This window comes from Dipodomys spectabilis, unplaced genomic scaffold, assembly GCF_019054845.1.
Source record: "Dipodomys spectabilis isolate Male_0828 unplaced genomic scaffold, ASM1905484v1 ptg000119l, whole genome shotgun sequence".
Classification (NCBI taxonomy): Eukaryota; Metazoa; Chordata; class Mammalia; order Rodentia; family Heteromyidae; genus Dipodomys; species Dipodomys spectabilis.
Window position 1 is genome coordinate 1,773,027 of NW_024870796.1, and position 238,038 is coordinate 2,011,064.

At 45.9% G+C, this 238,038-nt stretch overlaps 3 protein-coding genes, 1 non-coding gene and 1 pseudogene across 8 annotated transcripts; 3 read left to right on the forward strand and 2 right to left on the reverse strand.

The window, feature by feature from the left end:
- Positions 1–591: 591 nt before the first annotated feature.
- On the reverse strand, positions 592–67,427 carry Sec24a (SEC24 homolog A, COPII coat complex component). Its single transcript, XM_042688823.1, has 23 exons — positions 66,823–67,427; positions 54,344–54,814; positions 48,984–49,151; positions 45,507–45,584; positions 44,806–44,966; positions 44,378–44,550; positions 42,132–42,234; positions 39,752–39,878; positions 37,771–37,880; positions 34,732–34,844; positions 33,371–33,489; positions 25,351–25,406; positions 24,073–24,279; positions 21,561–21,681; positions 20,383–20,541; positions 17,458–17,631; positions 14,758–14,868; positions 10,591–10,766; positions 9,234–9,371; positions 7,428–7,532; positions 5,188–5,280; positions 3,381–3,484; positions 592–1,727 (listed from the first exon to the last, which is right to left on the reverse strand). The coding sequence occupies exons 1-23, from the start codon at positions 66,917–66,919 to the stop codon at positions 1,613–1,615; spliced, it is 3,279 nt and encodes a 1,092-aa protein (XP_042544757.1). The 5' UTR covers positions 66,920–67,427; the 3' UTR covers positions 592–1,612.
- Positions 67,428–74,848: 7,421 nt separating this feature from the next.
- Positions 74,849–74,954, forward strand: LOC122115510. Its single transcript, XR_006148783.1, has one exon. It is a non-coding gene; the product is annotated as a U6 spliceosomal RNA (small nuclear RNA).
- Positions 74,955–77,736: 2,782 nt separating this feature from the next.
- Sar1b (secretion associated Ras related GTPase 1B) lies at positions 77,737–100,349 on the forward strand. The gene is made up of 7 exons (XM_042688982.1): positions 77,737–77,877; positions 90,070–90,145; positions 91,265–91,384; positions 93,196–93,261; positions 95,304–95,407; positions 96,611–96,742; positions 99,652–100,349. The coding sequence occupies exons 2-7, from the start codon at positions 90,088–90,090 to the stop codon at positions 99,766–99,768; spliced, it is 597 nt and encodes a 198-aa protein (XP_042544916.1). The 5' UTR covers positions 77,737–77,877; positions 90,070–90,087; the 3' UTR covers positions 99,769–100,349.
- An 11,954-nt stretch (positions 100,350–112,303) lies between these two features.
- LOC122115501 lies at positions 112,304–112,600 on the forward strand (annotated as a pseudogene).
- Positions 112,601–115,038: 2,438 nt separating this feature from the next.
- On the reverse strand, positions 115,039–165,125 carry Jade2 (jade family PHD finger 2). Of its 5 annotated transcripts, XM_042688816.1 has the most exons (14): positions 164,902–165,125; positions 163,325–163,338; positions 162,156–162,240; positions 155,893–155,950; positions 152,632–152,750; positions 143,039–143,196; positions 136,909–137,057; positions 135,243–135,454; positions 133,833–134,000; positions 131,291–131,407; positions 129,008–129,472; positions 122,784–122,901; positions 120,528–120,659; positions 115,039–119,661 (listed from the first exon to the last, which is right to left on the reverse strand). In XM_042688816.1, exons 1-14 carry the CDS (start codon positions 165,037–165,039, stop codon positions 118,844–118,846), a joined length of 2,751 nt encoding a protein of 916 aa, XP_042544750.1. In that variant the 5' UTR covers positions 165,040–165,125; the 3' UTR covers positions 115,039–118,843. The 5 variants fall into 5 exon arrangements, with proteins under 5 accessions (XP_042544750.1, XP_042544747.1, XP_042544749.1 ...); XM_042688813.1 differs by lacking the exons at positions 162,156–162,240; positions 163,325–163,338 and adding an exon at positions 160,445–160,568 and having other exon boundaries at positions 164,910–165,124; XM_042688815.1 differs by lacking the exons at positions 162,156–162,240; positions 163,325–163,338; positions 164,902–165,125 and adding exons at positions 160,445–160,568; positions 164,863–164,884.
- Between the last annotated feature and the right edge of the window lie 72,913 nt (positions 165,126–238,038).

Below are 238,038 nucleotides of genomic sequence, written 5' to 3' on the forward strand. Positions count from 1 at the left end.
AGAGAAAAATATAAATTTAATTTATTATAATTTTAACATTGCTCCTTAGTAAATGAAGCAGCTTTAAAAGAAAAATTACAGGTCAATGTACCATCTGTACACTGGAAAAAAACAACAACAACCTGTTAACACTGCTTAAGAGAGATGATACTTTCATAGATCACAATTACACTGAACCAGCTGGCAAAGAGTAGTTGCATACTCTAAGGGACTTGCTTGCTTCTTTCCTACTGTAAAAAATCTCCATTAAAGTCAGCCCATGTGGATGTAAACCTGAAAGATACTATTTCATTGGTGACCATGTAGACCAAGACTGTAAACACATTTCTACCTTATTAAATCAATAAAACTGCTATCTTTTCATCAAGTATTACACATGAACATCATTTAAGAAGTTCATAAAAAAAAGAATCTGAAAACTGAGCCACACTCTTTTTTTAAAGATAGTTTATCACAGCACTTTAAATATACAGATGTATAATTTCTCTATTTGTAAACAAAGCTCGCTCAATAGATTTTGACTAGAGTATTTTTGTAGCTGAATAAAAAAGTCTCTTGAACATGTTCAGAAATCGGGGTTATTTTTTTCAGTAAGTACAATACATTGAATTTAGGGACCCTAATATCCATTCAATCAAACAGCAACATTTGTGCATTCATGGACTTGAATATCCCAGAATATGTGACTTTCAGCCTAATTAATAAACTTCTTAGAAAAATGCATACTAAGATAGTATTTAAAACCTTTAGCTTCTTTCATTCGTCCCATTTCACCAGGATAACACTTTTAATCAGATCAGCATAAACCAGACAAACCCACCTAGAGGATCAAAATAACTACAATTTTTCATCTCCCTGTAATCACTATAAATGATAAATTGTTTATCATTGCAGAATAAAATGTCTAAGGCCTCAGCATCCAAATCAGAAAAACACCTAATTACAGCTTTCACTTCAAATCAAAGTGATTTTGTTCTTCAAGTAGAAAGAATACTGACAGATTTTAAAACTTGAATCCATTACTTCATATTCCTCTCAAACTAGAGTTAGTTTACTCTAGTTTTAGTTAACATGATAATTCTCAAAAGAAAAAAAACAACTGGGTATGGGGAATGAATTCTATTTTTCTATATTCTATTTATTTTTGGATATTCCAATTTTAAAAAGATCATTACCAATGGATTTGAAACTTCCCTGCAACCTGTTAAGTCTTGTGAGGTTAAATGTAGCAGCCAAAATTTCAGAAAAAATAAAATATGAGAAATATACATGTAGAACATAGAAATCTTTATTTTACAAAATGTACAATGCCTCAGCAGCATTGTTTTGTCTTGTCCCAATCCACAACAACTCAAACATAATTGGCAGCAAAGGAACAAAGGTATTCAATCATACATCAATATATTATGATTTGAAAATTACAGTATTTTAGAGTTGCATGTTTGATTTTCTGCTGTGGTCCTTTATTTGCTATAGTTGGTTGAAATCACAGTGAAAACATCTCAATCATCACATCTTAGTTCACAAACTTAAATAGAAAAGTAAGGTACTACACATTCCCAGGAATTCTGCATTATTGTGATTTCCTTAGCAATAACTAAGTCAGATTTCTTCATTTATTCACTTGCTGCTGTATGTGCAAGAGGAATTCATAGTATGATAAAGCAGATTCAGTTCTGTCTTCCACCATGCTTTGAAGGAAGCTGGCTTTCATTGGACTCTCATCCCTTAGGAATGAAAAGTACAGTTATACTCACTAGATAAAATACAACAGTAAAAATCCAGTGAAGCCAGCTGCTGGTGGCTAAGCCTGTAATACTAGCTACTCAGGAGGCTGAGATGTGAGGATTGCAGTTCAAAGCTAGCCCAAACAGCAAAGTCTGTGAGACTCTTTATCTCTAATTAACCACTAGAAAATAGGAAATGGAATTGTGAAAGTGGTTGAGAGCTAACCTTGAGTGAAAGCACCTGAGTTCAAGCCCCATGACCACCATCAACAACAAAAAGTCTGGGGCAAACTGAGCAATTTTTTTTTTTTTTTTGGTCGGTCCTGGGGCTTGAACTCTGGGCTTGGGCGCTGTCCCTCAGCTCTTTAGCCCAAGGCCAGTGCTCTACCACTATCTACCACAGAGCCACTTACAGTTTTCCAGTGGTTAATTGAAGATAAGAGTCTTACAGATTTTCCTGCTTGGGCTGGCTTTGAACTGTGATCCTCAGATCTCAGCCTCCTGAGAAGCTAGGATTACAGGTGTGAGCCATCAGCGCTTGGCTCAAGTTTGCCAATTGTGTATTTTATTTTTAATTTTTGTTGTTGTTGTCGTTGGTCGTGGAGTTTGAACTCAGGGCCTGGACACTATCCTTCAATTCTTTCACTCAAGGCTAATGCTCTACCACTTTTGAGTCACAGCTCCACTTCTGTTTTTTTTTGTTGTTGTTTTTGTTTTTTTTGGGTCCGGTTGTGGGGCCTGGGCACTGTCCCTCAGCTCTTCAGCTCAAGGCTAGCACTCTACCACTTGAGCCACAGCGCCACTTCCGGCTTTTTTTTCTGCTTATGTGGTGCTGAGGAATCGAACCCAAGGCCTCATGCATGTAAGGCAAGTGCTCTACCACTGAGCCACCTTACCAGCCCCATCTACTTCTGTTTTTTAGGGGGTTAATTGGAAATAAGAGTCTCAAGACCTTTCCTGCCCAGGCTGATTCAAATCATGATGCTCAGATTTCAGCCTCCTCAGTAGCTAGGTTTATAGGCATTAGCCACCAGTGTCTGGCTGTCCCAGACTTTAGAATTGTCAGAATTATCATAATGTGTGTATGTGTGCATCCACATGCACACCAGTACTGAGGCCTAAACTCAATGCCTGGGTACTGTCCCTTAACTTTTTTCACTTAAGGCTGGAGTTCTACCACTTAAGCCACACCTTCACTTCCAGCTTTTTGGTGGTCAACTGGAGATAAGTATATTGTGGACTTTCCTACCTGGACGGCTTCAAACCACAATCCTTAGATCTTAGCCTCTTTGAGTAGCTAGGAATTACAGGTGTGAGCCACTGATGCCTAATATTTGCCATACATATAGATACTTGTGTGTAGGCTTTCTCTGAGAACACTTGGTTGATTACATAATTTTCTGCTGTGCAGAGGAGAGTTTAGTAATTAGTAGAAATTGTTAAGCTTTTTTCCAACAAGTTTATTAAAAGTTTAGTAATTCTAATAATTATTTATAAAGCACAATTTAGTATTATTTATTGTAAAGAATTTAGTTTCCTTCCCCCCCCCCCCCCCCCCCATATTCTTGCAAAAGATTGCTTAAGCCTTAGGTCACATGTATCTATCATTCAAAACAAGTCCTTGAAAGGTGAAACCAATGGTTTTAGACTTACCTTATTACATAAAGTACTGGGAAAAATGGTCTCTGTTCTCTAAGCCAAGAGATAAAAGCTATTGTTCTGGCAGATTCTGGTGTATCAAGTTCTGGAAGGTCTGTCTGTTACACAAAATCAAATGATATCCTGTGAGTTCTAATTATACATCTACTACTGTATGAACTACAGCATTCCTCGTGTGTGTGTGTGTGTGTGTAATTATACATCTACTACTGTATGAACTACAGCATTCCTCGTGTGTGTGTGTGTGTAATTATACATCTACTACTGTATGAACTACAGCATTCCTCGTGTGTGTGTGTATGTGTGTGTGTGTGTGTGTGTGTGTGTGTGTGTGTGTCCTGGGGATTGGGTCAGGGTGCTGTCCTCAAGCTTTCTGCTCAAGGCTGGTACTCTACCACTTGAGCCACAGCTTCACTTCTGATTTTTTTTTTTTTGGTGGAGATAAGAGTCTCGTGCCAGGTGCTGGTTGCTCACTCCTGTAATCTTGGCTACCCAGGAAGCTAAGATCTGAGGTTCTCAGTTCAAAGCCAAACAAGGCAGGAAAGCCTCTGAGACTCTTATCTCCAATAAACCACCAGAAAACCAGAAGTAGCACTGTGGCTCAAGTGGGAGAGCGCTAGCCTTGAGCTGAAGAGCTGAGGGAGAGCGCCTAGGCCCAAAGTTCAAGACTCACAAATGGTGGTGGTGGGGGGGGAATCTCATGGACTTTCCTGCCCAGTCTGGCTTTAAACCACAATCCTCAGATCTCAGGCTCCTGAGTAGCTGGGATTACAGGAGTGAGCCAACAGTGCCTGGCAATTCCTCAAATTGTAACATATTTATGAGTCACCTGGTGACATTGTTGGTGCATACAGTAAATACTTTAGACGTGGAGGTCATTTTATGTTTGTTGCAAATATTGTTCTGCTCTTCAGCTCAAGGCAAGCGCTCTACCACTTGAGCTACAGCGCCACTTCCGGTTTTCTGGTGGTTTATTGGAGATAGGAGTCTCCCGGTCTCTACTGCCCGGGCTGGCTTTGAACCTCGATCCTCAGATCTCAGCCTCCTGAGTAGCTAGGATTACAGGCGTGAGCCACCAGCGCCCGGCATGGCATGGCTGTGTTCTAATAAATCCTTAATTAGAAAACTGGTGGGTTGCCAGGAGCCAGTGGCTCATACAATCCTAGCTATTCAGGAGGCTGAGATCTGAGGATCACGGTTCAAAGCCGCCCAGGCAGGAAAGTCCATGAGACTTTTATCTCCAATTAAGCAGGGGTGCTGTGGCTCAAGTGGTAGAGCACTTGCAATGCACTGAAGAGCTGAGGGACAGTGCCTAGGCCCAGAGTTCAAGCTCCACAACTGACAAAAAACAAGAAAACAAACAACAAAAATCAACTGGTGGGTCTTGTTTGCCAAGGTCTGCTTTAGGAGAACCTTCTTGCTCTTCTCTTTATTATAACATTTAGAATGACTCGCTGCAGTTCTGTGATTATTACAAGTTACTTATATTGGGTAATCATTGGTTCTAGTAGTTTTTGCTCAAGGCCTGAAAGCTAGTGCTTCCTAGATAAAAGTATGGCATAAAAACATATAATGAGGCTGGCATAGTAACAAGCACCTGCAGTCCCAGCTATTGGGAGGCTGAGGTAGGAGCATCCTTTGAGCATGAGGTCATAGACCTGTGACCCAGGTTGCCTCTGTTGACAACCACACAAATAAAACAAGATGAGTATTTTCAGTTGAAAGAGAAATGTCTATCGGAGAAATCTGTATTATCCATTTTTAATTTGAATTTTGCCATACTTGGCAAAATAAAACTTACCATAGGCTGTGGAATTGATGCATAGTTTTGAACTCCTAGAACCTGGCTGAGAAAATTCTGTGTGCAGTTTTTCCCGATCCAAAGCATAAAGACCTGCAAACAGAAATAAAGTTCCCTTGAGAGAGGCGAACAGTAAGTCTGCTGACACCTTTACCACTGGGCTTTTGTTTTCTTTAAAACTTTAAATCACATGTAAGTTTTTACTTTTTTTTCCTGGGCATTCTTTTCTACTTTAAAAAAAAACAACATTATTATTGTTGAGGAGTTATATAGAAGGTTTCAATTCCATGAGTTAGGTAATGAGTACAACTCTTCTTGGACAATGTCACCCTTTCTTTCACTTTCCCCCAGTTTTCTCCTCCTATCCCTGCCCACAAATTACACAGTTCATTATTATTATTATTATTATTATTTTTTGGGTCTGGTCATGGGGCTTGAACTCTGGGCCTGGGCGCTGTCCCTCAGCTCTTCAGCTCAAGGCTAGCGCTCTACCACTTGAGCCACACAGCGCCACTTCCGGCTTTTTTCTTATGTGGTGCTGAGGAATCGAACCCAGGGCCTCAGGCATGCAACGCAAGTGCTCTACCACTGAGCCACCTTCCCAGCCCACACAGTTCATTTTTTAACATAGTGTTTGTTTTTTTGGGTCTGGTCATGGGGCCTGAACTCTGGGCCTGGGCTCTGTCCCTCAGCTCTTCAGCTCAAGACTAGCGCTCTACCACTTGAACTACAGCGCCACTTCCAGCTTTTTTATTTTTGCTTATGAGGAATCGAACCCAGGGCCTCTGGCATGCAAGGAATGCGCTCTACCACTGAGCCACCTTCCCAGCCCCAGCCCCATTTTTTAACATAGTGTATATTGAATATCATCATTGCATTTGCTTTCCCTTCCTCTTTCCATTTCTGTTTCCCCTTAAAAGATAACAACAACAAAGCATGCTTCCATTTCTTGGAATTGGTTTAGATAAGCAGTATTTTAGATGGTCCCACCTTTGGATTTATTTTATTTTATTTTTTTTGTCTTTTCTTTTTTGGTACTGGGGATCGAACCCAGGACGTTGCACTTGCTAGGCAAACGCTTTGCCACTGAGCTACCTCCCAGCCCTGGATTTATTTTAGATGTTTATACCTTTGGGTCCTCCCTTTAGGGTATCTTCCTTTAGTCTGTTTGTGTATAAATGCATACAGCACTGTAAAAGTTGTCATGCCCCGCTATAATTTAGATCTACCTTCTACAGGAGAGAGAACATAAGACCGTTTGTCTCTCTGAGCTTAGCTCACCTCACTTAACATGATTTGTTCTAGATCCATCCATTTCCCAGAATGACACAGTACTATTCTTTCTAATAGATGAGTAAAATTCCATTGTGTATATGTACATTTTTGATCCACTCATCTATTGTAGGGCATCTGGGTTATTTTCATAATTTAGCTACTATGAATAGTGCAACAATGAACATGGATGTGCAAGCATCTGTAACCTGACTTAATGTTCTGTGTAGATGCCCCAGAGTGATATGGCTGGATCATAGGGAAATTCTTTTTTTTTTTGGTGGGTCATGGGGCTTGAACTCTGGACTTGCGCTGTCTCTGTGCCCTTCAGCTCAAGGTGAGTGCTCTACTGCTTGAGCCACAGCGCCACTTCTGGTTTTCTAGTGGTTTATTGGAGATCAGAGTCTCATGGACATTCTTGCCCGGGCTGGCTTTGAAGTGTGATTCTCAGATCTCAGCCTCCTGAGAAGCTAGGATTACAGGCATGAGCCACCCGTGTCCGGCTCATAGGGAAGTTCTATGTTTAGGTTTTTTTGTTGTTGTTGTTGGTCGTGGGGCTTGAACTCTGGGCCTGGGCGCTGTCCCTAAGCTCTTCAGCTCATGGCTAGCACTGTACCACTTGAGCCATAGCGCCACTTCTGGCTTTTTCTGCTTACGTGGTGCGGAGGGCCTCATACATGCAAGGCAAGCACTCTACCACTGAGCCACCTTCCCAGCCCCTCTATATTTAGTTGTAAAAGAGCAAAAGAATGGGTGTATTTCATGAGGAGGTACAAATTGTGACAGACACAATTGGCATTCCATTTCATGAAGAATGAGACTAGTGGGATCAAAGGGCTGATGCAAATATATGCAGGCCAGAGAACGTATGCAATCTATTCAAAAAGATATATTAAAGAGAAAAACCAAATGCTGACCAGGTACAGTGATAGAGAGTGAGAAGGGCCAGGACAAGACAAACTACTCACGGAGCCTGCATCCAGAAGGAAAGCACCATCTCTGCTCAACTTCTCCACTGAGAGCTGAAGAATGGGGGGTTGAGGGATGGTTCGATCATTGATGTTCAGTGCTCCCTGAGAGGTTAAGGGAAAGGTTAAGATATAGAAGATAGATATATAGAAGATAGAATTAAACCACAATAACAATGAAATAATGTCACCTCTAAAAGTATGGGCCTTACTTAGGCAAATCAGTTATATTTGCCACTTCTTTAAAACAAAGACACTATAAATACCAAGAAAACAAATTAACTTTTCCCCCCTAGTTGTGCTAGTACTGAAGCTTGAACTCAGGACCTAGACACTCTCAGCTTTTATTGGTCAAGGCTTACAATCTACCACTTGAGCCACACCTTCACTTTCAGCTTTTTTGTGGTTAGCTGGAGATAAGAGTACTGTGGACTTTCTAGCTTGGCTGGCTTATTCTTTTTTTGCTTTCTTCCCAGTTGTGAGGCTTGGACTCAGGGCCTGAGCGCTGTCCCCGAGCCTCTTTGTGCTCCAGGCTAGCGCTCTACCACTTGAATCACAGTGCCACTTCTGGTTTTTGAGCGGTTAATTGGAGGTCAGTCTCACAGAGACTTTTCTGCCTGGGATGGCATTCATTGAACCACAGTCCTCAGATCTCAGCCTCCTGAGTAACCAGGATTACAGGCATGAGCCGCTGGCGCCTGGCTTAAATTCTTTAATCTGAAATATTTTAACCAAAGCATCACTTCATCTATATATATATATCTAATCACAATTTTAGAAATATATACACAATGGAATTCTATGCCTCCATCAGAAAAAATGGCATTGCCCCATTTGTTAGGAAATGGAAAGACTTGGAAAAAATTATATTAAGTGAAGTAAGCCAAGCCCAAAGAAACATAGGTCCCATGGTTTCCCTTTTTTGCAATAACTAGTATATGATCTAACATTTTTATGCTTATGATTTTAATAAATTTCCTATTAAAAGCAAAGTTTACAATTAACTTTTTTCTTTAATAACTCAAACACATTACATTGTTGACATAAGATGTTCAGTATAATTTTACTCTTGGGATACATCTTTCAGATTGATTTGTTCAAATGAAGAAACTGTGGCTCTGGCTCTGGTCAATTTGACACTGTCTTCATTTCTCAGCTCTGCTCTAGAGATTTATCTTAGCACTTAGTAAAAGCACTATTTTCAGGAGCTTCCTTGAACCAAAGTTTCTTTTTCTTTTTTTGTGCTAGTCATGGGGCTTGAAATCTGGGCCTGGACACTATCCCTCAGCTCTTCAGTTCAAGGCTAGTGCTTTACTACTTGAGCCACAGCACCTTTCCAGGCTTTTCTGTTTATGTGGTGCTGAGGAATCGAACCCAGGGCCTCATGCATCCAAAGCAAGCACTCTACTATTGAGCCACCTTTCTAGCCTCCAAAGTTTCTTTTTTTGTGTGTGCCATTCCTGGGACTTGTACTCAGGGCCTGAGCACTATCCCTGAGCTTCTTTTGCTCAAGGCTAGTGCTCTACTACTTGAGCCACAGATACACTTCTAGTAATTTATTGGAGATAAAGAGTCTTGCTGACTTTCCTGCCAGGGCTGGCTTCAAATTGTGACCCTCACATTTCAGTCTCCTGAGTAAATAGGATTACAGAGGTGAGCCCCAATGCCTGAACAAACCAATGTTTGTACATATAACCAGCAAAGAAAGAAACTATAACGCTTTTATTTCTGTACTACATGGACTATAATCAAGCTTACAGACCTTTTAAAAAAAAAAGCAAGTAAAAATTAGGGAATCCATCTTACTTCATCTGAGAGGTTGTCAACTCTGTACAAATTGGGATGTGTTGTCAGCATAAGATGAACCAATGGCTGGTTTTTCACTTGACACATAGCAAAAATACGTTCATCTAGACGTGCATTTGTCCCAGTCTGGAATGATTTCTGTAATAAAGATAAACCAATGCTCATCAAAAAAGACATTTAAGAAACATAGAAGCTTGTATCTGTTGAAAAAAAAATCCTCAGACAAAATTAGCAAATTCTGTAAATTAATTTATAAAAGAATCTAAGAAGTCATACACATACTAAATTGTGACTATAACCTTACCTTTTAAGCTACCTTGTCTTCTTAGTGCCTATTTCCTAATTAGTAAAATAGGCTAAATACTCTTTATTTACCATATACTGATAGAGATACAATAATCTAAGCATCATGGGAAAAACAAGGTATACAGCAGATGACAAAGGTCTACATGAAGGGCCCAAAAGATCTACCAAGTGTCCTATAAATGCTGGGTGACAATTAATAATGACTGTCATTGTTTCTCCCATAATTAGAAATCCAACAATATATCAAAGCTTGGGAGTCAATGGTAAAAGAAATAATACAAATGATGACAGCAGAGTAGAAAATAGTAGTAGGTAATAGCCTGTCACATGTCACTGGTGGGTACTGCCTATGTGTTCTTGCCAGGGTCATTGTCCTAAAAAACCCAAATGTTTCTCGTGCCCAGCAACAGTTGCTCAATTCTCAGGGCTCTATAGCATCCGTTTTGGGAGACAGGGCTTGGAAATATCTTAGTTACTGTTGTCTCTCCCATACCTAACTCAGGATCTGGCCCACAGAAAGAGCTCAACACTTATTGAAAAAAAATGGACTCAATGTGACACCAGCGGCTCATACCTGTAATCCTAGTTACTCAGGGGTCTAGTTCTGAGGATAGCAGTTCAAAGCCAGCCGGGTTGTAAAGTCCATTAGACTTGATTTGCTCTCCAATTAACCAGCACAAGGCCAGAAGCTGAGGTGTGGCTCGAGTAGTAGAGCTCTATCCTTAAGCAAAACAGCTCAGGGTCAGTGCCTAGGGGAATCAGGATTCTTGCACAAGACAAGCCAGAGTGAACAGATATCAGCTAGCAGGGGACAGTGATGAGCCTGATCAAATACGGAGAGTGACCACACACTGAGGCTGGGAATTTGTTAACAGACTGACTCAGCCAACTTTCTCTGACTGTAAGTCTCTTCAAATGGTAAGGTCCTTGTCCTCACAAAATGTACCTGGCCCAGAATCACATATGCAGTGTTGGGCGATTCCCAGGATAAAAATCTTGGCTTTTGACCTTTCATTGTTCTAGTTGCTGTTTTTGTTTCTACTTGTCTTACCTGTTTAAGGAGAGCCAATACAAACAGCGGGAAAAGCCGCAAAGAGAAAGGAACCATGAGGCCAGGCTGCTGATTACTCAGGACTAAAGACCGGTAAGCTGCGAGAGAGTCAATGACCGCATTCACCAGGGCATCCCGGGCATCACTCAGACTGGCAGACACAGACCTGTCAACAGCTAATTGAGGTGAGGGCGAGGACAAAGAGAAACAAGATAGCGGTTTAGCAACTCCTCTAGTAAGGACCCAAGACCTTTTTTTGGGGGGGGGGGGGGGGGGTGTCAGTTGTGGGGCTTGAACTCTGGGCCTGGGTACTGTCCCTGAGCTCCTCTGCTCAAGGCAAGCACTCTACCCCTTGAGCCACAGCGCCACTTCAAATAACAGGTCAATGCATGTTCTGGGGAACCAAACCACACCCTCCAGAGACATTTTTCTATTTTCTAGTAGTATAATTCTTGGCATTTTGATGCAAACTGGAAAGAAATCTAATCTTCCTGAATCTGTTTCCTTATCTGAAAATTGGAAACACTGTCATCCATTGAATCTAATGTTAATGATTTCAGTCTATTGTTTCATTTCATAAGGCACTGAGAAATAGAAAAAAGAACACCAAAATATTACTTGAAATATGAATTCATACTGCTGTTACATAGTTTATATTTTGTATTTATGGACTTTAGATTTCAACTCTGGCTGGGCATCAATGGCTCATTCCTATAACCCTATCTACTCAATAGGCTGAGATTTGAGGATTCCAGTTCAAAGCCAGCCCAGGCAGGAAAATCTGTGAAACTCTCATCTTCAATTAGCCACAAAAAGCTGGAAGTGAAGCTATGGCTGAAGTGGTAGAGCCTTGGGCACAAAAGATTAAGAACAAAGCCCAGGCCCAGAATTCAAGCTTCAGGTCTACAGGTCCGGGAAAAAGAGAGGAGGTGGGGGGAGAGGGAGTTTTTCATCTGTTATGCATGCTGCTCTGATTTTTTTTTTTTTTTTGGATGCTGGTTTTGGGCACTGTCCTTTAGCTTTTTCACTCAAGCTGGTGCTCGACCACTTGACTTATAGCTCTACTTCCAGCTTTTTGCTGGTTAACTGGAGGAGATCAGGCTCATGGATTTTCCTGTCCAAGGTGGCTTTGAACTTAAACCCTCAGATATCAGCCTCTTGGTTACAGGTGTCACCTTTACCCAGACAACTTTTTTTTTTTCTCTTCTAATTAGTAAAAGCAGTACACTTGTTTCAAAGATTTCTCTATCTACAACTTATTCAATTCATGTGGTATGAAAAACATAGTAAAATAATTTTATTTACTGCTATGACCAAAATCTTCACCAAGGCAAGCATTCTACCACTGGGCTATAACTCCAGCAATTTTTTTTTTGTTTGAGACAAAGTCATGATATGTAGGCCAGGCTAGCCTCCAACTCATAAGCCTCCTGCGTCAGCCTCCAGAGTGCTGTAACCACAGCCATGTACCACCGTACCTTGCTACAACCTTCAAGTTTTAACAACATATAACAAACAATACTAAAGCGAAGCTCCATAAAAGAAAATGCTCCCAAAAGCCGGGCGCTGGTGGCTCAAGCCTGTAATCCTAGCTATTCAGGAGGCTGAGATCTGAGGATCGCAGTTCAAAGCCAGCCCGGGCAGGAGAGACCGTGAGACTCCTATCTCCAATAAACCACCAGAAAACCGGAAGTGGCGCTGTAGCTTAAGTGGTAGAGCGCTCGCCTTGAGCTGAAGAGCTTAGGGACAGCGCCCAGGCCCAGAGTTCAAGCCCCACGACCGACCAAAAAAAAAAAAAAAAGAAAAAGAAAAAGAAAATGCTCCCAACAGGAAACTCAGAAACTGGCTAATCCTATTATAGGCAGGTTTGAGTCTATAGCAAATGGTCCCTCCTCCCTGAGGGAGACAGGCTGCAATACACAAACTCAGGTTAAACTTTATAATCTGTAAATGAGCCAAAGGCATAAAGAGGCAACTGTACTTGAGATGGAAAGAAATATGGCAAGATATGGACAAGGCTGCAAACACATATGTGATAGTATTATTTTTTTTTCTGATACCACAGTTTTAACTCAGGGTCTCATGCTTGTTCAACTAGCACTCTACTAATTGAACCATGCCTCCAGCTGGTTTTTGGCTGGTTAATTTAAGATACAGCTGTCTTCAAACCTCAGTTGTCTCAATCTGTCTTGTGAGTAGTTAGGATTATGGGTATGAACCATTGGCGTCCAGCTTTCAGTATAATGATTTTTAAGGTATACCACTATCTCTTATTATCCAAGTTACAGTGTTCATAAAGCACTATTGTGAATAATTCTATTAAGCACCAATATCAAACATAAGTTATGTTTCTTTTGTGTGTGTGTGTGTGTGTGTGTGTGTGTTGGTCCTGGAACTTGAACTCAGGTCCTGGACAATGTCCCTAAGCTTTTTTCCTAAAGGCTAGTGCTCTGCCACTTGAGCCACAGTGCCACTTCTGGCTTTTTGCTGGTTAACTGGAGATAAATATCTCAGATTTTTCTGCTCAAGGTGGTTTTAAACATGTCCTCATATTTCAGCCTCCTGAATAGCTAGGATTATAGGCACGAGCCACCAGCACCTGGCTAAGACATGGCTCTTTAAGTCCAAAGTAGATAAATGTATAGACAGAAAGTAGCTTAGTGGTGGCTTAAAGCCAGTGGGCAAATTAATAGGAGTACACACTAGTTGACCTAGCCATGAAAGTCTTTTTGGGATGATAAAAATGCTCTAAAATTAGACTATGACAACGTTGGTATAATCCTGTAACTATATGAAAACAACACAGCTAGGAAAGTGACTCAGCGGTAGAGTTGTTGCCTTGCATGCATGAGGCCCTGGGTTCAATTCCTCAGCACCACATAAACAGAAAAAGCCAGAAGTGGCGCTGTGGCTCAAGTGGTAAATTGCTAGCCTTGAACTGAGGAGCTGAGGGACAGCGCCTAGACCCAGATATCAAGCCCCATGACTGACCAAAAAAACAAAAACAAAAAATACAGCAGCAGGCAATAGTGGTACATATCTGTAATTCTAGCTACTAAGGAATCTGAAATCTAAGGACCTACAGTTGAACACTAGCCTGGGCAGGAAAGTATGAGGTATGGCTGAAGTGGTAGAATACCAGACTTAAGTGAAAAAGCTACAGTGCCTAGATCCTCAGTATTGGCACAAAACAAACCAAAAAACCCTAATGGAATTGCACAATTAAAATGGTAAAGTCCTATCTAATATAATTTTATCTCAATAAAGGTTCTTTAAACAAAAAAGATTATCTGTAGCAAATCTTTCCATTGAAATAGTTAAAAGGCCAACACCTACTCACCAAAAATATATTTTTCTTTTCATAAAAAATTTGTTTTGGCAAAGGTGATATTCAGAGGTGTTACAGTTACATGTCAGGTAATAAATACTTTTTTTTTGTTTTATTTTGGGGGGTCAGTTATGGGGCTTGAACTCTGGGCCTGGACACAGTCCCTGAGCTCTTTTTGCTCTAGGCTAGCACTCTACCAGTTTGAGCCACAGGTCCATTTCCCATTTCTGATGGTTAATTAGAGGTAAGAGTCCCATAAATTTTCCTGCCTGGGCTGGCTAAGAACTGTGATCCACAGGTCTCAGCCTCCTGAGTAACTAGGATTACCAATGTGAGCCACCAAGGCTGGCTATAAGTACATTTCCTTTTGAACAATTAAATATCTTATAAAAGCTAATTACTGGGAGGAGGGATAGTGGGAGAAAAACAAAGGCATGGGTAACAATGTTCTACAAGAAATGTACTCATGGGGCTGGGAAGGTGGCTCGGTGGTAGAGTGCTTGCCTTGTATGCCTGAGGCCCTAGGTTCGATTCCTCAGCACCACATAAGCAAAAAAGAAAAAAGCCGGAAGTGGCACTGTGGCTCAAGTGGTAGAGCACTAGCCTTGAGCTGAAGAGCTGAGGGACAGCGCCCAGGCCCAGAGTTCAGGCCCCATGACCGGACCCAAAAAAACAAACAAAAAAAAGAAATGTACTCATTACCTTACTTATGTAACTATAACCCTTCTATACAGCACCTTTGCAACAAAATAAAACAAAAAGCTAATTACTTAAAGGAAAACAAAAATAAGTGATTTGCCTTTATTTGTAAAATATTTACCGATGATAGCAGCTCTTACCCATATTGGCCAATAGTCCTGAAATTGCTTGAACATCAGCTCCAAGAAAGACCTCATTCAGAGTAGCAACTACAGGCAAACACAAAGTATGGACTCGGATTCTTCTTTCACCTTTGGGGAAAAGCACATGATGATAAGGGGCAGATACACACCAAAATATTATGCTGAAATCAGCTCTCCTCAGTATAGAGGTGAGTAGAGTCATCCAGAAAGCGGAGATTGTATCAACACTCTACTTTTTGTTTTTATGTTTTTGGTAGTCCTAAGGTTTGAACTTAGAGTCTCATGCTTGCTAGGAAGGCACGAGGCACTCTACCACCACTTGATAGTACCTTATTGGGTTGGTTATTTTCAAGACAGCGTTTCATTTTATGTCCAGAAATAAATCTGTAAAAAGTGGGTAACAAATTTTCGGGCACTGGTGGCTCACACCTATAATCCTACTCAGGAGGCTGAGATCTGAGAATCACGGTTCAAAGCCAGCCCAGGCAGGAAACTCCTGACACTCTTATCTCCAATAAACCACTCAGAAAACCAGAAAACCAGAAGTTGCACTGTGGCTCAAGTGGTAGAGCACTTGCCTTGAGCTGAAGAGCTGAGGGATAGTGCCCAAGCCCAGAGTTCAAGCCCCATGATTGGCAAAAAAAAAAAAAAAAGTGGGTAACATTAATTTATAGTTTTAAATTATTTTAAATAGATACTATGATATCTGAACAACAACAACAAAAAAAGACAATATTTGGGGTTGGGGCCAGTGGCTCACATCTGTAATACTAGCTGTTTCAGAGGTTGAGAATGGAAGGATCATGGTTCAAGGCTAGTCTAAGCAGAGTTCAGGAGAGACCTTCTCAACTCATAGCTGCGTGCAGTGGTTTGCACCTATTGTCCTAAACTAGGTAAGAGGCTAGAATTGGGAGTATCACAGTTCCAGGCCAGCCTGTGCAGAAGAGTCCATAAGACTCCATCTCAATAGAAGGAAGCTGATGTGTTGTTGTGCCTGTCATCACTCAGGCCCAGCTTCAAGCCCATGACTGACCAAAACAAAACAAAACAATGCCACAATCAGAAGCTGAAATTAAAAGGGCAATCTGAAGAGAATACAAACTGGCAAAATATTCCTCAAAGGAAATAAGTTAATAACAAGATTTTTCTAAGTAAACTCTATATTCAGTATTTTCATTTCAAGGAATCCACCTTAAAGAAATCACAATAAATAACAAAGATTTATTTATAGGCAAGAAATTATAAACACTTTTCATACGAACAGAATATTAGAAAAAGCTAACTTTGTAATGAGAACATTGATGGTAAATTATGGTAGACTGCTTTGTAACTTTGTTCTTTTTTTTCCTGGGGGCTGAATTCAGCTTTCTGCTTGCCAGGTGGGTACTCTACCACTTGAGGCACAGCCCCACTTGTCCCAGTTTTCCTTGTTTTGGGGATAGGGTCTCATGGTTTTTGCATGGGCTGGCTTAGGCTGGGATCCTCCTACCCCCTTTGCTATGTAATTGTGATGACAGACAATACCTTCATGCTCAATACAGGTTGAGATGGGGGATTATTAAATTGCTACAGCACAGTATCTTATAGAAGACTCTCAAGAAGTATCCGTGACTGGGAGTGGCAGCACAGGCTTGTAATCCTAGGACTTAGGAGGTGAGGCAGGAGGATCATGAATTCTAGGCCAAGCTGGGCTATATAGCAAGACTTGTCTCAAAAATAAAATTGACTGGACGCTGGTGGCTCACCCCTATAATCCTAGCTACTCAGAAGGCTGAGGATTACAGTTCAAAGCCAGTCTAGCCAGGAAACTATGTGAGACTCTTATCGCCAATAAACTACTTAAAAAAGAAAAAGCTGGTAGTGGCACCGTGTGTGGCTCAAGTATGACTCAAGTAATAGAGCATTCTCTTTGGGCAAAAGAAGCCTAAGCCCAGAGTTCAAGCTCTAGGATTGCCCCTGTCCCACCCACCCCCCCAAAAAAAACCCCAAATCCGTAAAATCTGTGAATAAATCAAATGACAAACATTTTGACTCTTTCAGGAATAGCAAAAAGCTCTTCTTTTCTTTCCTTCTTTCTTTTTTTTGGTGTGTGACAACATGAGGCTTAAATTCTGGTTCAGGTGCTGTTCCTTAACTTTTCTTACTAAAGGGTGGTACTGTACTACTTAAGTCACAATTCCTCTTCTAGCTTTTTGCTATTTAATTGAAGATAAGAGTTTCACGAAGCATGATCCTCAGATCTCAGCCTCCTGAGTAGCTAGGCATGAGCCACCAGTGCTCAACTACTTTTTTTTTTTTTTGGTCATGGAGCTTGAACTCTGGGCCTGGGCATTGTTCCTCTTCAGCTCAAGACTAGCACTCTACCACTTGAGCCACAGCACCACCTCCAGTTTTCTGGTGGTTAATTGGAGATAAAGAGTCTCTTGGACTTTCCTGCCCAGGCTGGCTTTGAACTGTGATCCTCAGATCTTAGCCTCTTGAGTAGTAGGATTACAAGCGTGAGCCACTAGTGCCCGGCTTCAGCTTCCTTTGTGACCTAACACAATTATTAATTATTTCAAGGAAGACAGTTTATCATAGACCATGGAAAAATCTGCCTTTAATGTTATGATTATAGTGAAAAATGCTGTATTGTACACGTATAAATTTAATAAGAGGGTAGATCTCTTCTTATGTTACTTTTTTCTATACACTTACCTTTGCTTGACGTATACAACAGTGCTGACTGAAAAGAAACCAGCTGAGTGTCAGTGAGACTCTCTTCTACTGACATCTGTACTGCATACCCAGCATCAGGGTTGACGTTGGGTAGAGACAGTAAGTCTGTTGAACGGACAAAGAAGTTCCCATGGAAAGTATGAATGGATAGACCTGAAAGAGAAAAAGTTATCAAAATGACCTTAACTGTATTTTGATTTTTGTCTTTTCTTTTTTGGAACTAGGGATGGAACCCAGGATGCTGCATTTGCTAGGCAAGTGTTTTGCCACTGAGCTTTGTTTCAGCCCTCAAAATGGCTTTAATATGCTTACTTATGGATACTTACTTTTATTTTATTTTTTTGGTCCAGGACTTGAACTCACTATCTGATGCTTTCATTTACTGGCTGGTGCTCAACCACTTGAGCCATGCCTCCAACCCTGGATATTTACATTTTATCTTAGTGACTTATCAAACAGTAAAAAAGTTTAGATAATACATAGTATTTAGTATGTTGAAGGGCAATAAGTGCTTGCCTTTGGAAGGAGCACTAGTGGGCTTTAAACTCTGAGCCTTATGTTTGTTAGTCTGGTGCTCTACCACTTGAGAGTTCTACTTCTGGCTTTCTGTTGGTTAATTGGAGATAAGAGTCTCACAGACTTTCCTGCTTGGGCTGGCTTCAAATCACAATCCTCAGATCTCAGCCTCCTGAACAGCTCAGATTACAGGCATGAGCCATGGGTATACAGTATGTGCTGGTTATTATTTGTTTGTCTGTTTATTTTTTTCGGTCGTGGAGCTTAAACTCAAGACCTGGGCACTGTCCCTGAGCTGTTTTGCTCAAGGCTAGTGTTCTACCACTTTGAGCCCCAGTGCCACTTCTGGTTTTCTAGTGGCTAATTGTAGATAGGAGTCTCATGGACTTTCCTGCCCAAGCTGTCTTTAAACCTCAGTCCTCAGATCTCAGCCTCCTGAGTAACTAGGATTACAGATGTGAGCCACTACTGCCCAGCTTGCTGGTTATTTCTGAGGTAGAGTCTTGCTTGCTGCCTGAGCATATACCTGGATAAACAATCCACCTATTTTAGGCTTCCCATATTAGCTCTTATGACAGGCACATACAAGTTGCTCAGCTATCTGTTAAGGAAGTATTTTGTTTAACTTTCCTGCCTAGGCTGGTTTAAACTGTAATTCCCCACAATCTCTGTCTCCTGAGCACCTGGGATTATGGGTATAAGCCAACAGCCCCCAAGTTATTAGTGTCTGGGGCCTGAACTCTGGGCCTGGGCCCTATCCCTCAGCTCTTCAGCTCAAGGCTAGCGCTCTACCACTTGAGCTACAGTGTCACTTCCAACTTTTTTCTTTTTGCTTATGTGGTACTGAGGAATCAAACCCAGGGCCTCATGCGCAAGGCAAGCGCTCTACACTGAGCCACCTTCCCAGCCCCTATTAGTGTCTTCTTAAGAGTAAAAATTTTCCAAATACCTTTTTGTTGTTGTTGTTGGCCATGAGGCTTGAACTCAGGGCCTGGGCACTGCCTCTAAGCTCTTTTGCTCAAGTTAACTGGAGATAACAGTCTCATGGGGACTTTTCTGCCTGGGCTGGATTTGAACTATGATCCTCAGATCTCAGCCTCCTGAGTAGTTAGGATTATAGGTGTGAGCCACCAGCAGCTGACTCAAATACCTTTTTGTAGGAAAATTTGGCTGTATAATTAATATTTTAGGTGGGTAGTTATTTGGACCTTAGCAATTTCTTCTTTAACAGTTTATCCTACAGTTACACTTATTGAAGTGCCATATTTCTTTGGACAAACAAAAAAAAAATCTAAACAGATCTGTTTACTACAGCAAAATACTAAAAAGTACCATCATATTTATTACCATCATATTTACTAACAAGAAAAATAAATTGTGATTGGTCATTTTAGTTAGTATTATAGTAAATGAATTAAAATAAATGGATTTATCTATATCATTATATAAATATACGATATATATCCCACGGAGCTGGAGTTAAATCTATAGGAAACACTTACCAAAGTGGTTACAGATACTACTTAACGATATAGTTTATGTGTATCCGTACATTCAAGATGATATAGAAGGAATTTAGAGCCAGGTCCTATTGGCTCACATCTGTAATCCTAGCTATTGAGGAGGCTGAAATGTAAGGATTGCAGTTCAAAGCCAGCCCAGGCAGAAAAGTCTCTGAGATTCTTAATTCCAATTAACTAACAAAAAGTCAGAAGGAAGCTGTGGCTCAAGTGTTATAACACTAGCTTTGAGCAAAACAGCTCAGGGAAGCCAGCTGCTCGTGGCTCGTGCCAGTAATCCTAGCTACTCAGGAGACAGATCTGAGGCCTGTGTTTCAAAGCCAGCCCAGATAGAAAAGTCCCTAAGACTCTTTTTTTTTTTTTTTTTTAAGGGGCGGAGATGGTCCAGTTCTGGGGCTTAAACTCAGGGCCTGGGCACTGCCCCTGAGCTTCTTTCGCTCAAGGCTAGCATTTTACCATTTGAGCCACAGTGTCACTTTGGGCTTTTTCTGTTTATGTGGTACTGAGGAATTGAACCCAGGACTTCATACACGCTAAGCAAGCACTTTACCACTAAGCCACATTCCCAGCCCTGTGAGACTCTTTTTCGCCAATAAACTACTCAGAAAAAGCCAGAAGTAGTGCTGTGGCTGAAGTAGTAGAGTGCTAGCCTTGAGCACAAAGAGGCTCAGGGACAGCACTCATGCCCTGAGTTCAGCCCCAGAGATAGCACCAAATAACAGATAGATAGATAGATAGATAGATAGATAGATAGATAGATAGATAGATAGAATAAATCCTTTAAGGTAAGACTAGGTGAAAACAGGTATGCATATAGCTTGATATAAAAAACAATATTTACACCTATATGGAAAAGTAGTGTTCCTACCTTTGGTGCATCGAATTCTCATAACTGCCTCAAAGCCAATCTTCCTAGTGAGGTACCTCTGCAGTTCCTTCTGTAATTTCTGTACTTGAACCGGATTGTGCTGATGATGGTATGATGGATAGTAATATACACTACCTGCTGAGTACCGAGAAATACACCCTGGAAGAAAAGACACACTCGTTTTTATTTTTTCAACACTGGGGTTTAAATTCAGGGCTTTGTATTTACCAGGAAGGTACTTTAACCCTTGAGTCACATCTTTATCCCTTTGTGCTCAGGTTATTTTTGAGATAGGGTCTTGCTTTTTGCTCCAGCTGGCCTAGCCTAAAGTACTTACTATTCACAATTTCTGCCTTAGTGGCATGCCACTAATGGCATCTTTTTCAGTTGAGATGAGGTCTCTTGAACTTTTTTGCAAGGTAGGCCCTGCCTTCTAAACCCAACCTCTTGAGTAGCTAGGATTATAGGTGCAAACCACCATGGCTTGTTTAACCATTTTTGTTCTTTCTTTTCTATAGCTCAGGCAATTTTCCATTCCTTTTAAAGAGTGCGTTTAATTACTGTAACTATACCAAGGTTACCACAAGCATTTTCCACAGATTTTCTCTAATTTCTCAAGGTACTCTTAAAAAGAATTCACACAGCATTGCAGAAATGTCTCTAATTCTCTTCTACTGCATTAGAGTAGACTGCTACAAAGTTTGTAATAGATTTAACCTGACAGCTGGCCTGAGAGTTGTGAACTCCCAGCTAGTCAGGAGGCTGCATGTGTTGAGGTAAAAAATCCTTTGAGTCCAAGACCCTGGGCAACATAGCAAGACCTTATTTCAAAACAGACATTTAAAACACAAAATGAAACAAAACCTGGCTGTTTTAATTTTTTTTTTTGGGCCAGTAATGGGCCTTGAACTCAGAGCCTGGGCACTGTCCTTGAGTTTCTTTTGCTTAAGGGTAGCACTCTACCACTTGAGTCACAGTGCCACTTCTGGGACTCTTTCTGTTTATGTGGTACTAGGGAATCAAATCTAGGACTTCATGCATGCTAGGCAAACCACATTCCCAGCCTCTGGCTGATTAATTCTCCCAAAGGAATAAAAATTCTTTTACTCTTCCTCCTCCTTGTGAATGTCATTATATAAATGCTATTTTGATATTCATTTACTATCTTAAGAACTTACCCAGAGAAGCCAAATCAGAATACTGTCCACTGAGAAGGAATAAGTCAACAGCTACCTGCTGACCAGAACAGTCCAAGGCTAATTTCTTATAGAAGTCAGTAGATGGTGTCAGGTGTATTTCCTATTAATAATAACAGAAAAAATGATTTAAAAGTTATTAAATTATCCAAAACTGAATATTTTCATGTGTGTACAACAATTACATTATTGTTACTCCACCTCTCTATGTATAGGTAACAATGATCTCTGGGCATCCTATCTGTTTTTTTGTTTTGTTATAATATTCCATTTTTTCATAGAGAATCATGTACTGGACTAGTATGGTAGGACATGTCTCAACCCCAACGTTTAGAAGGCTAAAGAAGGAAGATGCTGAGTTTGAGGCCAGTCAGAGCTACATAACACTCTGTCTCAAAAGACCAAAAAAGAAATAACATGTACTGTTTAAGAATTTTCTATGCATTTCCTAGGGATGTAGTTCAGTACAGAGTGCTCTTAGCATGGGTAAGACCTTGGGTTCAGTCCCTAGCACCACTTCAAAAAAATAGAGAGGGAGAGGTGTGTGTGTGTGTGTGTGTGTGTGTGTGTGTGTGTGTGTGTGTGTGTGTGTGTGTGTGTGTGTGTGTGTGTGTGTGTGTGTGTGTGTGTGTGTGTGTGTGTGTGTACTTCAAAAAATAGAGAGGGAGGGGTGTGTGTGTGTCTAAAATAGAGAGGGAGGGTGTGTGTGTGTGTGTGTGTGTGTATGTGTGTGTGTCTCCAGTGGCTCACACTTATAATCCTAGCTACTCAGGAGGCTAAGATCTAAGGATTGTGGTTTGAAGCCAGCCTGGTCAGGGAAGTCTGTGAGATACTTAGCTCCAATTAACCACCAAAAAAGCTACTCTACTCAAGTACTCTACTCAAATAGTAGAGTACTAACTTTGAGCAAAAAAGCTCAGGAACAGTGCCCAGGTCCTGAGTTTAAGCCCCAGGATCAATGTAAGTGTGTGCGCATGCATGCACATACACATATGGTTTAAGGTAATAAAAAATTATTGAAAAAAAAAATGAAAGCACGGCTGGGAATATGTCTTAGTGGTAGAGTGCTTGCCCTGCATGCATGAAGCCCTGGGTTCAAGTGGTAGAGTGCTAGAAAGCTCAAGGACAATGCCCAGGCCATGAGTTCAAGCCCAAGGACTGGCAAAAAAAAAAGATGAAAATATTTCCCAGGTTCCCCTTCCCACCGCCCCCATACCCCTCCATCCCTCGTTCACAAAACAGAGTACCATACTAGGCAACAATGGCTCATGCCTATAATCCTAGCTACTCAGGAGGTTGATATCTGAGTATCCTAGTTTGAAGCCAATTCAGGCAAGAAAGTCCATAGACACTTATTTCCAATTAACTATCAAAAAACTTAAGTGGAGCTGAGCCTGAAATGGTAGAGTGCTAGCCTTGAGTGAAAAAGCTAAGGGACAGCGCACATGCCCTGAGTTCAAGTTCCTGTACTGGCATTTAAAAAAACAAAAATGGGGCTGGGAAGATGGCTCAGTGGTAGAGTGCTTGCCTTGCATGTCTGAGGCCCTGGGTTCAATTCCTTAGCACCACATAAGCAAAAAGAAAAAAGCCGGAGGTGGCGCTGTGGCTCAAGTGGTAGAGCGCTAGCCTTGAGCTGAAGAGCTGAGGGACAGCGCCCAGGCCCAGAGTTCAGGCCCCACTACCGGACCCCCCCCCCACCAAAAAAAAATGAAGTTATCTATATTCTATTAATTTTCTTTTTTGCCAGTCATGGAGCCTGAACTCGGCCTGGGTGCTGTCCCTCAGCTTTTCAGCTCAAGACTAGCACTCTACCACTAGAGCCACAGCTCCACTTTCAGCTTTTTCTGCTTTACGTGGTGCTAAGGAATTGGACCCAGGGCCTCATTCATGCAAGGCATGCACTCTACCACTGAGCTACGTTCCCAGCCCCCAGACCAAATTTTTTAAGAGACTAATTAAAAACAATTCCACTATTTATCTATAATATGTATTTAGTCCACTGAGTACGTTATGAAGTGGGTGATATAATTACTTTTACTTTGTAAAACTAAGGAGCTAATAAGCTAACTATTCAAGTTGTATACATCTAAGAACAGTATAGCACGTAACAAGTTTGACACCAGAAATGGAATCATATACTGGTTTATCTCTCAAACTCTTAAGTTTACATACACAAGATGCTCAAAAGCTGTCAGTGTGTGAAATTATGATCCTTCCTAACTGGTCATTCCTATATGTCCATAGCATGTCTCTTAGACTTTTTCATTAAAGCTGGGTTGGATTATTAGTGGCCTGGTAATGATATTAGAAACTAAGTTTGGGTAAATCAGATAGAACGAAATGTAATAAATTAGGTGCATCTTCATAAACATGAAAAGCTTTACCTATTTCCTTATATCCCTCCTCCCCACAACTGAAAAAAGGAAACGAAATAAGCTGTGTCACCAAACAAAGTACCAGGATAAATCGTATTAAAACTTAATAATTTCCTAACCTTAGCAGATGACCTCTGACTGGGCTCTTCTCGTGGTTTAAGGGCTCCGACACCAAGAGTTGGGAGTTGGGTTTGAAAGACAGACATTCTACCACCAGTTGGGGACATCAGCTTAAAGGCAGCCTGAAGTGCAGGACCCAATGCACTCTGGGTCTCCAGAGTCTTGGTAAACATTTGTGGCAAAGTTTTCAGTAAATCTTGAACAAGCTTGTAAAATAAAACAAGAAAAAACAAGTGTTAACAATTAATTTTTTTCCCACAATAGGTCAGTAGTATCTAATAGAACAGACAAGACATTGAGTCATGATGATGGTCAGAGAATCTACAGACACTAACAGTAAACAATGAAGTTGGTCAAATGACAAGAAAGCCATTTAAAGTCAACATTATATATTGGCAAGCAAGACATCAGAATCAGGGCCTTACAGTTCTTGCACATGCAATAGTCCAGCAAGACTGTAAGTCCAAAATGTATCTAAAAGAACCATTGCAGCTTAGAAATTTGATCTGTTTTAAGGCCATGAAATATGGCTTTCTCTATCACCTCTATGCACTTTATTCTTTTAGGTTCCAGAGTTTAACTCTTCCCTACCGCAAACACTAACATAATCCATTAACTTTGCCAACTAGGGAAAGGAAAACAAAATCAAAACTAACTACCTCATATGCAGGTTAGGTTGTACGAAGAGAATTAATGGGGAAAATACTTTGTACCAGGCACAACGACCACGGCCAACAGCAGAGACCGTAGACTTGCTAGTTAAGATGTTACCCCTACGGCATGTATGCATGTACAGGGTAGACAACATCCCCCCTTCAGACACATTCTGTTCACCTCTCACTGTATTATGTCAGGGCAATTTCCAGGCAGGTAATAAGAGTTTCTTCTGAACTGACCCCAATGACACTCTGTGAATCAGAAAAGCAAAGGGCACTGAGAGCAGGCTGGCTAATGTGCTTCCGTGCAGTGACCGTAGCGTTCTCTCAGCAACCCTCCCCCTTCCCACGTGGCTGGCAGGCCAGGTCTTCAGGTATTCTTCCTTCTGGAAGAGGCTTATCTTCTACTCTACTACAAATAAGTTGCTGCATTAGACTCAAAAGTGACCAGCACAAGGGTGAACCCAAGAACTGTTCTTCTAACTTAAACTAAGAGCAAATATAAAATGCTACATATCCTAGAATTGTCAAGGAAAGAAATAAAGCTTTACCTACAGTTCATTTTTTTAAAATGTCTTCAATATTTAAATTAAACATGGCAGGTAGAAAAATGTGCCTTACCTCTTTACTTTCATTTAAATTTACTAATAAGTTTTCTGGCATCGGTACAAAAACATCTGAAAGAATAAAGAAAATATTTACTTGAAACAAGATGTAATTTTTAGAGATGTTCTAAACACAATGACATTGATGTAATTAAGCATCTCATACTTAAAGAAAAGTCATCTCCAACCATCATAGCAGTGTCCACGTATGTTTAACAAGCCATTAATGGGACACTGATTCAGGTACTTATTAAAATTTTTCTGTTTTTTCTGCCTTGTAAAAATTAAGAAGCCTTCCAATTAGAAAATACTGGTCTTGTTAGACATTGGTGGCCCACGCCTGTAATTCTAGCTACTCAGGAGGCTAAGACCTGGAGCAGATCTTGGTTCATAGCCAGCTTAGGAAGAAAAAGTTGTAAGACTCTATCTCCAATCAATCACAAAAATGCTAGACTATAGGCAGAGCATCAACTGTGAGCAAAAACAGCTGTGAGCGGGGCAGGGAATGTGGCTTAGCGGTAGAGTGCTTGCCTAGCATGTATAAGGCCCTGGGTTCAATTCCTTGGTACCACATAAACAATAAGTACAATTAAAAAAATTTTTTTAAAAGCCAGGCACGGGTGGCTCATGCCTGTAATGCTAGCTACTCAGGAGGCTTGAAATCTGAAGATCACAATTCAAAGCCAGCTTGGGCAGGAAAGTCCATGAGACTCTTATCTCCAATTAAATACCAGAAAACTGGAAATGGTGCTGTGGCTCAAGTGGCAGAGTGTTCACCCTGAGCTGAAGAGCTCAGGGACAGCACACAGGCCCAGAGTTCAAGCCCTATGACTACCACCACCAACAACAAAAGGTAGATAAATAAAATAATTAAAAAAAAATAAAACAACAACAACTGTGAGCAAAAAAAAGATGAGCAAAAGCCCAGGGCCCTGTACTCAAGCTCTGGTACAGAATTTCAGAAATTTTAAAAACAAAACAAACAAAAAACACAGGAAAAAAAAGAAAGAAAATATTAATCTGTAAGCACTCAGTAGGTTTGTGTACTATGTAAGGGCCTGGCTTCTTCGGTTGAAAACAATTTAGCATTTGTATGGAAGGCCCTGCAAACCAGCCAAAGATACAATTTTGGCAAGTAAACAAAAGAAAGGAGGAAGGGGAAGGGAGACAAAGGGAAAAAGTTAAAAAAAATTAAAGGCAACTAATATGACCTAAGAATTTTGCTTTTATTCAGAACTAGTATAGTTCACCAACTTCTATCATTCAAAATGCCAAGGCCTTCTGCAGTGACTACACAATCCAGAGAATCAGAACACATTCTGACCACTTTGTGGGCCTCTTAGGATTCACATTTTTAATCCTCGCTTTTGGAATTAAATTCATTTTGTTAAGATAGAAGCTCACTGAGTGAAAAACAAAAACTATAAGAAAAAAAAAGGGGTAAGAAGATTCTAAAAAATAATGTCAATAACTAGTCAGGCACTGGTGGCTCATAGCTATTCGAGACTGAGATCTGAGAATAGCAGTTTAAAGCTAACCCAGGCAGAAAAGGACTCTTATCTTCAGTTAACTACCAAAAAGCCAGAAGTGGAGCTGTGGCTCAAGTGGTAGAGTGATAGCCCTGAACACAAAAGCTCAGGAACAGTGCCCAAGTCCTGTGTTCAAGCCCCAGGACCAGCACAAAATGTAAGACCAATAAATAATTTAAAACTTCATTTTTTCATTTTTTTTTAACAGTTTTACAAGCCAGGCATGGTCATGCACACCTAAAATTGCAACATGCAGGACACAGAGGCCAGTAGATCATGAGATTGCGAGTTCAAGGTTAGCTTAGGTTACTTAGCAAGATCCTGTCTCAGAAAACAAGAGTATATTAACAACTTAACTGGGATGTAATTCACATATCATAAGGTCTACCCTCAAAGAGTACAATTTTAGGTGGTGACATGACTCACATGCCTAACATCCAAAAAGCCCTGGGTTTATTCCTCAGCATCATAAAAATAGAAACAGTTCCCTGATCTTTTATCTATTCACAGAGTTGTACTTTATCTCAAAAAGAAACTGTAACTAGTAACAGTTCACCCAAGTTTCTGGGAACTCTGCTTTCTGTTCCTATGGAGTTATATTAAGAGCATTTCATACAAAGAGAACACACTAAGCCAGGTGTTGGCAGCTCCCAACTGTAATTCTAGTTACTCAGGAGGCTGAGATCTAAGGATCGTGGTTTGAAGCCAGCTGGGGTTGAAAAGTCCAGGAGGTAATGCTATGGCTCAAGTGGTAGAGCACAGATAGCCTTGAGCACAAAGAGGCTCAGGGACAGTGCCTAGGCCCAGAGTTCAAGCCCCAAGATTGGCAAAAAAAAAAAAAAAAAAAAATTCAGAGACTCTTATCTCCAATTAATATAAGCAGAATGCCAGTCTGGAGGCATGGTTCAAGTGGTAGAGCACGAGCTGTGAGTTCAAACAATGGGACTGACATAATGAACAAACAAACTTAATTACATCTTTATATGTAGTCTTTTGTGACTGCCTTCACTCGAAATAAGCAAAACATTTTCAAGATTCATCTATATTAGTATACATAGAAATTAATTCTTTTTTACTACTGAAAAATGTCATTGCAGGAAAAAAACCCCACATTTTAATGAAGTGGTTATTCCACATTTTAGCCATACTATCATAAATATTCATATGTAATTGGGGGGGGGGGGAGTGCTGGTCCTAGGGCTTGAACTCAGGGCTTGGGCAACTGTCCCTGAGCTTTTGTGCTCAAAGCTAATGCTCTACCACTCTGAGTCACAAGCACTATTTCTGGCTTTTCAGTAGTTCATTAGAGGTAAGAATCTTATGGACTTTACTGAGGACTGTCTTTGAACTGTAATCCTCAGATCATAGCCCCCTGAATAGCTGGGATTACAGGTGTGAGTCACTGGTGCCTGGCTTGAGATTTTTTTTTTTAAATAATGGACAACACACTTTCAATTTCCTTGAATAGAGCTTGGATCACACGGTGACTTTTGAACTTTACACTGTTCTCCACCGTGGCAGCCACACACATTCCCTTAGCAATGGATGAGGAGTCCATTGCTCCATGTCCTTGCAAACACATTATTCTCCATTTCTTTAATTTTAGCTGCCCCCTCCTTAGCAGAAGGCAACACCTTACTGTGCTTGTCATTTGCAATTGCCCAGTGACTAAAGCTATTGAACACTTTGTGAAATATGTCTGTAGGTAATTCTTGGGAGTGCTGGGGATTGAACCTGGAGCCTTCCAGAAGCTAAGGACATGCTCTAGCACTGAGCTACATCTCTAGTCTCAAGAATACTGGATAGGGCTGGGAAGGTGGCTCAGTGGTAGAGCGCTTGCCTTGCATGCATGAGGCCCTGGGTTCGATTCCTCAGCACCACATGAGCAGAAAAAGCCAGAAGTGGCGCTGTGGCTCAAGTGGTAGAGCGCTAGCCTTGAGCTGAAGAACTGAGGGATAGTGCCCAGGCCCAGAGTACAGGCCCCACGATTGGCAAAAAAAAAAAAAAAAAAGAATACTGGATGTTGTGTATTGAAAAATAGGTGTTCACATCTATTATTTATTCATTCATGTGCTATTTGCCTTTTTGTCCCCTTTTTTTGGTGACACTGGGGTTTTAACTCAGGACCCTGCATTTGCTAAGCAAGCAAACAACCACTTGAGGTTAATTTGTCTTTTTATTTATTTTTTTTTGGGGGGGGTCCGGTTGTGGGGCCTGAACTCTGGGCCTGGGCGCTGTCCCTCAGCTCTTCAGCTCAAGGCTAGCACTCTATCACTTGAGCCACAGTGCCACTTCCGGCTTTTTTCTTTTTGCTTATGTAGTGCTGGGGAATAGAACCCAGGGCCTCAAGCATTGCAAGGCAAGTGCTCTACCACTGAGCCACCTTCCCAGCCCATCTTTTTATTATTAATTTGTAGGAGTTATCTAGATAATCTTGACATAAGACCCTTGTCAGATATGATTTGCATATACTGACTCATTTTGTGGGTTGTCTTCACTGTGTGTGTGTGGGGGGGGGGGGGGGTGCAGATGGAACCTAGGGCCTTGACATGCTGATCAAGTGTTCTACCCTTGAGCTATCCATCTAGCCTGACTTTTACTTTCTTTTGTTTCCCTCAAATAGGGGTTCTTGTATAGTTCATACCTGAATTTCCTAAGTATCCCAGGCTGCCCTTGAACTTGTAAACCTCTGATGGGACTTAGAGGTGTGTTACCAGGCCTAGCTTGGTAGTGTTCTTTTTTTTTTTTTTCATTGTCGGTCATGGGGCTTGAACTAGGGGCCTGGGTGCTGTCCCTGAACTCTTCACTTCAGGCTGTCTCACGGCAGCTGAGCACTGGTGGCTCATGCATGAAATCCTAGCTACTCAGGAGGCTGAGATCTAAGAATCATGGTTCAAAGCCACCTGGGGCAAGAAAGTCCATGAAACTCTTATTTCCAATTAACTGCCAGAAAACCAGAAGTGGCACTGTGGCTCCATGACCCAAACAACAACAACAACAAAAAAAACCTAATTGGACTTTCCTGCTTAGGCTGGCTTCAATCAGATCTCAGCCTCCTGAGTAGCTAGGATTACAGGCATGAGCCACCATGCCCAGCTGATAAGTCTTTTTTTTTTTTTTTTGGTCAGTCATGGGGCTTTAACTCTGGGCCTGGGTGCTGTCCCTCAGCTCTTCAGCTCAAGGTGAGTGCTCTACCACTTGAGCCACAGTGCCACTTCCGGTTTTCTGGTGGTTTATTGGAGATAAGAGTCTCATGGACTTTCCTGCCCAGGCTGGCTTTGAACCGTGATCCTCCGATTTCAGCCTCCTAAGTAGCTAAGATTACAGTGTGAGCCACCTGTGCCTGGCTTGATAAAAGTTTTGTTTTGTTTTGTTTTGTTTTTGGGGGGGGGTCTGGTCGTGGGGTTTGAACTCTGGGCCTGGGCACTGTCCCTCAGCTCTTTAGCTCAAGGTTAGCGCACTACCACTTGAGCCACAGCACCACTTCCGGCTTTTTTCTTTTTTCTTATGTGGTGCTGAGGAATCGAACCCAGGGCCTCAGGCATGCAAGGCAGGTGCTCTACCACTGAGCCAACTTCCCAGCCCCATTGATAAGAGTCTTTAAAGTACAAAATTCTTTCATTTGAAGAGGCTTCATTGATCTATCTTTTTTCCTAACATTTTTATACTTTTAGTGTAATAGTTAGGTTGTAATACAATTTGATTTTTTTAAAAAAATCTGTGATGCCTTGGCTCAAATTCACACCTTGTGTAAGCTAAGCAAGCACTATGCCACTGAGCTAAAGCTTTAGATGAACATTTGTATTCTGATAAAATGTATATAATACAGAAAATTCACCATCTTAACTTCAAGTGTACAATTTAATAGCATTTAATATATTCACAGTGTTGTATAGCTATCATCATTGCCTGGCTTCAAAAAATGTCTCATCATTCCACACAGGAATGCTACACTTACTAATAAATTCCTTAGTCTCCTTTCCTCTTAGCCCTAGTAATGTCTATTTTAATTTTCAGTCTATATATTTGCTTATTCCAAATATGTAAGTGGCTCATACAATATATCTGACCTTTTATGTCAGGCTTATTTCACTCTAAAAACGCATAAGCTTCATATTGTATCATATGTCAGAATTGTTTTTTTTGGGCCAGTCCTGGGTCTGGAACTCAAGGCCTGGGCACTGACTGTTCCTGAGCTTCTTTTGCTCAAGGCTAGTGCTCAACCACTTGAGCCAGAGTGCTACTTCTGGCTTTTTCTTTGTATGTTGTACTGAGGAATTGAACCCAGGGCTTCCTCCATGCTAGGTAAGCACTCTAACACTAAAGCCACATTCCCAACCCAGAATTTCATTCTTTAAGGTTGAATAATATTCCAATATACATTTATATCACATTTTGGTAATTTTCTCATCTGTTGTTGGCTTCTGAGATATTTCCAACTTTCGGCAATTTTGAACAACTTTGCTATGAACAATGATCCAAGTCCCTGCTTTAATTCTTTTGGGTATATAATGAGAAGTAAAATTGCTAAATATGCTAATTTTATGATTACTCTGAGGAATTGCCAAATTGCTTTCTGTAGCAACTGTACTATTTCCATTCTCACCATCACTTATTATTTTCCATTAAAAAAATAATAGCCATCCTCCTAATATGAAGTGGCTAACTTACTGAGGTTTTTAATTTTGTGTTTTGGTGCTGGGGACTGAACCCAGGATCTTGAGCATGCCAAGCAAGTGCTCTATCACTAAACTACATCTCCAGCCCTCATTGTGGTTTTGGTTTACATTTCCCTGATGACTCACAAGGGTGAGCATTTTTTTAGGTCTTTATTGGCCATTTGTAGATCTTTTCTGGAAAAATGTCTAGTAAAGTCCCTTGTCCATTTGTTGTTGCTGAGGCATAGTTCTTTATGCATTATACATGGTAAATTCCCTATCAAATATTAAATTTCAATTATTTTCTTCCATTCTGTGGGCTTTGCCATCCACTGACTAGTGTCCCTTGTTTGTTTTCCCCAGTACTAGCATTTAAACCTAACGCAACACTGAACTCTAGTCACAAAACTTTTTTTGTTAGTTTTTATGTTTTCCAGTGCTAAGGATTAAATCCAGGGCCTGATACATGCTAAGCAAGCACTGTACCACTTGAACGTCTTTTCTTTGTCTGCCTGCCTCCTTCTCTCCCTTCCCCCACTCCTTCCATCCCTCTTATCTGTAGTAGAACTGAGGCTTGAACTCTGAGCATCATACTCTCACCAGTTTTCTTACTCAAAGCTGGCACTCTACCACTGGAGTTCCATAGATTTTTCTATCTGGGCTGATTTCAAACCACAGTCCTCCAGATCTCAGCCTCTTGGGTAGAATTATTAGCATGAGCCAATGGTATCTGGCTTTGAACTCATTTTTAAGCTAGTGTCTGCAGAACTGTGCCTAAACTGACCTCAAACTCATTAACATTCTGCCTCCTATACCAAGTAGCTAAGATTACAGGTATGCTATATAAAATTACAATATTATACAGATAAAACTGAAAGGATTAATTTGTTATAACTTGTTTGGCTATTTTTTCAATTTAGAGGTTTATAATTAATATAGGCTAAATATTAAGGGATAAACTGACTTTTTAAAAAAGTTTTATTCTGTGCTAGGTGCCGGTGGCTCACACTTATAATCCTAGCTATTCAAGAAAGCTAAATCTGAGGATCAGGATTCAAAGCCAGCCTGGGCAGGAAAATCCAGGAGGCTCAATTCTCCAATAAACTACTTAGAAAAAGCTGAAGTGGGCTGAGAAGTTGTCTCAGTGGTAGAGTGCTTGCCTTACACATGCACAAGGCCCTGGGTTCGATTCCTCGGCACCACATAAGCAGAAAAAAGCCATAAGTGGCACTGTGGCTCAAGTTGTAGGGCGCTAGCCTTGAGCTGAAGAGCTGAGGGACAGCACCCAGGCCCATAGTTCAGCCCCCACGACTGACAAAAAAAAAGAAAGAAAGAAAAGACCAGGTCCATAGTTCAGCCCCCACGACTGACAAAAAAAAAAAAAGAAAGAAAAGAAAAAGCTGAAAGTGGTGCTGTGGCTCAAATGGCAGAGTGCTAGCTTTGAGCACAGAGAGGCTCAGGGACAGAATGTAGGCCCTGAGTTGAAGCCAAAGGACCAGACAAAACAAGAAAAGAAAAGTTTCATTCTAATCTAGGTGCCTGTGGCTCATACCTATAACCCTTGCTACTCAGGAGGCTGAGATCTGAGGATCACAGTTAGAAGCCAGCCCAAGCAGAAAAGCCCAAGAGACTCCAATTAATCCCCCAAAAGCTGAAAGTGGCACTGTGGTTGCTCAAGTGGTAGATTGCTAACCTTGAGCAAGAAAAGCTCAAGTGCCCAGGCCCTGAATTCTAGCCCTATGACTGGTATAAAAACAAACAAAAACAAAGATTTTCCTTCATAGTATACACTCATACCTATCTACTCCTAATTCAGAGCATTGAATTAATTTAAACGTCTTACATATACCTTCAATATCTGAAACTATTAGCATCTGGGGTTGAGAAAGACCTTCTTGAAGACTGTAGAAATGAATTGTACTGTCAAATGTTATGAAGCCAATTTTTGTCCTAGTGTTGCCAGGAAGCCTAAAAACAAATGCAGAAGAGTGTTTTGTCAAGTGTCTTCATATTTACACACATAACATATCAGCTAAGCATTATAGGAAAGCATGTAGCTTAGTATTATGGTAACTGTCTAACATAAACAAATGTTTAAACAGCCAAGGTTTACCTACCATGACAACATGTACTCCCCAGTGAGAAACTAAGCATAAGCCACATAGTCAATGGAAAACAGCAACAGAACAGAAATTCAAAACCTCTTATTTTATATAAAATGATATAGAATTCCACAGGAAGTAGTATGAACAAACCACTAGAAAGCACACATAAAAATCTGCAGGCCAGCTTTCTAAAGAATGATTCAGGGCCTGGGGATTATTAGCTCAGTGCCAGAGCACTTGCCTTTCAAGTGCAAGTCTCCTCAACACTGGGTGGAAGAGGGGAAATGCTTCCCAAATTATCATATACCAACTTGAAGACACAATGTACATTTAGGTACTACATTTCTTAAAAAATTGCACAAGCCTGGTGCTAATGGCTCATGCCTATAATCCTAACTACTCAAGAGGCTGAGATACTGAGGATTGAAGTTCAAAGCTAGCCTCAGCAGAAATGTCTAATGAGACTCTTTTATTTTCAATTAACCATCAAAAAGGTGGAAATGGAGCTGTGGCTAAAATAGAGCACCAGCTTTGAAGAAAAATATGAAGAAACGGTGCCTAGACCCTGAGTTCAAGCCTCACTACTGGCACCAAAATAAATAACTCAGTGAGTTAAAAGTATCTATACAGGAAGGAATAGATGATGGCAAAATAGAATCCTGAAGATGATGAAGCTGTGGGGGTGTACCTGGAGATATATTATTCTAGTCTTACCTACTACAGCTTTAAAAAGAATGTTCCTAAGAAAAAGTAAAGCCGGCCAGGCACCTGTGGCTCACACCTATAATCCTAGCTACTCAGGGGCTGAAATCTGAGAATCAAGGTTTGAAGCCAGTCCCAGCAGGAAAGTCTGTGAAACTCTTATCTCCAATTAACCACCAGAAAACCAGAAGTGGCTCTGTGGCTCAAGTGGTAGAGCACTCACCTTGAGCTGGAGAGCTCAGGGACAGAGCCCAGGCTCTGAGTTCAAGCCTCATAACCAACAACAAGAAAAAGAAAGGCCTAAGGTGATCGATTTAAGTGGGCATTTTTTTTAAAGGATGTAATTATATAGCCTCTTATTTCATTTTGCCAATACTGTTAAATTTAAGATTGAGACACTTACAAATCCAGGTTGTCTAACAAACTCTGGCAAACTGAATTCAAGTATCCAGTTTCGACTGCATTGTGAGACACGTCAAATACAAAGAGGTACACAGGAGGTTGTGGTGGTCGCAGCTGAAGAGAAGAAAAGAACCTTGTTAAATATTATCGAATATGTTTTAAAACATTTAAATTTGAACTTAACTTGCTGAGTCTACTTACAATAAAACCATAATATAAGCATATTTATGTACAGATGGTATTAAGACAATATCTAAACTATACAGTGTTTACAGATGCTAATTGAGAAACAGATGCAGTTGAGTCTATGTCTGCCAAAACTCAAGAATGTCTTCTCTCCTCAGGAAGACAAAGAAATGTGATTAGAAGGGTTCCTGGCAATGTTTAATTTCTTCTCTCTCTCTCTTCTTTCCTTCTCTTCCCTTCTTTTCCTTCCTTCCTTCTTCCTTTCTGGTATCATATACCTCTAATTTGAGGCCTAAGCCACAGGCTCACTTGAGCTAAGCAAGAGCTCAAGACCTTGAGTTTAAGCACCATACCAGGAAAAAAAAAAAAAAAAAGAATGCTTGCCTTGCATGCATGAGGCCCTGGGTTCAATTCCTCAGCACCACATAAGCAAAAAGAAAAAAGCCGAAAGTAGCACTGTGGCTCAAGTGGTAGAGCACTAGTCTTGAGCTAAAGAGCTGAGGGACAGTGCCCAGGCTCAGAGTTCAGGCCCCATGACCAGACCAAAAAACAACAACAACAATAAAAAATGCAACGTGCTTAAACATCAGACATACTACTATTATTGTTAGTTTTTACTTTTTTGTGTGCCAGTCCTGAGGCTTGAACTCAAACACCTGGGCTCTGTCCCTGAGCTTTCTGTGTATATGTATATGCCAGTCCTGGGGCTTGAACTCAGGACCTAGGCACGGTCTCTGAACTTTTTTGTTGTTGGTGGTGGTGGTACTCATGTGGCTTGAACTCAGAACCTGGGTGCTATCCCTGAGCTCTTTTGCTCAAGGCTAATGCTCTACCACTTTGAGCCACAGCACCACTTCCAGTTTTCTTGTGGTTAATTGGAGATAGAAGTCTCATAGACCTTCCTGTCCAGGCTGTCTATAAACTATGATTCTCAGATCTCAGCCTCCTGGGGAGCTAGGATTACAGGCATGAGCCACCAGTACCTGGCTGTCTTTGAGCTTTTATGTTAAAGGTTAGTGCTCTTATCACTTGAACCACAGCTCCACTTTTGGCTTTTTAGTGATTAATTGGGGATGAGAGTCCCAAGGACTTTCCTTCCTGAGATGGTCTCTAACTGCAACCCCCAGATTTCAGCCTCCTGAATAACTAGGATATAGGCAGGAGCTACCAGAACCTAGCAACCTGAGCATTTTTGCTTACCACGAGCCATGGCTCTACTTCTGACTTTTTTTTTTTTTTTGTGTCGGTCGTGGGGCTTGAACTCTGGGCCTGGGCGCTGTCCCTCAGCTCTTCAGCTCAAGGCAAGCGCTCTACCACTTGAGCTACAGCGCCACTACCGGTTTTTTGGTGGTTTATTGGAGATAGGAGTCTCACGGTTTCTCCTGCCCGGGCTGGCTTTGAACCGCGATCCTCAGATCTCAGCCTCCTGAGTAGCTAGGATTACAGGCGTGAGCCACCAGCGCCCGGCTTACTTCTGACTTTTTGGTAGGTAACTGGAGATGAGAGTCTAATGGACTTTCCTAAATTCAAATTGAGATCTTCAGATCTCAGCCTCATGAGTAGCTAGAAATAAATACAGGCATGAGCAACTGATGTCTGGTTTGTTTGTTTGTTTGTTTTTTGTCAGTCAACCACTTCTGGTTTCCTGGTGGTTAATTGGATTGTGATTGTATTTATCCAATTGGTATTAGGGCCAAATTTTTTTTTTTTTTTTTTTTGTCAGTCCTGGGGCTTGAACTCTGGGTCTGGGCGCTATCCCTCAGCTCTTCAGCTCAAGGCAAGCACTCTACCACATGAGCTACAGCGCCAGTCCTGGTGGTTAATTGGAGATGAAGAGTCTCATGGACTTTCCTATACCGGCTGGCTTTGAACCTCCATCCTCAGATCTCAGCCTCCTGAGTACCCAGGATTACAGGCATGAGCCACCAGCACCCAGCTTGTTTTGTTTTTTGAGACAGTCTTGGTATTGCTATGTTGCCCATGCTGGCTCAAACGAGATTCTCCTGTCTCAGGTTTCTGAATGCTAGGCTATAGGCATCCACCATTATGCTCATAATTTATTTATTTATTTGGAGGGGGGGGGTTATGGGGCTTGAATTCAGTGCCTGGGTACTGTCCTTGAGCATTTGTGCTCAAGGCTAGCATTCTACCACTGTTAGCCCCAGGGCCACTTCCAGTTTTCTGGTGGTTAATTGGAGAAAAGAGTCTCACAGACCTTCCTGCCCAGCTGGCTCTGAATTGTAATTCTCAGATCTCAGCTTCCTGAGTAGCTAGGCTTAGAGGCAAGAGCCACTGGTGCTAGGTTCATATTTTTAGAATGCAAAACTTCAAAACTCTCACAAAGTATTAGCTATAATAAACAAAAACTGAATGTGACTTATAGCTATAATCTCAATATTATATATGTGTATATGTGTGTGTGTGTGTGTGTGTGTGTGTGTGTGTGTGTGTGTGTGTATTTTTTATTTATTTATTTTTGCCAGTCTTGGGGCTTGAACTCAGGGCCTGTGCATTGTCTCTGGACTTCTTTTGCTCAAGGCTAGCATTCTACCATTTGAGCCACAGTGCCACTCGGGCTTTTTCTGTTTATGTGGTACTGAGGAATCAAACCCAGGGCTTCATACATGCTAGGCAAGCACTCTACACTAAGCCACATTCCAAGCCCTACAAATTTCTTGATGGACTGAGAACAAGAGGAGCTTTACATATACTTTTACACCTTTACTTCTCAAAGATATCCTTATTTAATAACTACCATTATGCTCTCAAACATTGTGCTCTCAAAATAAAATTATAGTTTTTACTTAAAATCCAGTGTTACAAAATGCATATATCGTATTAAAATTAAGCTTACCATATACTCTGAAGGAGCCATAAACTCAATAGTAGCATTTTGAACTTCAGGTCTTCTATGAGGTTCTCCATAAACTCTGGTTAAAGGGTTGTACATGAATTCTTCAGGAACTGTGTAAAATTACAATATTATACAGATGAAACACAGTCAACTTAATACAAATTGTTTGGTGATTTTTCTCAATTTAGGGGTTTATAATTAACCCAATATAGGCTAAATATTAAGGAATGATAAATACATTCTTTTTTTTTTTTTTTTTTTCAATTGATTGGGGGTCTTGAACTCTGGGCCTGGGCGCTATCCTTCAGCTCTTCAGCTCAAGGTGAGTGCTCTACCACTTGAGCCACAGTGCTACTTCCAATTTTCTGGTGGTTAATTGGAGATAAGAGTCTCACAAACTTTCCTGCCCCAGCTGGCTTTGAACCATGATCCTCAGATCTCAGCCTCCTGAGTAGCTAGGATTACAGGCGTGAGCCACCAGCACCCAGCTGCATGTGACAATTTCTAAACTAAAATATTTCTAGGACTGTGGCAATGGCTCAAGTGGTATAGTAGGCATGAAGCCTTGAGTTCAAACTCTAATGTGGCCAAGAAAAAAAAAGAGAGAGACAGAGAAAAAAAGAAAAGAAAAAGAAAGGTTTAAACTTACTGGTTTAAATAAACCATAAAACATACAATTTATAGAACAATAGTGAAGGGCTGGGAATGTGGCTTAGAGGTAGAGTGCTTGCCTAGCATGCATGAAGCCCTGGGTCCCATTCCTCAGTACCACATAAACAGAAAAAGCCAGAAGTAGAACTGTGGCTCAAGTGGTAGAGTGCTAGCTAGCCTTGAAGGCAAAAGCTCAGGGACAGAGCTCAGACCCTGAGTTCAAGCCCCAGAACTGTCAAAAAGGAAAAAAGTAATCTTAACATAATATCATATTTTTTGTGTAAAATGTACATATTTATTTATAAGCATAAACATTTTAAAAAGTTAACAGAAGTTTTCTGCGTAGAATTGGTTGTAAATATATGAAGGCACGGAAAAGGGCTGAGAGCATAGCTCAGGTAGTAGAGCACCTGCCCATCAAGGGGAGGCCTTAAGTTCAAGTACCAGGACAGCTGAAATAAATTACATAGTAAACATGAGGGCATTTTAGATATTCATTATATTGCCATGATCCTCTTAACTCAGCCTTAAAATAGCTAAAATTAATTATTATTTCTTTCTTTTCATTGAAAGACAGGTTCAAATTCAGGATCTTATGCTGTTTAGGCTGGCACTCTAGCACTTGGGCTACAGCTTCAGTCTTGTTTTCTGCTTTTTTTTTTTTTTGGCAGTCGGTCAGGGGACTTGAACTCTAGGCTTGAGTGCTGTCTCTCAGCTCTTCATCTCAAGGTTAGTACTCTATCACTGGAGCCACAGTGCCACTTCTAGTTTTCTGGTGGATAATTAGAGATAAGAGCCTCACAGACTTTACTGCCCAGGCTGGCTTTGAACTGAGATCTTCAAATCTGAGCCTCCTGAGTAGCTAGGATTACAGGACTGAGCCACCAGTGCCCAAGCTCTGCTGGGTTGTTGTTGTTTTTTTTTTTTTTTGGTTGGTCGTGGGGCTTGAACTCTGAGCTTGGGTGCTATCCATGCACTCTTCAGCTCAAGGCGAGCGCTCTACTGCTTGAGCCACAGCACCACTTCTGATTTTCTAGTGGTTTATTGGAGATAAGAGTCTCACAGAGTTTCCTGCCCAGGATGGCTTTGAACCGTGATCCTTAGATCTCAGGCTCCTGAGTAGCTACGATTACAGGCATGAGCCACCGGCACCGGCTCTGCCGGTTATTTTTGATAGAATCTCCTAAAGGTTTCTGCCTGGCTGGTTTGGAACCTTGATCCTCCATAGCTAAGATTACAGGCATGAGTCATCAGTGCCTAGCTTTTTTTTTTAACTTCACATTTTTGTTATCCTACTTCTAGATAATGCAAGCAAAGACTATGCGCGTACCATCGTTGACTCGGTAACATAAGTTACACTTCCACCTCCTTTGGTCAAGAAAGCTGACAAAAGGGTTGATGTAGGTCCTGCAGGAACGACATCTCACAATTGTATTGGAGGTAACCACAGGCAATTGCTGAAAACAACAACAAGTTTTTAAAGGCAATCATCATTACTTTGAAAAGGCAAACATCAATTTATCCTTTTGAAATAGCCTTTGGAATGCTTAAAATTTGTCCTCTTTTGGGGGGTGGGAGGGAGGGCAGGCAGTACTGGGGTTTGAACTCAGGGTCTTAAGCCTGCTACAATAATGTTCTATCACTTGAGCCACACATCCAGCCATTTTGGCCAGTTATTTTTCAAATAGGGACTTTTATTTTTGCCTGGTTAAGTCTGGGTCTTGAGCCTCTTATTTATGCCTCCTGTGTAAGTGGGATGACAAAGGTATGCTACTATGCTGAACTGTTCTGGTTGAGGTCTTGCTAACTTGTTGCCTAGGCTAGCTTCTAATGGCGATCCTCCTGAACCCCAACCTCTCAAGCAGTTGGGAGTACAGGCATGTGCCACTACACCTAAGGAAGATTTACCTTTTTAAAAAAGTATTTATGTTCTTAGTAAATACATTGTAAAATCAAGAAAATGTTTACAAGGAAGAAGATGGTGAACGAAAAAAGGAACTATGTGGCTCAGGCTAGTCTCACAACTCTTGGACTCATGTGATCGATCCTCCTGTCCCATCCTCCCAAAAGAGGTTAGACAACATTCTAAAAGAAGAATAAATACTATATAAAGTTTTTTTCCCCTTTGGATGTATGTACCATTACTGGGGCTTAAATTTAGGACCTCAAACTGTTGCTTGGCTTTTTTGCTCAAGGCTGGCACGCTTATCACTTGAACCACACCTCTAGTTCCTATTATAAAGGTTTTGATTAACAGGCATATTTAGTTCTCATGAAATTAGTTACAAAGTTAAATAGCACTTACAGTTTATATTTTTTTGGGGGGAGGGGGGCTAGTCTTGAATTCAGGGCCTGGGTACTTTCTCTGAGCATTTGTGCTCAAAGATAGCACTCTATCACTTTGAGCCAAAGCTCCATTTCCAGCCTTTTGGCAGTTAACTGGAGGTCAGAGTCTCATGGATTTTCTGTTTGGGCTGGGTTTGAACCATGATCCTTGGATCTCAGTCTTCTGAGTAGCTGGGATTACAGGCATGAGTGCCAGCTAAAGTATATCTTATTAAACTTTTTCTCAGTACAGCCTTTATTTTTTTATTTTTTATTTTTTGGGTCCGGTAGTGGGGCCTGAACTCTGGGCCTGGGCGCTGTCCTTCAGCTCTTCAGCTCAAGGCTAGCACTCTACCACTTGAGCCACAGCGCCACTTCCGGCTTTTTTCTTTTTGCTTATGTGGTGCTGAGGTATCGAACCCAGGGCCTCGAGCATGCAAGGCAAGCGCTCTACCACTGAGCCACCTTCCCAGCCCCAGTACAGCCTTTATTGACACAAGATATTCAAATCTACCTTTATGGCAGCTTTATTTTCATGTCCTAAACTTATAGTTACTTTTGCTCTAACACACATAGAAGCCTACAATAATTGCTTAAAGTTCAACTTTATTTCTAGCCACTGCCTTTGAAATCATCATTGTTCCTGATGTTAGAACACGTTCTTTCCTCACAATAAATTTACAACATTGGTATCACAAGATACTAAGGTGGCACAAAGAGTACTGGGGCCTTCACAGCCACCATAGGTTTTCTTCTCTGTCTATCCTGTTCCTATGCAAGCTTACTTTTTTTTTAACGCCAGTCCTAGGGCTTGAACTCTGGACTCTATGCTGTTCCTAAGCTTTTTTTGTTCAAGGCTACTCCACTTCTGGCTTTTTTTTTTTTTTTTTTGGTCATGGGGCTTGAATTCTGGGCCTGGGCTCTGTTGCTGAGCTCGTCAGCCCAAGGCCAGCACTCTACCCCTTGAGCCACAGTGTCTCTTCCAGTTTTCTGTTGGTTAACTAGAGATAAGAGTCTCACAGGCTTTCCTTCTTGGGCTGGCTTTGAACCACAGCCCTCAGATCTCAGCCTCCTGAGTAGCTAAGATTACAGGCGTGAGCCACTGACACCCAGCTGACTTTTGGCTTCTTTTGTAGTTTATTTTGGTAGTTCATCTCACTGTCTTTCTTGCCCCAGTTGGCTTCAAACATGATCCTCAAATCTCAGCTTCCTGAGTAGCTAGGATTACAGACCTGAGCCGTTCGTGCCCTAATGTAAGCCTTTTTTTTTTTTTTTAATCTGTCCGTGGTCAAGTTAAAAGACAGCTCAGATAAATTTAATATACAACTCTCAAATTGTTGCAGATGATTTCCTAAGAAATATTTACTCTCACTAGAAACACATACCACTAGATCTTTGAAAGGATGAAGCAATAGCCCCAAAGGAAGTTTGGCTTTATTCAGTAAGGCCTGAGTCTGAGGAATGCTCGTCAGTGTGCATCGAAATAACCTTTAAAGAAAAAAAAAAAAGGGTCAGTTGTTGCTGCTAGTCTTATTTTAGCTAAGTAATCATCTTTTTTTTTTTTTTTTTTGCTGGTTCTGGGGGCTTGAGCTCAGGGCCTGAGTGCTGTCCCTGAGCCCTTTTGTGCTAATGTTCTACCACTTAAGCCATAGTGCCACTTCTGGCCTTTTCTGAGTAGTTTATTGGAGATAGGAGTTTTACACTTTCCTGTCCAGGCTGGCTTTGAACCATGATCCATAGATCTCAACTCCCCCCTTGCTAGGACTACAGGTGTGAGCCACCTGCGCCCAGCTAGTTAAATAATAATCGTTAAGTAGACAAATGGTATTTACCATTAATAATGACTTAAAAGATACACTTTAATTTTACATCAGATTACACATAACGTATTTAATAGCCTCTCTGATATTTTTTTTTTGTGTGTGGTATGTGTATATGTCTGGAGACTGGGACTCAGACTCAGGATTTGACACCTGCCTGCACTCATTGGCTGGAACCACAGCCACGCCTTCAACCCTCCTCCCTTTTTTTGTTTTATTTTTGCATGTTTGATATGGTATCCCATTAAAATGTTTTAAGTTGCTGGGCACGTTGGTGCACACCTGTTAATGTTAGCACTCAGGAAGCTGAGCCAGGAGTGATCTTGGGATCAACCTGGGTTACATAACAAAACCAAATAAATAAATAATATTATAATTATGTCTGTAATGAAGTTAACTTAAAAATGGAGCAAAAAAAAGGATTATATAGAGTGGGGTGCTAGTGGTTCATACCTGTAATCCTAGCTACTCAGAAGGCTAAGATTTGAAGATCAAAGTTTGGAGCCAGCCCAGGCAGAAAAGTCCCCATGAGACTCTTATCTCCAATTAACCACTCAAAAACCAGAAGTGGCGGGCTGGGAAAGTGGCTCAGTGGTAGAGCGCTTGCCTTGCATGCCTGAGGCTCTGGGTTCGATTCCTCAGCACCACATAAGCAAAAAGAAAAAAGCCGGAAGTAGTGCTGTGGCTCAAGTGGTAGAGCGCTAGCCTTGAGCTGAAGAGCTGAGGGACAGCGCCCAGGCCCAGAGTTCAGGCCCCACAACCGGACCAAAAAAACAAAAACAAAAACAAAAACAAAAAAAACCAGAAGTGGCACTGTGGCTCAAGTGGCAGAGTGCTAGCCTTGAGCACAAAGAGGCTCAGGGACAGCTCCCAGGACCTGAGTTCAAGCCCCATGACAAGCAAAAAAAAAAAAAAAAGAAGAATTATGTCGACTTAGATTCTTGTACTATATAATGTAGAGCTGATGTGAACATCAATTGGATCAAAGGTTATCATGCTATTTCTTCTTTATTTTTATATTTGCTTTTTGAGATAGGAACTCATTAAGTAATTTACACTGGAGTGAAACTTTGTCTTATTGCTTTCACCTTCCAAATGCTGGGATTAGGACTACCACACCTGGCCCTATTTCTTTTTCTTTTTTTTGGCCCTAGGGTTGAACTCTGGGCCTGGGCCTGTCCCTGAGCTTCTTTTGCTCAAGGCTAGTACTCTTGAGCCACAGTACCACTTTGTTTTTTCCTAAGTAGTTTATTGGAGTCTCACAAACTCTCTTGCCTGGGCTGGACTCAAACCACAGTCCTCAGGTCTCAGCCTCCTGAGTAGCTAGGATTATAGGTGTGAGCCACTGGCACCCAGCTTTCTATTTCATGAGATGGAGAGGAGAGAGGAGAGAGGAGAGAGGAGAGGGGAGAGGGGAGAAAGGAGAAGGAGGGAGGAAGGGGAGGGGGGAGAAGAGAAGGGAGAGGGGAGAGAAAGAACACACGTGCTCATTCTGAGACTGGAATTTAAGGTCTAAGTATGCTTAGGCTAGTGCTCTACCACTTAAGCCACAGCCTACTTCTCACTTTTTGGTAGTTAATTGGAAATAAGAGTCTTGTGGATTTTCCTGCCCTCAGCTTCCTGAGTAGCTAGGAGTACAGGACCACCAGCACCTGGCTCCTATTTCTTAATTTAGAACCCTCCAAATTTTATTCAAGGCTTCTTTCCATAAATTACATGTACAGCTTATTCAAACACCCGAAACTAATTTAAAAAACTAAAAAAATTCAGAACTTGCATAATATCATGTATAGTAATATATGAAGCCTTACTCTGGGTTACAGTTGAGTTTCTGGATGTCTTCATGCAAATTTGGAACTGGAGGCTTCAAAGGTGTTGAGGGAAGCATGTTTCGCTCTTGAAGAAGATTGATGACTCTTAGACCCTCTGGATGTAGACTTAATCCACTCATGCTTGCAGTTAAATGATTAGCACCTAAGGGAGTCTACAAATAGACACATTATTTCAAAGTAAGTAACCATTTAAAAAGTGTACAAACTTCAAGTCTCTCTACATAAGAAAAAAAAACTGTAAACTAGATTATCTGACCAATCTTGTGGAAGTACAAAGGCTTTATTTATTAAATATTCACTATTACAGTAATTAGTTATAAGTGTTCTACATATAGTCCTAAAACTTTGCTCACTGTATATTTCGCTTACACCTAAAAATAGAAAATAGGCTTTAAAAAAAAGCTTACCTGAGTAAAGGCCTGGGGGCCACTTGGGTAATTCAAGGATGAGGGTGGCATTCCAGTCCCACTAGACGGCATTGTGTTCTGGTAACCAGGTGGTAGGGAGGGGTAGGCATACCCAACACTTCGGCTCATTTTGGGGTTCTTATTAGTGAGCTGTGATGTTGCTAGAAATGAGGTAACTTTTAAGTTCTATTTTATATTCTACAATACTTTAAATCAACACAAAGATCCATTAAATTATGTAATTATAACTTAGAGTTCCTCTAGATTAATTTACCTTACTTTTATCAATCAATTTGGCAAAATGAAGACAAATTTTATGAACACAATAATAGCTATGATTAAAATCTAGTTAATCTAAGAGTACAGCTATAAGTAAAAAAAATAAGTTTGGCATAATTTACTTTCCCGTATATGGTAAGTTTTGTATACAGGCTAAATTTTAATTTAAAACAACTTTAATGAAAATATCCTGTACATTCAGCTTATCGGACTGGCTTAATAGTCATATCATAATAAAAAAAACCATGATCCCAATTCTGAAAGGAAGGAAAAATAATGAAAAGAAGTAAAACATGATAATGATAGGTGAGTCTACATAACAAAATGATGAAGTTTCCTCTGGTGTCCTATAATGAGTAAATATCATTTCTATAATCAGAAAAAAAAAAAAAAAGATGAAAAAAACTTCCATAGCATCTCACCCAAGAAGCCACCTCCTTCAATTTCATCATAATTACTGTGGACCACCATCGATCCGTTATTGGCATTTGATGTAATACCTAAGAAAGAAGTCCATTAAGGTTTACATTAGAATAATTGCTCTAGGACATGAACTAATTAATATCTCCGTGTGTGTGTGTGTGTGTGTGTGTGTGTGTGTGTGTGTGTGTGTAGGTGTGTGTGTGTGTAGGTGTGTGTGTGTGGGTGTGTGTGGGTGTGTGTAGGTGTACCGTAATGAGGCTTGAATTCAGGGTCTGGGTACTGTCTGACTTTTTGCTGTTTTATTAGAGCTGGAGGCTCATAGACATTCCTGCCTGGGCTGGCTTCAATCCTTGATTATCAGATTTCAACTTCCCTAAGTAACTAGGATTACAGACATGAGCCACCAGGACCCAGCACTAAAATTTTATTATTATTTTCAAACAAACAGTTTAAAGTACATTCTACATAGAAATGTTAAATGTTCATGGACAAATGATGGAAACTTCAATTTCTGAAAAGACATACAAATTGCCAACATCTATGTATAAAATCCTTAGCATCACTCATCATCAGGGAATACAAATCAAAACCACAATGTGATAAATGAAAAAGATTACAATATCATCTCATTTTAGTTAGAATGGGTATTATCAAAAACATACACACAAAAAATGTTAGCCTGGCACCAGTGGCTCACACCTGTAATCCTAGCTACTCAGGAGGCTAAGATCTGAAGATGTGGTTCAAAGCCAGCCCAGGCAGGAACATCCACGAGACTCTGATTTCCATTTAACCACCAGAAAACCAGAATGGCTCAAGTGGTAGAGCACTGGCCTTAGCTGAAGAGCTCAGGGACAGAGCCCAGGCCCAGAGTTCAAGCCCCCACAACCAACAACAACAACAAAAAAATGTTGACAAGGATGTGGAAAAAGTGTAACTCTTTTTTTTACACAGTTGGTGAGAATGTAAACTATTCTAGCCATTTTGGAAGGTTATATAAGTTCCTCAGAAAACTAAAAAGAAATAACAAAATTTATGTCAAAGAGATGTTGGCACTCCCCTGTGTAGCAGTTACACATATAAGAGCCAAGATACAGAATCAACTTAAGTGTCTGTCAACGATTTAAGTGACCACAGTGAAATACTACTCAGTCATTAAAAAAATAAAGAAAAGGGACTGGGAAGGTGGCTCAGTGGTAGAGCGCTTGCCTTGCATGCCTGAGGCCCTGGGTTCGATTCCCAGCAAGACATAAGCAAAAAGAAAAAAGCTAGAAGTGGCGCTGTGGCTCAAGTGGTAGAGCGCTAGCCTTGAGCTGAAGAGCTGAGGGACAGCGCCCAGGCCCAGAGTTCAGGCCCCACGACCGGACCCAAAAACAAACAAAAAAAAACAAAAAAATAAAGAAAAAAGATAAAATCCTGTCATTTATACCAACAGGAAAAAGCCTGAAGAAATTTTGTTAACTGAAATACATCATGGGTCTGGGAAGGTGGCTCAGTGGTAGAGTGCTTGCCTTGCATGCATGAGGCCCTGGATTCGATTCCTTAGCACCACATAAACAGAAAAAGCCGGAAGTGGGTGCTGTGCCTCAAGTGGTAGAGCACTAGCCTTGAGCTGAAGAGCTGAGGGACAGAGCCCAGGCCCAGCGTTCAAGCCCCACGACCGACAAAAACAACAACCAAAAAAACCTATCAGACCCAGAACAATAAATACCACATGTGAGAACATATATGAACTCATATAGGGAAGCTAACAAGATTGATCTCATGAAGAGTAGCCCTGTCCACTCTGGTGGGGAGGGACGGGGGGGGGGGGGGGGGGGGGGAACGAAGGGATGGGAAGGGGAAACAAAGGAAGAGGCTACAATGCTTGATAAGAAATGTACTCATTAGCTTGCCCATGTAATTGTAACACAATTAAAAAATAAAAAAACACAATAAAAAAAACGTTTATAATAAAAAAAAATTTTTTAATTAAAAAAAAAAGCCCTGTCCATCGGTGGCTCAGCCTGTAATCCTAGCTACTCAGGAGGCTGAGATCTGAGGATCCCAGTTCAAAGCCAGCCCGGGCAGGAAAGTCCACAAGACTCTTATCTCCAATAAACCACTGAGAAAAACAGAAGTGGTGCTATGGCTCAAGTGGTAGAGCACTTGCCTTGAGCTGAGGGATAGCCCAGGCCCAGAGTTCAAGCCCTATGACAGACAAAAAAATAAAAAATAAAAGAGCAGCCCTATCAGAGAATATGTGTTAGACAGCAAGGGAGTAGAGGTTGCCTAATGAGTATAACACAAAGTTAAATAGAAGAACTAAGTTCTAGGGCTCTATAAAACAAAAGGGTGACTATAATTAAAAATAATTCACTGTATTTCAAAATTTCCAGAAAAGATGCTTTTGAATGTTCTGTACACAAATAATAAGTGTTAAAGTGGCAATAGGCTAATTACCCTAATGAGATGAATATACGTGTTTCAAGTTTTTACACTGCATATCATAAATATATATACTTAATATACATTAATTTTTTAAAAAGAGGACTGTAGAACCTGGTGACAGTGATTTATGCCTATAATCTTAGCCATTCAATAGGCTAAGACCTGGAGATTGAAGTTCAAGACCAGCTCCTGGGCAGACAACTCTGCCAGACTACATCTCCAAATTAACCACCAAAAAAAGTGGAGCCAGAAGTATGGCTTATGTGATAGAGCAGCAATTAAGAAGCTCAGAGTTCAAACTCTAGTATCTTATAAACACACAATCTATCCTCCAAGAAAAACTGGAAAACCAGACCCTCCATGGAGGTAAGTACATAGTTTTATTAAATCACCAAAACTAATAATACTTACAGTAAAATATAAGTATACAAAACCTTATTTGCAAACTATCCAACAGAGGAGAATCTGAAATTAACTTGCAGGTGACATTCAGTCATCCCTTCCTGTCCTTATGTTCCAGGAACCCCAAGGACACCGAACTCTGCAGAAGCTCAGGTGCCTTCTCGGACATGGTGTCACACATACTGCCCTATGTTCTTAAAATATTCTCCTTATTACTTATAATATGCAACATAAATGCTATATAAATATCTGTTAGACTGTTAAGAAAAAAGTCTGTTCATGTCGAGTATAAATGAAATTTCTTTTCAAATATTCTAGATGTAAAGTTGATTAAATCCTGAGGATAAGCCCTATGGATCATAAATGAATTATAGCTGCTGTAAAGTCCTGAAACAGAGTATGTATGAGACAAGAAGGGAGACAGAGGTTGCTTACTGAGTGCAAATGAGTTTCCAATACTAGTCTACAGCCTATCATCAGGCAATAAGAAATTTTTCTTAACACTAAATTCCTGAAGCTTATATCTACCTCACACTGGACGTTCTAGAAAAGGTATGATTCTAAAACACTGGATTCAGGAAAAATTCACCCTTGTGTTAAAAATTAAAACTTTAGGAACAGATTTTCTTTTTTGATTTACTTACCTTCTTGGTTTACAGCTGAATGAAACAAAGGCTGGGGTGAGGCTGTATGTGATAGTTTCTGAGGTGTTGCGGCCCTGACTGGGGGTCCACCAGCTGGAGGGGGGCCAGGAGGAGCTCCAGGTTGAAAAGGGGTAGGTAGAGATGGGTTCCTTGAGGGAAGTGCAGAACCTATGGAAACACAGGGCTATAGAATGACTCAAGTAACAGAAAACAGGCACAGCAGGCTTAAGGACCTGAGTTCAATTCCCAGTACTAATGGAAATTTTAAAAACTAAGAAATAAATGGAGCCAGGCACTGGTAGCTCATTCCTGTAATCCTAGTTATTCAGAGATTTGCAATCTGAGGATTGCAGTTCAAAGTCAGCCTGGGAAGGCAAGTCTATGAGACTCTTATCTCTAATTAACCGCAAGAAAACCCAAAGAGCTAGAGCAAGGGCTGGGAACGTGGCTCAGTGGTAGAATGAGCATTCATGAGTCCCTGGGTTCGATTCCTCAGCACCACATAGACAGAAAAAGCCAGAAATGGCACCGTGCCTCAAGTGCTGGAGCGCTAGCCTTGAGCAAAAAGCAGCTCAGGGACAGTGTGAGGTCCTGAGTTCAAGACCCAGGACTGGCAAAAAAAAAAAAAAGTGCTAGAGCACTAGCCTTGAGCAAAAGAGCTCAGGGGCAGTGCCCAGTCCCGGAATTCAAGCCCCATGACCAAGATAGATAGTAGATAGATGGGCGCTGGTGCCAGTAACTCAAGTCTGTAACCCTTCGTATTCAGGAGGCTGAGATCTAATCTAAGGATTGTGGTTTGAAGATAACCTGAGCAGGAAAGTCCAGGAGACTCTTATCTCCAATTAACCACCAAAAAGCTGGAAGTGGAGATGCAGCTCAAGTGGTACAGTGCCAGCCTTGAGCAAAAAAGGCTCAGGGAGAGTGTCCAGGATCTAAACTCAAGCTCCAGGATATTACTAGACTCTCAAGAACAAATTGAAAAATCTTTATTAATTATGCTTGTAAGTGTCTTGTTGGCAAAAAGGAAGACAGGTTATGGCCATGTAATTTTCTTATCAAAAAATAAAACCTGGTCTGGGGATGTGGCTTAGCAGTAGAGTGCTTGCCTAGCATGCATGAAGCCCTGGATTTGATTCCTCAGTACCACATAAACAAAAAGCTGGAAGTAGCACTGTGGCTTAAGTGGTAAAGCGCTAGCCTTGAACACAGAGAGGCTCAAGGACAGTGCTCAGGCCCTAAGTTCAGGCTCCAGGACTGGCAAAAAGAAAGAAAAGGAAAGGAAAGAAGGAAGGAAAAGAAAAAAAGAACCCCTACATATCTATGAAATACAGACGAGTCAAAGGAACAAAGGGGCAAGGTACACTACCAACTCAGCATTACCAAGGCCAGATATGATACATCTGGCTGCAAAGATTAACAATTTAATGTTTAACAAAATGTAAGGGAGCTTAAGAGATTTTTTTTTATAATTTTAGGATAATACTTTTAAATTCAGAATATGCCATATTTCATATAACAGAAATTGCTTTTTAAGTTGGATTTTGTTAGTGCTTGGGATTGTTCCACAGTCTCATACATGGTACGCAAGTATTAAGTGGACTAATTCTGTTTTTTTGGACATGGGGCTGAGTGCTATCCCTGAGTTTTTTCATTCAAGGCTAGAACTCTACCACTTTGAACCATAGCACCACTTCCAGTTTTCTGGTGGTTAACTGGAGGTCAGAGTCTCATGTACTTTCCTTCCAGGGCTAGTTTTGAACCGTGATCCTCAGATCAGCCTCCTGAGTAGCTAGGATTACAGGAGTGAGCCACCAGCACCCAGCTCTAATTTTTTAATAGCATACATTAGTTAGATAAAGGGGTTTCACTGTGAAATTTCCAAGCATGCATATAATACACTTTGGCCAAATTCAAGTTGATTTTTTTTTTTTTGGGGGGGGGGGGGGGTCCGGTCGTGGGGCCTGAACTCTAGGCCTGGGTGCTGTCCCTCAGCTCTTCAGCTCAAGGCTAGTGCTCTACCACTTCAGCCACAGCGCCACTTCCGGCTTTTTTTTTTCTTTTTGCTTATGTGGTGCTGAGGAATCGAACCCAGAGCCTCAGGCATGCAAGGCAAGCACTCTACCACTGAGCCACCTTCCCAGCCCTCAAGTTGATTTTTTAAAAATCTTTTTTCCTCTTCCACATCTATCCAAACCATTCATCCCCTCAAGTTACCTGGTTCCATTTTCCACATAAGTACACTGAGCATTACGACAGTATTTGTATACCATTCTTCTTTCCATTCATTTACTTCCTCCTCTGATTTCTTTTTTTTCCCTGGTCCTGAGGCTTGAAATCTGGGCCTAGACAGTGTTCCTGAGGTCCTTTTGCTCAAGGCTAGCACTCCACCACTTGAGCTACAGGGCAACTCTCGGCTTTTTCTGTGGTTAATTGTAGATAAGAGTCTTTCAGACTTTCCTGCTCAGGCTAGTTTTTTTGTTGTTGTTGTTGGTGGTGGTCATGGGGCTTGAACTCTGGGCCTGGGCGTTGTCCCTGAACTCTTCAGCTCAAGGCGAGCGCTCTACCACTTGAGCCACAGCGCCACTTCTGGTTTTCTGGTGGTTTATTGGAGATAGTAGTCTCACGCTCTTTCCCTGCCCAGGCTGGCTTTGAACCTCGATCCTCAGATCTCAGCCTCCTAAGTAGCTAGGATTACATACAGGCGTGAGCCACCGGGTGCCTGGCTCAAGCTGGCTTTTAACTGTGATCTTTAGATCTCAGACTCATGAATAAGTTGCCAGAATTACAGGCACTTGAAACTAATAGGTACAGCTTTAGACTCAGCCTTCTCAGATTGCTAAAGCTAATCATTGTAAAGTAGCTAATAGGAAATAAGCTTAGAAAAATTTCAGATGAAGACTAGAAACTCAGTGTTTTTCTTTTGTTGTTGTGTATTGGAAGGTTGGAAGGGGATTTTTGGGGGGGGGGGGGGGGGAACCTGTCCTGGGGCTTGAACTCAGATCCTAGCACTCTTACATAGTAAGAAATCTCAGCTCCACGAACACCAAAAAAAAGAAAAAAAAAAATCTCACCATAACATCTACACATACACACATATGTACTTTAATCATGTACAAACCTCTAGTACTCTTTTTTTTTTTTTTTTTGGTCGGTCGTGGGGCTTGAACTCTGGGCCTGGGCGCTGTCCCTCAGCTCTTCAGCTCAAGGCAGGCGCTCTACCACTTGAGCTACAGTGCCACTTCCAGTTTTCTGGTGGTTTATTAGAGATAGGAGTCTCACGGTCTCTCCTACCCGGGCTGACTTTGAACTGTGATCCTCAGATCTCAGCCTCCTGAATAGCTAGGATTACAGGCGTGAGCCACCAGCGCCCAGCTACCTCTAGTATTCTTTCTTATCAAATACTAAATTTAGTAAAATAAAAGGGATTGGAGGTGTGGTTCAGTAGTAGAATATTTGTTTGGCAAACTGAAGGGCCTGAGTTCAAGCAAGTACCCCCAAAAAAAGAAAATGATGAGAATAATAAAAATAAAAAGAAGCTGGGTATAAAGTGTACAGCTAGGGCTAGGAATGTGGCTCAGTGGTAGAGTGCTTGCCTTGCATGCATGAGGCCCTGGGTTCGATTCCTCAGCACCACATAAGCAGAAAAAGCCAGAAGTGGTGTTGTGGCTCAAGTGGTAGAGTGCTAGCCTTGAGCTGAAGAGCTGAGGGACAGCACCCAGGCTCAGAGTTCAGGCCCCACGACTGGCAAAAAAATAAAAAATTAAAAAAAAATAAAGTGTACAGCTAGAATCCCAGCATTCAGAATTGGAAGTTTGAGGCCACCTGAGCTACACAGCAAGACACTGTCTTAAAAAATAACTAGGTACTGAAAAAATAACTAGGTACTGGGGGTTCACGCTAGTGAGCCTGTAGCCTCTAGCTATTCAACAGGCTGAGATCTGAGGAACTTGGTTTAAAGCCAGCCTAGGCAGGAAAGTCCATGAGACTTTTAACTCCAATGAAGCACCACAAGAAGCTGGAAGTGGATCTGTGGCTCAAGTGGCAGAGTGCAAACTTGAGCAAAAAGTTCCAGGACAGTTTCCCAAACCCTGAGTTCAAACCCAGAACCAACACAAAAATACATAAGAAAAAGAGAAGAAAACAAAATGATCAAAATATCACTTGCATGTACACACACACACACACACACACACACACACACACACACACACACACACACACACACACACACACACACACACACTCAATTCATGAGGAGCTTAAGGTGGGAGGAAGATTGCCTGATCCCAGGAGTTTGAGTATAGCCCAACTACCAGAGAGGAGATGGGAAAGAAGGAAAAAGAAAGGGAGACAAAGGAGAGAGAGGAAAGGAAAAACAAAAGATACCTTCAAAGGAAAAAAAAAGAACAATTTATGAACTAATTTTTGAGATAGATCAAAAGCGTGAGAAGTAATTTATTTAAGAATGTTTTTTAAGGGGCTGGGAAGGTGGCTCAGTGTTAGAGCCGTTGCCTTGCATGCCTGAGGCCTTGGGTTTGATTTCTCAGCACCACATAAGAAAAAAGCCGGAAGTGGCGCTGTGGCTCAACTGGTAGAGCGCTAGCCTTGAGCTGAAGAGCTGAGGGACAGCGCCCAGGACCAGAATTCAGGCCCCACGACTGGACCAAAAACAAAAACAAAAACAAAAAACAACAACAACAACAACAACAACAAAAAAGAATGTTTTTTAAAACCAGTAATTTTCACTGTGTACTGGTGGCTCACATCTATAATCCTAGCTACTCAGGAGGCTGAGACCTGAGAATCATGGTTCAAAGCTAACCTGGGCAGGAAAGTCTGTAAGACTCTCAACTCCAATTAACCACCAGAAAACTGGAAGTAAAGCTGTGGCTCAAAGTGGTAGAAGGCTAGCCTTGAGCAAAAGAGCTCAGGGCCAGCACCCAGATCCTGCATTCAAGCCCCTTGACAGACAAAACAAAGAAACAAACAAATAAAAAAAACACCAATAAAGCCGGGCGCTGATGGCTCACACCTGTAATCCTAGCTACTCAGGAGGCTGAGATCTGAGGATTGCGGTTCAAAGCCAGCTCGGGCAGGAAAGACCGTGAGACTCCTATCTCCAATAAACCAGAAAACTGGAAGTGGCGCTGTAGCTCAAGTGGTAGAGTGCTCGCCTTGAGCTGAAGAGCTAAGGGACAGCACGCAGGCCCAGAGTTCAAACCCCAGGACCGACAAAAAACAAAAACAAAAACCACCAATAATTTTCCATATGGTCTTAAGGTTTCAAATATTACTTCAAATCCCTAAACAAGCAAAAGTTTCTCATCTCTACATTTTAAACATTCCTATAAGAACAGTACCTGATTTTATGAAGCTGTTTTGATGTGAGGAATCTCCAGAAGATACATACGGATGATTTGTTGTTAAATTTGTATTCCCAGATACAGTTGGCTGGGCCCCAGGAGGACAGTGGTTTGTCTGTGATCCTGTGGATGGATAGTTATATTGCCAATTCGAAGGTGGTGGTGGTGGTGGATTAGCTCCAGGAAGAAAATTACCAGAAGGCATTGGTGCAGCAGCTGGGTTCTGAGAATTAGGGAGTGGCATTCGGGGAACAGGACCACTATGTAGTGAAGGTGTCACTGGATTCAAAGCCACAGGTGGTCTATTGAAAGTCTGCCCAGATCCCTGAGAACCACCATAATTAGACTGTCCAGACAGTGGACTTGAAGTCTTTGCTGGTATTAGATGAGGGTAGGATCCTGGAAGCTGGGAATTATATCCTTGGCTCACTGACATATGTGAAGACATCAGTGCATTTTGGACAGGACCTTCCAAAAAGAGAAAGAAAAATTAGTCTTGCGAACAAATAGCAATACTTAAAAAAAAAAAAAAAAAAAACCGTAGGGGCTGAGCATTCGACTCATTCACAAGGCCCTGGGTTTGATCAGCAGCACAGAAAAGAAAGAAAGAAAAAAAAGTAAAGTATATGGTTCTTCCTCCCTCAGAAATTAAAAGACATATATAATTCAAATAAAGACTAAGCAAACAAAGCCAGGCTCCAGTGACTTACACCTATAATCCTAGATACACAGAAGGCTGAAATTTGAGGATGGAAGTTCAAAGCCAGCCCGAGCAGGCAAGTCTCTGAAACGTTGTTTTGTTTTTTTTTTTTCAGTCGTGGAACTTCAACTCTGGGCCTGAGCTCTGTCCCTCAGCTCTTCAGCTCAAGGCTAGCACTCTACCACTTGAAACACAGCACCACTTCCCGTTTTTCCTGTTTATGTTGTGCTGAGTAATCGAACACAGGACTGCATGCATGAGAGGCAAGTACTCTACCACTGAGCCACTTTCCTAGCCCAGAAAGTGATTTTTTTTTGACAGTTCTGGGGCTTGAACTCAGGGCCTGTGTACTGTCCCTGAGCTTCTTGTGCTCAAGGCTAGAACTCTACCACTTGAGCCACAGCATCACTTCCTGTGAAATTCTTATCTACAATTAACCAGCAAAAAGCTTGAAGTAGAGATGTAGTTCAAGTAGTAAAGTATTAATCTTGAACACAAAAGTTCAGGGACAGAATCCAGACCCTAAGTTCAAGCCCCAGGAGGGGCACACACACATACAAATCTCTACCCTGTAATCTCAGTTACTTAGGATGAAACTATACCATTCCTGGGCATCTATGTATAATATTTGAAGTCAACATACAATGGAGATGCTGGGACACACTCATGTGCACTGCAGCACTATTTCCTATGGCCAAGTTATGAACTCAGTCCCCTCAGCCCATGCAACCCAATTCATTGGCATAACCCATTCCTTTCACAAACATCCATAAGCATTTGTATAAAAGGTGGCATTATGGGAGGTAACACACACACACACACACACACACACACACACACACACACACACACACACACACACACACACACACACACACACACACACACACACACACACACACACACCCCTACCTAATACATACATAATTGCTCTGCAAAATAATATAGGCATCTTGTTGAACAACAGGTTTTAGGGACATGGGGAAAGAAAGATAAAAGAAAGAGGAGGTTATTATGATTAAAATATATGCATGTACAAAACAAAATGGTAAAACCTCCTGGCACAATTAATATACACTAAATGATCAATAGAAAAAAGTAAAACAGGCTCTATTGGGGCAGGTATCCGTAGAAGGGGGAAGGTGAACAGAGAGTGCTAATATGTCAAAGTACTTGATATGCATTATGAAAATACAACAGTGAAACTTGTTGAAATTATTTTAAGAAGATGGGAAGAAGCAAGAGAGAGTGACCCAGGGGTTCAATTTGATGGGAAACATGATATGCATACACAAAAATGGCACAATAAAACAGCTTGCATAAAACTAATATGCGATAATAAAAAACACCTTAAAATAGAAAATTATGGAAGTAGTACTGTGGCTCAAAGTGGTCGAGCACTAGCCTTGAGAGAAAAAGCTCAGGGACAGCACCTAGGCTCTGAGTTTGAGCCCCATAATAAAAAAGAAAGAAAGAAAGGAAGAAAAAAAGAAAGAAAACACACACACACATACAAACCTGCAAAAAACAAATTAAATAATCTTTCCACAAAATAGCATTAGCCTGTCTTCACTTATTAAATTGCCATGAAGGGAAAATAGTTGGCAAGGGCACAGTGAGAAAAGAATGAAGATCAAGGAATATAATGAGATTCTATACCCTGATCTTCCCTGAAGCATTAAAATATAATACTATTATTTATTTATTTACTTTGCTGTGTTCCTACTTTATTTATTTATTTTTTTGCTTAAGGCAGGTGCACTATCACTTGAGCCACATCTTCTATGTCCAGTGTTTTGCAGCTAAAGAGTCTTTCAGGTTTGTTTGGGTCTTGAACTCAGGGTCTGGACTATCCCTTAGTTTTTTTGCTCAAATCTAGTACTCTATCATTGGAGCCACAGCTCCACTTCCCCCTGTTAGCTGTCATTGTTTTAACTCAAAATTGGCACTCTACAACTTAAGACACAGCTCTACTTCCAGATTTCTGATGGTTAATTGGAGATAAGAGACTTACAGACTTTCTTGCCCAGGCTAGCTTTGAGCCACAGTCTTCAGATCTCAGCCTTCTGAGTAGCTAGGATTACAGATTACACCAGCACCCGGCCAGGGTAGACATTTCTAAAACACATGTATTTCATTATTATTCCATGGATGGCTCAATTTTTAAATGTAAGTAGAGGTCTAGGAAATTCAAAAATAGTGCTTACAACTGGCCCCTGTGATGTGTCTCTCCACACCACCCTCTCACACTTCTAAGTCAAAGTTATTGTCAAAATATACAAGGGGTTGAAATCTCAACTCAGTTGAAATCTGGTCTGATTCCAACACAACAATAACAAAAAGAAAATGCAAAAAAAGAGGATGCATGTTTAATATGCTTAAAGGCCCTGGGATTAAGCTCCAACACCAAGATATTTAACTTCTATAGTTCTGTTTCCTTATCTACCAAATGGGAACAGGGATTCTTTTTTTTTTTTTTGCCAGTTCGGGAGCTTGAACTCGGGGCCTGGACATTGTCCTTGAGCCCCTCTGTGATCAAGGCTAGTGCTCTACCACTTGAGCCAAAGTGACACTTCCGGCCTTTTCTGTTTATGTGGTACTGGGGAATTGAACCCAGGGCTTCATGCATGCTAGGCAATTATGCTAAGCCATATTCCCAGGCCCAGGAACAGGGGTTTTATCAACATTATAGAATTTTTGCCTAATTTGAAATAAAGTGCCTACGTCTCAACCCCTAGAATCATGTTGGACTATGACAAAGGTTAAGGCTGCAGGTAGAATATAAGTTGCTAATCAACTGACCTTGAAATGAGGTTATCAGGATGTGCCCAGTACAACCTCAAGGGTTGAACGAGAGGCAGAAGAGTGGGCTCATAGTGATACTATGTGACATCCAAAAAGCCACTGCTGGCTGTGAAGATGGGAGAGGCCATTAGCCAAAAATATGGGCAGGTAGCTTCCAGAAGGTCATGGAAAGGCAAGAAAACAGATTCGCTGCCAGAGGATCCAGCAAACATCACAGCCCTGAAGACAACTTAATTTTAGCCCAGTGAGACCTATGTCAGGCTTCTGATCTCCACAATTACAGGCCAACAACACTTGCTGGTTTAAATCACCAAGTTTCTATATTCAGTACAGCAGCAACAGAAAATCTCATAGAAGTGAGAATGAGATTTATGTGAAACATATATTTGTGTCCTGAACACTGCCATGCATAGTGATAATTCTGTAGTAAGTAAAATTTTTTTTTTTTTGGTCGGTCGTGGGGCCTGAACTCTGGGCCTGGGTGCTGTCCGTCAGATCTTCAGCTGAAGGCTAGTACTCTACCACTTGAGTGTCAGCCCCACTTCCGGCTTTTTCTGCTTATGTGGTGCTGAGGAATTGAACCCAGGGCCTCATGCATGCAAGGCAAGCTCTCTACCACTGAGCCACCTTCCCAGCCCCAGTAAAATAATTTTGTTGTTGTTGTTGTTGGTTGTAGGGCTTGAACTCAGGGCCTGGGCACTGTCCCTGAGCCTCTCTGTGCTCAAGGCTTAGCACTCTACCACTTGAGCCATAGTGCCACTCCGTGTTTTCAGAAGTTAATTGGAGAGAAGCATCTTACAAGGACTTTTCTGTCTGGGCTGGCTTTGAACCACGATTCTCAGACCTCAGCCTCCTGAGTAGCTAGAATTACAGGCATGAGCCACTGGTGCCTGGCTAAAATAAATAATTTCATTTCTAATCTTCACTATCAGTGGGAATATAAACTAGCATAACCACTATGGAAATCAGTAGGTGGTTTCTCAAAAAAGTATAAATGGACTTTTCTTCTGATCTTGCCATAATACTATTAGGCATATATCCAAAGGAGAGTAAATCAATATACCAGAAAGACATTTGCATACCTATGTTTATTGCAGCACTACTAACAAAAGCCAATCATTTGATGCCCAACAACAGATGAATGGATGTATGGATGTGAGGTGTGTGTGTGTGTACACTATGGAATATTACACAACCATAAAGAAAAAAATAAAGAGTCAGGTGCTGGTGGCTCACTCCTGTAAGCCTAGCTACTCAAGAGGCGGACATCTGAGGATCGTGGCTTGAAACCAGCCTGGGCAAGAAAGTCTGAGAGACTTATTTTCAATAAATTACTCAGAAAGCCAAAAGTGGGGCTGTGATTCAAGTGGTAGAATGCTAGGTTGAGCACAAAGCTCAGGGACAGTGCCCAGGCCCTAAGTTCAAGCCCCACTACTGGCAAAAAATAAATAAATAAATAAAATCATGTCTATTATATACAGGAAAATAGATGGAACTGAAAGACAGCATACTGAGTGACAGAGTCCAAGCTCAAAAAATAAGCTATTGTATGTTTTTGTTCATTTGTGGAGACTAAACCCAAAAGATATACCTATTTGCATATGAACATATGTACACATGTCTGTATACATAATCATATATATCAGCAAACATAGAACATAAGGGACTGTAGGAGGAGGAGAGAAGGAAAAAGGGAAAAGACAGAGGGTGGGTAATTCTGAAATACACTACAATTATATAAGAAAATAACAAAAAAAGCCTCAATGAAAGCTGTCAATCAATAGCAGAGGGGGAGAGGAACAAGAACAGGCTCTGTAGGAGGGGTAGGTACTAGCAAGAGGGGACTGGGCTAACAAAGATGGAAGAGAATGGATAGGGTGAGAACAGACTGCTGGCAAGTATGAAAATCTGTATTAGGAAGGGGAGAGGAGGTAAGGAAAGCAATGGAGGGCAGTCTGATTGGAATACATTGTATATAAGCATTGAAAGGTCACAGTGAAATCCCCCATGTATACCTAATGTACACTAATTAAAAAATTAAAAATCTGTCTCCAATTAAAAAAATATTCTTCTAGTCTGTCATCTGTTAAAAAGCAGCCCCTGGAATCTAGAGGTGTGGTGCAGTGATAGCAGTGCTTTCCTAGTATTTGTGAGACCCAGGGTTCAACCCTTACCTGCAGGGAAGAGAGGGGAGAGCCTGGAACAGGACAGGACAACACCCCTCTATTCAGCCTACTCGTTCAATCTACTCCAAGGGGTGAACCTAGAGCATGCTTAGGACACAAGGGGACTCAGGTCAACTGTATCCCTGCACTCAGGTGGCTCAGTCTAGATGGGAAAACAAGTAACAAGGCAATGACAGGACACCGAGAGCAATGAGGAAGCAGCACTTAGGCTAGACTAAAGGCAGAAAATATTCCTCCTAAAAGGAACAATCTGTACAGTTCCTGTGGTCATGGAAGGGACATTCTGAGAAAAGCTCTGTGTGACATGACCAAAGTGTTAACTGTCTGAAGTAGAGCAGGAATTTAGAATTACCCTTCTTCACAAGTGTACACCTGGTGGCTGGGGATGTGGCTCAAGCGGCAGAGCGCCTACCTAGCAAGTAAAGGCCCTGAGTTCAACTATATCCACTTGGGCTGGGCTTGGTATGTAGTTCAATAATAGAGCACCTCCCTAGCATGCATAGCCTTGGGTCCCAACTCCAGTACTGTCAAAAAAGAATATGGATTTGAGTTTAAGGGTTCTCATAGCCTAAGAGACCGCTTGAGGACTGGAGGAGAGATTAGACATTAGAAGAAACCTACAGAAGTAATACAGGCTAGAATGCTGGATTATAAGCAGTGGGAATTAAGATTTGTTTAAATAAGTGAAAACATAAATGATTTAGTAGCTTTGTTTTGCTGTGCTGGGCTTGAACTCAAGTGTCTTATGCAATAGCATACTTTGAGTCATTTGGATACAAATAAATTGCCTCATAGACTAGTATTGCTAGTTTGGGTTTGGGATTTGTGATTTTATCATAGCTACTTGCTAAAGAGGCACTTTTGCGAAAGGCGAAGCCAAAAGTAGGTTATATGTTATCAAAGGTAGAAAAATATGTAAGTATAGGTGATTCATGAAACAGATGAAAGGGATATGCAGTCAGGAGGACACATGGCCATCTTTAAAAATTATTTGAGAAGGCTAAAATCTTTTATCTGCATAGAAGAATTCAATTTGGATAATCCCCTCTCCTAAAGCAACCAGGAACCATATCAACTGACCTAAGAAGGCTCTACCTTACAAGCAGTCACACTCACTCGTATTTAGTTAGACCCACTCTGCATTTAGGAAATCTAATAAGCTTTCAGGTTGGAGAACATATGGAGATTATGAGCAGTTCTCCCTCCCCACACCTCGCCATGTGCATCCTTCATCTGACGATCCATCTCCATCTTTTTTTATAGTGTTTGTGTCAGTACTGATGCTTGAACTCAAGGCCTCATACTCTCCCTTAGTGTTTTGCTCTCAAGGTTAACTCTCTAACACTTGTGTCACACCTCTACTTCTGGCTTTTTGGAGGTTAATTAGAGGTGAGAGTCTCACATGTTTTCCTACCTGAGCTGGCCTCAAATCTTGTAGAAGTGCTAACAAAAGGACTAAGCACTAACAAAAATTATAATCAGTTCATGCATTAATTTGAACCCAGTGTGGCAGCTCTGAAAACTGTCAACAAACATTGGCTGAAATTACAGGTATCTACAACATAAAGAAGCCAAAAAGGCTGGGAATGTGGTTTAGTGGTAGAGTGCTTGTCTAACATGCATGAAGCCCTGGGTTCAATTCCTCAGTACCGCACAAATAGAAAAAGCCAGAAGTGGCACTATGGCTTAAAGTGCCAACCTTGAGCAAAAAAAACTCAGGGACAGTGCCCAGGCTCTGAGTTCAAGCCCCAGGACTAGGGGGAAAAAAAGCCAAAGATAAGGTTCTGATCCTTCCCTCAAACACTGACTGGGTCCTGGGATCAACGCTAACAGCAGTTAAGTCTGCCTGGATTTAAGTCCTGGATCCACAATTTAATACCTGTGTGGCCTTGAGCTAGTTACTTAAAAACTCATTTCCTTATCAGTCAAAATATCCTTCTTGAGCTAGTACAGGGGCTCATGCCTATAATCCTCACTAGTCAGGTGGCTGAGACAGAGGCTAGCAGTTTGAACCAAGCTCAGGCAGGACTTCTGAAATCTGAGGCTGGAGGTTTGAAGTCAGCTTGGGCAGCAAAGTCCTTAAGACTCTTTTTTTTTTGGGGGGGGGGGGGGGGGGTCCTGTCGTGGGGCCTGAACTCTGGGCCTGGGCCCTGTCCCTCAGCTCTTCAGCTCAAGGCTAGTACTCTACCACTTGAGCCACAGCGCCACTTCTGGCTTTTTTTTTCTTTTTGCTTATGTGGTGCTGAGGAATCGAACCCAGGGCCTCATGCATGCAAGGCAAATGCTCTACCACTGAGCTACCTTCTCAGCCCCATGTTCTAAAGATTAAATGAGATAATGCATTCAATAAATTTTAGCATGCCTGGGTTAGCTTTTATTGCTACTATTTTTGTCTTTCAGGAATTCTCAGTTTACGAGCAAATACCAACAAGAAACTAAATGGCTATTGCATGCAATGTGATACCTTCTAATAGAAGTATGCAAATAATATCATGGGAACCCAGAGTTATAGTCCATACTGAAAACATTAAGTGGAACTTAGCCATAATCATCATTTAGAGGCAACATGTCATTTTTATTCAGAGCTTGTTTGTTGAATGACTAAAGACTTTCAATATACATACATTAATCAGCATAATTTATATCAGTCTACCCAAAAGATCTACAAATTATTACTTCTAAAAGATATTAAAAATAAGTCTAATTAATAGGTCCATTGATGACTCTATCCTCTAAAAAACACACACACATTCTAACAGTTTGGCTAAAGATGTTGTACAGAAAATCCACAGAATTCTACCTCCTCTCAAAAAAAAAAAGCTGGGGGCTTGGTGTGTTGTTACATGCCTGCAATCATAACTGAAGGAGATATAGGCACAAGAATATAGTCTGAGGCTGGTTCTGGCAAAAATAAAATTTAAAAAAAAAAAACAAACCTGCAGACCTTATCAGAAAAATAACTAAAGCAAAAAGGGCTAAGGGTGTGACTCAGATGGTAGAGGACCTGAGTGCAAGACTCTGAGCTCAAACCCACTACTGCCAAAAGAAGAGGGGGTAATGATTCAAAGCAAGCTCTAATCTCTCTGTGAATAAGTACGTATTTAGTTAACTCAGTCATAAAAAATTTACAGTAGAAACTTTTTACTCAACACAACTGGTAACTCCTAAAATATGCTGAAGAGCTGAAGAGTGAATGGATACTAGACAAAAGCAGACATTCTTGCCATCATAGAGCTTACAATCCAGACGAAGTCATCTACTATTTTATAAAATCACAATAGGGCTGGGAAGTTGGCTCAGTGGTAGAGCGCTTGCCTTGCATACCTGAGGCCCTGGGTTCGATTCCTCAGCACCACAGAAGCAAAAAGCTGGAAGTGGTGCTGTGACTCAAGTGGTAGAGCGCTTGCCTTGAGCTGAAGAGCTGAGGGACAGTGCCCAGGCCCAGAGTTCAGGCCCCCACAACCGAACCCAAAAAAAAAATTTAAAAAAAAAATACAATATAGTGGGAAAAAAAGGAAAAGAGTATCTTTCTCATTTCATTAATCCTATGTATAAAAAGAAAATATTACATAAACATTACAAAACCTTAATGATAATAAAACTGGAGTTTCTAATTGCATTGGCAAGTTGAACCAACTAGTAAAAAAAAAAGCTATGAAATAGGAGTTATCATTTGCCTTTAACCTTATTACATGATAATCAGATTAAGATTTGTTACTTTAGACTTACAATCTCATTATCTTTTTTTTTTTTTTTGCAAAGGAAATACATACACAAAAACTTGGGGGAAAAAATCTGTCTGGACAACCTCTACATTTAATGTAATGTAACAATCAATCAATCACTGAGCAAAATGTCTTGGGTGTTTGAGGAATTCTAATTAAGAAAAAGATATCATATATTTGTGCCCAGGTGGCTCTCACCTGCAATCCTAGCTACTCAAAAGTTTGAAATCTGAGGATCATAGTTTGACACCAGCCCTAGCAGGCAAGTCTGTGAGACTTTTTTTTTTTTTGGTCGGTCGTGGGGCTTGAACTCTAGGCTTGGGCATTGTCCCTGTGCTCTTCAGCTCAAGGCTAACGCTCTACCACTTGAGCCACAGGGCCACTTCTGGTTTTCTAGTGGTTTATTGGAGATAAGAGTCTCACAGACTTTCTTGCCCAGGCTGGCTTTGAACCACAATCCCTAGATCTCAGCCTCCTGAGTAGCTAGGATTACAGTGTGAGCCACCGGCCCCCGGCTTCTGTGAGACTCTTATCTCCAGTTAAGTGACAATGCCCAGGCCCTGAGTTCAAGCCCCAGTACCAACACTAAAGCAAACGAAAACAAAAACCCCAAAACACACAGCTGACAACATTAAAAAAAAGTTATAGGAAAAAAATGGAAACATTCACTGTAAGTCTTTTGATTATAACCTTTGAAAATCTGAAGATATAACTAACCTGGACGAGCTACATTAAATCTAAACTTTATGAGTGTTCAACAGGTCTGGGAAGGTGGCTCAGTGGTAGAGTGCTTGCCTTGCATGCATAAGGCCCTGGGTTCCATTCCTCAGCACCACATAAGCAGAAAAGGCTGGAAGTGGCGCTGTGGCTCAAGTGGTAGAGCGCTAGCCTTGAGCTGAAGAGCTGAGGGACAGCACCCAGACCCCACTACGGACAAAAAAAAAAAAAAAGGTGTTCAACAGTATATTTAGCAGTGATTTTTGCTTTCAAAGTAGACCTCCTCTCTCCCACACTCTCCCACATCTCTACTCTATATTGCTAGTGGGGTAAACAAAACAATAACCCAACAAAGGACATTAGCCACTCACTGAAATATCTGTTGTTGTTTTATCTTAGAAATGGAGCTAATAGAAAGATTGAAATTCTATCTTCAAAAGGGCTTTATTAACTTGAGGATATGGATGAGACTGGGAAAGATGGAAAGATTGATGGAAGGGATGACACTGATCAAGACGCATTGTACCTGTAATTTGCCTTGTTGAATTGAAACCACTTTGTATAACTAGCAAAAATACATAAAACAAGAGGTTTACATCTACAGTCCTGTGATTTCACTCCCTACCTCAACTGGCCACATTTTCCCAGCTACTATCTCCCTGAACTTCAACCACCAGTTACATAGGCTCTGAGTAGTCTATAAACATGGTGTGCTTGTGAGCTCGCTCTTGCTCTGTCTTGCTCTCTTTCTTTGTTTCTTTCTTTTTTGATTTGTCGTGGGGTCTGAACTCTGGACCTGCTAGCACTTTGCCATTTGAGCCACAGCGCCACTTCTGGCTTTTTCTGCTTATGTGGCACTGAGGAATCAAACCCAGGGCCTCATGCATGCAAGGAAGCACTCTACCATTGAGCCACCTTCCCAGCCCCATTGTGCTTTTTTATTCTTTCATATTTGGAAGGACAGGATTTAGAGGCTATGCAACAAATGTTTCTTGGTCCCATCAAATCAATAATGTGACAACATCTCCCATCCTGTGGTTAAATTCCTTCAATATTTCAAAATCATGACAGCTACACTTCCATAAAACTTAGAAATGCATTTGCAGCAAATTGCCCCGTGGTGTAACGGTCAGAGCTCTGGACTCGGAATACTCAAGCATATCTGCAGGATCTGCCATTTACAATGCATGTAAAAATGTAATTTAGAAGAAAAACCCATGGTTTTATGACATCTTGCTTAATTTTTCTTAAAATGATTTAAACCCCAGTGTGAATATTCCTAAATATCACAGAATTTTGAAATGTAGTTCACATAATGTTACTATAAACTTGAGAGAAAGAACTGATTCGAATCAATGATGTTTCAGTGTCTATCCTCCACTTATTCTGGCATCTGCCCACATAGCTGCCTTCGCATAGACATTTTTTGAAGTCCTGCAAAGAGCCCTCTTTGTAAAGAAAACAGTAGTCTTCTCTAAAAACAATGTAAGCTAGAAATTTTAGTCAACTATTTTTTTCCAACTTCGCCGTAATTTTAGATTCCAGTGGATGCATTAAGTGCACTTCAGTATCATTCCACTAGTTTAGATAAATCAAAAATATGCAGATAAACTGGTAAGAAGGTGAGCTGTTGGCAGAAAATGTGTCTTTTTCTCTATTACAATAATCAAAACAAGCTGAACAAATCACAATGTAGGGCGATTAAAGGAATCCTAGAAGAGGTATAAAATTACAAGACGATCTCACACCGAATGACAAATTACAGTGCCACATGTACAACTCCTCAGAGCTTCCGAGGGCTTGAGCCGAATAACCATGTCCCCAGCGATTTAAAAGGCCTCGAGAAAACAAACAGGAGATCCTCCCGTCTATTTGGTTCCTCACTGCTGAAAAACTGCAATCAGTGGCCGAAGGTGATGTGGGGAACCTGTTCTGCAAAGGTCCTGGGAGAGATGAGTCGAGGCTACAAGATGAATCTACCCAAAGCCAAAGAGTCATTCATTCACGTCTGCTACCCCCCACCCATGGCCAGGCAGCAGAACCAGATCAGTCCCCAAACCCTACTCTCCCCAATGGCGCGTTGCGTGTGGGGGGAAGGTTCAGACTTTTAGGATCCTCGCCTACCAGTGATCCTGGGAATCTACCAAACCGACTCATGTCGGGCAGTTGCATACAGCAGGTGCTCATTAACGGCACGCTGGATGGATCCTTCAATATAAGACACTAACCCGAGCCGGGGGTCTCGGGGGCTCGGAGTACCGGGCCCCACCGGGCCCTGGCCTGGCTGGGAAGTCACCCAGGCCCAGGCGGCTCCCCTGATCCTCGGCCCCGCGCAGCACTCACCGTTGGCGTAGGGAGACCCCGAGGCCGAGGGGGCCCCATTCTGGGCCTGCAGGCCGGTTGGAGGGCCTCCGGAGACCGGTACCCCCGGGTGGGACATGACGACAGGGGTCACCTGGGTGAGAAGCGGGACTGGTCGGGGTCGACCAAGGCGCCCGGCGGAGGGCTGAAAGACGCGGCGGAAAAACCGAGGAGTCCGGGGCGGCACGGGGAGGGAATGGCGCTGAAGACTTTAAGACGGGAGGCGAGGGCGGCGCATCAGGCCCGAAGCATGGCGCCCCGCTCTCCCCCACCAGCCCGTCCCCGCCGGCCACCGCCTGGCCTGGGAGCTGAGGTTAGAAAGTCGAGCTGGTGGGGCCGCGAACGCCAGGCTGGGGAGGCGGCAGCCAAAGCCGGGAGAGGAGGGGGAAGGCCCTGACCGGAAGTGCCTGTCAGCCGTCCGCCGCGCAGGCGCAGACGGGACACGTGGCACTTCCGGCTCCGGCTTCCCACTCTCTCTTCGGTGTTCTGGTCTCTTGGCGGGGCTGACCCCCGAGGCCACCTGACGAGTCCCGGCGTCCCGGGCCCCCGAGGACAGTGCGCGGACTCCGCCCGCCACGTCACTGATTCCCATCTCTGGCCGGAAGTGGCGTGTGTCACCCCTACGGAAATCCCCGCCGGCCTGGATGTCACCTGGCGGGCGGAGTGGGGGGGGGGGGGGGGGGTGCGGCGGCGAGAGCCGTGCGGCCAGACGGACCCAACCGGTCCTCTTCCCGGTCTGCGAGGATCCCCTGTCGTCCTGAGTGGGGATTATGCGGCTGACAGGGTGGGAGTGTAATGTGGCCTCGCACGGATTCGTTGCACATTTCATCCTCTTATTCCAGCTGCCAAGTGTAAGGGAATTTTTAAACACGTTCACCCCAAGTTCGAGCCGCAGACTTGCAATCCTAGCTACTCTGGAGCCTGAGACCTGAGGATCGAGGCTGGAAGCCAGCCGGAGAACTCCGTGGGACTCAGCTCCAGTTAACCAAACACAATGCCAGATGTGGAGCTGTGGCTCAAGTGGTAGAGCACCAACCTTAATTCAAGCTTCACCCATCACCACCACCACACACACACACACACAGAGTTGGATGAAATCAGGAAGGAAGCTGTTTGCCTTTTGCTCGGTAATTTTAATTTTGAAACTTGCGTCTTCGCAGTACAGAGATGCCAAAGTTCATTTACAGCACAGTTCTCTCCTTCCTCCTCTTCTCCCCTCCTCCCTTGGGTTTAGAACCCAGGGCTTCATGCGTGCTAAGCAAGAGCTACACTGCCGAGCCACACCCCAATCCCCAAAGCATTTATTTATCTCCTTATATATTTGTAGTGGCCAGAGCCTCTGAACAGCACATTCCAATGGTATTTGTAATCTAAGAACTTGATGAATGCCTGTAAATTTAGCTACTAGGAAAGCTGGAGTAGGCCAGCCTGGGCAATTTGACTGGACTCTTGTTTCAAAACAGAAATGGGTTGGGAATATAACTTAGTGGTAGAATGCTTGCTTAGCAGTTGTGAGATCCTGAGTTCATGGTACCACAAAGAAGAAGACAGTTTTATTTCCTCTTCTAAGAGTTTACATTAAGGTGAATAATTGCTTTTTTGGCAAGTGGAGTTTTTTGTTTGTTTTTACAAATAGACTTTGTGATTTTTGAGGCTAAATAAAAGTAGAAACTGGGTAGTTAGATAAGGAAACTAACGATCTCAGTAATGATCTTAGTTCCTTTCATTCTACTTAGATTTTTCCTGCTCTGGGCTGATAATAAAGTCCATCACAGATTTATACTGTCAATTAAAATGTCATGCCATAATTTCACAACCTGTGGGTGAAGTACGTCTTACTAATTTGTAATATCATATCTGCAATTAACTATTATATTATATATAAGAAGAGCAAGTAAGCAATAAGAATTCAAATAACCAAATATATCCTAACCCTGTTGTTGTTATCATTTGCCTCAAAACCTTACAAAAGAATATATTGGCTGTGAATGGAATTAAACTTTTTTTATGAGATCCAAATAGAAGGGCTTCTTTAGACAGAAGATGATATTTTTGGCCACCTTTTTTTTTAATCTTAGAACATCGATAAGAAAATCCCAGGGCTGGGAAGGTGGCTCAGTGGTAGAGTGCTTGCCTTTCATGCATGAGGCCCTGGGTTCGATTCCTCAGCACTACATAAGCAGAAAAAGCTGGAAGTGACGTTGTGGCTCAAGTGGTAGAGTGCTAGCCTTGAGCTGAAGAGCTGAGGGATGGCGCCCAGGCCCAGAGTTCAAACCCCAAAGCCAAAGGAAAAAAAAGAAAATACAAATCACACTGGACTCTGGTGGCTCATGCCTGTAATCCTAGCTACTAAGGAGGCTGAGATATGAAGATCATGGTGAATTCAGTCCAGACATGAAAGACCACAAGACTTTTATCTCCAATTAAGCACAAAAAAGCCAGAAGTGGAGCTGTGGCTCAACTGGAAGAGCCTTAGCTTTGAGTAAAGAAGCTCAAGGACAGTTCCTAAGCCCTAACTTCAAGCTCCAGGACTGGCACAAAAAGAAAAAGAAAAAAAATCCTAAACCACATATCCAAGAACAAGATACACAAAGTCCAGGTGATAGTTGCTTATGCCTGTAATTCTAGCCACTCAGAAGGCTGAGATCTGGAGGATCCCCATTTGAGGACACCAAAAAAGAAAAAAAAAAATCTCTAGACTACATCTTCTAAGTAACCAGCAAAAAAGCAAGAACGGCAAAAAAAAAAATAGAATCACTATTCAAACAGCAGTCTGGCCTCAAACTTCCATTAGTTTAATTTTCTTTTATGTGAAACTCCTGAATAATCTTGGTTTGTTGACCTTGGCACAGGGTTTTGATTTGGTTAAATAAAGCTTTCTTTGAACTTTGTTCTGTTTAAGCAATATCTGAAATCTTTGTGCAGAGATTTAAAAAAGTAAATAACCTCTATGAGTCTAAATAATCATAATAATTTGCAAATAAGTAAATTTTTTCCACCCCTATGTTTCTTTTTTATTATTTCCCCCCAAATACTATGGTTAAGTCTTTGATTTTTTTTTAATGTTTTCAAGTAACTGGCTTTAAAATATTGAGGAGAGGGGCTGGGAAGGTGGCTCAGTGGTAGAGCACTTGCCTTGCATGCATGAGGCCCTGGGTTCGATTCCTTAGCACCACATAAGCAAAAAGAAAAAAGCCAGAAGTGGCGCTGTGGCTCAAGTGGTAGAGTGCTAGCCTTGAGCTGAAGAGCTGAGGGACAGCGTCCAGGCCCAGAGTTCAGGCCCAATGACCGGACCCAAAAAAAATAAAAATAAAATAAAATATTGAGGAGAAAGATGGCATGCATCACTCTCTAGGGTCATGGGAAGGTAAGTTTAAGTAATTGAAGTGTTATCACATACCAAAAAAAGTTATATAATTATATTAGCTATTATAATTTCTAATCCTTTGTTTTCTTAAAATGTGACCACTTAAATAACATGAAAAAATTATTAGTGCTATTGCCAGTTGTTAAAGCTTACTGATAGGACATTTATAGCACAAGCCATGCATTGCTGGCTTACACGTATTATTGTAGCTATTCAGGAGGCTGAGATGTGAGGATAGCAGTTCAAAGCCAGCCCAGGCAGAAAACTCTATAAGATTCTTTATGTCTAATTAACTAGCAAAAAAGCAGTAAGTGAAAGTGTGTCTCAAGTAGTAGGGTGCTAACCTTGAGCAAAAGAGCCAACTGAGAGCCTAAAGCCTTGAGTTCAAGACCCAATATCAGCCCCAAGATAAAATAACTACACATCACACACAAGCCAATAGTGAAAACTGCTTATGTTTACGTAGTTCTTAATTCTGTTACTGCCCACTCTGATTAGTTTTCATCATCTTGTACTTGAACCATAGTAGTTTTTCTGGACTTCTTCTTTCCAATCCATACTGCAGATTGAATTTAGCTCCCAAACACGGATTCCATTTTTATTTTCTTATGCTCCCAAACTACACTTACACTTACTATCCTTCCTGCTCAGTCAAGCTAGGATACCTCCATATGACTTCTCCTGTGACATGGCCTTGCTACTTTTGTTTTTTTTTTTTTAGTCATGGGGCTAGAACTCTGGGTCTGGGTGCTGTCCCTGCTCTCTTCAGCTCTAGGCTAGTGCTCTACCACTTGAGCTACAGTACCACTTCCAGTTTTTTGTTTTTGTTTGTTTGTGTGTTGAGTGGAGATAAGAGTCTCATGGACTTTCCTGCCTGAGCTGACTTTGAACCACGATTCTCAGATCTCAGCCTCCTGAGTAGCTAGGATTACCAGCATGAGCCACCAGGGCTTGTCCCTTGCTACCTTTCTGGACTCATTTTCTGCCACATTCCCTCTCAGTCAGACACATCTGCTGTCTCACTAGCTATCTAAGAACAAACCTTTCTTTTTTTTTTTTAATTGTGAAAATACTGTACAGAGGGGTTACAATTATATGGGCAAGATAATGAGTACATTTCTTTTTTATTTTTTTTTTTGGGGGGGGTCCGGTCGTGGGGCCTGAACTCTGGGCCTGGGCGCTGTCCCTCAGCTCTTCAGCTCAAGGCTAGCGCTCTACCACTTGAGCCATAGTGCCACTTCCGGCTTTTTTCTTTTTGCTTATGTGGTGCTGGGGAATCGAACCCAGGGCCTCAGGCATGCAAGGCAAGCGCTCTACCACTGAGCCACCTTCCCAGCCCTAATGAATACATTTCTTATCAAGCATTGTAGCCTCCTCCTTTGTTTCCCCTTCCCATCCCTTCCCATCCTCCCCTCCCACCCCCCCAATCCTCCCTGCTGCCACAAACTGTCTTTTAATTACTGATGCTAGAATGTTTTTTCACAGACATCCACAAAATTCAGTCTTTCACCTCTGCAGACCTTCATTCAAAATCTTGCCTTATTGGCAAGGCTATTTCTGACATGTGGTCAAATAGCCTACTCTCCCTGATGACTCTTATTTTCTGTGTTTTCATCACTTAGAGCCTCAGAATAAGCATTCAGCAAAATAATAATAGTAATATATTTTTTCTTTGCAGTTCTAGGGATCAAATCTAGTGTGTAAGTTTCTTGTCACTCTCCCAACATACTTGGCATAAATATCTTTAAAGGAGGAAAAATTTGCAGTGCAAGTGGCTCATTCCTGTACTCCTATGTCAGAAGAGACCAAGATCTGGAGGATTGAAGTTCAAAACAACTTGGTCAGAAAAGACTTTGAGATTCCATCTCTAATGAATCAGCAAAAGTCCCAGGCTGGAGTTGTAGATTAAGTGGTAGAGCACCAGCTGAGTGAGCAAGCCAAGAGATCATGTGAAACCCTCTGTTCAAAACTCTATGCTGGAAAAGAAAATAAGGGAGAAAAGATTTGTTTTGGTTCATGGTTTCAGAGGTCAGTTGGTCTCCATTGATTCTGGAGCCAATGGTGGTGAGGCAGAACATCATGGTGGTTCTCTTGTAGCAGAGGAAATATACTCACCTCATGGTGGCCAGGAAGCAGAGAGAGAGAGAGGACACTTCCTTCCCAGGGCATACCCTAAATGACTTGCTCCCTCCAACTAGACTCTTCCTCCCCAAAGTGCCACTTTGTAAGTCCATTAAGAGATAAATTCAGCTGGGCACCTGTAGCTCACACCTGTAATCCTTGCCACTCAGGAGGCTGAGATCTGAGGATCACAGTTCAAAGCTTGCCTGGGTAGGAAAGTTCATTTCTGGCAGTTTATTTCCAATAAACTGCCAGAAAACTGGAAGTGGTGCTCTGGCTCAAGTGTTGAGCACTTGCCTAGAGCTGAAAAGCTCAGGGACAGCTCTTGAAGTCGGGTTCAAGCCCCATGACCAACAACAACAAAAGATAAATTCATTGAGTGATTAAATCAGAGCCCTCAGGATTTCAGTCACTTTTCTAAACTACCATCAGTTGGGGAACAAATGTTCAACACGTGAGCCTTTGGGGAGAAACTTCACCTCTGCTTCTACTTTTTTCTGGTTAAATGGAGATAAGAGTCTGGTGGACTTTTCTGCCAGGGCTATCTTCAAACTGATTCTTAGATCTCAGCCTCATGATTAGCTAGGCTTGCTGGCGTAAGCTTTCAGTGCCCAGCAATAAAAACACATTTTAACGTTTCAAAATCAGTGCTACGATGGCAATATTAGTGCTAAAACAGATTAGCCTGATTTGAATAATATGTTGGGACAGGAGGTGACAGTTAAGTTGTGGCCTGTATGAAAAGAAAGCTAGCTGGACAAAGAGAAGGTGGGAGAGAAAAAAAAGTTCCAGAAATCACCTGTGTTCAGGACTAAGGTGGAAAGATCAAAAGCCTTTTCAACAAAGTGGCTCAAGCCTGTAATGTTAGCTACTAGAGAGTCAGAGATTGAGGGATTACGTATGGTTCCAGGCCAGCCCAGGTGGAAAAAAAGTTCACAAGACTCCCATCTTAACCAATGGCTGAGTTTAGTGGCACACGCCTGTTATCCTAGCTACAGGGAAAGCACAATGGCTCAGTGTCACACACCTGCCATCTCCAGCAACCTCAGAAAGCACAAAAAGAAGGATCATAGCTGAGGTTTATCAGGGAATAAAATGTGACCCTACCTTGAAAATAACCAATAGAAAAGGGGGCTGGAGGTGCGGATCAATTGATAGAGTATTGATCTGGCAAACATAAAACCCTGAGTTTAATTCCCAGTACTGTCAAGAAGAGAGTTCAAGGCCAGCTGGTATAACAGAGATAAGCCATCTGGAAAAGACAGTGGGAAGAGGGGAGGATTTTCTCCAGGATTAGGAACAGCACCCACAAAGAGGCCGAGGCAGGGATAAACTTGCTGTAGAGACCAGGCAGAGTGTTATCAGATGAGGGTGAAAACCCTAAGTTCAAACTCTAGTACAAAAAATCAAAACCAAAAAACCCCAACCTTTGAACTTCGGTATCTCTTTACCTTTGCTAGACGCATGTAATCAAGAGTGAAATCTTGGTTTCTTACACCTGACTCTCTTTCTCTGTTTGTAAGGATTGAACTCATGCCCTCCTTACCTTTCACCTGTCTGATTGCAGCAGGCTCACTCCTGCATCCATCCCAGTTCCAGTCTCAGTCTTCACTTGTTCCACTACAACCCACACACTATTACCATTGGAAAATTCCCAAAAATGTTCTAGCCATGTTCCTTCTCTGCCCACCTACCCAGAAGTTTGGGAGTTGAAATCTGTTGTGGCTCAAACTTGTTTAATGATACCTAATGCTTTCCTTTCTCTGTGTTATTCTTTTTGGATAACATTACTGCTGCCAGTCCTGAGGCTTGAACTCAGGGCCTGAGCACTGTCCCTGAGCTTGTTTGGCTCAATGCTAGCACTCTACCACTTGAGCCATAGCACTACTTCTGGCTTTTTCTGTTTATGTGGTACTAAGGAATTGAACCCAGGGCTACATGCATGCTTGGCAAGCACTCTACCACTGCATTCCTGGCCCTGCAGTTAGTCTTTTGAAGTAGTATGCAGCCAGATTTTTAAAAGTACTTTAAGTGCTTTATAAAATACACGATTAGGAGCTGGGAAGGTGGCTCAGTAGTAGAGTGCTTGCCTTGCATGCATGAGGCCCTGGGTTCTATTCCTCAGCACCACATAAGCAGAAAAAGCCAGAAGTGGCACTGTGGCTCAAGTAGTAGAGCACTAGCCTTGAGCTGAAGAGCTGAGGGGTAGTGCCAAGACCCAGAGTTCAGGCCCCATGACTGACAAAAAAAAAAAAAGAAAGAAAGAAAAGAAAAAAGATTATATTATAAAATATGATGAGATTTTTTTATTTTTAATGATTTTTTAAACTTTATGTATTTGACAAAACTACATGATATGATATTATAAACCAGGTATGACGGTTTGCTTGTGAAACCCACCACTGGGGAAGACTAAAGCTGAAGGATTGCAAGTTTGAGGCCACGTTAGGCTACAAGGTAAGTCTGAGGCCAGCCTTGACTACATACTGAGAACCTGTCTCCAAAAAATACTAAGAAACAGTACTTGCTTCGCAGAATATGCACTAAAATGAGACTAATGCAGAGAAAATCTGCATGGTCCTTGTGCAGGACTGACACACAAATTCTTGAAGCATTCCATTTTTTAAATGATAAAGGAAAGATTATGTTATATGCTCCCTTCAAGGCAAGCATCATTCTTGAGATGTACTTATATAAATATTGCAAACACTTTTTGTGCCCAAAGGAGTCATTTTCCCACTGCTGGGTGCCAGTGGCTCACGCCTGTAATCCTAGCTACTCAGGAGGCTGAGATCTGAGCATCATAGTTCAAAGCCAGCCCAGGCAGGAAAGGCTGTGAGACTCTTATCTCCAATAAACCACCAGAAAACTGGAAGTGGTGCTTTGGCTCAAGTGGTAGAGTGCTAGCCTTGAGCTGAAGAGCTGAGGGACAGTGCCCAGGCCCAGAGTTCAAACCCCACGACCGACAAAAAAAAAAAAAAAAAAATTCCTTTCTCAGTCTCAGAGCATACTAATCAGCTGAGTAAACAGGCAATGTCAGAGGGGGGGGAGATGATTTTTTTTAATTTAATTTGTTCTTGTGCATATGTATGTGCCAGTTCTGGTACTAGGGACTGGGTGCTGTCCCTGAGCATTTACACTCAAAGCAAGCACTTTACCCCTTGAGCTCTACTTCAGGCTTTTGGCTGGTTAACTGGAGATAAGAATCTCATAGACTTTCCTATCCAGGCTAGCTACAAATTGCATTATTCAGATCTCAAAATTCTGAGTATCTATGATTCCCGGCATGAGCCACTGATGCCTAACCTGTATTTAAATTTTAGTATTTGCTAAATGTTGAGGCTTATATGGAACTGTAGGTTTAAGATAGAAATAATGTGTCTGTGCTTTTAATTGTTATTAATTAATATAGTGTCTGAATTCCTGGCTTCTCTTTCCCATGTCACATTTCCTCTGACTTATCCTTCCTCAAAACCAGCAGGAATCATAATTTGATTCTTAAAAGCTGGTCAAAAACCCGGAGGGGTGGCTGCCAAGTCTTGAGACGGTCAATTTTGGGGACACAGAGGAACATCCAGTGGATAGTGAGGACAGAGTGTTTGTCTTAAATATGCCATGTAGTTTCCTGCTGTATGATGCATTAAACTTGATTGACCATTTCAAAAAAAAAAAAAAGCTGGTCAAAAATGCCAGGGCTGGAGTTGAGAAGGTGGCCCAGTGGTAGAGTACTTGCCTTGAATGCTTGAGGCCCTGGGTTTGATTCCTCAGTACCACATAAGCAGAAAAAGCTGGAAGTGGTCCAAGTGGTAGGGCACTAGGCTTTGAGCTGAAAAGCTGAGGGATAACACCAGCCCAGAGTTCAGGACCCGACCCAAAAAAAAAAAAAAGCGCAAAACCAGGGCTATCATAAATTAAGGTTATCCAGAACCTTAACTGTTAAGCAACCTTGGAAAACTCAGTGCAACCACTTAAAAATGTTTATTAAACCAAACAACTCAAGATTAGGTGAATGGAAAGAGAGTAGAGAAAAAAGAATGTAGATCCGAAAAAGCAGCCTCTTCAACTCAAGACCAATGAGCTCTAAGGAAACCTGCAACTCCTCCAATACAAAAATGTGCCCAGGAATCCTTAAGGTTACAAATGACTTATTTGTTCATTTTCATTAAGCATCAACTATGTGCCAATGAAAATGGGCTTAGGAGGGAAAAAAAGGAAGTTTTAGAGTATCCACTGGGGGAGACTTCAAACAATCACACATACATAATGGTACACTGGTAGTCAAGATAACTTCATTTAGTCTTAAAATATGTATATTTTTTATGGACATAGGATTTTGCTATGCAACCAAGGCTGGCCACAAATTTTTTTAAAACATTTTTTTTATTATTATCTTTAAGTAGTTGTACAAAGAAGTTCCTATTCTGGCCACAAATTTTTAAGATCCTTCTGCCTCAGTCTACCTAGTACTGGGACTGCAGGTATGCATGAACCACTTCTGGATTAAGCAACACAACTTCAATGATAAAGCAAACCATATAGTTGCTGGGGAAGTGTAGAAGAGGGCTTTACCAGGTCTGATAGGAAGACCTTGAGACTGGCTGTCCAGGCTGAGGAGTCAGCTAGGTGAAGAGCCAGTAGCCTATGGCAGAGGGGAATGGCAAGTATCAAGAAGAAGCCTAGTTCAATCCTGGGGCAGGGAATAGGGGGCTATCCAGTATAGAGAGTTACAGACTTTGTTATTGAATAATGTCTGTTTCAATCCCCAAATACCTCTTTTGTCCCTGTCACCTAGAATCCTATGCCTAACAGCAGATGTGGAAGCATTGTGCACACATCCCAGCAGTTTTCCATTAAATGCACATCAGGAAGATAAAGTTAGTCCATTAGCAAAGAACGCATTAAAAAAAAAAAAAAAAAAAGCCTGTGTCAAGCTCAGAATGGAACACACCATATTATCTAGTGCAAATTTACATTTTGTAAATCACGGATGAATTCAAGAACTGTGTATTTACATTTTCATTTAAGGGGGGGAAAAAAGCACATGGGAAGATGCGGGCACAGGTAGCACGCACCTGCAAATGTCAGCAACTCAGGATGTAGAGGCAGGAGTTTCAGGGGTTCGAGACCACCCAAAGAGGATCTAACTAGTCCCTCTCCTTACACCTCCTTCCCCACTCCCCCCACCTCAAAAAAAAAGGGGGGGCGGATAGGAGAGTAAGAGACAGACGTCAAGAGCGATTTTTTCATGTGAGAAGGCTGGGAAAGCCTCTCAAGGTGGCAGAGGGAGCTCCTCCCCACCCCCGCCCCCCCCCCTCCAGCGGGCGGGCGGGGCGCGCTCGGCCCGGGGATTGGTGGCTGGTCCTCGAGGAGGCGGAACCGAGCGCGCGCGGTCGCTGCGGGCCCGCGGACCGTCGTCAGTGAGGCACCCGCGGGCCCGGAAGGAGCTGCCGGACGAGCTGGGGCCGCGGCAGCCATCGCGCTTTTGCAGTTCGGTCTCCGAGGCTGTGGGGCCCACGCCGAGCAGGGAAACGCGTCCGCTCCTGTGGCAGGTGGGTGGCAGCCCTTCCTTCGGTGGAGGTTGGCAGGCGTCAGGCGCAGGATCTCGGGGAAAGCGCACTTTTGGGGGGGGCCGTCGGAGCCTCCAGAGGAAGACGGGGGGGGGGGGCGTCTGTTTTTCCGCCCTGGAATGAGGCGGCGCGAGGCGGGGGGTGGGGTGGGGAGGGGGGGACGTGGGAAGGGGCGGGGGGAGACGACTGGTCCTGCGGGTGCCGCGCGCGGGGCCCGAGCTGCCGCCCCCTCGGGCGCAGTGACTTCAGGAAGGGGTCGCCAGCCAGCTTCCTCCTGCCCCCGGGCCTCAGTTTCCCCCACTTGGCTGAAGCGGAGGCAGCGGCGATCGTTGACAGCTGGACGGGCTTCGATGCGGGGCTTGCTTGCGTGCAAGCTGTGTCCCCCCCCCAGTGGAGGGCCGGCCGAAGCCCCTTCCTAAATAGCCCAAGACCCAGTGGAGTGGGTAGCCCGGAGAGGGGGGGGGGGAGATCAATGATAACCCTGCTGTTGGGGGGCGGGGGGGGGGGGCGGGACACTAATGATTTATGAAGTGTTCAGGATTTCCCAGCAAGATGAAAATGTGTTTGAAAAACCAAGACATAGATTTCATCGGAAAAAGTTTTTTTTTTTTCTCTCTCTCTTTTTAATATTGGGTCCAGTGGGTAGGAAAAAAAAAAAAATCAAACCTACTGTTGTTTATATTTGCATGTTCGTACCTCAAGCTTCATGTTGCCAAGTAGTCTTACTTTGGAGAAGACTCACGGTTCAGTTAGCAGTTTTGATTGAGAGTAAAAGTCGAGCCGAAGCAAATGATAGAAGGAAAGGAGAAAATTGTGACGGGAGTGTTCAGGCCCTACTCCGGAAGCACAACAGTACATCTGTTTTTACAGACGATGAATTAAGAGAGGTTTACAATTTGTCACTTAACTAGGGGGGTCATGGTAGAGCAACGTGTGCCTTTCATTGTTCTTTTTCAGTAGATTTGTGTTTGTGGCTAGAATATTTCAAACTTTAAAATTTTTTTTTTTTTTTTTGGGTCCGGTTGTGGGGCCTGAACTCTGGGCCTGGGTGCTGTCCCTCAGCTCTTCAGTTCAAGGCTAGCGCTCTACCACTTGAGCCACAGCACCACTTCCAGCTTTTTTTTTTTTCTTTTTGCTTATATGGTGCTGAGGAATCGAACCCAGGGCCTCAGGCATGCAAAGCAAGCGCTCTACCACTGAGCCACCTTCCCAGCCCCAAACTTTAAAAATTTTTAAGATAACACCTACCCAACAGTGTGACTAGTTCCACCTACTCAGGAGGCTGGAGCTTGGGGCTGAGGGCGGGGTAAGGGAAATCAATCACTTGGGCTCAGAATTTGAGGCCAGCTTGAGCTAGTAGCAGGACCCAGACTCAAGGAGAAAACTGTTAAAATTTGGAGGTACTTCATTGGTATTTTCTGAGTTTATATAAAATAAAAGTGCCGTCTTCATTTTTAAACAGCTTAAATGCATTTTAATTGGGCACTGGTGGCTCACACCTGTAATCCTAGTTACTCAAGAGGCTGAGATCTGAGGATCAGGGTTTGAAGCCCCACAGGGCAGACAAATCCAAGAAACTCTTATCTCTAGTTCACCAGCTCAAGTAGTAAAAACCCAAGTGAGAAGCCCTGAATTCAGTCCCCAATACCATAAGAAGTGCATTTTGGACTAGTAGAGTGCTTGCCTAGTATGCATGAAGCCCTGGGTTCAATACCTCAGTACCACATAAAGAGAAAAAGCCAGAAGTGGTGCTGTGGCTCAGGTGGTAGAGTGTTAGCCTTGAGCAAAAGAAGCTCCAGGACAGTACCCAGACCCTGAATTCAAGCTCAGGACTGGCAAAAAAAAAAAAAAAAAGTGCATTTTAACCTTCTTTTGCCTTGCAATATTGTGCTTGAATAAAAATTCAAGCAGCCGGACACCGGTGGCTCATGCCTGTAATCCTAGCTACTCAGGAGGCTGAAATCTGAGGATCATGGTTCAAAGCCTGTCTGAAACTCGTATCTCCAATAAACCACTAGAAAACTGGAAGTGGCACTGTGGCTCAAGTGGTAGAGTGCTTGCCTTGAGTTGAACAGCGCGGGATCAGCACCCAGAGTTCAAGCCCACAACCGACAAAGAAAAAAAAATTCAAGCAAGACATGACACAAAAGATTAGTCTATCAGAAATAGAAATCACTGCCACATCATTCCAAGCTTACACACTAGAATTCAATAGTAATGATTCATTTCTCCACTCCCTTCTTTAAGTACACAGTTGGCTGAACTCATATAAATTTTTCCCTGAGAAAACATTACTGAGCAGGTAATTTTTTAGGCAAATAATTTTTTTTTTTTTGGTCAGTTGTGGGGCTTGAACTCTGGGCCTGGGCACTTGCCCCTGAGCTCTTCAGCTCAAAGTGAGCACTCTACCACTTGAGCCACAGCACCACTTCTGGTTTTCTGGTGGTTAATTGGGGATAAGAGTCTCCCGGACTTTCCTTCCCAGAGTGGCTTTGAACTGTGATCCACAGCTCTCAGCCTCCTGCGTAGCTAGGATTACAGGCATGAGCCACCAGCACCTGGCTCTTAAGCAAATAATTTTTAAATCACAGTATTGAAAAGTTTCTCTTGCTTGTGTATAGTTTTAGAAACTACTTCTGTGTTACATATGTCTATAAATCCAGCACTCAAATGTTTTGAGGATTGTATTAGTCATCAAGTGATTTTGATATTCTTAGTTCAGTACACAAGTTCAGATTTAATACTCAGTCTCAAAACAACCTATGTTTTTTTTTGTGTTTGTGTATGTGTCTGTGTGTGGGGGGGAGTAGTTATATCTTTGTGTGTGTTTGTACCAATTCAGGGGCTTGAACAGGATTGGATGCTGTCTCTCAGCTTTTGTGTTCAAGTCTAGCTTGAGCCACAGCTCCACTTTTGGGTTTTGGTGCTTAATTGAAGAGTTTCATGGATTTCTGCCTGGGCTGGCTTTGAACCAGGATCCTCAGATCTCATTCTCATGAGTAGCTACCTGCTCCTGGCTGTGATTTTTGGTTTTTTTTTTTTTGTCAGCCACCAGGCTTGAACTCAGGGCCTGGGCACTGTTCCTGAACTCTTTTGCTCAAGGCTAGTTAGTGTTCTACCACTTTGAATCACAGCCCCACTACCAGGTAGTTTATTAGAGAGAAGAGTCTTACAGACTTTCCTGCGTGGGCTGGCTTTGAACCATGATCCTCAGATCTTAGCCTCCTGAGTACCTAGGATTACAGGCATGAGCTGCCAGCACCTGTCTTTAAAAAAAAAAAAATTATTATGGGGGGGGAGGATGGGAAGGGAAAACAAAGAAGGAGGCTACAATGCTTGATAAGAAATGTACTCATTATCTTGCCCATGTAATTGTAACCCCTCTGTACAGTATTTTCACAATAAAAAATTATTATTATAGAGGTGATGTACAGAGAGATTACAGTTACATGTCAGTACATATGAGTACATTTCTTTTTGACTTTGTCACTCCTTCCCTCGCTCTCTGTTTTTCCCTCCCATTCCCCTCTACAAGTTTTATAGTTCATTTTCAACACAGTGTAAATTGAGTACCACTGCTTATAGTTTTTTGTTTTGTTTTGTTTTGCTTTTTTGAGATAGGGTCTTAATTGTGCAACCCAGGCTGATCTCAAACTCTCCAACATCCTACCTCAGCCATCCAAGTGCTGGGATTACAAGTGAGTACTACTATGCCAGGCAAATATTGTGTTTTGTTGTTTCAGAGTAGTGCATTGTCTCTGAGCCTAACACAGGCTAGGCAAGTGCATTACTACTGAACTACATCTGCAGCATTTTGTTTTGTTTTATAGATGATCCTGCCATATAGCCCAGGCTGGCCTTCTGAATGCTGGAATTACTGTGCATACGCCACCGTGCCTGGCCAACCTTCTTTTAATATAGTTTTTGGTGTTGTTACTTTGAGGTTTTTTTGTTTTGTTTTGTTGCTTTTCATACTCTGGAAAGAAAGCTATATTTGTCACGGTCCTAATATTCTTTCAATTGAGTGTCACTTCTAAAGGAAACTTGTGTTTTTGATTTCTTGAATGAGGCTAAAAGTTTAGTTAACTTGTAATTGTCATTTTTTTTTTTTTTGGAGGGTGACTAGATAAGGTTTATTTGTACTCTAGTTTCAAAACTTTAAAGGCTATAGAAAAAAATCCAGCAGTTATAGGAGAGAAAAATTGTAAAGCCAGTATGGTTTTGAAACATTCTATATATAGGTTATGGTTCAGCAGACCTTGGCCTTCTTTGTGTTTCTAATACTATTTAAATTTAGGAGGATTCATAAATTAAGCTTACAGATAGAATGCTGATCTTGTAGAATTTGTTCATTTTTTAAAATGGTAAGCCTAGAAGCCTACAGTTTTTTGTAGTGAGAGCCTCATGCTTGCTTCGCTTGCTTGCTCAGCTAGCACATTTGAGCCACACTTCTAGCTTTGCTTTTTACTGCTTATATTGGAGTCTCAAAAAGTTTTCTGGGAAGTGGCGCTGTGGCTTAAGCGGTAGAGCGCTTGCCTTGAGCTGAAGAGCGCAAGGACAGTGCCCAGGCCCAGAGTTCAAGCCCCATGATCGACAAAAAAAAAAAAAAAAGAAAAGGAAAAAAAAAGTTTTCTGTCTGAGCTGGCTTTGAACCTTGATCCTCCAAATCTCAGCCTTTTGAGTCGATAGGATTACTTGCATGATCCACTGACACCCCAGGAAAATATAAGATTTTAAATGCCAATTTGCAAAATAATGTATTACATTTTTGGGGAGCAGTAGGGTTTAGAGTCTTACTATGTAGCCTGTGTTGGCTTTAAACTCTTTTTTTTTTTTTTAAATTGTGAACATACCGTACAGAGGGGTTACAATTACATGAGCAAGGGCTTTAAACTCTTGATACTTCTGCCTCTGTCTCCTGAATACTAGGATTACTAGGTGTGTGTCATCACACTCAATTTAATGGTAACAACTTTTAATGCAAAAAAAGTTTTAATGGCATTCTGATTTCACGTTAAATATTAATATACTATCACTGATTCTCCAGAAAAGGAAAGAATAGTTTCCTTCATATCAGATAGAGAAATTTCACTACAAGAAATTAACTGGAAGGTAGATTCTGGTTGCTTACACCTGTAATCCTAGCCAGCCAGGCAGGAAAGTCCATGAGACCCTTATCTCCAGTTAGCCACCAAAAGAGGAAATGGAGCTGTGGTTCAAGTCATAGAGCACTAGACTTGAGCAAAAAAGCTCAGGGACAGTGCCCAGGCCCTGAGTTCTAGCCCCAGCATTTGCACACACATGCACACACATGAAGTGTTCAATGTTTTTAGTTTCAATGCTGTAACTAATTACAAAATATCTTCATTACCTCAAAAAAGCAATCCAGCCCCATCCACAGTCACTCCTTAGTTCCCTTCCCCAGTTGGGCAAACTACTTACTCTAAGAATTGGCCTGCAGTGGCCATTTCATATAAAGGGTGTAATGGGACCAAGTTCTAAGAAGTTATTTGTAATCTGAGAACTTCGATTCCATTACAGCCTTTGCACTGATTTTCCTGTTACTTGAGCAGATCACTTTTTAATCTGCCTAGGACCTTTTCCTGTTCGGTGTCCCTGCAATAAATAAACCTGCTGACGTGATGTGTTCCTTGTTCTTGACCTTTGCTCTTCACATGTCTGAATAGTATGTTCATGGTGTTGTGTAACCTGTTCTCAGGGCTCAGGTATCTGTTTGTAGCTAAATAACTTTTATTCTTAGTTTATTTTTCTTTCTTTCTTTAAAAAAAAAAAAAACCAATACAACTTGTTCTGTTTGTAAATAGCTCCTCGTTTGTTTTAAGGTTCTTCTAAATTACAACTTTGCTGAAGTAGAAATATCTCTTCTAAAGTAGAGTTTCTCTGTTATTTAATCTGGTACCATCCTTATGTAAAACAGATCTTTTTCCCTTTAAGGCTTGCCTCATTCCACATTCTTCATGGCTCTCACCTACCAACCATCGTCTCTAATGAGGAGGAGGAGGAGGAGGAGGAATTTTCTTCTGTGTTTCTTTCTTTTTTTTTCTTCTTTTCTATTTTTTGGTGGTAGTACTAGGGTTTGAACTCAGGCTGTATAAATTACTAGTTAGATGTTTTACCACTTGAGCCACGTCCTCAGCCTGGACTCTGACTCTTTTTTTTTTTGGGTCCGGTCGTGGGGCCTGAACTCTGGGCCTGGGCGCTGTCCCTCAGCTCTTCAGCTCAAGGCTAGCGCTCTACCACTTGAGCCACAGCGCCACTTCCGGCTTTTTTCTTTTTGCTTATGTGGTGCTGAGGAATTGAACCCAGGGCCTCAGGCATGCAAGGCAAACGCTCTACCACTGAGCCACCTTCCCAGCCCTGAACTCTGACTCTTGTTTCAGTCCAACATTCTACTGTAATGACCTCTACTCTTGCCTGTCACTGTGGACAATGTCCCTCTGTCCTGGCTTCCCCGATCTTTCACCTCTGCTTCCTCTTTATCTCTTCTTCAAGAGCCAGGCCTTGGGGCTTACCACCACCCAGACCTGAACTTTTCTGAACTCTTGAGTCCATGTTCTCTATTTTGCGGTTACAATCCTGGCCTACCTTTCACCTCTCTCACCTCATACTCCATCTCCACCTGTGTTTGGCTGGCAGCCCTTCCCCCTATTCTGGCCTTATCCTGTAAGAATCCTGGCTTTGGTCCCCACTCAGCTCCCATTCTGCACATCTATGCCTGAATTTATGATCAGATCACTTCAGTCCCTCTCACTAGTGCCCTCACAGTCCTGTCACCCTGGTCCTTTTTTTTTGGGGGGGGTCCGGTCGTGGGCCCTGAACTCTGGGCCTGGGCGCTGTCCCTCAGCTCTTCAGCTCAAGGCTAGCGCTCTACCACTTGAGCCACAGCGCCACTTCCGGCTTTTTTCTTATGTGGTGCTGAGGAATCGAATCCAGGGCCTCAGGCATGTAAGGCAAGCGCTCTACCACTGAGCCAACTTCCCAGCCCAACCTGGTCCTTTTTTATCCCTACCCTGGAAGTCTCTAATCTCCAGCCATTCCATGTTCTAAAACTTGCATTGTGTGGGGGGAGGGGGAAGGAGGGAGATGTTGGAATTGAGGGTGGGAAATGAGGGCTGACTTGCAGTGCTATGAATATTTGCTTTTCATCACCCACTGAGCCCTTAGATTGCTCTAGAAATCTTTTCCCTGCCAGTGCTGAGGACTGAACACAGCCCTCAGAAATTTGAGGCAAGCTCTCTAACACTACTACATCTAAGCTTCTTTAAAGTGGTCTTTTAACTGGGTCCATTCCTCACAATAGCTGTTCTAATATTTGCTTCTCCTCTCAAAATTTCACTACATCTTAACCCCCTTTGTTTTGGTTGTTGCTGCTGCTGGTAATGGTGGAGGTTCTGGGGTATGAACTCAAGGACTTTCACTTGCTAGACAGGTGCTTTACCACTTGAGCCACGCTCCCAGACCTTTGTGCTTTGGTTATTTTTCAAGTAGGGTCTTGACATTTCTGTCTAAGGCTATCCTCAGACCTTCATCCTCCTACCTATGGCCTCCCACTGATGAGAGGGTACCTTTCTAACTTTTTGCCTGAGCTGGCCTCAAACTTTGATTCTCCCCGTCTTCACCTCCCAAGTGGCTGCAATTACAGGTGTGAACCACAATGCACAACTTTCTTTCTTTCTTCCTTTTCCTAGTGCAAGGAACTGAAGATTTGTCTGTATCCATCTTATACATAGCCTCCAGACTAATTGTACCTAGCAAGATATGTCATCTTGGATTAGCTTTGTTTTACATAGTCAGAAGACCACAGCTCCAGCTATGCTGGGCAGTCTTATGTAATTACCGTTAGTGCTTCCTTTCACTAAAGGGTCCTGATTTAGGTGATAAATTCTACCCTCTATAGTGGATGGAGGTATAAGGTAAACTCCTAGCCTAGTAGTCTAGACCTTGTATGGCTTCCTTCTTTGCTACCCTGGGAACTCTGGGTACCTCGTGCTACCTTAAAACCTCTGCCCATTCTCCTTCCCAACAGCAAAATCTTCTCCCTCTATGCCTGAAGTGTTCCTGCCTCCAACACCAGCCTAAGAGTTCTGGGAGAAGTAAGTTCTCACTGGAGGTGGTCTGTGAAGGCACATGCCAATAGAAGAATACATGGAACGCTAGGACTAGAAGAGACAGTGGCAAAAACAATAACAAAAACTGGAAGGACAAGGAGCTGATTACAGAATCCTAGCTTATCAGGAGGTTGAGATCTGAGATCTTGTTTGAAGCCTACCCTGGCAGACAAATCTGAGAGACTTATTTCCAATTAACCAGCAAAATGCTGGAAGTGGAGGTATGGCTCAAGTAGTAAAATGCCAGCCTAGCCTTGAGTGAAAAAGTCGAGAGCGAGAGAGACAGACAGAGAGAGAGAGAGAGAGAGAGAATCAAAGACAGCTGTTGGGAGGCCACAGCTGCCTGAGGTGACATGGTGACACTGTTGAAGCATGCGCAGTCTTAAGGGGAGCAGTATCCTGGGTGGACCTGTGAACAATATTTAAAGTGGAATGGAGCCTGTCTATGATTCATAAATGGTGTAATCTTGAACTAGTTACAGTTTCTTCTGAAATCTCTCAGGGTGTTGTAAAAATCAGATATGATAAAATGTAATAAGTAAGCCTGTGAAGTGAATGAGAACAGGTTCAATAGTTTGAAGTGGCCAGGAACACCTGTAATCCTAGCTTCTCAGGAGGCTGAGATCTGAGGATGTCAGTTTGAAGCCGCCCAGGTAGGAAAATCTGTGAGTCTCTTATCTCCAATTAACTAGCAAAAAGTCAGAAGTAGGGTTGTGTTTCAAGTGATAGAGTCACCAGCCTTGAGTGAAAAAAGCCGAGGGTTAGCACCCTGGCCCTCAGCTCAAGCCCTAGTACAGACACAAGCAAAACAAAACAAACAGTTTGAAATGGAATGAGAGAAAAGAATATTTTAGAGTTTTGATAGTGACTATAAATTGAAGGTAAGGAACTACTGGTGGGGTTGGAGGCATGGCTTTGTTGGTAAAGTGCTAGCCAATGAGTAAAAGTATCAGGTTCAAATCTCAGTCTTGGACCAAAAAAAAGAAAAAGAAGCTACTGACAAGAGAGAGGTTAAAGATAAGGGGAAAGGGGCTGGGAAGGTGGCTCAGTGGTAGAGTGCTTGCCTTGCATGCATGAGGCCCTGGGTTCCATTCCTCAACACCACATAAGCAGAAAAAAAAAAAAAGCCGGAAGTGGTGCTGTGGCTCAAGTGGTAGAGCGCTAGCCTTGAGCTGAGGGACAGCGCCCAAGCCCAGAGTTCAGGCCCCAGAACCGGACGCCCCCCCCAGAAAAAAAAGGGGGGGGGGAGAAATAAGTGTGGGGGGGAGGGGACAACAATCTGAAGAGGAGCTTGAACTGAGAAGTACCTCTCTCTTTAAGAGGTACCTTCTACCAAACTCCTATTTAATCTTTAACGCTTAGGCTAAATGTTTTTTTTTTTTTTTTCCAGAAAACCTTTATAAGTGCTTGCGTGCAGTGCGTGCAGTGCGTGCGTGCGTGCGTGCGTGCGTGCGTGCGTGCGTGCGTGCGCGTGTGCCTGCCCTGAGGCTTGAATTTAGGGTCTGGGCGCTGTCCCTCAGCTTTTTTGCTCAAGACTAGTACTCTACCTCTTGAGCCACAGCTCCACTTTTGTTTTTTGTTTTTTTGTAGCTTATTGGAGACAACAGTCTTAGGGATTTTCTTCCTCAGTCTGGCTTCAAACAGATATCCTCAGATCTCAGCCTCCTGACTAGCTAGGATTATAGGCATGAACCACTGGCACCCGGGCTTGGTATCCCTTGTAATATAGAATAAAAGTATGTAAGCATACTACACTTCTTCTGTTGCATTATTCATTTAAAAAATTAGTACTTAAGAACTTAGATTGCAATACAAGCAGTTCTTTTTGTGTTTGTATAAATCTTGAAATCCTACGGGTTTTCATTAAATCACTATTTAACTATGTATTTGTGTAGCTAATTTACCACTCTATAGCCTTTGTGAGGAAAAGAGCCATGTTTATCTTCATTTTCTGTATTCTCTATTATGCCTAGTTCAGGACCTTGAACCTAAGATGAACTCAGGAAATATGAACTGAATGAATAAAATATCTCACCACATTCTACTGCTTTGTTTGATTCTCTATGACAAAAGTTACTATAATTCTCTTTGAAAAACATATAACTTAAAATCTCTAGGAAAGGGGCTAGGAAGATGGTTCAGTGGTAGAGTGCTTGCCTTGCATGCATGAGGCCCTGGGTTCAATTCCTCAGCACCACATAAGCAAAAAGAAAAAAGCCAGAAGTGGCGCTGTGGCTCAAGTGGTAGAGTGCTAGCCTTGAGCTGAAGAGCTGAAGCCCAGAGTGCCCAGGCCCAGAGTTCAGGCCCCATGACCGGACCCCCCCCCCCCCAAAAAAAAAATCTCTAGGAAAGATAAACTTACATATATTCTCTAATAAATCCTAATTTCTTTTTGTTGTTGTTGTTTTGTTCTGGTTTTTGGTGCTACAAATCAAAGTCAGGGTCTTGCACATACAATGGAACCCTAATAATAATGGCAGAACTAGAGGTGTAGGGGTGTGTGTGTGTGTGCTTTATGCACGTGCACGCTGGGCCTGGAATTTGAATTTGGGGCTTGGGCACTGTCCCTGAGCTTTTGTGCTTAAGGTTGGCACTCTACCACTTGAGCCACAGCTCCACTTCTGGCTTTTTGTAGTTAATTGGAGATAAAGAGTTTCATGGACATTCCTGCTCAGGCTGGCTTTAAACCTCGATCCTCAGATCTCAGCCTTCTGAGTAGTTAGGATTACAAGTGTGAGCCACCAGCACCCAGGGATTTTCTTTCTGTTTCTGAAACAAGGTCTTGCTATGTATCACAGGCTGTCCTTGAGTGCACTGTGTAACCCAGATTGGCCTTGGTCTCACCATTCTCCTGTCTTAGCTTCCCAGTTGCTGGGATTACAGAACTGTGCCACCATGCCGAGTTAAGGAGATACAACTTTTAATCTGAGTGAAATAGGAACACCTAAGGTATTATATTCATATACATATATGTGATATATACATATACATATTTGTATGTGTGGATATATGTGTATACATATATCATATGTTGTATATCTCATTCTTTTGATGGTGACAATGGAATTATTCAGAAATTTGCTGATCACTTGATCTTAGGAACTGATTTACTGTAAAAACAAAATTCTAGCCAAATGTGGTGCAACATACCTGTAATCCCAACTATTCAGGGTCTTGTCACATACTTGTAATCCAAGCTACTCAGGAGACTGAGGTAGAAGATTGAAAGTTCAAGGCCTGTCTAGGCAATTCAGAGTGCAACTGTCTTTAAGAAGTAAAAATAAGGTGTACATCTGTGCCTCACTCTTGTAATCCTAACTACTCAGGAGGCAGAGGTCTGAAAATTGAGGTTTAAAGCTAGCCCACGCAGGAAGGTCTGTGGAAACTCTTATCTCCAAATAATCACCAAAAAAAAAAGAGAGCTAGAAGTAGAGTTGTGGCTCAAGTGGTAGAGCACTAATGACTTAAGCAAAAAAGCTCAGGGACAATACCTGGGCCCTGATCAAGCCCCAGAACAGGTACACCTATAAAAATAGTAAAAATAAAACCAAGCTAGGTGCAGTGGTTCCTGCCTGTAATCCTAGCTAGTGGGTGAGATCAGGGAAATTGCAGTTTTAGGATAACTGGGCAACAAGTTTGAGTAGCCCCCCCCCCCCCCCTTCCCCTTCCCCTTCCCCCGCTCCGCTCCGCTCATCTCACGATGTAGCCCAGGCTGGCCGTGACCTTGAGATCTTACCTCAGACTCCCAAGTACTAGGGTTACTATGGCTGGCTGCCACTTTGATTTTTGAAAAAGATTTGTACCAGTTTAACCTGCTACTAGCTATCCTTCTTTTACAACATTTTTTTTCTAGCCTTGGCTGTTGTTGTAATTCTTTTTTACTTTGCTCCCTTGATGGGCAGAAAATAGTCTCTACTTGATGGCTTAATGGCATTTTGGTTTTTTTAATACATCAGTATAGATCAGGTTTGTTGTAAGACCATTAGTGTTTAATGTATATTAGTGTTTCCTGTTGAGTACTAAACCTCAAACTCTTCTTTTTCAGACCCTATAAGACTTGGATATGTCCTTCATATTTGATTGGATTTACAGTGGTTTCAGCAGTGTGCTACAGTTTTTAGGTAATGCTGGCTCTCTGTATGACTAATTACCCTATTTAATACTACATTTACAAGTATGCTTCTTTGTGTTGAGCCACTTCATCTGTAAACCAGTTCTTAAGGAAAAGTGTTTTTAAATCATGTAGTCATATTCAATTACTCATTCTTTTAAGTTACATAATCTTGGCCAACTTAATTTTTTTCACCTTACCCCCAGTTTCCTTATCAGTAAAATGGCAACAGTAATTAGTGTTTCTTCAGATTGTTGTTAATTATATTCCTAAAAAATATACTGTTTATTAATCAATTTATATATATAAATGCTTTATTTCTTAGGAATCCAATGTTTTTATTTGGTTGATTTTTTGCCAGTACCAGAGCTTGAACTTGGGGCCTTTGTACTCTTACTTGCTCAGCTTTCTTTTTTTGGGGGGGGGGGGGTCTGGTCGTGGGGCTTGAACTCTGGGCCTGGGTGCTGTCCCTCAGCTCTTCAGCTCAAGGCTAGCGCTCTACCACTTGAGCCACAGTGCCACTTCCGACTTTTTTCTTTTTGCTTATGTGGTGCTGAAGAATCGAACCCAGGGCCTCAGGCATGCAAGGCAAGCGCTCTGCCACTGAGCCACCTTCCCAGCCCTTGCTCAGCTTTCTTAACAAACAAAAACCTCTTTTAGAACTGAAAATAAGGCCTACAGGCATGGCTCAAGTGGTTTATAGCTTTAGCCATGAGCAAGAAAGCTCCGTGGGGCTGGGAATGTGGCTTAGTGGTAGTAGAGTGTTTACCTAGCATGTATGAAGCCCTGGGTTTGGTTCTTCAGTACCACATAAGGAGAAAAAGCTAGAAGTGGCGCTGTGACTCAAGTGGTAGAGTGCTGGCCTTGAGCAAAAAAAGCTCAGGGACAGTGCCTAGGCCCTGAGTTTAAACCCCAGGACTTGCAAAAAGAGAGAAAGAGAGAGTGGGGAGGAGGGAGAAGAAAGCTCAGTGAGAGTAGGAAACTTTAAGTCTTAATACCAGCATACAACATACACACACACAAACTGAAAATAACTTAGATTTTTTAAAAATTGAAAATGTTAGGAACCTAGACTTATTGGATAATTTGTTTTATAACACTTTAACCAATCATAGTTCTTACTCTGCAGGGTTATATAAGAAAACTGGTAAACTGGTATTTCTTGGACTGGACAATGCAGGAAAAACAACACTGCTGCACATGCTAAAAGATGACAGACTTGGCCAGCATGTGCCAACATTGCATCCCAGTAAGTATATTAATCTAGGACACATGTTCCAGTAAAATGACGCTGAGTCAGACACCAACCAAACACTTTTATGTTTTTGGGGAGGAGTGAGGAAAATGAGGATGGATAAATTATGAGGTAGATAAATTATGAGGTTGTTTGACCTGTCCCTAGAATAGTACTAACATACTAAAATAGTGACCTCTACTTGCTTGGATTTTTCACTTGTTGCTAGTATTCTGCACTTGAACCCTAACTTTTCACTGGTGATTTTGGAGATGGAGTCTAGCAAAACTCTTTTGTCTAGGTTGCCAATAAACCATAGTCCTCCAGATATCAGCTGCCTGAATAGCTAGAAGTACAAGCATGAACAATGGGGCAAAATAGTACTGGGGTTTGAATTAAGGGCCTCATATTTGCAAGCACTCTACATTTGCCCCACACCCCTAAGCCCCCTTTTTTCCTTTCAGATAGGGTCTCATGCCTTTTTTTTTTTTTTTTGTCTCTGTCTCCCAAGGAGCTGGGATTATAGATATAAACCACCATACCCAGCAAGAACAATACAATTGCCAGATACCAGTGATGCAGGCCTGTAATCCTAGCTGCTTAACAGCCTGGGACCTGGGGGAGATCAAGGTTGGAAGACAGCCCAGACAGAAAAGTCTGAGACTATCTCCAGTTAACCAGCAAAATGCCAGACTAGAAGTGTGGCTCAAGTGGTAGAATACCAGCTGTGATTGGGGAAATAAAAAGCCAGAAAAACTTGAGTTCAATCCCAGGAGTGGCATAAACAAACAATACTATTAAAGAAAAATGATCATAGTAAAATTGAGTATATAAAATTGTCTACAAAAATAGCAGAATTGGAAGAGACTACAGAGTAATCTTTTTTATTATTATTATTTTTTAAAAAAAATTTTTTTCTTATGTGGTGCTGAGGAATCGAACCCAGGGCCTCAGGCATGCAAGGCAAGCGCTCTACTACTGAGCCACCTTCCCAAGCCCCTTTTTTTTTTTTTGCCAGTCCTGAGGCGTAAACTCAGGGCCTGGGTACTGTCCCGGAACTTCTTTTGTGCAAGGCTAGCACTCTACCACTTGAGCCACACAGCACCATCTCTGGCCTTTTCTGTTTATGTGATACTGAAGAATCAAACCCAGGGCTTTATGCATGCTAGGCAAACATTCTACCACTAAGCCACATTCCCAGCCCTACAGAGTAATCTTGTGTTAGGTATAAGGTATAAGTCATTTGTTTACTTTTTTTTTTTTTTTTTTTTTTTGCTAGTCCTGAGGCTTGAACTCAGGGCCTGGGCGCTGTCCCATTGAGCTTTTTGCTAGTGCTCTACCACTTTGAGCCACGGTTCTACTTCTGGTTTTCTGGTGGTTAGTTGGAGATAAGAATCTAAGGGACTTTTCTGCCCAGACTGGCTTTGAACTACGATCCTCAGATCTCAGCCTCCTGAATAGCTGGGATTACAGGTGTAAGCCACCAGTGCCTGGCATCCTCGACTTTTATTTTGGACAGTGCTCCTTATCTAGCCTAACTTTGAACCCTTGCCTCTGCTTCCTGAGTCCTGGCTTACAGCCTGTGCCACCATACCTAGGGGGAGGGGACATGTCAACAAAATACTCCTTTATTAGTTTATAAATGTTTGGTTTGACCTTGCTTGCAATTAAAGTAATCCAACATTAAATTGATTTCTGTTTTGGCTTTTGTGTGTGTGTGTTTTTTGAGGCAGAGTGCTGCTTTGTAGTTGGGGCTGGCCTCACCTCAAAAGTGCTGAAAATTTCTAATTTTCATGTTATATAAGCATTTCTGTATTTTTGTTTAGCTTCAGAAGAACTAACTATTGCTGGCATGACTTTTACAACGTTTGATCTGGGTGGCCATGTTCAAGGTAAGAATCTATTCCTCTGTATTCTTTCTTTTTCTTTTAACTTACTACAGGTATAGCCATTGTGTTTCAGTACAGGAAAGTTTAGTGATTACTATCCCAGATAAATGCTTTAAAAGCAAAGGGTAGGATTAGGGGTATGGTTTGAATGGTAGAGCTTTTGCTTTATAAGCATAAGGCCTTAAGTTTAAACTCCCAATACTTCCAAAAAGAAAAGGAAAAAAAATTCTAGAATGACTATCATGATAAACAATTGCTGAATTGCTTATCGTGGTAAAGTAGATGGGCTTTTTCTCACTTCTACTTGAATCTACCTAGTTCTAAATTTTTATTTTTCAGAGGAACCACCATACTGATTTCCATAGTTGTTGCACTAATTTACATTCCTACCTACACTGTACAAGGGCTCATTTTCCCCCATATTCCAGTTGGTGTTTGTTGTTTGTTTTCTTGATGATTTCCATTCTGATTGGGTGAGATGGAATCTCAGTGTAGTTTTGGTTTTCTTTTCCTTTATAGCTAAGGATTTTGAACATTTTTTCATGAATGTGGTAGCCACTTGTATTTCTTCTGAGAACTGTCTCTTTCATTCATTCTCCATTAATTAGTCATGTTATCCTTTTCCTATTTACTTCTAGATATTAATCCTTTACGCATTCAATAGCTAGCAAAGATTTTGTCCCATTCTGTGAGTTTTCTCTTGGTTCTGAGAGTTATTTCTTCCACTGTACAGAAACTTTTATTGATTCAGTTTCATTTGTCCATTCTTGCTTTATTTTCTGAACTATTGGAGTCCTATTCAGAAAAGGATTCCTTGTGCCTGTAACTTTTCCAGGGTTTTCCCATATTAGATTTAAATTTTAGGTCTTTTCTTTGATCCATTTGGAGGTGAAGAGTATGTTGGTACTGGGGCTTGAACTCAGGGTCTCATGCTCTCTTGCTTTTTTTGCTCAAAGCTGGTTCTCTACCACTTGAGCCACACTTCCACTTCTGGCTTTAATTTCTGGCTAATTGATGAGTCTTATGGATTTTTCTGCTTGGTCTGGCTTTAAACCTGGATCCTCAGATCTTTACCTCCTGAGTGGGATTATAGGCTACTAGCATCCACCTTGGAGTTGAGTTTTGTTCACAGTCAGAGATAGGAGCCTAATTTCAGTCTACTACAGGTAGATAACTGGTTTCCTCAGCACCATTTGCTGAACAGACTTCTTTCTCCAGTATTTGCTTTTAGCTCCTTTGCCAAAAATTAGATGGCAGTGGCAGTGTAACTTTATTTTGGGGTCTTCTGTTCCATTGGTTTGTGGTGTGTGTGTGTGATCAGGTTTTGTTACTATGGCTCTGTAGTATAATTTAAAGGCCAATATGGTGATACCCTCCTAGATGCACTGTTTGCTCAAGATTACTTTTGTCATATAGGGGCTTTTATACTTCCATGTGAATTTATTTCTGCAAAGAATGACATTAAGATTTTGATGGGCATTGAATATGTAAATTGATTTTTATACTACAAATCTATGACCATGGAAGTTCTTTCTATCTTCTAATTTTTTTTTCTTCAAAATTTTATAGGTTTCAATGTAGAGCTCTTTCCCCTCCTTGATTACTTTTTCTTAGGCATTTTTTTCCAAGACTATTGTGATAGAATTTTTTTTGGCAGTACAAATTTGTCACTGGAAAAAATTGATAGGCTAGAATGTCAGAAACCAATACTGTCCATTATGTATGCTTTGTGCTGCTTATATAATTTCCTACAGCAAGATGAGATTTCTATAGTGGCAATCTAAAGAACTTACTGAGCATCATTGTCTAATGGTAGAAGATATTAACTCTACTTCTGGTAGGAAAATTAGAGAGTGAAGTATTTTGCCCACAAGTCAAGCAAAGTCTGAAATTTCAGTTTTGGTGGGAAGCACCACCAGCTGAAACGTGAACTTGAGCATATAGTAAGCGGCAGCCAGGAGGCGCCTGCTCTGTAGTCTCTGATCGCACCATCTGCTAGGTCTCATCAGCAAGTAAATTCTAACTCTTGATTGTTTCCTTGTTAGCCCGAAGAGTATGGAAAAACTACCTTCCGGCTATCAATGGCATTGTATTCCTGGTGGATTGTGCAGATCATGAAAGACTGTTGGAATCAAAAGAAGAACTTGATGTAAGTTGAATAATTAAAACTACCTGTGGTGAAGTCACTCCTATCAGCCTGAATAGGTTGGAGTTGAAGGTATCAAAGTACAACTTTTCTGCAATCTGTGGTGACACTCTTGGCAATTTATTGAGCTTGTGAATAGCAGTGGATTAACTCAATGATTACCACAAAAGTGGAGGGGAATAATGTGGAGTAATAGTAGCTATGAGGAAGTACTAACACATGTACTTCCTGAAGACCCCAGGACACTAGGTTGTGCCCTTCCAGTGTGTTACTGTCAGCTGCATCTGGGGGTGGGTTGATTGTGAGTTCCTGCTTCCTAGGATGCCATTTCTTTACCAGTTAGTCAGAAGCCAGCATTTGAATAATATGCCATCATTGTCTCTACTTCTAGAAGAAGGCAGGTGCACGTTTAGCTACCTCTTCTCCCTCTCTCAGGTCAAGAGCAGCAACAAGGCAGAACTAGATCTAAGTCCAGAGAGTAGCAAATATGGAATTGGACTGAAGGTTGCAGGTGAATGAATACTTGTTCGTATGGAAATGTCCAAAGTACAAAAGTTCCTGATTTTTTCCTTTGTGCCAGGCATTATTCATAGTATTTTGTGATTTAACTCTCAGCCCCAATAAGGTTGGTTCTGCTCTTTCCCTGCTCTCTCTGAGTTTTCGTGGAATTAACTTGCCCAAGATCGCAACTCAGAAGCAGCAGAACCAGAAGTGAAATCAGGTCTGTCCACCTCCAAGGCAGCCACTCTACTTACCCATATACATACAGGCAATGTGAACTTTTTCAGAAAGAGCCTTAGGGAGACCAAAGAATTGAGTTTATGGCTTCATTGTACTCACTTTAAGATGTGGGAGCTAGGTGCCAGTGGCTCACACCTGTAATCCTCACTACTCAGGAGGCTGAGATCTGAGCAGTTTGAAGCCAGCTCAGGCAGGAAAATCTGTGAGACTCTTATCTTCACTTTCCACAAAAAGCCAGAAGTGGAGCTATGGATCAAAGTACCAGCCTTGAGCATACAAGCTCAGGGACAGAGCCCAGGCCCAGAGTTCAAGCCCCAGAACCAGCAAAAAGGAAAAAAAAAAGAAAAAGATGTGGAGAAGTTAGTGAGCAAGTGGGCATATTACAGCATGGTAGAGTAAGTCCTGTTTTGTCAGAGTAAGCTTTTGTGTGGTCTCAAACCAACTTGTTTCTTTGTTGTTTTTCAGTCACTAATGACAGATGAAACAATTGCTAATGTGCCTATACTCATTCTTGGGAACAAGATTGACAGACCTGAAGCCATCAGTGAAGAGAGGTTACGAGAGATGTTCGGTCTCTATGGTCAGACAACAGGAAAGGTAAAAAAGACAGTTGTGGATATTTATTCCTGTAGGATAAACATGTCCTGAAGATAGTTTGCTAACAAATTCTGTGTGTGTGTGTGTGTGTGTGTGTGTGTGTGTGTGTGTGTGTGTGTGTGTGTGTGTGTGTGTGTGTGTGTGTGTGTGTGTGTGTGTGTGTGTGTGTGTCTGTCTGTCTGTCTGTCTCAGTGTGTCAGTTATGGGGCCTGAACTCTGGGCCTGAACTCTGGGCCTGGGCACTGTCCCTCAGCTCTTCAGCTCAAGGCTAGCACTCTATCACTTGAACCACAGCGCCACTTCTGTTTTTGTTTTTGTTTTTTTTTGGGTCCGGTCATGGGATCTGAACTCTGGGCCTGGGCGCTGTCCCTCAGCTCTTCAGCTCAAGGCTAGTGCTCTACCACTTGAGCCACAGCGTCACTTCCGGCTTTTTTCTTTTTGCTTATGTGGTGCTGAGGAATCGAACCCAGGGCCTCAGGCATACAAGGCATGCGTTCTACCACTGAGCCACCTTCCCAGCCCTCACAGCGCCACTTTTGGCTTTTTCTGTTTATGTGGTGCTGAGGAATTGAACCCAGGGCCTCATGCATGTTAGACAAGCACTCTACCACTGAGCTACCTTCCCCCCCAACAAATTCATTTTTTAAGAAAACAATTTTTTTAACACTTTTTTGTACGTTTTTATTGTAAAAATACTCTACAGATCTTTTTTTTTTTTTGCCAGTCCTGGGACAGAACTGGGTACTGTCCCTGAGCTTTTGCTCAAGGCTAGTGCTCTATCACTTGAGCCACAGAGCCACTTCCAGCTTTTTCTGTTTATGTGGTACTGAGGAATTAAACCCAGGGCTTCATGCATGCTAGGCAAGTACTCTACCACTAAGCCACATTCCAATTCACTTCCTATTCAGTTCTTTTTTAATGTCTTCATTTCTATCTAGTAATGAAGAATGAGACCCAAAAAGTGTTGGGCTCAGTTCTTCCTAAGGTTTGTGCTTATGGGAAACTTTTAATTATCATGTCTTTTCAGAATTAGCCACTAGGGCTAGGGATATTGTTCAGTAGAAGCAGCCCTGGGTTCAATTCCCAACACCATCTAAAAACAAACCAAATATCCATCAAATAATATATTTAAGTATTTAGGCATACCAATAGTATGTTCAATATTCTGAGTTTCACCAGAGGTAAGTAAGACAAACTTGGACATAAGAGTGTTTTAGGGTTTCTGAAAGTATACCTTATAATAATCTTTAAGGTACTATTTGAGGTGTTCTTTATAGCCCAGGTTGACATGGAACTTAGAACTCTTTGCCTCAGACTTCACTAGCTCGCATTATTTTTGTGTTCCTTTATGATGGATCCATTAAGAAGTCAGGGAAAGAGAAGTCTAGAAAAATCTCAGATAGGTTTAAATGGAGAAATAGCTGGTGGTGATGGCTTAAGCCTGTTACCCCACGATGTTGGAAGCCTAAAAGGATTACAGTTCAGGCCAGCCTGGGAAGTAAGTACAAGATCCTATTTGAAAAATAAAGCAAAAATGGCTGGCATTGTAGCTCAGTTGGTAGAGCACCTGCGCAGCAACATAAGGCCCTGAGTTCAAATCCTAGTACTGCCAGAAATAATTACTAATCATGGGAGAACTTTATAGAATTTCCTTGGTTTACATACATACTTTCAGGGTAGAGCACTACTAAAGCATGTAAGTATTATTATGTTAGGTAACATTGATCTGGAAGACATTAATCTCTGCCTTGTGTGGGAGGGGGTTAGGGATTCAACGCAAGACCTTGTGCATGCTAATTTTTCTTACTCAAATGTCATAACAAAATTGGCCCTCCAAGGATTTTTTTTGGCAGCATTAGAGTTGGAACTCAAGGCCTTGTTCTTGCTAGGCAAGTGCTCTACCAGTTGCTCTATCCCTAGCCCCTTTGCTGTTGTTATTTTGCAGATAGTCTTCTTTTTGCCAGTCCTAGGGCTTGAACTCGGGGCCTGGGCACTGCCCCTGAGCTGCTTTTGCTCAAAGCTAGCACTCAGCCATTTGAGTCACAGCTCCACTTCCGGCTTTTTCTGCTTATGTGGTACTGAGGATTGAACCTAGGGCTTTATGCATGCTAGGCAAGCACTCTACCACTAAGCCACATTCCCATCTTTTTTTAACTGGTCCTAGGTTTGAACTCAGGGCCTGGGCACTGTCCCTGAGCCTCTTTGTGCTCAAGGCTAGCGTTCTACTTGAGCCACAGCACCATTTACCATTTCCAGTTTTCTGGTGGTTAATTGGAGATAACAGTCCCATGGACTTTCCTGTCCTGGATGGTGATCCTCAGATCTCAGCTTCCCGAGTAGCTAGGCGTGAGCCACTGGCACCTGGTTTAGAGTTTTGGGTTTGTTTTGTTTTGTTTTGTTTTTGGCTTGGGTCCAGCATTGGACTGCAGTCCTCCTAATCCTGGCTGGTTGGGTTTATGGCTGTGTGCCTCCATGTCCTCGTCTATTTAATGTCAGCTCCACTTTTTTAAAATGCTTTTTTCCATCTTAAACCTAACTCAGTGTTTGTCTTTAATATCAGTGAAGTCAATTTGGATTTTATCTTCTTGAGTTTGTTTTGGTTTTGTGCTGGTACAAGGGCTTGAACTCAGGGGGTTTTTTTTGCTCTCATTCCGCTTTGCTTGCTCAAGGGTCATGCTCTATCACTTGAGCCATGTTTCCAATTCAGCATCTTGCTGGTTAATTGGAGATAGAATCACAGACTTTTCCGCCCAGGTTGGCTTCCCGGTTGATCTTCCAGGTCCCAGTCTCTTGAGTAGCTAAGATTATAAGCATTCAGCCATAGCTTCTAAAGCAGAACCCAGAGCCTGCTGGTGAGAGCAGCTTTTATTCCAACCAAACTTCACCGTCACGTGGCTCTTCCCTTGCAGGGCAGTGTGTCGCTGAAAGAGCTGAACGCCCGGCCTCTGGAAGTTTTCATGTGCAGCGTGCTGAAGAGGCAAGGGTACGGCGAAGGCTTCCGCTGGATGGCGCAGTACATCGATTAGCCCCGGGGGTGACGGTACGGGTTCCAGGCGGGGTCTCCGGGTCAAGGCCTTCTCAGAGATTCGATCGCCCAACACTTGTAACTTGAATTCAATAGACTTTCGTTGGTTTCAAATAGATTTTTTTAAAGATATATTAATATATCAACTTAATTTGAGTGAGAATTGAAAACTGATTCACGTAAGTTTGAATACCACATTATTAGCTTTCAAATTCCTTCATAGTTTTTACAGTTTCTAGTCTGACCTTCTCCCCAGCACCATTCGTAAAGAGCAGCTTTCCAACAGTACATTTGAAGCACTTTTTAACGATGTGAACCTACAAACATAAACCATATGTAAAGCTCATCATGTTAAATTTTTTTTTATGTACTCTTTTGGAAATAGTTTTTAAATACTAGATTCTCTGTCCACCCATTAAGTATGCAGTTAATAATTGGCTTATCAGTGATTGCATGATGCCTTACAGTCCTCAAGAATACTTTTTCTTATGCAAACGTCATGCAATAAAACAAACTCTAATGTTTAGCATCCTTGTTGGGCAAATGTTTCATTTGAGTGTGTCTTATCTAGGTAGTATACTATGAAAACTCAAGTACTTAATAGTATACTTGTGAGAGGGATGTTGGGAAAATAGATCCCTTTGAATTTAGAATAATGTTTCAGACCCGAGGGCTTTGGTAGTTGGTTGTACCAGATACCACATTTCTCCCTGAATCGTGTGTATTAGGATGCTGCCATTGTCAGTGCTCTTTTCTATAGAAAAGCACATCTGTAGTACACAGGCTGAGTATCTTTGGAAGCCCCTGAGGTCCCATCCCAGTTCTAGTGTTCTTGGTGTCCAGTTTGGCAATCTGTGCTTCACCAGAAGTAGTGACAGGCACCAATCTCCCAACGTTCACAGGCACGTTTCAGGCTTCACACCATCATCCTGGTATGGCGGTACACACCAGGCCAACACAGGCAGCATTGTGTGTGGTCATGTTGTGAAGATTGCAGGTCTAAGGAAAGGGGAGCAGTTTGTTCTTGGAGGATTTTGCTCCTGTCTTAGTTCTTTTTCATTTTTTGTTTTACTTCTTTGTAGGAAGAAAATGAAAGCTTATTTCTCTTTTTCTTTTTTTTTTTCTTAATTATTGTCAGCTCTTTATAATAGGAAGAATTTTGGTTTTGGATGATAATATTGTGATGGTGTCTCCAAGCCTCACTGCTGGACAGATAGCCTAAGAAAATTGTAGTTTTTTGAAAAGCATTACAATTTCCTAAAGGATTGACTTTTTTATTTATTTTATGGTACTGAGGTGGTTTTGTTTTGTTTTGTTTTGTTTTTTGGTGCCAGTAACAAGGCTTGAACTCAGGACTCATGTGTTCTCATTAGGCTGGAGTTCTACCACTTAAGCCACACCTTCAGTCCAGCATTTTCCAGCATTAGTTTAAGATGGACTCTCACAGACTTTTCTCCCTCAGCTGGCTTCAAATCAGGATCCACAGGACTCAGCTTCCTGATAGCTAAGATTATAGGTGTCAGCCACCTGCACCTAGTGGTACTGGGGTTTGAACTCAGGATCTGCACACTTGCTAGGCAGGTTCTCTACCATTTGAGCCATGCCTCTACCCCAAGAAGTTACGTTCTTATTTTTCATTATTCTGAATTTCCCATCATAGATAAAATGAAACAAAAGGTAAGTGCCAAAAACTGTATTTGGGATTTCTCTTTATAAACCAAGTCTTTCTAGTATACTCAGCCAATTCCACTGAGACAAGATTATTCCAGCAATATCAAAGTTAGTGCTTTCCCCAGCCTGTGATAAGTTGGAGACAGTATGGGCCTTCCATTATCAGTAATATAACCTAGGAAGCAGCAACAGTTTGAGAAATGTGACTGGACAGAATTCATACTTACCCAAGCTGACCAGGTCATTTCTCAATAGTGGATTTTAGTAGTTTCAGCTTCTTTGTAAATGGAAATAAAACAGCTTCTTTTCTGCTAACAAACATCAGAGAACTGAAGGAAAAGCAGAAAATGACGTGTCAGCCTATGGGTTTGTCTGTCAGTTAGCCAGCTAAACTTCTGAAGTTTTGAGTTACCAGAACTAGGAAATAACTGCCTCTTGTTTGTGGGGATCTGTCTTCAGTGCCTTCAGGGACATGCCTTTCTTCCATATTTCCTAGAGGAGCTCTGGTGATAATCTTAATTATTTGTGTCATCAAGTGTTAGCAAGGAAAAAGCTTTCTGAGTTCTCTAGAGGAAAAATACTCGCTGGCATAAAACAGCTTGCTCCAGAATCTTCTTCCTAGCTCTGACAGTGGGATCAAAGAAACAAAGTTGCTCTATGGACCACAGTTAAAGGTGGATATTTTCCCTCAAGAATGTTGAGATTCTTAGGGGCTGAGGCTCTGGAAATGCAGCTGAACTTAGCAAGTTTCCTCTCAGCTCGCAGGAAGGGAAAGTTCCCAGCCAGAGCACCTAAAATCCAGCCGTGAGAAACCTCCAGAGGGCAGGCTGCCCAGGGCCACAGCTCATGGAGAAGACGACTCAGCAAGTCCTCTATGAGAGTGGGCCCTGTGGAGCATTTCCCAGGTAACTGGGGACACAGGTGAAGCTTGTGCCTTGCACTGGAGGGTAGTTAGTTAACAGTTATATACAAGGTTATTGGCTGGAATCCACACAAGGCAAGCACTGTAAAAAGGATTTGTTGTTGTTGTGTTTTTGTTTTTTGGTCAATCATGGTGCTTGAACTCGGTCTGAGCACTGTCCCTCAGCTCTTCAGCTCAAGGCTAGCACTCTGCCACTTGAGCCACAGTGCCACTTCTTGTTTTCTGGTGGTTAATTGGAGATAAGGATCTCCTGGACTTTCCTGGCCTGGGCTGGCTTTAAACCGTGTTCTTCAGATCTCAGCCCCGAGTAGCTAGGATTACAGGCGTGAGCCACTGGTACCTGGCTCAAGAGGTTTGTAAGTGAAATTCCAGTCTAGAAAGAGAAGACCTCAGTCCTTTTTTTTTTTTTTTTCCCTGGTCCTGGAGCTTGAACTCTGGGTGTGGGTGCTGTCCTTGAGCTTTTGTGTTCAAGGCTAGTGCTCCACCATTTGAGCCACTACTCTACTTCTGGATTTTTTGTAGTTTAGTTGGAAATAACAGTTAACAGACTTTCCTGCCTGGACTGGCTTCAAATTATGCTCCTAAGATCTCGGCCTCCTGAGTAGCTGGGATTACAGGTGTGAGCCACTAGCACCTGTCCCTCTTTTGTATTTTTAAAGGGATGCTTACTTCACATCTAAAATGACTGCTGCTAGTTATACTTTGATCCAACTGGTTGAGAGATTCTAGGTTCTCACAGTGGATCTTTTCGGACAGACTTATAGCATCTTTGAATTGGTGAATAGTTCCTAAAGACATGACAAAAAGTAGTCCTCACTTTTGGCTTACTTGAGCCCATATCTTTGTATGAGTGCCAAAAATGTTATGAATTCAGATATTGCCTACATAGAGCTAAATTTTAGTTTTTTTTTTTAAATTTAATTTTATTTTATTTGTGAACATACTGTACAGAGGGGTTGCAATTACATGGGCAGGATAATGCGTACATTTCTTAGCAAGCATTGCAGCCTCCTCCTTTGGTTTACCCTTCACATCCCTTCCCAGCCTCCCCCCTCCCCCCTAAATTTTAGTTTTATATGCTTAACTCCATATACAAATTTACTGTGGTTTACAACATAGAAGCAGATATTATTTCTTTTCTGTAGTTCTCAACTGGCTCCATTTTCTGTAGTGCTTTCTAGACTATTGCTACTTTAAAATCATTAAACGGGCTAGCGGTGATGCTAGTGTTTCTTACCTTCTGGGATTAAAAAGGATTTCATTAACCACATCCAAACCCTTCCATGGGCTCAGTGGTACACTGCTTACCTAACATGCACGAGACCCGGGGTTAGATCTGCAGCAACACACGCCCCTCATCATACTTTCCATCATTAATGACAATATACTTCTATAATTTCAGGGGGAAAGGTTTACATTTTCTGAAGCTATTTGGTGATTATTTGGTATTGTGATATCTAGGTCTTGTTAGGCCCTTTATTTACATGACAAGTTCACAAGAGTTTATTGCCAAGTAGAATTTGACCAGAGTACACTGAGAACGGTAGCTCTTGTTCTGGTGGTTCACGCCTGCAATCCCAGCAACTCAGGGAAAGTGGAGGTAGAAGATTGAGAATTTATTCGAGGCTAGACTGGGCTTCATAGTGAGAACTGGTCTCCAAATAATAATAATAGTAATAATAGCTCTGAAAATTTCCTGTGTATTTACTTGAGAATGTATTTGTTTGGTCATTTTAGATATATGTAAAAACTCAGTGATGCTTCAGAAAATCTTCGTGAAAGCATGAAAAAAATAGCAAACATATAGTCTTTAATTCAAAATTACTAGGAAACAAAGGATAGCCTATATGAATATAAAAGCAGGTTTTGCTATAAATACAAGAGTTCAGAGAAACAGTATGTCTCAGTTGAGGACTACATGTTCTTGCTGTTGCTTCTGTAATTGCATTGTTTCTTTGGATTTAACTTAGTGCTTTATAACTTTAAAAAAAAAAAAAGGACAATTTCTTGAACCATGTGACTGTGTGACTGGGATTTTGTTAAAGCCATGTTCCCAATGATGAACATCACCCAGGGCTCCTCTTCACACACCTGTAGCCCATGCCTGGATTTCAAAGATCCCTCCTTTTAAAGAGAACCTACAGAGGTCCATGGAAGACACAGTTTTGTACCCACTGACTTTCATTCTTGTAACTGAGTGAAGTAGCCAGTATACACCGTGCACAGATTGACTGTTCAATACTCTTGACAGAAGTTTAAAACAGAACCATGACTGGGAATGTGGCTTAGTGGTAGAGTGAAGCCCTGGGTTCAATTCCTCAGTACCACATAAACAGAAAAGGCCAGAAGTGGCACTGTGGTGCAAGTGGTAGAGTGCTAGCCTTGAGCACAGAGAGGCTCAGAGACAGTGCCCAGACCCTGAGTTCAAGCCCCAGGACTGGCAAAAAAATAAATAAAATAAAACAGAACCAAAAGTACTCGTCAGGTTATCCAAAACCAGCTTCATTTTACCTGTGCCCCTCCCTTGAATAGAGCAGAAATGGGAAGTGATTTCATGCAGAATTAGTTTTCAGAAAGAATACACTGGAGCGCCTGAATTCCTCAGCATGGATTTAAAATGGATTTTAGTTAAGATTTTTTTTTTTTGCCAATGCTGGGATTTGAACTCGGGTCCTTACACTTGCTAGGCTGGTGCTCTTTCTGCTGAGCCACACCTCTAGCCCTCATTTTAAATATTTTGAAGTAGAAGATGGTGCTGAGTGTCTAGTTTTTGACACTGCCTTCTAGCTGCATGTGTCTGTCTGAGCCCTGTGGCTGCACCTGCACGGTCAGTTGCCACTAAGGAAGGAGCGCTTAGGGCCAATGCAGCCCAGGTACTGGAAAATGGCCTGAGGATTTGCCTGGATGCAGAGTATGTTGAAGTGGTAAGTTGCTGATAAATTATTCAACACTAACCCTGTCTGCACTTTCATACACCCTTACTTGCCATAGGACCTTAGTGTGAATTGTTTTTACAGTGTATACAAGATTGTTAAGCGTAATTTATAAACTGTTTACCTTTGTGTATTTTTACAAAGAACAGCTATAATAATAGAAGGTTAAATGTTTTGGAATTGTGCTTGTATGTTGTTTTGATTACATTCTATCATCTTTTCACTCCCTATGAATTTGAGTGTCAGGATTAGAAAAATAAAATGCTAATCTGGTCTTTGAAGAACTCTAGTGTCCCATTCCATTTTTTTTGCTGAGGTTTTTGTTTTGGTTTGGTTTGGTTTTAGTGCTGAGTACGGAACCAGGATCAAGTGCTCTACCACTGGGCTGCACTATATCCCCATCCTCCAATTCTATTTTTATTACCCAAGTGTAATTTTTATTTTGCTTATTAAAAATGTCTTGGACAGCCGGGCACTAGTGGCTCACACCTGTAATCCGTGCTGCTTCAGAAGGCTGAGATCCTGAGGATCGCTGGTCCAAGCCAGCAGGGACAGGAAAGTCTGTGCGATTAGACTCTTCATCTGTAACCATCCAAAAGTCAGAGCTGTGGCTCAAAGTGGTAGAGCTCTAGCCTTGAGCAAAACAGCGTAGGGACAGCACCCAGGCCCTGAGTTCAAGCCCACAATCAACAACAACATGGATCTTGAAAACTGTAAGGATAGGAAAGCTTTCCTTCGTACAGGATTCTTATCTCTCTTGTAAGATTGAAACAACTTAGGGACAAACTGAGAGGACTCGGATGGAACATCAAAAGGCAAAAGATTTCGCTTTGTTTTTTGTTTTTCTCCCTTTTTGTGCTGGCACTGGGGCTTGAACTGGGGGCCTGGGAGCTGACTCTGCTCTTTTGCTCAAGGCTAGTGCTCTTCCATTTGTGCCCTAGCTCCATTTCTGACGCTTTTTTTTATGGTTAACTGGAGCTAAAAGTCTCTTGGAATTTTCTTGCCCAGGCTGGCTTTGAAAGAAGATCTTCAGACCTCAGTCTCCTGAGTAACTAAGATTACAGGCATGAGCCTAGAAGTTTAAGTTTTATCTGCATCACACCCACAAATCTCCTGGTGGTGGGGGGGTTGGGGAGGGAGGGAGTGGTAGGAGATGGGGTGAATCCTTACCAGAGACTGAATAGGTAGATGGGAGGTGAAAGTAGGGGCAGGAATCTGAATCCTCATCGGATTTTTAAACTCTGTACCTTCTGCATGTTAAACATACACTGTACCACTGAACTATATCCCAACAAATGAAGCTACTTTGACACTTAAATCCAAATCTAGAGCCTTTCTACAATCGTCTGTTTAACCTCCCCACTCCTGCATTACTAGTAGTGATAATGAGCTTTTTCCAGCATCATCACATAATCTCCAAAGTTAGTAGTCAGAAATAGTGAATGCACTGGAAAGGCCAACACTAATAAAGTCTAGATTAGTTAGCTCATTTTCTTGAATTTGACTACCTCAGCGGATGCCCAGTGTGAAAAGTACCTTGTTGGGAGAATTTCTAGGAAACAATATAAACAGAAATACTGGGGTCATGGCCCAATCCTCCTCATTGGAAAGTGGGAACAGCCTAGAAATCCGATTTATAACACAAGTCCTGAGCTAGAGATAAAGCTCAGTGGTAAAGTGAGTGTGGCTGTGGCAGCCTTGGACCCCATCCATTATCCCCATGGGAAAACAAAAACCAACAAAGCAGTTCAGGCATCCTTGTCTGTCATCCGGGCACAGGGGAGGCAGGGGAGGAGAATCATGAATTTGAGGCCAACGTGGGCTACGTGGCAAGAGCCTGTCTCAAAACACCAAACAACAAATGAGCAAAAACCAAGATCCTGCACACAGGCCTGTATTTCTGTATGGCCTAACTAGGGATTCAGCTCACAAAGGTCAGGGTCTATATTTATAAAGCCTCTTAATTTCACCCCAGCTGCCAAGGCGGAATAATTTTGCACATCTCATTTAGTCGACAAAATAAGCCTTGTCAGGAGCTAGTGGTTCATGAGACCAAGAAGATCTCAGTTTGAAGTCAGCCAGGGGAGAAAAGCACACAAAACTCCCATCTCCATTTACCAGCAAAATCTGGAAATGAATAAAAAAGCTGAGCAAGAGTATGGGGCTCCAGGGCTGAGAAGGTGGCTCAGTGGTAAAGTGCTTGCCTTGCTTGCTTGAGGCCCTGGCTCAGCACCCATAAGCAAAAAAAAAGCTGGAAGTGGCGCTGTGGCTCAAGTGGTAGAGCGCTAGCCTTGAGCTAAAGAGCTGAGGGGCAGCGCTCAGGCTCAGAGTTCAGGCCCCACGACCGGACCCAAAATAAAACAAAACAGGAGTATGGGGCTTAGAGTTCAAGCCAAAGTATACTTTTACACACACACACACTCAGCCTTACCTTGGAATAAGGATTTTTACTTTGGGGTTCGTATGGAGAATAACAAAGATTACTTTAAGATGCTAATATTAAAAAATTGTGGTTTTGTTTCTTTGTTGTTGTTGATGTTGGTCATGGGATTTGAACTCAGAGCCTGGGCACTGTTCCTGCGCTTTTCTGCTCCCTACCACTTTGAGCCACAGTTCCACTTCCGTTTTCCTGGTGACTAATTGGAGGTAAGAGTCTCATGGCCTTTCTTGCCTTGGCTGGGTTCAAACCATGATCCTCAGATCTCAGCCTCCTGAAGTCAGTATTATAGGTGTGAGCCACCCATACCTAGCTACAATTGTGTTTTTCTTGACTGGTTATCTTATAGGGGCTTGGACTAATAGGTAACAATTTTCCTCTAATTCCAGAACTTTGTTGTCCAAAACGAAGTGCCAAAAAAAAAGGTACTAAAGGACAGAGAGAAGTACTATAGCTCTATTTTGTCTGGAAATAGCAATAGCTCAGAAACCTAAGAGGATGTATACATTACTAGATACTAGTGCCATTTTTCAGTTTCTCCTGACTCCCTCCCACTTCCTGTCCTGGAGCTTCAAATCAGGGCCTGGGAGCCATCCTGAGCTTTTGCTCTAGCCTCTCTACTACTTTGAGCCACAGCGCCACCTCTGGCTTTTTTCTGAGTAGTTCATTGGAGGTAAGAGTCAGAGCCTTTCCTGCCCCCGCTGGCTTCAAACTACAATCCTCAGATCTCAGCCTCCTGAGGAGTTAGGATTACAGGTGTGAGCTACCAACACCTGACTTCTCTTGAACTTTGGGTTTTTTGTTTGTTGTTGAGACAGGCTCTTGCTATGTGGCCCAGACTGGTCTGAAACTTCTAGGCTCAAATGATTCTGTACCTCACCCTCCTGATTAGCTCCTAAATGAGGCTGCTTTCATTCCCTACTGCGGACAGCAGGAACACAAAGCTATTTGGAGAGGTCTCTGAGGTTTCTTCTCCCTAGCTTGTGTTTGGGGACAGACTCAGGCTTGTCAAGTCCTCTGTCAGCCAGATGGCCATGGACCCCTTCTTGATCTTTGTCCTTGGAGAAGTAATGCCTTCACCTTTCCTATTAACAGGTGATTCTGACAGTGCAGGGCTGGGCAAACTGGGGGAGAAGGGGAGGCATTACTCATTACCAAGGATTCTCTTTTTCTTTCTTTATGTCACTAAATACCTTAAGGGCTGGGCACCAGTGGCCTTTGACTGTAATCCTAGCTACTCAGGAGGCTGAGCTAAGGTTCGAGGTTTGAAGCCAGTCCAAGCAGGAAAGTCTTTGAGACTCTTATTATCGAATTAACCACCTCAGATCTGGCAGTGGAGCTGTGGCTCAAGTGGTAGAGCTCTAGCCTTGAGCAAAAAAAGCTCAAGGACAGTGTCCAGCTCCTTTTCCCATTAAAAAAAAAAAGGAATTTGAAGAATATACTAAAAAATGGAAAAGATCTTCCATATTCATCAATTGTCAGGATACATGAAAATGGCCAGGCTATGCAATCTACAGATTCAAAACAATGCCCATCAAAACCTCAATGTTATTCATTGCAGGAATAAAATTGAAAAAAAATCACTCCAAAAATTCATATGGAAGCATAAAAAGTCTGGCATAGCACAAATAATTCTGAAAAAAAGAACAATGTGGGAGGTATTATAATACCAGACTTAGGGGCTGGGAAGGTGGCTCAGTGGTAGAGCACTTGCCTTGCATGCTCGAGGCCCTGGGTTCGATTCCTCAGCACCACATAAGAAAAAAGCCAGAAGTGGCACTGTGGCTCAAGTGGTAGCATACTAGCCTTGAGCTGAAGAGCTGAGGGACAGTGCCCAGGACCAGAGTTCAGGCCCCACGACCAAAAAAAAAAAAAATATATATATATATATATATATATAAAATACCAGACTTAAAACTAAGCCACGGAGCGATACTAACAAAAACAAGGTACTAGGCTGAGCACAGGTGGCTCATGCCTGTAATCATAGCTACTCAGGAGGCTGAGATCTAAGGTTTGAGGTTTGAAGCCAGGCAGAAAAATCCATGAGACTTCTGTCTCTAATTAACTACCCTAAAAAAGCTGGAATTAGAGCTGTGGGTCAAGTGGTAGAGTGTTAGCCTGGAGTACAAAAAGCTCAGTGACAGTGCCCAGGCCCAAGTTCAAGCCCTAGGCCTGGCATGCATGCGCACATGCACACACAATGCTACTGGCACAAAAGCATTCATATAGCTCAATGAACATGAGTAGAAGACCCAGAAATAAAACCACACTGCTATCTGTTTTTTTTTCTCTTTTTTCTACCTTCTTTCTTTTTTGTTTTTTGTTTTTTTTTGGCCAACCCTAGGACTCTCTGAGGCTTGAACTCAGTACGTGGGTGCTGTCCCTGAGTCTTTTGTGCAAGGCTAGCACTCTAGGTGCTAGGATGATCCAAAGTTTGACCCTGGGGGCTTTCTACAAACCTCTCGCACCTTGGTAGTCAGTGCCCAACAAGTTTTCTACTAAATCACAACCTTGACATGAACTGGTAGGCTCTAGAAAGCTCTACAGTATCCAAACAGAATAGTGGACTAAATCTAGGAGTTTGGGGTGAGGACCGCCCAGATTCTATCTGCATCTCCCAATTTGTTACTGAAACCTTGGTTCCCCATACTCAATGCCAATTAGAATAACAAGATCAAGTTTAGGAGCAAAGGAAATAATAAAGGCTGATTAATTTTGCTGGCAAATTAAAATATTCAACGAACCAGGCACCTCTTATCTATTAACCACCAAAAGGCTGGAAATGGAGATGTAACTTGTGTGTAACTTTATAAAAAAAAAAAAAAAAAGACCAACCAAAACCAGATGCCAGTGGCTCATACCTATAATCCTAGTTACTCAGGTGGCTGAGATCTGAGGATTGGGGTTCAAAGCCAGCACAGGCAGGAACGTGTGAGACTTTTTTTTTTTGGTCGGTCATGGGGCTTGAACTCTGGGGCCTGGGCGCTGTCCCTCAGCTCTTCAGCTCAAGGTGAGCGCTCTACCGCTTGAGCCGCAGCGCCACTTTTGGTTTTTAGAGATAAGTCTCCCAGACTTTCCTGCCTGGACTGGCTTTGAGCCATGATCCTCAGATCTCAGCCTCCTGAGTAGCTAGGATTACAGGCATGAGCCACTGGTGCCCGGCTTGAGTGAAACTCTTATAGCCTCCATTAACAAGCAAAAAGCTGCAAGTGGAGCTGTGGCTCAGGTGGTAGAGTGCTTGAGTGAAAAAAGGCTGAGACTCCTGAGTTTAAGCCCAAGTACCCATACAAAAAATAAAAGGACGGAAGACAGAAAGATGGAAAGCAAGACAGAAAGCAAGCAAGCAAGAAAGGCTAGAAGGAAGGAAGGTAAGAAGAAAGGAAGCAGGAAGGAAGGAAAGAAGGAAGGAAGAGAGGGAGGGAGGGTGCGAAGGTAGAAAGAATTACTTCTTGTAATTAGGCTGGCTGTGGCAGAGGTCAAGCCCACCCATCCATCGGCCTCTAAGGGCTGTCCTTCAGTAAGGAAGGGACTCCCATATGATGCCGCCGGCCGTGGGGAACCATTTTATCTGGGCCAAAGATACAACAAGCACCTGACACCAGAAGCGGGCAGTCTCCCAGAGCCTCCAACATCCCCAACTTGACTGTCCCCAGGTGAGGGGACGTTTGCTGACTCACTTTTCTTCCTTGGCTTCCCCTTGCAAACCGTTGGCTGCCCTTTCTGCAGTCCTGTGTGGTTCACAACATTTAATCCGAAGCAATGGAATATTCCTTGGCGTGGAAGGGTGGAGGCGGAAGTCCAGCCCCCGGCTACCTCCAAGGCTCTCAGGTTGCAGGGTTTCAGGTGTGTTGGAGGAACATTGCTGAGGAGAGCCCCAGGCACGCAGAATGCTGGACAGCTGGCAACACGCATGCTCTGAGCTGCGTTCCCTGTGCCTACCAGCTGTTTGCAATCAGCCCCAGCTCTGCCCCCCAGATCATTGTTGTTCTGTCTGGTTGGGCTTAAGAAAGGCCCAGGAGCCAGGCGCTGATGGCCCACACCTGTAATCCTAGCTACTCCAGAGACCGAGATCTAAGGATCGTGGTTCAAAGCCAGCCTGGGACATTCATCTCCAGTTAACCACCAGAAAACTGGAAGTGGAGCTGTGGCTAGCCTGGAGTGAGCAATCTTAGGGACAGCACCCAGGCCCAGAGCCCAAGCAGGGCTCAGATTTCAGTAAGTTCAACTGGGCAATTAGATCCTTCTGGCCACCTCGCCTCTGCTCTGCCTGCTGCCCAAGCCACTGCCTCCTGCCCTTCTCAAACACCTTGAGGGGCTTAATCAGATGCTCCTGATCTCGATCCTTCAGCAGTAGCATCTCTGACCTGCCGGCTTTCAGCTTCAGACACATCCTGTTCCAATTATCTCCAATTAAACAGCCAAAAAACCCCCAAAAGATGGTGTGTGTATGACTCAAGTGGTAGAGCACCAGCCTTGGTTAAAAAAGCCACACAAGAGCACAAGGCCTTGAGTCCAAGTCCCTATTAAAAAGTAAATTAGGCAGGGTTTGGGTAAAAGCGTGGCTGGCATCATGTCCAGCCTCAAAGCGGGCAAGAAGAAGGCCCTGAAGCATCCAACAAGCAGGCCAAAGAGATGAATGAGAAAGACAAAGCCTCCAAACAGACACAGAAAGATGAGCAGAAGAAACTAGAGGAACTGGAAGTGAAGGCCAGGTGGGAAGGGGCCCTTGGCCCCAGGTGGAATGAAGAAATCTGGCAAAAAGTAAGCTGTTCCTTGTCCCTGAGATGATGGTGACCCTTGATTTCATTCCCATTAAACATCTGGATTTCCTGCATAATGTCTCTGCCACCTATAGGTAGAATGAAGTTTTGTCTATGAACTTTAAGAGCAACCTTTCAAAATAACTCCTGCAGTGGCTCAGTCCACTGTATCAGCCATTGCTATCTTAGCTGTAAATTTTAAAGTAAACCCAGCCTGGATCCCTGCCAGAGTCTCCTTTGTCTACTTTTTTTTTGGTCAGTCATGGGGCTTGAACTCTGGGCTTGGGTGCTGTCCCTGAGCTCTTCAGCTCAAGGCAAGTATTCTACCACTTAAGCCACAGCACCACTTACAGTTTTCTAGTGGTTAATTGGAGATAGGAGTCTCAGGGACTTTGCTGCCTGGGCTGGCTTTGAACTGTGATTCTCAGATTTTGGCCTTCTGAGAAGCTAGGATTACAGGCGTGAGCCACCAGTGCCTGGCTCTTTGTTTTATTCTTGAATTCCGTATCATTTTGAAATTAAACCAACTCTTTTAAAAGACTAAAAAAGAGTAAATTAGAAAAAGCAGAAAAAGAAGTAGATAAAATAAATAAAAACAAACCCTGACACAAGTCTTCATGGATCTAGGGGCAGAGCCTGAGGATTCTTCCTCATATTCACAACTTCACAGGCACTTCATGACCCCACACACAACAATTCTGCTTTTGACCCATAGCTGTGTCTCCTAACCCTCTGAATTTAAGGTCAAACAAACAAACAAAAAAAAAAATACCACTCTTAAAAGCACAGCCATACTGGGTGCTGGTGGCTCACACCTGTAACCCTAGCTATTCAGGAGGCTGAGAGCTGAGATCATGGTTCAAAGACAGCCTGGGCAGGAAAGTTCTCCAATAAAATATTCTGAAAGGGCCAGAAATGGTGCTATGGCTCAAGTGGTAAGTTCTAGCCTGGAACCTGAGAAGCTCAGGGACAGCACCCAGGTTCTGAGTTCAAGTCCCAAGACTGGCAAAAAAAAAAAAAAAAAGGAAACGCACTTGTGGGCACATATTCACCCCCACAATGACCAACCAACATGATGATTACGACTCCATGGCTACTGGTGGTCTCTAGATGACTGACCCCACTGTTGAGTGTGTGGTGCCCCAAATTCCCCGGGTCCCCCAAAGCTGATAAACCCATCACCAAATGGGCAAAAGAGCTAAGGAGAGACTTGTAAGAAAAGACCTAAGAATGGTAAAGAAACATAGGAGGAAATGCTCATCATCCCTGGACAGACAAGAAATACAAATCAAAACAACTCTGAGATTCCATCTCATCCCAGTTAGATTGGCCAACTTTGTGAACAACAAACCTTGGCAGGTAAAAATGAACCCTACTGTACTGTACTGCTCATGGGAATGTAAACCAGTACAACCCCTCTGGACAGCAGTCTGGAGGTTCCTCAAAAAACTAAACATAGACCTTCCCTTTGACCCAGCCATGCCACTCCTAGGAATCTACCCAGAACATCACAAGCCAGAACCCCGTGAAGACACTTGCACAACCATGTTCATTGCTGCACTCTTCACAGCAACCAAGTTGTAGGAACAGGTTAGATGCCCTACAGTAGACTGAGTGGATCCAAAACCGAAATGTGGTATCTATACACCATGGGATTTTACACAGCCATTAGAAAGAATAGTATGCCATTTGTAGGAAAATGGATTGACCTAGAACAAATCATGTCAAGTGAGATAAGCCAAGCAAAACAAGTGGTACATAATTTCTCTCATAGAGAGGAGCTAGTTCTAAATACATGGCCCATGATAAATTACACAGGACTCTAGGCATTCACACAGTGATACTAAAGAACGCTCTTGGGAGATGAACACAAAGGCCCAAACGCTTATGTGCCTCTGATCATATAAAATAATCTTCATTGAAATGAACTCCAGGAAATGAAAACAAGTTGTTTTTTTTTTTCCCCTTCATTGCTGTTTTTCTTTCCTTTTTTGGGGGGGGGGGGTCAGTCTTGGGGCTTGAACTCAGGGCCTGGGCACTGTCCCTGAGCTCTTTTTGCTCAATGCTAGCTCTCTAGCACTTTGAGCCACAGCTCCGCTTCCAGTTTTCGAGGTTAATTGCAGATAAGTCTCATAGACTTTCCTGCCCAGGCTGGCTTAACCCTCAATCCTTAGATCTCAGCCTCTTGAGTAGCTAGGATTCTAGGTGTGAACCAATGCCAGGCTTTATTTTTCATCTTGTTTATTCACTTATCTGTCTTTGGGAGGGTTGAGGGGGCACAGAAATGGAGGGACAAAGGGTGAACAAATGCAGCAGTGCTATTCATTAGACACTGTGGCAACTCTAAAACTTGTGGGTGGGGACAAGAGGGAGAAAGTGGGAGAAAGCGAAGGAAAAGGTGACTTTATCCAAAAAAAGAAACCTATTCATTATGTGACTTACATAACTATAACCTTTCTGTACATCACCTTTATCATAATTAGAAAATAAAAAAGATCCCCAGGTCCCCTACCCACCCAATACAAGAGAGCCTTACACCAGCCAGCACAGAAAACATCGCTTTATTAACTGCATTTGCCAACAAATGAGGAGTGTCGAGGGGTCCTCAGACACAGACCCTGGCGGGGGTCAGCGTCTAGAAGCCCCCCCAAGAGTGAGCAGGACAGGATGGGGGTTTGGGGGCTATGCAGCAGCAACACAGAACCATGCAGGGCACAGAGGTACTGGCCGCACGGGAGCAGCCGTACATTCTATTGCTCGTTGAGGGCTGCCAACACAGAACAATGTACAAAAAGGAGAAATAGGTCTTTTGCAGTAATGAAAAATACATTTTTTTCTCTACAAAGGAATCTTTTCTAATACAAGAAAATAAATATTGCAACATAAGCCAAAAATAATTTAAAATTGCTCTTTTCAATATATTTTCAATATTTCTCTTGTATATTAACAAATGGCACATCACTTTTCTTTGAAGCAAAGACAGAAGGGGTCTCCTCCTGTGACATTCATGTTATTTCCCCCCCACACTGCCACCCTCCCTCAACACCCCCCCCCCAACCATTTGGACCACAAAAGGGTTTTGTGTCTCTGAGGGAGGGGACAGGAAGTTAAAGAACAACCAAAGGTCAGGCCAAGGGCTGAGCATAGATGCTTCCCCCAGGGATCTTGCTACCAGGATCCAGATTGTTCTACAGAGCATGGGCCCCATCTGGCAGCGAACAAGGAAATGCCGGTCCAGCTGTTGCCAGTATTAGTTACCATGGGGCAGCCAAGTCTCCAGATATACCCCTGAACTGGTATGTGCCCACACTGGCCATACCATACCCTAGGTGGCCTCTCCCCAAATCGGAGGCCTTTTACATGATACCCGCTGCCATCGTCAGAGCGCATTTAATAAAATAAACACATCTTCTACCTTTCTTCTCCTTATTTCAAAATACACTTACGATACACAAAAATACTTTCCTTAGAGGGAGGGAAGGAGGTGGACGGTGGCCAGGATGGGCAAGAATGAGTTAACAGAGTGGTGGCTGCCTCTCTGAGAAGCAGCGCTGAAGGTGGGTACGAGAAAGATCTGCCCCTAGGCTGGAAAAGGATCCTGCCAGGGTCATAGGGGTGCCAAAGCTGTCTACATTGTAGACGTGGCAGGAAGAGGGCAGGGGCTGGTGGCTAACAGGGAACGGGCTGAAGGGAACTGGGAGGAAGGAAACTGATACCCCTCATCCTCCTTGTGGCCTGGAGGACTTCCTGGAGGTGGTGGACAGCTGCCTGATGAAGACTGGCCTGGAAGTGAAAGGATTCTGGTCTCGTAGACACCTGGAGTCTGGCCAACAGGACATGGGCCAGAAGGAGGAGAGAGGCCAGCATCCAAAGCCAGACACAGGCCAGCCATCCATCTGCCTGTCTGCTTGGTCCTGGAGCTTGGCCAGCCCCAAAGCTAGAGACCAGATTCCTTCATCCCCTACCCACAGCCCAGCCCCTGCTGCCCCAGAATGCCACAAAAGGGTGAGGGACCCGCAGTGAGATCACAGCTGCATCCTAAGCCCTGTTAGCCACTCGAGCCCTGGCAGCGTTTGGTTGTTCTTTAACTCACCCCTTTGCTCGTTACAGGGTCAGACCAAGCAAGCCAGAAGACAAGGTTTTGACCCATAGTGACTGAAAGCACAGGGAAGAAAGATCTGTTTGAAGGCAGTAAACAGAGACTGGGGGTGGGGATGCTGATGACAACACCACACTATTGCCAAGGCGGGCGGGTGGGCAGACTAAGTCTACGTGGTAGCTCATGCCATCCCCTAAAGCGCCCAGGATCCTTGGAGCCCACCCCATGCTCTCAAGAGTCCACTTGGCTCAGACAGATGGGTCTGATGCCTCTGAACTGGAAAGAAAACAAAAACAAAAAAGTCATCATCTTTGTATCTGTATTCTGTGAACTGTCAGGAATCCAATGCCACTGTCGTACCTTTGGATAGGTTTTGCAGTCAGGGTGAGTAGACCAAGCCGTCCCCTATTCCGCATTATTTGCTCTTTGTGCATTTGCGTGGGTAAACAGGTGTCAAGACAGGTTCCCACGCTGGCTTCACAGTCAGGACCCCCCCACTCCCCACTTCCCGCCTGGGGGGGGGTGTATGTGTGTCTCAAAAGAAAAAAAAAAAAAAAAAAAAGAGTATAGGAACGCTCACAGTGGCCCAGCCCAGGGTCTGAAATCCAACGGCCAGCAACAGCAGCAGAAGCAGCAAAAGCCCCTTCCTCCCAGGGCCTGGGGTTCAGGCCTGGTCTTACTTCTCCGTGGATTGCGCCGTGACTTGTGTGTCTGTACTTTTGTTGCGTAAGAACTCCATTGAAAGAAGTCCAAGTGACAAGTTGTCAGGCCCAGACTGTGCTGTGAATTATGGTCAAAATATTCTTTGGCATCCACAGAGTGATTCGACTAATTTCACTGGACTTTTCCAAGGTTTCTGGTTGGAGAAGTTCTGGCTTTGTAACTTTTTTTTTTTTTAATTTTTTTTTTTTTATTTATTTTTTTAAACCAGTGGTGGAAGTGACCCAGGAATCATTGATCAAAGCAAAAAAGAAAAAAAAAAAAAGAAAAAGAAAAGAAAAAAAGTTCACGGAATTCCTTTTTGATTTGTTCCCTGAGCTATCACCCTGGGGCCACTCCATTGAAACTCTTCACAACAACCTGGGACTTGGAAGGGGGGAGGGGGAGAGAAGGGGGGAGGGGGGAAGGAGGGGATGGGGTGGGGAAGAGGGGTTAAGGCGCCAAAGGGATGGAGGAACATAGGAGCATCCAGCAAGTCTTCAACTAGCCCCAGCAGGCCAAAACTGGCCTGCCTTGGGCCCCGGGATCCCACTGCTTGTTGGAAGGAGACGTTTCCAGAAGGAAACAGAGGAAGAAGCTCATCTCTTTAACAGAACTAGGTAATTTGGAAAGGCAATGGTCTGGTCTGGCCAACTCCAGAGAGGAGTCATCAGACTTCAGCGGAGGCTGCCCCGAAGGAAGGAAGGAAGTTGGAGCCCCCAGAGTAATTCTCTGCAGTGGGCTGGTCTGAGCCCCACATCCCCGGCCCTGGCTGGGCACTGGGCCTCACTAGGAGCCCTCCACCTGCACTGGTGGCTGGCTGTTTGGGGGAGTCCCCTGAGTAAATGGCAACAGCTAAAGGAAGGATTTTGGGACATCCCTTCCCAGAGCCGCTGGGCTGGGCACTGGCAGGGGTAAAGCAGCAAGAAGGGGAGGGCGGCAAGGGGGGGGCAGGCCTTACGATGATATGGGTTGGTCAGGAACCAGTTGGGCCCCCTGCACCCCCTCAGTGCTTTCTCATATAAACTCGTTGTGCTTGTTTACAGTGAGTAGACTCTGGTACACTTATTATACTTCCTTGGGGATCAGTAGAGTGCAGCAGGACCCCCTCCAAAGAAAAAAAACAAAAACAAAAAAAGTAGGCCCCAGTACAATTTGGGGGCAAGGCGGGGCAGGCCCATCTGCCATAAAATAATGCCCAAACGACAGTCTGTGTCACCTAGTGGCAGCGGGCAGGAGTCCTGAGCTCTTCCTCACCTTACCTACACCTAGCCAGAAGCCCAGCAATGCTTCATGGGCCAGGACAGGGGTGGTACAAGGCCTGGCACAGTCCCTGTGACCAGAGCCATGGAAGAAATCCTAATGTCCTAGGCCAGCACAGAGGAAAGACAACAGTGTGGAATTCAAAACTCTCTCTATATTAAAAATAAAACCACAATAGAGTGGCAGCGTCAGGGAGTCTGGGACACTCAGCAGTTGGAAATGGCAGTTGTAATCGGGCTGAGGCCTTATAGGGGTCAAGGGCAGGGCCCGGGGTATGGGTAGGGGTAAGTTAGGAGGCGAGTACCCCCATACGGACTACCTCCTCAGCCCCTGCCTCCCTGGAGCCCCGCTGTACACCACTGTCCTCTGCTTCTACGTCCGAGTCGCTCAATTCCCCATCAGAGAAGTAGCCATCAGCCTCGGTGTCAAAATGCAGGCTGACCTTCGGCCTCTCAGCCACAGGGGTAGGTGGTCCTGTCCCAGAATCGGGCCTGGCACCCAGTGATCGCCGAGTGACCTTGCTCTCACGGGGTGGCCGCAGCCGGCCCAAGGACTTGGGGCTCACCATAGGGCCAGGCACTTGGACATTCGAGTCAGCAGCCATTGGGGCTGCCTCATCCGGAGTCCCCGGGGCCAGTGGTGGGGGGCTTTCCGGGACTGCTGGGACAGGACAGTCCCCAGCTGTAGGGCTGGACGGTAAGTGGGAAGATATCCGCCGTGGTGGCTTCCTGGTCGGGGGAGGCCCTTGCCCGCCTTTGCCATTGCTTGCATCCTGGCTCCAGGGCTTCTTCGAGTGCTTGTCTGAAGTGGTCAGTGAGCCAGGCCCCTCCTGCAGTGGTGGGGGTTTCTTCTTAGAGGGGAGACGGGTACGGCCTCGAGCCTTCCGGGCAGGGTCACCAGGTCGCAGCGAGGGGTCCCTCATGAAGCTGAGCAGGGTCTCCTCGTCCTGCAGGAGTTCCTCTGACAGCAGCCCCGGAGCAGGGTCTTCGCGGTGCCCATTGTTGAGTGACCATTCGCTCATGGCCATGTCTTCTGCTGTGATCTGGACGGATTGTGCCAGCCAGCTGTTGAAGAAGGTGCCGTCGATAGGGAATGAGGTGGATAAGCCTGACCAAGGGGAGAAAGGAAGGCAGGTGAGACCCGCCCTTTCAAGCAGCCCTCGCTGACCCCCTAAGCCAGCACCATGCTTCTTCCTTCCCAGTGTCCCAACTTGCCCATCCTTCCTGTCACCACCACCAAAGAGCAAGGTCCCCGCTCACCAGGACATCCAACCCCAGGACTGGGGGATCAAATGAGACCGCCAGCTCCTTGTTCAATCAAAGTGGCGAGAGCAGAGAGCATTAAACCAAGTGCAACTGTTCAGGATGCAAAGGAGGAGCGGAGTTTCCTCCGCTTGCCACCAGGGGGTGCTGCATCTTATGAGCACTCCCAGAAGCCTCTTATGCAAAAGTAGCAGAAAGTCTCTCATGGAGCCGAGGCTTCTCTTTAGACACGCAAGATGCCCCCTTGATACGTCAGGGCACATTAAAAATAAGAAGCTGGGGTTTTTGTGCAGAAGTGAAGTCAGAAGTGAAGTCAGAAGGGGGACTGTACCCTAAGAGTGTAGACGTTTATGACAGATCTCTTGGGAATCAGAGCCCAGTCCTGAGGCCCCTTGAGGACTGTTCTGTCCAATGGGACAGGAAGGAGGCCAGTGACAATGGCTACAGGACCTGTGGCCCCTCCTCTGGGTCTCTCTGAGTAGTCCTAGAAAGGTTTGCTGGGATTGAAGGAAGAGCCCATTTCAGAGTATTCTGGTAGACTGGGATAGACAGGGGGTTCTGGGAAAACCTAGCACTCAGAACCAGGATACTTCCTGACATTTCTTGTGGTGTCTCCTAGAGCCACCATCTCTACTCTGTGTGTCTGGCTTTACATGGGGTGACGATGGCGTGGGCTTTGCTTTGGCTGGGCCAGTGTGGCCCTTTACTCACCCAGCTGCCCCAGAACTGAGTCAGGCCCAGCCTTTACTTTCTCCTTCTTCTCAGGGCTGCTGCCCTTAGGACCCTCGCGGCCTTTCCTCTTAGAGTCGCTCTTCTTACCCTTCGCTCTCTTTCCGGACTGCTCTGTGTTGGGGAAAGTGAGGCAGAAGGTTACCCGGAGCAGCCTTGGTGAGGACCAACATTACCCAGTTGGCACGCAGCAGTGCTCATCCAGAACTCCCCACAGCTCCAAGGTCAGAGCCACAAACCAGGAGCACTGTCAGCTGGTGAAAGACAAGTACAGTGACATGCCACAGGTATCCTCTGGGGATAATAGAGGACTCAGGAAGTCCTGATGGATGAATAGTATGTCTGGACTGGCAGGGCCTTGAGTCCAGGAATGCTACTTTCAGCTTTTTGCTGGTTAACTGGAGACAAGATAGTCTATGGACTAAAGCCCTGGCAGGTTTTTAACCGTGATCCTCCGATCTCAGCCTCCTGAATAGTTAGGATGACAGGCCTGAGCCACCAGGCTTTGTCTCTCAGTCTGCTTCTGAGGTCAGCAGCAGATGGGAAGGTTCAGGATTTCCTTGGGTCAGGGAGACCTTAGTGGCCTTGAATCCTCCCCAGCATCTCAGCCAGAGATAGGAGAGCTTCCTGAACAAGGCAGAATGTCAAGGGATGTGGCCCAGCTCAGCTCTGCTGTTAGTTGTCAGAGTAACTCAAGCCAGGGCTTTGTTTCCTCACATGTGATCAGCTGGGGATGAGGGAGGCGGGGGGGAGGGGGGCAGCAGGAGCTTCCTCACTGCTCTGAGTCAGTCTAGACTCCTCCTCCAGACCACAAGGCCTTGCCCAACTTATTCTGGTTACCCTACAGTCTCATCTTAAGCACCTTGTTTCCCTCAGTTGCAGCCGTATCAAGGTCTTTCCAGTTTCCCCACCAAGACATGCTTTAGTCTGCAAATACGCTTTCTTGTCTGTCCTTCATCTGGTTTGGATCAAGGCCCTAATACCACCTTTAACCTCAGCCCATGCTTGTCACCTGCACCCCACGTCAGGCTCAAACCAGTTTTCTGTCCAAAATTTGCCTCATCCTAAACTGCCAAGTCCCCAAACCCAATGTGGAGGTGTGGACCCAGTACTTGAAGGCACTGCTTCTGCCCTGTAAGCACCCTGGGGTGCCTCTTCTGCACAGAAATGGGTGGCCCATGCATTGAGATGCTGCTCATGTCACTGCCACTGACTGCACAACCTGGGCCGCCGCTTTCCTTTCTCTCCAGATGGTAAGCTCCACGAGGGCAGGCACTCTGTCCGTGCTCCGTCAGCCATCTGCGTGCATAATAAGCTTTGCGTGGTACAATGAGCCCTGACTTAGCAATGTCCCCACACTTGGCCAGAGTGGGTGGTGATTTCAAAGAGTAAACTGAGGCAGCTCAGCTCTCGGCAGGGACCAGTATTCCAGTCATTCTGCTCTAATGGTGTCTGTCTCTAGGAAGGACCCTGTGTCTGCCCATCTCTGACACCAACAAGGTCAAGGTCAGAGCTCCCTGGGCTTTGATTTCTACACCTATTGAATGCATGTGAGTGTAAGAGAAGACCACAAAGGAAAACCACTGGGGCCTAAATCCTGCCATATACGACCAGAAAGAAGGGACACACACACACAGGTTACCTTCTAATCCTGGGGCAGCTGCTTTCCCCAGAATTGACTTGCTAGGCACCAGTTGCTCACATCTGTAAGCCTAGCCACTCAAGAGATCTGAGATCTGAGGATCTCAAAGCCAGCCCCAGTGGGAAGTCCATGAGACTCTTATCCCCAGTTACCCAGCAATTAGTCAGAAGTGGCGCTGTGGCTCAAGGGGCAGAGCACTAGCCTTGAGTGAAAAAGCTGAGGGACAGTGCCCAGGCCCTGAGTTCAAGCCCCAGTGCCGGCACAAATTTATAAATAAAAAAGACCACCAGGCACAGTGGTTTTCAAGGAAGCTCATCTGCCAGCCTGCCTCAGCCTCAATACAAAGCCACTAGGACTCAGAATCTCTAAGGAGCTGTGTTCCAGACTCTGGCTCATTGCCTATCAGCATTACCAGGACACCTGGCAGGGCCCCCTCTGGGTCTGGTAACTGCATGATGCAGATACAAAGTGGAGAGGAGGCGGATGGTCCCTTGTCTCATGCTCATGTCCTGCTAGGACTCAAAGATATATGTATATACCCAGTCCAGTGGGGTGCACAGAAATGGCAGCCACAGGCAGCCAGGAAGGGCAAGTACCTCGAGACAAATCCTGCTCGACGACCTTCATCTGCAGGTGGAATATCTGCTCCTGGAGCTTGCAGATGGCCTGTTTCGTCCTCTCGCGTCTTGTCACCATGTAGCACAGATTTCTAACCTGAGGAAACAGAGACATTTCCTACCTTAGTCTCTGATCGCCAGCCTGTAGGCCTCCATGCACCTGGGGCAGAGGCCATTGCTGTCTCCCTTCCAGGGACTTCTGGGACTCCATTTCCAGATCCTGAGTGGGTCCTGGGCCTCAGCTCCACATTTATCATCCACAACATGGGACCAAAGACCTCAGGCTAAGTCACCAGTGAACAGGGGGCACCAGGGCACCTCAGCCTGGCAACTCTGCCTTCCTCCTCTGGTTTTAACTTCTCCATGATCAGCCAGCCAAGCGGCATCCCACAGCTTTCCCAGCCTGGTTGCTTCTTGTCTACATTCACAGTGTGTGTCTGAAGCTATCTAGGTCTCCCCAAGTTCACCTCTCTACCTTCTAGCTCCTCACTGTCTTTGCCAGCAAAGCAACTCTTCAGACACAAGTAAAAACTCAGTCTGTCCTGAGATAGGCAGGGCCCGGAACCCAAAGTTAGAACGGCTTTGCATGGGCAGTCCCTACCAGTGTCTAGTCTGCAGAAGCCCAGGTCTGTCTACCCGCTGCACTGAACCAGGCCCCAGCTGATTAGCCAAAGCTTCCTCCAACTACGTGGCCACATTCACACAGCCAGCGAGAGAACTCAGCAGAAAGCCTGGAAGCCTAGGGCAGCGAGGAAGAGCCCCATGAAGACCATCTTGCTTATTATACACAGGTATGCGTCCTGCAGGCCTGTCCCCCCCCCCCAGCACCTTACCCCAGCATGCTGGTTTTCCTGACTGGTTGCTCTTTCGCACACTTCTGAGGCCAAGACCAGGCCTGGCTTGCTTTGCAATGAGCACTTTAGCTCAGGCCAGAGCCTCCTAAAGCAGGGACAGCTGGCCAGGCCCACTCAGCTTGAACCCTGAGTCCTTGCAAGGTCTTCCTAGCTACAGCCACTATCTCTGTCTAGCCAGATTCATCTTCCAGGCAGTGCTTGGTCTTCTTGTTCTTAAGCTTAGATGGGAGCGGCCTCTGGTTCCTACTCCTACTTGTCAGCAAGTCCACTATTCCTCCTGGCCCAGACTCTGCTGACAATGGGTGACTTTTTCTTCTTGAGCCTAGTGATAAAGGAGACCCTGGAAGGCCTTCTTCTGTCTCCAGCTCTGACAGGATGCATGCATTGTGTATAGACTCTCTGCATCACAGGCTAAACCGTTCAACTCCCCCGCCCCCCCCCACACCAAGCCTACATCTTCAGGCCCAGGTTTTATATCTTAATAAAAGTGATTTGCAATCATCAACTCTGCTGGTTTTTTTTTTTTTGGGGGGGGGTGGGGGAATGTGCTGGTCTTGGGGCTTCTGAGCTTCCATGGGAAAAGGGTGCCAAGGCCTAAGGCAGGGTTGACTATAGTCATCCGTGCTGCCACGGCTGGGGGATGAGGATGAAGAAGTAGAGGCTGTTGGTGGTTGGCCTGCAGGCTCTTGTAAGAGTCCAGCCAGCACAGCAAGTATACACCTTGAGGGAGGGAGGGCAGGAGAGAGGGGCTGACAGCAGAGGAGCTGAAAGTGGGAGGGGGGAGAGAAGAGGAGGGGAGGGGAGGGGAGGGAGTAAGAGGGTTCAACCAACTCAAATGCTGGTGGGATAGGTTGGTTCCTCTGGACTGAGGAACCACAGAACTAGGTGCCTGCTAAGAGAACGAGGGAAGCCGGGCACTGGTGGTTCACGCCTGTCATCCTAGCTACTCAAGAGGCTGAGATCTGAGGATCATGTTGCAAAGCCAGCCCGGGCAGGAAAATCCCTAAGTCTCTTATCTCCAATTAATCACCAAAAAAAAGCTGTAAGTAGAGCTGTGCCTCAAGTGGCAGAGCACTAGCCTTGAGCAAAAGAGGCCAGAGGCAGCACCTAGGCCCTGAGTTCAAGCTCCATGACTGGGTGGAGGGGAGGGGAAGAAAAGAGCCATGGGAATCAGGTAAGAGAACCCAGCATGTGGTGGACACACGACTCTCCAAGGCTGTTCACTGCTGTGGAATCTCTCTTGGGGGGGCAGAGGGTAGGCTGTGCTCTATGCTATGAGGTTCTGTCGGGGGTACATCCTCAGCACAGGAACAGAGGAATGGGAGAACAATGAAAATGGGAGGCCAAGGCCGAGTGGCTGGCTGGGGTGGGCAAATTCAGGTGGGGTAGAGGGAAAATGGGTTGGAGAAGTCCAGGAGGTGGGAGTCTGGAGGCTGGAACTACCCAGGCGATTAGGGAGAAAGCAAATGGACCACAATCGAGGCATTGAGAGCTCAGCAGACAGGGTGGAAAGTGACAAGGAGCCGGGTGCTGGTGGCTCACGCCTGTAATCCTAGTTCCTCAGGAGGCTGAGATCTGAGGATCCTGGTTCAAAGCCAGCCTGAGCTAGAAAGTCAGTGAGACTCTTATCGCCAATTAACCATCAGAAAACCACACAGAAGTGGTGCTGTGGCTCAAAGTGGTAGAATACTGGCCTTGAGCAAGAAAGCTCAAGGACAGCGCCTAGGCCCCGAGTTCAAACCCCACTACTGCCCGCCCCCCCAAAAAAAAACAACTGACAAGGAGGTAGGTGGCAAGTGTGGCAGAAGGCAGGACCCACTGAGCCTCTTTCCCCTAGGGACAGGTGGCAGAAGTGAAACTTCTGGGAGCTGCCACATGTCCATCTGGAGAGTGACTTCCATCCTTTTGACCCCCTCTGCAGGCCAAGTCAGGCTTTGGAATAAACAGAGAGCAAAGGCCCTGAACAGCCTTTATTGCTAGCATGGTTGGTTCTGGGGACACTAGCCAGCATTTGTAGGGCTGATGTTCACTGCTGTAAATTTTATGTCAGCTGTGAACAACTGGGAGGTTCCAGTGGCCAAGCCCTTCCAAGCTGCCTGTCAGGGCCAAGCCCATGGCTCTAAGTTTCAGGAGGCTGATCGTAACATGGGGTATCAGCCAGGCATCAGTGGCTCATGCTTTTAATTCTAGCTACTCAGGAGGCTGAGGTCTGAGAATCACAGTTCAAAGCTATCCTGGGCAAGAAAGTCCATGAGGATCTCATCTCCAACTAACCGCCACAAAGAGGGGGGGGGGCAGGAAGAGAAGGAGAGGGGAAAGGAGGAAGAAAGGAGGGAGGGAGAAGAAAGAAAAGTTGCACATGAAGTATGCTCAAGTAGTAGACCACTAACTTTGAGTGGAAAAGCTCCAGACCCTGAGTTCAAGCCCTAGTACCAGCACATCAGCACAAAAACAAACAAGTATCAACAACAAAACACCCCAAAATAAACAAAACATGGGTTGTCATGCTGGTAGCAGACCTAACTTCTCTCCACAGCTCCCTGGCTGGCCGTGGAGGGGCAAATCCTTCAGGGAAGATGCTGATTCCCAGGCCTCCTTTCTAAGAGTTCAACTGCTTGCAGCCAGCATCATCTGAGTCAGCAAAGGAGGTCACTGTGCTCAGCTCAGTCCCCTGTCCTAGCTGTGACCCCTAGGTGAATTTGAGTCTTCTTGCCACTTGCCACAAAGCAGGCACAGGGCTGGGAAGCACCACTGGACACAAAGCCAGGTCCCCAAAGGCTTCCGGGCTGGAGACATACACCTCCCAGATGGATCCAGGCCTAAGTTGGCCTAGTGCCCATTCTCAGGCTGGATACTCTCTGCTGTTGGCAATGGGCCATAGTTGGGGAGCAGTCCTGGTGGCCAGGCCACCAACGCCCACAGGGCTTTGCAGCAAGTTGCCTTTCCTTTCCCCTCCAATGCACAGCTGAGTTCCTGATGCTGATCGTTCCCTTAGGACACCAACACATGGCCCTGAGAGGCCTTAAGGCTGGGACTCCCCGGGGTTGACAGCTGGCTCATGCTTGTCTCCAGGGCTGTTTCACCCCTTGCCCTGTTCTCAGCTGATGCCGTACCAGCCCAGCCACCATAGCTCTGAGGAAACAGCATTTGGACAGGGTCCTCCCGAGCCATGAGAAGCTACACAGCCTCCGGAAGGTCCCGACTCTTCTTTCTAGAGGATTAGACTGATGATATCTGCCTTTGGATGGGGCTGTGGCGGCTGTTTGCTCTGGGCTCTGCCAGGCTGGCACCCCAGGCTTTGCCAACCTCAGATTTTGGTTCCATCTGTACCAGCTGACCCTAGAGTTAGGAGGCTGGAAGACTGACTTTCCTTCTTTCCCTCCCTCCCTCCCTTCCTCCCTCCTTTCCTTCCTCTCTCTCTCTCTCTCTTTCTTTCTTTCCTTTCTTGTCCTGGGGCTTGGACTTGGGGCCTGGGCACTGTCCTGAGCTTCTTTTGCTCAGGGCTAGCTCTCTACCACTTGAGCCACAGCGCCACTTCTGGACTTTTCTGTTTATGTGGTAACTGAGGACTTCATGGATGCTAGGCAAGCCCTCTATTACTAAGCCACATTCCCTGACTGACTTTCTGCCTGGGCCATTTATACACTAGAGAAAAAGAATGAACAGACCCTGCTGCCCCTCCCTCCCCCAACTCAAGAAGTAAAGTCAAACACCAACCTTCCTCTAAGGCTTCCTGTTATTTCATAGAGCTCAGAAGTATTGCTTTTCTTCCTTTCTCAGGATGACAGCTGTGGACGTGACTCAGCCTTGCACCACCCTGCACAGCCCAGCCAGGGCCAGACACCAGGGCTGACCACAGACCAAGGAGGGCTCATCTGACTGCAGAAGGAGAGCTGTGCATTCTGGAAGCAGCTTTGGTCTCCAAGGGCTCACAGCTATGACCCCCGCCCCATGTGACATGAGTCTGGGTTGCCTAGGCTGCTGTGGTTGCAATGTAGGTGGCCATGCCCCCTGCCCAGGCTAGACTTGGAGACATGGGATCCTCCCAAACCCCTTTCTGATCTGCTACCACCAAGCGTTAAGAGTCCTTCCAAGCCATCAGAGTCATTTCCCTTTTGCCCAGGGCCCAGGGCAGATGAGTGGGGTAAAGAGGAAATGAATGGGAAAGTGGGGTCTGGTCACTCCTTCCTCTTTAGTGCAAGAGACAAGATGTACCACTCCCTTTTTTTAAAATACAGATTTGTCTATAAGAAAAGCAGCTGACCCCAGGTCACAGATCTCCCTGGAAGCCTAACAGCCTAGGCTAAAGGTGACATGATGTCTATGTCCCTGTGATACCACAGCCCATGCTCTGGGAACCCCAGAACTAAATGTCCAGAGAGGAGGTCCCTGGGGCTCAGAGGACTGGAGCTAAGAGTCAGCTCACTCAGATGTAAATCTAATACCCTAGACCGAGCCACTATCCTGTCTCTGCTCCAGGCCACCTAGGGGAGAGTGTTTTCAGCCATACTCCTGCCAGTCTGTGTGTGTGTGTGTGTCCACTTCTGTTTTTTTTTTTTTTGCTAGTTAACTAGAGTCTTACAAACTGTCCTGGGCTAGCTGGGTTCAAACCATGAACCTCAGATCTCAGCCTCCCGAGTAGCTAGCATTACAGGCCTGAGCCACGGGTGCCCAGTTCCCCCTGCCACATTGAAGATTCCAGTCTTTCATGTGGAGGGCCCAGAAATCTCAGTTTCTGCAGCTCAGACAAGATACCACGCACCCTTGTGTGGTCCAACAGCCCCTTCACCCTCTTCCACCACCTGGGGCATGTGGCTGATCGATCACATCCCCACTGCATGCTTTGTGCTCCTGCTGTCAGACACCCAAGAGCCACGTTCCCATCTACCAACCCAGGCTCACCAGCACAGGTGTGATTGGACACTTCTTACTGTCAATGACCAGGCATTCAGCAAAGACCAGAGGGGCCGCAGCTGGGAAGCCCCACTCCACCCCAGCCTTCAGTCTCAGAACAGAAGTTCATATGTTTCGGACCAGGCCAGAGGTGACGAGGTATCAAAAATCTGGGTCCTGGTCAACTCTGGGGGCTCCTTAGCCACCCATTCACAGCTGGGCCATTTTCACCATGCTTGTGGTTAAGTGCGAGCCCCAAGAGCTGAATCTTTCTGTGTTCCGTAAGTGTTAGTCACCCCCAAACTGTGGGAATCTATGGAAGCCAACTTCTTGGTGGCTATCAAACATGGCCAGGAGGCCAAGGTTCACAGCTGCGTCCCACTCAGTCTTGGCTGTCCCAGGACAGTGATGTGGGGTCACCAGGCCTCCAGGGATGGCCCAGCAGGGGCTACTCACCCGCTCCAGGTCCTGCCGCAGGTGTGTGAACAGCTTTAGGCGGCGGTACAGGACATCTTGTTCCTGTTGGGCCAAATTGTCCACCTCATCCGTCTTGGGCGTCAGTAGTGGCTGGTTGGAGTTGGCTTTCCTCTTCAACTTCCAGTACTGGTAGATAAAGTCAACCAGGGACTCAGCCAGGTCCAGCCGCTCGGCCACCTCAGCCGGGTCCACCAGCTCGTAGAAGTCTTCCTCCAGCTGCTGTAGCCGCTGCTTGCGCAGTGTCACCTTCTCCAGGTCCTCCCCGGCCTGGCTGGGCTCCACGGACTCTGATGGAGGCTCGGCCCTTGGGCCTCCATCGCTGTGCTCCTGGCAGAATGACTTGAACTTGACCTCATCGTTGTCTGCTAAGATAGTTCGCATTTCCAAGCTGTGGTCAAAGGCGCATGTGACGTGAAATGCCGTGACGCAGGAAGGCATGGAACACTGGAGAGGGACAAGAAGGATGGGGTCAGGTGTGAAAGGAAGCCCTCGGCGGTGGGGTGAGGAGAGAATGGGGGACTTCTCCCACGGATCCACTCAAGAGTGTAAAATCTGGGGACATTCTACATTACATGGCATGGGTTGCCGGTTGCCATGGCTCACGCCTGTCATTCTAGCTACTCAGGAGGCTGAGGTCAGAGAATCACGTTTTTTTAATTTTTATTTTATTTTTGTCGGTCATGGGGCTTGAACTCGGCCTGGGCACTGTCCCTGAGCTCTTCAGTTCAAGGCTGGTGCTCTACCCCTTGAGCCACAGCACCACTTCTGGTTTTCTGAGTGGTTTATTGGAGATAAAGAGTTTCATGGCCTTTTCTGCCCAGGCTGGCTTTGAACCATGATCCTCAGATCTCAGCCTCCTGAGTAGCTAGGAATACAGGCATGAGCCACCAGCGCATGGTAAGAATCATGGTTTGAAGCCCGAGCAGGAAAGTCCATGAGATACTTACTTCCGATGAACCACAGAAAACCAGAAGTAGAGCTGTGGCTCAAAGTGGTAGAGCACTAGTCTTGAGCATAAGCACTCAGGGAACCCAGACCCTGAATTCAAGCCTCATAATCATCAAATAAACTATGGGCCCCCAGCATCCTGCTGGGTTTGGAGAATTAGGGCAGATAGGATGGATCACCTGGAAAGGCAGAGAGCCTAGCACCATACAGCTGGGGGAAGCCATCAAGAGCCTGGGTCTGGGACAAGAAGCTTTTTTTGTTTGTTAGCTAAAGGGTGTTGTTATGTACCCCAGCTGGCTTCAAACCCACCGTCCTGTCTCAACCACAGGTGTGAGCCACCATGTGCCTGGATCAGAGCGAAGTTTTTATATGCCAAAAAAAAAAAAAAAAGAGCTGAGTGCTGGTGGCTCACTCCTGTCATCCTAGCTACTCAGGAGGCTGAGATCTGAGGATCACAGTTCAAAGCCAGCCCGGGCAGGAAACTCTGTGAGACTCTTCTCTCCAATAAATCACTAGAAAACCAGGAGTGGCGCTATGGCTCAAGCGGTAGAGCGCTCGCCTTGAGCTGAAGAGCACAGGGAAAGTGCCCAGGCCCAGAGTTCAAGCCCCACGACCGACCGACCGACCGACCGACCGACCGACCGACCGACCAACCGACCGACCGACAGACAGACAGACAGACAGACACACACAGGTTGGGATTAAAAAGCAGCAAAAGAAAGTTTGAGTGGGCATGGTAGGGCACAACTGTAATCCTAGCACTCCTGGGAGGCTGAGGGAAGATCATTTATCTAGGCCATCCTGGGCTATGGCAGTTTGAAAAATAAATATATAAAAAGGACCACTGCTCTCGACTCCTGTAATATTATCTAGGGTAGGGGAATTTGGGGCCCATCTTTCTCCCCTGGGAGGAGGGTTACAAGGGCTACCAGCCTTGGATAAAGACTTTAATACCCAACATTAGGGGCCACAGATGCTGCCTACAGGCAGTCCCTCAGGGTTGTGTAAATGGATGGAGACACACCTGATGTTGCCGTGACGATTCATCCAGGAGAGAGCAGAAGGACAATCTGCCTCTCTCATAGACCAAAGGCAGCAGCATCCCTTGTCACTCTGTTAGCCATGTAAAGGCTCAGATCTATTCAACACAGGCTCTATTGAAACCTCTGGCCTTGGGGACTCGTACGCATACCAGGATGTGGGAGTCACTCACAGGCAGACAGTGGTTGAGTCTCCGGTGGCAACGGTGGAGTGTGGTAATGTGCCATGGGTGCTGTTCCTGGCTGGCATGTTAGGGGGAGACAGACTACGTACCTGGATGCAGGTACCTGTGCATTCCTTACACAGGCTGCAGGACAGGGCCCAGCGGCTGGCTGGAATATGTGAGATCTTGGTGATGGGCTCCATCTTCTCTGGGCAGCCGATGCTGACCTGGGCCAGGACACAGGGAATTCCATCAGTTCCCAGTCTGCCTCCAAGGTTCCCCAAGTGAGGGACTGTCTTTTTTTCCTTGGTCCAAAACCAGGACTTGAACTCAGTACTCGATGCTTTTGCTCACTGGCTAACACTCTACCAATTGAGCCATGCCTCCAATCTTGAGACTGACCTGCTGAACCCAGGCTCTGGGCAGAGAGAGCAATGGTTGAACCCCCTAAATCCCCGGTCCTTCTGAATTACAAAACAGACATATTTAAAGTCTAGGTCCTTCCTCACCAGCCCAGTGACTGGTGGGTGGGAATGCATGCAGTGTATGTAGATACCTGGGAGAGTGCCTGTGTGGGTCTCAGAGGAAAAGAGAGAGAGAGGAGTGTGTGTGTGGGGGGGGGAGAGTTGGCTCAGTGGTAGAGCACTTGCCTTGCATGCATTGAGGCCCTGGGTTTGATTCCTCAGCACCACATAAGCAGAAAAAAGCCGGAAGTGGTGCTGTGGCTCAAGTGGTAGGGCACTAGCCTTGAGCTGAAGGACAGTGTCCAGGCCCAGAGTTCAGACCCCTACAGAGAGGGGGGGGGGGAGAGAGGGGGGGGAGAGGGAGGGGGAGAGGGAGAGGGAGAGAGGGAGAGAGAGAGAAACTGCATTGCATGGGTACACACATAGGATTTCCCTTCTATACCTCAGGCCTTCGTTAGTTTAATGGCACCTTTAGAGTTTTGTGATTTTTTTTTTGTTGTTGGTTGTGAGGCTTGAACTCTGGGCCTAAGCAATATCCCTCAGCTCTTCAGCTCAAGACTAGTGCTCTAACACTTGAGCCACGGCGCCACTTCTGGTTTTCTGAGTGGTTTATTGGAGATAAGAGTCTCACGGATTTTCCTGCCTGGGCTGGCTTTGAACCACAATCCTCAGATCTCAGCCTCCTGAGTAGTAGGCGTGAGCCACCGGCATCCAGCAACCTTTAGAATTCTTGTAACTTGTCACTTTTTACTAAGCACCAAGAACAGGCCTCATGGCATCTCCTCTTGCGGGGTCTCTTTAGGGCTCTTCTGGCCAGTGGGAATAGACCTTTGCTAAGCCTCTCTTAAAGGGACTGTCCTGACATTGTGCTGAGTAAATTAGACCCCAGCTCCAGGAAGCAGGCACAATGGCTTCCCTACAGCCCATACCAGAGGACAGAAGGAAGGGCCCTTCCAAAGTGCTCTATGGTGGGCTCTCTGTTGGGTCACTGAGCTGTGCTCAGTCTAGGGAACACTGAGAGGCAGTTCCAGCTATCAAGAGGGAGATGTGAGAGCAGGTACTACTGCTAATGCAGTAGTGGGTCCTAGCAGGTGACCTTTGGGCTAGGAGCCCGGGAATGGAAGTGCACACACTGACTGGACCCTGGCTTATTTCTGGGCACAGATAGCATAGGGATGGGCTGCAATATGCAGCTTTCTAGTGAGTTTCAGTCATTAGTATTATTTTGGCTGGTCCTGGGGCTTGAACTCAGAACCTAGGTGTTATCCTTGAGCTTCTTTTTTTTTGTCGGTGGTGGGGCTTGAACTCAGGGCCTGGCCATTGTCCCTTAGCTCTTCAGCTCAAGGTAAGCGCTCTACCACTTGAGCCACAGAGTCACTTCTGGTTTTCTGAATGGTTTATTGGAGATAAGAGTCTCTCAGTGTTTCCCGTCTGGGCTGGCTTTGAACAGCGATCCTCAGCTCTCAGCCTCCAGAGTAGCTAGGATTACAGGCGTGAGCCACAGACACCCGGCTAATCCCTGAGCTTCTTTTGCTCCAGGTTAATGCTTTAATCACTTGAGCCATAGCTCCATTTCTCACTTTTTTGGTAGTTGATTGGAGATAAGTTTCACCAACTTTCCTGCCCAGGCTGGCTTCAAATTGCAATCCTCAGATCTCAGCCTCGAGTAGCTAGGATTACTCGTGTGAGCCATTGGTGCCTGGCTTTTAAGAAAATGGTCTCCACTCACCCTGTAAATCCAGACTGTTGTCCCGAGCCTTCCCAGCTGGCCTCAACCATGGGCCCACCCCTCCATCCTAGTCATTGCCAGAAGAGCAAGCCCACTATCCAGCTTCCATTAGGCTGGGTGCCTAACTTTGGTTGAGATCAGCTGGGTTGTTTTAAACATGCAGCTCAACTGTGGTTTACATGGCCTCCTAACCTATGTCCCTACCATTGGCTGTCTGACTGTTATCCTTGGACCAACCTCCTGACCCTGCCATCACCCATTACCTCACCTACCCACAGAAACCACCCCTCAACAGTGCCTAAGTCCACCAAGTTTCCGTGGGCAGCTGCTGCTCCAGCTTCCCAGGCCTGTCACCCCAGATCTTTGCATTCTATTCTGGGCTTACCTGATATCCTGCCCACTTTCCCACATGCTATCCCCCGGGCCTGCCCTCCCTACCCCAGCCCCATGCCTACCCACCTCAGGAATCCACAGGGCGCAGCTGACGTGCACCCACTTGGTCCCACTTCTAGTGGGCTTCAGGGCTCCTCCTCGCTTGGGGCAGAGCAGGCACTTTGGCTGGACTCCCAGGGCACACGTCCGGCACAGCCAGCTCCCCGTAGGCACCTTGAGGATCCCGTAGCATGCCTAGGGAGAGAGGGAGGTCATGACTTGGCTGAAAATGGTGCCAGGCCCAGGCTATGGGTAAAGCAATGAAGACTCCAGCCTGGCAGGGAGACCCCTGGCGGGAGGGTTGTCATCCAAGGGCTCCTAGAGGGTTCTTTGCCTACCTAGCATGTCTGAAATCTCTCCATTTCCCCTTCTTCTAGGAAAGGACTCAGGGATGCCCTCTGCTGGGAAGAAACTCATTCTATCCAACTAGCATGGATTTCAGGAGGATCCATAACCCTCACCTCTTAGGTGGAATATGAAAAATTGCCTCTAGGCTAGGTATTGTCAAGTCACACCTGTAATCCTAGCTACTCAGCAGGTTGAGATCACAGTTTGAAGCCATCCCAGGCAGGGAAACTGCACGAGACTCTTACTTCCAATCAACTACCACACAGCTGGAAGCAGAGCTCTGTGGATCAAGTATTAAAGTGCTAACCATGAGCAAAACAAAGTTCAGGGACAGCACCCAGGCCTTGGGTTCAAGCCCCAGTATCAGAACGTAAAGAAATTGATTCGATGCCTTCTTGTAAGACCAAGGCCCAGAGCCTTCTTCTTTTTACAGTTCTATGAGCAGGGTTCTTTCTGGTCATGTTTAGGTTGGGAGGGATCAAGTGTGGCTGGGTGGAAGTAGGAAGTCAGAGCCAGCTCGGACTTCCCCAGAGTCTGGTGCAGCTGCAGTGTGAGCCTGAACGTCAGAGCCAGAGTGCATTCTTGGGTCCTAGCCAGGACTTCCAGAAACAGCCTGAAGATATCCAAGCCTTCTCTTATCTTGGGGAGTTCTGGACAAGTTGGTGATGGGGCTTGAACTTAGAACCCGGCTATTGTCTCTGAGGATTTTTTTGCTCAAGGTTAGCACTCCACCACTTGAGCCACAGCTCCAATCCTGAATTTCTGGTGGTTAACTAGAGATAAAGAGTCTCATGGACTTTCCTGCCTGGGCTGGCTTTGAAAAACCATGATCCTCTCAGATCTTTGCCTCCTGAATAGCTAAGATTACAGATGTGAGCCACTGACACCCAGCTGTACCTATTTCCTAATAGCACTAATGGTAACAATGGCTCATAGCCTTGACTGTGTGAAGAACTCGTAACAAGCAACTTAATCTTCTCAAACTCACTTTCCTTTTTCTGCAGTGCTGGTACCCTGGTGGCCTGTGAAACCCTACAATCACACACAGCCTGTCTGCAGTGTGGGGGAGGGAGAGGGGGAGTCCCCTACCTGGTGGACACAGACGTTGCATTTGTCACAGAAGACCATCTCGTTGCCGTCCTCACCCTCAGGAGAGCGACACACATCACATACGACGTCCTCGTCGTACTCGATGCCCAGCCCCTCCTGTGTCTCAATGGCTCGTGTCATATTCTGGTGGCACAATGTCTCCAGCTCCTCCAGCACACGCTCTAAAGTCAACTCATCCAGCTCAGGTCTCTCTACAAGGAGGAAACAGGGTGTGGGGAGGAGAGATAGTATCAGTGTTAGGAAATCCAGCATCCCTTGAAGTCTGAAGAGGCCTCGGATCCTGGGGCTGCAGCAGACAGAGAGAATGTCTCCAAAGGTTCACTGGCCTACTGGGAGAACTAAGGAAAACTGGGCATAGGAGGGACTTTCTAGCAGAGGCTGGACCATCCACCTTGGCCTCTGATCTCACTGAAGACAGGCTGCCTAAGACCACATGGACAAATGTTGTGTTCAGAGAGCATGCAGTGTGTGGAGTGGAGCTGGTTTAGATACACTCCTGCTATATCCCCTAGTGTTGGCTAGAATCTACTGCTGGAGCCTTTATAGGATGAAATGTTCCAAAAGTGGCTGAATACCAAAAAGCTGGGCTTTCCTGGGTGAGGCCAATTACTGGGCTCCAGCCAGAAGAACCAGCCTCCCCCCCACACCCCACTGATTAGCTCCATCATATGCTCCCGCACTCTTGTATTTTCTTTTTGGTTGGCTGTGGGCTTGAACTCAGGGCTTGGGTCCTGTCCCTGAGCTTTTTCATTCAAGACTAGCGCTCTAGCCCTTGAGCCACAGAGCCACTTCCAGTTTTCTGGTGACTAATTGGGGGTAAGAGTCTAAGAGTCTCACACTTTCCTGCCCAGGCTACCTTCAAACTACAATCCTCAGATCTCAGCCTCCTGTGTAGCTAGGATTACAGCCATGAGCCACCAGTGTCTGGCTTCCTTATTCTTTTTGTTGTTGTTGTTGGTTGTGAGGCTTGAACTCTGGACTTGGGCACTGTCCCTGCACAGCTCAAGGTGAGCCCTCTACTGCTTGAGCCACAGTGCCACTCCCGGTTTTTCTAGCAGTTTATTGGAGATAAGAGTCTCACGGACTTTCCTGCTGGGGCTGGCTTTGAACCATGATCCTCAGATCTCAGCCTCTTCAGTAGCTAGGATTACAGGCGTGAGCCACCAGAGCCCGGCTCCCTTATTCTTTTATTTGCCAGTTCTGAGGTTTGGACTCAGGGCCTCGGGATTGCTAGGGTGGTGCTCTACCACTTGAGTCACACCTCCAGTCTGGCATTTGCTGGTTATTTCAGAGATGACAGTTTTAAGGATTTTTCTGTCCAGGCTGGATCTGAACCTCAGTTCTCTGGCTCAGCCTCCTGACTAGCTAGGATTTTAGGAATAAGTTATCAGCATCTGGAAAGCTCATTCTTATTCTTCATGTGACATGCCATCATTCCCCTCAAACTCCATGAATACCTATCATTGCTCCCAGCTGATGGCTGCAGAAGCTTCAGATATAGAGAACCAAAACTATAGCCATTGGAGAGCAGCAGGACCCCCACCCTGTCTGGGCCACTGTCTTTCAGGAGGGGAGGAATGTGAGGCTAGAAAGAAAATGCCAACCCCCTGTCCCAGCCCCATTTCTGGCACAGTGGACCACCTACCCATCAACTTGAGCTCTGAGTTGAGGATTTCCAGCCAATAGACATCGATCTCATCCAGGTCATAGCGGCTAGTCCAGGCAGGCTGGGAGCCCTCACCAAGTGCAGAGTTGCTTGAGGATGTCGAGGGGCCTTCCAAGGGCGGCAGGAGCCTGAGAAATCAAGGGAGAGTGTTGTAGAGGAAGAGGCATTAGCCTGCTGCTCCATCAGCCTGGAGAATCCAGCGTTGGTGGACCAACTCACTATTAATTGTGGGGCTTGAACTCAGGGCCTGGGCGCTGTCCTTGAGCTTTCTTGCTCAAGGCTAGGCTCTACCACTTTGAGACCCAGCACCACTTCTGGTTTTCTGGAGGTTAATTGGGGATAAGAGTGTCATGGCCTTTCCTGCCTGGGCGGGCATCAGATCATGATCCTTAGATCTCAGCCTCCTGAGTAGCTAGGATGACAGGCGTGAGCCACCAGCACCTGGCTGAGCTGAGATTTCTTTTTAAAAAATTTATTATCTTTAAGTAGTTGTACAAAGAAGTTCCCATTCTACAAAACAGTATATGAATACCAAGCGTCTGACAACATTGCCCCCCATCGCTCCTAACCCATCCCTTCTCTCACTTTCTTTTCTTCTTTTTTAAACAAATTGTGCTTAGGTGACTATATAAATTTCACAGATTTTACAGTATTGTGGGATAGTGACACTTAGTTAAAAGTCACACACACCTTTTAACCTTCACAAGGCAAATTGTCATTATCATCGTCTATAAAGTCTGTAGAATTCTATGAGCTTTGACAATACAATTACTTCTTCCACATCAGGTGATATTTACATTTCTTTCCTTTTGCTGTTCCCTCTTTCCCTCTCATTCCTCCCTTCCCATCACTGTCTTTGAGTTGCTTAGTTCATTTTCATCTATGTCCAGGGCAGCTGATGGGCTCCTCTGTTGTATGTTTTCCCATTTCCCACTGATTCTGTCCTCCTCCTGGTGTCCCTCTGTTGAGCTCATATATATACCATATATGTGGTCAGAAACATGGAGTCATTTAGCAATGATATGGCAAAATGAGTGATAAGTAGCAGTCCTTTGTTTCTCAAGTCCATTTACTTTGTCATATCTCTGCATTTTGGCTTTAGCATCCACATATTAGGGAGAGTATGTGCCGTTTGTCTCTCTGCTCTTGGCTTACCTCGTGAGCTGAGATATTTTTTTATCGTTCATTGGGCTTGAACTCTGGGCCTGAGCGCTGTCCCTCCACTCTTCAGCTCAAGGTGAGCTCTCTACCACTTGAGTCACAGCGCCACTTCTGGTTTTCTGGTGGTTCATTGGAGATAAGAGGTTCACAGCTTTTCCTGCCCAGGCTGACTTTGAACCATGATCCTCAGATCTCAGCCTCCTGAGTAGCTAGGATTAAGGCGTGAGCCACTGGCACCTGGCAGTGAACTGAGATGTTAATGCCCAGTAGAGCTCACTCTCTTCTCTCCCCTTTCTCCTTCCTCCATTATCTGCCCACCATACAGATCAGATGACTGTGGGTTACACAGGATGAAGAAGACCCAAAAGGCTGTGCAGAAAAAACTGACCTACAGCTTTGGTTCACCATACCCACATCTACCCTGCTCAGCCAGAACCAATTCCACGCTCCTCGCCTAAAAAACCTAGTGGGATAGAGCCAGATATGTTTCAGGACTTTAAGTCCCTTTGGTCTTAAAGCCTGAAACCGCCAAGGTCTTCAATAAAATTGAGTCTAGGCCAGGCACTGGGTGGCTCACGCCTGTAATCCTAGCTACTCAAGAGGCTGAGTTCTGAGGATTAAGGTTTGAAGCCAGCCTGGGCAGGAAACTCTGCGAGACTCTTATCTCTAAACGAACTACTCAGGTGCTGGGAAGGTGGCTCAGTGGTAGAGTGCTTGCCTTGCATGCATGAGGCCCTGGGTTCGATTCCTCAGCACCACATAAGCAGAAAAAGCTGGAAGTGGACCTGTGGCTCAAGCGGTAGAGCTAGCCTTGAGCTGAAGAGCTGAGGGACAGTGCCCAGGCCCAGAGTTCAGGCCCCACGACCGACCAAAAAATAAATAAATAAAAATAAACGAACTACTCAGAAAAAGCTGGAAGTGGTGTTGTGACTCAAGTGGTAGAACGTTAGCCTTGAGCAAAAGAAGTTCAGGAGAGTGCCCAGGCTCTGAGGTCAAGCCCCAGGACTGCTCCCCACGAAAGAAAAAACTGAGTCCAGCTATCCCCTGGCATCAGAAGGCCCCTATCAGGTTTCACCATCACTACACACGTACCTGGCTCTTTCTCAGACAGGTTCACAAGCAGCAAATCGGAGGCCAAGCTAGTTCTCTGCAAACAAATATGCACCTGCTACCAGCCCCAGATCACCTGGGAGCTCAACTCTCCTTCAGTTCTTGGTGTCTCTGAGGCCCCTGGTAGGGCTCTGAATGCAGGTGTAGATCAAAGCCCACCTCTGCCACTGAAGAGCTCTGTGTCCTCACAAAAATGAGCTAATAACATACATACCTTATGAGAGCTGGTTAGATTGTCAGGATTTATGAAGGTAACCTTTAATAAACACAGTGTGTGTGTGTGTGTGTGTGTGTGTGTGTGTGTGTGTGTGTGTGTGTGTGCGTGTGCTGGAATGACAGTGCTTTGGGATCTCTACCTAACACCTCCTGAAATGGAAAGAGGATATTTTTCCCCCCCCTGGGCAGGGTGAGTGTCCCATCTATGCAGCTGCGCCTCAAATCCTGACACCAGTTTAAAATGCCAGCTCTTTCCATACCCCCGCCCTTTGGTTGCCATGGTTATTGCCTGGAGCCTGGCCTCCATCTGGCCAGCCTGCCAGGCCTGAGAGGCCCCCTCACTTGCCTGGGAGGCCTCCTGGGGTCGAAGGCAGGGCTGCCAGGGGCTGTGACTCAGCGTAGGATGTGCAGGGGAGGGCAGGGCCTGAGATGGCACAGAGACATGACTGAGCTGTGTGTGAGGAGGGCGCAGGCTCCAGGAAATACCCCATGTCAGCACGGGGACAGGAAGGAGGCAAGGCGCAGGGAAGCAGGGGCCCAAAGCAGAGAGAGGGAAAGGCCTCTTTGCAAGAAGGGAGGCTTTGAGGAGGTTGAGTGGGTAAAGGAGAAATGGAAAGGACCCCCAACAAGAGGAGCATATAAAGAGGTCCTTAATGAATGATAGCGGGCTGTTCCCACAAAGCAGGCCATTCCAAACGAAGCAACATTAACTCTCAGTCCAACCAGTGCAGTTGCAAACTGTCACTTCTTTTTCTTTTTTAAAGCACAGCCTCATAAATTTGTCACAGCCAGGCTTACGGGTGCCCTAAGCATATGCTTAGTCAGAATTTGGGGCACTCTTTGTCCAAATGGTCACCTACCAATATAACACCAACCACTCCTGGCTTGCCTGCCAGCTGCCAGCTAGCTACACCCCTGGGAACCAAGATCCAGGTCTTCCCTCTGAGGAAGCAGGGCTCAAAGCTGCCTTACAAACCAGAAAAGGCACTGCCTGTGTTTCTTGGGGTTTCCAACTATGAGCTGCCTGCCCCGATTGGTCCCTGGAAGGCTTACCAGGGTAGGACATGGCTGTAGATCTGCCTCTCAGCCAGCAGCCCTGAGCTTTTAGCAAGGAGGAAGCAGAAGCTGGGCCGAGATCTAAGGGGAGGGAGGGATTTCTATTCAAGAGGAGCACACAGGTATCAGAGGTTCGTTTTTGCCCTGGGCTGAGTCTTCTGGCCACATTGAGCAGGGGCATTCATCCAGAGAGCTTTAAGACCAGGAGATGGGTAAATGTGTCCAAAGGCTGGGAGGGAAGCAAGAGGGACTGGGACTGTAGCATTCAGGCCCATCATTCTTGCTATGGGCTTCACAGGGACAACCCAAGGTTTATTCTTGTGGCCTGTGATTTCCTGGCCCCAGCAACCCCCCCAGACCCCCTGTGGGCTTTGCAGGAAACTCCCCAGAATTTCCCGACTTCCTCTCATCTAGCCAATCTGAGTAGTCTGTAAGGCAAGGAAGATCATTCAATGAGAAGATGAACACCAACAGCTGTAGCACAAAGCCAGTAGTCCAGGCGGGAAAGTCTGTGAGATTCTTATCGCCAACAAGCCAGCAAAAAGCTGTGGCTCAAGTGGTACAATGTCAGCTTGGGGTGAAAAAGCCAAGCAGGAGTGTGAGGCTCTGAGTTCAAGCCCCAGTTCTGGTACGAAACAAAAAGAGGCTCAGCACAGCAAGGCCTCAGGCACAGACCCTCCAATCCACGGTGACTACGGCTGCCCAGGTTTCCAGGGAGACAGAGGGGCTGGGCTGGGGGAGATAGCGAAGGGCCTGGGAAGAGCAGGGAGAACTCTCTAAGAGGATCCCTGTCCCTGCCCCAGGCTATTCTCTCCAAAGCTCAGACAGGCTGCGAGTGCCTGGCTCATGTCAGCCCAGCTCAGCCATGTGTATGCTGGGAATGCACCTCATAAAGCCAAGGCAATGCAGACACGTGTTCCCCTCCTGATGTCAACAGATAAAGTACCCGTCGGGCAGACCAAAGCCAAGCTACTGGTGTGGAAGCATCTGTAATTCATTACCCAGGCCAGCGGATGTTTCCAGAACCACCTGATATTGGCATCAAGTAGAAAAGACAGATCTGATTAGAACCTGCCTCTCTGCCTGGCAGATGGCCTGCCCCGCCCCACCATCCTGGACACACATGGGGACAACATGCCATGGGTGTTGTCATTTAATCCTCACCGCTATATCCTCCAGCAGGTACTGGCATTATCTCTATCTTACAGAAGAGGAAACTAGCTCAAAGAGGTCAAATCACAGGTCTTTGGTCTGACAAGGAACTTCACCCATGATGCAGAAGGGGATACAGAGAATTTAAAATCTTCCATGCAGGCTGGGCACTGACGGCTCATGCTTGTAATCCTAGCTACTCAAGAGGCTGAGATCTGAGGATCACAGTTCCACGCTAGCCCAGGTGGGAAAGCCCATGAAACTCTTATCTCCAATTAACCACCAGAAAACTGGAAGTGGTCCTATGGCTCAAGTGGTAGAGCACTGGCCTTGAGCAAAAAGAGCTTAGGGACAGTGCTCAGGCCCTGAGTTCAAGCCCCATGACCACTACCACCAGCAAAAAAGTCTTCCATTCTTTCTCACATTGAGCATGTATCTCCAAGCTTACTAGTCAGGCCAGGGTTCCTCTGACTCCCAGAAGGCCCCACTCAAGTGTCACTGGCACTCAGCCCTCAGGAGTTACTGTTCCACAGCGCACCTGGGCAGGGCCACAACACCTGTGATCCATACCCAGCACAGGGCTGGCACTAAGCCGTTTGTGTGGCACATACAAACCAGTCATAAAGCTGGTCGCCAGGAAGGGATGGTGCCAATGTCAAGAGAAGGGACAGCTGTGATCTACACGGGCTCAAGGATAACCATGCGGCTGCCAAGGCTGGGAAGGGCCTGCCAATAACCCAAGCTGCCCAGCTTAAGCAGGCTGATGGGGAGAGGGGGGACACCAGGCCTCTTTGCCCTGAGGGTTCCCCAGGGTGCCGAGAGAAGCACATAGCACCGTATCTAGAGGCAAAAGCCACACGGTTATGTCTTGCCAAGGGCTTCCAGAAGTCTCTCTACCCCTTAGACCAGCAGGCTTTGCAGTCCATTGAGGACTTCCTTTCTGACTCAGTCCTACAGGCAACTCAGAGGCTGGTCTACTAGCAACAATTTCCAAAGCATCTACTGTGTGGGCATCTGGCTCCCCCTCTTTAGACCCTCTTAGAGGGTCCTTTATAAGAAATGAAAAGCTGGGCAATGGTGATTCATGCTTAGAATCCTAGCTATCAGGAGGCTGAGATATGAGGGTTGCTGTTCAAAGCCAGCCTGGGCAGAAAAGTCTATGAGACTCTTTATCTCCAATAAATTACAGAAGAAAAAAAAAAAAGCAGGAAGTGGCACTGTGGTTCAAGTGGTAAAGTGCTAGCCTTGAGCAAAAGAAGCTCAGGAACAATGCGTTGGCCCTGAGTTCAAGCTCCAGGACTGGCAAAAAGACAAAAAGAAAAAAGACAAATGAAGATCCAAGGATGGAGGTGCATGCAGCCCCCTTCCTTGTCCTCTGCCTCAACAGCGCCCCCAGCCTGGTGATTTGGCTCACCTCACCACAGGCTCTGGAATAGCTTCGGCCCCAGCAGGAACTTGCACACCTTTCTCCCATTCCTGTCGCCATGGGTCCGCCAGGATGTAATAATCATCTGGGCTGAGCTGGTATGAATCTGGGATCTTCATAGCTGTAATCAAGTCGGTCCGGAAAACCTGGCAAGGGGAGAGAGGGGCAGGAATGGAGTCAGGGTAACCTGCTCCACAGGCCAGCGAAGAGGCAGAGGAACACAACACACGTGAGCCTTCTGTCTGCTCTCTTATAAATGCAACAAACGCAGTAAGAATAATGCGAGCAGGGCACCAGTGGCTCATACCTGTAATCCTAGCTACTCAGGATGCTAAGATCTGAGGATTGCTCTTCAAAGCTAGCCCAAGCTGGAAAGTCCATGAGGTTCTTATCTCCAATTAGCTAGCAAAAAGCCATAAGTAGAGCTGTGGCTCAAGTGGTAGAGCACTCAGCTTTGAGCAAAAAAGCTAAAGGACAGTACCAAAGCCCTGAGTTCAAGTGTTTGTATTGGCACTGGCATACACACACACACACACACACACACACACTCCAAAAATTGTGACAAACTTAATTCATGTTGTTTTGACTCACTGAAGTACAAGTTACAAGAAGAGAGAGATGGGCTGGGAAGGTGGCTCAGTGGTAGAGCGCTTGCCTTGCATGCATGAGGCCCTGGGTTCAATTCCTCAGCACCACATAAGCAGGAAAAGCCAGAAGTGGCGCTGTGGCTCAAATGATAGTGCTAGCCTTGAACTGAAGAGTTGAGGGATAGTGCCTAGGTCCAGAGTTCAAGCCCCACGACTGACAAAAAAGGAGAAGGAGAAGGAGAAGAAGAGAGAGATGGAAATGGACCTGAGAGAAAAGGGTAGGGGCTGGCGGAGAAAAAAAAAGCAGCAGCAGCAAAAAGACAAAAAAAAAAAAAAAAAAAATCAAAGGGCAGAAAGGCTTCTGTGAATGTAATACTAACAGTATGTGACTGTTTAGGGAATCACTAGGGGAAGTTTAAATCGTGTTATGGATTCACACTAGATAAATCTTAATGCTGGGGTGTGGGGGAGGGGCGTTGGCCTTCCCCAGGCTCCCGTCTATCAGATTCAGCACAAACGTCTGCCATCAGGGGGCGTCATTACTGACTGTGTGCAACCTGCTGGAACCCAGGACCGTGTGGGCAGCAGCTGAATGGGTGCACCGGGTGGGCCTAAAGGCAGCAACCTGCAGAATCTAATTACTGTCTGCCTCTAGCTGGGGAAGGCCCTGGCTTGAAAAAGGTCAAGTTTCTTGAAGACTCTATTTGCCAATATAATTTAATTGTTAAGACTAACACCCTAACATTTAATTAGGGTGCCAGTGTGAAAAAAATTAAAATCAGATTACGATTAAATGTTAATTAAACAGAAGATGGAATGTGGTGAAGATTTCACAGCCCTGATAATTTGCATATGTTATTAGCAAGCAGGAAGACGGCTAATGGGAGAGTGTAAACTCAAGCAACCCACACTCTTAGGCACCGCATGCTTTTGGGGGTGTTTATAAAAGCAGCTGCCTTTGCTGACAGAGACCTCTTCTCACAGAGGCCTCTGGAGATTCTGCCATAATCAGCAGAGCAAGGGACAATATTAGTGCCCTAGGGGTACTCAGCACAGAATTTGGCAAACCTAGGATCTAAGCTGACCCCCAAAAGTGATTTAGGATGGTTGCTCTGAGCTGGAGTTTGTCTACCTGAGACAAAGCTGTTAGCTAACCTTCTATGAGCACCTAGAGGATACTTCTCTAAAGAGGCCTGGATGTGGGTGGTTACAACCTGCTTGTAATCCCTTGTACAATCTTCTTGTAATCCTGATTGTACACCCTTGTACTAGGCTGTTCCTTAATGGTGGCCTCTGGGAAGACCCTTTCTGATCACTGGCTAAGGGAATGTCTACCAGAGCCACTTCTCATTTTATCTCTTTGCTTCACTTTATACCTATTATTTTTGGGAGTGGTCCTGTGTTATTGTTTTTTTTTAACTTGATTTCTTTTTTTAAAAAATCGTTATTATGGGGCTGGGAAGGTGGCTCAGTGGTAGAGCACTTGCCTTGCATGCTCGAGGCCCTGGGTTCGATTCCTCAGCACCACATAAGCAAAAAGAAAAAAGCCAGAAGTGGCACTGTGGCTCAAGTGGTAGAATGCTAGCCTTGAGCTGAAGAGCTGAGGGACAGCGCCCAGGCCCAGAGTTCAGGCCCCACGACTGGACCCCCCCCCAAAAAAAATCGTTATTATAAAGGTGATGTTCTAAGGGGTTACAGTTTTGTAAGTCAGGTAAAGAGTGCATTTCTTTTGGGTCCTGGGGTTTTGAACCAGGGGATGATGGTTTTTAGGCAGGTACTCCACTTGAGCCACGCTCTTCAGCCCTTTGTGGCATACTTTTCAAGAGGGATCTGGCAGTGTTGTTGGTTTGCCTGGGACCTGCTTCAGATGACAATCCTCCCCCCCTCCCCACAGAGCTGGGGTGACAGGCTTAGACCTACCACACCCAGATCCTTGGTTGAGATGGAGGGTCTCCCTAAAAACTCAAGGTCTACACGGTAGAAGAAGCAGAGTGGACCAGGACAACATCCTGAGCCATCCAGCCCTCCCCCACAGCCTCGCCACCCAATGACTTGTCACAGAAGCCAGATCAGGTGGATTTCCCCAAGGGAGGGCCTTCCAGGCCTGTGACCACATATATGTACCTATGTCTGACCTCTCTCCCAAGAACCCCTGAGCCTCCCACCCAGAAAACCCAGCCCCAGGTGACGCTCTCCTGGGAAGTGTTGCTCAACACCAGCTTCTGGGCTTTAACTGAACTACCATGGCCCTTACGTTAAAATCTCCTGGTTTTCTGCCAGGTCTTCCTCCTCCAGGTGAGCTCAACCTGGCACAGCCAAGGTGCTAACAAATGTTGTATGACTCAAGATCCTTCCACAGATCAGACTCTTGGACTGCTACCCAAGGCCCTAAGTGAGCAGCTGGGGACTCCATTACCTTCCAAAGTAGTCTGTCCATTTCTACAAAACCTGTCCACAGACAAGGCACCTACACATCTGTTCTGAATTACTGAGAGTTAGGCTTGGAAAAGGCTAACTCTTCTAAAACTCCTAAAACACTTAAAGAAAGCGTAAAATGGACACTGAAGAATGGGATTCTTGCTGCAGCAAGGAAGTTAGGAGCTGGAGAGCAGCAATTTTCCTAGAATGTGAATGGTTACTACTTTTCTCTTTTAGCCAAAATTGACAAATCATCTTTCAAGGGTTTTGCTGCCTAGCAACCAAGTTGTACTGAGCTACTTGGGAGATATTAATTGCAGCTTCCTCAAACAGTGTAAAAGATGTTTAAAGGCCTCAAACTCTTATTTAATAATCAACCTGAGTGCTGGGGGTGCCCCATCACCCTGGACAAGGGGGGAGACCCTCTGATGCTCAGATGTGTCACCCAGGAATATACTACATGACCCTGACTGGCTGCTCCTTTTCCTGTCACCAAAGACAACAATGATCTGAAAGTTTAGCTTTTTATACCTGTTTCCCCAGGAAGAGCTGAAAGCAAGCAGTTTAATAAAGCCTAAGTAACATCTCAGTGACTTCCAAAAGCAAATAATGACAACGGGTAACTTCTGCTGACACGGGCCAGGAGTTCCAGGACACTGTAGTGATTTATGGCTGCCATTTGAACATTTCATCCTGGAACCTTGGTTCTTCGCTTCCTTAAGAAATGAATTACTAGCTAGGCGCCGGTAGCACATGCCTTTCAGCCTAGTTACTTAGGAGGCTGAGATCTGAGGATCATGGTTTGAAGCCAGCATGAACAGGAAAGTCTGTGAGACTCCAATTAATCACAGAAAAAGCCAGCAGTGGAACTGTGGCTCAAGTGGTAAAGCACTAGGCCTTAAGCAAAGAACTCAGGCCCTTTGTACATCATCTTTATGATAACAATTTAAAAAAAAAAAAAAGAAAAGAGCTCAGGCTCAGATTTCTAGCTCCAGGACCAGCAAAAAATAATAACAAAAGAAGAACTGAATCACTGCAGGGTACCAGTGACTCACATGCCTGTAGTTCTACTCAGAAAGCTGAGATCTGAGGATTGCAGTTCAAAGCCAACCAGGGATTGAAGAGTCCATGAGACTCATCTCCAGTTAACCACATACACACACACACACACACACACACACACACACACACACACACATGCACACACACACACAGAGCTAAAAGAAGACCTATGGTTCAAGTGATAGAGCATAAACCCTATGATAAAGAATATCTCACTCCAAAGCAAATGTACAGTTAAAATTAAGTGCAAACACCAAAGAAGGCCTCTTGGAAAAGTCACCCGCTACCTAGCCATATTTCAAGCTACTACGAGGTTAAGTTGGTTTTATTTATTTAAAAAGAATAATAACTTAAAAATCCACTCAACATTTCTTTCTCTTATTTTCCTAAGGATAACATCACTTCCTGCTCTTAAAAGAGAATTTATTACGCACATTTCTTTTGCAAGACAAGTCCCAGAGGCCAGAGGCCCTCCCTTCCAGCTGGCGGAGCAGCAAAGCTCCCGACAATACTGAAAGTGGATCTCACACTCACACACATACACACACACACTCCAGAGTGACGCTCAGAATGCAGGTGCCTGGCCCAGCGGAAGGCTTCTCCCCTCTTCCCCGTGGCCTGCTAGGAGGTCTGGAAACCTAACTTAAACCACAGGGCAGGCCCAGAACCTGTGTGGGGTTCTCCTGTGTTCTCCGAACTTTTGAGAGCATTTTGCATAGTACTACAACAGATATCACCCTTGTTTTAATATACACTAGGTTACTCCAAACTTCTGGGAAATATCTCTGCTCCTCCTCTGCTGCTTTTTAGTTATTTATTAGAGAGGATTACTGCGTTGCGGTTTTTTGCCAGACCAGCTTCACACTGTGATCTTCCTATTTCCCCCAGCCTAGAATCACAGGAGTGTGCAACCATGCCTTATGGCAGGCTTAAGACCCTCCCACACCTACTGTTTTTTGTGCTAGTACTAGGGTTTGAATTCAGGGCCTGGGCGCTGTCCCTCAGCCTTTTCGGCTCTACCACTTGAGCCACAGCTCTACTTCTGGCTTTTTACTGGTGATTTGGACATAAGGGTGCCCTGGACTTTCCTGTCTCAGCTGGCTGTGAACGGCAATCCTCAGATCTCAGCCTCCTGAGTAGGTAGGATTACAGGTATAAGCCACCAGTGCCCAGCTAGGAACACATTCTTAAAGACTGGAACAAGTTGCTGTACCTTTACTGCCACTAGAGTCAGGCAGGGGAGAGGGGAAGGGCGTCCTCATACAGGAACTTCAGAGGCCAGTGGGTTTGGGGACATCCCTTGCTCAAAGCAGAAGTTGTTTTCTCAGGCCCTGTCCCTGAGGATATTCTGTCCCTGGTCATCTGGAAAGGGCTCCTGGGCAACATGCAAAGGCCCCATTTCTTCCTCTAGGTCCACGCTGATTTGTCACCAAGGGTTACAAAACAGGTGACCACTGGATCCCAATGCCCACGCCCTTCTTATTCTGGGACCTCCTTATTCTCAGGAATGGCTTGTTTACTTGACACCCCCAAAACCCTGGCTCCCTTCACTTTTGGCTGCCCCATCCCCAGGTTGCTTGGATCCCAGGGAAAGGATCTCCGGAGTAGGGTCCACAGAGGACTCTACAGATAATGATCCTGAGGTGAAGAAAGAGAAGTATCACTTGCCAAGAGTCAGAGTTCCTTGGTGGCTAAGCCAGGGCCCTTAGGCAAAGCAGGCTGCATCTCCCATAACCGACACTTCCCTGCGCAAGCACCTGCATCCTGCTGACAGCCAAGAGGACAAGCTCCCCAGGGATAGGGCCTGTGCTTGCTTTCCTCTGGCACTGGCCAGCACTGGCCTCCTAGGGCTTGCTGATCTCATTCAGTGCCAACAGTAGCACTGGGGTCCACATGTGCTCTCTGGCTTCGCTTCCGGGGATGATGACTTCATGAAAATACTGATTTCTACATCTCCAGCCAGCCTGCCGGGGGAAATCCCCACTGCTTGCTCTGTGTTTCCTGCTTCTCAGTCTACCCCCAGGCCTGAGGAAGACACAGCCTCCAATACAAACCACAGGGCTGGCTTCCAGTCTCTAAGGTCTCTTCCCCAACCGTCCTTCACACCTGGTAGAAGCATGTCGGTTTCTGAGCACCAGTGAGGAGAAGAGCTGGAGACTGTGACCACCTACCTACACACTAGGGCCAAGCCTGAAGTTCCAGAACCAGGCTGGAGAACCCCAGTCACTTCAAGGTAGCCACAGCTTGTACTATCCCTCCCCCACCCCCAACCAAGAAGCTTCTGGGGAGCAATAAGCCAGGAACTCCTAACTTAGGCAAATGGAGGGGATGTCTGCAGCTGAAGCTCTAACCCAGGCCCCCAGCCAGAAGGTTTCTATTTATTTAAGTACTGGTACCTCCGTCTGCCCCAGACCACTTAAAACCAGTGGGGATGGATGGAAGATTGTTTCTAGCAAGTGCAAGAGTTATCTCCAATCAGACAGCTTCTCCGAGGTGAGATCCACAAAGACCAAAGGCTAGGTTATCAGGCAAGACAGGCCCAGCCCACTTCATAGGCTCCAGCAGAATTGACACAATAATGCCAACAAAGCACAACAAGGGCTCTCTAGGCAGAGCTCCTCCAAGCAGAGGAAGGATGCACGCTGTGACCCGGGCTCCATTCCTTTCACTGCTCAAGGAGATCCTGGGGGAAGATTTTAGAGTTTTATGGGTGTCACCAAAATCCCAACCCAGATTCCTAGTATCCTAGAGCCATCCCTTCGCGGTACTCCAGGTTAAGGGCTAGATGGGAAGCTGGGCCAGAGGACCCCAGCCCTGTCCAGGGTCCTGACTCCTGGTCAGTACTTTCTTCAGCCCAGGGACACTTCACTCTGTGTTCAAGGAACCACCTGTTAGACACATTGGTCTGTACTGGGAATGGTGTCTGCCTTGTTTAAAGCCCCAGCCCCAGACATGTTAATAGTGGTTGGGGAATGGGAGGCTGAGTGACCACTGTCAGTGTGATGCTGAACACTTGCATCCTTAAATTCCCTACCCCACCCAGGCTGCAGTGGCTCATACCTGTCATCCTAGCTATTCAGGAGGCTGAGATTTGAGGATCATGGTTCAAAGCCAGCCTCAGCAGGAAAGTCTGTGATACCTTTATCTCCAAAGAATTACCAAAAAAGCCATAAGGTGCTGGGCAAATGGGTTCCAAGAATGCTCCTTCTGCCAGGATGCCCTATGCCCTCTCAGACCCCAGTGACCAGCAAGGTCCCCTTCCCTCTTCCAGCCCATTCACAGAAGAGCACACAGCAGACCAGAGAGCAGACTGAGTGCCAACAGTTTCGACAGCCAAGTCTTTGCTTTCCTCTCCACCCTCTTGTGAGCCAAATATTTTGGAAGCTTTCACTAACAGCTTCTTCTCTACCCCACCATAACTCAGAATTTATGCCGGCCACAGCTCAACCTTCTCATTTAGAGGGTGAGGGAAACCTCACAGGTTGCTCTTTGGCTGGCTATGCGAAGAAGAGCTTGTCCTTGGCCAGGGTTCAAGGGAGGGAAGACTCCTCAGCCCTCTAGGAGCCCAAAGCTGGGAGGAGGAAGGGGAAGGGAGAAGAGGAATGCTTCTAGGTAAGAACTCACAGCCACCTTCAGAGTCTCTGGGTGTTGGCCTGGGCCTATAAAGCCAGTCCCCAGTAGGGCCCTTACCCACAATTCCACTCTATTTTTAGGCACAAAGGCCTTGGGCTGGAAAACCCAAGAGGCAGGGGAATTTTCTGCTCTATGCAAATTGTTCTTTCTGTTCAGCGTTGGCTGACACCTGTTTCCTCCCAGTCAGGCCTGTGATCCTGGGTATAGACAGCCTCCCTGCCTGCCCTCTCCTCCTCCCCCCCACCCCCCCAACTAATTGGGACCTGGATGGAGAGAACAGGACAGGGGAAGGGACCCGTTTTAACTGAGCTTAGCATCAAATGAAGGAGCCAGCCCTAGAGTTCCCTACCCACCGCCCCCACCTCTACTCCCAACTGAACAGCCCTAGAGGGAGTAGGCAGGATTCTGTGGGGATCCTCAGTTTTCCAATGGGCACAATAGCACCTGCCACTCAGGACTACATATATGTTTATCTTATTTTACTTATTTTAATTTTTGCTGCTCCTAGGGCTTAAACTCAGGATCTGGGAGCTACCCCTAAGCTTCTTTTGCTCAAGGCTAGAACTCTACTAATTGAGCCACAGCTCTACTTCCTACTTTTTTTTTTTTTGCCAGTCTTGGGACTTGGAACTCAGAGCAAACTTTGTTTGCTCAAGGCTAGCACTCTACCACTTGAGCTACAGCACACTTCTAGCCTTTTCTGATTATATGATACTAAGGAATTGAACCCAGGGTTTCATGCATGCTAGGCAAGCGCTCAACCACTAAGCCACATTTCCAGTCCTTCCCACTTTTTTTTTTTTTTTTTTGTCGGTCGTGGGGCTTGAACTCTGAGCCTGGGCGCTGTCCTTCAGCTCTTCAGCTCAAGGCGAGCGCTCTACCACTTGAGCTACAGCGCCACTTCCGGTTTTCTGGTGGTTTATTGGAGATAGGAGTCTCACGGTCTCTCCTGTCCGGGCTGGCTTTGAACCGCGATCCTCAGATTTCAGCCTCTTGAGTAGCTAGGATTACAGGCGTGAGCCACCAGCGCCCGGCCCTTCCCACTTTTTTATATAGTTAATTGGAGGTAAAAGTCTCATGGACTTTCCTGCTTGGGCTGACTTTGACCAGCAATCCTCAGATATCTCAGCCTCCTGCGTAGCTAGGATTGCTAGCTTTGAGCCACTGGTGCCTGGCAAGAGGAACTTTTTATTATAGTACCCGATTGTGTCATCTGGCCTACCATCCTTGAAAGGCCCCTCTCAAATCAACAGGATCAGCTTTCCAACAACTTACCAAGTGCAGGTAAACTGCCCTACAGCCACCACCATCTCCCCAACACACTGCGGTGTCAGCCCCCTCCCCGGAATGCTGTCTCCCTATGTCTGACTATCTTGGTATCAGGCCATACCTGGGACTAAGACAACCCAATTCTTCCTCCACTTAAACATAACTGTCTGTCACAGAGCGCTGGTGGCTGACGCTTGTAATCCTAGCTGCTCAGAAGGCTGTGATCTGAGCATCATGGTTGGAAGCTAGCCAGGGCAGGAAAACACCATGAGACTCTTATCTCCAGTTAACTACTCAGAAGCTCAAGGACAGCACTTGGGCCCCGAGTTCAAGCCCCAGGACCAGCAAAAAAAAAAAAAAAAAGCTCCAAAAAACAAACACACAAATGTCTGTACCCCTCCTCTCCCAATGGACTGAATGCTTCCTTTGTCCCTTCCCATGGTACACTTCTCTGTGTTAATCTTTCTCTGCCCTTCACCACTACTCTTTACTTGGAATTCTAGGGTGACCTTTAAAACATGTGGAACCCTTGCAGTTAGGCCTACTGTCCTAGACCTCCAGACCACAGGTGTCAGCTCCAGGCACCTCTTCTGGAGGCTCCTCACTACCCACCTCGGAAGGCTTCTTCTCGTTCTGCCGGGGCCAGCCCGACTTGGTACTGCTGGGCAACTTGGAGCATCTTGAGGCTGATGCAGACACGGATGCAGATGCTGATGCAGATGTAGCATGACCTGCAGACAGAAATGAGCTTGTAAGGCAAATTAGAAGGCCAGGAACACCACTCACCAAGTGTAGTTTGCCTCTAAGCTGTGGAATGCATGATCAGGAGGTGGAGGCCTCTCTAAGCAATGTCCAATGATAATGGGAGACACAACGCTTCTCTCTTCCACTCACCAACTCCTGGGGTGGTTTTCAGGGGTCTGTGTTAGCTTACTATGTGGCCCAGACAAATCCTGGCCCTTTTGGGAGCGCTGCTTGCTCCTAAGTTAAGAGTAGAACAAGTTTCAGGCATGCTCCACGTAAAGAACATCACCAGAGTCTGGGAGGATTCCAGGAGGGTGCAAAGGCAGGGAGCCAAGAGCAATGGGAAGTGTTGCTCTGAAGTAGATGCAGAAACTACCAGGCTCGGGGCTGGGAAGATGGCTCAGTGGTAGAGCACTTGCCTTGCATGCATGAGGCCCTGGGGTCGATTTCTTAGCACCACATAAACAGAAAAAGCCAGAAGTGGCGCTGTGGCTCAAGTGGTAGAGTGCTAGCCTTGAGCTGAAGAGCTGAGGGACAGCGCCCAGGCCCAGAGTTCAGGCTCCACCACCAGACCACCCCCCCCCCCGAAAAAAAAAAAGAAAAAAAAAAAGAAACTACCAGGCTCTATATCCGACCCAGTATCTTATGAATATATCACCATAGGGTTAATAGGATTCTGTAATACAGTCTTCTATGTAGCCTGGGCTAGACAAGATCCTCCTGCGTCTACTTACTGAGGGCTGAGATCAAGCCTCAGTTTGCGTTTGTTTGTTTCTTTCTTTCTTTCTTCCTTCCTTCCTTCCTTTCTTTTTTTCTTGTCAGTTATGGACTTGAACTCTGGGCCTGGGCACTATCCCTGAGCTCTTTTGCTGAAAGCTAGTACTCTACCACTTTGAGTCACTGTGCCACTTCTGCTTTCCTGGTGGTTAACTGGAGACAAAAGTCTCATAGACTATCCTGCCTGAGCTAGCTTTGAACGGTACTCCTCAGATCTCAGCTTCCTAACTAGCTAGGATTACAGGCCTGAGCCATGACCACCTGGCTAGTTTTTCTATAAAATTACAGTTCTATGGTTTAGATAAATGCCCCCTAAAAGGTCCATGTGTTAAAGATTTGGCCCCCTGAATGGCACTATAAGGTGTCCCATGCGTTTTTAGGACAGAGAGCCTTATGGGAGATCTTGAGGTTATTGGGGCCAATCTAATCATGGACTGAAATCTCCCAACCTGTAAGCTAAGGAAACCTTAATGATAATTATCTCATATATTTGGTTGTAGTTACATGAATTGACTAAAGGGACAAGGATGAACTGTCTTGAAAGGGCGGCTTAAATGTACTATGTTCATAAAATCTTAACATGGCCGGGCGCTGGTGGCTCATGCCTGTAATCCTAGCTACTCAGGAGGCTGAGATCTGAGGATCGTGGTTCAAAGCCAGCCCGGGCAGGAGAGACCGTGAGACTCCTATCTCCAATAAACCACCAGAAAACTGGAAGTGGCGCTGTAGCTCAAGTGGTAGAGCGCTATCTTTGAGCTGAAGAGCTGAGGGACAGCGCCCAGGCCCAGAGTTCAAGCCCCACGACCGACAAAAAATAAATAAATAAATTTAAAAAATAAATAAATAAAATCTTAACATGGTCTCTGGCATATAACAATTACTCAACACCAATAGTTAGTCTTGAGGCCCCTGCTAGACTAACTACAGGACTGTAGGGAGACCCAATGTGACAGTGGTAGAGACTGGTAGGGAAAGGCCAGAGTTCAGATGCCCAGATGCCCCCTTCCCGGCCTTGCAGCTGCCTGGCCCTTTCCTGAACTGAAGTTAGAAGTGGAGGGCATAGCTATTCAGTCTCGGAAGCCAGGCCGTGAGCATGTAGCCAAAGAAGGATGATATGCTATAGGAAGGATGGGCTGGCCAGGTTGAATGAACATCAGAGGAAAACCAAGGCATAGGTGAATGAGGGTAGGGGAAGGGATGAACCGTCTGTCTCTTGAGGGATTGTGCAACTTTTGAGAACCAGGGTAAGGAAGAGCCCTCACTAATTGGGCTGGGAAGGTGGCTCAGTGGTAGAACGCTTGCCTTGCATGCCTGAGGCCCTGGGTTCGATTCCTCAGCACCACATAAGCAAAAAGAAAAAAGCCGGAAGTGGTGCTGTGGCTCAAGTGGTAGAGCGCTAGCCTTGAGCTGAAGAGCTGAGGGACAGCGCCCAGGCCCAGAGTTCAGGCCCCATGACAGGACCCCCTCCCCCATAAAAAACAAATGCCACAAATTCACCATCTGCATGAACATGTCTGTAGGCACAGGGCTCCAGACCTGGTCTCCCCACTAGTATAGCTTCTTCTTTAGCCTTGGCCTCCTGCAAGGCAGTCACTGTGAGGTGAGATTGTCTTTGGCAGACTATTCCTCCCACCCATGGCAGACAGAACTCCTCAGACACAGGCAGGCCTGGCTTCCTGGGCCATTGAAGAACAGCTACTTTATGACTTCATCTCCCTTCCTTCTGAATTTCAGAGGAGGCTCCCTAAACCCATTTTCTCCTAGATAACAACCCCCTACCACCAAGCGAAATTCACCTGGCACACCTATCCCAGACATAGTGTAATTCTAAGATTCTATTGATTAGATCCCATGAAGGTTGAAGTTCTTCCTTCAGTCAGCACTGACAAAGCACCTAGTGTGTGCCGGAGTGTAGCTAGGGACACAGCACTGAGCAAGACGTAACTCATCAGGGGAGTTTACCACTGGCTAGGAAATGATACCTATCAGGTAATTATAATAGTGACAAAGCTTTGCATTGATACTATAGGAATTTTCCAGAAGGGCCCTGACTCAAAAGAAAAGCCAGAGGGACTTTTTCTTCTTACATTTCTTATGAGCAGCAAATAAAAGGTCCTTAAAGGGGCCAAGCAAGACCTAGAGAGTAGAGTGAGTATGAGAAAGGGGACAGCCAAGGCCTTGGAGGCCATTGTAAGGGCAAATGCTAGCACTCAGGAACAAAGGGGCTCGCCTTGATTTATGTTTTTTGTCAGCATAGCCCTGGGTTGAGTTAAGACCATAGGGCAGCCTCCTTCCACCCTGGCTCTGGACCTGGAAACTATTCCAATGCTTTTCCAAGTGAAAGGGACTTACTGTCAGTGGTGTCCGAGTTGTCGCTGCTGATGGAGTATTTTCGCCTCTTCTCTTCCATCTGTAACGAAAGGTAATACAGGCTCACTATATTCGTGGAAGGCTTGGGAAATCCTCAAGCTCTCAGAAAAAGACTTCCATTCTCTACCTCTCCACACTCCACGAAAGACAAGACTCATCCTACCTGTCTCACCTGCTTCCTACCCCACCACCCACAGAGGCCCTATGGTGGGAAGAGGGTCCAAGGTAGTTCATCGAGGTTGAGGTACAATCCTAGGCAGCTGGCTATGGAAGTAGGGCTATTTTCCTATCTGCCACTGTCTTTGCCCAGATCAAGTACAAACCCAGGGTATCTCAATTGGACTATCTAACTTCCAAGTCCCTGAGTAGTTCTTTTGCACGGCCCTTTATCCACTCTGTCTTGGTGAGCTGTGAGCTATAAGCTCCTTTTATAGGTGAAGCTGTGACTTGTCCTACAAGGAACTGGCTCACCAGAGATTTGAACCCATGGTCTGAGGTCTGATCTGTGAACCTACACTGAACTGCCTTTTGTGCAATCCATTAGCTGCATGCAGTCCATTAGAAAACTTTGCCCATACTTTAATTTCTTCTAATCCTGGGAGCAGAGCCTGCTCTTGTTTGCTTGGAGGGGAGCAGGCAGAGTGGCTTGATAACCTGCTCAGGGTCACACGGCTGGTCTGTAGTCAAGTTCAAGTGAGATGGATTGCATTGCAGCTTCCACATGTTCCTGCAGGGCCCAGAATGGCCTCGTTGCTCATAACCAAACACAGAGAGCCAGTCCCTGTCTTTTGGAGAAAGCCTTCAGTCTAGCCCATCTGCCAGCTATTACCGGCTGCTGCTATCCCTTAGTCTTTTCCTGTTAAGCTCTGGAGTGCCCCTATCTTGTGTGTATATGTGTGTGTGTGTGTGTGTGTGTGTGTGTGTGCGCGCACGCGCACGTTTGCCATCCTGGGGCTTGAACTTGGGACCTGAGTGCTGTCCCTGAGCTTTTGTGCTTGAGGCTAGTACTCCACCACTTGAGTCACAACTCCATTTCTGGCTTTTTGTTGGTTCATTGGAGATAAGGATCTCAGAGACTTTTCTACCTGGGCTGGTTTTGACTTGCAGCCCTCAGATCTCAGCTTCCTGCATGGCTAGTGTTGCAGGTGTGAGACACCAGTGACCAGTACCCCTATCTTGCTCCAGCCCAGCAGAAACCAGGAAGCATTTGTTCATGGAACTGGGGCAAAGAAACCCACATCTCTGGAGCAGACCTGGATAATGCCCCTGTCTGGAACCTGCCTTAACTATGAGCTTCTCAGTACTCCAACAGCAGGAAGGCTCATCAGGGCTGATGGCTTGCTATACAATTTCAGAGGTATGCAGTGCTCTGCAGAGGGTGACAGACTGAAGGGCAGCTGTCAAGAGTAAGCAACTCAGGTGCCACTGCAGAAACAGAGATAGCACAGGCTCTCAGGCACTCACTGCCAGCTGGGCACTGGTGGCTACACTAGCTACTCAGGAGGCTGAGATCTGAGGATGGAGGTGTGAGGCCAGCATGGATAGGAAAATTGGAGAGGCTCCTCAGCTAACTAGCAAAAAGCCTGAAGTAGAGCTGAAGTGGTAGAACAACAACAAACAAACAAACAAAAACCACGAAAAGACAGTGCCTAAGTTTTGAGTTCAAACCCCAGTATAGGCACAAAAGAATACCAAACAAAATATATGCACAAGCACACACACATACAAACACACACACACACACACACACACACACACACACACACACACACACCCCTTTTACCAAGGGAGATTTTGTGGTAGTTTAGTTGGAATAATAGGTAGGCTATGAGGGAACACACCATTGTATGAACAAAGCTTTCTTCTTTTGAAGTAAAGTCCATTCTGAAGGCTTCCTTTGGCCCACCCCCCCAAGCTGGCCAATGAAGCCTGAAAGAATCCTAGGTCCTCTGTGAGGCTACCCTTTGCTCCACAAGTTACCTCCTGAACCCAAAGCAGACAGGAGGACTCACTGACCCAAGTCCAACTCCAAGGCTGCCATGCAAATAGTCAGGATGAGGAGGCTGAGACTTCACCTTGGCCTCTGATTTTTCCCTATCAGTCCTCCAATTTCCATCAAGGCAAAGATCTCTTCTGGGAGATGACCTCAAACAAGGCACTTAACTTTGCAAAGACAGAAAGTAGTCCTAAAATCATTACTATAATGATTCAAGAAAGGAAGGGTCTTGTTTGTTTTTGCTGGTCCTGGGGCTTGATCTCAGGGCCTGGACTCTGTCGTTTAGCTTTTCTGCTCAAGGCTAGCACTCCACCACTTGAGCCACACTTGAGCCACTTCTGGCTTTATTTGTTGGTTTATTGGAGATAAGAGTTGCATGCACTTTTTCCTGTCTGGGCTGGTGTTGAGCTCCAATCCTCAGATCTCAGCTTCCTAAGTAGTTAGGATTACAGGCATGAGCCACAGGTACCTGGCTAGGAAGAATCTTCTTTTGCTGCCAATCGTATCAGTAATTTGCAGGCCCCTTAAGCCGCCCCTCCCACCCCCAGCATGGAGAAACTCATCTTGGGGGCTGGGCTATGAGGGCTCACCTTTCAGAACGTATGGCTTTGTCTAACTCTACTGACCCACACCTGCCCTCATACCTCATACCTAATACCCCAGCCCATCTCCTTTCTGCTTGGACCCCATGTTCATTGCCTGGCTTGCACTATTACTCTCCCGTAATCCAGGGCTCCACAGGTAGGCCCAAGGGATGTTTAAAAAACATAAATCAGATCACATCGTGGCCCCACAGAAACTCTTTCAAAGGCTTCCTGCTGATCAAAGGACAAATCTTGAAGTCTTGACCACAAGAGCCAGCAGAGCCCAGCTTTTGCCCACTTTGACTAGTGTGTATTGACCACTAGTGCCTTCCTCACTGCTTTCCAGCTACAATGGCATCTTTCACTTCCTCCCACAAGCCTAAGACATCCCATGTTTGGAGACCTGGGCACCAGTTTGTTGGCCTGCAGTGTTCTTTTATGTGGTCTATTGAGTTTCTGACTGTGCAATCTTCAAGGCTGGGCTTCAACATCATGTATGTTCATTTTTACCCATCACTCTATCTAAAGAAATTCATCAAGCCCGGAGCTGGTGGCTTACACCTGCAATCTTAGCTACTCAGGAGGCTGAGCCCTGAGAAGATCCAAGTTCGCAGCCAGCCTCGGTAGAAAGGTCTAGGAGAGTCTTATCTCCTCCTAAACAGTAAAAAGCCATCTGTAGAGCTCAAGTGATAGAGTGCTAGTTTTGAGTGAAAGAGCTAAGAAACAATGCCCAGGCCCTGAGTTCAAAGCCCAGCATTGGCACAAACAGAAAAAAGAAAGAAAGAAAACAGAAATTCACCACCCTGCAGAATTGCAGTGAGCTACTTGTTGACTGCTCCTCCCCTTGGGAGTGGGGAAGAAGCAAGTCTGGCTAAATGTCCCAGCAACCTCTAACCTTGCACTCAGTACACAATAGGAAGTGCTGGTGTGTTCTTGTCTATAGCCCAGCTGGCCTGCCTGTGGCTGGCAGGAACAAACACCCCAGTCCAGGATTCCGTGCTGTTTTCACAGCCTGCCTTCCCCATCTTGACCTCACACATTCTCCAGGAGGCTTTATTTGGCTGGGCTCCTGGCTAATGATCAATGTCAACTCAGTAATAGGGCAGCCAATTTGGTGGCAGATGTTTTCTTGGCAACACTAGCCACTGGGTCTTTGTGGGGGCCTCAGGTCTGGCCTTGAACACCACTGGCCAATGCCAGCCCCCTTTAAAGACCTCTCTGTAAATAAACTCAAATAAACACCCTGGGCCTCCATTAACGCCCCTCCATCTGACCCTGGGAACAAGTGGGCCTTTTAGACCTAGCTACTGCAGCCTCTGGAGGGGCAGTTAAAACACCCCCCAGCCTGGCCTCAGGCCTCTCCTCTTCAGAGGCCACCAGGCCTGCCCGACCCTGCCACCACACACAGCAGGATTTCGGCCGCCTCCTTAAAACTGAGAGGGGAAAGTGGCTTTCAAGCAGGCAATTTACCATTCCAGACACAATCTTTCAAAGAGAAACAAAAACTCTCCCTGTCTGAAGCAGACTGCTAAGGCGTGTGTGTAATAAGATGCTAATACAATTTAATGATATTTCGGCTGGAAAACCTGTCCTCAGAGCCTCCTTGTGTCGGGAAGGCCAGACATTCAGAAAACAAGAGCGGCACACTCTTAAAACTGCTTGAAACAGGGGGTCAGAGCCCCACTCTTTCCCATCTCTCATTAACTTTAATGCCTTCTTAGGGACAGTAATTGCAGTTACAAAAAGGATTTTATGCACACAGGGCCCAGGGCTGCCGTCTGCCATCTTTGAGTCTGCTTCTCCAAGCCTAGGGGAACCCAGCTGCACCTCCCTCTTCTACCATCACTACCCACCTGCAATTCTAAGCACCCCAGAGGGACCCAGGTCCCCTAAACACACTGCTCACACCCATTCTCCATCTACTCATCTACTTGGTCTTTTAGTGTTTACTCACCCTGCTCTTCATCTCAGAGAGGGAAAAGTTTGGTCCGCTCGCTTCCATATCTGGCTGCCCATTGGCATCTGCTGGCTCCTGCTGATCTCTTCTTCAGAGAAGGAAGCTGGCACTCTGGCCAAGCCTAAAGGTGAGAGATCAAAGGTCAAAGGTGCTTTAGGTGCCCTTCTAGGTCACTAATAAGAACAGGAAGAATGGCTAGTACTAATCAAGTGCTTACCACAGGCATAGCTTTGGGCTTAGGCGATCCCCCTCCACTTCCCGCCCCTTGCCTCTTGTTCTGGGGGTTGAACTCAGGACCTTACACATGATAGTTAAGTGTTCGACCACTTACCTATATCCCCAGCCCTGGGATTGGTCTTTTTTAATACACTGTATCACTTATTACACCAATGGTGGGCAAAGGGACTGTGGATTCACATCTAGGCTGTCCCACCTTCCGGGGGTATATTCCATTCTCAAAGGACTAAGTATATACGTAGGCTGACAATTTTCAGTATGGCTGAGAGTATTCCCAACCACAGGATTTTCTAAGAGGAAACTAAGAGTACCCTGTACTCCAGAACCAGCCTTCTTCCCTTCCTAAGTTTTGACCAAGGATGGAACCTGTGAATGTTAAGCAATTCAGGCACATGGTATGAGTTGGGTATTGGGAACACAGCCAAGCCCAGGGCTTCTCCTCTCAACTCTGTCCTGGCTTCCTCTGGCGGAATCTAAACTGTTCAGTCCCCAAACAGCCTGTTGCACGTGTTGTAAAGCACTGAGTGGAAGTTTCTGACCTGAGTCATGAGCAGGAGATAATCACCTCCCTGTTCACAGAAACACCAATTTTAACCAGAACATCCTGCCCACAGTCTCAAAAAGATGAGGGAGTTCAAGACACTGGCTTAAGACTCTAAGACACAGCTGGGCACCAGTGTGGTTCATGCCTGTGATCCTAGCTACTCAGGAGGTTGAGATCTGAGGATTGCAATTCAAAGCCAGCCTGGGCAGGAAAGTCTATGAGACTCTTATTTCCAATTAACTACCAAAAAGACAGAAGTAAGAGTGGTGGCTCAAGTGGTAGAGTGCCACTCTTGAACAAAAACAACAAACAGCTAGGCCCTGAGTTCAAGCCCCTCCCCCCCAAAAAGACTGAGGTGCATCTGGAGCTTGGGGTGCAGCAGCCCCCTTCCTCCGTCAATAAGAGGTGGAAGAGATTTCTGACAGCATCTTGGATCTGAGTCACTGGCCATTTTGCCAGGCAATTTAGGAAAAGGAAAAGCATGTTGGATGGGAAAACGTTCTGGAAACATTTGCTACATCCAGAGTCCAAACAACTCTGTCCTTCAACACTTCATCTCCAAAAGTACTGGGAAGACCCTAAGCCAAACAGTTTCAAAACCTACATTCACTGTAAGTTCCCGCTGCCGGGGGCAAGGACTTCCCTCTGAGAAGCATTTGCTGTGGAACCAAATGCTTTTCCACTCAAAACAACAGCCAGCAGCATTCAGGATACTCAGAGGGCTCCAGATCAAACAAACATCTTTCTCTCTCTCTCTCTTCTTTCTCTCTCCCCTACCATGCAAACTTTCTCAATAAATTATTCGCCCACTTCGGATCAAAGCCTGTTTTTGCAGCCTGTGACCTAAAAAGCAAATAGCATCCCTTAAACATGAAAGTCTTCCTCCCTGCCTGGGTCAGCTTTATTACTCATTCCTTCCCCCCTTACAGTTATTCTGTTGTTATTTTTCCTCCTCTGCTTGGTAGATCGCCCTGCGAGTCCCAACCCGCCTGAAGAGGACGGGACAGGAGGGCTGGTGGTTCACTTGGGCCCTAAGGTGAGAAAGGAAATTAGGGAAGGGGAGAAGGCAATACCCCAGGAGCCCAGGAAACAGGGCCAGGCCCGGTTGGCAACCTTCTGCCGGGCTCTTTTGCCAAATGTCCTACTGGGAATTTTACCAGTGGAGAGAGAGAGAGAGTCGGGGCTATCCTGGGAGGAGGGGCTAGGAGGTCTTAACCTCCTTCCAGGCCCAGAACTCAAGTTTGCAAACAACTTTTGTTGGGGGTATCCTAACACCTAGTCTGGACTTCAGAGCTTAGGGCTCTTCCTTCCCACCCAGGCCCCTTCCCTAACCCCTTTGCAGCTGCAATGAATGCACACAGGACCCCCCCAGCAAACTCTGCCTCTGGATACAACTTTGTGCCTCCACATGCACTGGAAGATGAGCCGGGAGTGAAATCTGCAGATCAGGGTTGTTGGGTGCAACATGCCCTTGGCATTAAAAAAAGCTTGGAGCCCCTATTCCAGCCCCCTCTACACCAGGCCCAGCGGCCAAGCTGGTTAAAATAATAATAATAATAATAAAATTGCCCGGGTTGGCTGCAGTGACTAAAGGAATTAGAAGGGGGGTTGCGCGCGCCTCCAGCCTGCCCCTAGAGGCACTCGGCGGGATGGCAGGCTGGAGGCGCGCCGGCGTGATTCCGACCGCGGGAGCTGGAAGGAGGAGCCGGAGGTAGCTGCGGGGGGCTCCGGCCCAGGCGAAAGAAGGGCACGAGGCGGTTCGGGCCAGGGGAGGCGCGCCAGGAGGTGGGTGGGCTTGGAGCCCGGGGAGGAGGAAAGATCGGGGAGCCCTCGGGGTAGCCCCGCCGAGGCCCTGGGGGTGGGGGGCGGAAGGGAGCGGTGTGTGCAGGGTTGGGGAAGGTGCTGGGCCTCTGGAAGGCAAGAGTGTGAAGCCTTTCCAGCGCGATCTTTGCAGACATCCTTACCCCCCCCCACCCCACGGCAGCACAGCCACGAGTGGACAATGTGACTCCGGTTCATTCCTGGGGCCGGGGCAGGGGGCGTCTCCGAACCCCGGGATGGGCGGGAAGATACCGCGGGGAGCCACAAGTCTGCACCCCGGAGGGGAGGAGGCGGGCGGGAGCCGCTCCGCAGGCGCAGGCGAGTGGGTGGGAAGGAGGGAAGAGGGGAGGAAGGAGGTGAGGCCGGGAAGATGCCGCTGCGGGGGGCGGGGCGGGGCTGGGCCCGGGGATCCGGCGGCGGCGGAGGGGGGGGTAGGGGGGGGAGAAACTGCAGCACTGCTTGCTTGGGGGGCGGGGGTTGCAATGTCACTCGTTGGGGGGAGGGGGTCAGGTGCGTGTGTCCCCTGAATTCGGATCCCGCCACTTAACCCCGCTCCCCTCGACCACCCGAGGGGAGGAAGGGTGGGCAGAGGAGGGGTGGGAGGTGGCACCGCCGTCTCTCCCGCGAGCGGGACGCGAACCGGCGGAGTTGGGAGAAGGTAAACAAGGGCCACGCCCCCTGCCGTCGCCCCGCGAGCGCGCACCCGCCGCTCCGGCCCCGTTGCCGGTACATTTCCACTCTCTTCCCCCGCCGGACTCCCGCGCAGCCCGGGAGGAGGGAGGGAGGGGTGGTGGTGGTGGTGGTGGTGGCGGCGGCGACTGTCCCCGACCCCCATTCCACACCCCAGGTGCTGGGACTAAGCACCCTCCACACTCACCTGGAAAGGTTGTCCCCCGCCCTTCCAAGAGGAAAAAAAAAAAAAAAACAGAAAAAAACACGCCAAAAAGCAACTGTCTTAATTTGTGCAAAGCCTCTGAGCCCGAGAGCCGAGCATGCTGCCCCCGCGTGCAGCGCCCGCGTGCACCCAGCGGGGAGCCAGGGGGCGCAGGGCGGAGGCGGTGACCCCCGCCCTCCCCCTCCCGGAAGGTGTCTAGGACCGGACTGGTTTTTGCACGTGAGCCCAACGCGGGGTCATGTGCACCGGCTCAACCCGGTTCGGGCGCCCGGACGTGCTGCGTATCAACAAAATGAAACTCGGGGCCACACCGGAGAGCACGATCGCTTCCCGGGTGATCGGGAGCACCCCCCCTTCCCCTTGACCACCACCCCTCACCCCGCGGGCGACCCTCCCCCTCTGCCACCCCACCTCGGCATCTCAACCTCCCCCCCTTCCATCCCTCCCCCCGCCCCCGTGGGCACCACTCTCCCTACACACTCCGTACCCATCTCCCCGCCGCAGCCCCCCTTCCAAACCCGGGCCGGAGCCCACGGGGCAAGTTGCAGCCCTGGCGCGCCCCCGCCCGCCCGCCCGCCCGCGCCCCCTGGCCGGCCCTGGGGGTGGGGGGGGGACGCCTTGCCGCAGTCATTAATAAAAGAAGGTCGCCAGGCTCACCCTTCCAAAAGTTGTGGTTGCATGCGCCCCTGCTCAGCCTCCCCGCACTGTACTCTTTAAAAACATGACTGACCAACATGCGCAATCTCTCAGCCCTGTGCTTGTGCATCGTCCCCCCACCCCCCGCGCTGGCTTCCTAGAACAGGCAGCCAGCGAGAGAGAGAGAGCGAGCGAGCGAGAGAGAGGAGCGCAGGCTGATCTGTTGCAAACACACACACACACTCACTCACACACACACACACACACACGCGCGCTACATACCGCCGCGGAGATGCGCAGGGCCCATCGGCCGCGGGGCCGCCTCTCACCTGGCTCCGCCGTGGCCCTTCCCGAGGGGCGCTGCCCTCCGCTACGCGCCGCGGCGGGGGCCGGCGCGGGAAGGATGCTCCCGAAACCAGGAGCTCCTGGGGCCGGCGCGGGAGGGCGGGGGGCGCGCATCCATCCGGGGTCGTGGCGAGGGAGGCGGTGGGGCCCCGCGGCGTCCCCGGCCCCGCGCGCGCCCTTTACTGGGGGTGGTGGTGGTGGTAGGGGTTGAGGGGGGGGGGAGGAGGAGGAGGAGGAGGGAGAGAGCGAGGGACGTTTTCAGCCCGCCAGACCCCAAGCGGGTGTCGCTGACGAGTGGGCGCAAAGTAACTCCATGGACGCTACTCACACCCCACCCCGCCACCACCACCACCACCCCCCCCAAAAATGAAAAATCAAATAGCCACGGACGGCGATGGCCGCGGTCGGCACCATTCACCAACCAACCCCCTGAGTATGTTTCTGTTTCTTTTTAAACCAAGACTTCCTTGTGATCTCTTTTTTGAAAAAAAAAAATGTGTTGGGGTGGGGGTGGGGTGGGGGCGGGCAGAGGGGGGGGAGTAGCCACTTTTCGTATTCACTCCCATCTCGGCTCCTGACACCCCCCCCTCCTCTTATTTGTAGCCGCCGCCCCCCCCCACACCCCCGGCCCCGCTTCCCAGTGGTGGGGCTCGGGAGGCGGGTTCCAGGTAGCGCCATGGGCCCCAGGACCCCCTCCCCTCCCCCCTTCGCCATGCACCCCCTTCGCTGGGCACCCGGGGCGCGCACTCCCGCGTGGACTCTGGGGGGCGCCCCCAGGGCCGGGCCCGAGCGGGCGGCAGCGCCCCGTGCAAGTCCCATCAGGTCGGCTCACACTTCGCACACTCACTCACACACACACACACACCCCGCCCCTGCGCTCACTCACACTTTCGGCTCACACCCCGCCCCCTTCGCACCCCAGACCCCGGGGCGGCGCCCCCCCTTCTCCTCTGCCACCTTAAAAAGAAGAAGAAAAAAAAAAACAGCTTATACTTAAAAAAAAAAAAAAAAAAGCCACACACACAAAACCCCTTTTGGCGCCATATTAATGACGTACTTAAAATTTGCCATTTCTCCCTGCGTCAAAAAGACGTTTCTTTTGCAAATAACAGCCCGGAGGCGACACTGGCGGAGGAAGCGAGGGTTTGCGCGGAGCACCCCGCCCCCCTCCGGGCTGGGGAGGGGTGAGGGGGGGCCGGGGAGGGGAGGGCGTGGGGGGGGAGGACGGCTCCAGCCCGGGGAGACCCTCGCCCTCCGCCCTGTGTCGGAATCGCTGGTGGTGTTTATTTATTTATTTATTTAACCCTCCCCCCCCCCCAAAAAAAATCGGAACCGAACACAGCGAGGCGGCGTCTGGCAGCGCCCCAGAAGTGCACCCCAAAGTGTTTGGCAGGGGCGCGGGGAGAGGGGCGCGCACGAGTCCGGAGAGGGGTGGAGGGAGGGGAGGAAAGGGGGCGAGGCTCTGCTCCCCCCCCTCCCCATCCAAATGGAAACTCCTGTCTCCCGGGGCCTGGGGTGTATAGGGGGGGTCGAAACTTGAAATTGTGGGCGACCTCGTGCAATGAGGTTTGGGTCCGTAAGGCGACGGGGTGGGGGGGGGAGAGTGTCCCTCTTAAACGTGTCGCCTTCTCCCCTTGGGTGTCTCTCTCTGGGGCGCCCGGCGCTGCCCCGCATTTCCGGGGAGGTGTGTGTTTGGGGGGGGCGCAGTGATGGGTGGCTGGGTGCAAGTCCTGGGCCTCCGAATCTGAGTTAACCCCAGGGGCGGGGAGGAGGGGGCACCGAGCCCCGGCCTCCCGGCTCTCCCCTCCCATGCCTCCCTCTTACAGGGTTAAAACCCCAGGGACGGGGCAACTTCCCAAGGGTGGGCACTTGGTGGAGAAGTGGGGCGCCCCTCTCCCCCCCCCACCCTTCGCCTCCTCTCCTCGCCCCTCCTCCTCCACCGGCTCCACTTCCCGACTTGACCTTGTGGTGTACAAACAGTGCGCTTGAATCCTCGCAGTTTCTGGAAGCAGAGCCGGGCGAGAGGGAGGGAGGGCGGGAGGGAGGGAGGACGGCTCACCCGGCCGCGGCGGGGCCTTGGGTCGGTTCCCGGAGCTCTGGGCCAACCACACCCACCCGACCCGCGGTGCCCGCGCCCAGCTCACCTCTCTAGGAAGGAAACAGGGCTGGGCTGGATGTGGGGAGCTGCAGGGGTGCAACCTGCCGCTTCCACGGAATGCCCTCAGGTGGAGGGGGGGTGGGGGCGGAGAGTTTGGGAGCCTAGACATTGTTGCTAACTCCCCCCCCCCCGCCCTCCTTCTTTGCCTGCCCCCCCCCACCAAGATGATACAGTATTGGTGGTGGTGGTGGCTGGGTTTTTGTGTGTGTGTTGGTTTTTTGGTTGTTTTTTTTTTTTTTTAAGTCTTCAATTCACCTTTGGCTTTTGAAGTTGTGAATCCCTTTCCCTCTCCAAGACTGAAGGTTGTTTCTTCTTCCTTTTTTTCCCCCTGTGCACTCCCCGCCTTTCCATAGGAAGATAAATATGCAGTTTACATAAGATGACATTTATGGGACAATTAAGAAGATTTCTCCCCCTCCCCCATGGAGTATTGTGAACACATTTGCTTATAGGAGAAATAAATCTAATAAGAAAGTCGTAATAACAGCTCAAGTCCCTCTGACGGAGTGGATTGTCTGTACAATAAAGGAGATGATGGATACTGAAATAAATTTTTTTGGTTTTTTTTTTTTTTTTTTTTTTGCATCAAGAAAGAAATAAGAGCTCAGAGGAAGACACCAGGACATCTCTCCTGGGCCTTCATTCATAGTGTGCAAGGAGACTTGTCTCGTAAGAGGAGAGGCTGGCTAACACCTGGCTTTGGTTCTCTCTGCTCAGTCACTAGGATTTCCCCAGGCCAAGGTCAATGCCTGGGAACAGGTGTTTGATGTGGGAGTGCTTACCAGGTGTTTAAATACCTAAGTTCTTCTTTTTCTTTTTAATATCAGTACAGAAACTTGAATTCAAGTCCTCATGTTCTTGCTTGGACTTTTTTTTTTTCCCCTCAAAGTTGCTGTTCTATCACTTGAGACATGAGCTCCACTTCTGGCTTTTTGCTGATTAATCAGAGATGAGAATCTCTCAGACTTTCCTGTACAAGCTAGCTTTGAACCAAAACCCTCAGATCTTAGCCTCCTGAGTACTAGGGTTACAGATGTGAGCCACCAAACTCAACCCAAAGATCTGAGTTCTAATGATGATTTGCAATTCAGAAAGAACACACTTCTCTAGGCCTGTTTTGTCCTTTCATAGAATGGTGGTTGGAAGACTCTTGAGGCTATGTGAACACAGATTTACAGATACACACACACATATAATATTTTATATAGATATATAGAGAGAGAGAGACCTCAGAACACACAGTACCCATGAGCACTTTGCCCAGTTCCTTCCTTTGTTCTGTTGTTCCTTCTTTCCTTCCATTTATTTTTGATGCCGGAAATTGAGCCAATAATCCAATGATTTCTAGTTAAGCCTTTAATGAAGAGAAGGTGGACATGTTGTCAAAGTTCAGAAAACAGGTTCTACTCCATGTCTAGAACAGGAATGGAAACATGAGCCACCGTTGGTGACTCCAGAGCTACTCAGGAGATCTGAGGATCAAAGTTTAAAGCCAGCCCCAGCAGGAAAATCCAGGAGACTCTTGTCTCCAGTTAACTACCAAAAAAGCCAGAAGTAGAGCTATGGCTCAAATGATAGAGTGCTAGCCTTGAGCAAAAAAAGCTCAGGGAAAGCCAGGCGCTGGTGGCTCACGCCTGTAATCCTAGCTACTCAGGAGGCTGAGATCTGAGGATCGCGGTTCAAAGCCAGCCCGGGCAGGAGAGATCGTGAGACTCCTATCTCCAATAAACCACCAGAAAACCGGAAGTGGCGCTATAGCTCAAGTGGTAGAGCGCTCACCTTGAGCTGAAGAGCTGAGGGACAGCGCCCAGGCCCAGAGTTCAAGCCCCACAACCGACAAAAAAAAAAAAAAAAGCTCAGGGACAGTATCCAGGCCCTGAGTTCAAGCTCCAGAACAGCACAAAAATAAAATGTAAACAAATAATGAAAATATGTTTGATAAATGTAATAGAGCAAAAATGAGGTAGGAAAGGAGGACATAGTATGGGGATACAGATTTCTTTTGGGGGGACTGGTACTGGGTCTTGAACTCAGGGCCTCACACTCTTGCTTGGCCTTCTTCCCTCAAGGCTAGCATTCTACTACTTAAGCCACAGCTCTACCTTTGGCTTTTTGATCATTAATTGCAGGTAAGAGTCTTATAGACTTTCCTTCCCAGGCTGACTTCAACCTAGGATCCTCTGATCCCCACCTCCTGAGTGGCTAGAATTAGAGCTACCAATACCTGGCATAAGCCAGGCCTTCTTAACCCAGACACTCCCTTCCATAAGTCTGTGGGTAGAATTCATGAGGTTGGTCTTGATGTTCAATGAGGAGGAAAAAAAAAAATCCCAGTTTTATTTTCACTAATTAAAATGTGGTGTGTTCTTCAATTATGAATACAGACAACAAATCAGTGGTGTGAGCAGCACCTGTGACACTGTGGCTGGCAGAAGTCGCAGCTATTTTCATGTCACATTACATTGTGACAAATACCTTAAAATATCATTCCACTCATCACCACTTCAGGATTATGCTGCTACTCTTGTAGTTTAATGAATTAATAAAGAAACACGTAGATTACACATTTTTTTTAAATATGAGAGTTGTATTTCAAGGTACGGGGTTTCCTTTATAATTTAGGAAGTTGAATTTATGAATTTACAGATCACAGGGCTAGGAATATAGCTGGGTGTTAGAGTGCTCATCTAGCATGCATGAGGCCCAAGTTCAATCTCCAGCACCAATACATAAACAAAAATAAACAGGCTCAGGCCTGTCATCACAGCCATTCCAGCGACTGAGAATTGAAGATCATGGTTCAAAGCCAGCCACAGCAGGAAAATCTGAGAGACTCTTTTCTTTTTGTTAGTCGTGGGGCTTGAACTCTGGGCCTGGGCGCTGTCCCTCAGCTCTTCAGCTCAAGGCTAGCGCTCTACCACTTGAGCTACAGCACCACTTCCAGTTTTCTGGTGGTTTATTGGAGATAAGAGTTTCACAGACTTTCATTGTTCAAAGCCAGCTTGGGCAAGAAAGTTCATGAGACTCTTCTCTCCAGATAAGTACCCGAAAACCAGAAGCAGGACTATGGCTTAAAGTGATAGAGCACTAGCTTTGAGCTAGAAGAGCTCAGGGACAGCACCCAGGCCCTGAGTTCAAACCCCACAACCAACAAAAAGGAAAAGAAAAAGTATACACACCAAAGAAAGGTTAAGAATCCCCATCTCTACAGAGACTAGCAAGTTCAAAGCCTCCCGGGCAGAAGTGTGCTTACTGTGTAAAATGAAAAGATTACTTAGCACCTTGTAGGGCACTGTCAGGAATTTGGCTTTGGCTAGAATGATATGGAGGATTAATATGAGCAAGAGAGTGATATGATCTGACACTGGAATTTACAGGTCATTCAACTGTGACTCAGAGGACAGATGGAAGGGGGCTAGGCTGGAACAGGAAGAGCATTTAGGAGGACAGAGCTATGTAAGCGATAATATTACAGTGGACCAGAGAAGTAGCTTGGACAAAGATAACAATTTTATAGTGTGTGTGTATGTGTGCTTGGTATGTATGACAGCCTGATTTCCCTGAGCTTTTGTGCTTAAGGATGATGCTCTACCACTTGAGCCACAGTCCCACTTCTGGCTTTTTCCTGGTTAATGTGGCGATAAGTCTCACCAGGAAATCCTCAGCTCTCAGCTTTTTTTTTTGGTCGGTCCTGGGGCTTGAACTCTGGGCCTGAGCGCTGTCCCTCAGCTCTTCAGCTCAAGGCGAGAGCTCTACCACTTAAGCCACAGAGCCACTTCTGGTTTTCTGGAGGTTTATTGGAGATAGGAGTTTCACGGTCTTTCCTGCCTGGGCTGGCTTTGAACCGCAATCCTCAGATCTCAGCCTCCTGAGTAGCTAGGATTACAGGCGTGAGCCACCAGCGCCCGGCAGCGCTCAGCTTCTTGAGTAGCTGAGATTACATGTGTGAGGCACCAGGTGCCCAGCTATTTATGCATTTTGACAAAATCTACCAATGGAATAAAGAGAAAGCTGTTAAGGAGGATTACGAGAGTTTTACCTAAAGCCAAAGGAAAGATGGAGATATCCTTAGCTGGTAGGGGAAACATGAAGGAAGAAGTTGAGGAGGTGGGGGCAGATCAAAAGCTTGTTCCCTGATGTTGGTGGCTCACATCCATAAACCTACTATTTTGAAGGCTGAGAGCAGGAGGATCACCCTTTGAGGCCAAGCCCTGTGCAGAAAAGTTCACAAGACCCTTTCTCATCCCATAGCTGGACACAGAGGCATGTGCCTGTCATCCTACACTATGTGGGAGGCTGAGATTGGAAAAAATCACTGGGCCAGGTCAGCCTGGACAGGAAAGTCTGCAAGACACCATCTCCACCAAAAGAAAGCTGCATGTGGTGGCTCATACCTTTAATACCAGCAATGACTAGAAGGCTACAAGGAGGCAGATCACAGCTCCAGTGAAGAGGGTCCAGGCAGGAAACAAGACCCCATCCTACACATTACTAGTGAAAGATACTGAAGACAGGGCACAGCAGTATGGCACCGGCCTCATAAGCAAGACTCTGAGTTCATGTCCTCAGTACTCACACAGACACACACACACATACAAAATGCAGGACTTGGGTGTGGTTTAAATGATAGAGTGCCTGTCTAACAAACTCAAGGTTCTGAGTTCAAACCTCCCCCCCCCCCCCCCAAATACAGGCAGGTGGGCCATGGGTGGAAGGAGAGCATCCCAGAGAGAAAGAGGGAATATTCTACAAAGCCATAGGAAGAGAGAGTTCCAGAAGAGATGAAATGCCCTCTGTCCTGAAGGGGCAGATAAGGTGATGACTGAATATTGAAACATAGAGGTCATAGTGACCTTGACAAGAGCCATAGAACCAAGGGGAGTAGGCAAAAGTTTCCTTGGACTGGGTTCAAGGTTGGCAAAGTTGACCATTGTTACAGCTTGTCCCAAGAGGCTGCCTGAGAATGAGATATCTCTGCATATGCTTGGGATATCTCTGCATACACTTTGGGAATAGGCAAGAGGTGGACAGTCATGAGGCTGCAGAAATTCAATTCAAATGACGAGGGCTGGCTATTGTTAAGGATGCTGTAGATAGTTCTGCCTTCCAAGACTTCACAGTGTCACAAACTTTGTTCATAAATGAAACACACACACAGTCAGCCTGAACATCAGCTAAGCTAGTATACATAATAAACACTATGATTAAACAGTACCAGGTTTGACTTCTGTCTCCACCATCTACCAGCTCTATGACTTTGCACACTTCATTTAAGCTCTCTGTGTTTCCGTTTCCTCCTCTATAAACTAGGGATAAAATGATCTCCAACTCCTAGGGTGTCTGGGGTGCTTGCTAAAAAAAAAAATTAAAAAAATGCAGATTTCTAGGCAGGCACCTGTGGCTCATGCCTGTTATCTGAGCTACTTGGAAGACAGGTCTGAAGGTCTTAGTTCAAAGCTAGACCAGACAGACAAATCCATGCAACTTTACCTCCAATTAACCAGTAAAGCCATGAGATTTTTATTTTCCAATTAAATCAGCAAAAAGGCCATGAGACTCTTATCTCCAATTAACTCTGAAAAAAAAAAAAAAAGGTGGAAATGGAGATGTGGCTCAAGTGGTAGAGTGCCAATGTTGAGCAGAAAAGCTAAGGGAGAGCATAAGGCCCTGTGTTGAAATCCCAATATCAGTACACACACACACACACACACACACACACACACACACAGAGAAGATTCCTAAGGATTGGGGTTAGCCCAATGGTAGAACAGTAGCCTACCATGCTAAGGGGCTGGCTTTGATTCCCAGCCCTGATGAGATAAGAAAACTGGAAAAGTAAAACAATATAGATTTCTGAGCCTTATCTCTTGAGTCTCTCAAGAAGCAGGTCTGAAACAGGATCCAGTGCCTGTGGTTTGTTGTTGTTGTTGTGTTATTTTGTTTTGTCACTCCTAGAGCTTAAACTCAGGCACCAGCCACTGTCCCTGAGCTCTTTTATTTTTTCTTTTCTCGAGGCTAATGATCTCCTACTTGAGCCATAATTCCATTTCCAGCTTTTTTTTTGATAGTTAATTGGAGATAAGAGTCTCATAGCCTTTCCTGCCTGGTCTGGCTTTAAACCATGATCCTCAGATCTCAGCTGTCTGAGTAGCTAGGATTACAAGTGTGAGCCACCAGTTCCAGGCCCCTAGGGATCTCAATAAGCAGATCTGAGACAGAGCCCAGGCTCTATATTTTTTTTTTTTAACAAGCACTGGTCATTCTTACCACCTTTGTCCATGAACCATGCTTTGTGAATTGCTCAGGGTTTGTCTATATGGACTCAGGCACCTACCTGGCACCTAATAATTGCTCATTAGACAAGAGCTATTCTTCCAGAGTCCTTATTGGGGGCAAAAAAAAATCTTTTCAAATAACTTGCAATTTATGTCCAGAAGCAGAGGTCCAGTATAAACCTCAAACTCTTTAATTGCGGGGGTGGGAGGGAATGGGGGAGGAAGCAGCTTATGATTTGTTCAACATGCATTCATTGAATATTTATTGAGTGTCTGCTATGTTTTAGGCAGTAAGTTATTCACGGGCTGGAGACACAGAAAATATCCCACTCAGTAATTTGTGTGAGTCATACAGATAGGCAAGAGCTCCAGATGTAATTCTGCTCGCCAGCAGGCCTCTGTGCCAGGTAAGAAGTCCTTCCTAGGTTCCAGGCTGATGCTCACCCCTTCCTGTTTGAGGTGGTGCTTATTCAATGATATCAGTCATCTGAGATCTTGTTCAAGTGCAGATTTTGATTCATGAAGTTGGGGGGGGAGGGGGCGGATGGGAGGGGGAAGCCAGGATTTGAGAGTGTTTACATTCCTCCCAAACTCCCAGAGGCAGCAACAGCTGATCAGACTTGAAGTACCACTGGTTTCAGAGGTTAGGAAAACAAGATCCAAACACCTGCCCTCACCTGAAGACTCCTGGAGAATTTGAGAATCCTGAAGGGGAAGTAGTCAAATCTGGACTTCTTCCTGAGTGTGCACAGATGTCATATTCTCACTTCTTCCTGTCTCTTCTGTTTCTAGAATCCATCTTTCCCCTCCACCTACACTCAGGGGCATAAAGGATGACAAACGAATGAACATTGGGTTGGTCATTCAGTAAATGTTTCCTGAATACCTTCTGGGTGCCAACAACTGCACAAAACACAAGCATTCAGGTTTTGTCAAAGCAGCTGCCCTCACTCTCCTGGGCTTCTCTGTAGCTAGCTCAGAAATGGTACCGAGCAGACCCAGGAGACACTGGGATCATGTGCCAGCCGGGCCACCTGTTCCTTCTCAGACTCTCAGACCTAGCCCGTTGGCCACAGATGGCACAAGGCAGTGAAGATCCCTCCAAATGCCTTCCCCGAACCTGGCAGCAGCCAATAAGGCCAGCCAAGTCAGTGGCCTGTCCAACCAGAGTCAACATGTGACACGCCCCTCTCTGAGCTGAGGGGCCAAGCCCAAGACAAGATCCACCAAGATCTCCTATGCCCCTATCCCCCCCACGCCCCACCCCACACTACTGGCTGTGAGTCAAGCTGAGCAGTATAAGCAAAACCCTTTCACCTTTTTCCCAGAGTTTTTGATAAATCAAAGCACAACTTCCCAATCAGACAGTCTTGCAGAGAGCCTTCCCATGGGCTTATGATATGTTTAGTCATTACTAGAAGTAACTGGGCCTTCTTAGAAATAGCATATATACACCCACAGAAACAAGGCTGTAATGTTAGGGCAGGGGGTTTCAGGCCCAGTTCCTTTCTTCATGGGCCTTGGGTCCAAGTAAGACGATAGATCCTTAGCATTGGTAGACTTGATCAGGTAAATGCACGCCTGTCATCCTAGCAACTCAAGAGGCTGAGATCAGGGCACTGTAGTTCAAAGCCAGCCTGGAAAGGACAGTCCATGAGACTCTTACTGTCAATTAACCATCCAAAGGCCAGAAGTGGAGCTGTAGCTCAAGCGGTAGAGCGCTATCCTTGAGTAAAAGACGTTCATGGGAAAAGTGCCCAGGCACTGAGTTCAAGCCCCAGGACCAGCACAAAAGATGTAGAAGTCCACTTGCTAGTACATCAACAAAATCCACTTTGGGCTTGGAGTATAGCTCAGGGGTAGAGCCTGGTATACACAAGGGCCCTGGGTTCCATCTCCAGCCCCACAAAAACAAACCAGAAAAATCAAATAAGTGAACAAACCAACACTGAGGCTGGGTAAGTTATTCCTTTCTTTTTCTTTTTTGTCAGTCCTGGGGCTTGAACTCTGGACCTGGGCACTATCCTTGAGCTTCTTTGGCTCAAGGCTAGTACTCTACCACTTGAGACATACCACCATGTTCAGCTTTTTCTGAGTAGTCTATTGGAGAGTCTCATAGACTCTCCTGCCTGGGCTGGCTTGTCAGACTTCAGCCTCTTGAGAAGTTAAGATTACAGGTGGGAGCCACTGGCACTAGGCTAGGGTAAGGTATATCTCCAGCTCACATTTGTGGAGGTTCAAGGTCAAGGTGGCAGCATCAGCTCTGCTCCACTGAGGCCCTCCTGGGGATGGCATCATGGTAGTAGGAGAGCATATGAAAGGAGGAAGTCGTGCCAGGCGCCCATTGGCTTACACCTGTCATCCTAACTCCTCAGGAGGCTGAGATTTGAGGATTGCAGTTCCAAGCCATCCTGGGCAGGAAAGTCTCTGAGACTCTTATCTCCAATTAATCACCAGAAAACCAGAAGTGGCGCTGCGGCTCAAGCGGTAGAGCGCTAGCGTTGAACTGAAGAGCTCAGGGACAGTGCCTGGGCCCAAAACTCAAGCCCCATGACAGACAAAAAAAAGTTGAGAGTGGGAGGTCATATAGCAAGTCCAGAAGCAATTCAGGGCTCAAGTTCAGGGTTTTCCTTCAGAGGGCCCAGATGGCCCAAAGACCTCTGACTAGGCCCCCATCTCCCACATCACTGTAGAGATGGGTGGTATCTGCCCGGTTCACAGCAGTGCAGTGGGGGATAGAGGACAACCCCCAGCTGTTCCCCACTCTCCCCCACCCCCCAGGAGCAGGGAGCCGCTCTTTGTTCAGGAAAGTATTTGTGGAGCTGCCCAAGGTAAAGGTAAAAACTGGTAGCAGCCTTGACTTGGAAGGTAAAGGTGAAAATGTGCAATTCTACTCCCATAAGTCTCCTCCAGCCAGATGCTGGTGGCTCACACCAGTAATCCTAGCTACTCAGGAGGCTGAGATCTGAAGATTATAGTTCAAAGCCAGCCCAGGAAGTAAAGCCCTTGAGACTCTAATCTCCAATTAAGCACCAAAAGCCAGAAGTGGAGCTTTGGCTCTACTGGTAGAGCCCTAGCCTTGAGCAACAAAGCTCAGGGACAGCACCCAGGCCTAGAGTTCAAGCTCCAGGACCAGCACAACCAACCAACCATCCAACCACCAATCAATCAATCAGTCAGTCAATCAATTTCTTCCAGTGAAACATTCTGATATGGACACAGGAGACCTGTGTTAGGATGGTCACGACACTATTTCACAGTAAAATCCTGGAGGCAGCTTTGTGTGCTCATCACTAGACAACTCCATTCAGCAAAGCATGGTGCAGGTGGGACAAGACAGCCAAGAAGTACCTTGTGTATTTCTCAGCCTTCTGTGAAGATTGCCCTGAGAAAAGCACTAAGTGACAAGCACACTTCTGGATACTCTGTTCCATAAGACCCCATTTTCTGGGATCATATGGACTACCTACAAAGTTAGGCACAGTGTCTCATGCCTGTAATCCCAGCTATTAGGGAGGATTGTGGTTTAGAGACAGCAAACCTTGCAAAAATTTAGTAAGACTCCCATCTCCATGAATAAACTGGGCATGGAGGTATATGCCTGTTATACTTACTTGGGAAGCTAAATAGGAGGATCACCGTCCAGGCTAACCTGGGCATACACTTGAGACCCTCTCTAAAAAATCACTAACGTGAAAAAGGGCTGTGTGTATGGCTCAAGTGGCACAGCACCTGGCTAGCAAAGGCAAAGCCCTTAGTTCAAACCCCAGTGCCACCAAAAAAACCCAGAAAAACAAAAACCCTGTCCTGTTTTGTTGTGTTGTAGTCCTGAGTACCTAACTCAGACCTCAAGCATACTTAGTGGATGATCTACTATCAAGATACACCCCCCCAGCCTGAAAGGCAATGTTTTCATCTGAGCACCCATAGGAACTCCCACATACATGTAATTAGTAGAAAGAAAGAAGGAAAGAAAGAAAGGAAGGAAGGAAGGAAGGAGGAAGAAGGAAGGAAAGAAAGAAAGCCTGAAAAAGTTCTGATGACAGCTGCAGGGGAGGGAGCCAAATGGGAGGGGGCGGGGCAGGGGCTATGGCAATGGGGTGGGATTGCCCCTGAATTTATGGCAGGAGCCCTCAACTGACTGTCCCACGGTGCCTGGCATCGAACTGGAAGAGAAGAAACTTTGTTGGGTGTTGGGGTGGGCAATTTTAGGATATCCCCTAAAAGCCTGGGGCCAGTTTTGTCTTCTTTAGGCTCCAGTCTCTGGGCACACATGTGCGTATGTGTGTGTGAGTGTGGGGGGGGTGGGGGGGGTGTGCTGGCACTGGGGTTTGAACTCACGACCTAGGTGCTGTCCCTTCGCCTCTCTTTTTCTCTCTCAAGGCTAGCACTCTACCATTTGAGCCACAGATTCATTTCTAGCTTTTTGATGGCTAGAGGTAGGCGTCTCACAGACTTTCCTCCCTCACTGGTTTTGAACCCCGATCCTCAGATCTCAGCTTCCTGAGTAGCTAAAATTACAGGCCTGAGCCATCACCGATGGCTGGTGAAACAAGGTAATTCTTACCGAGTGGCTCCCCAGTTAGGCCAGCTCCAGGCAGATTATTTCTGCCTGAGACTGTTCCCCAAGCAAGTTCTGAAGAAAGAAGAAGAAGGAGGAGGAGGAGGAGGAGGAGGAAGAAGAAGGAAGAAGGAGGAGGAGGAGGAGGAGGAAGAAGAAGGAGGAGGAGGAGGAGGAAGGAAGAAGGAGGAGGAGGAGGAGGAGGAGAAGAAGAAGAAGAAAGAAGAAGAAGAAGAAGAAGAAGAAGAAGAAGAAGAAGAAGAAGAAGAAGAAGAAGAAGAAGAAGAAGAAGAAGAAGAAGAAGAGGAAGAAGAAGAAGAAGCAGCAGCAATGCTATAGTGGCATTCAGGTTAGGTAGGAAAGGCAGATTCTGGGTAAGGCAGAATGAGGTTGGACTGCTGGGGGTTCCCTGGAGAGCATCTGCACCTGGCATCCTATTCCCTTACCTTCATGACCCCCACCACCCTTAGAGATCAAGGCCAACAGGTGCTGGGTGTCCAGTCGGCTGACTGGCAGGCCTTAAGAGAAGCAAGCATTAAGCTAGATGCTGGTGGCTGATGCCTGTAATCCCATTTTAGCAACTCAGGAGGCTGAGAGCTGAGGACTGTGGTTTGAAGCCAGACTGGGCAGAAAAGTCTGTGAGGCTCTTATCTCCAATAAAACCACCCCCAAAAGAAGCTAGAAAAAGCTGAGGAACAGTACTGAGGCCCTGAGTTCAAGCCCCAGGACTGGGAGGGAGAGAGAGAGAGAGAGAGAGAGAGAGAGAGAGAAGTAGATATCATCCTTGCAAAAAGCCTCATGGTCCAATGGGGAGGTGACATTCTTAGGATAGAAATAAGATGAGGTAGGATATGAGTCATTGTTGAAATGTCTGCCATGGTCCTTTGTGTGAGTTAGGAGGTTGGGTGGGGGACCAGGAAGGAGCCGCTAGTGTGGGGGCTGGAGGAGTATGTGCATGTATGTGTGCATTTGTGCATAGCCCCGTGTGTGAGTTGTGTGTCTGCATGTGCCCACACATGCCTGAGGCAACATCTCTGTGGTATTCGCCCAGACAACCTAAAAATAATTTCCATTTAACTTCAGGATTTGTTATTTGAGGCACAAGATGCTGGCCCAGCAGAGACACTCTTCTGCCCACATTTGATCTAAGATCAACTTCAAGTTGAAGTGAGTCTGCATTATTTACGCATACGCCGGATGGCTAGTGAGCAAAAGGCGGACTGGAACAGGCTGGATCTGGCTGGAAAGTGCAAATAAGAATGGCCTGCTTGCCTAGGAACTTATGGCATGTGCCTATAATTCTAGTTACTCAAGAGGCTGAGATCTGAGGATTGTACTTTGAAGCCAGCTCAGGCAGACAAACCTCTGAGACTCTTACCTCCAATAACCAGCAAAACGCCAGAAGTGGAAGCTGTGTGGCTCGAGTGGTAGGGTGCAAGCCTGGAACAAAAAATCTGAGTAAAAAGTCCAAGGTCCTGAGTTCAAATCCTAGTAGGGGCACACACGTGCAAAAAAAAGTCTGGTCTCTTGGATGACAACATTGTACAGTGTGCACGGGTTGGTGGCATTGGATGATGGTGATGATGACAAGGAAAAGGATTTATGGCTTTGGGGTGTCTGCCCCTTGCTTTAACCATACATGTCACAGCCCTGGGCACAAAGAAAGGATGTCCATATGCATGACACATCTACAAATGTGGACCAGGATGACTTATGATAACTCATCACGGACAGCAACAACGAGATAATAGATTGAGCTATATAGCTTGCTTATTAGATAGTGGTTAAGAGGTGATGATACAATGACCAGATTGGAAGAAAGGTAAGAATAGCCAGGTGCAGGTGACTCATTCTGTAATCCTAGTTACTCAGGAGGCTGAGATCTGAGGGTTACAGTTCAAATCCAGACCAGGCAGACAGACGTGAGAGACCTTCTCCTTTTTTTCGAATCTCCAATGAGCCACCAAAAAGTCAGAAGTGAAGCTGTGGCTCAAATGGCAGAGTACTAGCCTTGAACAGAAAAGCTAAACAAGAGCATGAAGCCCTGAGTTCAAGTCCTAGAACTGGCACAAGAAAGAGAAAGAAGGAAAGTGAGGGAAGGAAAGAGAGAGACAGAGAGAGAGGAAAGAAAGAACTAAACCACAGAGGAAGAATTGATTGATAAATAACTTGTTGATATTTGATGAATGGGGTAGGAAGAGAGATAAATTGTGGTTTAGTGACAGATCAATAGATCCTTGTCAGATCCAGGTATATGGGTAGTTAGGCAAACAGAATTAAGAACACTGACCTTCCGGGTGGGAGATTAGCTTGGATTACCCAGGTGTGTTCAGCTAATCACAAGTCCTAGACTGACCTCTCCTTCACCCTGCTTCTATCTCTCTGGGTGTTTTTGTTTGTTTGTTTGTTATTGTTGTTTTGTTTTTTTTTCCCCCCCAGTTACTATCACGGCAAGCTCATTCCTACCGCAGGGACTTTGAACTTGCTGTTTCCTCTGTCTGTTTCTTTTATCACTTGGATCTCAGTTCAAATGAGAGTTGCCTCTCTGCTTCCAGATTTTTGTCCTGAAGCCTGAAGTACACTTTGTTCCTAGGGACTGGATTGGGGCAACAGGATGTCCAAGCTCCTACCCTGAGCTGCCTGGCACCATCCCCAGCCCAAGTCCCGCCCAAGGTTGCGGGATAGAGCAGAGTACATGAGTCATTGGAGCTGCAGACACAGTCCCCTTGTTGGAGGGACCTGAGCAGTTATGTTGTGTCTAGCTCTGAGGGCCAATGGCCCAATTGAAATGGAAGGTTAGGAATTTTCCCAAGTTCTTCAGAATCACAAAGGGACCAGGAGGGAAACAGAGAGGGAAGAAGCTGAGGACAGCTTGTGTGGGTGCTGCTGCCGTTTGCCATGTCCCAGCTCCAGCTAGACCAGGCTGGGCAGGAGCAGATGGTACCTTTTCTTCCACCTCCCATGTAAGGAAGGCCCACTATGTATCATCATGCTGCCTTACAACTGTCTTCCCCCCCCCCCCCCCCCCAGGAGCCTATTGAGTCTGCTCAGGAAGACTAGCAGGTGGCAAACCTTTCCGATGTATAGAAAAAGGAAGGGTTCCTATTAGCAGTGCACAAGAGGAGGGTGTGTGGAGCAGGTGATGGGTAGTGAGTGTATGCCAGGTAGCAAAACCAGGCTGGGTGTATTAGTAACACACCCGGGCAACCGTATCAAAGGTACCTTGACAGGATGACTTACAAAAATAGAAAGCTATTCTCTAGCTCTGAAGACTGGAAGTCAAAGTGTTAACAAGTCCATGTTCCTTCCCAAAGTCTGTGGTCTCTGCCTTCACTTTATATGGTCTTTTTTTTTTTTTTTTGATGGTTAATTGGAGATAAGATTTGCACAGACTTTCCTGCCCAAACCAGGACCCTCAGATCTCAGCCTCTTGCGTAGCTTGGATTGCAAGCATGAGCCACCAGTGCCTGAACCAATTTCCTCTTTTTGTTGTTGATCTTGGGGCTTGAACTCAGGGTCTGGGCACTGTCCTTAAGCTTTTCTGCTCAAGGCTAATGCTCTATGCTCTGCCACTTTGATCCACAGCTCCACTTCCAGTTTTCTAGTAGTTCCTTGGAGATAAAAGTCTCACTGACTTTCCTGCCCTGTCTTTGAACTATGATCTTCATATCTCAGCCTCCTGAATAGCTAGGATTACAGGTGTGAGCCGTCAGTGTCTGGTTCAGATTTCATCTTATAAATACACTAATCATACTGGATTCAGGGCCCACTCCAATTACTTCCATTTAATTTCATTGAATCTGTGAATAGACTGTTTTCAAATAAGGTCACTTTTACAGGTACTAGGGGCTAGAATTTCAATATTTTTTGTGGGGTGTGGGGGAGGAGTAGAGGGGACAGACACTATTGAACCACAACAGTGGCCAAGACTTGGGAAGATCTCAGAATTGAAATTCCCACTGTTTGCGACTTCATCGCCCACAATCTCTCTACACATTTCCCTGGGGGTGACTTTCCATCCTTCTACCTGCCTGGCTCATTCCCAAGTCCACACTCTGGCCTCCACAGTTTTTCTTTCTCAGTTGGCAAGCCTTCTTTTCCAGGAACCCTCTGAGACACTGATGTGTACGTGCTGGCACATATATCTGATTGAGAGCTCATTTAACTACCACACAGTGCCCAGGTAGGCATCTTTTTACCTGTTTCCTTCAGCTACTTGCCTTGTCCTAGGCCCAAACCCAGCCTCAGAAGTTTGAATCCAGCCCTTCAGCCAGTGGCAAATTCCCTCTCCCCATCCCTGCCAAGTTTCTCAGCTGTCACAAAGTCAATGTCATCCAGGCAGATGTCCCTGCCACAGACACGTGGCCTCCTAGAGGCAGAGCCATCAGACCAAAAAAAAAAAACCCTGAAATAGCTGGGCATTCATGGTTCATGCCTGTAATCCTAGCTACTCAGGACGCTGAGATCTGAGGATCAAGGTTCAAAGTCAGCCTGGGCAGGAAAGTCTATGAGACCGTTATCTCCAATTAATCAGCAAAAAGCCAAAAGTAGAGCTGGGGCTCAAGTGATAGGCAGCCAGCCTATCACTAAGAGAGGGGCTGGAAGGTGGCTCGGTGGTAGAGTGCTTGCCTCACATGCATGAGGCCCTGGGTTCGATTCCTCAGCACCACATAAGCAGAAAAAGCTGGACGTGGTACTGTGGCTCAAGTGGTAGAGCCTTGAGCTGAAGAGCTGAGGGACAGCGCCCAGGCCCAGAGTTCAAGCCCTATGACCGACCAAAAAAAAAAGCTAAGAGATGGCTCCTAAGCCCTGAATTCAAGCCCAAGTACTGGCTCACAAATGAAACAGAGTTCTAACTGTACCATGTGCTTTCTTGATCCTGGATCTTTTTTTAAAAAATGTTTTGTCGGTCCTCAGGCTTGAACTCAGGGCTTGAGTGCTATCTCTGAGGCTCTTTTGCTCAAGGCTAGCGCTCTAACACTTTGAGCCACAGTCCCACTTCCTGCTTTTCTTTGGTAGTTTATTGGAGGTAAGAGTCTCATAGACTTCCCTGCCCAAGCTGGCTTTGAACTGTGGTTCTCGGATCTCAGCCTCCTGAGTATTTAGGATTACAGGTGTGAGCCATGGGCACCTGGCTCAGCTTTTACTCTTAACTTCTGGGCCCTCCTTCTCTATCACAAATAGGTATGAACTGTGATCCTCAGATCTCAGCCTCTTGAGTAGCTAGGATTACAGGCGTGAGCCCCCGGTGCCCAGCTTCCCAGGATCTTTTTTCTGCCATTAGGAACCCCCTTGGCCCCACTAGTGATGAGGGCATCAGTGGAATGCAGCCACTTGAGGCCACTTGGAAGATCAACAGGGGACCCCTGGCATAACCATTTCCCTTACCAGTGCCAGCAAGTCTGACTCCATCTCCCCTGATAAGGACAAATGCCCTCCATGGGGGTGAGGAGGGCCACTGTAGGGAATAACTTAGCCTAGATTTGCCTTCAGGAGCCTGGCAGCCTGGTGGCATTCTTCCTCAAGGCCTACAAGAGACTTGGCACCCAAGCACAGAAGAGGCTCTGCTGTGAAGCTTTATCCAGATGCACCAGAGGGGAAGTTGAGGCAGCTGCTGGCCCAGTCTGGTTGGCAAAACGGTTCTCAGGTCCCAAGATGTCCACGAAGCCCAGGGCTTCCAGTCTCCTTCCACCCATCATTGCTCTGCACCTCCCTTGCCAGGAGCACCGCCCTTCACACACTTCCAGCTGCTGGCTGTTAATGGCCTTTGGACTGGAGAAGCACTGGGGCCCTGGGCCCCACACCAGGGCTGGCACAGGGAGGAGGGAGAGGCCCAAAACTGTTATTCCTCAGCCCTGGCAGGACAGGCCCACAGGGTCCTCCACTGGCCAGTTCTGTACTGCCCTTTCACTCAGGGGAGGAGCTCAGGGCAGGGAAGGGGCGGGGCCCAGGCCTGGCCGAGGGCATCCTGTGGTCACTGGCTCTCAGCTCCACGTGTGTGCCCGAGGAGTGTGTACTCTGGGCAGAGGCCCTAGCTGCTCCCGGTTTCATGCCAGGGGCCTGGGGTGGGGGGTGGGGCGAGGTATGCATCACCACCAGCAAGACCCCCTAGGGACTGGAAAGACTGATTTGCCAGAGTGAGCCAGCCATGTCTAATAAAGAACTATTTCAGGTTTGCAATAATCAAGTCTAGCTTGGGGATGCTTAAAATAGCCCAGATAATGGAAGCCAAATGTCCACAAGAATGATTTGGTTCCAGAGGCCTAGTCGTTCAGGACAGTCCCAAGGGGGAGTCAGGTTAGTCTCAGCCCTTACTCTCCCGCCCTTCCCATCTCCCATTACTGGGATTTGAACTCAGGGCCTAGGTACTATCCCTGAGCTTCTTTTGCTCAAGGCTAGCACTCTAGTACTTGAGCCACAGCCCCACTCCTGGTTTTTCTTTGGCAGTTTCTTGGAGATAAGAGTCTCATAAGTCGGGTGCTGGTGGCTCATGCCTGTAATCCTAGCTGCTCAGGAGGCTGAGATCTGGGGATCATGGGTCAAAGCCAGCCTGGGCAGGAAAGTCCGTGAAACTCTCATCTCCCATTAACCACCAGAACTGGAAGTGGCACTGTGGCTCAAGTGATAGAGCACTTTCTTCGAGCTGAAGAGCTCAGGGCAGTACCTAGACCCAGAGTTCAAGCCCCAGGACTGACTCCCCCACACAACAACAACAAAAAAAGAGTCTCTTAGACTTTCCTGCCCAGGCTGGCTTTGAACTGTGGTTCTTGGATCTCAGTATCTTGAGTATTTAGGATTATAGGTGTGAGGCATGGGCACCTGGCTCAGCTTTTACTCTCTTAACTTCTGGGCCCTCCTTTTCTATCCTAAATGATGACCCAGGCCTAGACCCTGACAGGTCCTCAGGACCACCGATCCAGTCAGTGCCCACATAACAGACATTTAAAAAAAATGCTTGTATTCCAGTGCTAGTGGCTGAGATTTGAGGATCATGGTTCAAAGGTAGCCTGGGAAGAAAAGTCAGGGTGAGACTCTTATTTCAATTTAACCATTCAAAAACCAGAACTAGTGCTATGGCTCAAAGCACTAGCCTTGAGTAAAAATGCTCAGGGATAACACTCAGGCCCTGAGTTCAGAAAAAAAAAAAAAAAAATGTTTCTTCATTAATGGTTTCATGGAGAATCTCATGATGAGAAGGAGGGCCCAGGGATTTGGCTAACCCCAGCTTTGAACCTGCTGCTCAGGGCTGGGAAGGTGGCTCAGTGGTAGAGCGCTTGCCTTGAACCTGCTGCTCTTCTATGAGCAGTAGGTATCCCTGAGGTCTGGTATAGGCCTACGTTGGGATCAGATTCCTGGCTAGGGGCATCTGAATTGGCTCCAGAATCATCTACTAGCTGTGTCACTGGGGACACTGTGATAGGGTTCCCCCTGTCCTGCGGGGCCCTCTGATTCCAGGTGCACCAGAGGGGAAATTGAGGCAACTGCTGGTCCAGTCTACCATGTAGTATCCACATATCCATTTATGTTTAAATTTTGTGCCAGTACTGGGGCTTGAGCTGAAGATCTGGGCACTGTACTTGAGCTTTTTTGTTCACGGTTAGCACTCATACCACTTGGGCCACAGTTCCACTTCTGGCTTTTTGGTGATCAATTGGAGATAGGAGTCTCATACACTTCCCTGCCTGGACTGGCTTAAAACCTCAATCCTCAGATCTCAGCCTCCTGAGTAGCTAGGATTAAAGGCTTGAATCATCAGCACCTGGCTCACCATTCACACTTTGAATCCAAAGGGATTTCAAAGGTCAGTATTTCCCCAGGAGTCAAAAGCCAAGAAACAGACAGAGAAGCTTAGAGAGGGATGGAAAGCCACACAGGACATACAGATCAGAGCTGTTGAAGGAAGCGCTCAAGTCAGGCTGCCATTTAGCTCTCCTCTCACCTGACTTGGTGGCTGTTCAGAAGCCTCATTCTGGAGGGTTCCAGTCCAGAGAAAACAACAAAGAATGGAGCTAGTCCTCCCCCCACCCCACACCCCTCCCCACCGGGCCTGGATCCCTGAGCTGCCGGCAGACCCACAAGCTGCCCACGTTACTGGAGCTGATGATTCAACTTCCTGCCTTTTGAGAGTGCCCAGACCACAGAAGGTTTTCTTGCTGGGCGGAGGGGGCAGCTCCCTGGGGAGGGCCAGCAGATACATACAACAGGGACCAGGCAGTGCCTGGGGAGACCAGCTGGCTATTCTAGAACCCTGGCCAGCTGGCTGGCTCCTTCAGCCTGTCTGGCTCATGATGGCCAAACTGGGTGACCCACGGACTCGATCGCCTAAGACTGTCCTAAAAATCCTGATTTCTAAACACTTCTCAGTCCTAGGAAAACCAGAATTGGCTGGCCACTCTACCAAGTAGTAAGACATGTCTTTGGGAAGGCTGATGCTCCAAGACAGCACATTCTAGAATACTGAATTGGGCCCCTTGAGGGCCAGATCTGGCCTGCTGCCTGTTTTTGTACAGCTTATGAGCTAAGAATAGTTTTGTGTGCATGTTGGATGTTTTTTGTTTTGTTTTGTTTTACATTTTTGATGGCTGAAAACAAACTTAAAGAAGAATAACGCTTCATGACACGTAGAAGTTCTATGAAATTCAAATTTCAGTGTGCAGATAAATAAAGGAACAGAACTATGTTATTCATTTCTCTATAGTTCCTGGCTGCTTCTCGACTGCAGACAGAATGTAGGTACCAGTGGCGTAAGCCAGCTAGAATTACCACTTACCCCCTAGTCTAAAGATGCATACCTTTGTGAAAATGCTTCAAGATGGAAAGGAGAGAGATCAGAGAGGTGTGCATGACAGCACAGACCAAGGCAGGATCTGCAGATTATCTGTGAGGCAGATCTGTGCCCAGTCCTTCTAAGCCTCAATGTGTCCATTTGTACAGTGCGGTGAAGGCAGTGCACTAGGACAGTATACTTCCCTAGGCAGGCTTTCTCTTCTTCTGGCCACTCTGAGCCCAACCAGAAATTTCTCTAGCCCACAGAGTGGGTATTTATGTGGCCTGAAGGCAGCCCCAGAGAGATTCTGTTTCCAGGATGGAAGACTTTCCATAAGGGTTCCAGATGTACCTACTATGTGCAAGGCACTCTTAGGGACTTCTGCTATGGGAATAATGTGTTCCTCCTTCCCTTGTATCCAGGAGTGTGTGTGTGTGGTGGGGGAGAACTCTCCTCTGAAAGCAGGAGCATGTGGGGCTATTGTTCCAGTACCCTGACTCCTACCTCATTGCTGGAAACTGTCAGGTGTCCTGCTAGCCCTAAGTGCTGATAAGCTGAGGTGAGCCAGCCAGGAATAGATATCGCCTGCAAGGGTTCAAGTAGTGTAGAAAGACTAGTGAAGGGCCAGGTGTGGTGGTACATACCTATCATTCCAGCTACTCAGGAAAGTAAGAGGATCACAGTCTAAGCCAGGCAAAAGTGTGAGACCCTATCTGAAAAACCAAACTGAAAGAAAAAGGGCTGGGGTGTGGCTCAAGTGAAAAAACAAAACAAAACCCCCAAACACCTGCCTAGCACTCTGAGTCCAATCAGTTCTGCTAGTGAAACCATAGTGCAAAGCCAAGTCTAAGATGGGCCTACCTCTTTCCTCTTCTCTACCCAGCTCTGCCCACTCTCTACCATAGAGGCCCTCTGTATTTTCCTCCTGAGAGTTAAGGACAGCTCTATCTGAGTAGCATGATTCTTGAAGGCCTGCAGGGAACCAAACTCCTCTGAACTTCCACAGGGATCTCTGTAGTCAGCTCAAGCAAGGCCAGGACCATCATCTGCAGGCCTCCTGGGTGCCTTAAGTACCCACCATTTCCTCCCAGGAACAGTCACCTTACCCAGCCACCTTCATCTCAAGCTGTGTTTCCGCAGTTCTGTTTGCTGACATCAGGTTTGGGGTGTGTGTGTGTGTGTGTGTGTGTGTGTGTGTGTGTGTGTGTGTGTGTGTGTGTGTGTGTGTGTGTGTGTGTGTGTGTGTGTGTGTGTGTGTGTGTGTGTGTGTGTGTGTGTGTGTGTACTGGTTGTGGAAGTTGAACTCAGGGTCTCACAATCTCCCTTGGCTTATTCGCTTGAGCTACCCATCCACTTCTGCATTTTTTTTTTTTAACTAGTTAATTGGAGATAGTCTCAGAGATTTGTCTGCTCAGACAAATGGATAATCAGGCCTCAAATCTCAGCCTTCTGAGTAGCTGGGAGTACAGGCGTGAACCACCAGTGTTGGTTAACATCAGAGAACCTAGATGAGGATCAGTAGAGATCAGTACAGGAAGGAGTTTCTGCTCAGGTCCTGGGATCTGCCAGGAACCCCTAGAGGGGTGGGTTCAATCCAAATCACTTATTTTAAACATGCTTCTTATTGAAGCTTAACAACTGCAGTCAAGTTCAAAGTGTACAGCTCCTGGGATTATACCTGTGTGACCAGGAACAACCAGCTCCCTAAAGATCCCAGTGAGGACCTCTAGTTATCATCTCAAGAGAAAGTACTGCCATGACCTCTGTCTCCAGAGATTAGTTTCAAACTTGATGTCAATGGAATCGCCTAGTATGGATATTTTTCCATCTGGAATTATTTTGTGTGTGTGCCTATCCTGGGGCTGGAACTCAGGGTCTGGGCGCTGTCTCTGAGCTTTAGTGTTCAGCGCTAGTGTTCTATAACTTTGAGCTACAGATCTACTTCTGGATTTTGGTGGTTCATCAGAGATAGGAATCTCATGGCCTTTCCTGCTCGGGCTAGCTTTGAACTAGGATCCTCAGATCTCAGCCTCCTGAGTAGGTAGGATTACAAGCGTGAGCCACCAACACCCAGCTACATCTAGCATTTCTTGCTGAATGAGATCCACTCATGTTTGAGGGTAGAATCCTTTTCTTAGTCCACTTTATGATTCTACCACAATTGATTTATTCATTCTATTACGATGCAAATCTGGACAGTTTCCAGATTTGGGGTGCAGATTGTGCCTCTCTGCTGGCCATACATAGTCAGGAATAGGGTTGTCAGGCCATAAGCATACCTGTGCTTAGCTCCGAGGTGACGATCAAACATTAACCTAGGGTGTCATTTTTTTTTCCAGGCATAGTCTGACACGTTAAGTGATGTCTCTAGAATTCCTTGTATTGGGGGTGGGGATGTAACTCACTCATATAGTGCTTGCCTTGCATACACAAGGCCCAACGTTGGATTCCCAACACTGAGAAAAACAAACCCACAAATAAAACAGCGGCCGGGTACCAGTGGCTCACATCTGTAATCCTAGCTACTCTGGAGGCTGAGATCTGAGGATCATATTCAAAGCCAGCCTGGGCAAGGAAAGTCCTTGAGACTTTCTGGCAGGCCAGAAAACCGGAAGTGGTGCTGTGGCTCAAGTGGTAGAGTACTAGCCTTGAGCTGAAGAGCTTAGGGTCAATGCCCAAGCCCAGAGGTCAAGCCCCACGACCAACAAAAAACAAACAAACAAGCAAACAAAAAACAGCCATGACTTTATATTGGTAGAGAAAGGCAACTACTTACCCCATTTCTCAGGTCCACAACTCCACAAAGGGGGTTCAGAGGTGCTTCCCTGCAAGTTGAGAAGTCTGAACTCTGCTTAAGTCCGAACTCTATCATGCTCAGGCTGTTCCACAGGGCATGCCCTAGATGGACAGTCCTGGAGATAATATCAGCCCACTCATTCAAAGGCTTCAGGTACCGCTTGATCCAGAAGCTTTAAAATACCATCTTCATTTCTGCTTTCACTCTAGCATGTCCAAGTCCAGGAGAAAGGAAAGCATCCTTTCCATGGTGAACCAAATATCCAGTATTAACTCTGAATTGGACTTCATGGTTTGGCCTGGGTCCCATGTGCACCTCTAAATGAGCCACCATGCAACTCTGCAAGGTGCATACTCCCTTTTGTAAGCTCTGGCAGGCCAGGCATGTCTCCTACAACACTCACATAGAGAATTCACAAAGGCACCTGAAAGGGTGGGAGGTGGGGGGAGGGGGAGGACTGAGGAAGTTCTGCAGGTGGAGTGCTAGTCATTATCACAAGATAGGGAGAGAATGCTGGCCAGGGAAACTGCAATGGTTATCAGCATGGAGCAAGCAGCATGGGAGGATTCCTTTGGTCTGAGTCTACACAACACACCCACATAGGCCTTGGTGGCTCACGCCTATAATCCTAGTTACTTAGGAAGCTGAGACCTGAGGATCGCAGTTCCTAGCCAGACCAGGCAGAAAAGTCTGTGACGCTCTTTTCTCTAATTAGCCAGCAAAAAAGCCTAGAAATAGGACTGTGGTTTAAATGATAGAGTGTCAGTTTGGTGAAGGGACAGTACTCAGGCTCTCAGTTCAAACCCTAATACTGGCACTGAAAAAATAAAATAAAAAAAGACCAGCTGGGTGCTGGTGGCTCACATCTGTAATCCTACCTACTCAGAAGGCTAAGATCTGAGAATCTTGGTTTGAAGCCAGCCAGGCAGAAAAGTCCCTGTGAGATTCTTTTTGTTTTGTTTTTTGTTTTTGTTGTTGTTGTTGGTGGTGGTGGTCATGGGGCTTAAATTCTGGGCCTGGACACTGTCCCTCAGCTCTTCAGCTCAAGGCAAGGGCTCTACCACTTGAGCCACAGTGCCACTTCTGGTTTTCTGGTGCTTAATTAGAGATAAGAGTCTCACGAACTTTCCTGTCCAGGCTCTCTGTGAACCACGATCCTCAGATTTCAGCCTCCCGAGTAGTTAGGATTACAGGTGTGACACCGGTGCCTGGCTCTGTGAAATTCTTATTTCCAACTAACTCCTCAAAAGCCAGAAGTAGGGACTGGGGCTGTGGCTTAGTGGTAGAATTCTTGCCTACTATGCATGAAGCCCTGGGTTTGATTCCTCAATACCACATACACAGAAAAAAAACCAGAAGTGGCTCTGTGGCTTCAGTGGTAGAGTGTTAGCCTTGAGTAAAAGAAGCTCAGGGACAGTACCCAACCCCTGATTCAAGCCCCAGGACTGGCAAAAAAAAAAAAAGCCCACAAAGAACATAAAACCAGAAGTGGAGCTATGGCTCAAAGTGGTAGAGTGCTAGCCTTGAGCAAAAGAGTTCAAGGACAGTGCCCAGTCCCTGAGTTTAAGTCCCATAACCACCACCACCAACAAAAAAGACATCCAAGTACTTATCACAGCCCAGCATACACTGAGTTTGTGGTATGAGACAGCACTCAATGCCAAGGACATGTGGGACTGTGCCAACAGTACCCAAACATTCCCTACCCCTTTGGCACCGGTTACCTCTGCCTCACCGTTACTCACCATGTAACCCGGGCACCTTGAACTTCTGTCTGGAAGAGGGGTCGCTTTGAGGGCAGGGACCACAACTTCCTTTCCTCTGTATCTGCAGAAATATTTATAGAATGAACACGAATCATATTTGACAGGTGTGTAGAGCTCGATAATTTTTCAGACCACTTTAACACTCATACCTTTTTTTTTTTTTTTGTCCTTCCTTCCGTAATGGAAAACTCATCCCATTCAAAGGCACCTACCCCATGGCTGGTCACGTGACCTTTTGGCTCTGTTCTTCTAACCCATATGCCCAGAAAAGTCCAGGAGCAGAGAGCTATCACTGGTGGTGTGCTCAGGGTGGTGGGTGTGATGGTACCCCAGGAATGTGAGCGGGGTGCCCACAGCTTAGCTTACAGAGTGTGGTGCACGGTAGGAATAGTGCAGGAATAAGGATGGTATCAAGGTTCTGAATAAGCTGGCTCTGTTCTGTGACCTGGGGCCATGCTGCTGGCTGGGTAACATCTGCTCTGCCCAGAGAGGCTCTGAGCTGTCAGTCAGTTCACTGTTTTCCTGCTTAGCTCCGGGCAGTCAGATTGCTTAATTAACAGTCAATTACAGGATGGGGATGTAGCTCAGTGGTGGAACACCTCCCTACCATCCATTTCATCCCCAGCACCAGGGAAAAAATAATACAAAAGGACTCTTATTTTTCTGGAGCTGGGTGTTGGTGGCTCCTGCCTATAATCCTAGCTACTCAGGAGACTGAGATCTGAGGATTGTGGTTTGCGACAGCTTGGTCAGGAAAGTCTGTGAGACTCTTGTCTACCATTAACCACTTTAAAAAAAAAAAATTAAGAAGAAGGAAGTGGAGCTGTGGCTTCACTAGTGAGCATCAGCCTTGAGTGTATAAAACTCAGGGACAGTGCCCAGGGCCTGAATTCAAGCCCCAGGAATGTATAGGGGGGAAATTCATTTTCTGTTGCTTAGAGCTAGAAGTATTAACTGTGCTAATCCTGGGGCAGGGCAGCTGGATAACCCCTTTTACAGATGGATATAATGAAACTTGGAGATGGGTATATGATGGGGTTGGAGGCATGACTCAGGTGGTCGAGGGCCCGCTGAGTGAAAGGATCAGATACTGAGTTTGAGTCCCAGTCTTATACAAAAAGAAAAGGGGGAGGGGAATGGGTGTCTGCTTATGGAATAGGAAATTTTCTGAGAACCTTGGTCAAGGGGCACAGACCTATGATTGGCAGATAGAAGGCCTGGCACCAAAGAACAGTCTCAGAAGCAGAACTGGTTAGGAAGTCCCTGACACCCAGGGTAGATAAATAGTCCCTGTTGCTACAACTTAAAATCCCCTCAGGGGGACTGGGAAGGTGGCTCAGTGGTAGAGTGCTTGCCTCGCATGCATGAGGCCCTGGGTGGACTTCTTCAGCACCACATAAGCAGAAAGAGCTGGAAGTGGCCCTGTGGCTCAAGTGGTAGAGCCTTAGCTTTGATTTGAAGAGCTGAGGAACAGTGCCTAGGCCCAGAGTTCAGGCCCCACAACCAACCAAAAAAAAAAAAAAAAAAAGGGCTGGGAAGGGGGCTCAGTGGTAGAGCGCTTGCCTTGCATGCATGAGGCCTGGGTTCGACTCCTCAGCACCACGTAAGCAAAAAGAAAAAAAGCCGGAAATGGCGCTGTGGCTCAAGTGGTAGAGCACTAGCCTTGAGCTGAAGAGCTGAGAGACAGCGCCCAGGCCCAGAGTTCAGGCCCCACGACCTGACCCAAAAAAACCCAGAAACAAATAAACAAAAAAATCCCCTCAGTTTCCCAATCTCTCTCTCTCTCTCTCTTTCCCTCTCCCTCTCCCTCTCTCTCTCTCTCTCTCTCTCTCTCTTTGATTCTGGGATTTGAACTCAGGGCCTTCCACTAGCTAGGCAAGTGCTCTATCACTTGAGCCAAGCCTCCATCCCTTTTTTGCTTTATTTTTTTTCGGGTAGGGTTTCATATTTTTTCTTAGGGCTGGCCCTGGGCTGTAAGGCGATCTCTGATCTCCCCCATAGCTAGGATGACAGGCATGTCATACCATCCTTAGCTTATTGGTAGAGATGGGGGTCTTGCTAACTTTTGCCTGGACTGACCTTGATTTATGATCCTCCGGATCATAACCTCCCGAGTAGCTGGAATTACCTGCGTGTAATCCCTGCCTACTACTGTGCCTGATCTCCCTTTGGTTTCTTAAAGCAGGCTGGGCCTTGGCCCATAACACAACTGTTGCTAGTCCTGTGTCCCTGAGCAAAACAACATGGCATTTACTGGCCTCCGTCACTTTAATGAAAAAGCCCCTACACCAAACCAACACAGGCACAGACATTTGCAACTAATTATGGTATTGCTGATCAGTCAAATTTCATTGCAAATTACATGTTGAAATTGATAGTGTGCGCGTCATGAATAAACTGGTTGTCTGGAAAAGTGACACGAGCACACAGGACTAGATTAATAATTCAATTTAGAGTCAGCCAGACACTCTGAAGAAGAGGAAAAAGCAGATTAGCATTGCCCCAAGAAGGCTTATGTACCCGGAGACCTCCTGCCAATGGGCTTCCAGCTTCTTAAGGAAGCTGATCCTGCTTTAGGCACCACCCACTTGAGGAGACCTCAGGGCGCTCAGTATTCCAGGCTTTAATTCTTGGTTTGTAAAATTGCAGCTTTGAATGGTGTTTGGCGGGGAAGACAGTACTTGCCTTACCATTCGCTGCTGAGAAGCCCACTCAGGAAGCTTCCAGAATAGATACCTTCAGCTTCCTCAAGCAGCATTCCTGGCTTCTCATCCCTAGCTCCTAGGCAGGGTAGGGTAGGGGGGAGCACCCACCTTGAAAGCCACAAGGGTATAGGAGCCCAGTGCCAGTGGTGCACCCCTGTAATCCTAGCTACTTAAGAGGCTGAGATCTGAGGATCAGGATTCAAAGCTGGTCTGTGAGACTCATCTCCAATGGAGTCAGAAATGGAGGTATGGGGGCTGAGAAGGTGTCTCAGTGGTAGAGCGCTTGCCTTGCATGCATGAGGCCCTGGGTTCAATTCCTCAGCACCACATAAGCAAAAAGAAAAAAGCCAGAAGTGGCGCTGTGGCTCAAGTGGTAGAGCGCTAGCCTTGAGCTGAACAGCTGAAGGACAGCGCCCAGGCCCAGAGTCCAGGCCCCACAACCGGACCCAAAAAAAGAAATGGAGGTATGGCTCCAGTGGTAGAGTGCCAGCCTTAAGTGGAAAAGCAAAAAAGGCAGTGCTGAGGCCCTGAGTTCAAGCCCCAGTACTAGTACACACAAAACATGAGCCAGTGGGGCCCGACAGAGCTCCCTACTTGACTTTTTTTCAAGTGGATCCAGAAGGCTTTGAAATTTAGAGGAGAAACGATTCCATTTGGCATGGAAGCCCCAAGGCCACTTTGCCATTCGGAGCTGTCAGAACGTTCTAGAATTTGTGTCTGGGCACCTGGGAGGGGAAACAGGGAGGAGACACAGGGCTGGTAGAGCAGGCAGGTGTCAAAGGGTCAGGCACTTGTCCACCTATGGGGTGGTAGAGACCCAACCACAGTGGCCTCCCTGAGCCAACCACCCACCATGTTCCCTGAGCCACCACTCGGGTGCTAGAACCTTCCAGAAGAAAGGGCTCAGTTTCCATTCTCTAGAATAAAAAGAGTCAAAACTCAGATATGTACAGGAAAGTGGGCCAGTTCTGGACTGGGGAGAATTGGCAAGCTGAGCCTGCTTACTGGGGGACCGCGGTGAGTCAGCGGCAGGAGATGGCCTGGACACAATAGGAATGGAATTTAGACAAAGGTTCAGGCCAGGAATATGTAATTTGGAAATCGGCAGCTACTGAATGGTATTTAAAGCCAGGCCCCTGGAGATGATGACAGAGACAGAAAGGGTAGGTAGAGAAGAGATCCAAGACCTGAGGCTTGGAGACAGAGGAGGGGATCTAGGGAAGGGAAGGAGGGAAAGAGGGAGGGAGGGAGGGGTGAACTCTTACATGTTACAGAGATCGAGGAATATGACCTTAAGGATGGACTTTAGGACAGAATGAGAATCCTGGGCAAGGGCAGTTTTGGGGGGTACTGGAGGGGTACTACAGGGATAAGAAGGCATTGAAGGCAGATAAAAGGTTCTACCCACAAAGAAGAGCAGAGCGAGAGGACCGGTGTTAGAGGAAGATGATCTAAGGTCAGGAAAAGCTTTTTCCTTTCAGAGAGAAAGTGTGTGTGGGGGGGGTGTGTTTAGGAAAAAAAAAAAAAAAGACAAGCTTCTTGCCTACTGGAGGAGAGGGAAGTTTGGGCAGCACTGGTAACGGGGGGAGCAGTGAGTATTGGCACAGAGCCCTAGAGGGGCAGGTGGGATTGGCATCTGGCAAACACAGAAAGGGGGCTGCCCGCCATGCGGTGGTAGGAGGGAAGGCAAAGCCATGGGCACAGATGCAGGTGGGTGGGGGCGCAACTTCTGTGCTCAGGGCTTCTATTTTCTTAGCAAAATCGGAAGAGGTTGTCGGCTGAGAGCTGTGAGGAGGAGGTGGAAGCAGTCTAGGAGAGAGGGTGTGAATAGACTTAAGGAAGGAGGATGGCTGGGCAGCCTGCAGGCCTCACTTACCAAGGGTTGAGGCTGTGTTAATTTCAGGTGAAATTAGGGGGCTAGGGGAATGGGAGGAGGGTAGCGTCTTGGAAAAGAAGGGGATTCAGTCTGCTTTGATCCCACAGCACCACCAAATTAATTAATCAAATAAACAGCAGGGTGTCTAGGGCTCAAGCCTGTAAATCCTAGCTGCTCAGGAAACTGAGGTCTGTGCCTGTTATCCTGGCTCTTCAGTAGACTGAGATCTGAGGATCATGGTTCAAAGCCAGCCAGGGTGGGAAAGTCTGTGCGATTCTTATATCTCCAATTACCCACCAAAAAAAGCCAGAAGGAGAGCTGTGGCTCAAATGGTAGAGTGCCAGCTTTTGGGGAGGCAGCAGGGAGAAAAGGAAAAAAAAGAAAGAAAGAAAGAAAGAAAAAAAGCTAAGCTTCAGTACCCAGGTCCTGAGTTAAAACCCCAGTACTGGCACACAAAAAGAAATAAATAATCAGACACTGTTCAGCCTGATCAGCCCGAGGGTCACGTTTGGAAGGGAAGATTGTTGTGGCTTTGCCAGGTTGACTATACTGTAGAATTCAAGGTAGAATGTGATGTTAGATTGTAGCCTCCAAGCTGGGTCAGGAATGAGATACGGGGTTTTGGCAGTTGAGGGTGATGGATATGAGCCTGTATCTATAGGTTCTAGGAAGAATTCTTGGGGTAGGGTATCAGCCAGAGGGAGCAAAAGAGGAAGGCAGTGTTTCTTGCAGAGTAAAGTTGGCATCATCATAAGGAAGCAATACCCCTGGTAGAAAACCACTAGTCTGGAGTCTAGCTTCACTGAGGGAAGGCTGGAGTGGGATCATGAAGAGGTCAGGGGCTGGAGGCCTGTTCATCTCCATGAATGTTGAATAAAAAACTACAGTAGAACCTGGGTGCTGGTGGCTCACACATGTAATCCTAGCTACTCAGGAGGCTGAGATCTGAGGATTGCACTTTGAAGCCAGCCCAGGCTGAAAAGTCCCCATGACACTCTTACCTCCAATAAACTACTCAAAAAAGCCAGAAGTGGTGCTGTGGCTCAAGTTGTAGAACACTAGCCTTGAGCACAAGAGGCCCAGGAGCAGTGCCCTGGCCCTGAGTTCAAGGCTCAGGACCTGCAAAACAAAAAACAAAAAAAAAGCAAAATAAAACAGCAACGACAAAGTAGGAGAGATGATGCTGGGTGTAGCAACTCACATCCTTTTAGTTTTATTTATTTATTTATTTGGTTGGTTGGTTGGTTGGTGACTGTCCTGGGGCTTGAACTCAAGGTCTACATGCTGTCTCTGAGATTTTATGCTCAGAGCTCTACTTCTTGAGCCACACCTCTACTTCTGGTGGCTAATTGGAGATAAGAGTCTCACAGACTTTCCTGCCTAGGCTGGCTTCAAATTGCAATCCTCAGATCTCAGCCTCCTAAGTAGCTAGGATTATAGGTGTGAGCCCCCAGAACCCAGCTTAAATCTGTGCAAATAACCAGATAAGACCTGAAATTAGAGACTTGGCCCAGAGTAAAGCAACATGCATGAACAACAACAACAAAAAGGAGAACCCTAAGTCCTGAAATCAAGCTCCAGTACTGTCACTAAAAATAAATAAAATAAAAAGAAAGTGATACTAATGGATATCTTTATTTTGTTCCAGCTTTCAAAGGGAAAACTTTTCATGTTTCACCACTAAGTATGATGCTTGTTTCAGTTATTTTAAACAGACAATCTTTATAAGATTATGAAAGTTCCTTTCCATTTCTGGAAATGGAAATTCTGGCAGCATTTTGTGTTTTATAATTATTCATCCATTTAATCCAACCAATGTTAAATTTTTATCAAATGCTTTTCCTGCATCTGTTCAGATTACCATATGTGTGTGCCTCTCTCTCTTTCACACACACACACACACACACACACACACACACACACACACACACAAGCTAAGCAAGTAGTCTTCCACTGCAGGGGGGAGGAAGGGGTATGCCCAGCTCCTGTGCTTTGTTATATATTTTCTGCATAGGTTCAGCTTAATAAACTTTTATCTATTCTCAAATCATGAAGATATTCTCCTAGTTTCTTCTTCTTCCTCCCCTTCCCTTTTTCCCCTTCCCCTCCTCCTCCTCTTCCTTCTCCTCCTCCTCCTCCTCTTCCTTCTCCTCTTCCTCCTCCTCCTTTTCAATGCTAGATTTGATATCCTATGGTGTCTTCTAAAAACCTTATTTTTTCTCCTTTCCAACAAAGATTTTTTTCCCCCCAGTGCTGGGGCTTGAACTCAGAGCCTGGGCGTTGTCCCTGAGCTTCTTTTGCTCAAGGCTAGCGCTCTACTACTTGAGCCACAGCGCCACTTCCGGCTTTTTCTGTGTATGTGGTACTGAGGAATCGAACCCAGGGCTTCATGCATGTTAGGCAAGCACTCTACCACTGAGCCACCTTCCCACTCCACCAACAAAGATTTTTATTTTGTGTGCCAATCCTGAGGCTTGAACTCAGGGCCTGGGTAAGCATATGCTTGTTGTGTAGCTACCCCCTTACCTAGTTCCAAAATATTATCATCACAGCCAAAGGAAACGCTTGTAACCAGTAAGCCATAGTTCTCTATTCCATATCCTCCTGCTCACCCTCTATTTCTCCATCCCTCTCACACATGACCTTCAATCTCATTACCTTTCTGTCACATCCTCCCGTCCCTGGCGACTACCCATCTGAATTCTGTCTCCATAGACTGACTTATTATAGATATCTTATAGAAATGGAATCATATAGTTGGGCACTGGTGGCTCATGCCTGTAATCCTAACTACTCAGAAAGCTGGGATCTAAGTATCCTGGTTCAAAACCAGCCCAGGCAGGAAAGGCTGTGAAACTCTTATCTCTAATTAAGCACCAAAAAAGCCAGAAGTGAAGCTGTGGCTCAAGTGGTAGAATACTAGCCTTGAGAGCTCAAGAACAGTGCCTAGGCCCTGAGTTCCACTCCAGGATTGGCACTTACACACATAATAAAAAGAAAAAGAAATGGAATCACATATGCAATTATGTCTAGCTGTTGCACTAAGCAAGTAGTTTTGAAGTTTACTCATGTCACAGACTATATCAGCACTTCAAGCCAGGCATACATGGCTCACACCTGTAATCCTAGCTACTCAGGAGGCCGAGATCTGAGGATCAGAGTTCAAAGCCAGCCTGGGCAGGAAAGTCAGTGAGACTCATCTCCAATAAACCACCAGAAAACCAGAAGTGGCGCTGTGACCCATGTGGTAGAGCGCTCACCTTGAGCTGAAGAGCTGAGGAGTGTCAGGTCCGGAGTTCAAGTTCATGACAGACAAAAAAAAAAAAAAAGTATCAGCACTTCATTCCGGGGAGGAAGATTTGGGGAACTCTTGCTAGGCAAGCATTTTTGCATTTAAACTATGCCCAATATACTTACACACACACATACATATATATGTTCATATACATATATATATATATATGTATGTGGGGCATAGTTTAAATACATATATATTTATTTGTGCCATTAATGGGGCTTGAGCTCAAGTGCTTGAGCTCTCATTTGGCTTTGTGTCTCATGGTTGTCAATCTATAACTGGAGCCATGCCAGTCCCAGTTTATTATTTACTTTTTAATTCTGGTTAATTGGAGGTAAATGTCTCTTTGACTTTTCTGCCCAAACTGGCTTTGAACTGCAGTCCTCAGATCTCAGCCTCCTGAGTAGCTGGGATTCCAGTGTGAACCAGAGGCACCTGGTTTCTTCTTTAATTATTCCTTTTTTTTCATGGATGAAGAAAATGCTACTGCAGGTTACAAATGCAATTTTAACATCGGAAGTAAAATATAAAAAATAAAAATCCAGAAACAGTCAGGTGTCAGTGATTCATGCCTGCAATCCTATGAGGCTGAGATCTGAGAATCATGGCTCCAAGTCAGCCTGGGCAGGAATGTCCACGAGACTCTTATCTTCAATTAACCACCTCCACTCTCCTCCCCACCCCCCAAAAAAGACAGAAGTACAGCTATGGCTCAAGTGGTAGAGAGCAAAAATAGCCCAATGATAGTACCAAGACTCTGAGTTCAAGCCCAAGGACCGGCATAAACAAACAATCCAGAAATAAACCCTTATTTTTGACAAGGGTGTGTAGACATTTTGGTCAGAGAAAAGCAGTCTTTTCAATGAATAGTGCTGGATATTCTCATGCACTATAATGCAATTAGACTCTCTCCTACCATATGCAAGCATTAACTCTAAATGAAGCAAAGAAGTCAATGAATCAAAGCTAAAGTCATTGAATCAATGACTCAAGAAGCAAACAGAGATGTAAATCTTTGAGCTTGGAGTAGGAAATGGTTTCTTAGTCACGTAACCAAAAGCATAAAACTAAAGAAATTAAAATTCCGTGCAACAGAATGCAATATCAAGTAAGTATGAGAAAACCCAGATAATGTTTTCAGCTGATATACGTGACAGAAGATTTGTTTCTCAAATATGTAAAGAACTCTTATAACTCAATAATAAAAAAGATAATTATGGGCTGGAGGTATGCCTCAGCAGTAGAATGCCTGCTTAGCAAGCACAAGAACTTGAGAGAAAAGGCCAGCACTGTCAAAACAAAAACAAGAAGCTAGTTACATTATGGTAAATGATCTTAACAGACATTTCTTCCAGGAAGATATAAAAATGGCAAATAAGAAAAAATAAATAGGGGCTGGGAAGTTGGCTCAGTGATAGAGCGCTTGCTTTGCATGCCTGAGGCCCTGGGTTCAATTCCTCAGCACCACATAAGCAAAAGGAAAAAAAGCCGGAAGTGGCGCTGTGGCTCAAGTGATAGAGTGCTAGCCTTGAGCTGAAGAGCTGAGGGACAGCGCCTAGGCCCAGAGTTCAGGCCCCACGACCGGACCCTCCCCCCCCAAAAAGAAAAAGAAAAAGAAAAAAAGAAAAAATAAATAAAAATGGCTGGGAAGGTGGCTCAGTGGTAGTGCTTGCCTTGCATGCTTGAGGCCCTGGGTTCGATTCCTCAGCACCACATAAACAGAAAAAGCTGGAAGTGGTGCTGTGCCTCAAATGGTAGAGTGCTAGCCTTGAACTGAAGAACTGAGCCCAGAGTTCAGGCCCCATGACTGACCAAAACAAAAGGCAAATAAGGATTTGGAGTATACTTAGCAGTACAAGGCATCGAGTTCAATCCTCAGCAACACACACACACACACACACACACACACACACACACACACACACACACACACACATACACACAGCTAATAAGCACATAAAAAAGATTCAACATTGTTAACCATCAGGGAAATAAAATCATAACCACTATGATTCTATCTTCAAAAAGACAGATAATAATAGATGTTGGCAAGGGTGTAGGGAAATCAAAACCCTCATACAATGCTGGTAGGAATTTAAAATGACTCAGCCCTGTTAGGGGTTAGGGTTCTTGCCTGGAATCTTAGCTACTCAGGAGGCTGAGATCTTAGGATCACAGTTTGAAGCTGGTCCAGGCAAGAAAGTTCATCAGACTCTTATCTCCAATTAGCTAGCAACTACCCAAATGTGGAGCTTTGGCTCAAGTGGTAGAGAGCTACCCTTCAGTGAAAAAACAAAGGGAGGACCGAGAATGTGGCTTAGTGGTAGAGTGCTTGCCTAGCATGCATGAAGCCCTGGGTTCAAGTCCTCAGTACCAAATAAATAGAAAAAGCCAGAAGTGACACTGTGGTTCAGGTGGTAGAGTGCTAGCCTTGGGCAAAAGAAGCTCAGGGACAGTGCCCAGGACCTGAGTTCAAGCCCCAGGACTGGCAACAACTGAGGAAAAGTACCCAGATCCTGAGTTTAAGGTCCAGTAGTGGCACAATCAATGAATGAATCAATCAATAAAATAATGCAGCTGCTTTAGAAAACAATTAGAGGAGTCTAATCTCAGACACTGAATTACTATACGATCTAGCGATATTGTTCCTTAGGATATATTCAAGAGAAATGCAAACACATGTCCATGCAAAATTTTATACTTGAGAGTTCATAATTCCCAGTAAAAAGTAGAAATAATCTAAATATCTATGAATTGACTAGATAAATGAAATTGTGACATAGCCATACAATGGACTGTTAAATATGCCTTGGCCATTAAAAAGGAATAAAATTTGGAGCCCGGTGCTGGTGGCTCACTCCTGTAATCCTAGCTACTCAGGAGGCTGAGATCTGAGGATGGCAGTTCAAAGCCAGCCCTACCAGCAGGAAAGTCCATGAGACTCTTATCTCCAGTTCACCACCAGAAAACCAGAAGTGGCATTGTGGCTCAAGTGGTAGAGTACTCACCTTGAGCTGAATAGCTTAGGGACCACACCCAGGCCCAGAGTTCAAGCCCCACGACTGACCAAAAAAAAAAAAAAAAAGGAAAATTTGGATACATGTTATATCATTGAAAATACTTTGTACATGAAAACATCAAGACATGGAAGCCTCAGAAAAACATACATTCCTTTTTTGTTTTGTTTGTTTAGTGCCGGGGATTCTTCAAGGCTTTGTGCCTACAATGCAAATGATCTTGCACTGAACTATTCCCCTATCCCTAATACTATCTCAATGAAATATCCAGAATAGGCATATCCAAGAAGATAGACAATGGATGAGGTTATCTATAGTCGAAGATGGAGTAACTGCTCATGGCTATCGTGTTTTGAATAGGAGGGCGATAAAGCATCACAAAATTGATTGTGGTAATAATTGTACAACTCTCAAAATGCAAAAAAAAAATAAAACAGTTTATCCATTTAAAATAGGTGAAATATGGGATGTGGCTAAAAAGATCTCTCAAAGCCCCCGCCCAAGCCGTATTTAGTGGTAAGTAGAGGGCTGAGGATTGTATTTGAACAAGAAATATACAGAGAAGACTCAGGAGACTCATCTGTCCATGAAGGCAGAATGAAGACTGATGGAAGTCAGGCTTGTGTGTCTCCTGCAGCCCTCCCCCCCACTCCTCACCCCTCACCCCTATCTCCAGAGACACACCATCACATTCCTCAGCAAGATCAAGAGCCTGAAAGAAGCTGGCAATGCTGGCTGACTTCCTGAATTTCTCCAGCCTTCTTTGCTGACACTAGACAGACCGGCCAGCCCAGTTACCTCCTAAATGTGCTGCTAGAATGTAGGTACCTAGAAAGCCTTCCCACACCTTGCCTTACCCTGGAGCCCTTCCTTAGGGATGCCAGCTCCCACTGACCACTTTTCTGGGCTCATCTAGGCATTTCACACTAGGTAGTTTTGCCCTAATGTAATTTACAGTTTTTGCGTACTATTTGCAAGGGTAGCCAGAGTTCCAGCCTACGTCTCCTTAATCATTCATACATTCATTTGGTTGGTTGTGGGGCGTGAACTCAGGGCCTGGGCACTCTTCCTGAGCTCTTTTGCTCAAGGCTAGTGCTCTACCACTTTGAGCCACAGCTCCACTCCCCCCCCCCCTTTTTTTTTTGAGTGGTTAATTGGAAATAAGAGTCTCTTGGGAACTTTTCTGCCTAGGCTGACTTTGACCCCAAAGTAACTAGGAGTAACTCTTCCTACTCAGGAATACTCCTGAGTAACTAGGACTACAGGCTTGAGCCACAGGTGCTCAGCTTATTTATTTATTTATTTAGTGCCAGGTCTAAAGCTTGAACTCAGGGCCTGAGTACTGTTCCTTAGCCTCTTTTGCTCAAGGCTCTCCTACCACTTGAGCCACAGTGCCACTTTAGGCTTTTTAGTGGTTAATTGGAGATAAGAGAATCATAGGCTTTCCTGCCCAGGCTGGCTTGGAACTGTGATTCTCAGATCTCAGGCTCCTGAATGGGTAGGAATACAGGTGTGAGACACTGGGGCCTGGCTTTGTTCCTGTGTGTGTGTGTGTGTGTGTGTGTGTGTGTGTGTATTCAGATGTGTTGCCTTGTGGGGACTAGCAGAAGAACCACTGAACTCTGCCTCAGTGTGTAACTCCTGCCATGATTAACACCTACACATATTCTCTGAAGGCTATAAGGCTTCTGCCCCTCCTTCCCATGACCAAGAAACTAACATACTAGGATGCTGAACTGTGGGGTCTGATTTGATCGTCTGCCTGGTTCTAGGATCCAGGACCTTTCTCAGCTTTCCATACTTGTTCATTTACATTCTCTTCTAGCCATCATCTTTACCATCAGCCTTTTGCAAGCTTATCTCCCTCTGGGGTGTGGTCACTTTCTAGGAAGGCCCTGTTTGCCTTGATGCTTGCTTACAGATGCCCACTCATTCTGTCTGGACCAAAGCCAGCAAGTGAAGACATACTTACAAATTCTTGGGCTTCATTTTTTTTTTTTTTTTGAGGGAGGAGCACAGGTCCCAAGATGCTGGGTTAGGATGGAAAGAAGCTTTTGCATTCCTAGAGCCAAGATGCTCATTATCATAGAAATAAAAGCTCAGAGAAAACCTGTAGGTAGTGGTATCTCCCAAGCATATCTGTCCATCCAATTCACTATTTTTCAGGGGCACATCTTGGGAAAAGAAAGTCCTGTGTCAGGCACTATGGTCCTTGGGCTAACCACACCTCTTCTTGCAATTGGGGCCTCTTCTTAACCAGGGGCTGGGAATGTGGTTTAGTGGTAGAGTGCTTTCCCTACATGCATGAAGCCTTGGGTTCGATTCCTCAGTACCACATACACAGAAAAAGCCGGAAGTGGCGCTGTGGCTCAAGTGGTAGAGCCTTGAGCAAAAGCAGCTCAGGGACAGTGCCCAGGCCCTGAGTTCAAGGCCCAGGACTGACAAAAAAAAAAAAAATTACATATTATCTTAACCAGGCCCACAGCTACTTCCACCTCCTGGGATACCCTCCTCCCCAGCCCCCCAGCTCCATTCCCATCTCATACCTACAGCTGCCTTTTACTCTCTCTGGATGACTGTTCCTAGCTCAAGTCTCTCCAGAGAGCTGTCCTTCCCCATTCCCCATTTTTCAGGAATCGCCAAATGGCCCCGTGTGTGCGGCCACGGCACAGGAGATCACTTGGCCACAAGCCAAAGGGCAGTCCTTTTAAAGGACTTTGAGAATCTGAGCCCTTCTGTTTAGCTTTCCTATTCCCCCAGGGACTCGGCCTCAGACAGCAGAATAAGGGGGTGGGGGGGGGCACAGGCTTCTTCTGCCCCATCCCTGAAGCCTGGCACTGGGTGATGGAAGGATCAATGATGCTTTTTTAAAGAAAAGCCCCCATCTCCCCCCACCCCCCCTTTTCCCAGCCAGTGTGGGACACATTCCCCAGGAGGGAACTGGCCCTCTTCCCAAAACCCCAGACAAAATCCTGGCTGGAGCTGGGCTCTGGGCCGGGTACCCTCGGGGCAGCCCGGTAGGGCGGGGTGTCCTGGAGAGCCGCGGATGGGCCTCACACCCAGGCTGGGCCAGGACACCCCGTCCTTGGCCGGGACCCAAACCGGCTCTGTTTACAGAATCTGTCAGCTCGGTCCCCCTCCCCCTGCGGCCACTTCCCCTCTCCCTTTTAGCTGACACCGGTCTGCCCCCCCCCCCCCCCCGCCTGGGGTGCCCCTCCACCCTGGGGAGAGGGGTGGGGGGGGGGAAGAAGGTGCATTTCTCTACAGGAATCTGCAGAAACAGCCCCAAAGGGGAAAAAAAAAAAACAAAAACGGAGCTACGGTGGAAAGATAGGCAGGGTGCCAAGAGGCTCTGGGGGTGGCGGGGTGGGGGGTGGGGAGAGATCCCTAGGCCCGGGGTGAGGGGGGGCTTCCTGGAATTCCTCCAGCAAATGCCAGCAAGATGCGTGGGGGTGGGGTGGCGGGTGCTCCCTCCTCCCTCGCGACCCCAAACCCGTGGGGACCCCCAAGGGGCACTTCCCCCCACCCCACCCCAAACCACTGGAGAGGCTTGCAACGAGAAGCTGGATGTAGCCTGGAGGACAGGCCGGGGAATTTAGGACTCAGCGACGTCTTGAGATAAGGCCAACGGGCGGCCAAGCCGCAGTGACTCAGCTCCCGCTGGCCGCCAGGAAGCTCGCAGGCCGCGACCCAGCCGGGCGGAGAGGCGGAGTGGGCGTGGTCTCTCGGCGGGGTGGGCGTGGCTGTGTGGCCACGCCCCCTCCCCAGCCTCTGCTCCGGGAAGGCCGGCCCACCACCCCCAGCTTCCCCCAGGCGCCCGGATTTCCCATGGGTTTCTCCCCCATCTGTTTCTAATGGTGAGAAAGGTTGGCACCAAGCACTTGACAGTGCTTGCCTGTAATGACAAGGAAACCGAGGCTCACGAGTGACACGGACAAGTTGCCACAGCCACCTGGGAGTGGCAGGGCTGCAGCTTCCAGTCCCTCCACCCTCCCCTTCTGACCCTGGTCCAGGCCCATATCCCAGATAACCAATGGGTTGCTGCAGTGTCTGGGCAGAACCAGACACCTGGGCCTCTTCCAGCCTGGGGCTAACTCAATACAGATCATCAGCCTTTCCCAAGCAAATGACAGTGGCCCGAATTAAGAATTTGGTGTTCAGGTGGTGACAAAGTTCCCCATCCCTGAGTTTTCCCCTTCCACTTCCCATCCTGGGAAAATCCCTGGCATCCAGCAGAGTCCCCTGGGAATACTGCCACTCCAGGCCCATGCACGTCCTCTGGGGACACGTGGTCTCACAAAAAAACAACACAACACAAAACAAAACTTGACATGCTTGGACACAGACTAGTCTTTAAGATCAGGGGACTTGGCAAGTGACAGGTTTATGCCACTAGCTGGCTTCTGCCCATGTGGACCAGTCAAAGGCCAGGATGTTGCCACAGAAAGGCAACCTAAATCCCCAAAGAGGATTGAAGAGCAAAGAGCAGCCTGCCACAGAGAAGAACTGTCCTGTGAGTGGGTGAGGATCTTGTCTTCTGGGTTGGGATTGTACTTGCGGAAGAACCAAATCAGGCTGGGTGCAGGTGGCTCACGCCTGTAATCCTAGCTACTCAGGGGGCTAAGTTCTGAGGATGGTGGTTGGAAGCCATCCATGAGACCTCTTGTCTGCAATTAACCAACAAAAAAGCTGGAAGCTGAGTATGGCTCACATGGTAGAGCTCCAGCCTTGAGAGGAAAAGCTAAGCAACAGAACCCAGGCCATAAGTTCAAGCTCCCAGCTCCAGCACTAGCTCAAAAAAAAAAAAAAAAAAATCAAAAAGAGGGAGGAATGAGATGACCTTTCACCCCCAGCGACTCTAGCCTGTGAGTCAGTGTCCAAAAGGGTTGGGCTGCCCATCTTGGGAAATGGAAACTTTCCCAGACTCTCCAACTTCCTTCCCCCTTTGACCTCTTTCTGATGAGCACTGTGATCTTCCTCCTAGAGCCTCAGGGAATTATTGGCCGAGAAGGGCACTCCCCCATGTTCTGGCCTCAGTTTACCACTGCTCGGTGGCCAGTGACTAAGATTCTGGGAGTCTCTGATTCCTGGGAAGGTTGGGCAGAGGGAAGAGGAAATCTTGAGGTGAAGACCTTGCTCTGTGGTTGAATTGTGAATCTAACTTGGCTCCCGGTCCTAGCTATAACCTCTTCCAAAGGGGTGACCTTGAGCAAGGTCATTTCACCTCCCAAGACCTCTGTAAAAAGAGAGAATTCACACCCTTCTTCTGAATGAGTACGGTAACTAAGCAGGATGGAGGGCAGTTTAGCTCTCCAGGTAGCCATCAGCCTCATGATCTGATTGGAGGAGGTTAAGTCCCCAAGGAGAGGCAAGTGTGGTTGGAAGTGAAGGGAGAGAAGAAAGCAACTTAAGCCTCAGCCACAGGGGGTGGGTTTCCTTGCCCTCTGTCCACCTTATTAGTTTGTCTTGCAAGTTAATGCCCAATGGCCAGGATGATTGTTCCTAGTCCAAGATTCCTGCCTTGCCTGGCACCTCCTCCCTTCTATATCTTTTAGCTGCCCTCACCAGCCAGAGTAACTTTGGCCAGTCTGAAAGTCTAGCATCACGGCTCTGTGGGACCTTGTGTAGAAAGATCAGAGTTGACAAAGGCTGGGATTAAGGTCAAATTATACGAGACATAGCATGGAGGGGAGGGGCCCTGAGCAGTGGGGGAGGAATGAGGACAGACTGCTCCTACCCTCAAACTAAGGAGTAACTTGAGATTAGATCTGGTTCCACGTAGTTGAGGACAGTTTTAGAGTGTTTTTCAGGGAAGCTGTAAAGTCAAGATTGCCCTAACTCTCAAATAATACTAGAAGATCTCCACGGCATTCTTTAAAGCCTGAGAATTCTCTCTCCCCTGAGCTTTCTCTGTCTGTCTGTCTGTCTGTCTGTCTGTCTGTCATGATAGGGCCTTAGACATCTCCCACTCAATCCCTGGCTCCATGGAACCCCTCATGTCAGTGGTATTGATCCACCAGAAATAAGGGGGTGGGGTGGGGGGAAATTTCACCTTGAATTAGAAGGCTCCAATTTTATCCTCTCAACCTTCCTTCTGGTCAGTTCATCATCTTTCTTTGGAAACATGTCACTCTCAACTTGAAAGCCTCATAATTCCCCCCCAAAGAGCAATCTCAACCATGTCAAGGGGGGAAGTTATTGGATTATCTTGGGTGGCAGGAGAAAAAAAAAAACTAATTTAAAGCAAAGCATTTCTCCTGAAGTTTGAATAGATTTCCCCGCCTCTGATGGATTATAATACACAATTGTTTCCTGGGCTTAGGAATTTCGCTTGAATCACTCACATGGCTTTTCAGCTCTTGATTTATTGTTAGAGACTTGCTTCTGAGTCTGATGAGAAATCCAGCATCCTGAGCCGGGCGCGGTGGCTCACGCCTGTAATCCTAGCTACTCAGGAGGCTGAGATCTGAAGATCGCGGTTCAAAGCCAGCCCGGGCAGGAGAGACTGTGAGACTCCTATCTCCAATAAACCACCAGAAAACCAGAAGTGGCGCTGTAGCTCAAGTGGTAGAGCGCTTGCCTTGAGCTGAAGAGTTGAAGGACAGTGCCCAGGCCCAGAGTTCAAGCCCCATGACCGACAAAAAAAAAAAAAAAAAAAGAAATCCAGCATCCTATTTTCCTCTTAAATGTGAGGGGACTGTTTTCTGGTCAAGCTGGCTGGCCAGACATGTGTTGGCAGTTCCATATTATTAAGGCTTTGGAGTCCTGAATGTCCTGCTCCCTTACCCTCTTTGCCTAGCCTCCAGAGACAATGCTCTTCGAGAGAAGTTTGCTGTAGTTGAACCCCAAAAGGAGTATCTGTGAAGATGCTGGCGGTCAGTGATGCCCTTTCGAAAGCCCTAGCTTGATTCATGTTTCTCTCTGTCTATTCTCTTTCTTCCAGCCAATCAACATATCTGGCACACAGTGAGAGCTCAGTAAACAGGTGTTAGATGAACTAGACGATGGCATGGCCAGTGTTACAGCTCCGGCTTGAGCCAGTGACAGCTCAGTGTCCCATTAGCAAAAGAACATTTCTGTTGACATATTTCTCTGGGCTCTGGTCCAGTGAAATGACCCCATCATGGCTCAGCAAAGGGAGCAGAAGGCAGAAGCATTGTCTGGAGGTCTCCATGGATGGGGCACAGCCAGCTCGGGAAAGGTTTGGAGAGCCCTTGTGTCATCAGATACATGCATCCCTTCCTGAAAGTTCAGCTGTGTCCTCAGCTACCTTCCAAGAATATCAGAACATCACACTTGCAAAGGAGAGGGAGCTTTTAGAATAAAGGATAGGAAGTCTCGTTGGGCATAAAATGAACGTCTTTTGAGCCCTTGAAATAACAATGCCCATTTTATAAATGCTGAAAATTGAGGCGCAAAGAAGGACAGAAGCTCGCAATGCTTTGGCGTGTGACCAAAGGGATGCTGAGACCCAGATGTTCAAGTCCCTGGGGACTCTTCTAACAGTGTATGGGACATTATCCTAGGCCTTGCTAGCCTGACCCTTCTCCCTCCTTGGAAAGAATGGGGTTCTTTTTAAGGAGGCTGTTTACTGCCCAGGGTGTTTTGCTTTCGTGGTAGTAGTGGTGGTGGTGGTGTGTGTATTTGTGTGTGTATGCTAGTACTAGGGCCTGAGCACACTGTCCCTGAGCTTCGTCCGCACAAGGCCAAGTGCTCTACCACTTGAGTCACAGCTCTACTTGCTGCTTTTTGGTAGTTGTTATTGGATATGAGTCTCATGGACTTTCCTGCCTGGGCTAGCTTTGAACTGGGATCCTCAAAATCTCTACATCCTGCATGAATTTACAAGTGTGAGCCACCGGTGCCCGGCTTTATTGTTCCATTTTAGAGCAGCCGACGGTCCTAGGGGAGCTCCTTCCTGAAGGTCACAGCTGTTCTCTAGGGCTTTCTCCTAACAATCCTCCCCTCTCTGACCACATCTGTCCAAATATACAAAGCCCCTGGAGAATTCAGCCTCTCCCCGCCCCACCCCTCACCCTCCCGCTCCCAGAGATCCCTGTACCCATGACACATGGGGAGAATCACCTGGCTAGAGAAAGACAGCAGAAGATAAGGATGGGAGGTGGGGGGGGAAGCACATGCTGCAGTTGGCTTTTTCTGCCTATAGACATTCCCTTCCCAGCCCTTCGAACTGTCTCACCTTTAGTCCTTGGGGGACTTGGGTTTCTGGTCACAGAGCAGGGAGTACCAGCATAAGGAGTGGCTTGCTGGCCGCCGAGGGTTGGCCTTGGCCAGAGGCCCAGTCTGGACATAGAGATGGGCAGCAGGACAGAACACTGTGAGAGTCACCATCCCATGGATGGGAGGGGCTCAGGGTGTGGCCTGCTTTGTTTACCACACAGAGTGGGCTGGTAAGCAATGGGCACTTCCGTGGCCAGGACAGGACGATGGAAGGAAGGGAGGGACCGTGCCCATTTTGCTGTCTCCCTGGTTGGTGCACCCTTGGGAGCTCGCCACTTGTGGCAATGGCTGAGGGTGGCGATGAAGGGCTGCTGTGTAGTTTGGGGGAAGCCCCCTTTGGGCATCATCTTGAACGTCAGTGACTGGGTCAGAGATGGATGTTGGGGAGTGCACTGTGGCTGACTCCCCTCTACGTAGCCTAACATGGCTGTTCTCAACCTTCTCTTAGCACGCTGGGGTGCAGTGGGGAGAGCGCCCTGTCACAAGCTGGATCCTCTAGTAGCTCTGCGAGACGCACCCCTGCCCAGAATGGATGGACAGCCTCTTATGAACTCACCATGCTCCTCCAGATTTCACCATCCCCTCCAAAACACCCAGCAGCTGGAACCCAGGTCACCTGATTGCCTCCACCATCAACCCCCCCCCCCCACCACCCCAGTGTTTTTTCTCCTTATTCCCTGCCGGTCAGTGACTCTACCGCACGTGGCTATGAGCCAGGCCCAGGAAAGCTGAGAGCCCTGGGGGCCCAGAAGTTTCTGTCTTTGGAAGTAAATGGAGAAGGGAACCTGAGCAGGCACGTCATCAGATCCTAGCTCCTGGGTTAGGGAACTCATGACAAGTCAAGGCTGGGATACCTTCTGGAGGGGTGTTGGTGAGCGGACTGCCAGGACAGACACCGAAGAGTACCAATTGACACTGTGTGTGTGTGTGTGTGTGTGTGTGTGTGTGTGTGTGTGTGTGTGTGTGTGTTGGCACTGGGGCTTGAACTCAGGGGCTAATGCTCTACCACTTGAGCCATAGCTCCACTTCTGGCTTTTGAGTGGTTAATCAGAGATGTGAGTCTCAAGGACTTCCCTGTGTGGGCTGGCTTTGAACCTTGATTCTCAGATCTCAGCCTCTTGAGTAGCTAAGATTTATAGATGTGAACCACCAACACAGAGCCAACTGACCCTTTCTAGAAAAGCATGGTGGGGATTGGGGATCAGGAAGTTCCTAATGGAACCCTAAATATATGACAAATGAATCTTTGGTAGGTCTGGGGCTTTTGAGGGGCCCAAAGTAGTCCATTAGAGGGTCAAGGTAGAGGCTTAACCTATGAACATGAACAAACTCCTAGTCTCTGCCTGCAAGTTTTTGTTGCTGGCTTTTCCCCTGTTATCCTGAGGCTTGAGTTCTGGGCACTGTCCCTAAGCTCCTTTTGCTCAAGGCTAGTGTTCTTCTGCTTGAGTCACAGCTCCACTTGCAGCTTTTTCTATGATTAGTTAGAGATAGAGTCTCAGAGACTTTCCTGCCCAGGCTGGCTTCAAACCGTGATCCTCAGATCTCAGCCTCCTGAGTTAGCTAGGATTACAGGCGTGAGCCACTAGCACTGGGTTCTGCTTGCAGTTTCGTAAGATGAGGGCTCAAGGAAGTCCAGGCCTGAAAGTCCCTTTGCTCTGCAGTTTCTACTGACCAGCCAGTTCTGACAGCCTGTGGGGCCTGATCCCCTTGCCTGGGCTTCTGAAACTTAACCCTCAGGCAAGCAATTTCTTAAGGTTTGTGTCTGGCATAAAGATCAGAGGTTTTGTTCTCTACCTCCTACCTCTGAAAGAGTCATAAGGAAGAGCCTATCTTAGGGGCCCTGGGGGATGCTTCTGATCTGTGAGCAGGCTCCAGAGCAAGGATGGAGGGCATGCGTGGACCTGAAGCTCTTGGAGCAGGAGACCCATGTGCCATGTCCTTCAGCCCACACATCTTGGCACAGACTCCCTGGATCAGAGTCTGTTGGGCACCAGAGAGGTTGGCTCGCTTGAGGGCGATCATGCAAGAGGCATCTCTGCTACCCAAACCCTTCACCTCTCACCCATCCCTCACTCCCATGGCCTCTTTGCACTAGGCGGATTGACTACAAGCAGTGTGGGATGGCCTAAGTTCAAATTATAAGGACCTGGTTAGACTCAAAGAATGTTTAGATGATAATAGCTGTGAATCTGTGGGCGGGAAAAGTAGGGGAGATCATTACTCAACTCTCAAGAACTGAGTGCCAGTGATGTCCAATTACCTCATGCTTTCTACAGGGCAGAGCTCAGGAATTACCTTCCACTGATTTACCTAGGCCCTCTGTTTAGCGGCCTTGACTCTTAGCCGATCCAGTGCCAATCTTCATCTCTCTACCTTGGACTAAGACACCAACCTTCTCTTCAGGACTCTGTGGTAGCTTCCCCATTGCCTGCTTATTCCTCTGCATGCTGCTCATTTTTCACCTGACAGCCAGAGAGGCCTCTTAGAAATGTAAGTCTGAGCCGGGCTGACAGTGGCTCACACCTGTAATCCTAGCTATTCAAGCAGCTGAGATCTGAGGATCAGGTCAAAGCCAGCCTGAGCGGACATATCTAAAGTTTCAATTAACCAGCAAAACAAAACAAAACAACAAAAACCAGAAGTAGAACTGTGGCTCAAGTGGCAAAGCACCAGCCTTGAGAGAAAAAGCCAAGCAAGAATGTGAAGCCCTGAGTTCAAGCTCCAGTACCAGCATACCACCACCACCACCACCCCCCCCCACAAATAAATTCAAAATGGGTCAAATACCTTACTGTGAAATTACCACAGGAAAATACAGAGGAAACATTTCAACTAGAGGCATAAGCAACAATTTTCTGAATGTAACTCAAATAGCTCAGGAAACAATAGCATAATTGACAATAGGATTGCATCAAATTAAAAACCTTCTGCAAAGCATGTCTACCAAAGTGAAGAGAGATCCTACAGAATGGGAGAAAACTCCTTGCCAGCTATTCATCTGAAAGGGAATTGGTACCCAAAATATATTTTAAAAAGACTTTTAAAAAAAGGCAAGGCACTGGTGGCTCATGCCTGTAATCTTAGCAACTCAGGATGCTAAAAATCTGAGGATTGTGGTTCAAAGCCAGCCTGGGCAGGAAAATCTGTGAGACTCTTATCTCCAATTAACCACCAGAAAACTGGAAGTGGCACTGTGGCTCAAAGGGGTAGAGCAAGCCGGGCGCTGGTGGCTCACGCCTGTAATCCTAGCTACTCAGGAGGCTGAGATCTGAGGATCGCGGTTCAAAGCCAGCCCGGGCAGGAGAGACCGTGAGACTCCTATCTCCAATAAACCACCAGAAAACCGGAAGTGGCGCTGTAGCTCAAGTGGTAGAGCACTCGCCTTGAGCTGAAGAGCTGAGGGACAGCGCCCAGGCCCAGAGTTCAAGTCCCACAACCGGCCAAAAAAAAAAAAAGGGGTAGAGCACTAGCCTTGAGCAAAAAAGCTCAGGGACAGCACCCAGGCCCAGAGTTAAAGCCCCACAACTGACCAAAACAAACAACTCCCCCCCCCAAAAAAAACCTAAAGAACAAATAATGCAATCAATAAATGAAATACAAATGGCCAGTAAATATATGAAGAAAAATAAGAGCCATCAGGAAAATGCAAGTAAAAGTTATATTGAGATTCATCTCACCCCAGTCAGAATGGCTGTCATCAAGAAACAACAAGAAATGCTGTTGAGAATAGGGGGTAAAAGATGGGAAGAAGCCTCTTCCCCTTTCCGTACTGCTGGTGTGAATGGAAACTACTGAAATCAGCATAGAGGCTCCTCAATAGAACTCCCATACAATCCTGCTAGACTTGGGCATCTAAATCACATACAGTAGAGATACCTACACATCTGTGTTGATTGCAGTACACCCTGGTCAAGTCAAGGAATCACCTAAGTGCCCATCAGCAAATGAACTAATAAAGAAAACGTGGTACATATACACGGTAGAGTTTTGTTCAGAAATATGTCACTCACAAGAAAATGGATAGAATTAGAGATCGGTGGTAACTCTATGCTTACTTTTTGCAGACCCACTATTCTGTTTACCATGGTGGTTGTACTCTTACATTCCATCAACGATGCACTAAAGTTGCTGGATGCCAGTGGCCAACATCTGTAATTCTTGCTACTCAGGAAGCTGAGATGTAAGGATATGGTTCGAAACTCACCCAGGTAGGAAAATCCATGAGATACTTGTCTCTGATTAGCCACCAAAAAGATGGAATGAGAGCTGTGGCTCAAGCTAGTACTCTAGGACTAGCCTTGAGCAAAAAAAGCTCAGGGAGGGGTAGGAATGTAGCTTAGTGATAAGAGTGCTTGCCTGACATTCAAGAAGCCTTAAGTTCTATTCCTTAGTACTTCATAAACAGAAAAAGCCAGAAGTGGTACTGTGGTTCAAGTGGTAGAATGCTAGCCTTGGGCAAAAGAAGCTTAGGGACAAGCCCTGAGTTCAAGCCCCAGGACTGGCAAAAAAAAAAAAAAATTATAATAATAAACTCAGGGGAGCACCTAATCCCTGAGTACCAAGCTCTAATACCAGCGCGCGCACACACACACACACACACACACACACACACACACACACACACACACACATGAGAGAGAGAGAGAGAGAGAGAGAGAGAGAGAGAGAGAGAGAAAGCAAGCAAGAAAGCAAGCAAGCAAGCAAGAAAGAAAAAGCATCACTAGGTCCCAGCAGCTCACACCTATAATTCTAATGATTTAGGAGGCTGAGAGCTGAGGATCACAGCTCAAAGCCAGCTGAGGAAGAAAAGTCCATGAAACTCATTATCTCCAATTAACCATCAAAAAAAGCCAAAAGTGAATCTGTGGCTCAAGTGGCAGAGTGCTAGCCTTGAGCAAAAAAAAGCGAACAGACAGCACCCAGGACCTGAGTTCAAGGCCCAAGGTCCAGTACTAGTACATTCACAAACAAACAAAAGATGCACAAAACTTAACAATTTCTCCTCCTCCTTATCAACAACTTCTACTCGCCTCCTTTTCTTTTTTCTCCTATAATAACCTCATTAATGTGAAGTGGTCTCTATCTCATTGTGATTTGATTTGCTTTTCTCTAATGATGAATAATGTTGAGCATCTTTATTGGCTGTTATTGGAAAAATGTCTATTCAAGTTTTGTGCTTTTTTTTTTTTTTGCTAGTTTTGGGGCTTGAACTCAGGGCCTGGGCACTGTCCCTGAGCTTCTTTTGCTCAAGGCTAGCACTCTACCATTTGAGTCACAGCTCCACTTCTGGCTTTTTTGCTTATGTGGTACTGAGGAATTGCACCCAGGACTTCATGATGCAAGGCAAGCGCTCTACCACTAAGCCACATTCCCAGCCCCTTTGCTTATTTTTAAAACCAGTCATTATTGCTGTTGATTTGTAGGAGTCCTTTATATATTCTAGATATTAATCCCTTATCAGATTTGCAAATATTCTCTCTCACTCTCCATATGTTGCCCATTGGGACAATCGTTTAATAAATAAACTTTTTTTTTTTTTGATGAAGCCAACTTTATCTCTCTTTTTTCTTTTGGTACCTCTTTTTTTGGTATGGTATCTTAAGATAACATTGCTAAATCTAACATGTGAAACTTTTTTTTTTACATTTTCTTCTAAGAGTTTTATAGTTTTAGTCCTCATGTTTAAATCTTTGATGATCCATTTTGTGTTCATTGTTGTATATGGTTTAAAGAAATATTCTGATTTCTTTCTCTTTTTTTTTTGCTGGTAACTATGTACTTTTTTCAAATACAATTTGTTAATATATGGTTTTTCCTCTGATCTTGAAATTCTTGTCAAAGATCATTGGAGCACATATGAAGGTTCATTTCTGAGTTCTGTCGGTCTGTATGCCAGCACGATTAGTCTTGATTAATGTGGCTTTGTAGTAAGTTATGAAGTCAGGAGGTAGAAATCTCAACTTTGTCATTTTTTCAGGACATTTTTGGGTCTCCCCCGCCTCACAGTCTGGAGTCCTTTGAGATGCTCTAGGGATTCTGTGGTGGGTTCTTGTATTTCTGGGAAAAGCTACTTTGGGATGTTAATAGAGATTTGATAGTGATGGGACTGACCCACGCAAATTGAAGGAGAGCCTGGGCCAGCTGAGATGTCTCAAAGGGAGAATGACTGGTAGTCTGAGCAGAAGGGGAATTTTCAGACTTGGTACCTCAAGGGATGAATATAAGAGTATCATAGATCATCCCAGGCTTCCTCCACCAGATCGAAGGATCCTTGGGCAGAGATTTGCCTATCTGAATAGCAGATATTACATCACTGGGCCAGTACTAGGGCTTAAACTCAGGATCTCACGCTCTTGGTTAGCTTTTCTTTATGTTCAAGGCTGGTATTCTATCACTAATGCCACAGCTCCACTTTGAGTTTTTGCTGGTTAATTGGAGATGAGTCTCATAGACTTTTGGGCCTGGGCTGTCCTCAAATTGAGATCCTCAGATCTCAGCCTCTTGAGTAGCTAGGATTACAGGCATGAGAATGAAATGGAGGGGCTGGGAAGGTGGCTCAGTGGTAGAGCGCTTGCCTTGCATGCATGAGACCCTGGGTTCGAGTCCTCAGCACCATATAAGCAAAAAGAAAAAAGCTGGAAGTGGCGCTGTGGCTCAAGTGGTAGGGCGCTAGACTTGAGCTGAAGAGCTGAGGGACAGAGCCCAGGCCCAGAGTTCAGGCCCCACTACCGGACCCCCCCAAAAAAAAGAGAGAATGAAATAGATATTCTGTTCTGAAGCTGCTGAAGGGTTCCTCTGTTCCTTCATTCAGGGTTTACAGTTTTCTTTTTTTTTTTTTTTGGGTCCGGTCATGGGGCCTGAACTCTGGGCCTGGGCTCTGTCCCTCAGCTCTTCAGCTCAAGGCTAGCGCTCTACCACTTGAGCCACAGCGCCACTTCCGGCTTTTTTCTTATGTGGTGCTGAGGAATCGAACCCAGGGCCTTGAGCATGCAAGGCAAGCGCTCTACCACTGAGCCACCTTCCCAGCCCCAGGGTTTACAGTTTTCATACCATCCTGATTCTAAGGAACAGTGGCACTGTTTTGTTTTGTTGTTTAAATATGACTGATCACTCTGTTTTACTTCAAGCCCCAGACAGGTCATGTCTATGTTCAGCCAGCTGGGCCTTGTAAAGATAACATATTTCCTCAAGACTAGGGGGTAGGGGCATGGCAGGGTGGTAGAGCACTTGACAGGCATTGTATAAGAGCTTAAACAAAACCAAACAAACAAAGGAAAAAAAAAAAAACTATGAGAGTCTGGTACTGGTGGCCTAGATCTGTAATCCTAGATACTCAGATGGCTGAGATCTGGAGGACTGAGATTCAAAAGCTAGCCAGAGCAGAAAAGTCAAGTCCATGAGGCTTTTATCTCCAATTAACCAGCATAAAGTCAGAACTAGAGATGTGGCTCAAGTAGTAAAACCAGCCTTGAGTAAAAAAGCCAAGGTAGAGCACAAGGCCCTTAGTTCAAGCCTCAGGACTGGGGTCTGGGGAGGAGACCCAATATGACATGCCCAAACAAAGATTTGGGAATAGGTGTTGACTGATGTAGGCAGACTAGATAGCCAGGTTGGAGCTTCCTTATCACTTTCTAAGAGCCTTCGATTTTTTGCTTGTGAAAGAGTAAAGGAATCCATAATTCTATACACTCTTAGTTGAACCCAGTCATCAATTATTTGCTCAATGAAGCTCAGGATCTTAGACTTAGTTCCTCAACAACCAAGATCCTGTTTCTCCCTTTCACTCTCATATTTTGTGTCTGCCCTCATTCATGTCACCTTGCTCACCAACAGGCATCCATTTCCTCTGAATCTATCAGCTCTAGCCCATGGTAAATGTGGCAATCAGAGTCATGTCTAAAATGCTTCCAGGTCATCGGGTCAAGGCCTGGGCCCCTGGTAGAATGGCAACCACATGCTTTGGTTCCACTGTTCAACTTCCCTCCCAACTCCAGGCTCAGTACAGTTGAGTTTTCAGTTCCTCTAAAGTCTTTCTCCCAGCTGGGCAGTGGTAGCTCATGCCTGTAATCCTAGCTACTCAGGAAAGTCTGTGAAACTCTCATTTCCAATTATGAGCAAAAGCCAGAAATAGGTATGGTCCAGATAGTAGAGTGCTAGCCTAGAGCAAACTAACAAATAATAACAACAGCAATAATAATAATAATAAGCCAAGGGACAGCACTTAGACCCTGAATTTAAGCCTCACACACAAAAAGAGAAGAAACAAAAACCAAATAGTCTTGCTCTCTCTCACCTTCATGCCTTTGCCCTTGGTGCTGCCCCAGCAAAAATGTTGCCCTTACCACTGCCCAGCCATGGCCTAAGTGTCAGATGAGATGCTAGCTCCTTCAGAGAGCCTTTCCTGACGTCCTTAAGTATCAGTTATGTGTCCCAATGTGGTGCCTCCCAGTTGCTCTCTGTTCAGCTATTTGCTTAAATTGGCTTGTGAAGGACAGGATGTGATCCCTCAGGTAATTTGGAACAGACACTTGTCCCATGCCCCTCCACTCTGCCTCCTCCTCCTCCTCTTCCTCCTCCTTCCTCTCTCTCTCTCTCTCTCTCTCTCTCTCTCTCTCTTTCTCTCATTGAGTGGCCATAATACTAAGCTGACTGGTTAGCCAGACTTCAATTCAGCTGAGCCTAGACTTGCCCTGGCAGGTTATACTAGACCAAGGGATTCTCTAGAGACCTAGTTGCTTTTGAACTTGACTTTCTGGCTCTTGGGTGAATAGAATGAATATTCCCACACGAACTAGGAATGCCTCCCTGGGGCTCTACGCTTTGAACTGTCTTGTAAAAAAAAAATCAAGGGTCTCTCTACTCACTTTGGAGATTTTCTTTCTAAGGCAACCCCAGGCCACCACCCTGGAAATTTTCAACAATTCTGCTCTCACCCAACTCTCTTCTGACACTACCACATCAGGTAGGTAGAGAAGGACCCCCAAACCCCTTCAATGCTGGGTGAGATGAGCATATGTGCACATACCTACCTGGGGTGAACCTAGGGGAAAGAGTTAGGATGACATATGTTCATTTTACTGAGTACGCTTCTGTCATGTGGGAATACTTTTACAAGCATGTATCACGCCTGTAATTAAAGATGCAAATCTAATAATAAAAAGCTTCATCCCTTAGGCCATGGGTTCAGAGGGAAGAGCATGGCTTGGAAGACTTGACTAGGTGAGATGACATTGAAGCTTGGCCTGCTCAGGTAGACCAGATGTCTATAGCAATGACAAGGTGGCATTAAACCAGCCAAAGGCAAGATCTAGAGTTCCTGTGGAGATGAAGAATTTCTTCAGGTACTTTTTTTTTTTGGGGGGGGTCCTTCGTGAGGTCTGAACTCTGGGCCTGGGCACTCTCCCTCAGCATCTAAGCTCAAGGCTAGTGCTCTACCAGTTGAGCCACAGCGCCACTTGTGGCTTTTTCTGCTTATGTGGTGCTGAGGAATTGAACCCAGAGCCTCATGCATGTAAGGCAAGCACTCTACCACTGAGCCACCTTCTCAGCCCCAGTTACATTATTTCTAAAAATTAAAAAAAAAATAGCTGAGCACTAGTGGTTCATGCTTATAATGCTTGCTAGCTAGCTACTCAGGAGGCTGAGATTTAAGGATCGAGGTTCAAGTCAGTGTGGGCAGGAAAGTCAATGAGATTCTCATCTCCAATTAAACACCAAAAAAGCTCGAAGTAGAACTGCAGCTCAAGTGGTAGAGCACTAGCCTTGAGCACAAAAGCTAACGGACAGTGTCCAGGGCCTGAGTTCAAGCACTAGGACTAGTACAAAAGAAAGAAAGGAAAAGAAAGGAAGAAAGAAAGAGAGGGGAGGAAGGAAAGGAAAGGAAATGGAAGGAAAGGGAAGGATGGGCACACATTTGACAGGAGAAGAAGGCAAGAACTGGTGAGAGGTAGGTTGGCCAAATGGGTTAGGTAAGGCCTTGTGTAGGACTGTAGAGTCCCTGAGCCAGAGGGATATGATCATAGCTAAGAGAAGTGAGCAAGGAGCCAGGGATGCTGGGCACTATTTTCACATCCTAGTGAGAAGAGTAACAACCAGGAGAGGACTTCCTGGATGTCTGAACTAGGTTGGCCAGGGCCTAAATAACAAGGGTAGGGCCTGCCTTCTACCTATATTGTAACATCTTCCATGGCCTCTTTGGAAATTGAAGCTCTGGGCCTGTCTGTGCCTCAGGTTGCTGGTCTACCTATAGCTTCAGGCAAGATGGCATCCTTATGGGCTCACTTTGATCCTGAGAGGAGGTGGTATCTGTTAGACCTTGATTGCTCCATGATTGCTTTTGGCTTTCATGGAACAATTCCAGAACAGCTGCTTGGTTTGGAGCCTTCCATAATTTGTATTTGTATCTCATAAGCTTGCACGCCATGTGGGAGAACAAGGATGTGGCAGTGTGAGTTGTGTCACTTTTTTTTTTTGGTCAGTCATGGGGCTTGAACTCTGGATCTGGGAGCTGTCCCTGAGCTCTTTCGCTCAAGGCCAGCACTCTACCACTTGAGCCACATCTGGTTTTCTGGTGGTTTATGGGAGGTAAGAACTCACAGACTTCCCTTCCCAGGCTGGCTTTGAACCTCGATCCTCAGATCTCAGCCTCCTTAATAGCTAGGATGACTGGCGTGAGCCACCGGCTCCAGCTCATGTTCACTTTTTCATACTGCAGGATGGGCTGAGACACCACAGAGCCAGGTGCCGGTGGCTCACACCTGTAATCCTAGCTACTCAGGAGGCTGAGACCTGAGGACTGGGTTTTGAGGCCAGCCTGGGCGGGAAAGCCCTTGAGACTCTTATCTCCAATTAACCATGGGGAGGGGGGTGAAAGTGGAGCTGTGGCTCAAGTAGTAGAGTGCCAGACTTGAGCGAAAAAAGCTGAGGGACAGCACCCAGGAGCTGAGTCCAAGCTCTAGTACTAGCATGAGGGGGGGGGGGGAGAGAGGGAAGGAGAAGGAGAGGAAGAAGGAGAGGGAGAGGGAGAGGGAGAGGGAGAGAGATGCTGTTTCCATGGATTCTGATGAAGTCCAGACTGCAGAAGTATGGGTCTGACTGCAGGGAGCAGAGGGCCAGAATGCCCCACTTCATACATCTTCCAGCCCTGCCTCCGGCTCCATGAGTGGTAGCTGCAGCCATTCAGGCCTATAGGTCCATCTGGGGTCACTTGGGGTCATTACACTGAAAAAGAATGGAGTTCTTTGGGCAGGATCTCCAGTCAGAGAAATCCCATCTGCTTTCTTTTTCTTTCTTTCTTTTTTTTACTTTAACTCTATAGATATATGCTCAGAGAGACAGACAGACAGACGACACAGGGAGAGTTTGTCTTGGTCTTGGGGCTTGAACTCAGGGCCTGGACGCTGTCCCTGAGCTCTTTTTCTCAAGGCTACAGCTCTACCACTTTAAGCCGCAATGCCACTTCCAGTTTTCTAGTGGTTAGCTGGGAGATAAGAGTCTCACGGACTTTCCTGCCCTGACTGGCTTTGAACTGCGATCCTCAGATCTCAGCCTCCCTCTGAGTAGCTAGGATTACAAGTGTGAGCCACTGGCTCCCTGCTTGCTTACTTGATTATAGTATCTCCTCCATCATAGTCAGGTACCAAAACCCTGAAGATGACAGGAAACCTAGCAAATACGTGGAGCAGACACCTCTCTTCTCCTCTGACCCTGCTGAGTTGTCAGTGTAAGAAGATCAAGGTCATTCACACCTCCAGGAGCCTATAGACTTCTGGGCATTGGGAACTGTAGGCAGGGAATGCCCTGACCTCTGCTGTAGCCCGCTTCCTTCTGTAGGGTCAGGCTGGGAGGGTGCTTCTTCCTGACTCCACTATTGGCTGAGAACTGTGGCATTCCCTTCCAGCAGGTGTCACCTCCCTACCCCACCACTAGCGTACCCTGGTATCATTTCTGGACCTTGGACTTAACTCCATGTTGTGACCACCTGCTGCATTCCTCTTTGTTGTTGGTGGTGGTGGTGATGGTGATCATGGGACTTGAACTCAGAGCCTGGGCTCTATCCCTGAGCTCTTTTGCTCAAGGCTAGCACTCTACTAGTTAGAGCCACAGTGACACTTCTGGTTTTCTGGTGGTTCATTGGAGGAAAGAGTCTCACGGACTTTCCTGCCCGGACTGGCTTTGAACTTTGATCCTTAGATCTCAGCCTCCTGAGTAGCTAGGATTACAGGGGTAAGCCACTGGCTAACTTCCTCTTTGAATGTGTCTGGAATTATGTCATATGACCCTTCCTCTACTCTGTGTTTCCCATTAAGTAGACTCATCAGAGCCACAGAGCACAGGCCCAGGTGGCCCAAGTCCATTTCAGGCCTTTCAAGGGACTTTGTCTTCCTTTATACCACATGTCTTCCACCTGCAGCAACCCCACAGATCTTTCCCTCTGCCCAAGATGAGATATGGCCTCAACTACACCTGGAGGTCCCCCAGAATCTTGCTGATGAACAAGATCTTCCCTCTTTTGGGACTCCAACCTGGAAAGCTGGGTGCATTGGTGACCCCCCTCTGGAAGCTGACCTGCATGACAGCAACACAGTAATGATTGACAGTTCCTGTGCAGTAAGGAGCGTGGGTATGGCCTGAGTGAGCCAGTGAGTACACAGCCTGAAGGATCCAGGACCTCCTAACCAGTTTATGCAAACCCCATGATCCTGGGCAAAGGAGTATAAGACCAGCCATCATCTCCATCCTCTCTAGAGATCCGCTGTCCAAGTCACTGCTGGAAAGAGGAGGAAGCCAGGCCAGGTGCTAGTGTGTCTCGCATCTGTAATCCTAGCTCCTCAGGAGGCCGAGTTCTGAGGATTGTAGTTCAAAGCCAGCCTGGGAAGGAAATCAGGAAAGTCGGTGAGACTCTTATTGCCAATCAACCACAGGAAAACCAGAAGTAGCACTGTGGTATAAAGTGGTAGAGCACTAGCTTTGAAAAAAAAGAGCTCAAGGACAGCATCTAGGCCTGAGTTCAAGCTCCATGACCAACGAGAGAGAGAGAGAGAGAGAGAGAGAGAGAGAGAAGAAGAAGAAGAAGAGGAAGAAGAGGAAGAAGAAGAAGAAGAAGAAGAAGAAGAAGAAGAAGAAGAAGAAGAAGAAGAAGAAGAAGAAGAAGAAGAAGAAGAAGAAGAAGAAGAAGAAGAAGAAGAAGAAGAAGAAGAAGAAGAAGAAGAAGAAGAAGAAGAAGAAGAAGAAGAAGAAGAAGAAGAAGAAGAAGAAGAAGAAGAAGAAGAAGAAGAAGAAAGAGGAGGAGGAGGAGGAGGAGGAAGCCAGCCTAGCCAGAAGGCCTCAGCAGGACCAGGCTGAGGTCATAGGGCTTCCTGGCCACTCAGCCAAGCCAGAGCTAAGTCTCTTCTGGAGCCTTAGAATTCTCTGGCAAGGGGTGGTTCATTCTCTGCCCAGCCAGGCTGCCGCAGCTGACATCTCCCTCCCTGCCTCCCTCCCTCCTCCTTCCTGAGTTTGAGTCAGTGCTCAGCTGGCTGCTCCAGCCCTGGCTTTGCCCTCTCAGAGGTCTCAGGGCAAATCTGCTGCTCAGCTCCAAGCACTTCTGCAGTTGGTCTCTTTGGTTCATTGATCAGGAATCATATGATCTTTTAAAAACACAGCTGGTAGAGTTGCCCATCTGTGCTTCTGCATTTGGATCGGTAAATTAGGCAGCCTGGAATTTATTTAAACCTGCAGTTCTACATATAGAAAGAGGCTGCCCTCACTAGGCCTCCCGGGAGGGACTTCCATTTTTGAATTGTCTTCATTTCTCCCACCATCTCTGGCTGGCCGGGCTTCCAGGACTAGGTCTGTTTCTGAGAAACATTTTCTTGTAACCCTGAGATTCACTAATTATAGTGTTGACACTGATCTGCACTCCTTCTCTACCACACACACACACACACACACACACACACACATGTGCACGCACGCATATATATCGTACACACATAAGCACACACAGACTCATAGGAATGCACAACTATACATGTATGCACAGATGCATACACAAACTATGCATATACATACTATGTATACACATAGTGCATACACAGACACATATTCATGGATGCACACAGCCATTCACACATACTCAGACATTCACATACATGCACACACATAATGCACAGACATACACACAGATACATTCGTGTGTGTACCTCTACAAACATGCACACATAGATATATACACCTACATACAGAACTCAGACATATATACACACCTTCATCTGCATGCAATACAAATACAGGCGGGCACACAATTTCCTTTTTTCCTTCTTCACGTTAACTAGAATGCCTTGCCTTGCTGGACCTACAGCACCTACTTTGAAACATGAGGATGACAGATATGGCTTCCAGCTTCTGGGCCTCCAAGAACTCAACTGTGTTTCAGTTTTTTTGTTTTTCAGTCACAAAGTTTGAACTCAAGGCCTGGGTACTGTCCCTGAGATCTTTTGCTCAAGGCTAGCTCTCTAACACTTTGAACCATGGCATTACTTCCATTTTCTGGTGGTTAATTGGAGATAAAAGTCTCACTGGAAAAAAAAAAAAAAGTCTCACAGACTTTCCCGCCTGGGGTTGGTTTTGAACCATGATTCTCAGATCACAGCTGAGTAGCTAGGATTACAAGTGTGACCCACCAGTGCCTGATTTTGTGTATGTGTTCTTGTTCAGTTCTTACCTAGATTCAGTCAGGTTGGCTGAGGGAACCAAATGGCATGTGGCTTTCCAAACTGCATATACAACGTAATTTATGCCTTTCCCTCTCTTGGGTCATTTGCTTTAGGCTAGCCAAAGCCAGTGGCCATATTTTCAGTGTACTCAAAACAACCCTATGGAGGATTAAGTGGTGAGGAGCCCAGGCTTCCTGCCAACAGCCAGAGCCAACTTGTCAGCGGTGCTGTGGCCCGAGTCAAGCCTTCAGATGACCACAGCCCCATTTGCCATGGTGACTGCAGCATCATGGGAAGTCCGGGCCACAACCACCCAGCGGAGCCCCTCCTGACCCACAGGAAGTATGAGGTCATAAATGTTGATCCTGCTTCAAACCACAGACTTTCGTCTTTTTCTTTCTTTGTGGTTCTGGAGATGAACCTAGGGCCTTGAACACCCTAGGAAAACCTCTGCCACTGAGCCACATCCCCAGCCCAGGCCACTGAATCTTGGATTCATTTAGAAGAAAGCAATACCAAAGTGAGGGCCATAACAGGCCTGTGCAACTACAGGGACTTCTTATTGTTATTAGTAGTAGTAGTAGTAGTAGTAGTAGTGTGTGTGTGTGTGTGTGTGTGTGTGTGTGTTGGTATAGGGGGCTTGAACTCATGGCAAAGCTATGCTCTTGCTTAGCTTCATCACTCAAGGCTGGTGCTCTACCACTTGAACCACAGCTCTATTTCCAGTCTTTTTGGTAGTACATTGGAGATAAGAGTCTCACAGAGTTTCCTGCATGGACTGGCTTTGTACTGTGATCCTCAGATCTCATCCTCCTGAGTAGCTGGGATTACAGGTGTGAGCTACCGGCGCCCAGTGGCTGTCATTGTTTTTAAAAAGAAGTAGTAAATGCGTTCATAACTATTATTTTGAGTTTTCTGTTTTTTCTTATTCAGGTTTGCCTCAGAAATTCCTTGAGAGCCCATAGCTGACTAATGACCTCCTTAGTTATCCTCTGCCAGTGACATGCGGAAGTCTGAATCTTCCTAACATGATCTGCAGTTCATGTTGAAAAATGTCCACAAAGGCTACATGTGGTAGCATACATACCTCGGGAGGTTGAGGTAGGAGGATCCCAATCTGAGCCTGGATTTCAGCAAAAATACACTTTATCTGTAAAGAAAAAGAAAAAAGACTAAACTAAAAGATCTGGGCCTAGGGCTGGGAAGTTGGCTCAGTGGTAGAGCGTTTGCCTTGCATGCCTGAGGCCCTGGGTTCGATTCCTCAGCACCACATAAGCAAAAAGAAAAAACCCGGAAGTGGCGCTGTGACTCAAGTGGTAGAGCGCTAGCCTTGAGCTGAAGAGCTGAAGGACAGTAGTGCCTAGGCCCAGAGTTCAGGCCCCATGACTGGACCCCCCCCCCCAAAAAAAAAAAAGATCTAGGCCTGGCAATGTGGTTTAGTGGTAGAATGCTGGCCTAGCATGCATGAAGCCCTGGGTTCAATTCTTCAGTACCACATACACAGAAAAAGCTGGAAGTGGCACTGTGGCTCAAAGGGTAAAGTGTTAACCTTGAGCAAAAGAAGCTCAGGGACAGTGTTCAGGCCCTGAGTTCAAGCCTCAGGACTGGCAAAAAAAAAGGTCTGGGTGTACCACTGAAATAGTAGTATTTATAAGACCAAGACCCTGGCTTCAAACCCCAGTACTGTCTTAATTAATTGGTAAAATAGATAAATCCATTAAAGGAGTTTTTATCATGAGAGCCATTAGCCAAGGATGGGGAAATACTGTGTCCATCCCTCCTGCAGGTCTCACTTAGCACTCAGGTGTCCTTACCTGGTATGGGCTGGGACGGCCATTAGCCCAGATGGATTTGTGAAATGCTTTGCTGGGAGCCAAGCTGTTCTCCCAGCAGAAGGCAGCAACCACGCTGGGGTTTGGCTGTTTCAGGATGGAGTTAGTTCACCTCAGCATTTGCAGGTGACCCTTTCATAGACTTCTAACAGTTACTTAGAAACTGCCTTTTTATGTAACTGTAACCCCTTCGCACATCTGCTTCCTAATATCAATTTTAAAATATTTTCAAAAAGATATCCACGGGTGAAGTGCATGGTATATAAATTAGGTTCTAATTTCTTTTTTTTTTTTTAATGTTTCAAAAAAAAAAACTGCCTTTGCCAAAAACTAAAACAAAACCACAACAGGCCTACAAATGTGCAAAGGGTAACTAAAAGTAGGGTGACAGCGTGGCCCCCACTTCCATTTCATAGCTGCCTTTGCTCTGAGCAGTTTTCTGCTGCCACCTTTGTGGCCACCTTGGAATCTAGCAAGGACAGGACTGGCAATATCTTATTGACAATGATCCAGATTGCCTTCTATCCCTTTCTCTCAAGCCCCCATGACTTCCATAACCCAGCCTAACCAATCCTGAGTTAATGAACAACTAGAAGTTGAATTCAGGTCCTTGAGCTCTTGCTTGGATTTATTTCTTTTGACTCAGGTTGGCACTCTACCATTTGACCCATACCCTATTTCTAGCTTTTTTGGGTACTTAATTGAAGATAAGAGTCTCAGGGACTTTTTTGCTCAGGTTGGCTTAGAACCATGATCTTCAGATCTCCATCTCCTGAGTAGCTAGGATTACAGGTATGAGCTACCAACATTCTATATATTCTTACCTATACCCATTTGTACCCCAGCCTCCCATCCCAAGCCTCTTCCTATATTTCTCCATACCTTCCACCCGAACACCTACGTCTTTTTCGTGTTCTCTGTATTTCACTCCAAGTAGAATATCACTCAGTCCAACCTCCCCTCATAGTTTCTTCCTCCGTGTTGAGGATGTTAGGTAGCAGCTAGCCAGAGTGATAGAGATATGCAAAGAAAACTTAAAGCATAGGGTAAGATCACTTGGTATTTGAGAGAAAACACTGGACTATAATTAAAATGTCTCTACTCACAGTTGACCTCAGCGCCTTAGGCTGAACTGAGAGATAGGAATTTCTCTGAAGCAATCTAAGTACTCAAATCCTAAGGCTAAAGCTGACCTCACCCTATAGACAACTATAGACAACCAGCTTTCAGCCTACTGGAAGTGCTTTTTTTGGTTTTATTTATTTATTTTTGGTGCTAGTCTTGAGGCTTGAATTCTGGACCTTGTCACTGTCTCTGAGCTTTTTTTTTTTTTTTGCTCAAGGTTAGTGCTCTACCACTTGAGCCTTGCCTCCACTTTTGGCTTTTTAGAGATAAGAGTCTCAAAAAGCTTTCCTGCTTAGTCTGGCTTTGAAACACAATCCTCAGATCTTAGTCTCCTGCGTTGCTAGGATTACAGGCGTGAGCCACCAGCCCCTGGCTTCAACTTTTTTTTTTTTCTGCCACAAACTCACCAAATGCAGGAGAAATACTTGGCATTTCTGCTTCCGTTTTGTATTTGTCCTTGCTCAGACACTTTTGCAATCATCTCAGGTTCCAGGAAAGACAGGACGGATCGATAACATCTTTATGACAAGGGGCTGAAATCATCCTGAAGGTACAGCAGAACCTAGCAGAGCAGACCCCCGCCCCCACAAGAAGGCAATTACCTATAATGATCAGGCTGCACCCTGGAGCCTGAGGAACCGTCTCGTGAGAACTAGATTGCTTCCCTCAAATGGTGACAGAGAAATTCTCCAAAACCCAGGGGAACCAAAATTGAGAGGGAAACCAAGTGTATCACACCTGTAACCGGACCTCTTAAACTAGACACAACTTTTGCACACACACACACACACACACACACACACACACACACACTCCTCCCTCCATCCCTAATTCTTCCCATATTTAAACCTTCTACTCATCTCTATACCCTAAAGATGGCTGTGGCATTATGCACATAAGAATCTTTGTCTTGGGCTGGGAAGGTGGCTCAGTGGTAGAGCGCTTGCCTTGCATGCATGAAGCCCTGGGTTCGATTCCTCAGCACCACATAAGCAAAAAAAAAAAAAGCCGGAAGTGGCGCTGTGGCTCAAGTGGTAGAGTGCTAGCCTTGAGCTGAAGAGCTGAGGGACAGCACCCAGGCCCAGAGTTCAGGCCCCACGACCAGACCAAAAAAAAAAAAAAAAGAATCTTTGTCTTCTGTCATATTTCTTTCCTAAGAAACCTTTCTATTGTTTTCACTGTGTTCAGGGAGACAAGGGCTGAGGTTGACATCTGCACTGACTTTCCCTTAATCAAGGTTACCCTTATCCACAGTCAATCTGAGCCAACCCAAGTGTTGGTGGCTCACGCCTATAAGCCTAGCTACCTAGGAGGCTGAGACATGAGGATTGCAGTTCAAAGTGAGCCCACGCAGAAAAGTCCCAGTGAGACTCTTCTCTCCAATTAACCACTCAAAAACCAGAAGTAGAGGGAATGTGGCTTGGTGACAGAGTGCTTGCTTAGCATGCATGAAGCCCTGGGTTCAATTCCTCAGTATCATATAAGCAGAAAAAGCCGGAAGTGGTGCTGTGGTTCAAGTGGTAGAGTGCTAGCCTGCCCTTGAACAAAAGAAGCTTCGGGACATTGCCCAGGCCCTGAGTTCAAGCCTCAGGACTGGCAAAATAAAAACAATAAAACAGAAGTAGAGCTGTGGCTCAATGTGATAGAGTGCTAGTATTGAGCAAAAGAGCTAAGGGACAGTGTTCATGCCCCATTACCAATCCCCCTCCCCCCCAAAATAACCCAAAACAAACAAACAAACAAAAACAGTCATCCCAGGCTGTAGGGTTTTGTCTTGTTTCTCAGGTTAAATTCTGGGCAAAAAGTGTGTGTTTGTGTGCGCGCGTGCATGTGCGCGTGCGTGCGTGCGCGCGCACACACACACACACACACACACACACACACACTGGAACTGTGGCCTGAACTCAGGGCCTCGGCCCTGTCCCTGAGTTTTTTTTGTTGTTGTTCAAGGCCACTTAAGCCACATCACTGCTTCTGGCTTTTTGTTGGTAAATTGAAGCTAACAGTCACATAGATATTCCTTCTAGGACTGGCTTTGAACCTGGATCCTAGAGCTCAGCCTCCTGAGTAGCTAGGATTGCAGGCATTAGCCTCCAGTACCCAGCAGGACGTGTCATAAATCAATTCCCTCCCTCGTGTGATGAGTCGGATGACTCCAATCCCCACTCCTTGCTTGCACAACTGTTGCTGCTGCGTCGTGTCTTTGGGCCTCCAGTACATAGTCCCTTCTACCCTGATCCCTACAGGTAGTCAATGTCCCAAACCGCAGCTCCGATCTTAGCACAGTCTCTCTGCACTTGTGCTAGAATGGGATGCAGGTGTGTTCTGCACTGGAACTACACCTCAGCCTCATGTGTCTACATTTTACACCCCATAATACACAAGTGACTTCACTGAGGTCCCCCAAACACCACAGATCTGCTCTGCTTGACCCCTTTCAGCCAGTCCCTGGTCTGCTCCAATACTCCAGAAACACAACCATCTTATCTACATACTTCTGGTCTCCTACCTCGGATTTCTAGAATAGTCTTTGTTTTCCTATTTGTCTATTCTCTCTCTCTTTGTTTTTGTTTGTTTGTTTGTGCCCATTCCTGGGTCTTGAACTCTGGGCCTGGGCTGTATCCCTGAGCTTTTGTGCTCAAGGCTAATGCTCTCCCCACTTGAGCCACAGCTCCACTTCCGGCTTTTAGCTGGTTAATTGGAGATAAGAGTCTCAAGGACCTTCTGCTCTAACTAGCTTTGAACCTTGATCCTCAAATCTCAGCCTCCGGAGTATCTAGGATTATAGGTATAAACCACCAGTGCCCGGTCCCTGTATTCTTGAAACTCCTCAGTCAAACTCCTTTTGAATGGCTGTTCTCCAAGTGCCCCAAGGGCAGGAGCTAAGCATGATCTCAGAGCTGCCCTTTTCTATCTCTATACCTCAGTGCCTGGCACAGAGCTTATCACACAAAAGGACTCAATGGGCCCTCACTGAATGAATGACGGGATGGGGTGGGGAGAAGAGCTGGAAAACCTTGATTTAGACACTCCTGCCTGATGCACTCTTGCCTAGTGTTGAATGAACATTTCCTGCCCAGGAGAGCCAAGTTGGATACTAAATTGAGTGTGTGTGTGTGTGTGTGTGTGTTTGTGATATATATATATGTGTGTGTGTGTGTATATATATATGTATATATATATATATATGAGAAATCTGATCCCCTGCCTGAGAGCCTCCTCATTAATTAGTCATGATGGGCTATTTGCACAAAACCTCTACTCCCAAAACACTATACACAGAGTGCCAAGCTCTCCTACCCTGCCAGAGCTGTGGGCTACCTCATGACTGGCTTCAGCAGTAGTCTCATATTTTTCTCTCTTTCTTGCTCTCTCTCATTCCCTCCACACCCCACATTCAAGGTAAGAAAACTTCAGCTGGGTGCCAGTGGCTCACACCTGGAATGCTAGTTATACAGGAAGCTGAGATCTCAGCATCAAGGTTTGAAGCCAGCCTGGGCAGGAAAGTCCCTGAAACTCTTGTCCCAACTTAACCCCTGAAAAGCTGGAAGTGGAGTTGTGGCTCAAGTGCTAGAGTGTTAGCTTTGAGCATAAATGCTTAGGGATAGCACCCAGCACCTGAGTTCAAGTCTCAGTACTGGCACAAACAGAAAACTTGCTCAAGGAGCTGTAGTAATGGTTCCAGGAGCGCAGAGAAGTCAAATATTTGTTCTTTTTCTGCTTTGCCATCGATCACCTTGCTTCCCCTTCCCCACCCCAGGTGCCATAAGTCTCTAGGGACCAAGAATAGCACATAGGTAGTGAGCTAGGTGCTGTGAAAAACAGTCCAGGACTAGACAGGGCCTTGGGTGGGTTGAAGCACACACCCCAACTTTTTAGATCATCTTGTATGTGTGTGTCTTAGTACTGAGACTTGAACTCAGGGCCTGGGCACTGTCCCTTAGCTTTTTTTTTTTTTTTCCTCATCAAGGCTAGCACTCTAGCACTTGAGTCACAACCCTCTTTCTGGCTTTTTCTGGTGAATTGGAGCAAGAGGCTCATGGACTTTTCTGCCTGGGCTGGCTTCAAACTGCAAACCTCAGATTTCAGCCTCCTGAATAGCTAGGGATACAGGTGTTGAGCCACTGGTACCTGCGGCCCTGGAGGTCATCTTATAGGCCAGCTATTTTCAAATAGAGGCAATTATTGGAATAGAAGTTCACCCAAGCTGCCTGGAGCATAAAGGGAGACCTTAGAGGAACATAGGGTGAACAAGTAGAGCAGTGATACCCACAGACACTGCGTTGAAAATGAACTATAGGACTTGTAGGTGGGAACTGGAAGGAAACATAGAGAGAGAGCAAGGGAAGGGATGACATTGTTTAAAAAAAAGAAATGTAGGGGCTGGGAAGGTGGCTCAGTGGTAGAGCGCTTGCCTTGCATGCCTGAGGCCCTGGGTTCGATTCCTCAGCACCACATAAGCAAAAAGAAAAAAGCCGGAAGTGGCGCTGTGGCTCAAGTGGTAGAGCACTAGCCTTGAGCTGAAGAGCTGAGGGACAGCGCCCAGACCCAGAGTTCAGGCCCCATGACCAGACCCCCCAAAAAAAAAAAGAAATGTACTCCTTACCTGACTTAATTGTAACCCCTCTGTACATCATCTTTATAATAACAATTTTTAAGTTGTTTTTTTTTTAAAGGGGGACTATAGCTGAGCACTGGTAACTCATGCCTTGTAATCCTAGCTACTCAGGAGACTGAGATCTGAGGGATGCAGTTCAAAACCAGCCCAGGCTGAAAAGTTTGTGAGATCTTTTTTTTAAAAAAAATCGGGGCTTGAACTCTGGGCCTGGGCCCTTTCCCTGAGCTCTTCAGCTCAAGGCGAGCACTCTACTGCTTGAGCCACAGCGCCACTTCTGGTTTTCTAGGGGTTTATTGGAGATAAGAATCTCACAGAGTTTCCTGCCCGGGCTGGCTTTGAACCATGATCCTCAGATCTCAGCCTCCTGAGTAGTGTGAGACTCTTATCTCCATTTAACCACAAGAAAAAACTGAAAGTGGTGCTGTGGCTCAAAGTAGTAGAATGCTAGCCTTGAGCAAAAAGAGCTCAGAGAGAACAGCCAGGCCCTAAGTTCAAGCCCCATGACTGACCAAAAACAAAGGGAATGGGGGACTCTAATTGCAGAAAGCCATCCAGGAACTGGAAGCTCATTGGACAGACACTGTGTCATTCTTATTGGACCGTAAGCTTCTTCTCTTTACATTTTTCACCTTTTCCCCTTCACAAAACCTTTATCCCTTGGTCATCTTTTACAAAACCCACCATGACCACCAGCCTTGAGTCAGCCTGACTCCTACTATAGTGGCCACCACCATCTAAGCTGAATGGAGAAGGCTGAGAGTATTTGTTTGGTTCTACCTAGGCTCTAGGCCCTTGGGAATGAGCTGATTCTCCAGTGTTAGTTTCAGGCCTAACCCATCACCAGAAACTGGGAAGAAGGACTCTGTATAGAGGTAGCCCAGGATGGCAGGAGGAAAGCTCAGAGGGGAAAACTGAACAATGCTGAAAGATAGTGAGTGCTTTCTGTTGCTTTTCTTTTTTTTGTTGTTGTTGGTTATGGGGCTTGAACTCTGGGCCTGAGCGCTGTCCCTCAGCTCTTCAGCTCAAAGCTAGCATTCTACCACATGAGCCACAGTGCCACTTCCGGTTTTCTGGGGCCTTTCCTGCCCGGGCTGGCTTTGAACAGCGATCCTCAGATCTCAGCCTTGTGAGTAGCTAGGATTACAAGTGTGAGCCACCAGCACCTGGCTCTTCTGTTGTTCTTCTGGGGTTTTTGGTTTGTTTTGTTTTGGTTTGGTTTTTTTGGGGGGGTCCGGTCGTGGGCTGAACTCTGGGCCTGGCGCTGTCCCTCAGCTCTTCAGCTCAAGGCTAGCGCTCTACCACTTGAGCCACACGCCACTTCCGGCTTTTTTCTTTTTGCTTATGTGGTGCTGAGGAATCGAACCCAGGGCCTCATGCATGCAAGGCAAGCGCTCTACCACTGAGCCACCTTCCCAGCTCCTCTTCTGTTGTTTTTTGACAAGACTATTTCTCAATTTTCTAAAGGCAGAAGTTGGCTGAGGGTGTAGCATGGTGATAGAGTACTTGCTTCCATGTACTAGGCCTTGGATTTGATGCTCAGCACCCTCTAAAAAATAAAAGAAGAAAACTAAGAATTTTAAAAAGAAAAGCAAAAAAAACTAGGTGCCAGTGACCCACACCTGTAATCCTAGCTACTCAGGAGGCTGAAATCTGAGGATCAAGGTTCAAAGCCAGCCCAGGCAAGAAAGTCTATGAGACTTTTATCTCCAGTTTACTACCAAAAAAGGCAGAAGTAGAGCTGTGGCTCAAAGTGGTAGAGTGCTAGCCTCGAGCAAAAAAAGCTCAGAGATAAAACACGGGCCTTGAGTTTAAGTCCTGGAACAGGTGCCAAAAAAAAAAAAAAAGCCCAATATATGTTAACATTAAATTATGGACATTTTAAAGGGGAGAAAGCAAAATAAGTAGGAGGGAAAAAAAATCTACATTTTGGAATATTGCCCCAAACCCGCCATGGTCAGCCAGAGTTGGCTATGATCACTTAGAACGGGTTGTGAAATGCCTTCAGGGAAGAGAATCATGCTCCGCCCGGGCAAAGGATCCCAGTACCCTCAGGTGATAGGACTGTCCCACTGTTCGGAACATGCCCTAGGCAACCCCATTCCATGGAAGAGCACCCCAGAGAGAGAAAACATCTGTCTCTTTTGCTCCTCCTCCTTTGGCAACTTGAAAGGCATTCTGCCCTCCTCCATGGCTTGCAGCTCCAGGGAAGAGTCACTGCCAAACCATTTCTTGCACAACATTATACTTCCGAGGAAATACACAACATTTTTGTCAACTGAGTCGTGTCTTCCTCCTGACTACATGATGCTCCAGATAGGCTCTGGCTTTCCGGTTTACAGGTGAATCATCCTGTAATGGCTCCTCATAGTTCAATCCTTCTGTCTCCATGAACCAACCCATAAAACAGATTTATTTTGGTGCAGAAGGACAGAGCCTTTCTTCTAGAAATTCCTGCATTTAGCAAGATTACATGTTTGCCTTCGTGTGTGTGTGTGTGTGTGTGTGTGTGTGTGTGTGTGTGTGTGTTTTACTACTGGCATTTGAACTCAAGGCCTGGTCTCAGTCCCTGAGTTTTTTCCCCCTCAAGGTTAATGCTCTACCACATGAGCCACACTCTCCACTTTTTGCTGGTTTGTGGAAGATAAGAATCTCATGACTTTCCTGCCCAGGTTGGCTTTGAACTTCAATCCTCAGATCTCAGCCTCCTGAGTAGCTAGGATTACAGGCGTAAGCCACAGGTGCCCAGTTGGAATGCTTAGCTTTTATTTCCCCCTCAATTAATTCAACTCATGGACCAAAGTAAGGCATCTTTGCGGCTCAGCAAAAGTAGTTTTTAAGCATCCATTGCACTTTGTGCTTGAACTCCTAGTGGAGGGAGATGGAAAAGAAAAGCATGAGTCCAAGGCTTTCCCCTTGCTCACCCACGCTCTCTGCTGGCCTGTGAGAAGTGACCCACTAACCACAAAGCCTTAGTCTCCTCCTAGATCAAGAGCTGTGCTCCAGAGATTGATAATAGGTCCTTTGCAAGGAGCAAGACTCTTTTTCTGTTTGTTTTTTTTTTTTTTGGTTTGTTTGTTTTGTGCCAGTCCTGGGGCTTGAACTCAGGGCCTGGGAGCTGTTTTCTGAGCCTCTGTGCTTAAGGGTAGTAGCACTCTACCACCTGAGTCACAGTGCCACTTTCAGCTTTTTCTGGGTTAGAGTCTAGAGATAAGAGCCTTGTGGACTTTTCTGCCTGAGCTGGCTTTGAACCACAATCCTTAGATCTTAGCCTCCTGAGTCACTAGGATTACAGGTGTGAGCCACCGATGCCCAGCTGCAAGACTCTTACCAATTGCCCTGGTGCCATTCCTCAGGGATGCTTGAGCCCAAACCCTCAATATCATCTAACCACCTCTCTCTCTCCCTGAAGGCCTTCAAGGGCTCCCCCATCGCTTCCGGGCTGCAGTCCAAACTGCTGGCTTGGCCTTCAGCTTCCTTACTTCTCAATCTGATTCCCACTGTGTCTCTGGCACCATCTCTTTGCACCACTGTCTAACCACCCGTGCACGCTAAAGTCCAACTCATGCATCGTCGAAAGGCTGCTTTCCAAGTCCTGCTGGCTGCCAGAAAGGCCTCCCTTCGATGGCAACCTCTTCCTTATTCATTGAAGCCATCAGGACTGCACAAGGGTAGATGTTTAATACAGGTAAATGCCTGGCCTGGCTTAATACAAAGATTGACTCTGGGACCTCACCCCACCACCTGGACTTACGACTTGGTCAACTGTCACCCACACTGCTTTCCAACATGGCTGTCTCCACAGAAGCAGCTGCAAAGCCCTCCTAGAGCTCGCTGACATCCAGCTGAGGCACTTGCATTAGGACACAGCACAGCACCTCACTGCCAAAGTGACAACTACAATTAGGCTTTGGCTGACAGCTGGAGACGATGAGCCCAGGCCTCACACGTGTCCATGAATCACCAATCTGTGTTGTGCCCAGTTGGAGGCCAGGAGGGTCCTTCCTGCCAGTCACCAAGCCCTCCTCGGGCAGGGCAGCCTGCTGCTTACCTACTACAGAGTAGGAAACACACAGGGCCTGCAATGGAGTCCTCCACTGGACAGTAGAGACCATCCCAGGATCCAGAGGAGCAGAGCCGTTGGGCAAGGCCCAGGCCTGAGTGCCAGGCGCTTGTCCTAGCAATAGGTAGGGGCAGTTCAAGCATAGAACCAAACTGCCCATGAGAGAAGGCCATATGCCCAGGCAGCCTGACACAGGTGTGCTGATGGTGGACAGAGGATCTCAAATGAAGCCCCCAGCCCCTAAGCTTCCATTATATATACATATATATAAATATAAACATATTGCTGGTCCTGGGACTTAAACTCAGGACCTGAGCACTGTCCCTGAGCCTCTTTGTGCTCAAGGCTAGCCCTTGACCACTTAAGCCACAGTACCACTTCTGGCTTTCTCTGAGTAGTTTATTGGAGAGAAGAGTCTCACAGGCTTTTCCTCCTGAGCTGGCTTCTAACAGCAAGCCTCAGATCTCAGCCTCCTGAGTAGCTAGGATTGCAATACATTATATCTTTTACTTTTTTTTTTTTTTGGCGGGGGCGGGGGGGGGGGGTGCCAGTACTGGAGCCTGAACTCAGGGTCTGGGTGCTGTTCTTTAACTTTATTGCTCAAAGATGGTGCTCTACCGTGTGAGCCACAACTCTATTTTCAGGTTTTTTTGGGGGGTGGTTAACTGGAAATAAGAGACTCATGGAGTTTCCTGCTCAAGTTGACCTCAAACTGTGGTCCTCAGATCTCAGCCTCCTGAGTATCTAGGATTACAGGTGTGAGCTACCATGTCTGGCTCTTGAACTTTTTTTTTTTTGTGTTGCTGTTGCGAGTCTTGGGCCTAAACTCAAGGCCTTGGGACTGTCCCTGAGCTTCTTCTGCACAAGGCTAGTACTCTACCACTTGAGCCACAGAGACACTTCCGGCTTTTTCCGTTTACTGAGGAATCAAATAGCTCTTTATACTATAGTTGTTTTTCAGGTAGTCTCATATTTTTGTCTAGGGTTAGCCTCAAACCTGGATCCTTCCACCCATGGCCTTCTGTGTCGCTGAGCTGGGATCAATCGCACGCATGAGCCACTGCACCTAGCTATATCTTGCACTCTTCAGCACAACTCAGTGAGACAGGTACTGTTACTGTTCCTACTTTACGTATTGAGGAAAGCGAGTCTCACGCAGCAGTGTGACAGAAGCCATGCAGCTGGCGAGTAGGAGAGACTTGGCTTCTGACCTTGCTTCGCTTGGGCCTCCTTGCCGACATTTGGTCCTTGATGTGAAGCTTTGTTTCTGGTTTTTTTCTTTTCGTTCCGGTCTTGGGGCTTGAACTCAGGATCTGAGTGC

Bases quoted from the DNA above. Each gene is read 5' to 3' on its own strand.
- Sec24a (XM_042688823.1), bottom strand. From the start codon at position 66,919: ATGTCCCACCCGGGGGTACCGGTCTCCGGAGGCCCTCCAACCGGCCTG. The intron at 33,490-34,731 runs GTAAGTGTCTCA...ATTTGTTTTTAG, and splicing joins TTGTTAGACAACCTGGATTT to GCTTCCTGGCAACACTAGGA. The intron at 24,280-25,350 runs GTAAGGCACATT...TTATTTTACAAG, and splicing joins ATTTAAATGAAAGTAAAGAG to CTTGTTCAAGATTTACTGAA.
- Sar1b (XM_042688982.1), top strand. From the start codon at position 90,088: ATGTCCTTCATATTTGATTGGATTTACAGTGGTTTCAGCAGTGTGCTA. The intron at 90,146-91,264 runs GTAATGCTGGCT...CTTACTCTGCAG, and splicing joins CAGTGTGCTACAGTTTTTAG to GGTTATATAAGAAAACTGGT. The intron at 96,743-99,651 runs GTAAAAAAGACA...CTTCCCTTGCAG, and splicing joins ATGGTCAGACAACAGGAAAG to GGCAGTGTGTCGCTGAAAGA.
- Jade2 (XM_042688816.1), bottom strand. From the start codon at position 165,039: ATGCGCGCCCCCCGCCCTCCCGCGCCGGCCCCAGGAGCTCCTGGTTTC. The intron at 155,951-162,155 runs GTAAGGGGGGAA...CTTTCGTTACAG, and splicing joins AAAATAACAACAGAATAACT to ATGGAAGAGAAGAGGCGAAA. The intron at 152,751-155,892 runs GTAAGTCCCTTT...TTCTGTCTGCAG, and splicing joins CAACTCGGACACCACTGACA to GTCATGCTACATCTGCATCA.